Here is a 207,396-nt window from a genome sequence, read left to right as displayed (position 1 = left end):
AATTGAATAAAATAATGTTGTAAACTATAATTATCTTTAACTAAATTATTGGGGAGGTAATTTGAGAAGTTATTTCTGATAAGTAATTTTCGAGTCCAAGACATCAGTACTTGAATCTGAGTAGAGTCACAAGTCATGAAGATCCTGGACTCAGGTGCTTCATCACTGGCATGTGGGTGGAAGAACCTGCTGAGGTCTTACTGCTGGCTGTCCCTACCAGCTAGAATTTGAAAATAGAAGCAGATTTTTTCAGCAAAGGTGCAATTGTATTATTGTAGAACAAGCTCAAGATGTGATAATGTGATTTTCAGTACTTTTTTATCAGTCACCAATATATTGTTGACCAAGATTATTAAGTATAGTATCTTGTATCAGTCCATATATAGCAATGTTCAGTGCAGTGGTGTATAAGCATTAAAAGAATAGCACTTCTCTTGTAAAAGGTTTAATTACCACACACACTTAAGTGAGGAGAATGATGGTTACAGTTGCAATAACTTGCATGCGTGCACACTGACACACGCACAGATGGATTTTTCCTGCATTCAGAAACATTGGCATCTGCTCCCATCTACCAAATTATAATTACAAGTTTACAGTTTATTACACGTCATAGTATTTCATTGGCTGTTCCTCATGTTACTACGTTATTAATTTAATTAACCATCAAGAAATAAAGAAACAAAGGACTACTTGAGAATTTTTCATTCAAAAGCTTCTGACTTCTAAGGATGTTGATATTAACTTGAAATTAGTCAGTGACTTGGAAACTAGTATGACAGGTGTTTTTATCGCATCTTGAATTACATATTGAATCACACTGACCACACATGTTTGCACACAAAAGAGAGTGAACATAATTCTGTTTCTGATGTCAAATGTTTTTCTCTTCCTTTAAACATGTCTGTTTTCATGCACCCACTAATACAATATGTTAATACTGTGAAGCCCTTGTGGGATCTTCTTTGGAATAGAAGAGTGTGTAAACTTGCCCAGTGGGTTTATGGGTCTTTTTAAAATATGTGGCAGTTGGACAGTGCACATGGCTGACCTCCAGTATGGACAATCACATAGCTGACCTCCAGTATGGACAATCACTGAAGAAAAGCGACAACGACATTTCTGTCCTGGTAAAGGTTCATTCTATGAGTAAATGGCAAAGCACTTTTGTAAGTCACTCTGGAGAAGAGCATCTGCCAAATGCTGTAAATGTAAAGGTAAAAGCACCTTTTCCAAATATTATCTCTGAAAAGATTAAAGAAAATTGCCCCCACTAATGGTCGGATATTGTGGAATGTCTAAAATAGGGATGAAGTTAAAGTTAAACATTGCTTTAAAATGTGTTTCCATCAGTTGACTCTCTCCCCTGATTTTCCTGCACTATATGGTGTTAAATTCACCCAGTGTAGACGCTCCATCGGAGTACAACAAATCCCATGATCCTCGCTTCCCTATGACGAGAAAAGTGGGAGGGACGCCTGTATTTTTTCCCCCATATTTTATTTACTATTTATTTATTTCATTTTTAAGGCAGAAATGGAGGACGATGGCGTCTTATATGTCATGAAGACCACACAGACGAATGCTTTCGAATTATAATATTACGGGAAATGCCATCTAATACGGAAACCAACTAAACCAGATTTACACAATAGAAATTAGAAGAACAATAGCCACGTTCGTCTAATCAGTTTTCTTCATTTTGATCGTTTTTGTGGATTTTTGACAATTTTTAAATTAAATACCTAAATTATTAATATGGGTATTTCATACCATTAAGTTATATTAAAAACCGTTTTGATGTTATAAAAATATTTGATTTTAAGAGCACGCTGAAAGACGTGGAGCTGGGTAAGGAGAGAGGGTCACAGAACACACTGAATGGCACGAAACACACTGTATTGCGCCTTGATAACTAGATAATTGTTATCTAGCCAGTCATTTGGCAACCACTAAAAGTCCTGGCAGCTGTAGTCGGCTATTTAAACATTGAAAGCCGACGAAGGTTTTCTTTTTTTTCTTTTTTTTTCTTTTTTTTTGGAACTCATGTAAACGTGCCAAGCACAGGGACAAGAAACGAAGGCAAGAAAAGGCTAGCCTTGCACAGTCAGGAGAAAGAAACAAGGAAGCAATCCTATTCCTGTCTCCACACAGCTAACGTAGTGCAAGCCAACATCACGGCGAGCTGGCTTTCTAATGCGCGACCAAGCAGTATGCGACTCGGCACTAAGAGGTGAGTAACATCCCGCACCGCGCTGATAATTTTCCTAAGAGGTTAATTTTAGTTTCGATGGCTGGTGGTTGGCTCTCTTCCACAATAAGTAACTGACTAGTTAGCTTGGTGGCTTTATGTAGTATTGTTTTTGAAAGCTAGCTGGCTAGCGAGGTAACGTTGAATGACTGTAGCTTGCCAGTATGAGACCCGAAGCACATCACCGCTGAGGAGCCTGTGTACCTTTATGGGGGGGGGGGGAAACAAAAAACTTAAAACGACATGATTATTGACGTTTTCTGATTACAGTAGATGCTAACATGCTGCGTGGTCCCCGGCTGGAAGGGAGCTAAGCTAGCTGGTAACCCCACTGTGTGGGTTTGCTTGCCAGGCGGTGTTGCGCATCATTTGTGGGGTGTGTGTGTGTGTGTGTGTGTGTGTGTGTGTGTGTGTGTGTGTGTGTGTGTGTGTGAACGTTAGCTAGTTAGCTTAGCACGCTAATACACGGACCTTATGCATTTCATGAGTTTCTGCGGATTACATAATATGCACATTCTCAGACATTACAGGCCGTGCTTTTTGTTACTGTCCAGTTATTCGTGTTTGTTGGTTTGGTAGCGATATGTCTGCATTTTCATAAAAACAAGATAGCTTAGTAGCCATCCACCTAACAGGCTAGTTGCACGGCTAACATTGTGTTAGCAAGTCCTGACTAGCTGGGTAGCTAACTGGTTATATGAACCCATGTTAGCTAGCTGGGTTTCAACGTTTCTAACCTTGATTTATCACATAACACATTTTAAATGTAATTAATCAGTGGATAGTATGTGGGGGTATGTATTAAATGAAAGTACTCGTCTTGTGAGAGTAAAATAATTGAAGATACCATGCTGTGCTTAAGTCATGCTTTGACAGTTAATAGCGCACGTATTTTTTTCACAGCAACTTCTTTAAAAGAGGCTCATTTGAGGTTAAAAACCATAACGAGTTATTTTTTATTTTGCTTTCTGATTCTACTGCCATCGTTAATCATGCAAACTGCATGACAGTGTGTCTAGATCCGCATTATCAATCTGTTTATCAGTAAGATTTGTGCCCTTATAGCATTTGTAACTAACCGCTCTCATATTTTCTGCATTTTGTTGGTCGCTGTTAAAAGAAAGCTATTTAGGGGAAAAAGCTGACCTTAGGTGACACTTATTGGCAGATGAACAGGTAAAGGACCAGCTGACCAGGCTTAAAATGAGCTAATTAACCGAAAATCATTTGTATTCTGTGTCTACTTGCTCTCTCTCTCTCTGTATTTTTTGCATTATGTTTTTAAACCCACAGTTAAGTTGTAGTCTATTTTCAGTGTAGTAGGTTTCTCCTTTGGTTGCCTATGGTTTAAATTGTTTCTGTTCTTCTTCCTCATTTCATTTCCGCCTCAAAATTAGTACTTTTTAGTGCTTATGGAAAACATACTTGTTTATAGTATAATTTTATATACCATACTGGCATATATATTTGTCAGTAAAACTTTATGGTTATTTCAGCTGTTTCATAACAGGTTAACCAGGCAGCAGTATTCTCAGATTTACCTCTATCCTAGGTATCATAATTGTCAACCAAGAATTTGACAATCAGTAAATGGAAATGCACAGAGAAGTCCTATTGTAGCACCATTTGCTTGCCTGTGTCACATTCTATTGCCACATCATACTGTTGCCAGTCAATTTACAAAATGTTTTATGATCACCATATGGCCTGCCTCTAACTTAACTGGCACAGCAAATGTAACGAATAAACAAAATTGTAGCCCTATACCAACTTTCAGAAATAACTAGCTAGATTTGGGAAGGAACAACAAAATTGCTGTTTAATTTTCTGCTCCATGACTCAGCTTTTTTATTTTTCAAATTGGTGGGCATGACATTTGTTCATTCATATTTGTTTATATAAATTACAGACAGAGGATTTGTTTGTCCTCATTTTGCAAATATTTTTGTCAGACTCAAGCAGGATGCCTGTGATCATCTGGCTGTACCTCTTGCATCAATGGTTAGTGTTCAGGTACCCGAAACCTCAGACCTTGACACCAGATTGCATTTAAGCAGTAACCTGAAGCAGTAGGATTTGGTCAGAGCCTTTAGCATCCTGAAATGACTCTACACTGGACCCTGCCTGACACTTGGCAGCACCCAGAGTAATCAAATCCTGTTTTTGTGGTGGCACCGGTGTTGAATGGTGAAGGCTGTCTCTGGTTTTTGAAGTGCTCACCGTGCAGATTGTTGTGTGACTTTAGGCACTCGGAGGAGAGCACTTATCCCCGCACCCTGCCCGTCAGCCTTGGAGCCTTTACATCATCCTGTATGCTGTGGGTTTCACATTCACTTTGATGTTGATTCAGGTGGAGGTACATTCAGGACCTGTCTGGTGAAAATTTGACTGAAGTTGCAGAGAAGTGTCAGTTGCCACAGTCTAGTGAACTTTCTGCACAGCTCAGCAAAAAAGTGCTGTCAGTCTCCAGGGCTCCTCCATTACCACCATTGCCATGATGTTACCCAAAATGGTGATGCAGTGACAACAGTCAGCCTGTCCAGAAGTGGCTACAGCATGAAAATGGTGCCTAAAGTTGGGCTGATGGAGCTAAATTTGGGCAGGCTGCCTCAACTTGGCTAATGTCAAACTCCACAAGCTGAAAGTCATCTCACCACAAGCTTTGGGAAAGCAGCATATAACAAACCACTGTTGACCAAGAACACAATTTTGTGAAATATGTAGTCTTTTTTTTTTTTTTGGGAGATGAATAGTACTATAATGTCAGAAATTGCACATCTTGAACTTGTAGAATTCATTGAATTTTTGAAGTTCAAATGGTCAAAATGCAGTAGTCAATCCAATACACAATCCCTTAGATTATCCTTACATGACTGCATAAATAAATTAGTTATATGAATAATTAATATTTTTAGTAATCACATATTTTTTATAGCATTGTGGACAAAGTGCATGTTTTGTTTCATTTAATTAAAATAACCCATTTTTCTTAGAGTGGCCTGTTGAATAGTCTCTGAGAGTGGGTGAGGTGCATCACCTGAGACGTACTGCAGAAAGCACCGGCTTTGGAGCATCTAAACACGGCCAGGCGGCTGCTGTTGGGATGAATGTGGCATTTTCTCTGAAGATAGGGAATTTACCTGAGAGAACAAGGGTGGCTGGCCCTAAGCTGAAACCAAATTATGGCTTTTCCTCACAGCAGCACAGTGATCACTCAGTATTGGAGCGCTTCCCATCTGCAGAAGCCTTACTGCAGAATGATCCTGTGGACCCTGCAGAGATGCTGTGGCATTTGGTTTGTAAAGTTCCACAGCTGAGGGGCCTCTGCAGGAGATACAAACAAGTTTCTTCACAGCGGTGTGAGGAGCTGATCAATAACTACAGGAAGTATTTCACCCCAGATATGTCAGCCACAGGTTACAGAATAACCCGTGGAGCAAAGAGAGAAATTGACATTGCACATAGTTCATGGGGTGCAGAGTTGCCTTATTAATAGCTTGATTTGTTAGGCATTCAAAAACCATGCATACATGCCATTAAAGACACACCAGCTTGTTTAGGTTCATGTATGCTGTATGAAGGTTGGAGCCAAACTCTGCTGTGTGGAAGTGTTCCAGGAGCAGGGCCCAGTGTGTGCACACATGCATATTGGTATCCATCAGCTGCACCCTCGTGTGTGTCCTCAGCCATCTGCTGTTGTAAGTGTTCGTTTCTGGAGAAAACTCGACATTTGTCTGGAGTGCGTCTGCTATACTGTGACATCTGCACTGACGTCTGCCCACAGATCTGATGCAAGCTTGACCAACCCCCACCGCCCTAGATGGACTATGTGGGCCACTCAGGTTCCTTTCACCAGCAGTGCTTCCACACCTGTGTTTTAACACCTATGGCTGAAATTTGGGCAGCCTTCTCATATAGGGCACATCCTGAGGCCAGGTGCTGCCATGGGCTCACCAACAAGCTCACGCTTTACTCTGGCAGTGTCTCAGTCAGCCAGCTGGCTTTCAGCGGTGGTCGTTCGAGTTCCATGTAACCTCTGTTTGAAGTCACCACTAGAGTCATGGGAACAGTTTGTGAATGGTATCTGGTTTTCCTTGTGGTGTGGGTCTGCCATGTGATCCATCTTGTGGTATGGTGTTCAACTATGCCTCTTCACGTTTCGCTGTGGCTCTGGTTGGCCTCAGACTCGACGTTCAATCCATCAGCCCTGCTTTGATCAGGGTGGGATAGTTTTTACACCATAGCTCTTCAGTTTGAAATAAGATGAGCTGTGACAACTGAAATTTCTTGATGCAAAGGTTGAGAGTGCTTCCTCTTTTAACTATATACTCATATTTATCATGTTCACAGCAGCAATAGTGCACAGACAGTATATAACGGTTAGGTTTAGATTTTTGGGTTGAGGGCAACAATAGAGTTAACCTTTCATAAACTCTAATATAGTGCTGGTTATTAGTTATGTATCTAGAAACCTGTGGGCCACTACATTAAAGTTCATTGAAATAGTCTTGTAGTCTTGGTCTATTTGGAGCCTGTGCTACAAGCTCTTTCTTTAGTGGCTTCTCACTGACCAGCTTGTGTGCATGTGTGTCTCCTAGTTGAATGCAGAGGGGATGTCTGGCAGTAAGGCTCTGGGAGGGGCCCGGCGGCGGCGCACCCGCTGCCGACGCTGTCAGGCCTGCATGCGCACTGAGTGTGGAGAGTGCCACTTCTGTAAGGACATGAAGAAATTTGGAGGCCCGGGCCGTATGAAGCAGTCCTGCCTGCTCCGACAGTGCACAGCGGTGAGGACACACTCGTGCACACACACAAAGCTGACTTGTTCATTCTTAGTGTTGATTTTCTAAATCTTACACTGTCTTAGACATCTCATATTAAAAGGTGATTGATCTCTGATCTCTGGTTCTGCTGTAACAAATATTACATTTACTGTGCACAGGCTGATGTGATTGTCCCGCACAACTCAAGCTGCTTTCACAGGGTGCCAAAATGTGGTGATGCAGGATATTTGGGGATGTTTTAGCTGCAGAAATTGCTGTTAATTGAATTTAGTGCTTTTTAAATTTGTGATGTGTCTGGAGTTGAAACGCTTCAGCTCACACTGCAGACATCCTATAGATCCTACAGATGTCCTGTGCTGATTCTCTTGAGCATGAGTGTAGTCCTAATATAAGCACTCACCTCAGTACCTGTGAGTGTGAAGATTAATGGATTTTATTTTGAACGGGTGCAGGGGAAAGATCCTCTAGCCATAACTGCATCCCTTTTACACAAGTGTAGTTTTCTCCATGTGGTGCTTCCTTCCTGGTTCGACGTGATTTGCCACCTGCAGCCCAGATCCAGAGCCATCTGCTCTAGTAATGAGCACCGGTGTCACTCAGTAAAAGACTGGACTGTTATTGGGCATACACACTAGTTGATAGACCAGCAAATGAGTTTTCAGATACTAAGTCTCTTTTCTTTCCCTCTCTCTGTGCGTGTGTGTGTGTGTGTGTGTGTGTGTGTGTGTGTGTGTGTAGCCTGTGCTTCCTCATACGGCCGTGTGTTTTGCGTGTGGAGAGGCAGGGAAGGAGGACACAGTGGAGTCAGAGGAAGAGAAGTTCAGCCTCTCTCTGATGGAGTGCACCATCTGCAACGAGATCATCCACCCCAGCTGCCTTAAGGTGTGTGTTTTAAGTGGCTAACTTGCTGCTGAAATAAAAAGATACGTTAGTCTGAATGCTAGGCTGAAAATTCGCCAATAATTACAAATATCTCTTCACCAGGATTTTTTTTCTTTCCTCAATCTAGGTAGAGCTGTTTTGTGGGGTTTTTTTCCTCTTTCCCCTCCTGATCAAAACGTGTATTTCTGGTTTTCAGTTCAAGGGGCACTAGTCACATGCAGCAGTGACCAGATGAAAGCTCTTACATAAATGGTCAAAAAGGAAAAACCTTTTCATATAATAATCATTGCAAGCTTCTGGGATTTTGTTTTGTACTTTGCTGGTGTGTTTTTATTTCCCACTGCACAGCAAAGTGAGATTAAAGGACTGTGTGAGAGTCTGATGTTCACACCAGTGACCGTCTCTCTGCAGATGGGTAAGGCGGAAGGCATCATCAATGACGAGATCCCCAATTGCTGGGAATGTCCCAAGTGTCACAAAGAGGGCAAGACGAGCAAGGTGAGACAGGAATCATGAGGCCCAGCAGCTCAGTATCTTACCTGGTCTCCCATGAATTAACACACACACATGCACAACATTTTCTGCTGCACGGTTAGATCTGATCTGATGTCATATTCACTACCATATAAAAGGCGAAGTGTGATCTAGGTAAGTACTACTTAGCTTGATGGGCTCTGTGTGTCACTCTGCAATGCATGTGGAGAGCACTGCAACGTGGAGTGCTTAAAAGTGGAACCCAGACGAGCTGTCAGAATGCTGTGAATAGCCTTCTCTAATGATCCGCGTATTCTTCATGTTCGGTTCTCACTCAGAGGCACCAGCATGCATATAATTGAAGCTTGTTATTGGAACCTCAAGCACTCGGCCTAATGAAGGTTTTAAAAAAACAAAACAATGGGACCCAGATGCCACCAGTTAGCATGATGGTGCTACCAGTTTGCATGATGTTTGCTGTGATTTGTTAGCAGCATTCTTGTTTTTGATGGAACAATTTTCTCAAGATGTCTGCTAAGTGTGTATTTATTTGTGGCTCTAATCCATCAAAGAACCGCCTGCTGTTTCTTGCTCATATTACATGACCATGAGACAACTGGCCGTGTTTGTGAACTTTCCCATGTGGTATTAAATCTCTTTGGCAGGACGGTGACGGTTTGGGAAAGAGACGGTTGGACAACGGCGAGGTGGGACGGTGGAAGCTCACGGACGACCCGCCGCCCAGCAAGAAGAAGCCACCTTCCATTGATGACCCACGGCAAGATGGGCACAGACGCAAGAAGGAGAAGGAGCTGCCGCAGGACAGCGCCACCAAGAAGAAGGTTGGCACAGCCAAAAAGAGGCTTCACCAATGCATAGGTGTTATAAGGTGTTAGAGGGGCAAATCATAAGTTTTGAATGAATCATCTTAGGTAATGCGATCGGATTCTAAACAGGAAATGGGTGATGCTTCTCACTGAAATGATTTGTATCTTTGTTGTTTGGGTCTCTACAGATGAAAGGTGCTCGTGAAAAGCATCTGAAAAAGGTACGACTAATACAGCATTGTCTAATGTTGGGATCAGACTACACAATTTTTAATTTTTTCTCCCCATGGACAACAAATTTCCCTTATCTGGAATGAGGAAGAGGCCTTGTAGTGTGACATAATGGAATGTGGTGTCTAGGACACCTGTGGACACCCTCACAGAATGTCTAACTTGTTAGACATTTTTGCACTTTCCTGCCTAGTTTGTCAACTCATATGACAAGAGCCTTAATGTTGACCAATAAGATGCCTGTCACACACATGTAAACATGGTGAAGAGAAAGAGGACTGCTGGTGATCCTGTTGATTTCAGAGATTATGAAACCTGATCTTGAAATGTATCTTTGTATCTTTTTTTTTTTTTTATTAGAATATACCCAAAACCCCAATTTTTTTTTTTTTCCCCTCTTAAGACCTTCTGTTTAGATACAGTGAACCTGGTAGCTAGCTACATTTTATATCATGTTCTTGACATGTTTAAAAAAAAAAAAAGTGTTTTTTTTACATCCCATCATCACCTCCCATAGTGCTTCTGTAGCCATCATCAATAATTTCTCAACTTCTTGAAATCCTCACACCACCTCTTGTCCTACAAACTCGCATAAGGATATTATTCATCACTGGGTGGCATCAACCAGTGGACATCATTTAGTGTTGCCAGTCTCCAAGACACAGCAATAATTTATGCCACTGTAATGCCTAGTCTGACACAGTGACCATGTAAGACAAAAATATCATGTTGTCTACTGGTATAAGTAAATTAGTGAATTCTAGCATGTGGGTTAATGGTTCCATTTGTAAACTTTTTTTGTTTGTTTGTTTACCTAGAAGCAGAAGCCTAACTCTTCAGACTCAACCGAGACAAATGGGCCCAATGCATCAGGTGGGGGCCCGGGCTCAGGTGGGGGCCTGGGCTCAGGTGGAGGCCCCATGGCAGTACAACCTCCAACCTCTGCCTCTAGTCAAGACCAACGCTCGCACCACCGGGAGAAACTCGAGCGCTTCAAGCGCATGTGCCAGCTCTTGGAGCGTGCCCGCGACTCTTCCTCCTCCTCTTCCTCCAGCTCGGAGTCGGACTCTGACTCGGACTCTGAATCAGGCTCACCGGCGGCTGCGGCAGCATCCGAGCCTTCATCCCCAGCAACGGCGTACAGCACCAGCAGCGTCCGCGATCGTGAACGTGAACGCAACCGGCGTCTGGCCGAGCTTGGCTTCAGCGCCAGTGATGACTCTGAAGGTGATGGGGCAGTGGGGGAGCAGGAGCGGGAGGCACCCGAGGACCCGCAGCAACGTCGCAGGAGTGACAGCACCCCCCGTGGACGGAAGGCAGCTATGGCAACAGAGGCAGAAGACGAGGACGGGCCAGGGGAGAGGGGCAGGAAGCCAGCGCCGCTGCCCCCGCCTTCACCGCTGTCCTCTACCCAGCAGCAGCTTCCAGCTGGCCACACCCACCAGCCGGCCCACGAGAGCGTGCCCAAGCGCAGCAATGGGCAGGAGGCACGGAATGGGCGGACCAGGGCTGGCGGGCGTGAAACGCAGGAGAAGGAGAACGCTAACAGCAGCGGTGTCACCAACAACCGCCACGCAGCTGGGAAGGCTGGCCGTGCAGGGAAGATCCGACCTGGATCAAGATCCATGGGGCCATCCAGCAGGAGTGGTCCTCCGGCCACGGGCACAACCAATGGGGGTGGTGGTGCATTGCTGCCCAACCCGGCCAGCGGCTTGCCCACATCCTGCCCATCACGCCTGGCAGCTGCACAACTGGTGAAGCGGGGCCCGGCGGCTGTGCCCTCTCCACCCAGACCTGTGCAGATGGAGCGGCACCTGGTGCGTCCCCCACCTGCCTGCCCCGAGCCCCACTGCTTGCCACTCGACAGTGGCGCCTCCCACGTCCTGCCTCGTGACGTCTGGCTGCGCGTCTTTCAGCATCTCAACCAGCGGCAGCTGTGCGTGTGCATGCGTGTCTGCCGGACCTGGAGTCGATGGTGAGCAGGTGGCGTGGCGAATAGCAGGACGTTACGTGTGTGAGAAGCAGTGAAATGTGGAAGAGCATTGAAAGTAGTATGCAGTTGAATTCTTCTTAAATCCATTTAATATTATATTATACATATAATATTATACCTGCTGTCTCAGTATGATCATTGTCTGCCTCCTTAATATGGAAGTCAGTCACATTCTTATTCAGGATTGTGAGGTTCCAGGTTTGGAAAGAATGTGAATGGTATATCAGTTTTGTAAAGCCCTTGACAAATCTACTTGGATTGGTTACTTTATTCCTCACAATGCCTCTGTCTGGTCTCAGGTGCTGCGATAAGAGATTGTGGACTCAGATTGACTTGAGTCGTCAGAGGTCTATCACCCCTCCAATGCTTAGTGGTATAATCCGTCGACAGCCTGTCTCTCTCAATCTGGGCTATACCAATATCTCTAAGAAACAGCTTATGTGGCTCATCAATCGCTTACAAGGTAGGTTATGCTCTTGCCTATCTTGACCTGAACAGATTCTTTGTTGGCAGGCAGGATTATTTTTCATGCCTTTTGAAATAACCTAAGAGTTAAAACTAAAACTTGCCAGCTATGTCCACACAGCAGGGAAGAGTGGCCCAAAGCCAATCATTTGAATGGCAATGTGAACAGCAAAAAGCATGATGAATCTGACCTTTTCAATTCCGGTAGATTTCGGCCACTTGCACATGTGGAATTCTGAAGTCAATACGCTGCAATGCAACTCGGATTAATGCAATATTTATGTCAATCCAATGTAACATTTGTCATAATTTAGTGCTGCTGGGAAGCAAAGATGGATGATGGAAGTGAGGGAGGGTTTCAGTGGTGGGATAGTGAATTAGCAGACCTCATACACATTCAAATGAATTAGCTGCCGTGATTCCATAGAGACCCATCATTTACAATCTTGGCTCTCTTTCTCTTTCTCACTCATGATGATTTGTTTCCAAATTTGCAGCCAGCCTCCACTGCAGATTAACATGAGCAGTATCATTTAAGATGGCTTCATTTTAGAGTTGCAGCTCTAGATGTGCCACATCTGTGGACATTGGTGCAGATTCTTTTTTTTATACACCCTACTCTCTCTCCTCTTCCTCGCTGTCCCTCTCTCCCAGGTCTGCTGGAGTTGAATCTCTCTGGCTGCCCCTGGTTGTCCGTATCGGCGCTGTGCCAGACCGTCTGTCCATGTCTTCGTATGCTGGACCTCAGCCGTGTTGAAGACCTCAAAGATTCACACCTGAAAGAGCTGCTGGCCCCTCCCACAACTGACACACGCACAGGTCTCTCCTATACACCGCACCAGTGGTTCCTGAGCTTCACATGAATCATGTACAGCCTTTACCCTTTCAGACTAGTGAAACCATAATGTTGAGGACAAGGGCTTACATGTTTTATAGCAGTTACATTTGGCTGAAAAACAAAATTGGAGGGGTTGTTAGTCGAATGATCATTGTACGCTTACTTGACAACTCTACAACTTTATTATATATGTAGAGTTGTCAAGTGAACCTTGGGTTGAATCAAGATCTGAAGAATTAGGAACTGTAGATCAGGAAAAGATTTGACCCATTAATCTCTGTTAGGATGGCTGGACTTCTCAGCCATCCCTCGCTTCCACAACCAATGGGGAATGAATGGTAATTAAGCTTGAGCAGAGTCAGATTGATATTGTATTTCTGAACTCATGCCAAGTAACAGAATAACCAGTAGTTAATCCTGTTGCATACATTTTGATTATTAAAAAAGTTTCCTATAGGGAAATGGACAGTATGATTTAAAATATTATGCTTGAAAAAAATAAGGATGCACTTGTGAGAACAAGTTTACAAACTCTTAGTATTGATTGAGTATTGCATAAATGGCTGATCATAAGTTTGAATAAAAAACATATTTCCTAGAGTGCCTTTACTGAACAAATGGTTTAAGCACTGAAGTATGTGAACCCTTATATTTAGTAAGTTTTGGATTTCTTTATATAGAGATGTTTCAGTTTATGTGTAGTTTTTGGGATGCCTGAGCCTGCTTCAAATTACTCTACATCATCTCAGTGGGACTGAGGTCAGCAATCTGACTAGGCCTTTCAAAATGTGGAATTTTATTTTTTGTCATTCTGTAGTTGATTTGCATTTGAGATTGTTGTTTTGTGGCATGTTCCATCTTATTTTGGGTTTCTGATTACAGACAGATGCCTGGACACTACTGGAGAATTTGATGATGAAACTTTGAATTCTCTCCAATTATAACACCATGTGCATTTCCCAAAAAGATTGACTTTGGTTTCATCTGTGCAGTGGAATATTTGTCCACTAGTGCTGTGCAACATCTGTGAAGCATAGCAAAATTTAGGCAGGCAGAAATGTTTGTTGCCGAATAGTGGTAAGCTCCTCCATCACTTTTGTTTGGTGGGGTGTTTTTTTGTTTTTTTTTTTTACATTTAATTTTTATTTTTTTGGAACACTCATGAACACACGTTCTCAAGAAACGAGCGATGCCTGTTCACAGCCACTCTAATCCTGGCACTTTCTGGAGGTTCCTGTGGTATCTCTTGAATCCCTGCAGGCTGTTCAAACCTAGTGAGAGTAGGAGTGGTACTGCTTCTCCGTTTATGAAATGTCTGGCTGCAGACTGATGAGAGCTCAAGTCTGGACATATTTCAGTAGCCATTTCTAGCCTTAACAGTTACAACAGCTTTTCATTTGAGGTCCATTTGAAATAGTTCTCGAACAGAATTCTGATGTGAGGCAGAAGCCAAGCAAAAGCCAATCAAAAAATTGTTGAACAGTGATGCTTGTATATGTAAACCATTTGCTTAGTAAAGATATGACGATGTAAATGTGTGTATTAGTTGATAAATAACTCTTAACAAACATTTAGACTTTATATGGCTTTATATAGTGAAGTCCAGTAATATGGTAGGCAGCTTTTAAATATTAGTCATGTTACTGTTGTTTGTACGTCTCCCATGGCTGAGCAGGTTCTTTTCTGATTTTGTACCCCTGCAGGAGAGAACCGAGGGGGGCGTTTCCAGAATGTCAGCGAGCTGCGGTTGGCTGGCCTGGAGGTGACGGATGCTGCATCCCGGCTGCTTGTTCGCTACCTGCCTCACCTGACCAAGCTGGACCTCAGTCAGTGTGGCCAGATCACAGACCAGACCATACATACACTGACCTCCCCAATCTCGCCACTGAGAGAGAGCCTCACGCACGTCAACCTGGCAGGTAGGCTCCAGACGCACCACCATGCCTCGCTACGATGGGGCGCACTGTGTTCGTTTCTGTGGCATGTCCGCGTAGCCTCATGACTATGCTGTGCACTACTTTTAATTTGAGATTTGAAATATTTGCTTTCTATCTGTTTAAGCAGTTTAGCAGTGCTGTTCATTCACCAGAACTGTGTGTGTGTATCAGGCTGTTTGAAGGTGACGGAGCAGTGTCTGCCCATGCTGCGGCGCTGCCTGTCTCTGCGAAGCGTGGACCTGCGCTCCTGTGGCCTCCTGTCCCCTGAAGCCTGCCAGCTCCACTCCTTTCCCTCTCCAGATGACAGACTGCTGCTGAAGAACAGCTAAGGCCCCCCGGCCACCACACTACAGGAGCTGGGAGAGCCCCGCACTGCAGTGGAGGGACCCATGTACACGAAGGGCCGCAGTCATACCACCGTTTAACTGCAGTTTTTTTTTTTTTTTCCTCCCTGGATCAACTATTTGTGAATGGACTTAAGGACATAAGAAACAAAAACAACAAGCATGTACATATTCCGTATCAGTGGTGTGTGTGTGTGCGCGTGTGTGGGGATGGATGTGTATATAAATGTGCTTTACTGTAAAATAATCTGATCGTCTGCTCAGCAGCCCACCCCAGCCTCCAGTCTGTGCTGACACACCCCCCTTCCCCTACCCCTGGCCAGCATCCACTCACCTTGGCTCACCTGCATGCAGGTAGGCCCCCAGGGGTCCTACGGAGAAGCTGGCTCTGCTCTCTGGCATATTTGCACTACGCAGTGGGTGGCCCCCCAGTGTACGCGCAGGACTGCAAAGAATGTATCCACCGCTGGAAAGCTTCTTCCAAAACCAAACCACAGTCACAGACTGATGCCACCAGGTTGGGCTGGTGTGTGTGTGTGTGTGTGTGTGTGCGCGCGTGTGCGTGTGTGTACGCGCGTAAGAAATTCTGTGTGCAAGATGTAAACAGTGTTAATGTATCTATTTCCAAGTGGGGGTGGGAGGCCCATTGTCTTGTCTCTCTGACAGGTCATCGCCAAACAGTAGCCTGAGCCTGAGGGGGTGGAGTAATTTTTGGGTGGGATTAGCCGCTTTCTCCCTAAGACTGAGGGGGTGGAGATATTTTTTGGGTGGGGTTAACCCCTTTCTCCTTGAGCCTAAGGGGGTGTGTGTATGTGCGTGCGTGCATGTCAGAGGGTGGTGTGGGGGCTGTTATCCCCTCTCTCCAGCCTCTGACTGTCTTTGCCATTCACATTACTCCTGCTTTCCAGCTGCCATCTTTAGCCCCGCCCCTCTTTTCTTTATCCTCCCTCCCCTGCTACCGCTGCCCCTTGTGGTATGTGTGTGTGCGCGCGTGTGCTGTCTGTATGTTTCCTTCTGTGCGTGCAGCACAGGAGGTATGTGTGGAACCGCCCTGTTGGACTGCTTGGCTTTTCCCCACCCTGAACCGCTACAGTACTGTACCACAGTATCGCCAGTCCAGTGCCACACACATGCAACCAAGCTTTGCCAAGACTACTTAACTATACTCTGTTCTCCCACACGGCATTATAACCCAGCCAGTCAGGGCAGAGCAACACTCAGACAGCCAAGGCGGGGATGTAAACAGGCATGTAAACAAAGGACCTTCCTGGCTCTGCCCACTGCTGCTTCTTTTTTTTTTTTTTTACCACCACCACACTGAGAAGAAACGCCTGCGTCTGACCCAGGTGAGCCAGCGTCCGCATCGGCTGCCGGGGGAAGCGTGTTATGTGCACCGTGTTCCAGTTTGTGCTCCACCTTGCCCGTTTTCAGGATTTACAAAATGTTTTCTTTGAATGGTCGTGTTGGGGCAGGTACTCGAAGCTGCTAACCCTCTGAACTAAAATCCCCACATCACATTGAGTCTCAGTCCAGCACTCCTGAATCATTTCTCTCTCTTTATCTGGCCAGTGCAGGGGAAGAAGTTCTACAGCTGACGGTCTCCCAAAAACGCAGAGCTGCTCAAATGGCCCCCGCAGCATACAAGCTGACTGAGATGTTTGGTTGCACTGTTCCAAAGCCTGTTCAGCATTGTTGCAGACACATGCTCACTTAATGGAAAAAGGGAGGTCAGCATTCAGACATCTGTTCTTTTAGCTGCTCATATGCCACCTGGTTAGTCCTTAATTTGATTTTAAATGTCTTAAAGTTTCTTTAAGCCCATTGTGACAAGTATTTGGAAATTTTTACAGCCATGACAAAAGAATTTGACTGTTAGAGGTAAAGGAGGATTTCCTTGGCCCAAGCAGTCTGGAGAGAGCCGAAGGTTATAACACCAATTTGCATAAAAGATTCAACAGTGTTTGAAGGGCTTCCTTTTTTGTTATCATTTGTTTTTTTTTTTAATATCTGATTTGCCAAATGCCACTGCGTTGACTTTGAGATCCAGCTGGCACTGATGACCCAGTGTCTGGAGCCAGATATGCTGTCTATAGATCCCAAACAAGCAGGCACAGGGTGAGTTCAGGTCTTTTGGTGAATCCTGATGGCTCAGGCATTGGTTTGCCATGGCGTGTGTTTGAGTTGGTGGAGGGAGTCGTGTCATTCGTTGTCTGGGCTGTCAGGTGTGTCCCAAGGCCCAGGGCTGTGATGAATGCCCTCAAAGAGCTGAGCCACGTGTCGGGGCGTGGGGATGAATGACACATCTTGCTAGCCAAGCTGATGCCTATCTAGATCTCCCATTGGCTGGCACTGCAGAACATAGTGCTGCATTCTCTTACACGATTCAGCAACTTCCTTTCTGAAGGACTTTGTTTAGGTCAATCATGCAACACTCTCTTGAAAGGGAACAGCTTAAAAAAAAAAAGCATGTGGTGGGGGGGTGAGGGGGTATGCACTGTTGGCTCTTAAAGCTCCTGTCCCTAGCAGTGGCATTTAATTTGAGTTAATGGTCGAACCAAATATTGTGACGATCGTTATAAACCTCTTTAGACTCCATGATTGAGCATGGATGTCTTGCCGCTGTTTGGTCATATTTTTCAGGTCAGGGTCTCTGAGATGAGACATTTGAACACCCATTTGAAATTCATGCACAATACACTATTTTTGCATATCAAGTATTGAGCCATCTGGTATCAGCATGTCAGGAGAAAATTTAAATTGGAACTGAACTGTCCTTCCACAATATCAAGTTTGTAATTGTGTATTGAATACAATGCCAGGTTTTGGCTACCCTCAGCCTGGCTGTAATCATCTTCCTCTATATGCCGAACATTGTCTGAACCACACTGTAAGGCACAGGGTTGGACTAATATGATCTATTGCCAAATTCCTGTTTTCTTTGTTCAGGGGCATTTTTATCCATTTATTTCCTTTTCTTTGTTTTCTCATTCTTTTTTTCCATTGTTTCGATCAAAGTGAGGACAAAAAAAATGAGAAAAAAGAAAAACCTCATGGCAGCTACTTTAAGAGTGACTACTGTAAAATGACTAACTAAAATAAAGACAATGGGGTTTGTTTTTATTTGTTCTAGTTTTTCCTTGCTCTCCATGTGTATATAGCTAACTGGTACAGCAGGCACCTATACCACACCTGTGAGTACATGCCCAGTATAACAGCATGTTTGTTTAAGCCAATGTAGAAAATCAAGTGCTGCAATTTATATTTCTCAACCTCTTATTCACTCATTTTGAGCTTTAGCTTCTGTGGAGATACAGACTCAATGATACTCAGTAATAGACTCAGTAATATTGTATGCATGTGGTCTTTATGCAAGTCTACACCTTGGCTTTATCAGGTTGTGTGCGCAACATCACACCTCCTTTCAACCTTTTCAAGGCAGCAATGATGAAAGTCCAGCTTGATGGGGTCTTGTCTTACATTTTTCATCTATGAAAAAACATGCCAACCAGGTTGTTCAATTTTTCACTAGTTTACCAGACACCACATCATGCTTTGAGGTAAATGCATTTCTGCCCTTGTTAGTTCTTTATTCCAAAGTCAGTTGACCACACCTTTACCCAACTGAAGAGTACTCACGATAGTGAATTAAATTAGGCAGTCAAGAACCATTACCTTTTGATCTTTACATGTAGTGCTTTTTAAATAATTGCCCTAGCTCCAAATCTCTCCCCTAGTGGTATGTGTAGAGAACCTTGGCCAGCAGCTCAGATTTAATTACTCCTATAGGAACCATCCCAGAGCCCCACACTGAACATGGTTGAATTAAGGCTCTTTTAAAACACCACACTTTTTTTTTTTTTTACTCAAGTTTATTTTTTGGATATTTACGCACCCTTACACAACTTACAAACTTGGAGAAGGTCAGTAGCACACACATTAAACAAGGAGCAAGACTAGCTGCATTCTAGTTATACATTTAAAGACAGGTACAATAGAATTTTCATATCAATTTAAACAAGACACTTATTACCATTGTAAAAGCTACAAAATGGCCATCTCCAACCATACCAATGTGTAGATGAACCCCATACTCAACTGACAGGAGATGGTAGGTGTCTGCACAGGCATACCAAAGGCAAATTGATATTTCCAACTAATATAAAAAAAAAAAATTAGAATTTGCTACTCATAACAGGCTTCTGTTTCAGTCTCCCTCTCAAACCCTTTGCTAGATTATGGTAATCTGACATTGTTTTACCAGACTGTCCCATAGGCCACTACTGCTTCCCATTGACACTGCAGGCCCATGGTCTCACTCAGGCAGGTGAGCAAACGTGGTCAGCAAGACTAATGGCACCTCCTTGTCTGCCGTGCCAAACATTGGCAGCATTTTCTCAGAGAAGGCTGTTCCCACAAAAGTGTACAGCTCTGAACCCGTCTTGGCATTGTAGAAGATCACATGACCCTCCTCACAGTCCAGGAAAATGCCCACCTGACGCAGGCGGCCAGTACCTTTCACTTTGGTGAGGGGTGGAGTTGTGAGGGCTCGCAACTGGTTGCCGCTCCACCACAGTGCATAATAACCATTGCTAGGGCTCATATCGAACAGACCTTTCCTCTGGGCTGACTCACACATCACTCCTACTTTCCAATCCTTATTATCACCCACGTTCACCTGCACACAAACACATGGCCCACTCAGGAATGGAGAAGTGAGTGGAACCCAGCTATAAAAGCAGGCACCCAGGGTATGTTCTATGACTGCAGCCCAAACGTGAAGAGGCACACTCACCTCCCAGTAATGTCGCCCAGACTCAAAGCCCTCCTTGGCAGCCACGCAGGACCAGACGTCAAAGCGCTGTGGACTGGTCCTGTAGAACTGCAGCTTCTCACCACGCTTTAGCTGCTTCCTATCCTCCGAGAGGATGAGGAAAGGGTAGGCCGTCATCGGATTTAGTGTGATCTCCTCTGGAGGAGTACACAGGAGCAAGAGAAGACCGTTTTACATTGCCTAGTTTCACATGTCAAACTCTACAATAACCAGACCCTTGAGGCTGGGTGGTGTAGTGATAGGAGTTGCCATGTCATGCTTACTTTATAGAATCCCATGTCATTAACCACAAAGCATGTAAAATCTGTTATTTTGAAAAGGCAATGCATATGGAAACTTACCAGAAGTAGGTGATACTCACCAAGATAACCTCTGACTTTTTTGTGACCTAACAGAGAGAAGCAAGTTCATATTCAGGAACATTAGATTTGGGATGGTGACAAGCCCTCTCGACACTTCCCTAGCTGGTGGGTATGATTAAAAACTCCTTTGAGGGGGTTAGGATTTTGGAAGGACCTAAGCAGACCTAGCAAGCCAGGTGTTCAGAAAAGTAATTAATTCTTAATTTTAAAAATCCCTTACTGGATCCCTTTATCTTGCGTAGATCTGTGGAAGAAAGATGAATAAATTAATGGCAAGCATAAAACATTAATATATTAAACAATTTCCCAAAAACAGGTGATGCAGTCCTAAAGTAAGATTTCAGGCACCAAGTAATGCAGTTAGGGGACAGAGCCAATACATGCTTGATTGGCCAAGTCCCAGTGCTCAGCTGGAGAGATTCACTGAGTATTTACCTTTAAGTGAAAACTCCTTCTTCCTCAGAGATCGAACACTCATCATACTCTCAGAGTCGTGTAGCATAGATACTGTAACACATTTACAATGTCACAACAAAATGTATTGTTAGACTGGCTTTACTGCCCAGTTCTGACTTCATTACTCGGATCCAATTTTTGACCACATGGTCCATACTCATGTTTATATGCAAGCCACTAGTGTGAACATCTGCCCTGAAAATCTACATTTCCAAAAATCAGTAAACATTGCAGTATTTATAAAATGAACAGACCAGAAGCACAAGTCTGTAGGAAAGATTTTTTGCTGTGGAGGCTGTTTATGATTATGGTGAAAAGGAAAAATGTTTACACTTCTTGGTTTTTCAGCTCTGAACACATAGCTGTACACTAATGTGACTCTAGCCCAAGACCCACACTGCATGTTTTGAAAAGCAGAGCTGCATCATGCTGATATATACCATCTCACTAAGCAGCGTTGCTTTGACACTCCAACCAGTTTGTCACTCGCTCTGTTCAGGAATGCTGATTTTCAGCCAACAGCCATGTATACTTTACCTCATAAGGAAAAAGGTCACAATTTTTTACAAGACAGGTGTGGTAGAGAGTTACAACAGGTTTGGGGAGAACACCCACCAGAGCACAACCAGTACCTCTCACATTCACAGCAACTCAGCACAAATTCCTGGACACCATCAGATGCCATGCTCCTCTTAACCATATTCCTACTTAGTCAACAGGAAGAGATACAAGGTGACTAGGGAAAATCTTGACACCTCATGATGAGTGCATTTTGCCTTGATAGGAAGTGACTGTCAACCTTCAGAACACTTCAAAACATGAAGCATTAAGAACTTACCATTTAAAAAAAACAAAAACAACCCCACACACAGGGCAGGATTCTGCAGCCTAGTATTTGACACTCCAGGTAAAGCACACCTGCTCCTTCATGCCCAATTAAGGCCTCAACAATGACCTGATCACATGATTCAGGCATGCTGGAGCAGGGAAAACACCAGTTCATAGATATATACAGGGGACAGGGCTGGGAGTGGACACCCCTGCTACAGCATGACATGTAGCTCATGCCCATCTCTACAGTGACCACACCAAGAGCAGACCACCCCCCCCCCCCACCTGGGAGTGTTTAAAGTGCAACTTCCCTGCTATGCATTGTGGGTGGGGTGGAGATCTCCGAGTGGCTGTGGGTGAGGCTCACCTGAGCGGCGGTAGTGCACTTCCCCCATCTGAATGTCATCCAGCCGTTCCCGGATATCCCCCAAAGCAGTTTTAACATCCCCCAGTGAGAAGTGCAACTGCAGGTCAGAACCCTCACCTGGGTTCACACTACTAACTTCCTGGTATGGCATGTTGGCATCTTCAAAGCTCTGTGAGGATTAAGGATCAACATTCATAATTAACTTGACCAGTAACCATTTGAAAGGAAATATTTCCAAAGATATCACACATTAAGAAACAAGTGGTCCTTTATAGCACAATCCCAGTGCTGCTGGGTTTAGTTCCAGCCTTCCTCCAAAACTACTAATCCATCCTAGTGTGGCCTAATTAGAGCCAGCTGTGTAGGAACAATTCTGCAAGGAGCAAGTCATTTTTATATCTCTCACTAAGCATATGAAGAGTTTCTCCTTGCCATCCCTAGTGAGACAGTTCCACCACCCTGCCGTTTACCTCCAAACCAGACCACCACAACTGACAGGAACACCCATCTTTTGGTCTAAGAGTAGGCATAGGGTGTCCTGTCCCAACAGCTGGCCAGTGCCCTTCTACCTGCAGGAAGGCGATGTGGTCCTCTGAAGTGGCTTGAGCCTCCAGACGAGCCCTGCGCTCCTGTAGCTGCCCCAGCTCCACTCCCAACTGGGAGACAAGCCCCTCCCCTCGGCCAATTACACCGTCACGCTTCTCCTCAATGCCGCCCACCAGCTCATTTTGGATTCGTTCCACGGAGTGAGTGATGTCTGTGAGGAGCTGCTCCACCTCAGTCAGCTCAGCCTGGGCATAGTTCTGAACAACAAGATCAGTCACAAAAGTCCCAATACAATGAGAACTGTGGTTGTCACTAGAATAAGGACTGGAAGTCTTTAAATGTTAGTTTGGCTCTTTATGTAGTGTTCAGAAGTCACCAGGCTCATTGCTACAGATCTGAGAAGAAAAAGGGTTAACACCTTTATAACAGTGCTCTTCTCTCAAATTGCCCATACTGAACTATAAAACCATACCTGACAAGTCACTAGACTCTAGGAAATTTCAGTAGACATTACAGACCACTAAAACTGGGCTCTTGATTTTTTAAAAAGGAAGCATTTCCAACAAGTCAATTTAGTCTTTCCAGCAAATCAAGAATTTTCAAAGACTTGACGTGCGCTTTATTACTCTAGGTGAATCTAATCGGCCAAGAGAAAGGCCTGACTCAGTTTTAGAGACGTCCCTGCACCATGCTGCTCTGGTGAAGCAGAAGGCAGCTGAATCGAGGGGAATGACTAAAGGATAGAGATGGTCTCTGCTTCCACACACTTACTCTGAGAATCTGCAGACGCTGCTTCAGTTCAGTAATGTGGTGCGTTCGCCTCTCAATAGAGCACTGGATCTGTAGTTCAGTCTTCCCAAGCAGTCTCTGAGGGGGGGGGGGAGAAAAAAAAAAGGAACCTTCATTGCCCAACTACTGCTGCTGTTTTCAGATAGATATTATTAATAATAAATTATATATGAGGTGAAGCCAAAACTCAACATGAATCTATAGCTCAGACTTGACTGCTAAAGAATCAGACATGCTCACTTTCTATACTGTGAAAATCTATGAATCTTCTAAAACCCACTGCAAAAGGGAGCTGGAGTGAATAAACATGACACTGCTATACATTACTCCCCATGTCAAGTACAAGTACATTTCTGTGTCATTAAAACTAGTATACACCTTTCAGGTGCTGGCACCATGTTTCACAAGGTTCATGTTATGCACAAGTGTGTATGTAGCACTGCAGTTCTATACATATGGGTTGTGAGTACAAAATATTTTGGAATACCTAAACTATATGGAATAGCTAGAGAGGACATGCAAGGATTCAGAAGTCACAAAGTAAATCTTGGTATAAATTTAAAAGGAGCATCAGGATTCACACTGACTGAACAGATGGACGTTACGTTGGTCCCACAGTTTAGCAAGTTCTGCGTTTCCTTTTTTATTCATATGCCAATGGATCTTGATGCATATTCATATCAAGTCGTTTTGGAATAGTAGTTTGCAGGCAACCCCCGTACGACTAATGTACACTTGACCTCTGACCTGCTTGACGACGCGCTCGGTCTGCACCGAAACCGTCGCGTGCGTCCGGTGTTCCTCCAGGACGCAGATGGCGCAAATGCACCGCTCGTCCGTGCGGCAGTAAACCTCGAGCAGCCTGCCGTGCTCCGCGCACGTGCGCCCGCGCATGGCTTCGCTGGGGTCCAGCAGCCGGTGGGACGAGTAGAACGCGGTCTGGCGGTGGGGCAACACGTGCGCCTCACAGTACGAAGCCGTGCAGGTCAGACACGAGCTCACCGCCTTCTCCTTTCTGCCCGTGCAGATATCGCACAGGATGTCCTTATTTGGGGACGCATTCATGGGGAGGGCCGCCCCGGCCACCGCTTTCTGTCGTGGTTTAGCCGTCGGGGGTTCGCCGTAGCGCATCTGTTTGTACTTTTGCGCTATGTGCGCGAACACTCGGTTGATGCTAAGCTCGGGCCGCTCATCGAATTGCCGCTTGCACAGCGGGCAGGTGCACACGGCGCTGGAAGCCCAGTAACCCCCGATACAGCTCTGGCAGAAGTTGTGGCCGCACGGTGTGGATACAGGCTGGTTGAAGAGGTCCAGGCAAATGGAACACGTGAGCTCTTGCTCCGTGAAAATCTCGTCTCCAAGTTCGGCCATCATAGACGTCTACCACGGCACGGCCTGCTGGGAAGAACGAGAAGACAGTTACTTGCACACAGCGGCTTAAAAGAGCGCGCCAGGTTACGCTCACCGCTGTGCACGCACCACCGGCGTCAAATGCTCATTCAGCATGAGCGGTTCCTTTTCTCTCAACTGCCAGATACTGAACAACAAATAGAAATGCATGTCAAGTTGTCATATCATCGCGAGCGTTTAGTTTATTTTAGAATTTTGTTTTTAGAAATTCCAGTCTGGGTGAGCCGCTGTGGTAATCTTCAAACAAGATCAGAACCCTGTTGTCAGAGTGTAGCCTGTAGCTCGTTGCGCAAAGCCACGGCACAGAATACCTGTTTACTGCTCATGTCAGGATGAGCAACAAAGCCACACCACGCATTCCTGTCATTCCATTACGATCATTGTGTAGTAGTAGGCTAACCAGTTGAAAGGTGATGGGCCTATTAATACACTGTTTATTGTTCAGAGTTAAGCCTTCTAACAGTTAAACCATTCAGAAATCTCATGAATTCATTTTGAAGCCTGTCTGTGAAAAGACAACTGTTTTGCTCTGTGCATCAAGTAAATCAGCATGAAGCCTTAAGAAAACGTTAGACCTCCTGGGCTGTTCCCAAAGTTCAGAATGCAGTCCTGCCGGTTTTGCACCAGACTGAGTCTGCATGCATGCTCATTCTTTTTGAAGAAGTCATAGACTGTCATTAACATGGGAGCAAATCCACACAAGGGAAGGAGTTGAACTATGGCATTTTTAGTGGAGAAACAACCACAGAATAATTTTAAGACATAAATGCTAGTGTGTGTTTCTAAACATTGGGCCTGAGTACTATGAGTGAAACTAATACCAAATTTGTCTTCCAATTATTTAGCTTGTAACAAAGGGAAATTAGTTGAAGAGCTGAATTTAGCTAAAGATTTTCAGAAGAAGTTCCACCTTGTCAAATCCTGAGTTTAAAGTCATTGCAGAAGACTAATATTCAGCCAACACACCCACCCACGTTCAGAACAGAAACAACAGACCTCAAATGCAAGTACAGGATTCACCACCTGGAAACATTTTACCAGAGCCATTAAAATCCAATGACAGACCAGTCTTTTTTATCTAGGGGTCTTGGGTTTTAGAAACCTGTTTGTGAAACTTTCTTTTAGAAACCCTAGTATTACATCAACAACAGGAAATCAGCTACACACTTGCCTATTAGGATTCTCTGAGGAGTTACATCCTCCACCATCTGCTGCCCCCATGAAGAGACATCAGTCTGAACCTTCAATTCCACTGCTAAGCACCACAAAACATTGCCACTCCTGCTAGCAGAATTTATTCAGTTAAAGGAACCAGACCATATTTAAGTGATACCAAATGCACAAGGCCCAAAGCCTCCTGGGAATCTGCCATCCCAGTTTAGTTTCAGCCCATGTTCAGCACACCTGATCCAGATAATTAAGGTCTTCTGAAGACTGATCAGCTGGACGAGTGGATGATTCGGTAGAAAATTATCTCTCTGTGGGAGGCTTGGTAATCACAGATATAAAAGTCAAAGCATAGCCCAAAATAGTGAGACAGCCATGACAAATTTATTGTGTTTGATCTAATATATCATCTTATAACTGAAAGGAAATCTGGGAGTGCAGATATTCTTTTCATTAATGTCTGTAATAATATTACTCACCAAACATCACATCATAGACACTGTTGGATGTATGTAACATATACACCTAATAGTTTTATCCCCTTTTTACTAATTTAACTTTAAAAAAATTCACAGATCTGCATTTGGTTTTGTCTAATATTAAACAAATGACATTTTATGCGTTTTTTTTGGTTTAGTTTGAGTATTACTCAGACTGTTGCTGTTTACTAAATATTTCTGAACATCTTCATGCTTTCACAGTACCCTTTTTGTGGTTAACTTGATGTTTTAAGGGCTCTCCAGTGCGCCTTTCCCGCTGATCGTCCTCTTTCTCTACAGCCTGATCTTTTCTCTGTATTTGAATAAATCTCTGCATGTCTTCCTGTGTGGTATGTTGAACTGCCTTAATTCACAAGTCTTAAAATAAATCTGTTTCATGGAAAAACAAGTATTGGCAGTGGGGAATAAATAGGTTTAGGATTTCAGCATGTGTAGGTGCATTTCTTTGTATGAGCAAATATCACTCATTCCTTCAGCTGTTACGTTGCATAGTATACTTGAGGCATTCAAATGAAAGGGCCTTTGTACAGATTACACAACTTAAGTTAGAGGTATTCATAACACCTGTACACAAAGCAGAGATATTTAAAAAATGGTTAATTAGGAAGTAGTTTATGGCATTGGAGGTAGAGGTTACAGAAAGTTCTTTCACATCTGGTTATAAAATTGAAAGGTGCTTCAGGTGAAGATCAATAGAGGCCTTTAAACCAGTGTTGCTAACTAATTGAAGTGGGGAAACACTGAATATTTAAAATCTAAACTTTGGTTTATTAGTTTTGGGGATTTTTGTTTTGTTTTGTTTTACACTTTCTTCCCATTGCACCTCAAACAACATAATTTAGCAGTTTTGCTCATTCAGATTCATGCAAAGAATTCTCTTTTATGCCACACTGGTTTTACTGTGGATATGTTTCTGTATCTTAACTCATCCAGCTCAACCTGTTCAGCATGTTACACTGCTGAAGTGCTATGAAGGCTGACTGAAGGCTATCAGGCAGCTGGTATGGCTGACTGACTAAAAGGCACATCTACATCTTGCAATAGAATGCTGCTTAGACATGGTATGTAATTATTTGAGCAATTAAAGATCAGTTATAAGGAATGTTTGCATGAACAAAATCTCAGTACTATGAAGGCTGGTAAGCACTGTTCTGTCTTTGAGAGACTGATACCAGAGCTTCACAGGTGAGAAGCACGTAGCTATGAACCAAACATGAGTCTGGACAACTTTGATCACAGAAATGTAGATATTTTTTCATGAAGTTGCTTTATAAAAGTCCATCCACTTGATCACTCCTTATCAAATTTGTAAAAGTTCTCTGTAATCAAACAGCTACACTGACTAACACTTGAGGAGCATTTTCCTATCTGTGCCATTAGGTCTACCTTTATGGAGTAATAAATGGCATTCATAAAAATATTCAGTAATTATTAATTATTCCATTCACAGCTCACAGCATTCACATACCTTGGTTGGAATCTGTGCAATATCCCTTTGGAACACCTTGTAACTCTTCTCTCTGGATTATGAAGTATGAAGTATAAAATGTGGACGATGAAGTCCCTTTTAGAATGAAATGTTTCTGCAGGACTCGCTTCTCTACTGGTGTCCTCGTCCTTGTGCTGCACTGGCCAGCTTTTGTCTGTCTCTCTATCTCTGTGTGTGTGTGTGTGTGTGTGTGTGTGTGTGTGTGTGTGTGTGTGTGTGTGTGTGTGTGTGTGTGTGTGTGTGTGTGTGTGTGTGTGTGTGTGTGTGTGTGTGTGTGTGTGTGTGTGTGTGTAAAGGGTTTGGCCATACTCTGCAAAGTAGACAGGTGAGTCTTGCTAACTGTGCAGAGGTGTATATTGAGCCTACAAGTGATGGCTACAGAATCTGCACTATTATTCTTTATTATGATGATGTTTTCTTTGTTTTGTTGGTGTAATTGTTCTGTTGCTTTTGCATTATCGCATGTCTTGCTTTTTTTGTTACATGTCTTTGAATTTATGGAAAGTCTGTACTGACATTGATGTAACGAGGAAACACATGGGTGCCACATGTTGGCTGGTATCCAATTATACAGGCATATTTATTATTATAAGGTCTAAATTGTAAAAAAAAAAAAAAAAAAAAAAAAAATCCACTGCATTATGGTGCATTGAGGTTCCAAATCTTTCTTTATGTCCTGTGTCCATATGATTGTGTGGGATGTGTTTTCATACATATTTGAGGTCCAGTGCCGGATCCCCACCTCTGCCTCTGGATCGCACTCCATTCCATTCTGGATTTCTAGGCCGGCCAGCCCGCCAGCTCTTAAAAGGTCCCTCCTCAGAGAAAGAGTGCTAGAGGGTTACAGAGCTGTTTGTGTATGAGTTAGAGGTTTATGATACTGAGACTTGCTCTGGTTATTGTATGACTTTACTTCCCACCTGGACATTGCATTTGCTTTTCCCTTGTGCTGCCGGCTGCCATTGTACATTTGTATACAGTGTTTTTGGTTTTGTATACTGGTGATAGGGAGTGGCTGCCATTTTTGTTGGGTTGTGGTTGTCACTGTAGTCCTGAATTTGTTTCTTTCTCTGGGTGTGTTTGCTTCTAGTATGTTTTTTTGTTTGTTTATTTGTTTGTTTTGTTCTGTTTTTAGCTTTGGCTTTGATCACTCCTGAAGAGAACTGCACCAGTTGTGTATGTATTCATGTATATATTCATATTTTGTATATACAATACACTGGCGATATTTGAATCTCTGTGGTGCCCTGGGATTTTCTCTTTATTTTCCACAAACATTTGTTAACTGATCAGCTCACTGCTCTTGTTGTGATCTCATTATCATTACAAGAATGAAACATATGGATTAAGACTTCCAGCAACTTGAATCGACTGTGCATTTACAGTCAAGTGAATACACCTACTCTAAGCATGTATTTGTGCCTGACCAAATGTAGAGGTTTCTTCAGGACATTCCATCTATTAGAAAGAAATAGGAGCATTACAGAAATGTACATAACATGCAGTAAAAGTATGATCTAGATCTGTAGTCATATCCCTCTTTTCCCAACAGCTCCATGGCCTGGGCTGATAACACTGGATAAATTCCTTTTTGGATATTGTGGGCCAACAGAGATTCTGAAGCTGAATGTGTTATTATTATCATAACCAATTACAGCAGCTAAACATAATAGATGCAATAAGTAAGGTGTGATGTCTTTAAATCCTTACATTCAGTGTGTCTCTTAATACTCCAATACATACATGCAATATATATATAATAAGCTGTTTGCCCATCACTGCTATGTCTGTCTGGTTATCCATTACCATTTTGTCAGTCTGTTTCTGGATGTTTCACAGGAACTTAGCTTGTTCATACTCCACCACCTTCAGGTGTGTATCCCACTTTGACCTTGGAACTTCCGGTCCTTATTTGGCAGATGCTTCTGTATACTATGCCTGCCACTTGGTTATGGTGTTCCATGTACACTCTACCTGATAGCATCTTGCATCTCGCTGTTATGTGTTGGATTGTCTGAGGGGAATATTTGCACAGTACACCTGTACACATCTTACTTCCAGGATCATATTTTGGCATCAGTGGCAGATTCGATGTGATGACGATGCTTCAGAAAACGTCACAGAATACAAAGTAAAAGTCTGTGACACCACAGGCCACATTCTGTATATTCAGACTGGGCATACACAGACTATTTGTCACTTACTGCTATTTAGGCTACTACTTTGATTTATGGTTTATGCAGCATATGCCATTTTGAACATAGCCTAAGAGAGGGCATATAAACTGCCAACAAATTAAAGAAGTTGTTACTGTGCATTTTTACAAATGGAGATTTAGCTTACAAAGAAAAGATGTGCGGATTATATTCATAGATGTAATTTATTATGGGGACACACCCCCACACTGTCTCCCCATCACTTTTGGTACTTAGTTCCTCTACTAGCTGTCTTTGCTTCATTTATTCAGTATTATTTTGAGTAATAATATGCTTGTTTTTGTAAATAAATGAAACTATGTTCCTAATGAGAAACTCATATACTTGTATATTTTCTATGGGGAGAATCACAAAATGGTTGTCTTTATGATTTAGCCTGTCGTGATGCCAAAATAGAAAACGCAGCACAATTTCATGAAACAAAATAAATTACTTTTAAATAAAAACAACTGTACTACGAATATATTTTACTACAAACATTTTAACCTGAGTGCCGATAGTCTACTACTTGTATTAAATTTGATAAATATGACCACAAAACCTTTCGTGAACCTCTTCTATTCAGTCCAAGCACAGATTTCTTTCATGAATTGATTTCTTTTTGGTGAATGCATGTGGACTTGAATTTGAGGGGCAGCTGAATTGAATGCAACACCCAGTCTGCATTCTTGCCTCCAGAAATTTTTAGACAATTTATACCAATAATTTTGTTACATGTAAAGACAAAATTCAAACGAAGCTTTTGCGTGGATGCCGGAATTGGAGGTGTTAGTTGAACAAATAAGTATTTTAAGAATTATCAGGGTTGAAAACAATAAATAAGGTCAATGTGTGGGAAAAATACAAATCAAAAGAATAAAATTTAAAGAAATCGAAATATTATATAATGCCAAATGGCATTGCTTTAAAAAAGGTTTTTCCACTTGAACTTCTTGACACCGTTATCTCCTTGTCCCAATATTTTCAGGCTTGTTAAATCACTCTGCAGGTGCTAAATTAACCTATTTGCATTGATACATCCTTTAATTTACACCCCGAGGTAAAAACTCGCAATACCATATTCATTACTACAAGCCTGCAACACAAGACAAAAGGTGCCAATTTGCTCATCTGAAAGAAGCAGTTATCCTTAGAGCCTAGTAGCACATGCCAATGTTTAGTAAACCAGGGCCTAACCCTGTGGAAGATTGTTCTTACTGTATCACTCAGGACAATGGCATTCATAGAGTACAAACCTGGTCTATTTCTGTCTCAGTAGTTAGGTTTCTCTCAGCATTCTGTACTTAACAGCATTCTGTACTTGTGCGCAATAAGGATTTTTTGATTAAAAAAAAGAAAAAGAAAACTATTGTGCATGTGCATCCGAATCCTGTTTGTGATGGATTAACATCACCCTGTGCTTCCATGCATCTTGCACACGGAATCTTTGTCAAATTTGTATAGCAGCCATATATGCACAATTATGTGTGTCCTTATGTCATCCTAGAATATAAAAGAGATAAGTGTGATAAAACCCAGCCTGTGCTCAGTCACATAACAGTAAACTGCACTGCATAGACTATAAACTATTGAAATGTGGATTTAGTTTTTTCCCCCCACCTCCAGAGAATAACCTTGATTTATCACCCAATAAACTACAGAAAAAATGTGTGACATGCGAACCCAAGACGGGCATTCTAAGAGTCTCTCCCCTTCTCCTCAAATTCAGAGTTTCTCTTCACATAAGCAATTTACATTCAAGGCTTCTTAGCAGGGTGCAGTGTGTGACTGAGACTGCAAAGCACTGCATTCTGCAGTAAGATTTCTCCAGATTTCTCAGTAATCAGCACAAGGACAGGTGAATGGCTCATTTATCAGCAAAAAATGTAACAATTAAACAGAAGTAGAATGAAAAGTAAATGACTTCTAAGGTAAGGAAAAAATGTATATGTAGCCATATCTGGAGACCAGATGTGTATTTTGTATTCTTGCTCTGCTTTATTCGAACAGTTAAACAACTGTATGAAATCAGATTCTTAAAGGCAAAGTTATAGATTTTAATTAAAAGTAGGTTTTGCCAGTTCCAGCAACTCTGTATTGTGTGTGTAAGCTACTTCTGATTATTGTGTAAAATTAGAGCCCTTAAATCATTTCCAGGAGACAGAAGGTCCTGTGGTGCTATGCACTTCTTCAGAAGTCTTTATAATGCAGCAGTCTAAACACAATGAAATAAGAAGGCAAATTCAGTTATTGGATCAAGAAATACAAGACCAATCTTACAGAACCCCATCTATACTGTAGCCCAGACCCTGCCACTGGATAATCAGAAACGGACTAGGAAAAAAAGTTAGAACTAAATAAAATGCAGGACATGTCTCATCTTGGTTGTGCATTACTCTTAGTCTGAAATCCTCAATTTAAGGAGTTATGACGACAATATATACTGAGTTCTACTGGCCCCTTCATTATAAAATCACACAATCCTAAGAAGTCATCATTTATGCTTTTTTTTAACTTTTCTAAAGAAACCAACTTTGGAAGGTAAGCTTTTTCATTTCAGATCTCAATGTTTCGCACCTGAACAGAACAGCATGGCCTTTGTTGTTGGCCACTGAGTAGAAGCCACTGTTGGGAGAGAAGTCGAGGCAGTGTGCTCGGTAGATAGTCTTCCTCCGGAACATTGGGAAGTTGGAGAAAACTGTAAAGCTTGGAATGTGGACCTGGAAGGGAAGAAAGAACAAATAAAATGAAATTAATATCATATTCATGAAGGCATCTAAATCCCTTAAAAAACCTTCAAACATCTCCCACAATTCCCACAATTGTGGCTCGAGCCGCTGTTGTTAGAGGTGTGTCTCACCAGCCGGGTAGCTTCATCAGCGGCACGGGAGGCGATGGCTAAAATCTCTGAGGTGGGGTTGAAGCGCAGTGAGGTGGCAGGAGTTAGCAGGTTCATCACAGCTTTGAGTGGTTTGGGAGCAGGGTCCTGCAGACAGGCCTTCTGGGAGTAGATGTTCACCACACCAGACTGAGAGCTAAAACACACAGTCAGGCACACCAAATTACACAAGCAGACTCAAACTGAAATACGACCTCAAAAGTGCCAACAGACCATGAGGGCTGTTTAATTCCAATCTCTTTGGGGTTTCCTCAGTGATCCCGAGGACACTGGTATAGAAGTGGTTAAAGAGACTCACCCACAGGCCACATACAGGCCTTCCCTGGACACAGCGAGAGACGTCCCCCTCACACAGCCATCGTCCACAAAGCGATTCAGGCATTTACTGCTCCGCACGTCCCAAACATACACCTCACCTTCCTCTGAGATGACAAAATGTGTGCGCATACACAAATATACACACAAACACACACAATCACAGTGCTTAACTAAAAACACTGGACCAAATTTACTGACCTAGAGGATGCTCGGAATTGCAAGGCTAACCAACAGTGCTTTTAACTGAAGCTTTCCGAAGTGGCAATACTTATCAAATGGACACTTTTTAACGACTAACTAGACACATTCCTTATATGATGCAAATATGTCTATCCCATAAAGAGTCATTTGCAATGTGTGGAGACAAATGTTTCATGCACATAAATAATTAAGAACTGAAACATCCCTCAGATTAAAGAGGCTCAGTAGTATAGTGGGAATATATTTAATTCACACATTATGTCTTATACTTAAAACACCTTTCTTATAGATTTTGAGGAGTGTCTTCCCAATAATTAACACTACAACTTCAGGTTCATGTATCACATGTATATATTTGATGTTAGCTTATTTACATCTTGTTTATTGATTGAGTGGTCTGTATCTGTGCTTGTTCTGTTTTTGTTTCATTCATGTCATCATAATCCAAAATCTGGTACACCTTTGCGCTTGTCACATTTGTGTTTGAGTCTGTATATCTGTACATTTCATAAAAAAGCTTTTCTTTCCTTGTGTTCTTAAGATGTTTATTTCTTCTAAGTACAAAAAGTTAGAATTTTTGAAATGTAATTTTCAAATTGCAAACGATCAAATGCTTGATCAACTTCGTTTAAAGAAAAACTACTTTGTTCATGTGTACCCTTAAAATTCCTACTACTTCTTTCCTCACTATTTCCATTCACCATGTTTATGAAGCGACTTTGGGTTTTTGTGAAAGGCACAATATAAATCTAACCTATAGTTATTATTTTTTAAAACAAATACAAACGAGAGACCTGTTCTCCCTGTTACATAAAAGCTGATCTTCTATTTCTTTTAGCAGTGACGGAGACCTGCAGCACATACCTGAGTGGGCGAATACTTTGCCGCCATCGGCGGTAAATGCTGTGGCGCACACGTTGCCGTTCAGCTTCATGCTTCGGACCACCTCCTTTGTCTGCAGCGGCCAGCAGAATACAAACAGTCGTGTGAAACTACTGGACTGTTTACGCCAAGTGTATCCTCATCCTTCCTTTCTTCCTACATATGGTGGCACAGCTCATGTAGCTCATATTTCACATTGTATGCTGCAAGGTTAGGTTGTTGTGCTTGTAAAGAACTGTGCTTAAAAACAACAGTGATTTTTTTCAGATTTGAAGAAGATCTGCTTTCTCATTTAATTATACTTTTATAAAACTTAAAACCGGGAATCAATTTCAATGTTCTGTAAGCAGCTGAAAAAGGATATTTTAGTGTTAAGGTTGCAGCTGAAGTTATAAAAATCTGGGGTGCCATCCTCAGGGATATTTGTGCTGGATGTACCTTCATAGTCATGAGATGGAGGAAGCCAGAGGAACCGGTGAGCAGGAGAAACTCGTTGTCTGGAGAAACCTCAAACTCCTTCACCCTCTGCTCATTCAGGCCTGCATGGGAAAGAGCCATGCTGCTTATAGAGGAGCTCACAGCAAATACAACCAAGCATACATGAACACATATGCACCAAAAACCAAATGTAACACAACCAAGCACAGCTGCAACACAATGCAGATGTGACAAAAATGTGACAAACACTGCCACACTACTACACATGTGTAGCTGTAATGGTCATGCATTAGTACCCACTACATACCAACTTTCTCTCTCTATTGGGGAAAATAAAAAACCTAAAACCTAAAGCTCCTAAAGGCTTTAACACTACAAAAAGTAAATGATACATGAGCAAGTGTCAAGCTCAGTCAAAGCATGACTCTGAAAGGATAAAATATGTGTTTCAGTTAAATGACTCAAAACAAAAAGATACAAGTCAGATATGCTGACTGAGCTCAACTCTAGTCCCAACTGCTTTGTGGGGTCACTACTCACCCTGAACAGAGGGAACAGGGAGAACTTTCCCCTCCATCATGTCATAGATGTAGAAGAGCTTGTTCCTCATGCCAGTGGCAACCACCTGCTCACCATTGGCACTGAAGCAGGCCTTATTCACTGGAAATTTCTCCAAGTGGATGCTTTGGATCTTGGGGTTACTTTTCCCATCAACCTGCAGGGCAAAGTGGGAATGTTAGAGAGAAACACTTCTTTCCAGCAACCCATGCACAGAAGCAGAAGTAGGACTGACATGGGACTGCCATCCATGCAGATTCATCTGGCTTAATGTCATAACCAATTGGCTTTGCTTAAATAGTGGGAATGGTGGAACCCTGTGGGGTTGTAGGGCATGCTACCTGGAAGAGGGAGATGGAGTGATCCAATCCTGCTGTCATGATGACCTGAGCAGAGGGGTGGAACTGCACAGTGGTGAGCCGGTCCTCACCCGGCTTCTCGTTGTTGGCGTTGAGGCACTTTTTCAGCTGGGCCATGAGAGTGTACTGTTAATATCCAGACTGTAGACTGAAATCCTTATAGAAACCCAACATGTCTCCAGGACACTTTGCATACTTTTGTGTACAAATGTATAAATGTGATTGTACATTTTTAAAAACTAAACGATGGAGAATTAAAATATGATCTTGGTATGTAGAGAGTCCTTTTGGATCTGACATGGTCGCATGGAAAGAGAGCAGTAATGGCTCTGACAGTCTCATGGACAGAGAGCAGCAATGGATCTGACTTGGTCGCATGGACAGAAAGCAGTAATGGATCTGACATGGTCGCATGGACAGAAAGCAGTAATGGATCTGACATGGTCGCATGGACAGAGAGCAGTAATGGATCTGACATGGTCGCATGGACAGAGAGCAGTAATGGATCTGACATGGTCGCATGGACAGAGAGCAGTCTAATGGATCTGACATGGTCGCATGGACAGAGAGCAGTCTAATGGATCTGACATGGTCGCATGGACAGAGAGCAGTCTAATGGATCTGACATGGTCGCATGGACAGAGAGCAGTAATGGATCTGACATGGTTTCATGGACAGAGAGCAGTAATGGATCTGACATGGTCTCATGGAGAGAGAGCTGTAGTGGATCTGACATTGTTTCATGGACAGAGAGCAGTAATGGCCTCAGGGAGCACTAAGAAACACCTCTAACCCAACACAAACTGCTATTTTATGCCTTTGGGTTGGATCTTAAGGCATACTAAAACCAACACCCTTCTTTCATCCACATTTCATCATTAAAGGTCATCTAAAGGCATTCTAAGGTATTTTGATAGAACTGTAATCCTGATTTGTTATATGTCAAAGGATGTTCAGAGGCTGCGACACCTTAATAATCCCTTTAGGAAGGCTTGTAGATGTGCCAACGTAGTTGCCAGTCTTTCTTAATATCTCTGTGTCCTCATCATCCTCTTCTTCATCACCCTCCTCCTCTTCATTATCTCCTTTGAAACAAATCAAAACAGAAAAGACCATGTCAGTTTTCTGAATAATGGTAACAGGAAACTGAGTGTTGTCTATACAGCTACCAGGAATGTCAAGAGAATAAATATTCATTACTCAAACAAATCAGGTGGAAAAATAAATATGCTTTCATCTAACACACTGCTGATCAATAAACATGGATAATCAATACTTACTTTTTTTCTTACTTTTCCTTAAACTGCTGTCAGCCCAAGATGGAGTTCCACCCATTGCTTTCTGGAACCTGTCAGAAAGTTTAAACGGCCTCTTTGTAATGCTTCTTTTGGGCATGGTGCATATCAGTTCATTCATTCATTCATGTTGTATATCGGTTCATTTGATAACGGTACTCACTGCTCTTTCAGTCGCTGCTGGAGCTTCTGATTGGTCATTCTGGATTCTGCATCGCTCTTCTTAAGGTCTTCACGAAACCGCTGTGTCATGTCGACCCTAAAGAACAGTCAGAAAGAGCCACATTGGACCTCTGAGGAAAAGAAAGATGCCAGCAAAATGTATAATGCAAGGTAAGAGAAGATGGCATGAAAATCACCAGAGAATGTATACTACTAAAATCAGACAACTCCCAATTTTGCTTACATCAACAAGGACCATCACCATCAACAAATTGTAAACTAAAATAAAATGGCAAAAAATGTCAGCGTAGTATTTTCGGAAAGTGACACTGTGTGCCCCTATGATGCCATTCAGGTTTGAGTCCAAGCTGAGCCATATGCCAGCAGTAGACCTCCTGAAAACATAACAGACTGAATCATGGTTGGGAGAAGAGGACACCAGAGTGTGAAATGAAGTGATGCACTGGAGAGCAGAGTGCCTGCATGTTCAGCCTATTCACTGTGCAAAGTCGAAGGATTAGCGCTAAGATCACACAAAGGCTCTACAGTCCCTGCATAGTTATGACGAGCTGCATGTGCTCCCAGCAGACTGACTCTATAAAGCACTTACTCTTCAATCACACCATCGTCTTCATCCTCCCACACAGCTTTTCTTTCTGCAGGACACTGAAGACGAGACTCAGCCTCTGGCTCCGAGTCTCCTGAAGCTTCGGCACTGCTGTCTTCCTCACTCCCCTGTTCACATAAGCAGAGCGCATCAGTAAGAGTGAAATCATGGATGGAAAACAAATCTGCTTATTTGGGATCAATAAACACAGCAAAATGCAGACTAACGAAGTGTGAAAGATAATCAGTGTTACAATAACATAGTATTTAATGTAACATACAAATTACATTTATATGTATTTATGTATACAATCGTATTCACGCAGATACGTATTTCTATTCTTTACGTATATTACCCTTCCAATAACAAGGAATCCTCACCATTTACCATTAAATCAGAATAACCTTTTTTTGCAGCAAGAGCTGTCTACAATGCAATTACATGCTAGATAACAAGTCCTCAAAACCATGTACGTAACTATCTAGTGCACAAAATTTAACGTTGAATACAAATTATATTGCAAAATCCCAGATACCCAATTTACGTCTGAAAGAACGTGTAGCTAGCTAACTAGCTAATGTGGAAACCTGCAAAAGACAGGATAATTACCACTCCAAGACGTTCTACCAGTTCTTCCTCGGCGCCAAAAACGAGATCTTCGAGAAGCTTTACGGATTCATCTTCTTCACCAAGTACCTTTATTAAACGTGTGTGTTTTTTACGTTTTATTTCCTCTTGTTTAAAATTCACAGGCTCCAAGACATTATCCAAAGTCCTCTTCGACTTTTTTTTGCATTTTTTAACGACAGGCATAAACGAATCCATATTCTCATAAAGTAAACAGGGGCCTTATTCAAAAATTAAACTATAATTGTGTTCATTGGTTGTCAAATGTTATTAGCGAGCAGTCTACTTGGCTAGTAGACACATGTGGTGTTTTCCAGCATGGACGCCGGAATTCGATTTCATAACCTAAGAACTCGGAAGAAGTTTTTTTTTCTTTCTTCTTCTTCTTCTTCTTCTTCTGGTGGCTTAGTGGCGAGGATTAGCCAACGAGCATAGCGCCTCCTACTGAACGTGTGTGTGTGTGTGTGTGTGTGTGTGTGTGTGTGTGTGTGTGTGTGTGTGTGTGTGTGTGTGTGTGTGTGTGTGTGTGTGTGTGTGTGTGTGTACAGCCTAGAATAAGATAATGTGGGCAGCAGGACATGTATTCTTGTGTTTAACCGTCAGTGTACTTTTAAAAAGCAGGAACTATTGAAAGCGGTGGTATTTTAAGAAAGGCAGTTTTAAAGGAGCCATGCAAATTAAATGACATTAAACATTGAGATAATACTCATTAAAATGTAACAAAAGGAAGGAAGAATTTTTTTTATTGTGTCTTGTGTTCTTATTAAGAATAATTAATATGCTTGATTCATAGTTTAAATACTATTGAACTAAGACTGTCCATCAGCTCAAACTTCATCAGACCTATTCTGATTGATGTCCATTCATATTTGATTTCTCCTTTTGTAACCACATTAGTTACTTCCCTTTGCCATAAAAGCTATAACTCTCTGCTCAGATCCCAGGCTCTGGTTATAGCAGCAGAGGGTTCCTTATAACGTGTTAGTGATGGCACTGTCTCTGTGGTAGGGTAACTATAGTCTGTTCCCTATAGGGGAATGGTAGAATATTTCCCTCAATTTTCAGTAAATGTAAATGTCAATTTCATTTCCACATCTACAGTTTGTCAGGTTTTCTATAACATAGCATGAAGTTCCTGAACTTCCTTTTGATATATTTACATTTTCCATGTGCATGTAAATATGCAAATTATGCGACATCATCAATAACATCCCACAACCACATGTTTTAAGAACCATAGACCAGATTTTCCTTCTTCGGTTCCTTTTTTGGTTTCCACTCAGTGAGCTCTGAGATATACTCTACTCCAGCACTGGGTTAGATCTACACTGCACCATCCTCTACCGTTTTTCTATATGGTTTTGCTCTTTGGACTGTTAAAAGTTAGAACTAGCATTTGCTCCAAATAGTGAAATGTTATCTCCAGTATGTATGACAAATGGCAAGTGTCTTGTCAGTAATCTTGTCTGGAAAAATATCTGGAATAAATAATAATAAAAACATTATTACCAAATAAAACAAAAGATGTTTCTTATAAAATTCTAAATAAGTGTTAGCTAGTAAACCATGTTCTAACTATTTTTTATTAGATTGAAAAGGATGTTCATGAGAACTTATTCTGGATTTTTACCCATGCAAAAAAGCTTGAGATATATTTATGTTTATTTCTGTTATCATAAGTTTATTAAAAATGAATGAATACTATCTTATCCATCTAATTATCTTTCTATAAAATGTTCACATTCACAAATGTAAAGTAACTCCAAACCTGAATTTACATTTACATTTACATGTATCAATGTCTGTAAATAAATAAATAAACTTTAAAATATCTTGGTTATGGGAATGTGTGAAAATATGGTTCAATATGTGATTCTAATTTGTAAAACATCAGATTTTTTTTACACTGCTCTGAAAACAAAATCTGCATATTCAGCAAAAGAATCGGATTTGTGCCTTCAGCCTTGAAATGTGAATATAGGCTTTGGTCCAACTGATATGTAAATCATTACAAATCTAGAAAGCCGTCACGACAAAGGCCAGTGTAATCGCCTTAAATTCATCTGATGTCTGGAATTTATTATAAAAAAAAAAAAAAAAAAAAAAAAAAAAAAAAAAGACACGTTGTGAACAATCCGCTTGACCATTTTCTTGAACATCTCCTGCGCCTCGGTTAAGCCCCGCCCATGTCTTATACCCGCCTACAAACCTTCCACAAACCTTTATAAGCGCTCTGAAAGGGTCTTTGATTTCCTTCGGTCTTTTCGGCTCTACAAATCAAGGTTTGTAATTGATGCGGTTTTATTCGTTTTTTTGGTCTTGATCAATAATCTGGGGGTTTACCTTCAGGCTAATTTACCCGTAGCTACCCGTAGTTAGCTAGCTAACTTCCATGTCTTTGTTCACACCATAGTCATACAACTATAGGTAATGTCCTATTGTTTGTACCAACAGTATAAGCACCGTCGCCCATCGGTGTGTGTATCGCATTTAATGCTCATGTCTTTGTGTTTGGGACTCGTAGGTTAGTTCGGAAGTTGCACTATAGCTGAATGAATCAGCGTTAGCCGTGCTAACAGTAGCGGTGCACCACGCTGCTGTTTTAAATGTGACTGATTGAACTCTGGAGACGTTCCGGTATGGTAGGATTTATCGAGTCTAGTGGTTTATGCATTCATGTTAATCCGAGTGGCGCAACTTTTTTAATATTCCTATTTTTACCTTATGTGGAAATAAAAATGGCACCAAATGCAAATGACCGAACCCTAGAGATTCACTGCTAATTGATTTGACTAAATAAATCGTTCGGTTCAACATTTGCTTAATCTCCGTCATTCGTGTCTGATTAACTCCGGATGTTTAGTTTAGACTTCCTTGTCTTCACGGATGGAAGCCGACAAGATGACCTCTTCAGTAGTGTCAGGGGAGCATGTGGCAGCAGCAACATGGCCGCCAAGTCTTTATATCATATTTCTAGGCATTTAGGTTCGCTTTTTAAAAATCCAGTAGATTCAAGTATGAATGATCAGTGGCTGCCGTGAACCGCACACTTAAGTATAGCCCTGCTTTATATAGAGCATGTTCTCAACCTATACTTGTGTGCAAGTGCTACATAAATACCCTTTGTTTTGATGAGGCAAGCTCCACTTCCCAATATACTAAATATTTTGGCGTTTTTGTTTACAGTTAGAACTTTAATCACATTAATTGCAAATGGTGTAGAACGCTGATGGCAGTTGATCTTTCCGCCTCTTATTTCATTCTTTCCGCCTTTTATATTTCAAAGCGGAGGCTTGGTGTTCGCGTTTGCTCGTTTAAAGCCTCCGTTGTCCCATCTCCAGCATTGCTTTCTGATGATGCCCATCCTGACTACTTCACTTAACGCTTAGTGTTACTCCATAGGTTCTGTTGCAACTTGTATAGAAGAGATTTTTCTTCCATACATCTTGGTATGGAATAGTGTTGGAGCATATTGAATGCAAGCTGCAAGATTGTAAAGCCACACTTGACTTAAAACACCAATTTCTAGACTAGTTTATATAGTGAAATGGGGTTTCATTTGGTAAGATTTAGTCTTTAACTTTAAACACTGCTTAATCTCATTTGCGAATATCTTTGAGCACCAGTCTAAAAATTAACACAATTAAAATCTGCATGTTACTACAGGATCATGGCTGCCAAAACTGAACGCACCTTTGTTGCAATCAAGCCTGATGGTGTTCAGAGGGGCCTCACTGGTGACATCATCAAGCGGTTTGAGCAGAAGGGATTCAGGCTGGTGGCCATGAAGTTCCTCCAGGTTTGTGGGTGTATGAGACTTAGCCCCTCCCAATGTATTCCTCTTATTCCAGTCTGCTTCACCTAAGCATTCCATACAGTACATGACTTAAATGGGTAGTGGTAGCTCAGTGGTTAAGATGCAACTTTGATTACAAGTGAAGCTGGTTCAAGTCCCACCAAGGCCCTTAACCCTCAGTAGTTCAAGTTGTACTGAGTCATAATTTTTACATTTATGGCCTTTAGCTGATGCTTTTATCCAAAGTGACTTACAATTGATTGTGTAAAATTTAAGCAATTGAGGGATAAGGGCCTTGCTCAGGGGCCCAACAGTGGAAACCTGGCAGTGAACCAGCAGTCTTCTGATTACAAGTCAAGTACCTTAACCACTGAACTACCACTGCCATGTAACTAAGTTGCTTTGGATAAGTGTCAGCTAAATTCTTTAAATGTAAATCCCAACAAACTTATCACTTGGCATTGACTGGGTACAGTAGTGGCATTGGCATTGACTGGGTACACCCTACCTCACTTCCTGCCTTCTTGAATCTGTTGAGTTGTTGACCAGGGGTCAAATGGTAGTGTGGATATGTGGGTTCTTGCTGTAATTCTGAGGGGTACTTGTGTGGAGCCACATATTAAGCAGTAGCTAATTACCATTTGAGCTTTAATCTGTTTACTACATAACTGAAAGGTGCAGTGGTGTAAAAGTACTTCTGAAGTTTACAATTCTGTGGTTTCAGCAAAAAATGCATGTCAATATCTGTTAACTTGCGGCTTCCCAAAATTGTTTAAATGTATTGCAGTGAACTGCTGAAGTGACAAATCCATACAAGTTTAAAAAGTAGACATCTATGCCATGTGTACTTGTATTTGCTGAGCTTCAGCTCTCGTACCATAAACACACTAACTAAATTGATTGTCAGCATTTATAGCATTTAGCAGATGTTTCCAGAGTGACTTTAAAAAAAGTCTCTTCTCTTAGAATGCATACAGGTTAGTCAAAGCTACCAGTGAACTACAGTTGCTGGATACAGGTCAATGCAGAGTCAGTAATGTCAAACTGCCTAGTCATAATTCTCACTGCTCTGCTTCATAATGGCTTAGTGGTTGCATATCCTTTGAAGGTTGTTCTAGTGACTTTATTCAGAACTGATCCATGCTGAGAATTGAACACTTTATGAAAGCCTGTTTTCCAACAGGCATCTGAGGAGCTGTTGAAGGAGCACTACATTGACCTAAGGGACAGGCCTTTCTACCCTGGGCTGGTCAAATACATGACATCTGGCCCTGTGCTCGCCATGGTGAGTCCTCCTAACTTCGTGCTCCATGTATTTTGCATTTGTAATGCATCAGTGAGTCATGGACGATTTGAATGTTCTAGTTAGTTTTGTGGTGATTGTAACCGTGTGGCTAGGTGTGGGAGGGGCTTAATGTTGTGAAGACATCAAGAGTGATGCTGGGAGAAACCAATCCTGCGGACTCCAAACCTGGCACCATCAGGGGAGACTTCTGTATTGAAGTTGGCAGGTAAGCTGGCCTGCTTGGATTTGCTATATTGCACCTCTGAAGTGAACTTTGAATTGTGATCTGGTGGCTTAAATCCTACCAAGTCACTTGGACACTTGGTTCTGTTCTGAAATGTTAAGTGAGTAAAAGGATATGGTTCTGTGGTTTTAGGAACATTGTCCATGGGAGTGATTCTGTGGAAAGTGCCAACAAGGAGATTGCCCTGTGGTTCAAGCCAGAGGAACTGGTGAAATATGAAAGCTGTGCCTATTGCTGGCTCTATGAGTAAAGATGCCCTGCTTGTATGTGGTTTTTCTGACTTAACCCTTCTTTCTGGACCATTCATCCCAAAATGCTGTAGACAAGGAATTTGTACCATTTGTTATGCCTGAAGCACTTACTGAATAAAGCCACATGAAATCCTGGAGTTGTTTGTGCTGCAGTCTTAACCATGTCACTTGAAGCTGTGAGCAGCAATGATGGGTCCAAGTATGTTCAGAGTTTGAGGGGCACTATAGTAGGTTCTTGGCTCATGAGTGGGTTTGGTACTGTGAGGTAAAGGCTCTGGTTCTTCACCTTAGAAGGACCGGTTCAATGTATAATGCATTGTATATTTACAGTTTGGAGCAGATGGTCTTGTCTGTTCTGACTTGCAATAGCACTTTCTCCCTTGAAGAAATCTGTACAGACTGCTATACTACTACTAGTCTAGATCCATCAGTGACCAGCTGACAAGATGTCTGTCCCACAGTCTGTATGACTAATTGTAAACCTCTTAATTGCACCTTTTAAGATGTGCTCCTACCCCAAGTGGGAAGTGAGTGTATAGGGAAACCAGGGACAAGATTTGATCAGAATTTGCATAAAAATTCAAGAGGTTGTCCACTACAGTGTCTTCCAATACCAAATGAAAGGTATTGAAGCCAGTAGGATCAGCCAAATCCAGTTGCCCATAGGACTTCAAGATGCAGCAAAAAATGTAAGTTTATTTAAAAAAACATCCATAGTTCTCTTTCCAAATACATATATATTTAGATTTATACATATTTGATATAGCTTAATAAACCTCATGTTGACAGCACATATTAATGGAAGCCAAGAACATAAATATAATTAGAACACTGAACTATAAAAACCTCCATCTTGATATCCCCATAAGTTCCATGCAAAATGACAGATGTTTAGTGTTACAAATCACTATATATCATATTGCAAATACAAGAATACAAATATGAAGGGTACTGATTCTCAACTATGATCACAGTTTCTGAAGTCATTCCAACTTTTTTTAAACAAGATCACTTAAATATATTTAGCACCAGAATACAGTGATGCTGTTTTCACATAAACGACTAACAGCTTGCACATAGGTTGTGTCCATAGGTATCCATCCCATGTGTCTTGTTGATGAGAATACAGGATGTTGGTTAACACTGAACTGTCTGTGTGGGTTTCCTTTGTGCTGAGATGATGGATTCCATATTCCTCTATTAACATACCCCTGGGAACAGTGCAACCAGTGTGTTGGATTCTGCTTGCCTCATTGTATTACAAGAGTTTTTGACACAGAAATGCAATTCTGGTACACAGGCCTTTGCCTGTCAACAGTCACGCCATAACATTTTACAGTATTTGTCCATCTTTTGGTCTCTTAAGCACAGTTGGAAAAAGCAAACGTGAAGAATTTATCAACCATTTTCAAAATTTCAAAGCTAAGCAGGATGCACATAAATACAAACAGCATAAGAACAATTATCAGGGCTTTCAGACAGAGTAAATATTAACCTCTTACCCCTCACTGCTGGGTAATTGACCATGTATTAACCTTATTGCTGAATGGGAGGCTTAGTAATGTCTTCAACTGTCCCAACTACTATTCTTTCTAATATAATTAACATAACATTTAATCCACATTGAGCTAATAATTATCCCAACAAAACAGACATGTGGAATACACAATAATGGCCAAACAGAGACTGAGGTCAAATGTGCCAATACATAAAAAGAGAAACAAATGTCAAGCTTCTAACTAGAGAGAGCAGTACAGACAGATTCACATCTAAAAAACACTTTCTTTATCCTGCTATAAGCAAACCAACAAACCACAAACATGAGTTCCTGAGTGTCAGTTTGTTAACATTACTGATGTATAAATTGATTTAATGGTGTGCAGTATACCTACACATATATCTTTAATTTATGTAGTATAAATGTTTTCAGCTCTGAAATAAAATTCTGTTTCTGTATGCTATTTGTACATTTTGCAGATTGATATTTTTATATTTGTTTTGTTATTCAATATTGTAGTATTTATATAGATGATCACTCTTAAAATCTTTTTTATGCCTATAAAACATTACGATAGCACCTGCATTTGCATATTGTTTTTTTCTGACTACAAATTCAACCAGCGTTTGTGGCCAAATGCAGTTCAAATAACACACATGTGGTATGTAATGAAATTCTGGCCTGTAAAAAGCCAAAGTTTTGAACAATGCTCTTTACCCGTAAAACAATCAGCATTGTCTGAAAACTCTCTATTGTGGCCAACTGTTGACAGATGTTGTTCCTGTTTGAAGTGTAAAGTTGGACAGTCTCATATGTGGCTCACTCTACAGCTTGCCATTTGACCTTTTTCATACTTGTCTGAAAAGAATGAATACTTCTGTGATTCATACCACATGACAGTCATCAGCATACAAGAAAACACTGAAAAAGACACGACCCCCCCCCCCCCAAAAAAAAACCCAGCTTAAATCTCTAAAGACAAAAATAAATGATTACTGTAAACACTATTTTTGATGCAAGTTCTTATATGGCTGCTGTTTAACACAAGCGCTTTGCGCTTTACCCATCGCTTGGCCAGCTAAATATGAGCTCAACAATTTACCTACAACTTAAACCCTTGTATCTCAAAAACAGCCTTCCAATAGCAATCCTATCCTAATAAAAGAGGAATTTAAAAGGGATTGTTCACAGTGAAACTGGGACAGCAAGCCTGAAAACTGGCACAGATGAGGATCTTTTTCATTTTAGTTAGTCTTCTGATTATCAGGACTGCTCATTCATGCCATTAAGCGCTGGGCTGTTGACAGACTGCAGACACAGGCAGTCGAGTGCGTCTCAAGACGTATGTCTTACGGTTCCTGTTTGAGGAAGAAGCTGTCAGAACCGTTGGTATCCAGTAGTGAGGCATTCTGGCGAAAAGTGATCTCGCCATCGGCCTTAGCCACAGGCTCCTCCTTCAGCTGGAGAACAGCAACTACATGGGAGGAACAATATTATTACTGTAAAAATGTGTTTTCAGTTTACTTTCTTAAATACAAGGAATGAATGAATGAATGAATGAATGAATAAATGAAAGTTAGAGGGGATTAAGGAGGCCAATGAAATGTTTTATGTCAAAATCAAAAATGGGACTTTAAAGGATATAGTGAATATAACAATGGAAAACCCTGATAGTTAAAAAAAAAAAAAAAGACAGGAGAATGACAAAGGAGTTGTTGAATCAGGCCACTGGGCCAACCACAATTGTAAAGTCAAAACAAAGGCAAAATACAACAAACACTATTTGTAGTCCCACAAGAAAGCATCTGAACCCATTTACGTTGAATTCAAATTAACAACATTCCAAATATTTTTAACTTATATTGAAATTAACTTATATTGGAATTAATAAGTAAACAGCCCCTTGCCATTCTGTCAGTTTGGTTTGATGAAAGTATTACCTGTCACGCCAGCCCTGAGATGCACTTATGAGAATAATGTAACCATACTAGAACCTTTGCAACCCAAATACTGAAGACCTCACATGACATTCTTCTATTCTGTATCTACTATTTATGTGAAGTTTTTTTTAAATTCTGTAACAAGGAAAATTGGGTCAAAATATATAATTAAATATACAGGAATATTCACTAAAAAAAAGTAAAATATTAAATAACACACTAATATTATATAAAATATTAAATAATGCACTAATATTGTTTTTAATGATATTGACATATGTAAATTGCTAATGACTCTTCTTATTAAAATACTTAAACATTATTGTTCTTGTGATACAATGCCATGTAAGACTAAACAGTAAAATGACTAAGCAGTAATATAAACTGCTGCAAGGTAAGGACTACTGTGGAAAGATGCTTTTTGGTAACTAGACATGGTAATGGATGAGCATAGAGTCAATGGAATTACTCTTATCCTGTGTGTTTTCCAGGGCAGTTACCATAACTCCGCTTATGATGCAATTTGAAAGTGACATCATTAATTTCCTATTCTATAGGCAATTCCAAAATTACCATGTTTAAATTCTAGAACTACAAAGCAGTAGAAGAGGACACTAACAAGAGAAGTTCTCATTCAGTAGTTTTGTTTTTGAAGTTATGTTGCTGACTATTTAAATATGAGTTTTACGTACAACCACCATTTATTCACAGGTATGGTGAGATTCTGTTACATTTATTGTTCTTTTATAAAAATGACAAACAGGAATATTACCTCTTTTGTGAATTATGATTATGCTAATAACATTGTTGTATGCAGGAAATCCGATAATCAACAACAACTATGGAAACTTTGTCCAAAACTACCCCATTCAAGCTTTCACACCTGAAGGTAGATTCTTTCAAAAAGAAAACGTAATCATAATCAATCACACAGCCATCACAATTCAATAACAAATGTGTAATCTTTGTTAAATTAAATGTGAAATTTAAAGTTTTAAAACATTCTGAAGATTCTCATCAATAACTTAGCATCACAATATTTTCCCCAGCCATAATGTAATGAGTGATTTAGATATACCCACTACAGACCTATGTTTCTGTTGTTCAAGGATATGGAGCCATGGTTCCTCCACTTGCTCCCATGTGGATACCATGTTATAGATATCATGCACCAGCTCAATACTTGCCCTGCCCATCTTATGGCCTGAGTACAGCAGCAGAACAACCCTGCTCAGCCTACTGCCTTGGGCAGCTCCCAACCACAGCCCCTCTTTTCCTGGCCAAAGCACACCATGAGAGCAGAATGAGCCAGGCTAAGGGTACCATGGGTTTCGATGTGCAAGACCTAGGGAGCTTTGAGGCAAAATCAAGGAAACTGATAGAGGCCAGGAGCACCTGCAAACCTGTAGCATGCGAACAGGTGGATTTGACTAATGGAGACAATGACGGAGTTAAGCCTGTTAAACCTGCAACCCCTAAAAAACCCATGATGACGGGGGACCGTGAATTGCTGAAGGCACGCAGAAAGAGGGTCTGCAGCCAAAGCAGAAAGCAAAAAGGTCTTCCTGAACATGGTAAGACACAGAGGAAAGAAAGTTTTAAAAAGGTGAAAATGCGGGGAAAGAGAGAGACGGACGATGAAAAGAACACTGGACCAAAGAGAAAGAGAAAGGAGCAGGAAAAGACTAAGATAAAAAACAGTGCAGAAACATCCAGACCAACAACCAAACTGACGCTAGTTCAGTACATGAGGGAGTCCATCCCTGTCTTCCACAAGCTTGGCCCCAAATCTCCTAAAGGTGGTTCAAATGATAAAACAGGTAAATATCTGTCAAAACCATGCAGAACCACTGAGCCAAAGGAAGCGTGTGGACTGGTAAACAGGTCTCTAGGGGTGGTGCACATACAAAAGGATGCAGCACAGTGCAGCCCTAAGGCTTTTCAAGAGGATTTGCTGTGCCAGAGTGGTTGGGAGCCGTATGTGGACCCTGACCATGGTGTGGACCTGAACGGCTGGGACTTTACTTTGGCGAGCTTGATAAACCACCTGGGCTCTTCATCTATGATGGAGTAATTCTGGGAGGACAGTAGCATCCTTGTGAACTGTTTACACATCTGTTATTTTGTATGCTGTACATACACCTGAGCCTATACTCCAATACACTTTTATGTATGGCCAATAAAATGATACATAAATAATGTGCATCATTTTTTCCTTCATGCCAAATGAAAGCCAGCAGACTGTGGGCCCACCTGGTTTGTAGTTTGCACTCAGGTCTCTATCAGCAGAGGTGAGGGGCATGTTCCCAGGAGCAGATGATGGTGTGGGTGGTGATGGGTAATCAGGTGGAGTCATGTTCTCATCCCCAGACAGGTTCCTCTGTGTCAGGCCAATCACAGATAAATTGACTGGCCTCTTACCAATAGGAATCTTCCTTTCTGAAAATTGAAAGGGAGCTTTTAGTACTAAGCCTATAATTAACAGGGGTGTTATATGACTTTGCTGTTACATGGGGGAAAATTAACAACAACAAAATAATTTATTGAAAACTGAACGAGGGTATTCAGAGTGAGGATAATAAGACCACTAATGACTGATTCGACACATTGCTGAGATTGAGATGTTTCTGTCTATTTGGTTGTTATTACTGTATGATTAGTCTTTATAATAATGGAGACTTCAATGTAATAGAGTCAGAAGTCTTCATAATAATGGACTAAGCTGTAAGATGTGAGGCTGTGTAAAGCCCCATTTTAATCACAGTATTAACAGCCACTTCACAACTCCAAGACAGCTTTGAATCCAACAACTGAGAACTGTTTGCTCGACAGGCTACCCTCACCACAAATGCAGACTTGTACGAATGCACATCATGGTGCTTTTCTTCATTAACACTTATGTAGACAATGTTACAGTGGATAAAAACAAAGATGTTTCCAAACCAGAATCTGTGGATGAACAAAGAGGTCCAAAATGTACTAAAAGCCAACAACAATGGCTGTAAATCTGGCGATCCTGCAGCATATAGCACTGCCAGGCCAAATCTGAAAAAAAAGTCTAAAGGCAGACAGATGAGTGCATATAGAGGAGGACCTCAAGAGCGCTGATACCCAAAGTATGTGGCATGGCATCTGTCCCATCACTGAGTACAAGACAAACCCTACCTACACTGTGTCACACTGGCCTATGAGGTCAACACCTTCTTCACTCACATTGATAGCGGCAACATTGCGACTAACACGCATTCCGACCACAGCACTTGAACACATTCTCTCGCTGAGCACTTATGATGTATGGCATGTGCTGCAGAGGGTCAACCTACACAACGAAAAAAGAGCACTGAAGCGCTAGCAAAGAAATATTTGGCCTGTCTTTATCTCTGGAGTCAGCCATCATAGAGTCAGTGCAAAGAAAATCACCATCAGCAACCCGAACAACTATCACACAGTTGCTCTGGCACCCACCATAATGAAGTGCTTTGAAACACTGGTCCTGTCTCACATCAAAGCCACCTTGCCTGCCTCCCTGCACTCACAACAGTTCGCATACAGGAGCAACAGATCCACAGAGGATGCCATCTCCCTCGCTCTTCGCACTGGCCTGACTAACCTGGAGAAACCGGGCACATGCGTGATGATGCTATTAGTGGATCACAGCTGCACTTTGAAAACAGTCATCCCCAACATCCCTCATCATCAAATATAGCATATAGCATCTATTCATCAGCTGGATAGTAAACTTCCTGTCAGTGTGTCCTCAGGCAGCGAGACTGGACCCCCATCTGTGCTCCACAATAACTCTGAGCACTGCATACCACAGAGCTGTGTGCTGAGTCCCATCCTCTACTCCCTATTCACACATGACTGTGCCATCGTAAAGTTTGCGAATGACAATGGTGATTGGAGATTTCTCACAGTGATGACTCAGCTTACCAAGCAGAGGTGTGAAATCTATTGAGTTGTTGTGCAGGTAACAACCTCTCCCTTAAAACCACAAAGAACAAAAAGCTAATAATCAATATTGAGTATATGCTCCAGTCTTCATAATGGACGTGGTGGACAGCATGTTCAGCTTCAGGTTCCTGTGCATCCACATTTCAGAGGATATCACATGATTCACTAACACTACTGCGGACTCACTAACACAACAACGGATGTTTCCTGAGGACGTTGAAAAAATCAGGCCTGAGCCAACATCTGCTGGTGCACCACAGAGAGCATCCTCACATACTGCATCTCTCTGTGGTATCGCTCTGTGTGGTATCTCTGTAGTATCTCTCTGATGCACAGCAACTTATAGGAAAGCTCTGCAGTGGGTCATCTCCAGTGCTCAAAAGGTCATCACGGCTCAGCTCACAGACCTGGAGGACAGTTATAGCACTCACTGCCTCAGAAAAGCAGCCAGAATCTGGAAAGTCGCCACACACTCAAGTTATTTGTTTAACCCCCTTCCGCTGGACATCTAGACTGAGGAACAGTTCTTACCCCAGAGCCATAACCATACTGAATCACTCCCTCAAGCACCCTGCACAACTGGAGAACTGATACACCCCACATCAAACTCTTAAACACACTACACTAGACCAAAGCATGCACACGCATACACACTTACACGCACAGCAACATCTCAATAAGCTACCGAGTAATAGGAGGGCGATGCTGTCAGGACTGGTACTGTTTTGTAGTTGATATATCACACTATCAGTAACAGTAAATTATTAAATTATTTTTGCCCATTTGCGCTACTTGCTAATCTACACCATTTGCCTCTTAAATTAAGAATTGCTGCATAAAAGTTGTGCATTGCTACTAATGTATACATTTAATCGCTAGTCAACAATGATTTAGCTTCCTGCAAAAAAGAGCTTTATTTATTTTTGCATGCTGAATCAAAATGTTTTCAGATTTCTCTACTACCCATATTACTCATACTCTGGTATACTCATAGGTTATTATGTACTGTATGAATAAATGAACCTAAAATGTATATTTTATGGGTTTTGCCTGCATTTGGTCTCAGGAACATCCCTTTTCTGCATCCAGCAGTAGACTTCCATCACACAGGGGAAAGTGGAGCCCCTCCATGAAGGAAATCTACTGCTGGATGCAGAAAAGGGATGTTCCTGAGACCAAATGCAGGCAAAACCCATAAAATATACATTTTAGGATTACATCTGTATACATTTTAATTGTAAAAACAGTCTTGTTTATGAATAAGTAAAACATAAATAAAGTAAAATGTAATTGCCCTGTTACTTGTTGGAAAGTTGGAAAATTCTAAAAGCACATTTGAATTCAGCATAAAGTGTACTATAAAAGGTGCACCTAGTTTAGTTTGGGGGTGGGGGAAATCTAATTTTGTTGTCCAGTTAACATTCACTACTGTCTAAAGTTTGCTCTTTCTTTATTTAAAGTGTAAACATACTCCCTGATAACACCTAACAATTACACATTTTGCTATGACTGTACAATAGTTTGTATTTGTAATTGTTTGTACAGTCTGTAAATTAAAATGCATTTATACATCTTGTATGGAAGTTGCAAACTCCAGTTTCATTGTACTTGTGCAATGTCAATAAAGTTAGCTATTCTACTCTAGTCCAGAGTAACAATAACAATGTCAATGTCATCTCTTGCTAACGACACCACAGTTATTGCCACACTACTCTACAGTAAACTGTCACCCAACCATAATAACATATATAACAACTCCAAAAACTGCTGAGTTACATTTCCTATCATCCTACTGCCATTCCCATGATGCTCTTCAGATATGAGAAATTTTGTCATCATGACAGGCAGGAGGGTGTGCTGAAGACGTTCCTGTGACTGACTATTAAGACACTGTAAGCTGAAATTCTGCCCAGCCTGCTGCTAAACAACATCACTGGTCCTGCTGAAATCAGCACCTCATCTGCATATGACAGTGGGAAATTTACAGTGTGCTACCTCAGCAACATTAAACCTACAATAAATTGTTTCAGCAGTCAAACCACACTGTGTTTTTGGTGAATTAATTTAGTGACTAACTATTCAACGTCAATTTATATTTTGACATATTTCGACATACACTGGTGTCTATTATGGAATCCGTCAAACCTGTGCACCTGCTCTATGGACATTTTAATGCACCAATAACTACAAAATAATTGCAAATATGATGTAATTATCAGAAAAAAAAACAGCTGTTTAAGCAGCTGTAAGGAAACATGCCCTTAAGAAAAGCACTATTTCATAACACAAACAAAGTAAATAGCATCCATGCACCAATCTATTTATAATTTGATCCACTACAGTGCCTGCTGTCTAGTGAAAAATGGTACTTTTACATCTTTTAATCACATGACAAAGCCCTACATAACCTCCATAGGAAAAACAGGGTGTGTGTTTGTATGCGTGCGCGTGTGTGTAGGAGGCACAGGTGACAGAGATATTGTGGCAGATGACCTACTTTTCTTTTGCCCTTTGTACTGCTGGGATTTCTTCTTCTGCTTTGTAACACTTGAAGAAAGTTCCCGGAATGCTGAAAAAATGAACAAAATGTAGAGCACTTCCTGCAAAATAAACAAACAAGCTGCAACCAATGGCGCATGTTTCTACACTGCATAGAATACCAAAATAGTACACCATACTGATTTTATGCCAACTGATGCCCTCTAAAGGGGACACCTCATGTGTGACATATTGATTTGGTGCAGTGCATATAATGTGCCCAAGCTATTGACCCATGCACTGATAGCACAGGCTCACTAAACTGCAACATAGTACATTTGTAAGGTTTAGGATGTGGCCGCAGTATTGCACTTTCTGATATCTGAATGCTGGGCTCGTTCCATGCTGTTTCTTTATTAAAAGCTCTTTAACCTGTAGGCCGTCAGGAAAACATACATATTATATAAAGTATGAAAGAATGTGTTAGAGTATTATGCATGTTATTCAACTTAGAGTCATAAATTACTATTTGCAATCATTTGCATTTATGTTTTTACATTTAGTTCATTGGGACATTATTGTGACCAAACTGGGTGACCACCAGTAGGAGCAATAACAGAATGTCCTGTAATAGTTGACCTCCATCTCCATCCTTTCCTTTTTTTGTTAAAACAGAGTAAACTATGTAGGATTGAAGCAGATTGCATATCGAGCCATAACACACACTTAAGAAGATTAAGCATGCTTAACAATGCTTGTAATATTCCAAATGCCTTGTCATTTGTTAACTGCCTGTAAAAATGAGTAAGCATGGGGAAAATCTCTCATTCACAGATGTATGTTAAGTGTATTATATGCTCATTGGAACCCTCTGCTGACTGCAGTGAACTTTGGGTTTCCCAAGGATTTTCTAGAGTTTAAGGCATTTCAGATCAAGTAGGGAATATTTTGTTCAGTCTTTCCCCCATGTTTCATTTCTTCCCTTCAGCTGTATTTTCCAAGAATGTCTCATTTTTCTCCAGTTTTTGTTTGTGAATTAACCACTGGCTAGGGGACCTTTCAGTCATTTGAATCCATGCAGAAAATGGCTCAGCTACACCACTTACAAAAGTGGCATTTATGTCGGAGGGATGATAAATCACAGCAATAACAGTCTATGTAGCATAGAAAAACCGATCAAGCTAACTAGCAAAACAAACTTCAATTAAACAAAAAATACTAAAGTCATTGCAAAAGCCAATAAATAAAACAGCAGCGTGAGAGCATTTTGCTAGCCAACAAATAGAACACAAAGACATTATGGACTTCAAATGTTATTGCTACTGCAAACGCGGAGGATGGATACATGGCAAGGCAAGAACACACAGAAATGAGTCTTTAAAGCAGACGGGGCACTCAGAGAGGCACTTAAAGGGGCACTTATATGGGCACTCACCCTGCACTGCGGGTGGCTGTAACTGGTAGCCAGTCAGCTGGCACCAGCCCACTGGGTAGAGGTCAGGTGACTCACAGTCCACCCACTGGTCATACTCATTCTCCCAGCCATCAAAGTGGATCCTTAGCAACCTGTGTACAATGCGTGTCACCGTGGCAACACACACCAGCCGGGGCTCCATAAGGTCCACTGCCTCCAGCTTCATTCCGGGCACAAAGCCGTGGTTGGGAACATCCTACACACACAGACAAGGTAAAGAGTGTCAGAGGCAAGGTTGGCAATGTCATACACACACACGGGAAAGACATTGGGCATTGCTACTGAACAGTGCACTCTAAGCATTAGATTACACTCTAGCAGTGCACTAAAAGCTGAGACACAATAGGTTCATTTTGAAAATGGTGCAATCCAAGCAATGGGCCTCATTATACACAACTAATGCTGAAACATGAAACTAAAGTGAGAGAGCTCTGTGTGAACACTGCTTTGAACTTGTAGATCCTCAGATGGGTCCTTTTGCTTCTCAGTCAGCTTAGTCACTGAATGGAAAGGAGTCCAGTTGTACCTTGTTAAAGAGCTTCACAGGAGCTGCCACCGAGGCTGATTCGCTGAGGTAGTCGAACCATCGAAATGGGAGTTTTGTGTAACCTGGGCAAGAATGTTTACTTTGCTTCAGCAAAGTCCAAATGATCAAACATGCTAAACAGCCATGCAGGTGTCACACAGACTAAATCGCCTGCTGTCTTTTTTTCCCCCCTGGTCAAAAAAAGATGCTTCAAATCTGCCATATTCAGGCATATAAATTATGTAATTAAACTTTGATTTTATGAGTTCTGTATGATCTAAATATTCATTTCTTAGTAAAACATTCTGAATTTACTCAAACATTAATGGAGTTCAGTAATGGCAGAAGTTGTTGGAGCAGTCACGAGCCTCGCCAAGCGGGCCATACCACGGGGGGGAGTGAGCTCGATGTTGTTGATTTCACAGAAACCAGCAGGGAAGATGGATGGAGAGGTGCTATGGTAACAGAACCAGTCTGAACCATCGGCTGCTTCAGAGCCGTCAATCCCGATCATAAGGTACCCATCTGCCAGGACCTGGAAGGGTGGCAGTTGGAGAGAGAGGATGGATAAATACAAGGAACTCTGACTGATCTCAAATTTAACCAAGTCTGGAGTAATTTACATTAGAAAAGGTCAAGAAAGGTTCTTTGATAAAAATGTCATTTTGTAGGACACAAGCCCTTTGCTTTTCAGTTGGACTGCAAGAAACAACTGTTTTAAACAAAATATTTGTAAAAGACAAAACTGAATTTCAAGGTCCATTCAGGTCCTTTAAAATGGCTATTCTTTTAGAAATAATACATTGTTTAATGACAACTACCCTAATAACATTTGCAATACAATTATTTTCCAGGTACTTTATAAGACTCTGATTAAATAAAAAAATTAATTCTATCATCTTTCATTTTTGATGAAAACATTTCAACAAGCTGAAAGCAGCTTCATGACATGGAATGACATATGCACATTGAACTCAAGAACTCAAAAAATGAATTCTGCCCATATTGTGCCATGTTTGAACAGTTGAACAAATACAGGACAGTGTTCCTTCTGCTGCCAGTCCAATATTTAACATGTGAAAAACCTGGCATATATCCAACTTCAAAATCTGAACAAAGAATTAATTCTCTAGCCATCTTGATGAGAATAACAAATACAGAGATTCATTTTCTTGGTGGGTTACAGGTCCTAAATCAAGAATTCTGCTGATTATACAGTATGTGGAAAGTCATTGCAAACACAAGAATAATGTTTCAGCACCAAACAGGATTAAAATGGCAACCTACTGAATCCATTATGGTATGGAGTTCAGAGCAGAACCAACACTGATCAGTGGTGCCTAAAGTGATCACTAGTGGTTAGAAGGGATCAACATCACCTACAGGGGAGTGATCAGTATTGCCTGCCTCTTTCAGCAGTGCCATGTGATGAGTCCTTACCTTCCTCACTGTGGCAACACAGATGGCTGAGAGATTAAGAGGATCTATGGCCTCAAGCTTCATATTATCCTTAAACCAGTCACCACTCTGATCCACATCTTTCACCTATACATCATGTACAGACGTTAATTCAACAGTGTAGATTTTCGTTAATCACTGAAGATGTTTACTATTAGCAGAACATCTCCTGTCACAGAAATGGTTGATCAGTAAATCTGACATACAGTGGACATAAAAGTCTGTGCACACCTGCTCAAATGTCAGGTTTTGAGGTGTAAAAGTATTAAACGAAGATAAATAATTTCAGAACCTTTGTGATACTTCTGTGATTATAGCAATGTATAAATTACTTTGAAAAAAATATTTAAAATCATATTTATTTACCAAGATCTTTTGGTTAAGTCAATCAATAAGTCAATTAGTTTGGTATATCTTGATCTAGCAGTGTTTTTAACATTCCCCTAGTAATAGCATTCTAACTGAGTCCATTTGGACTGGATGTAGATCTGGCCTCTGCCTGGCCCATTCCAAAAACCGCGATCCTCTTTGGTGAAGCCATTCCTTTGTCGATCTGGAGGTATGCATCAGTCACTGTCATATAGAAAGGTGAAATTCTTCTTGTCTTAATCGTTTCAGCCGAAGATTTAAGGTTTTGCACTATATTTTAACGGCAATTTGAAGCTCTTCGTGACTCCTTCCAACCTAATTAAAGCCTCAGTTAATGCTGAAGTAAAGCAGCACCGAAGCATGATGTTACCCCTTCCATGCATCACCTTGGAGATGCTGTTCATTTGGGGATGTGTAGCTGTTTTTTTTTTGGCACCAATATATTTTAGTATTATGGCCAAAATGTTCAACCTTCTGGAGAGAGACTGGATGTATTTTTTGTAAACACAGGGCATGGATTTTTGGTCGTTGTTGTTAGAAAATGCTTCCATTATGCCACCCTACCCCATAGCCAAAATATATAAAAAATTCAGATGAATGCTGTCGCATATAGGGAGCAACAAGTACTTTTAATATTGCTGTAGGCCTCTTCGCAGCCTCCCTGACCTGTTTTCTCTTGGTCTTCTCATCAATTTTAGAGGAATGCCCTGTTCTTAGTAATGTCACTGCCATATTTTCTTCACTTGTTGATCATTGTCCTGACAGTATATGCAATACCTTGGATATTCTTTTGTAATATTTTTTACCAATGAGATCCCAGATCCACTTTCTATGCTCTTTCGAGCGCATGGATTTTCTAGTTAGACATTAGCTACAAAGATATTGTCAATAAAATCCTACAGGAACAGCTGTGGTTAAACAGTCACTTTAATTGATGACAGCTGTACACAAATTAGTATTTAACATGAGTTTGAATATGACTGGTTGATTCTGAACACCACCACATTATAAAAGGGTTTGCTCGTGTGCTTAAGAAGCTTGTACTTATGTAAGCTTGGTATTTTAAGTTTTTCCCCCTGAAGCATTACTGGTTGTTTGTCATATGACATGGTTTTGAAACCTGTCATTTTAACAGGGATGTATAGACTTTTATATCCACTTTTTATATCCAACATAAAAACTTTCTAAAATATTCACAGATGTGAAACATCCAGAAGTATTACCTACATTTACAAATTTATATATAGAAATTATTTGCATCAACAATAGGCATTGGTTGTCTACAGAAGCATTCACAGATGTCTGTATATGTTTCATAAATAAGTTATACATGTTATAAATATTAACACATTAACACATTGAAATAATATGTAGGGGTCAAACATCAGATATAGCCAGTAATTACATAATTAGTATGAATAAGATGATAAGGACAATAATCAGTAATTTAAAAAGGCATTTCAACTGAAACCACAACAACAAAGCTATATTATTAAAACAATCTTTAAAAAGTGCCCCACAGTGTCTACTGCAGTACTTCACCTTAGCAAACAGCTGGCCTGGGGCATCCACCTGGCCCTCCAGTTTCTTCGACACATCTGTAATGACAAAAATGCTATTAGTTTAAGTACACAATGTACCCAGGAGTCATCTTGTTCCCAAGGCCAAAAGAAGAGCACTCATTTAGGAAATAGATGAGCACATTATTAAACCCTTCAAATGTCTCTTGCTTTCTGATATCAAAGCCAAAGTCTTTTATTTATTATTCATAAACAGCATATCAGAAACATCATACTGAAATTCTTGTGGTAAAGCTCAGGGTAAATTATGGCAGACTAAGGTGAAATAACAAATGTCCATTGGTCTAATGATTTTATTGCAACAGTCCATGATTAGGTTTCAGTCACCCCCCCATTACACATAATTTGTCAACTGTGATATTAAACTCACAGCTCTGTATGGTGGCCACCATGTCACTAGTTTTAAACAACAGACAGCCTTAGTCACATGATGATAAATAATAGGCCACTACTACTTTAGCAGTAGTTCACTACTCCGAGTTCTGAGTTGAACTGGCAATCTAGTTTCCTTATGCAGCAAAGCCAAATCATTGGCTCAGTGTCCCCCGGCACTACTCTGGGAGCCGAGGGCAACTGACCGGAACGTTTGAAGCGGTGTCCGATGCTGCGAGACCACCCGATGCTGTGGATCAGTGGGCTGTACATGTGACACCAGAAGTCGTCCGATCCATCTTGGCTCTCCTCGTAGACGAGACGCAAACGCCCACCGATCACCTGCTCTACCAAAGCCACCCGCGTCCGGCACAGGTGGGTCTTATCCACCACCTCCACCCTCATTAGCTTTTTAAAGGGAATCTGCATGCTCTCCTGGACCTGTGAAAGTGTGTGTGCATGTATGTATGCATGTATGTATGTGTGTGTGTATGTGTGTGTGTATGTGTGTGTGTGTGTGTGTGTGTGTGTGTGTGTGCGCATGTGTGTGTGTGTGTGTGTGTGTGTGTGTGTGTGTGTGTGTGACAGAGAAAGATAAAGAGACAAACAAACACACACACAAACATAAAAGTGTAATTTGATTTCAAAAGTGAAAAACTTAAATGATTAATGCCTGTCCTAGATTCAGGTTATATAAGGCCCGAGTTGGAAACTGATGTTCTGATGATCTGCAGGTCAGTGTGCATTTTGTGTGTGTGTACATTTTTTGCAACTATTGATGATTAATGTGCTTGACTCATGTGACAAGACGTGATGGAAAATGATGGCATCCTCTGTTTTCCCTAGTTTGTTGCCAGGAGAATCACATGTAATGGGAACACAAGGGGGAAAAACAAGAACCCCTGGTAAACAATGAATGAGGACGATGTGTGCAAGGCTCAACTGTGGGGTCGCTCCGAGATAATCACCTTGGCAGAGAAATTGGATGGCAGCGTCTTGGCACCAGTGAGGCGTTTGACAAGGAACACCTTCCAGTTCGACACTTTGTGCTGAATTGCTATACGGAGGACAAAAGTATTCATTCATTCAGTCATTATATTTCTAAGAATTAGGGCACAACTGAGCCTCCAAAACAGTCAGGCAGTCCTCAGCAATCACCCTTTCAACCACACTGCCAGTCCTCAACTCTTAACAACACTGAAACACAGGCTCATTAACACAAAGCAATATGGCACTGGAATTATGTTCCATTTGCAATAGCGAGCAATACAAGTTAGTCATTGTTTCTAAATGGTTTGATTTCTGTGGTAACTGTAATTACTATAACTGAACAGAAGACGGTACTCTCTCTCTGCAGAGCTGGCAGTTGGTGACCCACTCATATACCCATACAGAACAATGAGCAGGAAATCATCTAAGCTTTTTTCATACTATGAACATGACACCTGGTTTAGTTTATAGAAAATTGCTACAACATAAAAAATGGAAAAACTATTATTTTGATATTGTGCATATAACAATAGACTGAACATTCCTATGGCATAAAAAAAAAATCAACACTGCTAGAATATGTAAGCACAAGTACTACATGTTTTGTGAATAAATAAAAAAGGTTGCCTTAAAGGCTTTAGGTTACTCATACCTGCACAACATTTGAGCCAGAGTGAGAAAACAGATTTCATAATGTCTCTTACACAGCACCGAGACCTTCAGTCTTGGTAAGACTGAGCTGAAGCTTATACCTTTTAATATTGCTGCCACCCCCCTGACATCAGAGCACTAGAGTAGTACTGGTTCAGTGAGAAACAAAAATACAGGGATTTGGCATGTTAAAAGAAGTGAGTGTTTCTTAAGAGCTTACATCTGGGTGGTACTAGGGGCTTTCCTCCAGACGCACACCATCCCACGGGGTGGATGTCAGGAACACAAAGGTTACACCAGAAATCCTGGCCAGCATCACTGTCAAAGCCCTCATATCGCAGCAAGGCCTTGAACCCTGGAGCACAGAGAACAGAGCAGAGCTGAGAGAGAGAGAGAGAGAGAGAGAGAGAGAGAGAAAGAGGTGGCAGGTGTCCGGCTCAGACCTGCTGCGACACAAACCCATAAACTGCATCACAGTGAATAACTACAGCACAGGGAAGATCAGCTTTCCTCCACTCTGTTGAGGAATGGCACAAATCATTTTATAAGTGAATTGACTCAGATGGGGGAAAAGGACTCGTAAAATGTCTGAAGCAGTTTTCATTTTGGATTACGGAACTCATCTCCAATTTTCATTTTTCCAAGCAATGGCAATTTTGTCTGACCATTATCACTGACATATAAATTCATTTTCAAGAATGGTAGGAATATGTTTTTAGATATGAATCACCTCATTAATCTGTTTTATAACTCACTGACTCACACACCCTCAGGCTACAGATAATGCACAATGTCACTGTTCAATCTAATTTTAACTTTCAAGGGTTTGTTGGAAGCTTCTCTAGATCATTATTTTGCTATGGCATTTTTCACAAGGCTTCACAGATCAGTAGGTAATATAATCCTATCTTAATTATCGTTTAATCATATAATCCTATTTTAATTATCACTTATAATTATCACTTATAATTATAATATAATCCACTCAATTATTATTTATTTCAAATCCAGAACACCAGAGCACAAATACATTTCCAATGCAGAGTCCAATTTCTTAATGCTAAAGCCCAGAAGCCCAAAATAAACAGAACGAGCCTCAACTTCCAAACTTCCAGACCTGCCAGTTTGATGATGCTGGCTATCCAGTACACCTTCATGGGAAAGCTGTTGTCAGAGTTCAGCACTTCCACCCTGAGGCCCTCTGCGATGTCTTCCCACGAGGTCCCCATGGGAGCCTGGGGCAGAAGACAGACATCATGTTTATGGGAATGTTTGAGAAGAAGAAGAAAACAAAAGGTGTTAGCAGGCTGTGTTATAGGTGGACTTGCATGTTTGAAACAGCTGACTGGTGCCCCTTTGATGTCTCCAGTCCCGATGTAATCGCCCCAGTCAAAAGTGTCCTGAGGCACGGCTGATAGGAAACAAAAAGGTTAAATGGAGAATGGCATTTCTCTCTGGTTATAAACTACAAGTTAAACAGCACTGGTGTAGTTCATTAATAGCGTAATGTAGTGCAGCAATCTGAAGTCTGTGGGTGATATTACATGGCTGTCAGTCACCAATTGATCAGCTGTTGATTAAACACTTAAGAAAGTTGTAACACGAGCAGCCATGCAAGACATTTTTTCTCAGTGGCATTATGCTTCGGTTCCTCACAGGCATCACTGAAAGGAGAGAAGAAATGTGAACTTACCTGCCTTGGTCTTCACCTGGCTGTGCTGGTTAGCCTGATACTGAGCATACGCTGCTAGTTTGGCCATCAGTGGCTGCTTCTGCAGAACTCGAGCCTTTTTTGTTGGTGGCTTGCCCTGTGAAAGGCACAAATAGAAGCTTTGAAGATTTTGCTTAAGAAATCTTTTCATCACAAGCCGAGAGGTGGGCACAGTCATGCCATGAATGCAAGGAATGCTCTTTTGTTCTTTTTCCTGCTCAGAAGATGCTACTTTCTGCTTTCTGTGTAACACAACAACTGGACATAGAGGACATAATCTATAGATTCATGCAGATGGAGCAATTTATCCCAAATTTATCTGCCATTTTCTAAGAATTCCACAATTGTTCAAGTAATCGATTTGGCAAGTGTGGGATAGGGAACTAAACACCTCCCTTAAGATACTAGCATTAATCTGTAAAAGACAAAAAACTCTTTACAGATCAGGCCCACACAAGAGACAGTAAGAACCTGAACTAGAGGGCCTATCAAGGGTCCTGAGATGAATGGACAGTTCCAGTCACTGAGGAAGTCCAGTCAGATATTAGAGGTGGACAGCCTATTAAGAGAAAAAGAGACTGGTTCACACGTATTTTTTCTGCTGCTTGTCATGTCTCATGTGACCTGTCTTCTGCCCCTATGTCAGGTTCATTCCATTCTACACAGGTGATGGGAGAAACCATCATAAAACATTTTTTAGACAGTAGAGGCAGGGGCTGACTGCTGGCTGACTGCTGCATTAGTTTGAAAATGACACAACACTCAGTGAGCAGAGCTCTATATCTCTGTTATCCCAACTTTACATGCCTCACCACACTCATGTAGTGGATTAGTAAGTCACTAATGGCTTATTAAGTACTCATTACTGCCTATCAGTTCTGTGTCTCCATGTTAACTTAAAGAGGATGCTGTCTTCCTGCACTGATTACCATGTCTCTGATGAAATTATTAACGCCTTACATTTCTTCAACTGTTAATAAGGTAGATATTGATAACGTAGTTTGATTGTTGCATCCAACTTATGATGGACATGTCTCTGTCTGTGGAGCCATGTATTCCCTGCAATAACACCCATATATAATGCAGGATGCATAATTCCTACAGGAGAAATTAAAGGAAACTATATCTTAAATGCTAATGTGGCTAATAATGAATCAAAGATTATGGGGAACACAGCATTATGCAAATGAGGGCACGCTAACTTTTTGGCATCATTTTGCTAAAGTTCTCCTGTAAAGGCATGTCATTTGATTAAACCTTCCCTGTTTCCCAAAAACTAATGATCACTCATAGGTCTGAAAGCAACCTACCTGTAATCGGGCCAGAATGCTGGCTTTCTTAGAGTTGGATGAATAGCTCCTTGAGCACGAAACACTGCAAAAACGCTTAGTTTTGGAGTAGAAGGCGTCTCTTACACCGACCATGCCACACATCTCACAGGTAGCTAAAGAAGGTGAAAGAGAGAGAAAAAAATCCTGTAATTAAAACACATAAAACAATATTTTGTTTATAATAAAACAACGCAACAGCCCTCATCCCAGACCAGCCATTTGAATAAATAATTTCTTTTAACATTTGGACTTTAATATGTGCAATAGGTAGAGCTGTAAAAATATGACTGTGTAACTTTAAACATATATAAAAATAATGGTTTTTGACCTTTACCCCCATATAAATCTGAGGTGCTAGTTCTGAATTCTAAGGACTTAACTAAGGGAGGTTTATTACAGAACCAAAGAGAATAAGCAATCAGATTTTAATTTGCATGGGGACACCAAATACATGTTTATAAAAGTTAGGATAAACCTACCTTTGATATATAACTAGATCAAAATGTCTGTAAGATTAAAGGCATATATTCAAACAAGTGAGTCCAAACTGAGTGGTATGTTTATAAATAAAAAAATAAAATTTTATACACACACACACACACACACACACACACGATATATATTTAGTATTTTTTTCAATGTAAAATAAATAATGTTGACAAGTTTCAATCTCTTTAATGGCTCAGAAAATCAGCTTAGCATTATTCATGTACATTTTCTTCTGACAATGGAAAGTGGCAATGTCAAAGTATTGCACAGATCATTCTGCCTTCTGCAGAATTGATGATGATTCAATAAATATATTAGCTATATAGAGAGAAATCCTCCTGATCAGGGTTTTGAATGACATAGCAAAGCACCTCTTGCTGAAGAAGTACAAAAAAAGATGGAAACAACATCCATATTTGCTCCAACTATCCATAAATTGTGTTTTATTTAATTAAAGATTTTGTTTTATTTAAAGTCTTATTTCTTGAAAAGTTGTAAGAAAAGGATGCGTGCCTAAAGGTAAAAATGTGGTCATCAGTGATTATTTTCCACAAGTGATCACATCTGAAACCTGCCAAGCTGTGTGCAGGCGTATGCACAGGAGGATAGTACTGACACAGACCCATGCCAGCCTTGCCATCGGGGTATGTGTACACTTGTCCGTTGGTTTTGATGACGGGTAGGCTGGCAGGGAGTGGGCACGCATCCTCATCGCTGTCCTCTGAACTGCAGCTACTACTGGACCCCTCACTGCAGCTGTCGCAGCCGTCTAAGATTCCAAATGAGTCCCGCCTCTTCCTCTCCGAACACTCCTTCTGTTCCACCTATGGGCAATAGGGTGACAACAGAGTGTGTGTATGCATGTGATCTTATGAGTGAGAGTGTATGTGAGTGGATATCTGGGGTCACCAGCAGACAGCATTTTAGTTTTTGGTTTGGTTAGATGTTTTTAGTTTAATGAAATGCAGGTTTATCGCTGTATCATCAAGTAAAATGATCCTGTCTCTCTTTAACCTTGTGTACTTCACAACTCTATAAATATATATAAATATATATCTAAAAAGATATATATATATATATAAAATATATATATAAAAAACATACACTTTCATATAATGCTGAACACGATCGTTTCTTTTTTGCACATGTAAGATTACTATTTTCTACCATTTTAAGTTGTTTTGTTCTTCTGTTTAAAATAATCTGTTAGCTCAGACACTGATGCCAAGCTACATCAATCAGAAGGAATTTCCATCAGCATTCTTAACACAGTGGTTTCCTCAGCAAAACTGTTGAACTCACCAAGCCTCTTTTAACCAGCACTACAGAGTTCCCCGTGCGTGTTATTCACAACATTAACAGTATAGTAAACCGGAATAGGTGTAATACAAATTGATACAATAATGATCCTTAATCAAATACATTTACTGACAACGAAGGTACACGTACCTCTAAAGTCATCTTTTTTCTCTGCATACCGACTTTCAAGGGAGACGTGAGTAGTATTTACTAAATGTTACATACCGCAGTGTTTCCCTCTACTACACGATACGGCTGTGCACCGCCCCCCGTTTTACTCGAGTCTGCTGCTGCCGTGCAGTTTACGCAGCGGTACATGTTGAAACGACAACACACAGACGGCTTGGTGACATTTATAGGGCGCATGTCAACTGTCAACCTTTGCACCACCAAATCTAACTGCAGTGCGGCTGAGTAAGGGCTCCTATATCTGGGCAGAACTGTGCCAAATTTCACGTTTCTCAAAACAGCGATCCGAACTCTTGTTTACTCCAGCGCAAAACGTGACTATATTTATATGCGAAGGTCAGCAACTTCGCGACGGCGGAAAAAAACCCCGTTGTTTTCCGGTGAACTCCTGTTTTACTACAGGCCACAAGCACACAGCTGACTTTACTAAGACACTACTATCACAACAAAGGCTCATAGAAAACGGCTTTAGAAAAGGCTCATAGAAAACGGCTTTGTGTGCAATGCAAAATCTCTGTGCAGTTCAAGGGGGAAAAAAACCAACCTTACCGGATCCCCAGCGTTTTCCATTAGCTCGTCATGCGTATCACTGCGCTTTAATATATTTGCAGTTAAGAGAAACCGAAATAAAAATATAACTAAAAGTCAATATGATCAACTACAGCTGCATATCAACAAAATTAACATATTGTTGAACACGCATGCGCAGTAGGCGCGCCTGGAACGTGCTCATTGGTCCATAATTTTGTCCTTTTCCCCCAAAATATATTTTAATTCATAGCAGAAATACTGACACCTCTCGGATTGGAGCATCGGCAGGTCAAACGTAGAGAACGATCTTAATGACTGAGATTATCACTATATTGGAGCGCTGTTCATCAGCAGACAAACGCAGTAATGACGTGTACTTTCGATTAGAGTAATCACAGGCATCGAATGTCTAAAGGCGACTGAAAAACTAACAACACTTTGCTGTAATTACATGACTGACTACCCATGACGAATAGAGAACCTAGGAAACTGGTCGCTGCTAGATAACTACCCGGGCGAATACGTTGTCTAGATGACTGGTTCATGCTTTTCACCAACTTATTACAGGCAAAAATATTATTTATTAGGCATTATCAGATTGAATTAGAACAACTCATCAGAAATTAAAAACCTGTGAATGTTTTGTGTTATAAGCAAGAGAAACCATAGCATAATCACAAACTGGGGGAAAATGTATAAAACTACAAGATTTATTTGCAAGAATTATAAGTCCTGTAATAGAAGTGTAATACCCATGAGTCTGTAATTGTTCAAGTTCGGTTTATTTGTCACATACCTAGTCATACACAGTATAACTCGCAGTGAAATGGTGGATGCCAAGCTACATCAATTGTTTGATTAGTAGAGTAGATTATTTTGTAGTATACTTGTATTAGTAAAGGGAATTGGATTCACACCCCTCTCATGGTTGTGAGTTGCAGGGTTTCTGTTAATTAGGGGCAAAGGTGTGGGTAATTAATCAAAAAAACACAGCTCTCACAAGGCCATTGTAGCCACAGGTTTTCACACATACCACACAGGAACACACTTGATTCCACTTGTTTTAATCAATTGGTCTTGGCCTTCAAGCAGTTGATTAATATCAGTTGTACACCTGCAGGACTGGAACAAAAACTTGTAGCCACAGCTGCCCTTTAGATAAGGATGAGACTGGACACTTCTGTTTTTTATATACAAAAATAAAGCAGAAAAATATGGCCACAGGATCAAATTCGGCCTAAAAGACACCACCTCTTTGAGGTGTCTGAGCCACACGGTTTTGTGCATTTGTCTTGAAGCTGTGACATGCTTTGACCAGTAATGAATGCTGAGTTGTCTAGCCACAACCCAATCAAGGGAATTGCGGAACATAGCCTGACAGTAGACATTAGCCTGGATGGATTATTATTATTATTATTATTATTATTATTATTATTATTATTATTATTATTATTATTATTATTATTAATAATAAATCTATTTAACAATTGTTTAAAAAAACATGGAAGGGCTGTGTATGAATGTGTATGACTTTCAAAGTGTTAAATGACATGTCATGCAAATTTGCCATCAGGTACACCGGTACAGTACTATAGTACTGTAGTGCAGCTTTGAGAAATAATTTGGCAGTGCCACTCAATATGCTGTAGATCTGAAGGGAAAGGAGACTTTGTGTTGTCTTATAAGAACACCTTAAAGTAGTGCATAATAGCACATAACAGTGCATTTTATTTTGTGTACAGTGTAATCTCATTGCTATCATAAGGCCTTAGTAGTATGACTTTGTTGTATGTCACTGTCTGTAGATAGCATTTGTGTTTATACTGGGATATTCACCTCTACAGATTGAAATGAAATCAATACTAGCAACTCTGAAACAGCCCTAAAGCAGTGACTATTTCAACAAACTACCTTATTTAAGTAAAACTTAACAGCTATTTTATTAAGTTTGGAACAACAGGCAAACAGCATGGTGTGTTAACTATTCTGATAAATGCCTGCTGCATGCTTCATTTATGCAGCAGTTTAAATGGAAATACAGCATTGCTTTTAAAGTATCTATATGCCTGAACCCTTTTGGGAGCTTTCTGTTGACAAGGTCTCCAACTGGCTGACTCTGAAAGTAGAAACTTGATGGCCTGCTAGTGCTAGTGCCATTAACATAAATTTCTCTCTTTACTTCATTATAACTATAAAAAAAAAAAAAAAACATTTGGAGCAATGCATGAATGTATTTTTTGTTCCTGCAACCACCACCAGCCATAAGCAAATTGAGCCACAACCAACAAAGAAAATAATATTTACATTTGATTCATTTTTATGAACTGCATAGATGAAAGGCTTGCTCCATGACTCCTGTTACAGCTCACCAAGGTTCTGACTGTTTCTTCAGTCCTACTAAACACCTAACAATACAAAACACAAGGTTCATCAAACAATATCCAAAGTATGAACAGACTAGATATCCATCAACCACTGTCTCACAAGCCTTGCTCTGCCAAAAAATATCCATTGCATATTAGAGGTGTAAAATACTTTGAGGCATCATGAAGAATTGATCCAAAAGGTAGTGATTTAACTGATGAATGTTATAATTTTTAATGATCACTTGTAGTAATACACAATAACATCTATGCTCATTTTTAGCCAAAATAATATTCTCAGGCTATTTCCAAGCATACAAAACTACCAAATCCAGGTGTCCAGTATAATGCTGGCATAGTTCTAGCCAGAGACAAGGTGTGGCAGAGCATGCCTGTCATGGAAAAGCAGAGATATCATTAACTCAGTGTCACAATTTAAAATAGTTCTAAATCATACCAAAATTGTGGTGAGTGGACTTTTCATGTTGTATTGAATTATTTCCTAAAGATTCAAATTATAAATGTGGTGATAAACCTTACTGTCAGGTTAATTAGAACAGGAAAAACATATCAAATTTGCTGTGCTTTGGATTTTCTCATTGGATTATTCTCTGGTTGCTTAAGGTAGGCTCTGAGTTCACTTACTTTTGCCTTAGATTCTGTGAAATTCAAGGCTTATTGTCTGAACCTAGTTGTTAGTTGCTTGTTATCTGTAATTACTCACTACAGGTGTAGTTTCGCCCTGACCTTAGGTGTGAATTGAGGGGTGGGCTCAGCACTTATTGAACTGACATAAATTCGCACGACTCCACTACAGACATATATATCTGTAGCGGTAATCAACATCTGGGAGGGCTTTGTTTTTGCTCTCAATCAGTTCATCTACATCTCAACTACTGGACTTCACAAACTCATCTGACTATCTTCTTATATCTCAATCTTTAATCTCATACATCCACAAATCAAGCATCTGAAATGTGTCTCTCAATTCCTGTCCACATAGCATTGAGATTTGTAGGATATCATCATAGATCTCACAATCTCAGCAACTTCACTGACTCACAACGCTTCACACCATCACATATCATGGTGGCAGGAGGGCTCTGGAACTGCCAATCTTCTGTCCAGAAGGCTGACTTCATCTCAGCATTAGCATCCCTCCACTTCCTACACTTCCTGGCTCTGACAAAAACATGGATCACCCCTGAGAACTCGGCGACTCCGGCTGCCCTGTCCTCTGCCTTTTCATTCACCCATTTGCCGAGGCATTTCAGCTGGGGTGGTGGCACAGGTTTACTAATGTCTCGAGAGTGGTGTTTCACCGCACTTTTCTTCTCTACTCTTTCCATCTCCTCTTTTGAATTTCATGCCATTACAGTGTCTTTCCCCACCAAACTTCTTATCACTGTCATCTACCGCCCTCTAGGTTCCCAAGATCACTTCATTGATGAGCTCGACATCCTCTTGAGTCAATTCCCCATTGAAGGAAACCCATTCATTCTCCTTGGAGACTTCAACCTTCCATCAGTCAAGCTGCATTCCTCCTGCATCCTTCCGCTGTTGACAGCATTCGACCTTGCCCTCAACCACGCTCCTCTGACTCACAAAGTGGGCAATGTTCTAGACTTGATCTTCACCTGCACCACTACAACATCGGACATCCCAGTCACCCCCCTCCACCTCTCGGACCATCACTTTCTATCCTTCTCTCTCTCCCTTCCTTTTCTTTCCATCCAGTCCTCCCCAACATGTTCCTACTCCTTCCGTCACAATCTGCACTCCATAACTCCCTCTTCCCTTACTTCTACTATTTTGTCCACCCTTCCTCACTCTGACACTGTCTTCTCTCTCTTTGGATACAGTTACTAATTCTTTCATTTCTACACTTTCCTCATCAACGAATGTTCTGTGCCCTCTCTCCTCTGAACCTGCTAAATCCTCGCCACCTGCCCCCTGGCTAACAGAAACACTTCATTGCCACAGGAGAGAACTAAGGACTGCAGAGAGACGATGGAGGAAACCTCACCTAGATTCAGACCTCAGCTCATACAAGTCTCTCCTTTCCAAGTTCTCACTGGAAGTAACATCTGCAAAGTCATCCTACTACAGAGAAAAATTTGAATCATCAGCATCCGATCCATGCAAGCTCTTCACTATTTTTTTTCTTCTCTCCTGAATCCAATCACCCTCCTTCCTCATTTCTTACTCCAGAGGATGTTATCACCTTCTTTGTGGAGAAGGTTGCAGCAATCCACCAGTCCTTTTCCTCTGTTCCCACTCAACCAATGTGCATTACCCAACATCCAACTCTGACTTCTTTTTTTCCTCTCTCCTCAGATGAAATTCTTCAACTCCTGACTTCCAGCAATCTGACTACATGTCTGCTGGATCCAATTCCTTCCACTTTGTTCTAGACAATCGCAAGAGATCTGCTTCCTTTCATCTCTGTCATCAACAACTCCTTATTTTCTGGATACATGCCAACTGCATTCAAAACTGCCAGGGTGGTACCAGTCCTCAAGAAGGTCACACTTGACGACTCCAATGTTACCAACTACAGACCGGTATCACTTCTTTCTTTGCCCTTGAATGAGCAGTATATAATCAATTGTCTCTTTTCCTCACCCAGAACCAACTGCATGATCCCAATCAATCTGGCTACAAACTGGCATGTTCTACAGAAACAGCACCCATAGCAATGATGGAGAAACTTCATGCTGCTAAAGCTGCCAAACAGTCATCCATTTTGATTCTTCTAGCGCTTTCAGCAGCCTTTGACACAGTGAACCACAACATTCTTCTTTTTCTTCTCTTCAGGCTTGGTGTAACTGGCTCTGCTTGGAGATGGTTTCAGTCCTATCTAGAGGGAAGGTCCTCTCAGGTGACATGGAGCCACATTCAAACCATGTAGGTGTTCCACATGGCTTAGTATTAGGCCCCCTTCTCTTTGTATACATGTTCTTTTGATGTAATATCTTCTCATGGTTTTTCCTACCACTGCTATCCCGATGACAATCAATTATTTCTTTCTTTTCCACTCTCTGACACGCAGGTCTCAAGACGTATCTCAGCATGCTTGACTGACATCGCATCATGCATGACAGCCCACAACTTGAACCTCAACCCCAGTAAAACAGAGATTCTGTTCATCCCAGGTACTCCCAACCCTTACCATGACCTCTCAGTTTCCTTCGAGAATTCCCTGTTATCACCATCCGAAGCTGCCCTTAACCTGGGAATAACTGGACAACCAGTTGTCATTCTCAACTCATGTTTCTAATCTAACCCGGTCTTGCAGATTTCTCCTTTGTAACATACGAAGGATTCGGCCCTTTATCTCAGAGGAAGCTGCCCAGGTGCTTGTACAGTCTCTTGTGATCTCAAAGCTAGACTACTGCAACTTGCTACTTGCTGGTCTTCCTCTAAGAGTCATCAAACCTTTACAACTTGTCCAGAATGCAGCAGCACGACTGGTCTTCAATCTTCCAAAGTTTACACGTTACTCCACTGCTGTGCTCCCTTCATTGGCTACCAGTAGCTGCAGGCATCAGATTTAAAACCTTAATGCTTGCCTACAAAGCTAAAAATGGACCAGCCCCCTCATACATGAGGTCAATGGTCAAAGCCCGATCCATACCTCAAGTACTTCTCACCTAAAGTATGGCTTGGCTTCAGGACTCATGGACAACAAGCATCGAGACTATTTTCTGTCCTGGCTCCAAGATGGTGGAATGAACTCCCACTTGCTGTCCAGATAGCAGAGTCCCTCGCAGTCTTGTACTTTTGTAAGTTGCTCTGGATAAGAGTGTCTGCTAAATGCCATATATGTAAACATACACAGCACTATAGGGCAGTAGCAGAGAGCCACTGACATACAAAAAAAAAAAAGTAAAAACATTTTAAGTTATGGGTGATAACTACATAAATAAACATGATTATTTGGCAGTTTGAGGGCAGGGGTAGTTCGGTTGTTAAGATACTCCACTAGCAATCAGAAGGTTATCAATTCAAGCCACACCACTGTTGGGCCCCTGAGCAATACCCTTAAGCTTCAATTACTCAAGTTGTACTCATTTATAATTGTATGTCACTTTGGATAAAGGTGTCACCTAAATGGCATAAAAATATTGAATGGAAAAAAAATCATATAAAGATGTGCTACCATCTTAAAAAATAGTTATAAAAAGTAACATATATTAAGATGCAACACACCTACACTGATAAGTATATAGTAGTATAAAACTACATATTTGATATAATTTAGGTGGCCTCCACTCTTGTGTCCCAATGATGTAAGATTTTTATCTGTCCCTAAATCCATAACTCTGGCTAAATAAATAAAGCAATAAGAATGTTCTACTCTTCTAACACTTTTCAAAACTATATGCAGGGGATATTAGACCCACCACTTAATAATCTAATTTTTTAGGGCTCATGTCAGTCACAGGCCCTTCATCTCCCCATACAGTGCATACGAATATATGCGCAACATTCATAATTGATGATGCATAGATGGTTAACCAAGTGTTTCCAGAGTGTCTATATTTTATAAAAATATATACAGGTCGAATATAAGAATTTTGGCATATAACCTACAGCACCCACATTTAAACATTAAGTGGGTTCCATAAATAAATAGCTCAATATTAATAATATTAATAAAAATTAAAATAAAGCATTTTGGCACTTTAGGTCATAAAGCTGCATGTTTGTTCTGTCTCACAGACATTTTTTCTTTTGAAATATTATAGTTATTAAGTCCTCAGATAATTTTGCATAAACAGAAAACAGAAAATAGCAAAATACTGTATTTTGAACATCAGAAGGAGAGAATATTCATTATTTTCTGCCAATATTCATGAATGTTTTTATCTATTGCAAAAATGGCTGAGTGCAAAGTGGCAACTATGTTAGCAACAATAAAGCCATAAAAAACATGATTCTGAAGTTTCTTTTGCTATTCAAACATAATACATGTACCTGGACAGTTTATTTTGTTTTTGTTGTGGTTGACTGCTCTCTGCAAACCAAATTGCTCTTTCAGGACAATAATCAATCAATAAATCTATCTATCTATCTATCTATCTATCTATCTATCTATCTATCTATCTATCTATCTATCTATCTATCTATCTATCTATCTATCTATCTATCTATCTATCTATCTATCTATCTATCTATCTATCTATCTATCTATCTATCCAATCTCACCAAACTGATTCATCACATATCCTTTATGTATTTTCAATTAAAAGAAGCTTGTTTAATCATTCATTCCTTCCTCAGTGCATTTTTGCAATACTACAGTTTAGCCACTAGTGCATTTTGCTGCTTGAACAAATTGTAAATAGTTCTTATCTAGTATATATGTGAATTTCTATTTTTTTACACTGTGCTTATTCTGTTCCTCCAGCAGTAAAATACAGATGGAAATGTTTGAAGTGGACTGGGATGAAGAAAATCTCCTTATACATCTTAGTATTAGTGAAAGTAATTTGTCTAATCTATCTTCAATGTAAACATTCCATGTGGCTTCATAGTGCATAATAGCTGAGCTACATCTCACAAACTAGGCTACATGGGAGTTTATTAAAATTAATGTTAATATTTGTAAAATCTAGTCACTAGAATGACTTTTTCATGTATTTCATCCACAACACCCCAACAATAAAGATATTAAAGAAACTTGGAATAGATCTCATAAAAAGGTTAAAAATAAACAAGGGGTAATTGAGCTTACGTCACTGAGTACACGTTTACGGTGTTAAATACTGTATGCTTCTAAAATAAAATATAGTAAAACCAAAACCTATGGGTCACTCTGGTTAGTTACCAAGAAAGAAACATCTAGTGCTGTGATTGAGAATGAACATGGTGTACGCCTACATATTCTGAAGATGGAGATACGATAACATCTTTTGATGCCATATTCATACAAGGGAGTCATTTAGGCCTACGTTTGATTCAGTAATAAGATGAGACTGAGGAGGGCGACTCAGTGATCTACTAACAGTTTGTTCTCGCTAATGATGACAAACTAACTAAAAAAGTGTCGATTTGTTAATAATACAACTATTATTGCAAAACGTTTTTTTTCCTTGACGTTAAATGCAACTGTGGCTATCCAAGACCACAAACTGTCGGCTATTCTTCAGATCCCCGGGCTTTTCTGAAATAGTAAATATTATTGCACGATCGGCGACCAACTCTCAGGACCAGTAAGCTTCGATAAAATAATGCTTTTGGTCGGACTGTGTTTGCTGCCACCTCGGACCTATTCTGCGCAGAGTGACGCGGCGAAGTGCGTCTGTAGCTCCAGCCCCACTCAGCCTGCAGGAAGTGTGCGGAGCGGACTGGGGGAGAAAAGACGGCGTCGTCGCTCTCGCTTGAACTGGGGGGCAAAAATTATTATGGCGAGCGAATGAACTAGTAATTTTGTGTGCAATCCGAAACGTCGTCAACCTGCTCGGTTGTTGTGCACATCTATTTGTCGGGTAAGTCGAGCATTTTATTTTTTATACCATCATTGAAATACAGCTCGTTTGCACAGATCTTTGTGTTGATTCAAAGCTTGCTAACTGGTCAGCTATCTTCTTTTAGCTAGCGTGCTAAAGGGGTAGCGGATCTACAACCATTTCCATAGTGATATATTATCGAGTTAGGAGGATAATGCCCTCAAGATAAAAAAAAGCTTTGAGCGACATCCGGATTTTACCTTTTTGTTATTTTAATGATTCCATTATATGTGGCCAGCTATATTTTCTACACCGTAACTTCCGTTTTTTTTCTTAGCATCGTGGGGGGTTGCTAGCTAGCTATGCTGTTAGCATAGTTAGCATAGCTAGTTAGCGGGTATCACTACACCCACAAAGCCTGCAGGGTGCTGTCCGGTAAAATTTCACATTTTAAGAGTATCTGCACTTAGTAGTTGCAACACAATGGAAAGGAAATGCGAAGCATCCTCTGCGCAAATTCTGTATTTCTAACGAATTATATTGAGATATTTCGTTTTTCACACTTGACCTGGCTAGCAAGTTAGCCGACTAGCTAACGTGTTTGCACAGCGAATTGCATCCGACGAATCTCTAAAAGGAATCCTGTGGCTGGACATTTCCCTCCTTCCACGACGTACATGAACGTTAATGCTATTTGTTAAGGCGATTTTCGTTTTGTAAATGTACGATATATCCAGATTTCTGGTTTAGCTCGACGCATCGGCTCGACGCATCGGCCTTGACGTTGCCTAATTTGGGGAGTCGTCCATACAGGGGAAAATAACACGGAATGTCGGCGGCAAAGCAGGGCATCTGCTTTGTCCGAAAAAAAAAAAAACAGTGTTGGCGGTTGTGAATCAGATAGATCAAGGTCACAATTAATATTTTAGGATTGCAAATAATATAGCGTTTGTAAGGTAATGCATGTTTCTGTGTCTTTGAGAATTTATATTCCGTTTCCGCCAGCGGTATACACGGTCGTTAAGAGTGTTTTTCCCGCAGTATTCTAGTGAAAAAACGGCGAGTGCTTGATGGATGAGTAACTTTCTGTATAATTTATTATTTAGTTATAATAGTTTACCCGAGTTTTAATGTTTCACAGCAAGCGCTCCATTCTATAATCTAAAAAATTGACCGTGCTAGTCGCTATTGAACAAATGAGAAAAGTAAACAATTGAATCTCCAGCCGCCAGTGCGCTTTTTTCATCTGTGGTTCGCGGGAAAGCACATTTTGAAAGTTAGACTTTCTGTCTTAGTGCGTTATCTCGGCATTAATATGAAACTCTTCGTGCTTTCAGATCACACATGTTTGTCAGCCATATGAGACATTTTAATCAAAAGCAAGTGTTAACGTTCTTTTTAGTTATAAAAGGTGATTCAAACCCCAGGTTTTAGTGTGCTTCAAACAGGAATGCAGGTGAATAGCATACTAGATAATGGTCCTTTATTAACTACTAATTACATTTATATTATTGGGGAGCTTTTGTAAAAACAAACTTTGTTGGGTATCTTGGCTAGCTAAATCTCCAATGGTTAAGATGTCTTGATAGGAGTGTTACCTTTTGTCTTTCCGAACCACACTTATGCTAGCTACATATTTCTGTAAAATTGTTAATTAATATGTGACTAATTATTGTGAGAGCAAATGTTCACAATGAAATGAATTGAAGCTAGTTTAATCTGTAACATCACCTGTATCTTCCTCAATTAAGCAGACAAATTTGATAAAAGTTTGGAATGGTTGATGCTCATAGTTAAACCAGTAACTCAGAAGGTATTAAAAGAAGAAAGTTGTTAAGTTTACTTTTAATTCATGCTTCTCTTTATTTGTATGCTATTGTATTAACCTCTTTGATCTTTTAAACTGTTAATGGGTTTCATTATATAGTTTCACAAGTCTAAAGTCAGAATTCTTTGGCTCTTGGATTAAACGTATTTGCCCATTGCTTTGCCACTCAAAATGTCTTGTCTTATACACAGATTTTGCATTTAAAAAAATGTAAGATGAAAATGCACACATCTGGATTTCTACAGATGTATATCTCTCAGTATACAAAATAGTGCCCCCCCTCCACAAAAAAGCCCACACCACCTGCATGAATTTATACACACTCAAAGCAGACAGAATAACAATATCCCACGACCTAGAATTCAACTGCTCATTCTAGCACTGCATATAATTTCCTTCTGAATGTAAACAACAGATGACGGGCGACGAGAGTGGAAATATTTTTGAGAAGCTGGACCCATCTGGCGTTTCGCTACGTGGATCTTGACATACTTGATGAGACTAACGCATCCAGATGGTGTGGAGACAGAGTCCACAGGTCAAGCTGCATAGCCTGAGGGCCTGGGGGGGGGTTTTCTGCTTTCACAAGGCCCACCCCCCTCGCCTTTACACTGCAGGCTGGATGTGTGCGTCACATAGGTGACATTACATCTGGAACACTGGAGCATTCCATGATGCTGTATTGTCACCTGCTATGTTTTAGCTAGGAATCCTATAGTTTATTTGGCTGTAACAGCAATATTAGAAAATGTTTAATTTTCAGCACTCCATAGTACTTTATTTATCTGCTGTTTGTTTGTTGATTTAATAAATCCATGTGTTTGTCCACATGAAAATATAAAATGGGTTTTTGTCATGTTTCAGGTCACATAGCTGTTGCAACTTGTGGTAATACAATAGCAGTTTTTTCTTTTTTTCTCTTTTTTTTAAACCCCCCCCCCATGCTGCCATAGATGGCCTGTCAGCCATTTTGAGTTAAAAGGTCTCACAGTGAGATGTGGTACAACCTTGGCCCTGAATTTCACATTTAAAATTCAATATTTTTTTGTTCAACAAACACTTAAAAAAACCTTACAAATTAAGTACATAAAATGGCCTGGCCAAACAACCCTATAGGCTCTGAGGGCATCAGTGTATGTTGTGGGTGACAGCAGCTTCAGATATTTGATCTGGAAAGACCGTGACTATAAATGCACTGCAAAGGAAGAACCATCACAGGATTCGTCATTCTCTGAGCTTCTTCCTTAAAAAACAAAACCATGCAAAAATAAACCTAGTTTGGGAAAAGGAAAAGTGTTTTTGCCCAAGGCCCTGACTCCCAGATGACACAGGACATTATCACTCACTGTGTTAAGGCCTTACCCATCTTTACCCTTTAATAGGCTTTACTGAGGAGTAATGAAGCAGGGGCTTTTAAGGGGTTATGTACATTTAAAATTAACAGTGGGGGGTGTAAAAAGAAGCTTGTTATCTAAATTTTGATACTCTTGACATTATGGCAGCTATCATGTTCCATTAATTAAAATTATATCCATAAATAAAAGCTATTTGTACCATAAGCCATTTTTGAAGTGTTTTGCAGTTCTCTGTTTAACTGAGCAGAAATGCTCTAGCAGTGTTTCCTAATCCAGCCCTCAGGGACGCCCACACGACCCACATTTTTTTTTTTTATCCCATCTTCCATCACAGCTCCACCAGGTACTCAGATGTGCTGGGAGCTGTGATGGAGCTAAGCTGTGGACTGGATTGGGAAACAGCATCACAGGACTTTATGATGAAAGTACGTAGGCTTGGACTTGTGTATTCAAATGTGAAGCTTTGGGTTTGGACATTCTTAAAGCTGTTTTAAAAGCCTGCTTTTATTAATTTTTGTGCAGTCTGTTTCAAGCAGTTCAGTGCTGATGTATCTTATCATCGCCATTCAAGAAAAACCCAGTTGCTTTCAAATATCAGCCGTCCCAAGTTTGGTAGGTTCATTTTCCTATAGCATTAACAAGACTAGTATCAATTCTAAGTTTAATTAAATGTTTTTATTGGTATCACAACAATAAAAATATAATCGCTATCCTAAATGCTGAAATGGTGTGATATTTTAGTTTTTGAGTTATGTTGCTCATATCCTTTGAAAACCTAAGTTGGTAAGGGCGTCATATTACACTTTAAATCATGTGAAACACGTACACCGATAGCATTGAATTGTTGCTCATTATTTATAATTTGTGTTTTCCCATAAATCTGGCAATCGATGAAAGTTGATTTAATAAGTATTTACAGGAAACAAGTTCATTGCAATTCACAAATGCACAATTTGTTGTGATGGAGAGAATTCTGGAGGTTGTTAAATGAGTAAAAGATATTTGGGAGAGTAGTTCTTCAGACAGTGCAGATAAATACTTATTTTTGATGTTTTTGCATTTTTTGTTCATAAATAATTCCTCACATATTTGGAAAGCTTTAAATGAATGTAATTCAATTAGTTTTCAACAAATGTAATGCAGCTCTGGGTAATTCTTGGGGTTAAAGCTTCCTATGAGTAATGCACTCTGACATCAGGTAGGTAGGTAAGTAGGTTCTGATTCACAATGCTCTTATGGTTGTATTTTAATGCTAATCGTCAGGTGTTAGCTGTATGATATTGTTAACAGAGCTGCCAAGCTCATTGGGTGAATTTAACTGGCAGGTAAGTTACCATGGTTGTTGGCTAACCTAACTAACCTAAGTAGTGCTGACTTGCTGTATGAAACAGTAGCTACAGTTATTAGAGAACGGTATTAAGACCTCATAAACAGGGAGAGGCAACTTTTATTCTTTGCTCTTATATTCCCCAATTATTTGCAGAACAATTAAAATTCACAGAGACTTGCAGAGATAGGGCATGTAAAATGCCCTGCATTCTGACAGCTAAGGACAGTTAAGCTCCCTGGCTTGACAGCTGTGTTAATAGATCTCCTGCAAGGAGATTCTGTGAGGTAGCAGAATGTGTCTGGAAATTTGACCTCAAGCCTTTTTCACAGGGTGCAAGAATTTGCAGACAGATAATGACAGAAATGTATGCATAACGTATTCATTCATGCTGCAACAAGAACTGCTAAATATGAATGTAATTGTTATTGAATGTGGTAAATCAATACTGCTTTTCATTTCTAAGGTCTGACCTGTTGCAAGTTATCTGTGGTGTTCTGTGATTAGAGGACAGCAAGTATTTTCCAATGGCTGACATGTTAATATAGAATTGTTAATCCTTTCTGGACAAAGATTAAAAAAAGCAAAGCTTTAGAGTTTCGCCTTCAAACTGTACTTGCAATTCATCATTTAAGTGTTGACTCTTAAGATTTGCTACATTCCTTAAAAATAAAGAAAAAATTGGAAATGTAAATGTACTTTTACTTGGATTTGTAGTAATGGTTTTAATTAAATGTTAGTGATTTTTCATGCAGATATGACTACATATATTAATTTTTTCCTGGCCACTTAAACCCATGTAATGATTTAATGGGGGCAGGGGTAGCTCAGCAGTTAAAATACTGGATTAGAAGGTTGCGGGTTCGAGCGCAACCATTGCCAGGTTACCACTCTGGGGCCCCTGAGCAGCGCCCTTAACCCTTGTTTGCTCAAATTGTACTTGGTCACAATTGTAAGTTGCCTTGCATAAAAGCTTCTGCTAAATGCTGTAAATGTAAGTGTGTGTTGCAAGCTAAATCTCAGTCTCCCTCATAGCATTTTTTTCTTTACAAGTTCATTTTTGATATCAGACAGTGACACAATATGAAGTGTGTTGAACTGAAGTTTTCTAGGCCTTATGTGCTCAGATTAATATCTATAGTTGTCTGGTGCTGAAACCAAAGTTCACATCCAAATATCTGTGTCTTTTGTGTTCAGGTGCAAATAACGCAAACTGATATCGGCTGGATCCAGATGATGACTGCGCCAGTTTTATTTTATGAGGATTGTGTGCAAAGATGGTAGACTACCAGTACAGCAGCAAGCTGGCAATATATTTGACATTGTTTAGTGATCATCTTTTAGAAAAATGGCTGTTACTTTTCTGCTTAAGACCAAAACAAACTCAATGTGATTTAATTGGGCTTTCTGTAGTCACTAAATGTTTAAAGTTTTTAATCAGTTATTTAATTCTGAATAAAATGGCGCTTCCAGTTGTTTCCTTGCTAACTGTTGGTCATGTCCTGCAGTGCTATGTGAGGGGCAAAATATTCTGTTAAACATTTGCAGAGCTGCTTTAGGGGACCTTTCGTGTTTAAAGTACGTCAGTATGACCCTTATTGTAGCATACTACATACCAAGGCTGAACAATATATAGTTTGTTAATTGTTATTGCAGTGTCGTCCTTTGCAATTCGAATGTCCCAGAAGACTGAAATATGCAAATGACCCCTGTTACAAATCACATAACACTTTGCATGCCGTGAGTATCCTGTCCAGTCTTGTTCTGGCATTCCAGATGAGAATTGTTTGGGTTTTTCTCTGAATCATGGCAACATGATTTAAGTAAAGTAACCATTTAACCATCTTATATCAAGGGTTTACCTCTTAATACTTTGTAAAGAATGTCACCATTGCAATATAATATATAGTATAATCACATTGAAGTAGTATTGTTCATGTTGTCTGATGTCTCGCATAACTTGGTAAATATGATTCCACTTGTGTTCTTTGGGGTCTGCTTTGATTGAAGTTGTTTTGATTAATTTTGTTAAGTGGTTCATCCCAGCAACTTGTGTGAATTATGCAAATGTATTTGTGGATAGTGTTCAGTTGAGTTTCACATAACAGAATTTAGACTTTATCATAGGTTTGTTTGAAGGGTCTTATTTTGAGCGAATGGTGCGGTTGAATTTTTGTCCCATCAAGCTCTAAGATCATTGTTGGGTGATGTTGAATTTCCTGTTATTTACCATGGATTGTGTGTGTTTGTGTGTTTCATAAATGGTAGCGCAAAAACATAAAAGATTGTGACTTAAAAGTGAGAGTAAATGGAAAAATATAAAATTTGTTAATACATGTTAATTTAGGCCGCCATAATTAAACTAAAGAAATCTTGAATGACAGCTACTTTTTTTTGGTTAATTTGCATTGCATTACAATCAAGTAGATTGAGACATTTAGTCAGTGGGAGTGTTGTGTGTCTTTTTCGATGCATCAGGCATTTTGGTGCATTTTGAGTAAGCCAGTGTTAAAATTCAAAGTTAAAAATTGATTTCTGCTTAGACCTATCTAATGTCTCACAGCTTTTAAACATGTTATGACAACACATTTAACAAAATATTATGCTTGATATTCATTAACCATTTCCAATATTTTATAAATTTAATTATGCAGTATTTTTTATTAAATAAATTATTATTGAATTTGTAGTTGTAGATGTTGATAAGACAGATTTCTATAAAAAGAATTTCTATAATGAGAAGAAATGCTTTCAAAGTCTGAAATAGGAATACATCAAATATACACTTGGGCGGGTTGGGGGTGGACAGTAACATAGATCATAACTTTCTTGGAACAGTCCCCTGGTCAACAGTGTTTAGATTTAGTTGTTTTTTATTATACAAGTTTTAAAAAATTTTTTTTAGTTAATTCTGTAATAAAGGTCTTTCACCTTTGATGCCCAGTTATGAAGTTCATTAGTCACTTCAATATTTGTGATTAAAAACTCAGATTGAGGTATTAATATGCATGTTCAGTATAGTGATGGTTCTTTTATCAAATAATATGAACAACTACATGTCAGTGTGACTATATGCATTAAAATAATGTTTTGATATCTTTTTGTCTCTTGTATTTTCTCAGCTCCCATCTGGTGCTCCTCATCTGTCCAGACGCTCTCTGATCTGCTGGGACCGAGTGGAATTGAAAGGCTGATTGGAGAGAATATCTGCCTCCCAGGTAAAATGGCTGATACCACAGAAGCAGAGAGCTGAGCATCACACATTGCCCCCTTTCTTCTATGTTCGAGGATCATTTTATGTGGACATTTCCCCCTTCCATTTCAATTTTCTCATCATGGCTATGCATGATATGAACCGTGCCAAGGGTTACCCTTGCAAAGAATGCGACATGATATGCCCAAGTACACCTAGCCTCCTGGAGCACATGAAAGCCCACTATCACCAAGAGGGGAGTGGCAGATTTGAATGTGAACAGTGTGGACGCATTTTCAAGCATGCCAGTAGTTTGGCTTCCCACAAAAAGTCCCATGAGATGGGCTCTTTCCAATGCCCAGTGTGCACCAGAACATTGCCCAATGCGGTGGCGCTGAAGAACCACCTCCGCATTCACACTCTGTCTCCTAGTGCACAAACTGAAGAGGAGAATGAGGATGGTGTTGATGAAGATAGGGATTATGGTTTAGCACAAGATCTTTCTGACACAGGTTTCCGGGGCCACCTGAACAGCAGCGGAATGATGACGAGCCATGACCACGACAAGCAAAAATCTCCAGGATCCGAAGATGCTTGGGACAGACCCTTCAAGTGTGACCAGTGTGACAGGACCTACCGTCATCATGGCAGCTTGGTCAACCACAAGAAGTCTCATCAGGAAGGCACTTACAAGTGTACCATCTGTTACAAACAGTTCAGCAACCTGGCTGCCCTGAACGCCCATGAACGCACCCATTCAAAGTTTAAACCCCCTGGAATGTCCATGGGAAACCTTGTGCCTCAGGTGTCGTCTGAGCCTCGACCACCTGCCCCCCAAAATGATGACCTGGCAGCCTGCTTTTGCCACCTCTGTCAGGTTTCCTTGCCCAACAAGAGTGACTTTCAGGAGCACATTCTGTTGCATAATGCTGCATCGTCTTCGCTGGGTTTGACGCGGAGCTTCCCTGGGATAGTGCCCCACAATCTCAGCACTGTCCGTTCCCCAGCAGTCAACCCTTACACCCCAGCTCTTGGTGATCCTCTTCCACTTCCTCCTTTACCTGACAAACGTTATGATCAGATGCTTGGCCCTCCTGTCAATAATCCAATCTATACCTGCGCTTACTGCGGGGCTGGACATCCTGACTTGGAGAGCCTGAAAATTCACTACCTAACCCATGAACCTCATCCTACAGCACATGCTCAAGAGGGCCCCTCTATTCTAAATTCAGATGGCTTGAGCTCCAACTCCCAACCATCTGTATCTTCACCCAGTGGGGAATCCCGGTCCCAGCAGCAGTCGTCATCCATTGATGATGGTGACCGCAGATTCAAGTGTCAAGAGTGTGGGAAAAGCTATCGGCATGCTGGGAGTCTTGTCAATCACAAGCGCTCCCATCAGACGGGGCATTATCAGTGCACAGTTTGCTGTAAAGAGTATCCTCACCTTGCAGCACTTCACAGCCACCTACGCAGTCACAAATCACGCCCGAATTCTCAGAGTCTAAGTTCAGAAGGTGACTGGCTATCTTCTGAGCCTATGACTGGGCTAGACTCACAGCAGAGCTTTGTGCATTCTCAGGATCAAGAGAATGGTGCAACAACTCCCATCTCGTTACCTGGCAATCTCGGTGATGCAGCCCACTTTGTTCCAGATGGTGGCCATAGCAGTGGCCTGGATTCACTGGAATTCCATGACCGGTTTGATGGCTCTCTTGCTCAGGGCAATTCCGGCCACTCTCCTCTGCCACAGAATCATCGCCAGGCAGATCGGCATATGTGTGCCGATCAGGGCAATATGTCCAATGGGTACATGGGCAACATGGGCTTCCACAGCTCAGGGGGTGCGTCTTTACCAGCTGGCAGTGCCAACCTCAAAGAAGGCAGCCGTCAAAGACGTGGACACGATCAGTATGGAAGTGGACAGGGCAGTGGCAAGAGAATGGAAAGCAAAGAGGATGACGGAGAAGTTTACCAGTGCACAGTCTGTGGGAACCATTATGCCAGTCTTCGGGCTCTTCGTAGCCACCTACGCAGCCATGGCGTGAACCAAGGTGCAGGGCCCTCCTCTGCGCTGTCCCCCATAGGTGAGCAGGAGTGGAGAAGACGGCAAGAAGGTAGCGAGGTCAACCTACTGATCTGTAGTACCTGTGGCCAGAGTTTCACCAGAAAGCAGGACCTGCTCAATCACCAGCTGGTACATGGACCTCCCCGACCGGATGGATCCACACAGGGCTTGGGGGGCAGCAGCTCTAATGCTAATGGCAAAATGGATGGAAGGAACCACATTTGCGTTGACTGTGGCATGTTCTTTGCAGATCGCCATCATCTGATCACTCACCTGTGTCCAGGCAAGGCACGAGGCGGAACGCTGAACAAAGACATGAATGGAGCTAAAGGGATGACTGGTGGTGCTGGGACCAGCAGTGGTGGTGGCCCTGTGGATCACCGGCAGATGACTGATTCTGATGATCGGCCACACAGGTGTGACCAGTGTGGAAGAGGTTACAGGCACCCTTGCTCCCTTCTCAACCACAAGAAATCACACAAGACTGGGGTCTTCCGCTGCCTTGTCTGCCAAAAACGCTACTACAACCTGCTGGCTCTCAAGAACCACCAGAGGACTCATTTTGACTTAAAGAGGTTAGCCAGCATTGCATGTGCCCTATTATACTCTAACTGTATAGTACTCTTTGCATACTTTGACTGTGTATGTATCATGAGTTCCCCACTTGTGATAATCCAGGTCATCACTGAAAAAAATAGATTTGAATCAAATTGTGAGTGTTAAAGCAATGTGTATAACTCATATTTTCATTAAAAAAAGGATGAGGGCAACAGTCATTTTCTCTTTCTCCCACACATGCACACATGCACTGAATCTGTACTTCATAACATCTGTCCCATTTGAGCTTTTTTGTGTAGTCATCTCTCTATGTGTAAGGTCCATGCTACGTGCACTGCATTGTTGTTGTTCCTTTTGCTATGGTGAATTTTGACATTGCCCTCTCATCTGTTCTGGTTTTGTGTGTTTCTCTGTGTTGCAGGCACAAGTGTGAGGAGTGCGGGAAAGCCTTCAAGATTCAGAAGCAGCTCATCAATCACCTCCGCCTGCACGAAGAGCACAGAGCAAAGACTGGGGTTCGTGACCAACGCGTCCAAAGCATGAACCAACACAATGGTGCACGTTATGAGGGGGGGCCGTCTCAGATGCAGCCGATGAGGATGGGAGACCCCAAGATTCAAAACCCACAAATGGGCCCCAATTATGGCCAACCTCAAGGCTTTAAGAAACCATATGCTGGGGCAAGGGCCCAGCAAGTGGATGATGGTAGTGGCCGACGTCCATTTGCCTGTGACCAGTGTGGACGCACTTACCGCCATGCCGGCAGTCTGGCCAACCACAAGAACCTGCACAAGATTGGCGAGTATCACTGCAATGTGTGTAACTCCACCTATCCAAACCGACTGGCCATGAAGAACCACCTCCGCATGCATTTCGCACTCAAGAAGTACACCTGCACTGACTGTGGCAGGGGCTTCAGGAACCAGAGACAGCTTGAAACGCATACTACCAACCAGCTCTGCAAGGACCTTCCTGGTCCCAGTGTGCAGCCCCCGCCGCCCCCTAGTTACGAGTGTAACGGTTGCTCTGAGGGGTTCTCCACGGCTACAGAACTGGCCTCCCATAGTTGCAGCGCCCAGCTCCCTTCCTCCTCTGCCTCTCTAAACAGCTCCACGCTGAGCATGGAGACAGGTGACCTCGGTTCCCCCGAGCGAGAAGAGCGACCCTTCGCCTGTGACCTTTGCGGCTGCTCATACAAGCATGCCAGCAGCCTGCTGAACCACAAGAACACGCACAAGACCGGCAACTTCAGCTGCTCCTACTGCGACAAACCCTACACCAACTACATGGCACTACGCAACCACATGCGCATCCACACTCAGAAGAAGCGTCACATCTGCTCTACCTGTGGGAAGGCCTTCCGGCTGGCACGCTTTCTCCGCAACCACCAGAGGGTCCACGAGGAGGGCCACACCCGCTTTGGCTGCCCCACCTGTGGGAAGAGCTTCCAAGGTCGGTCGGGCCTGGCCAGGCACCGCTGCGGGGACAACCAGGTAGGCAACGAAAGCGGGAGGAAGGCCACTTCAAGCACGAGAGAGGGAGAAGAGTGCCGGTTCACGTGAGTTTACGTCTGTTGTTCGTGATTCTTGAAGTGAACTAGTAAAGATCACAGGTTTTTACATGTCTATTACAGGTATATGATCTCCAATCCGGCTTCCTCGGGACCATACGCGTGCCGGAATTCGGATTTTTCTGAAGTTTGGACAGTATGATTAGTGGAGACCAGATAAGTTACCCCCCTTTGCTTTCAGTTAGCATTATGCTTTAGAATATTAGGCTACCATGATTTATTAGGTAAACTATGTACTGAATAGTTAGATGTGTTTTGTGTTGTGATACAATAAAGACGGATGTCTCCCTCAGTCCCTCCTTATTGTTGTCTCATTGATACTATTTGAAAAATTATGTGGTGTAGATTGCTGCTGTCAGAACTTAGCACTGTTTTTCATATGCTCATGTGACTAGCTGGTTAAATGAGAGAGCTGAGACTATTTTAAACCGATGTGATGGTCCCAGGCATATTGGTTGTTTTTGGCCTGTCAGCAACTAGCAGACCTCGTCATGGGACTTAAATCTTTGTGTTCCCTATCCTAAAATATTAGGAGATAACTCTCAAAGTTTTTAAAATATATATATAAAAAATCTTGTTCCTTAAAATCTACATACTATTACACATCGTGAATGTCATACTAACAAATGTACATTTTAAAGTATAAAAAAAAAACCAAAACGTTTATAGTAATACTTCAGGATATACAGTTTCTCATGACCAGGCTGGTGTTCAACAGGCTGTAACCAGTGCTAGCTTTGACGAACCATATTAGCAGTTTCAGTTAAATTGATTGACTGCCTTGTCAACGCCAAACAGAATGGGTTATTTATGAATTATGTTGGTAAAAAATCCATTCGGTTCCTTGCTTGGCATATTTTTTTAAGTTCTTGTCCAGATTTGGACAGTATGTTTTGGCAGCTGGATTCAAGATCATATACCTGTACTGACCTCCATCTAGTCCTTCCTTATTTTAGTCAATTCTGAACTTTCAGAATACTTACCTTCACATTAATCTAGGTCACTAATAAGATATTGTATAGAATGAAATGGTGAAAAAGAGATTTATCTTTTTTTCCTTCCTGTGTCTCGTCTCCACAGATGTGAGCAATGTGGCCGATCCTACCGGCATGCTAGCTCTCTCCTGAACCACAAAAACACCCACACAGTTGGCATCTACCATTGCGCCGTGTGCCTCAAGACCTACTCCAACCTGCTTGCCCTGAAGAACCACCGCCGCATTCATTCAGAGACACGCCGGCACCGCTGCCCAGAGTGTGGTAAGGCCTTCCGTGTCTCCTCCCAGCTCCAGAACCACCGTCGCATCCACCAGAAGGAGCGCGAGTTCGCCTGTACACTCTGCCAGCGCACTTTCCCCAGCCAGTCCAGCTTCCGCCTCCACCTGGAGATGCAGCATGGACGAGGTCAGAAGTCCTCGCAGCAGCACCAGCACCACCACCACCACCACCACCAGCAGCAGCTGCATGCGGGGGCTTCGTCTGGTGGTGGCTCTGACCTGAGCTGGGGCTCAGGCCTGGACCTGACGTTGATGCAGGCCCAGGGGCTCGACCCCAATGGTGTCCCCAAGCATGGCCCGCCCCACCATGGCCATGGCACCGGGCGAGCCACCGGCCACCAACAGCATCACCACCAGCAGCAGGTGCAGCGTATCCACGGTGACACGGGATGCAAGTCGCACGTGTGCGACCAGTGCGGGCGTGGCTACAGGCATGCCAGCTCCCTGCTGAACCACAAGAACAGTCACAAGGCGGGCACTTACTTCTGCAACTCCTGCCAGAAAGAATTCACCAATCTGATGGCATTCAAAAACCACAGACGCATCCACACAGAGCCCAAGCGCTACCAGTGTCCGGATTGCGGGAAGGCCTTCCGTGTCTCCACCCAGCTCATATGTCACAGGCGCATCCACACCAAGGAGAAGCCCTTCTCGTGCCAGCAGTGCGACAAGCGCTTCTCCAGCAAGTCCAACCTGCGGCACCACCAGAAGGTCCACTGGAACAGCTCGGCGCCCACCAGCAGTGTCACCATGGGCGCCGCCAACTTCTTGGGTATGCCCTCTGGGCCCTTTATATAAGTTATGGTGGGAGTTGGGGAAGAAGGACTGATATTGTTGTGGAGATTTGATGCCAAGGCTTCTGGAGGTGCCAAAAACACCCCTGTCCCCATTCTCTCACTCATCAGTCATCTCTACTTACCCTAGTGTATGAGTTGTGGCTGTGAGTCTTTTTTAATTTATTTTTGTTTTTGTTTTTGTTACATTTTTTTTAAACCTCCCCCCTCTCTTTCGCTCTCTCTCCTTCTTCCGTTGAGCAGGTTGTGTCTAGGTTTAGAGGACTTTCCCTTCACCTCCCTGCATGTTCCCGAAGACTTTGGACAAAACAAGGATTCAGTAATGGATCAGGACATCATTTAAGACTGTTAGTCATAGGCTTGTGTGGCATTTGTAGCCCCTCTCTCTTGTTTGTCCTGATAGGAATGTGAGTCAGTGCCCTGCTAAATTGATCCCTCCCTAATCATAAAACCTTCAAAGATTAACCATTTTACACCGCAGGTGAGACTTGATTGGTAGAGGACTACAGATTTCACGTTTCATAATTCTCTTCATGATACCACTTTGAGCAGGGTTGACAGGAAGGGAAGAGAAAGTGGGAAGAAGTTCTGATCCAGTGTTGAGAGAGGGGTCACTGTAGCTGAGGACAGAGGTTTCATCCCATGTGATTTTTACCCCCACTGCTTAGGGTCAGAGCAGTAAGTAAAGGTTAGTGAGAGTCCCATCTGTGGTCTTGCATATTAAAATCATGTCATCCCATCTTCATCCTTCCCTTGGTCACCTTAAAAACTTTCAATATTTTCAATTAAACACAACTGACTGTTGAACTAAAAAAACAAAAACAGAAAAAACATTTAAAGATGTGTAGGAACTAGGTTGGACAGTGAATAGGTCGTATTTGAAAACTGACTACAGCCGCCATGTTGTGTAGAACTCTCAAAGGTGTTCTTTTTTTTTTTTTTTGTTCTCACTTTTGATGTTCTAATTTTTTTCTAACTTGTGTGTTTCTTGCAGCACGAAGATGAGCTTCAAACCTTATTATTCTGCAGATGACAGCATTGCGCTAAACGGGTTCTCTTCTTTGCGGCATCATATGTGTGTTCCCTCCTATAATTTCAAGATGTTGCTCAGAACCCTTATTTTCAAACACTGCGCATTAACTAGCTAGTGTATAGAAACAATAGGTTGTGCTTTGAAGAAAAAAAGAAAGAAAAAGAAAAACAGGGGAAAATGTATATTAATAGGCTTGTACTGGCATTTGGTTTACCTTGTATTGTATCGTACTTCTGACTGTATTATTTACAGGAAGACTTTTATAAAAGATCACTGTAGTATGCATTTTATTTATATTAACCCTTGTAACCGAAAACGCTAGTTTTAGGACTTCCCTGTTGTAGGAGCTGTTCCAGACACCTCTTTCTGTCTGTCTGTCTCTCTTTCTATTGCTCTTTTGCTCTCTCTCTCGACCCATGAATTCCTTATGACACGGAGTCGAGGATGACAGGACTCCTAAAGAACACTTGTTATAGTGACTGTAATCGCCATTTTTTTGAGGGGGGGGTCTCCATTATTTGTTTATGCTTTTAAGACTTACTTTCCCTTGTACAATAGACAGGGACCTGTAATAATGTGTGTTTTTGATTGCAGTTCGATGAGTGTAAAGATATCACTGTATTGTTCGACCCTCCTTATGTGACATCGTGACGATCCCCTCCCTCCAAAATCCCCCTTCACATGTCAAGATTGGATGTGCCTCAGTCTCATGCTATTAACCTCACACTTTTAAGGGATGGTTTTGTGAAAATTACAATCACTTAGGCAATCTTATTTTAACATTTTTGTTACATCCTTATGGTATCCCTTCTATTTATTAGTATCTTCTTTTTATTTAATTGCATTTGACTATTTCAAGCTCCTTGAACCTATAATACCAGGGACCTCTGGTGCTAGTAAGTCCATGTATTTGGAGTGAAAGTGAAGTTGTAAGGAAAAGTGATATGACTAGAGCACAGGAAGATTGTGTGTGTGTGTATATATATATATGTTCCTATAACCTAAAAATAGGGTGGAAAAAAAGTCTAAAGTATATAACAAAACTAAGTGCGTTAATTTGGGAAGGATTGACTGAACGAATATAAGAATTATGTAAGTTTAACCTTTTTGTTTTCCCTCTTTCATGCATATATATGTACTGCTGACTATACACTTTTTTTAAACTACATTTTGATAATTCATTTCCTAACAGAACTTGTTTGGATTATAACCTTAATGCTCTCAAGTAATGAAAATAAATAGCTGGTAAAAAAGGATTTGCTGCATATTTGAGTGCTAGTCTTGGTGTCCTGTAAGTGATGACGTAATACATTGTTTTATTTCTCTTTTCCTTTCCGAGCCCACATTGAACCACCATCTTTCATTTTGAAAAAAGCCATCAGAACATACCAGAAAGAATTTAACTTTAAGCTTTGTCAATTAAAACTCCTTGTAGGGGGTAGGTTTGTTTTCTTTGGTCATAAGTCAGTGTGTTTTGTTGAAATGTACAAAGATGAGCATATCATTAAGATCTTTTATACTGTCCTGAAATACTGTCAGCCTTTATAACAAGTGACCATTAAGTCATTGTCCTCAAACGATTTTAAAATGGCTTTTGGCACAAATAACCAATATACATTTCATACAATTTAGATAAGTGGTTCTTCATTTTCACATTTTAATTCGTCTGATTACACTCCTTTTGGTCCAAATCAAAGCAGGACTGTCTTCTCTGTACAGGCCTTCTCGTTGATATTGGAGGAAGTAGTTATGCATGATATAGTATGTTCTGATTTAAAATCTCATTGAGTACATATTCGAATTATTTTTAAAAGCTGGGGAATGCAGTGGGAAAATCATGTATAAAATATAAAAACGTATTTAAACGTGCTGAAATCCAGTAGGCGTATTTCATTTCCACATACCTTGCCAATGAAAAATCACGAACAAGAGGTCATTGATTGTTTTTCCTTTAACGCGTTTGTTTTTGCCCACCGTGCTGTTTTTGGTTGACCTACAATGCTTCTTGGACTGTATAAAAAGAAAATCGGTCGTTTATCACACTGGTGCTGTTCTACTATTCAAAAGAGCATATTCAATCATTATCGGATAGCTAGAAGCAAACTTACATATAACAGCCAAGCAAATATAAATAGTGGCATATACGCGATCCAGTTTCAGATCGTAACTGGTGTCCGACGTGTCCGATTTTAGTGGTCAAAGTCAAACGCGGGACAAGACACAAAACTGGCCCTGTGGAAAAAAACTGAAGAAGCGATGAAAGGATTATAACACAGGTTTAACGGGCCACTGCAAAGGTCAGAACAAATGAAAGTCATTACAGCTGGTCATCAGCCCATGGCCTAAGGAGGAAAACTAGGTTGCGTTTTACGCTGGTAAAGTGAATTAAAAAAAACCAAACAAACCGCAGCTTGCTATTTATGGCGAGTTCTTTTTCTTCGTGCTGTTTCCGTTTTTTTCAGCGGTACGTATACGCATCACAAACTCGTGTTTCACTCAGTTGGGCTCGTCTCCTTCGTCCGCCATACTAGTCGCTGCTACTGAAGCTCAGTCCCTGGCTGCCGTGTCGGCGTGACCCGTCTGTAAGATAATGCTAAGCATTTTTTCGATAGTAAAGACCAAAGAACACCGTCCTAGGGCTTTTTAAAAATTTGTTTGCTCCCTCTAAAGTAAAGTGCGCACTTGCTAACTCTACATTTCGCTTTAAATCACTAATCGTCATGCCAATTACATTTGACTGATAGCACAATAAAGCGCACTGATTAAGTTAACTGTTAACTCACCCTAATTAAAATTCACAAAATAACTAGATTATACAATTTACAAGCGTCGCTTTAGAATTACAGGTGCTTAGACGATATGTCATTTTAAATAACATTTCCATACACATGCTAATTTTATGAGGGTCATTTAAATAGCCAACATACAAATACTATATTTTATTAGCAAATACTTCCTTAAGTCTATCTATTTGTGTTGTGGATGTTTGTTAGTCAGTTACGAAGCAGCAGGTTAAAATTCCTGTGAGGAAAGTTCATTCATACTCTGTGGAAAAGATCTGTTTATCTGGGCAGTTATGTAGGCCACCACACCTAATGTAGAACTGCTGCTTTCACACTCTTCAGTTATTTACAAAATATGCTGTTCGTTTTTGTGAGCTTCTGAAAAAGAATCATGGAGACAGACAGCAAACAGCATGAAAGGCCACAACAGCAGCTGCACACTGAACAATCCTTTTGTTTATTCATTTTTTGTTTGTTTAAATTCATAATGTCTGTTGGACGGGTTTTTTCATTTTTTTTTTTTTTAATTTTAACTTAAAATTTTGACACACTTATAAAAGACAGCATCTGCATAGAGTTGTCATCTTAAAGATCCATGGAGGAATGGGAGAGAAATATAGACAGAGAGAGAGAGAGAGAGAGAGAGAGAGAGAGAGAGAGAGCGCGCGCGAGAGCATGGGAATAGGAAGGTAGATACTGGCACATCACACTAACTAAACTGAACAGCAAACAGCAGTACGAGAGAGGGAGAAAGAGGGACAGATAGGTCATTTCTCTCTTCTTTTTTTTTTTACAATACAATACACACACATACACACACACACAGAAAAAAGGGACACAAGGTGCAATTCCAGTCAAAGTTGCAGCAGTCGATTCAACTCCTTATTTCTGTCCTTTGTGTTGATCTGTTTGTGTTTTTTTCTGCCCTGTCGCCACGCTCATCCTGACAGGGGAAAAGGCTGCAGGTGGCAGGCCAAGTGGCAGGAACTGGAGCGATTTTTCCTGGCTATTGTCTCACTCGGTCACCAAATCTGCTATGATTTATGATCGGGGTGCTTTAAGATCTCTGCATGGTTGAGCCCTTTACTTAATATTGCACAGACATTTTTTTTTTGGTAAATTTAAAAACGCCTGTCAGCCTGTGTTCTAGAACCACCAGTGCATCTTTAGTGAGTCAGAAGAGCACGTTGGGTTTCCCCAGACAGAGACCATCCTCTTTCTGATATGTCAGTCATGCTACTGTTGAAAATCTTATTTTAGAAATTATCCAAATCTACAAGACTTAAAATACATGCATCACACAATGTGCCTTAGATCTGCTAAATAGTTCAGACTTGACTTCTCATACGTGGTCAAATTCAGCTGTTGTGTAAAGCAGAAGTATCTGGCATAGCTAGAGATGGTGACCAGTGATTGCCACCACTGCACTGTTTTTTTCAGTTGTGGATGCTAGTAATGGAGGGAAGCAGAGTGTTTCGGCTGAAATTAACTGATTTTAAATTGAAGCCAGAATTTGCTGCAGACAAAGTGCTTTTAAAACAGAAACTAAAAGCGATGGGTGAAGAGGAGTAGCCTATCAAAGATGAGGTTGGGTGTTAGGGCAAAGAAATTGATCAACCTTTACAACTTTGGCAGGAACAATTTAAGTAGTTTTATACATAGACATGCAGGTATTTTTTCTCTCTTTAAATTATTTACAATAATTACAAGACAAAGATCCAGTTCAGTTTGACTAAATTGTGAGCATTCAATATTCAATATTTCTAATATTATTTTGATAACACAACTCCTCAGATTTCCATTAACTTTTACAATTATAGAATTTGTTACTTTTCATTGTTTTATTATCAATTGTCAGTTATTTCAAAATTCCCCAGTCTGCAAATATCAGGGCACTTTATTTTCTGATTACAATGAAATATTCATTTATTCAGAACAGGATACCTTTAGCTGACAATATTTATAAAGGTCATTTATGTGAAATCCCAGAGCCTCTTAATGACATACCCAGTCCTCCTCCACAAGCTAACACTGGACCATGGAAACACTGTCAGAAAGCATGATGGGAAATAGCAACTGACAGAATGACAAACTTAAGAGGAATAAATCTTAAAATATCTAAGGTTGTTGGGAATCCCACAGCTCAAAGCCAACAGTGTGATTTATATGAAAGAACCACAGCTGTCAGAAATGTTCAAAATAACCTACATATTGCATGTGATAAATATGGTATGAGAACAAGTGGAGATCTTAATACTGCAACTAACATCTGTTGGTGGGCTAATGAGACTCTCAACAACCTCCTTCAGCACTGACCAGTCTCAAAGGGTAACAGGTCATGCAGATACACAAATGCTTTCTCTATGTGCATCAGGCAAGTTGCATCAAGGTGTTTGAAGGGCTGATGAACTTATGAAGAACAGTTTGTTTAAAGGCAATAAAATAAATAAATAGAAATAGATAGATAAATAAACACACAAATAAATTAATAAATAAAAATGGATAAATCTTTCGTCCAGGTCAGCACCTATTTTTGTTGTTGTTGTTGTCTACGTGTGTTTCCAGCACAGAGAAAGCAATGCGATTGGCAAGAACATGGTAAAACATTATCATAGCATAGTAATAATTAAAAAAATTAATTAAATGAAAGGAAGGTATATTGTCAATAAGAATGATCATTATCATTAAGAATTATCACATTATCATTGTCACTGACTGAAAAAAGTTGTGGTGGAACATTTCTGATAAAAAAGTTTAAAATAAAACTGAAAACTTGTTGGCTAGTAGCAAGGCATGATAAAGAGGAGAGGAGTGTATTAGAAGGATATTCTGCTGGATTTCGGGATTGGCCGCACCCATTCAGAACCGCTTTCTCTTTCTTTTTGCTGTGGGCTCCTCTTACAGAGCACACGTGCAGGAGCGTAATGCTTTGGCTTTTAGTCTTATTACTTTTTCTTATTTTAATTTTTCTCAACACAAAACTGGAACTTAATAGCTACATACCACAGATCTGCAGATCCCAAGAAGAACCCCACACGTCTTGGGTATGGGGAGACCAAGGATTTCAGACAGACCCACTCATACACAAGCATGCACTCAGATATACTCATGCTCACACACACTCTCACACAGAAACAGCTTTTTTATAAATTGCGGGCTGGGGGTGGGGTATCAGACGCATGGTGTATGAGTTCCACAAATTACAGCCTCAGCACACAATCCACAATAAAAGAATAGTCTTCACGTAGAAACGCACATCACAAGCATGATAGTAAGTGTAGGATCCAGCAGGAGGGGGAAGAGCCAAGCGAACTGCAAGTCAGCTGCAACCCTGGAGGCCAGTGGAGCACACCCCCACAGGAGCTCTGCAAAGAGGGGCTATAGCTGAGAACATGCCCATAGGAGTTCTACAAGGGAGGGGCTATAGCTGAGGACACACCCAGCAGATGGGAACCGGAGTAAAAATCACCCCTTCCCGCTCGACTAACCCTGCCAACCTCCCAAGAGATGAAGAAGAAAGAAAAATGGCAAAAAGCCAAAATGGAGCACAGCATCTAAAGGTGTAATGATGTGGGACAGTGATATATATTTTTTTGACTGTAAAGTGCACACATGAGCAAGAGCAGTAAATCACCATGCAGACCAATGAAGCCAATGTTGCATGCCTTAACGAAGAAGCACTCTCCAGCCAACACCCCTTGCTAAAACACAACAACAACAGACGTTAACCCCATCTGCACCGTACATGTAGGTGATTGGACACTAAATACACAGGAGCCTCAAAGGAAACATGCTGGTCATTACTGGAATGAGCTAAGGGCTGGACTCCAGACCTTCTGGATTAGCCACTGTAAAACATACTCAAGTATAATACACAAATGCTGTATCGCCAGTTCTGTCTCCTGCTCAGGGTAGTTGGTCCTGTTTCGAAGGGAGGGCTTCTAGTTCAGATTCTGTGGGATGCTGGGAAATGAAATACTCATTTACAAATATGTGAATGTGTTTCGGTGCTGCCACAGAATAGAATGTAGACACATACAGTATTGAAGATCTCGCAGATCTGTCTGTTTTGGCTGAAGCCTGGGGACTGTTGTGCATGTGGTGGTTGGCATGAGTGAGGGCTTTCTACATCCATGATCTCACAATGATCCTTTAACTATCCTGAATAAAATGTAGAGGGGTTCACTCTATAACAATAAGCAGAGCTGAATTTTGGTTTTGTATTTAAGCTCTTGCATAAAAGAAATCTACATACACAACCACACTAGTTCTTTTTGTTAAAAAATGAACACTAACATATTGTGCAACTCAAGATTGTTCTGGTGGTGTTTGATCTACTCTCCCACCCCTAAACTTTGAACAGAAATGCAAACCTAATATTCTGAGCTTCTAACTATTTTCTATCGGTCAGTTTAGCATATTATAACAGAAAAGAACTGTACTAAAATACTAAATACTGGAATAGTAAGATGGTTATTATTACTACTACTATTGTTTTACTGCAGGCTGATACTTAATCAGCAACAGTTATATTCTAAACATGTATTTTAGTCATATATTTGTAAAACTTCCCTTTATTTATAGAATACATTGGAATTTATCCTCACTGTCTATAAACTGGGATCCAGAACTGTGTCATTTCTGTCTTCAGGATGCTTTCCCCAACTCAACAGTATCAGCACATATCTAAGTTCAAAGCCTCTATCCTCAGTAAGTAGCACCAGAATAAATTAGCAAGCTTCCTCTGGACAGAATCATGGCATTTCCTCAGCATTGCCTCGACCCGCAAACTCTATTCCATTCGGCACTACATCATCACATGGATAATCTGCCTCAATCCCTCCATATGTTAGACTTTATGAAGAAAAGTGAAGCATAACTGGAGTTACATATACAAACCCCATATAGTAATGTATATAAAACACACACGCACACATTTTTAGAAAGAACAGCAGGGGAGGCTAAAGTGTGCCGTTCTTGTTTCTCTTTGATCGCAGTTGAAAAGTCTAATTCAGAAAGCAGGATCCTCTCTCATTATCAAAACTGCATAGTTCAACTGTTTCCAAATTTCTGTACTTCCCATTCTCTCCAAACAGTGCTTCAGGAATATCTGGAATGCTGTAGTTAGTCTAAGAGACTTCAATGTTAGGAGACACACTCTGCCTTGCGCACTACAGCATGGAGAGTTGGCACCAGCAGATCAGTTGGTCAATGGACATATTCATAATAATGTTTGTGTGCTTGTTAAAGCTTGGATAATTTTTTGAAGATGCTGTTGATACTAAGCTATGAGAGTTGCAGTTCTTAGAAGCTTTGACTTTGAATTCATTCACTGATAAAAGTGAATGACCTCCACCTATAAGCAGTCCCTCAGAACTCGAAGACCCTCCCAACGAAACCTGACAATTACAACTATTGTACCATTTACTCATATCCTCATATCTTTCCGGTCAATAGGAAAGTGCACTAATTGCTATAGTGCCATAGTAAAATCCATGCTCCACTTAAACGCAGTCTTTTTAGCGATTGTTGGCACTGCCCTGGAGACCCACATAAAATGAAATAAATGTTAAAAATAAAGAAAAAATGTAGGTTGTATTTCTTTACAGGTAGTTAACCCATGTGCTGTTTAATACATTTACATGTACAATTTATAAATAGAATGTTTATTGTGTATTTGAACCCTCTCTTTTTGAATATGCTTTAATCAGCTATTATGTAACATCTGGGTTTTTTGTTTGTTTGTTTATTTATGTTTTATTTTTTACCTTTGATTTTTAGATCCTACACAACCCCTTTAAAGAGCTTCCTTATCTCGTACTGATTGTAGTGGATGTATTTCTCTCAGTTTTGCTGCTTTCTTGGTCTGCGTGGAGATGAGTCTACATGCCAAATGTTCCTCCGATACTGGATGCCAAGACCACTCCCAAGATTACACAGCAGATGATGATCATGATTTTCTTCTGCAAAGAAAAGTGCACAAATTGAAAGTGAAGGTGTGTTACATTCAGAGATGCACTTCCTGTCATTTCACCTACAGGTTGCTGGTTCTGATTTTTTACATATATGCATGCATTCTAAGCAAATAGTCATCAAACAGTCATCAAATTTGAGAAAATGCTGATGTTCTTTTAAAGGTTCAGGGAGCAGTAAAACCGCTCCACACTCTCTGGACTGCCTGCACGTGCGTAATGATTTCACTGCTGCTGCATTTTTGTTTTGTTTTGTTTTTGTTTGTTTGTGAAAAATATGCAGATTTACAAATACAAACAAATGCATGTCACTGGAAACCCAACCCCTCCATCCATAGCAATGTCCTTCATGAGTGTGGGATGAATGACTACACATCGATCATGTGACCTGGGAACAGCGCTGCTATTGGTTTACGTGACAGAGTACAGGATGACCTAGGAGATGGGGGCGTTGCTGGCGTACCTTGCGTGCTTGGCTCTGGTACTTCACAGCCTTCTTAGTGTCTGACACTGCTCTTTCTACATAATCCACTGAGTGCTCCACGTTGTACTCGATTCTGTCAATCATCTCACCCTGGCAAACACAAAAATAGAACTCAAAATCAAATCAGCTCATACGCACACGTACATATAAACACACATGCATGCACACACTCACACACATACACGACCAGTTTGCATTACTATACTCCTATACATTATACACAAGCTTATGTCTTAACTCCACTTACCATATCTAAACTTTTCTTGAACCTTGTTCTTAAAAGAACAATTCAGCAAACAGTCAAATTTATATGATTTTCCCTTAATCCAAATGTTGTTCAGCCAAGAAATTCCATTGTCCAAATCTGACCTATTAACTTTGGCAGTGGATATAGCTGACATGTAAGAGAAACCTCTACCCACATCTTAGCATGTTGAAAGCAGTAAGGTGATATCATCAAAAGGGTGCAGCAGTCTATGTCAAACTTTACGTAACTGAATTTAGACTTGCTTAAATAGTTTCTTGTACTGTATGGAGAAATTTTGTCTATAACATTAGACAATGGTATGCTATGCTACATAGCTAATGTAAAGTGATAGCATCTATCTCGAATCTAGAATCATTTTTCTTTCATTTACATATATACATTTTTTTTAACACAACTGACTTTTTGACATAACTGATTATGTACAGATAAAGATGTATTCTGAGGCAAGTGTGTGACAACTTCAGCGCATGATGACTTCAACATCAACAGCTTATCTTACCTGTTAGCCACCAGTAAACTGGTGAACTTTAAACACTTGAACCTATGTGGCTGACAACATCTGAGGAAAGTGGAAAACTGTGGAAATGTGATTTTTCTGTAAACTATTTCTCTAAGCAAACACAATAAAATAAAGTTTTTTCCTGTATTTCAATCATGTTAATTCACACACACACGCACGCACGCACACACACACACACACACACACACACACACACACACGCACGCACGCACACACACACACACACACACACACACACACACACACACACACACACACACAAACAAACACAAACACAAATCTAGTTTTTCAGAAACAAATTCTGCATTTAGTTTGTGTCTGCAGTATGTACCTCTGGTCCTGAGGTAACCAGACAAAGGCAGGACACTGCTGAGGAGATTATGCAAGTGTTAAAGAGAACTAACCAGTCAGCTGTCATCTCTATTACAGGACCTCCAGATGTCAGCGGTGCCTGAGTTTGATTAAATTCTGCAATTTATTTTGAGTCAGTTGGATAAAATTATTTCAGACTTGGTCAGGGATTGACTGAAACTGATATTAGTTTTGTTTTGTGAAGCATAATTAGAACATATCTGGCTAAATAAAGCATTTTTAAAATGAATTTCTACCTGTTATGTTGAAGATTTAAAAAACATCTAAATTCTGATTTTCTTTTGCTCAAACTGGGCTAATTTGAAATTCATTAGATGAAAAGAGGCCATTCTTTGAGCATCAAATAGCTTTAAACTTTAGTAATTTTAATATTCCTCTGAAATGGTAGCAAATCTAAATATTTTTAGCCTGCATATCAAATTAAGCATTAAGCATTTTGCCTTTGCAGTCATTCTGTAACTTCTGAAGTTTCACGTCAAGTGTGACATTTGAAGGTACAGTTCCAGTATGACACTACTGTCACAGTAGTATGGAGAGATAAGTGGCATGGAGATGTCTTTGCCAGGCTATTATTTGAAAGAATTTCGCTCAACACCTACTGGCAATACCCATATGCCAGAGCAGCATGAGTCACAGGGGCGTCAGACAGTAACCACAGACGGTAACAGAGTGGAAGCTGATGGGCAACAGGATGCCTGTACAAGGTTATTCTAGTGATGTTTACTCTGGATGATGTACCTGGCTCTCCACCAGCATGGCCATGTCCACAAACATGTCATGCAGCTCACGAATGCTGTTCTCTAGCTTGATGATCTCAGTGTGTCTGGTCTCGATCTCGTTTAGGGCCTGCTTAGTCATCTGGGAGTCCATTTTGATCTGCAGTCGGAGAGACAGCAGCCACGGTGGGGTAGAGAACAAAGGAAGGGCAGGTTGAAAACCTTAACCATTTTACCTGAACAGCAGATGAATGTGCTCTTAACAAAAAATAGAGGTTTTTGTAAAAAAGATATTCCATTAGTAATAGATGCCTGAGAAATGTGCTGAAAATGTTAAAGTCAAAATATTGTGTAGCTCTGCAACAGAATGTGCATGTAAGGAGTTAGTGCAGGGTTCTTATTCGGGGCCAGTGGAATCCATTTCACTTACATCATCGGTGAAGACAGCCAGCTTCCCACTCTCCAACATGTCCTCTAGTTCCTCATTGGTAGTTGTTCTTCCAGCTGATCAAATTGCATTAGACACACAATAATGTTTATTATACATTTACATTTAGTGTCAATTATATATGTCTATACAGTATGTAGTCCATATACTTTATATGAAAAATATATAATATTAATATACTGTTTAGCTTCCAAGGTTGGAATCTTATTAACTTATTGCAAGAAAAGGTTTGTATGTGTTTTTTTGTTTTGTTTTTTTTTGTTTTGTGTGTATGTGTGTGTGTGTGTTTGTGTGTGTCTGTGTACGCTGTGAACCGAACTCACTGATCTCCAGCTGTCTCTGAATGCGATCCTTGCAGCGGTCTCTGTATTTGGACTGCGTGGTGTTGTACTCAGTCATCACCTCCACAAACTTGCGTGACAGCGTGGAGTGCTTCATGGAGGAGAGGAACAGGTTAAAAGGCTACAAGGTGGAGTGTGTCCTAGTTTTGTGGAGTGTGTCCTAGCCTCAGGGAGTATGTCCTAGTTTTGTGGAGTGTGTCCTAGCCTCAGGGAGTGTGTCCTGGTCTCATGGAGTGTGTCCTAGCCTCAGGGTGTGTGTCCTAGCCTCAGGGAGTGTGTCCTAGTTTTGTGGAGTGTGTCCTAGCCTCATGGAGTGTGTCCTGGTCTCAGGGAGTGTGTCCTAGCCTCATGGAGTGTTGAATATTGAATGAGGTCACTGAAACCATGCCCAAGATGCCCAACCTGCAGCCACAGCACAAACTGCTGTCTTAATTATGCTGCCACGGCAGCAGAGGGAGCTGATGAATTTGTGAGACCTTCCAAAAAAGATGACTATGTCCATTTAAAAATGGCATGCCACCATTTATAATGCTACCGGTTTAATGTGTTATGTTTTGGATATAGCTAGCAGTTACCATTAGAAAATTGTGTGTGTGTGTGTGTGTGTGTGTGTGTGTGTGTATATATATATATTCAAAATTGTGGTGAAGTACACAAGATTTCCAGAGAAACAGGGTAGTGCAGGGTACTGTAGTTAAAGATGCAGAGGTAGTCAAAATCTCTGAGTGTGGGATGAGTGACTACAAAATGATCACGTGACTACAGGTTTCCAGAGAAACAGAATAGAAGTGGACAAACGTGTTTCATCATATATATAATATGTGTTGCTGTGTGAAAGAAACTGAGATTATTCAGATTAATGAGGATAATGTAAGAAGCTAAAAGCCTCCATCCTGATGGCCTGTTTATAGCAAGAAAATCATGTCAGATTATGTCCAGCCTGATATCCCTCCTGTTACACAGTCATGTGGGAACTGCGACTACCACCCTCTTCAAGTTGAAAACAAAGAAAAACATTAATGTTAGAAATGTTTGCCTGCATTAAGCAACCATTAAAGTGTTGAGACTCCTGATTTACATTTTTTCACCACCTTATGTATTTTTGCAATAATTCAATCATTTATTAGCACACATTCTTTAAACTATTTGCATTCTTTACAATTCTTAATTTTTTTACCCAGATTCTATACATTTGCACATTGCCTCACCAGGTTTTTTTAACACTTATGTTTTACACTGACTCACCTGTGTTTTGCGGATTCGCAGGTCTGCCGATGATCTGTTCATTACCTCTTCCTGTTCGATACTTTGCTCGATTGCTGAGAAGAGGAAATCAGGCTAGTTACAGCAAATGAATGAGAGAAAACACTGAAAACAACCCAACTTGTCTTATTTCTTCTCTTCTTATTTCCCCGTTTCCTTGCCACAGACACATTTCCAGTCAGAACAATAAAAAGTCACCAAAATAACAATAAAAAGACAGTTGAATGAACAAAGCATAGGCTCCAAGGTTATTTATAGGCCTCTTGATGCAATTCTGTTGTCACGCATGACAAAATCTGTTTTTGTCAAGGTGTGGATCACACCAGGGTTTTGTGAGCTTATTCTGGGGATCTGATTCTTAGCAAGGGCCACATACCCTTTAATCTGTCCTCATAAGAGTGCCAAAATTAGATTGAGCCACTGAGGGCTAAGAGGGAACAATCATTCTGCATTTATAGAAGATAAATGTTGGTCGGATGTTTGATTGCAAAATATTAATTTATAATCATAATTCTCTGGTATATGGAAAACAATATCAAATTTTATCTACAATAATTGAAATAATATGGGTGTCTTTCTATGAACAAATTTAGATTTTAAAATGGCAGAGACTTGTTTTACACTGTGTCATACCAAAAATACCAGTATAGGGCCATTTTAAAAATCTTTGAGTCGATTCCAATCCATCAGTCTCTCAGTATTTTAGCATGATTTCGTTCATGAACTCTGAAATCAGCAGCACCACATTCAAAATCATCCTGACGCAACTCGGAGGAAACGGTCCCTTGAGACAGAGGCTGGAGCGTTGCAAAAAAAATTAAAAATTCCCGAATGAAGACTGCAAGTCAGCAGAATGCGGCAGGTTTCCTGGGGAATTTCAGAGGTGCAAGCACTTCAGGAGGAGATTAGTGCGGAGCTCCGTCTAGCTCAGTGCTGTAAGCACAGTGCTGCCCCTCTCCTCCTGCGGGGTCATGTCATGTGGTTGGGTGCCCTGTGACTAACCAGTAATTCATTTTCCAAATGTCCTTATAACCTTGTATGATGCATTCACATTATTAATGCAAATAATGCAGCAATTCATTACTGGTCATCCATCCATCTATCCATACTAGGCAGAAAAAGCTTTATTTGTTTGTGGGGGTGTGTGTGTGTGTGTGTGTGTGTGTGTGTGCGTCCGATACACACACATAATACCTTTATTTACAAGGCTATAGTACAATATAGGAACATTATTACTACGCCTATATCAATACACTATTGTGCTGTAGTACTACGATATAATTACTATTGCCTTTATATTTTTGCCTTTACAGTGATGTTCTTATTTACCAAAAAGAAACCCTATTTGGTAAAGTCTCAGATGTGGTGGACTAGTTTAGTTTAATATGGTGCAGTATCTGTAGCTCAGTGCAGGTTCCTGGTGGAGGCGTTTACTCTGTGGGTTGCTGGTTGAGGCATTTACTCTGGCCCTGAGCCTGCAGCTCTCCTCTGAAGAGTGATGACTCAGCTCAATTATACAATGACACTGAAGGCCTGTCATTGTAATGCACATTTTAACTAAACCATAGTGAAAGTCTGACTAAATATCAATAACGTTCTTGGGTGGTTTAAGAGATATTGATCAGAACTTGTTTTCTAAGCAGTCTTCAACAGGCAAGGGGTTTGATGGTTTAGTTAATTTCTTAAAGGGTATTTGATTTTACATCCAAATTTTAAATATGTAATACCATTTTACATCCAAATTGTAACATCTGATACCATTTGAGACCACATATTTATTTATGAGCTGTCTGGCATTAAATGCAAACATGCAGAAGTGCTGTCAGCTCAGAAGACATTGGTGCTTCAGTGACATTACCACATATTTAACAAACTCTGCATTAATGTCTGTGACCCTAGTTATTTAACCAATAATAATGCTATCTATCTATCTATCTATCTATCTATCTATCTATCTATCTATCTATCTATCTATCTATCTATCTATCTATCTATCTATCTATCTATCTATCTATCTATCTATCTATCTATCTATCTATCTATCTATCTAGAGAGAGAGAGAGAGAGAGAGAGAGAGAGAGAGAGAGAGAGAGAGAAGTACATTTCAGACTTTCAGACAGAGGACTTTCTAAGCAGACTACTGAACTGAAGCTTGTGCAAACTTAATATCGAACAACCAGTAATGGTAAGGCTATGGAAATAAACTAAAAATATGTTTCAGTAATGGTAAGATTACAGAAATAACTAAAATAATATTTCACAAATTATTATAAAATTAGGCTAAAGAGATAAAAAGCATCTAAAAGCATGCTGTGTCAGCCTGTGGACTCTCAGAAACTCTAATGGATACATTACCTTTTAATTTTAAGCGCACTTTATTGGCTGTCTTCTTGATGTCAGCTGTGAGATCCTCCAACTCCTGCTTGGTCTCTGATGTGTGTGTGTGTGTGTGTGTGTGTGTGTGTGTGTGTGTGTGTGTGTGTGTGTGTGTGTGAGAGAGAGAGAGAGAGAGAGAGAGAGAGAGAGAGAGAGAGAGAGAGAGAGTATAGGAGATGCAGACAGAAAGACACAGACAAGATCAGTAGGCAGGTCACTGTATTATTTAAAGGGGTGACCCAGGCCTACATTTCTGAGAACATATTTTATTTCTTGCAAATCATATTTTTTACTCTGTATGTTGTGTAATACTAAGTGTGATGTGATATGTGGAAAATGCATTAATTACCTTCTACCTGTTGTAATATTTATGAACAACACCAAAATAAGTGTTGCATCAAATTAGCCCCAATATGGTGTGACATTCACTGCAACAGCAGCTTTGCACTGGAGCAGACCCAAAAGTTCAGAATTCAAATGTCTGGCACTGCTGGCCCTATTAAAATTACTGATGGAATGCCACTTCTCCATGGCTCTGCCCCTTTTAAAGGTTTTAATCATTGGATATTTTTAATGAACTCTGACCAATAAACCACTGAGGAAAAGTCAGTGCTGACGGTGTAAAAAACACTTTTAATGAACAGAATAACCATGTGAATCATGGATAAAAGTTCTCCTGCGGATATTACTGTTTGGCACATATTATTATTGGGCAGCTGTTTCTATTCCCATGACATGATGTCATGCACTAGATGTACAAAGCAGAGTGCTTGCTCTACTGCCTCAGTGCTTTTTTGGTCAGCATTTTTGTCTTTTACAACAGACTGCAGTCCAAGTCTGATGGATAGTAGCTGCAGTGTGGTTGAGCTCTCACACACACACCTCTATCTCTCGCACATCTTTTTGGCTGTTCTCTCCTTCCATCTCATTTGCCAGCAACACTAATAATAATGTATATTAAGGTAAACTATATCAGCTATATCAAACTATATAAAAAGGTCCCAGCATTCCCCTCAACATTTGATTCTATTATATTATTTTTGATTCTATTATTTAAATTTGTAAGGAATATATGTAAGGGATAATGTATAGCTGGTCATTATTAAAAATAGCCTCACCATACAGCTACTTGCCAATGAAATCAATATGTGGACACTAAATAATAATTTGAATTTATTGTATTAGAAAGCTACAAGCTTCTGCTAAAGAAAATTCTCTAAGGTGACCTGTTACAGTAGTTTGTTATACAGTTCAGCTGTTTGTTATTCACCTTGACTGACCAATTAGATTCAAGTGTTCCACATAATTATCATTATTATACAGCATTAAGTTCCAACCTCACAATCTGAGGTTCAAATTTTATTTTACCCAGGTTGTTATTGCACCATACCTGTATCATTCCACTGACCACTGGTTGCTAAGTAATCCTTTACTCTAAGTTGCTAACTACTTTTATATTGGAAAATGTCAGTATAAAAAAACTTTTATATTGGAAAATGCCTATATAAAAAGGTTTATTATATTTTATAATATAATATAGGTATATTCAGTGTTCTTAATGCCATGGTACAAATGGGTTGGAAAAACATGGACTGTCTGGTGGGTCCTGAGAACTGTGTTGAGAAACACCAGTCTAGTCACAGCCATGATGTTACTTCCTTTTGTACTCTATTGCTGTATTAAACTCCAAAACTGGAAATTGGTACTACAGAAACAAGTATGGCTTTAATTACAGATGTTATCAAGGACAACAAACATATTACTATTATAGGTGAAATGGCTAAACCAAAAGGGACATATATCTGTTGTTACTGAATTAGCAGCACAAGTGTCCACACCATGTTCTCATTGTTACCTGTGGCTAGACGCTGACAGTCTGTCTTCTGATGATAAGTAATTTTGTGGCGCTTCAAAAGAAACTCTCATTATTTTTACTGCTGTTGTTAATCAATATGTAAAAAAAAATAATTTTAAAAAATAAGGTATGCTAACTAGATGAAAGGTGATCATACCGGCAGTAAGATGTGAGTGGAAAGACGTGTGGAGTTGTTTCCCCACACACACACACACGCATGCACGCACACCCACACAGACACACACACACACACACACAGGCAGGCCAAGTGATGTAATGACATATAAACATCATATAAACCAGTAGGCCAGTAATGTTATATAAACACCATGGCTGATGTGAGGGAGGGGAAAATAGTACCTTGTAGATTTATACTGTTTATTTATACTGTAAGCCCAAATCATAACGAGGCACTTATAGTAGTCCTGTTGTACTGAACTCTTATAGTAGTCCTGTTGTACTGAACTCTTATAGTAGTCCTGTTGTACTGAACTCTTATGGTAGTCCTGTTGTACTGAACTCATATAGTAGTCCTGTTGTACTGAACTCTTATAGTAGTCCTGTTGTACTGAACTCTTATGGTAGTCCTGTTGTACTGAACTCATATAGTAGTCCTGTTGTACTGAACTCTTATAGTAGTCCTGTTGTACTGACCTCTTATGGTAGTCCTGTTGTACTGAACTCCTATGGTACTCCTGTTGCACTGAACTCTTATATTAGTCCTGTTATACTGAATTCTTATAGTAGTCCTGTTATACTGAACTCTTATAGTAGTCCTGTTGTACTGAACTCTTATATATAAATACTAAGCAAATACATATTCTCACAACTACTTTGGCCATTTCCTTTTTTGTCTGTTTATATCACACACATACAGCATTACATACTTATGCACACACAAACAGAACACAATGATCAACTACACACATGCACATGAATACTCTACATGCTACAGCCATTTTGCACTGCTGTATGCGTATGTATTGTAGTGATTACTGGAACAGGAGAATTAAACTGAAGAGGAGGACAAATGATGCCTTAGAGAAGCTACTGAGGTGCTGAACTGGAGTGAGTGCATCTTGCTTCATCAGAACTGCGACATGAGCAGTGTGTTTCTTTATAGTGTCCTCCTCATTAATCATCCTTCTCCTTTAGGGTCCGGCAAGAGTGATTAGCTCACTCAGATACAGAGATCCAAACACAACCCCGGCGGCCCTGGGCCTCCAATCCCAGTCCTTCAAGCAACTTGGCAGGAAGAAAAAAAAGAACAAAAGCAGAGATGCAATGGAAGAAAAAAACAAAAACAACAATAAAATAAGAGCTAGACCAACCCCCCAACCCAATACAAAACAAATTTCACATAAGTGTGCAGCAACTGAAATGGCTTGCTGATATCATGCAACAGTAGAAAACAAAAACACCACAGGGACACATCTAGAACGCCTTGGACCAGAGTGGCAGACGCGTGGCAAGTGTAGAGGCAGACGAGAGCTCATATCTGCACAGGGTAGTGCGACTGCATGGCAGCGGTTCAAAAGTGAGCTACGTCCAGGGGCTGTCACACGCATTCAGATGTCATGCACTGAGTTTAACCAGAGGAGAGGCAGGGTGGAGTTGGGAGTGCTGAAACTGTACAGGGCAAATTCAGTGTGAGAGAGACAGAGTGAAGAAGGGCAATGCCACCATGGGAGGGCACTAGAGGACAAAACTGGTGAACAGGAGCTGTTTGGTAGCCGGGTCTGGGGAAGCTTTCATATTACCTAACCAAAGTGTGTTCTCGACGTCAGGCATCCCAAAAAGCTACACAGTTTCTAGGTGTGTTTAAATGGTATTTGTAACTGCAGATCATAAAAACACATAACATGTAATGCAAAATTAAAATGAACGTTTTTTTTTTTTTTTTTTGGAGTCCTAAATATCAGTTATGGCCACTACCACACTCAATAATTCTTTCTATTTCATGACCTTGCTAGTGTTTGTGTCTATTTTTGTTTAACAGGAAACTAAGAAGATATGGTGCACAGGAACTGCTGTGTAGAGGAGGGGTAAAGTGAGCTGTGTGGGAGGCCTAACTCATAGATGATCAGTACTGAGGGAAACGCGGTGGTGCATCTGCCACTTACATATTACAGCATAAAAATAATTGAGAGAACCAGTGTTGAATTTGGATATGAGGAAGACATAAAAAAAAATTGGGAACAAAAACCGGTGTATTGTAGGATAAAGGGGAAAACATTTTTATGTGAATGTAGTATGCAATTATCATAACTTCATATGTTCCAGGACATGGAAGTACATGGAAAGGTCATTTTCAAAATCACTGAAAGAAAAAACACAAGACCAAGCGCTGTGCAAATGGACTATACTGTAATCTGCAGCTCACTGTCATACTGGTCCCTGTTGAGCTCGTCTGTATAGGACTAAATTCTGCATAATGATTCAGACTGTATTTGTGTTCAAACTTTTGAATTTGAAGAGAATGTGATAAATCAAAATGGACAAAAATGAAAATTTTTAATAAAGGACGATCAAGAAACATTTGCCATGTCGATCTAAGAGGCAGACCAAAGTGTGAAGATCCAAGTAACCTTTGTAAGGAAACAAATCAGAAATTCCTGAGTGGTGCATGTGACAGATGAAAGTGCAAATATTGGTGCAAATTGTGTGCACCTTGACCTTAAGAAGGTAAGTTAAGCTTGCTAATGACACAGGTACAAAATATTTGCTAAGGTTTTATTAAAACCTCCAAGTGTTGTGAATAAGAGGTGCAGGTGGATGCAACCCAGACTTGATTAGAGTCTCAAGCTGAGTAACTGTTAAGCACAAATGAAAAACAATACCAGCAATAAAACTAGATGCTGAAGAATCTTCAGTGCCCTACTAACCATTACATTGTGGACATTGTGTAAGCTGTGGGGAAGCATCAGTGAAGAGGAGCTAAAGGAGTGTGCCCTTGGCATACAGGACTCACTTTCATCAGGGTTGGGTGCTGCCAGGATGGCGCTGTGCTGTTTCTTCACCTGCTCCACATCCTCCGACAGCTTCTCGATGCAGCCGCGAATCTCCTCCACCTGCAGCAGAACAGACGAGATCAATATGCTTCGCCAGCTCCAGTAAAAAAATGGATATATAAGCAGTATTGTTTGTAAAGCGCCATTCGGTTTGGGAAAGGCACTATATAATTGTAACTAATAATAGCAATAACAATAATTAACAGCTATAATGATTAGAAATTGTGCATTACAGATTTTGTTTTTATTTTAATCTAATCAAATCTTTTCCTTGATTAAATGGTATATGTGTGATTAATGTCATTATTTATTTTTTTATTAAGCTGTTAATAACTTTTTTAATTAAAATTAATTGTCTTTTATAGTTGTCTGCATGTGTAAAATGTGTAAAGCATCTTTAATTGTCTTGTGTATGAAATGTGCCACATAAAAAACCTGCCTGACCATTTAAGTTAATTTGGAGTAAATTTTGGAAATGACAGTGATGAAGACATGAGCATCAGCCATCTTTCTGGAAACATTGTCTCCTTTAATTGTGCTAGATGCTGAAAAGTTCAAATGTTGTTTTATGTAATTAGTACTATTACTTTATACCATTATCAAGCAACTGTACTTGGTAAAAATCCAAATATCCATATTATATGATCATATAACCATCAGGTTGCACCAAGGTATTTAAACACAAAAAGAAATATGCTTTGATAGTTAATTCAAATAAATGCATTTATGACAACAGCATCAAGTGTACAGGCCCATAAAAACATTATAATGTCTCTGTGTCAGTTACCTTGACAGATTCAGCTGTGTATGTAACCTGAGATTTTGTACCATGAAAGCAGGTTGTAAAAGGCTCTGTTTCAGTAACATTTGGCCAACCTTAGCAGGAACAAGCTTGGCTTATACAGATATTTCTTTCTTGCATTTTGCACTGTTGCAAACTCAGTAGCTACTTGTCATTCTAAAAGTGCCCCATAAACAGGGAGACTTCAGAGGAGCTCGAAGTTCAGTGATTACAATCATTTTCTGAGAGAAAAGATACAGCCATAGACAAAACCTCAAGGTGTTCGAGGATAAAGTATGAATTCAAAAGAATCTCTGTTGCTCATTGGACAGGTATTATAGACCATGTTGAAGTGACATTATGTGCTTACAAGCACATACTGGCCAGTCGATTTTTGACAATGTCCTTGTGTAATGTTGCAGTGTCATCAGTTTGGTCCTGCACTGATGGTTTCATTTTCTGCTTCCTGAAATCTGCCGCAGAAGAGGTTTCATGTGCGTTACTAATCAATGGGGAGGAATCCATGTTTAATTAATGCAAGATTAAACATATAGCAGGCTTTGTGCTGTATGCTTTGCCACTTCTGCATGCTCAACAACACATATTATGAGGTGTGAGATGGAGAGTTATACAGCACCAATGTTTATTGTGAAATATAAAGGTTTTCAGAAATACACATATGTGATAATAGGAATGGACAATGCAGGAAACAGTTAAACAGTAAACAGCATCAGCATAACAGCTGCTGGTATGATATAATTCCTTAATGATAAAGTGCAAAGCCAATAATTAGCTGTAATGTGACTGAAATTCTTCTTTTATAGAAGCATTTTATTTTTATGATTATTGACAGAAAGGTGTGTTCAGTGAGGCCTGTTATCATCAGGACGGTTTAGTGCACCACCACAAAAGCAATTAGAAAATCTGGTGGTCAGCATACCTTCTTAGATGTCTGACCCAGTTGCTACGGGTGAACATGGTGTCACTAGGGCTTTTCATTCAGGGTAATCAGAGCCTAACCTGACTGTGTGTTTTTTTTTTGTCCTAGAACAGCCCAAGCCCAAATATAATGTTAGTTTCATTGGAATATTTGTTAAGGAGGTAATTAAATGTAAGACAAAGTGTAAAGACCATAGGGTAGTCACAAAATGGTTGACTAACAAACAAATCTGGTTAATTTAATACAGAAGAGCAGAAGATATAACTATACATACTATACAGAGATGACTTAAGTTTTCCTTTACACCAGTGCTTACCAACCTTTTTAAGAGTAAGACTGATTTTTGAAATCTGAACAATTTATCTATGATCTACGAGAATAAATGTTATACATAGGCTACATTAAAAAAAAACTATTTATGTCCTTTAAGCTTCCAGTTATGTAAAGATATACAGCTGGTACAGCTGCAACTCCAAGTGACTCCAGTTTACTTATGGCTGATGTCATCTTTGATTTTAAAGTCTCTGAATAAGAAGTCAGCAGTGACCATCATCGCCTCTTCTCCATCTGTGGACATTTTTTTAGTGTGTGTGTGCTTTGGGTAGCTAACATGAAAACAAACTTCAGTATATTTTTCCCCCTTTTCTAGAGATCTGGTAAAACATCTATTATTTTTGGGCTTTTAGTGAAGCTTTCATCTCTTTAACGTCTTTTGACCGATCTGAATTTGTGTCCTTGATTTTTGGATGCGCTGTTGAGTGATGGGGCTCCGTGGTAGTCTACCTCTTTTGGGCAAAGCTACACTCTGCTGACAAATGCTATCACACAAATAGTTTTGTCCTTAACAGCGGTTCATGGATCCTCATTCTCCTACTCCAGGTGAAAATTATACATCTTTTCTCTATTTTTTGATGGACCCATCCTCTTCCTTTTTATTTCTGAATCAATTTTGAGGAGAGAGAGTGAGAAAAATAGCTCTACTTAACTATCTTGTTAATAAGCGCTAAGGCAGATGTGATTACCACAGCAGTCTTATTACTCGTACGGCTGAAACGATTGACATGGGAGATCTGGGAGACTGACATGTTGATTGTGATTGACTGCATGGCGACCACTGCTTTAGACCAAAGATATACCTTCTATAACATAATTCCTAAAAATGAAGAACTGACTAGACATCTACCTTCAGACCTCCTTACTAGATGCTCTGTCCTAAACCTCAGATGTTTTCAAGTCCTAGAAATGTCCCTGGGGATGGCCAGAGTGTGACTGGATTTTTAGAGTTCACCAAAGCCATGAGCCAGTGATTCGACTCAGAAGATTTACCACACATAATGGATCACTTGGAATTTTCATATGACGCAATCCCAGAATGGACACTGTCTATGCTTTTAACTTTTATCATGTTGTTATCCTTTGCAGATATCCCGTTACGGGATTGTTGCATATGATTGTTGTTTTTCTTCACACAGAAGTGATAGCTAAAATTATTATTAGAGTGACTTTTGGTACAGACCAATAACTATCTAAAGTGGAATTCAAACAACCACATCTAACATAGTTCCATAAGACCTAAAACAGTACTGAATCACACAACCTCTGGTCTACCCCAGTTGTGTGTAGTCACAGCCATTCTGCCAGATGGTCAGAAGCTGAAGATGTGTCTAAACATGCAAAACCCTTTCAGGTAAAGAAGAATTAGAAAAAATTCACTGTCTTAATAAATATACACAAGCATGCAGTGTGAAGTTCATTTGGGTTATTCTTAGGATATGCCAACATGTGCAGTCTAACAGTTACATAGACTTGCTTTCTTGTACAAGTGTACAGTATAACAAAATGTGTCCCCAGCCAGATCTGAATTGTGCAGCATCATGGATGTATCAGTGTATTAGGACCCATTCCTCTGATCAGAATCACAGATGAATATACTGTTGATGTTAGAATAATAAAATTCAGTGTGCAGTTCATCACAGAGGTGTGTATTTATTATTTTCACAGTTCAGCATGGTCAGATATATGATATAAATAAATAATCCTTTCTACTGTTTGCATTAGCTTTTTAGAAAAAGGTACTTTTGGAATAATGTGACTCACAAAAGTAATCACACTTCTGAATGTCTTCATTAAGATAACACTTTCATCCAGATTCTTTTGTTCTTTTTGAAATCAGCAAAGTGGTATATTTAATTAGAGACCAAGCCTACCTGTTCAAAGAACTCATCCATGAAGTTTCCTCGGTCGATGTGGACAACTTCCTCATCGTCATCGCTGTCCTTAGCCTGCGACAAAGAGGAAAGCCGTGATGAACTCCTGCCAACGACAGTGCCATGGCTTGTGGAAGGGAGTTTCCTAGCTTCCCATGTCTCTGCCCTGCAGCATCCATGTGGGTTTCAGCACCAGGTACCACTCGATCCACCATAATGAATCTGTTGGCCTTGTCTCCTGCATGTTTAACAGTGCAGATGTCTGTCCCTCTCTAACACTGTGCTCCATAACAGGACCTGCTACCTTTGCTCACTCGTGGCTGTCAGCGTTTCCCCAATCAATGTCATTTTGTCTCTTTCTTTATACTGCCTGTACAAATGCACATCATGTCTGCGGTTCTTTCCCTACTACACTGAAGCATCTGCTCCTGGTGGTACGGATTCACATCTCCAATGACCCATACACACATCTGCTGAGAACCCAACTTTCACTTTTCTGATGACCTGCCACCTGCCCATGTCTTTGGCCTTGCATTACTTCATTGTGAATCAACAATCTGATCTATAATATTATTAGTCCAATAATCAGCTGTTTCTATTCCAAATCTTCAAACTTGCAACTGTCTAAATCTCAAGAAAAAGAATAACCTGTCTAATGCATTTGGCTGCCATTTTACATAAAAAAGATAAGAAAATTAAGCAAGTGAGTAAATGGACTATGACTGTTTGTATTACTCGAGTATGTAACATGCTTGGTCCCTGAAGTGGAGTCTAGGCCCCACACATAGAGTACTTCCACGTCACCGCCTCACAAACATACAGAGCAGGAGCAGAGGTGAACAGCAACATACTTCCAAATGGCCCAAAGAAGGGTAGGGTGATGATTAATGCACAAAACATTGGACTTCTAGCTTCTATAAATGGTTGGCCTGGGTTTCTCTGTATAATAGAGGTTGATAAATGTGTTACAATATAGTGACCCTGAAGAGCGTTGTGTTCGCAAGGTAAAGAGGAGCTGTCTGGCACAAAACAGATAATGAACAAGCTCTCCTGCTGTTATGATGAGTACATTTAGGTAGCGCACCCTTGGCATGAGCAGTGAAACTGCTTGTACCTGAACAGTGTAGTGATGTTGTGTGGGGGAACCCTGGGATTTAAGATGGGTGACAATGCGGCAAGAAAAATGTCACATTCATATGTGATTCATGGAGAAACATATGTAAAGAATGTTCACACGCCCAGACATGTCAAAGGAAGCCTGGCCATGTGGGGGCTCACTGCAGTAGACTACGGGCGTTCCTTTCCTGAGTAATCATCGACCTCAGATCCTATGGCACCTAAACGTCACAGAGCCTCAGCTGCAATATTTGTTCATTTCATTCAAATGAACAGCATAAAAAGCAACTGTGATGGCATATAATTCAAATGGAGGGGCAGTGGAGGGAGCAGTCAATAATGTCAGCAACAATGGCATACAAAATGGCAGCTGTGTAGAGAACGATGACTCGAGGACGCTTCACTGTTGCTTCTCGCATGTTGGCTGGAAAATGGGGCAGTCTAGTACACTGATAAAGATCACATGTTGGGAGATGAGGGAGTGAGCATGATAAAAATAGCTTTGTGTGTGTGTGTGTGTTCGCTCACATATGGGTGTGGGGGTAGGGGAGAACTGCTAGGCTATGCTAGATTAGCTGTTTTACCATGTGGCTCTGACAGCCATGTGCAGTCACCTCAGCTCACTCTTCAGCTGTTAAATCTTGCCTTGTTTCTGCCCCTTACCAACTACACCAACAGCTCCACCACTGTGGTGGAGTCAGAACTGGCCCAAAATCAGCTACGCAACATGGACAGCAAGACCTTTATCCTCATCGCTGAAATAATTCAAACAAATACTGTTTACTCCGTGGGTCTTGACACCCAATAAGTCCAACATAATGATTCAAAATGGAATGCGACGAGAATGCCCAGTACACAAGCTAATATGTGATGATACTTCAGAGATTGTTTATAAGATGAGGTACTATGAATACCAAAGGATAATATTTTATTTGTCAACTTCTTTAGTCAACTTCCTACAGTACTCAATTATACAATTATACTTGTAAACACAACATCCACATTCACCTGTGGGTTTCAGAGGTGAAAAAGAATCACCTACATGAGTATATGACTCTCTTCTCCAGCTTTAAGTCCCTGCATGTCAAATGACCCCCCACCCTCAACATCCTCCTCAGCTCCTGCACTCATGTTTTACAGCCTGGATTTAGGTGAGTTTTTTTACCTCCCATTCCAGAGTGGAATTTTTCTATCCCCGCATCCATAATTCATGAGCTGAAAGAGCTCCTGCTTCCTCTCGGTCAGACACCATGGGCCCCAGGGCCCAATGTGCCCCACTCTGGCTAATGATGCTGTAGACTCAAGGGGAAGGGCTTGAATAAATGTGAGTGGCTCAAGATCCTACACATTGCTTTTTATGACATCCTTGTTTTATCAGAGGTTTCAATGAAGCTCACATAAACTCACACACGCAGTAAGAGGGTCCTACATGCCATCTTCTCAGCACACCTCAGCCAGGTAAAAGACAGATGTGGTGCTTTGTCACACTGGCTTGGGACCAGGATGAAAACATGACCTGAGGGGTCAACCCCAACCCTAACCCTATTCTTCTGTAACCTCCCATCAAAAATGGCCATCTTAAAGACCTCTGCACTATCTACTTCCCAGTTTCAATAAAGCTGTGTGATGCATGCTCATACCCACATGCTCATACCCACTGGCCAGTGTACCTCAGGCTTTGATTGCTTTGTGTGTTTGACGAGGATGTTCTTTGACTTGTTCAAAAAAACATATGAACTTCATTTTAGAAAAAGTGTTCATGCAATGAGATAAAATTTGATTTTTAAGCATAATGAGTCAAGCAATAGTTGTAAAAGAAAACATACAGAATAGTGACATCATACAGTGATGTCTCTTCTGCAACATACATAGCTGAGATAAAAAACCGTAATAGTAAAATATAATTATATAGAATTTTATATAATTATATAAAATATATTCATATACTATATAAAATATAATAATATTATATTGCAAATGTGCTACATACTATCTGGTGTGTGTTATTTATGTAACTGGGACTTTAGCGTTGTATGATGCCTGCACAGATGATAAAGTCAGAGGAGAGTGAGGACTTGCAGAAAATGCATTCTGTTCTAGGAAGACATTTTTGCATTTGGAAAAGGGTGAATATGTATAAGTAAGGACAGTGTGACACTGCGTGTGTGCATTAATGCACCAATATATACACGACAACAGTTCATGCCTGCTTGCTTATTTTAAGGGAGCACCACACATTATGAGGTCTAATTTCTTAACATATAATAGCCCAGTTCACTTCCATTTGACGTTTCAGTCATAATTAACCAGGCACTTGATTTCTCAAATTATTGTGCGCATTTGCACTTGACACGAATGCCTCTGCCGTTTAAGAGCTGCACATGACTTGCATCTATTCTGCCAGAGACCTCAAAGGGTCCTGCCTACATGTGAGGTCCAGTGCTGACATTAAAATCTCATACATGACCAGAGGTGTGTGTCTATTCTCCCACACTGCCTCTTTCACTATTGCTCACTGATCTGCCATTCTGGCCACCCAGGTCCATGCAACTCAAAGTGTGAGGTCATAGTAGTGGAGGCCTGTGCCTTCACTCTCCTCACAATTGCTAATGGCTGCTTGTCTGAATTTCTCATTTACATTAATAGTATATTCTCTTGCTCTTGCTTTCTTGATCTCTCCCTCTTTTCTTTTCTCCTTACATCAGACTTGCTCTAGCGCTCCCTCCCGTCTCTCCCTTTATCTATTTTTTTTTCTCTTCCCCTCTTGATCACTGCGCTCGCTCTGTTCCCTCCACACGTCCTGCAGCAGACCAGGTATGTGCTTGCCCGAGAGTCCCCCTGTGTAGCACAAACCTGTTCCACTACTGCCCCAGGCTGACGTTCCCTGCAGCCAATTTTGTGATGGTGGGAGAGGCCCAGTGGGGCTCCGTCCAGTCACGGGAGGGGCTTAGGCTGCAGGTTGGGAGCTGCTTCCTAGCTGAAAGAGGCCTGGTATGAACAGATAAGGTCTGGAGGAAGAACTCTGTGGCAGTAAATCTGTTCTACCCTGGACACGATCTGTTAGTCAGTGATCCAGACCCGCTGATTAATGCCCTATTTGACTTGGGAAGGATTATTTTACTAGAGAAAGGAATATGTGACAATAAAGATTTCAGAGATGGCTGTTTGGTATAGGCATGGCAAGACAACACTTCATTGGTGGTCAAACAGAGTACTGGAGGGCTTCACATTCACATTTGTCAGGATCCCTCTGTAATTAGATCGGAGGTCGGATGAAAGTTATCCGCTCAGAGACACACCACTTCCGATCCCACAGAGCAGACCACTGCCCCCCATAGCTCAAAAAAAAAAAAAAAAAAGATGAAACAAACACAGCCACACATCAGAGAACTGCTCGCGTTATGCTGTATTTTTGTCTTCCTTCTTTAACAGGTCTTGAATGGAGGATGACAAAATGCTCAGGATGAAAGGTTGTTAAATGCAGTTGATAGGAATCACATCATCAGAGAGGTGTCTTCACTCTACATTTTTATTTACAGAGGTTAATGGAAAACCTTGTGGATAGTCTTATCACTATCACTATCATCAATAGTGGAAAAGGACTTTCCTGTAAGATTCACCCTCATTTTTAGGGAGGTGTAAGTTTAGCTAATAAGTGGACTGGAATAATTTTTTTTACTGATTGCAATGTAAAGCAGGAAATGACCAAAATGACCAAAATTGACAACATTTGTTGTGGCTGCTTCTCCTGTGATTTTTGTACCTAGATGAAATAACATATGTATATTTTCCCTTGCCTTCTTGTTTTTTTTTGCTTGGGTAAAAATTGTATTGCTGACTAATCCCAGAAACATACAATTTGTAATCCCAGAATTCTATAGATTTGTAATCCTTTGCTGATGGCTAATAGATCATTAAAGTAAGCAAAGTTAATTACATGTAAAAATTGTTTTTTTTACTTAAGACATACAACAGAAGGGCTTTATTAAACATAAAACATATTAAGCATTTAGTAAAAGTATTTTATTTCTTGTCAGCAGGTTATAATTGTATTTGTCCTGAAAGTCAAATAGTGTTTAAAAGGAACCTCAGATATGTGCCACAGTTGTCCTCCATGAATCTCCTCATGCAGGAAGCAGAACAACATGACTGCAGTCTTCTCCAGCGATACCATTCATCAGTGTTGTAGATGGGATAGATATTCAGTCTTACTTGTGAAGCCATTGTAGAGTTTAAGGACATTTGGATGCCAGACACTATTAGATGACACAAAAGGGACTAAATAAAACAATGTCCTCTCTTTAAAGTGAAAAGCAAAATTAGGTCATTGCTGCTATAATTCATGCTATCACATTTGCATTTGGTTACAGAAAACCTGAATGTCTATATCTAAAATCACCTGGGTTAAAGTCTGTAGAAGAGTGAGAAACTCATGCATTAATTTTCAAATGTCCAAGTACACCCAAATCTTTTCTTTCACATTCCAAATATAAAGGCAATGACAGCATACCCTTCTGAAAGCTCTCAAAAATCTAAGCTGGAAAAGGGGAAATTTGCTGTCAACTGGACATAATGCGTAATAATAACAAACACACTCCACCACCAAAGGGTCCTTTTCACTGAGATGACTTCAAATCCTCACTTTAATGATTAAACCCAAATGCAATATTTTTTTCTTCTCTATAACAAGTGATGTGGGTATCTTATACTGAGCACCAGTCATTAAAGAAATCACTGTACTCTTCATGCTTGTCTGGTCTGGTTAAGATGAAAGAAGTTACCATGAAGTAAAACAAGGTAAGATGTAAACATGGCACAATTGAACATTCATTGGTTTCACATAGTCTAATGACAAACATTGTGGCTTCTCCATAAATAGCAGGGAGGCAATTATATTTCTGATGGTATCATAGGAGGTATAATGATGTTGTAGAAGATAGTTCTGAGGCAGAGGAAAGAACAGGACATTAACCTGACAATAAAACTTTCACCCAACAGGACATTAACCTGGCAATAAAACTTTCACCCAACAGGACATTAACCTGGCAATAAAACCTCCACCAAACAGGACATTAACCTGGCAATAAAACCTCCACCAAACAGGACATTAACCTGGCAATAAAACCTCCAAGAAACAGGACATGAACCCGGCAATAAAACCTCCCACCACCAGGACATTAACCTGGCAATAAAACCTCCACCCAATAGGACATTAACCCGGAAATAAAACCTCCACCCAATAACCTGTCTGCATGCAGGGCTCGTGGGAGGGCATATTTCTATGCACATATGAACATATAAACCAAAAATGTATTGCTGAAATAAACTTAATAAATAATAATGTAATAAAAATGTAAATGTATAGTAAAAACGTATCAAAAAACTATTAATTGAAATAAATATACCAACGTGAATTCAGTAATTTACAAATGAATTCGCTACATGTGAGTTGTTGTCCTCCCCCCCAAAGAAGAAAGATGCAGAGTGCTGAGTGCACTTCCTTCACCCAGATTCATGACCCTAGCTGTGTGTCATTTAGAGGACTGCTGAGGTCTTCTAGATACATCCAGCACCGCCAGCCTGAGCCCACAGTGAGAGGGTGGTGTTCGCCCACGGACACGTGGGTACATCCCTTCTGCCACTTCATGGCTTAACCACACTGTCTGTATTAGGAATGCGTGGGCTTATAGTACAGGGTAGGAGCAGTGTTGTTTAAAATGAATGTTTGAGACAGTGGACGGCATGTCACTTCTTGCACATGATAATTACATTTATTTATTAGGCTGAACTATGACCGTGAAGCTCTCAGCAGGGACAAGGGTGAGGCCGAGGTTGGGGGTGGGGGTGTCAGAGAGAGGACACGACAAGAGAGAGAGAGTGTTGTAGTGGGGGAGGGTGAAGCAGGGAGCGAGAAAAGGGCAAGGATAAGAATCCACAGATCAAAAGAAAACCACAGAAGAAAATCCATAATTTCTTTCTGTGTAATCGCATAGAACATAATTAAGCAACATTTGTGCTCCTGAGTTTTTGCCTTCTTCATATCATGCATGGGCCTGTTTCCTAAAAGCTGAGCTATGTTGAGATCATCCTGGCCATTAAAGAGCATGTTCACACTCCTCTCTACTGCTTTTGGAGAACTGCACCCCAAAAGCCCCCCAAAAAACAAAAACAGTGCAGTGTTACATAAGCTGAAGGTGTGGGCAGAGCGTGCATGAAAGCCCATCTGAGTGAGGCGGTGCGACTCATGGCCTGTGAATGGCACACTCGGCCGGGCATGCACCCAGCTTTCATAAACAGCTGAGGTGGGTGGTGTGGAGTGTGGAGGGGGCTCGGGTGGGGATGCAATGGAACAGCAGTAGCGTTTTCTGCAGTGATGCAGCAACAACATCGTGACAGGCATCCCACAACTCTCCTAGAGTAACATTCACTAAAGGGTTTTAATGTGAAAGTTACATGACAAGAAGACGTTGCTGCAAATTTTGCTGTGCTAGTCAAGGACTTAATGTGAAATAGGGATTGAGGCTGAAAAGAGAGGGAGCAATCTGAAAGAGGCAAGAAAGTGGCTTAACATTTGGGTTAGGGGAGGAGAAGCCTTTAGTAAAGAACCTGTTAAAAGTGGCCTATGTGACACCACAAACAGACAGATCAAACAAACAAATAAATAAATAGAAACCCTGAAATTCCAAACTACAGACTTGTACAATGTTTTCTATCTGTGTGGATTTCATTTCCGTCAGGAGTGTATAAATATAACTCCAAACTTAACCAAAACCGTAATCTCTCCAGCTAAATTATAGTAAAAAAATGCATCACCTGCTTCATCCATGCTAAACAGCGAGATTCTTGTCAGATATGCACAAGCAGTCCAAACTGAACAAAACCTTGATGCTGTAATACCGTTTGTGTCTGGTCCTCCCACCAGAGTGCATGACGATGATTGAAATGTTCTAACGGCTTCCGTGAGTTATGTTAGGCCAAATGTAAGTGTGATCTTCGCTATACTCAGCATAAATGTAATCAGAAATAATGAGAGGCTTCATTAGCTTCATTTATTCATGCATTTTGCAGGATTTGTCTTCGGGAGCTCGCGCATGAATCTTTGGGCTGAGATGTGGGTCTTTGAGAACTGGGTGATATTATTTAATGTGCATGCATGCCCAAATTCTTAACTAATCAAAACCATGAAAGCTTTTTTCTCTCTCTCTTTTTAAAAATTTGTAGTAGTTGTTATTTGTTTGTTTGTTTTTAAGTCGTGTAGAACTGGACACCACATTGCGTGTACACATGTACACTACACACAAGCCTACAAGCTTTTAACACATTCACTCAGTGCTTGGTTCGATTTCAGGAACAGACAAATTCTCTCCATGTTGCATTGCAATCTTTTTAGTGTGAACCTAATGTTAAATTACAAGAAAAACATTTGGAGCACAAGAAATATTGACGGAGACTGGAAGTGAATAATGTGAAAAATCACAGCATCGCTCTGTAGATTAGTGAGGAGAGGTGTTGACTGTAACTGGTCACTGGAAGTATACAGCAATAATATATGGAGAGAAATAACTGGCAAGGAAAGTAGAAAGCTAAAATTAGCTGCTGATTTAGATTGACAGCTTATAGTTCACATGTAGACTTGAGTGTAAATTGGACCTGCTTGGGAAATCTGTATGATTGTATCTATATTTAATCGTTAATGGCACATTTTGCAAGATAGCTAGTTTGTTAAATTATACAACACATTATTAGCCCATATTGCTAACATCTCTACCTCCTCACAGACTTTAACAAAAAAAACAGAAAAACAGTTATCAAGAAAACATATGATGCCACATACCTCCAGAAACAGGTTTTTCTAAAAATGAATTTCATATTTGATATTGCTTTTACTAGGGAAATGGCGTTCTGTGAGCTGGGGGCATTGTGGTACTTCACTAGTAGTACAAAAACAGATCCTGCAGTGCCACAAGTCTCCACTAGAATTCTGCCCTGTGGCGCTCACTCCATGACAGACCAGTGCAGTCACATCTGCTGTTGACTTCATATCCCATCTGTCACTACACAAACACACACACAAACAGAGGGTCATTTTATTGCGAGTATTTGAAGCACTATCTCTGGGTTCCTTATCTGCAACAAGTAGCTTTGTTGGTTGTTAATATGATAAATTATTACTACACTTACATTGACAGGCAGAGAGCAAGTCAAACTAAATAATCCTCTCTTCAATCATATTGTATGCTGGGGTTATATCTGAGAACATATTCAATCCCCATTGAGGTTATGCTATTTAGTTTATGTGACAAAATAGGAAAAGTATATTAACAATTCCTGCGTTTTTGTACTGTATAAAGTATCCAAACCTGAATTACACAGATGATACGCTTACTTTGCTCTGTACCTTATCCTGGGATTCTGTGCAGTTTCCATTATGTAAAACTAGCCCTTCTACCCTAAGTACATACTGCATCTTTATGTATGCTCTATAAACACTGCCCTCTGAATCTTGGAGCCAGCGATCAATACACTACCTTGAGAATGACTAAGCAGTATTTCCAAATGTAGAACCACAGTGTAGTGGGTCTAATGGGTTACAGCGTTTATGTGGAACATGCATTTGATCCTTACTGAAGCACGCTCATCAATAGAATGATATTTAAAGTGACAGTCGAGATGATTTATGACCATTTCACCTTCACTTTTTCAAATATCACTTCTTTTTTAATAGTCATTGTCCTTTAAACTGGATGTATTTCATTTTAAAAACAAAACTAAGCAGGGAAATACTAGCTATTTTGTACTAATTTGCATTGGAAAAAATACAGAGCTGGACAAAATAATGGAAACATTTTGGACTGCATTAATATGAAATAAATTATTAAAACAATATGGTCACTTTTTGTCTTCAGAACATCTTCAAGTCCTTCCTGAAATGCTGCCATACTAGTCCTGACACTTTGAGCATTGGGATAGGAGACCCTTCCAGAGAAAAATCATCCAGGTTGTTACATGATGAAGATAAAAAAAATCTAACACTCTTCAAAAAGGTTCAGTGATGTGGTGAATGGAGGCATCATGGAACACATCGGACTTCATCTCGTTGTTCATGAAACATCTCTCAAATTTATTGATCATGCAACATTATTAACTTGGAGAAATGGGAACATCATGTGGGAACAGTGTCTCTGTAAAATGGCCTCTGATTCCTTAGCCATTACACGACCATACAGACTAATGACAAGACCTAATGCCTCCCACGAGATGGCTGCCCATACCATTATGGATGCTCCATCATGTGTAAGAGTGCAACAGACACCATGGGATCAAAGCATCCTTTGGCTTTCTTTGAATGTAAACGCCCAAATGTTGGAAATGTGTGAATGATTACTCTTCAGTCCATATTGACTTTTTTTCCACTGCACAGATTTTTTGCTCCTTAGGTTCTATCTTTGTTTGCTAGACCTATAAACTAGTGGTGTCTGAACAGAAGCCGTACCATAAATTCCAGCTTTGTGAAGACCACTGTATTTAATTTGTGTTGACTATCTGTCTGCAGATTCTGTGGTGATTTCTGAGGCCATACTTCTGAAGTGTCAAGTGACTGCACTGCTAAGCAATAATTTGTTAATGCATGTGCTCCTCCTGTGCTGTATATTCAAATGTGGCACACAAATATTTTTTTAATTGTTTCCCTTGACAAATGAAAAATGTCACTAGTTTTGTGACTGATGCATGTATTATTTGGGCACGTGGCCTCTTTGTCACTGTATGTAGACAAATTCCTTTTATCCTGTACATGTTAACTAAGCCTAATATACCTCTGTCAAATTAAGCATTTGTAATTACTTCAAAAATAATGTTAATGTGATTTTCTCTGTATTTTTTTTCATCATATTAGTTCAATGCAAATCTGTACACTTACAGCACTCATCAATTTAACACTTATTTCAAGAAATCTTTAAATACAGTTCAAATTCAAGTTGTTCTAGTGATCTCAAATATAGAGAAAAGGAGTGTCACATGCCAAAATCGCTAAGCATAACAGCTCTACTCTAACTTTGAAATGATGCAATTGGACCTGTAAAGGTGCATCAGATGATTTCCCCCCTTTTCCTACTAATTAAAACAATTGTAATATGCAGAACATAATAAAAAATTAGCAATGGCATCAGCACGTGTAGTAGATTCCTGAGTAATCTTGTTTTAAAAATCTTGTTTTGTGTTTACATTGACCTCTTGTCAGTCACATTTTGAGACACTGCCCAACACCCTTTAACCTGCCCCCATCTCCGTCTGTTGGGCTAAGATATCCAGTAAGCAACCAGCACTGCTGAATGCTTGTATTGTGAACCGAACAAAATAAATACCAAAAAAAAAAAAAAGAGTTGGACATATAATCAACAATGTTCAACAACAGGTATATAAACGTTATCTGTATAATGCATTGAACTGCATGAGTGACAGACTTTTCATAATGAATCAAGTTATTACTTAGCTCAGTTATGTAATGTGGGTGGGTGAACCACCTTTAGAGAAATATATGTAATACTAGTCAAAGGCATCAAACTCCCTTGCAGCTAACAATGCTAACTAGCTAACACAGGTAACTGATAAACACTTAGGAGCTCATTACAAAGAAATATTCGACAGCAAAGAAACACACAGCTCTTCCCACAGCAGCAAATCATTATGACCTGAATTCTAAGTATTTACAGATTTAGAATTTTACTATCAAGAAGCTAAAATTTCATAGTGGACAACACCACATATCAGAGTAAAATGCTAACACCATCACTCCCCCCAGATATGGGAGTCTGATGCCTGCTCTGGCCAAACGCCACTTCTAAACCAATAAGAATTCGTGAAGTACAATGGTAAAATGATTAGACAATACATTTCTCTGAAAAAAAAATAGAAATGTAATTGTGTGTCATCTTAATTTGCCAAGCAGAATAAATCTTCTTTGCCAGGCTGCACTGTAGCGCTCTCTTCATGCTCTTTTATCTAGGCTACTGCATACATGCACTCCACCCTGAGGTAACAGCTACCATGTGGTTAATTTTTGCAAGACTTTAACATCTTGTTAAATAACAAAGTATTATTAAAACACAGCCTACCCCATTGCTTGAAAGTGAGATTATGACAATTTTGGTAATCTTAGAAAACAGTAAATGACCTCTGTTGGCCACAGGAGATTTTAGAGGCATAGCTTTGTGTTCTTGGGTGGGAATGGAAGATGCATCGAAAGAGTAAAAAAAATCTTTCCAGTGTTTTGTGTTTACCTGCTTAGCCTCTAGAGGTACTGTTTCTTGAATCTTGACTCATGCACATTTAAGATTTAAAAGCAGAGTTCAAATGTGTATATAATTATAATGTCTAATGCTAAATTGAATAAACACACTGTGGATAAATATAAACACACCCACAACAACAGATGACGTTATACTCAGGTACTGAGTCTGGCTAATTACAAACCTTGATTTAAGTGCACAGACATAAAGAAAATTTGCAAAACCTTCTAACTCTTGTATCTGTTGTGAACAACATACTGTCAATTAGGAAAATTAAACTGCATTGACACTTTGAATAATCAATATTTCTCTACTGTCTAAGCAAATTTTGTGGCGGACAACGTAGTCAGCGAGAACGGTAGCCACATTTGTATCTTATCTCACTGTTTTCTCTCTCTCGCTCTCTCTGTCTCTCTCTCTCTGTCTCAAACACACACACACACACACACACACACACACACACACACACACACCTGCAACTACCTTTATGCAGCGCCCTTTTGATCAGCCTACACACGTTAATCAGGGCAACATACTGTATTATATGAAGTTCCTTTTTAGTTATGACTCACACAACATGAATAATTCACAAATGTGTTTTACTGAGACATTCTGACAAATACCCAGCAAGACACGTGAGTACTTTTCCAAGAGACCACTCATACTCAAAGAACATCTCAGACATTTAAGAAGTGTAGCGTTTGTAGGCACAATGATCTTAACAGCATAGATGGCAGGTGTAGGTGTGGAGGCCAGTGCTGATAAGCAGATAATGCACACACTCAGACTCTGCAAGAGACGCTTCATAGTAGAACACAGAGAGCGAAAACACACGAGAGGTTATGGACTTTTCTCTTGGTGCAGGCAGAAATAAATGAAGTTATAGAAATACATTGGTTAGGTGGTCTTCCCACAACTGTTTTTATCATTACTAACAAATATATTGCTCAGGAAGTATCCATATTTTACTCCTACCCTCTCAGTGTATTTTAGTGCTCAACTGCTTGTTAGTGTAATCTCAGTATATGTATTCATTTCTTTCTCTGAAGGTCTTATGACTTCATCTACAAAGCCAGCTGAGTTTCCCCTTCTATTTACCAACATGCACAAGCTGCTACCCAGCAAGCAGGTGTCACTCGAGAGACGGAGCATAAACCATATGATGAGGCATTAAGCAAACCTCATCAGAAATGTATTTCACATGAACACACATGGAAATATGGTCCGGCTACAATGCCCACAAAACACATCAATGCTGAAAACAGACATCACCAATAATGTGATGATGTTACAGTGTTACATAGGTTCATAATTTCATGGTACACTAAAAAGCTTAAATGACATCAAAACCTTATGATGAGCTTTGTTATAATTTAACAACCATGTCTTAAGAGTAAAAAAACCCCAAAAAGCAAACACATTTAAGTAGTAAGTAAGTATGCTGAATCTTAACAATGTGTCACGATTAGTCCCTGCCATCTTCCGTGTTCCATGTTTTTCCTGTCTTGAGTATTTTAGTTCCATGCCATAGTTTCATTTTCTCCACCCCTCATTTGATTTTCCATACCTGTCCCTTGTTTGGTTCAGGTATTTAAGCCCTGCCTTGTTCCCTTGGTGTTGGCTGTTCATTGTTTATTTGAGTGGTTGTGTTTCTTTGTACTCTGTGCCTTTGTGTTTATCATAGCCTTCATGTTTCCTAGCCTTTGTTATAGCCTGCTTCCCCTGTTTGCCTTCGTGTGTTTTGCTTGTTTAATCATGTATCCCCATGCTCTCCATGGTGGCTCTATGACCCTATACTGCCCTAACGACTCTGATTTTGGATTTACCCATAATAAATCTCGCTCTTCTCTGCATATGCGTCCGCCTCCTTACCACACACCGTTACACAGTGTTTGTTTAAATATGTGCTCATCAAGGCTCATAGAGGCTCTTTTTCCTTTAGTACTGCCATTAAGGGTGGCCGAATATATCCATATTTTGGTAATGTTGTTTGCGCCAAACTCTTCTACTGCTTAGGAAGAACTCTATTCAACACGCATGTACTTCCAACAACTGTCTCCAACCGTGGGAGAAAGAAGCATATTAGGCAACAACCAAAGTCTCCAAAACAATACAAAATTTAACAAAAATAAAACAGAACATTGACTTCTAAACTACAGCTGTCTAGACAGGGTGCCCCATCTTGCAGAGTTGTAGCCTACTATCCTCTCCTGCACATAAAGCATGAAAGATATTCTACCTTGACGTCATTATTGTTTACAAAAGCATTATGCTGGGGCTTGTCCAGCACTAAATCAGACCAAACAACAGGCATTCAGTCATTCAGCTGGCTTTACCTCATAGGGAAGTGACAGGATTAGTGGCTTGCAGGACTGAGTTAGAAGGAGCTCAGAACACAACTACCAATATGGATGACGCTGAGATTATTTGGAAGAACATCTCACAAAGAAGGCCACTTTGTAAACCACTTTCTTTAAACTTAAACACAAACACACACATAAACACACAAAACCACTTTAAAAAGTGTAATTTTCATATTTACTGGGTCATCAAGCCTTTAAAATGCCCTCTCGGGAGTCCTCCTTAGCTATCATCGGCTGTGCTGCTCCCATGAGACTAGCACAGGTATAGACCACTGTCCTCTATTTTTATAACTCTTAAAGCTCAATAAACTGCTACAATGACTACAACTTCTGAGATTCTCACTGTGATCTGTTCTCAACCTACACCCCCTGCTTTCCCCTCCCCTGTGGACAGACATTTCCTTTCCCCCTGGGGTGACCACCTATGGCATTTCTCTGACCCGGTCTTGGACAGGCTGCCATTGTTGGACAGGCTGCCATGTTTCATCTCTCTGGAGACAATTAGCAGTTTTGCAAGCAGTGGAATTGGCCACTGAATTGGTCAACAGAAGGCACCACCCATACAGTGCTTGTACATACACCATTTTATGACTATATGGTTGGTCACATATTCCTTTGGGCATTAAATAAAAATGATACTTAAACAAAGCTGCATCCTCAGAGAATTTCAACTGTCTAAGATGGGAAAGAAGTTGAGCCATGATCACATTTCTACTATGCCAGCGGTTTTAAATATAGTATACCCACAGCTGCCAGTAACTGACTATGACCTTACAAAGCCAGCATCCCATAACCCCCTTGCAAGCATGCACTGTGTAGAGGCACTGCAATCACAGCAACATGACACTGCAAAATGACCAGGCATTTCTAATGAGAAATGTTTAAACCACAGTAACTTCAGTCTTAGAATGAGGTTTGGTTATTGCAACAGTTTTGCCTTAACTTTGCAATGTTTGACCAAATTGACCGGTATTCTGTATGTGCCCTCAAATTTTTAAAAAATATACAAAGGAATTGTTATTTATGATACACAGTAAAACAATAGCTCTATTGATGAGAGGCTCAGATATGGAGAGTGAGGCAAATTGAGAATATCGTACCTTTTGAGTATGAATTCTTTCAGGTTCTATATGGCATTTTTAGCACTTTATTTTCTACTGTTTTGTGCATTTTTGTAAGTTGTACTGGATGAAAACCTTTGCCATAAATTCAAGCGTCAATGGTATCTGATTAATTTATATACATTAGGTTATCAGTGTTTTATATATATAAATATGGATAATAAATGTCAACTTGCATATTACAAACCCATTTAGCTTTCTGACAATGAATAACGTGTTTCTTTACACCTCGGCTCTGTCTGATCCAGGATGCATCTGTTCTCTTCCCTTTGAGTGCTGTTGTCTGTGTAGGTTTACCCTTCATTCAAGGGCAGCCCAGAGCCTGGGGGGTGCGTAGTACTGCACTGCACAGTTGCACACTCCGAACAGGAAGCCCCCAAACAGGAAGTGGATTCTGATGACTGACGCCTATTCTCTACCCGTTGTCATGAATGGGATGGTGAGATTGCAGCCCTTCAGGTGTAACACACTCTACCTATGTAACTCTCAGCTGTGCATAAGCGCTTTAATGAAATGCACATTTCCCAAAAGGGGACGCTGTTCCAACAATTGCCTTGAGATTGTAGCCTGCATTATAAATGTTATTTTATGAGCTTTTTAATAAACTCACTTCTGACGTGGCGTTTAGACTGGATAGTGGAATTCACTGAATGGCAGGAATCCTTGTATGCACCATGTGCAAAAGAATGACAGAAAATCGTACCACATTACATCTCTGTAATTATTAATTTGCTTCTGTGGAGAGCAGAGGCTGATATGTCTTAAACGCACTCCAGTCTCCTGAAAGGCAAGGACCGACAACATCACATTGATGCTCTAAGTTCAGGGTATACTGTTACCTGATTATCCAGGCCTTCCTTCCAGTAAATACCCGATGTCAAGGTGCAGCCGTGCATGTTTTATAAGTGGTGAGGGTGATGAAATGGGGTTGAAGTCAGTATCTCTTGCAGTGAACCTTTCTTAAAGAATAGATTTGTTCGTGGTAAAGACAGTATTAGCTGTAATATAAAAAACACAGACAGATGTGTTGTATTAAATCCTATCAAAATTGGTATTAGTACATGGAATTCACTGCTCCCTCTGAATAGGGTCTTGGAGGGAACCTGCTTTTTGCCACCATTTTATCAAATCAAACCATAGCTATGGTCATGCAAAACCCTGGATGGCCTCTAACCTCATACCCAGGATATCTATGTCCTTAATCGGTCATTTATTTTTATTCAAAGCACAACCATGGCACCTAATGCAGGAGAATTTTAAACAGCACATATAAAACTGTAAAACCACTATGATCACTACTGCTTACTTTTCTATACATAATTTTTTTTTTTTTTTTTTTTTTGCGATTTGGCACTCTCTAAGTAAAAACGTCTAGAATGTACTGTTTAGACTTTCCAAAGGCATTGAATCTTGTGCAGCAGAAACGAACATCATGTGTGCCAAACTGACTCAGACAGGCGACTAGCCTGAACATACCAGCAGGTGACAAAGGAAGAAAAGCACATCAAGAGAATAATGAGAAAGGCATAATCCCCAGTGTAAGTAAATCTACAAAGGGCAATCAGGGGTATAATAAATCGATACGATGCCCTTCTTAATATAATGTTTTTATTTAGTTTTAGAGACATAGAATAATTGGATTGTACTCGACCGCTGGCATCTCCACCCAGTATAATCAGCAAACAGTAGAGCAGAACACTAATGCTGCAGTGCACACCCACGTCTCTACATTTCACAAGTCCTCTCCCTCCAGGTCAGCGAGTCCACACGGATACAAATGCATTACAGATATGGACACGGCAGCAGAAGGAGGTTAAAATATAGTCGATCCTCTCTTCGTCTCTTCAATACGCATACGCGCGCCGCACGCATGCCCATAGTCCAACAATTAACCCGTAGCTTTTCCTCGCTGAAGAACGAAGTAGCGCGACCAATACGTCAGGGTGATGCTGATTACATAAAATGCGATTATTACCCAATCCTATAGCACCTGCTTCATAACTGTGCCAACACACAAACCACGTCTCACAATATCTAATAATGATGCTCTTATTCAGTGAGTGTTAAAATGTGCTGAAGGCATAATCTGCACATTTCGCGCGATTGCAAATAATCGATATCCCTGCAACGGCAAAAATTTCGCACACGTACATTAATTTCTGAGGTATGCTGCACTGAGAAGCCTAGTGCTAGATATTTTTTATTAGGTCCGGGTAATTAACAGTCTCCAGCGCCAACGGACTCTACTTTTATCAGCTGATTTTCTCCTTGCCGGTAGGATGCTCGCCTGTGCGTTTTACGTCTGAGGTATGCGTGCTATGCTAAATGTTTTCCCAGACCAACGACATTGTTGCGGCGAAAAAGCAACTAAGAACACCTTGTTTGTGCTAATGAGTTACGGCAGTGCGGTAAATATCGTTTGTGAACAGAAAGAGAGTTATTTCTCACACGCGCACGCACTCTGAGTGCAATGCACCGGGTTCAGGCGTTTCCTTTAAGATATTTCGCTGATCTCCAGAGAAGGGAGATTGGTGGAGGTTGGGCAACGCATAAAAGCCTGCAGGCCTACCTTCGGTATTACTTTAGATAACACTCCATCGATAAATGGCTTACGATCTCGAACCGTCATTCGAAAAAAGGGCAGCAATGTTGCATACAAGGTGCTTAAGTTAGGCAAACCCGGCAATACAGAATTTGGCCCCGGAAAAGACAGATATCGTCATATTGCCTATAAACGTGTCCAGCGTTCTAAACGTACGCAGTGGTTTCCACACGTGAGAATGCTTAAAGACCAACGCACAATGGAGGCAATACAAATTCACGTTACATTTTGCCACATCAAACTACTGTCTTGAACGCTTCCCCCAATCCCCACGTCTCATTTCTCGTTATGATCTTGCTTCTTTACACCCTAATTATAACCAACCTTCCAGGAAGGGGAAATTTTTTTAGAAAATTAAAAATAATCAATAGGACTGGAGAAACCAGACAGTGTCCTGCTCAAATTCACATAATTCCAGGCTGGAGGACTGATGCAGTGATTTAAGAATATTGTCAATTCGGGCATTGGCAAAGACTACATTTTGTTCTCCGCATAGTCCAGAATGGTATAGCATCTCCATTAATATAATAGGCAACGGGGATTTCTAGCGCTGTCTGTGCGAGAAATTATTGTCTTTACGTTTCTGGACTGCTTGCACATCGGTTTCAAACCAGGGCAGTCTATTTTGTTCACATCACGACACCTACTGAGATTTAAGATATTTGCCCAAATCACATTAAACTCTGCCGCCATTAACACCTGAACACAGGACGGGCTACGGTCGTTACCAAACGCTCTTAAATTCATAAGATGGACGTGAAAATCGAAGTCATCACTTAAAAAAGGCCCCACCATGTGTTCATATTATCTAAAACATGAGGTATCGGTTGACGTTGACGCCTGACTGCGGTGAGGATACGCAGAATATGGGAGGAGAGGGGTAATGGAGGAAACGGTAGAAATAGGCTTACGCTTCGTAGTTCCTGCGTACGATCCTTCATCGTTTCCCCGCCGTGCTGGCAAAAAAAGAGACGCTTGTGATTTCCGCTGCGTTTGTCTTATTTCCAAGGTTCAGACTCCTTTCGATTTTCTTTTTATTTAGATATTTAAAATAAGGGGTTTTGGCTATCCCCTGTGAGCTACCTCACCCCCGTTTTTCCTTTCCCTGTTTCCCTTTCACAGTGCTCGTGTGTCCTCCGTAGCGGTGCAGTGTCGCCCCGCAGCGCGCTTCGACTCCTGCAAACGAATGCGATTCGAGCGCGGTACTGATGCTGCAAAAAAAAAAAAAAAAAAAAAAAAAAAAAAAAAAAAAAAAAACCGGCATAGGGGAGAAAGGGAGCGATGCAGAGGGATGGAGCGTTGTTGCGCACGCGCGGGCCGTCCTCTCTCCATCTCTTTCACTTTACCTGCCACCCCTCCACCCCTCCTTCCCTCCTTTATTTTCTCTCTCTGTGCTCAGTGTCTTTCCGCAGCGCGTAATCGTCCGACGCTCCCCATGCCAAGCAGGGAACTGTAGTTTGTCTTTTGCTGAATGAAAAACGCAGAGGGGCGGAACACAGTGCATTGCAGGAGTGGCATTTTGTATCTGTGTTATTCAAGAGTGCAACGTAGTTAAAGGCCTCCACAGGGTGGTATCTTCCAGGATGAAAATGAAATGAAGGATAGCTTAAATACTCTGAATGATTACGTCCTATCCCTTTATGAAGTATAAACACACACACACACACACACACACACACACACACACACACACACACACACACACACACACACACACACACACACACACACACACACACACACACAGTATGTTATATAGCAGAGAAACAGGACGTTTCGAGCGGAGGTCCTTATATTTATGTAGAAGCTTCTCCTCCTGACCTCTAGATGGAGTCTTTCCCTAGTCATTAGTTCTGCTATAGAAGCCGGAAGTTAATTGTTATTCATTGTAATTCACAATCTGCTAAAATAATTACATTTATAATCTGTTTTCAGATTTTGATCTAAATGGTTTAAAGTGTATTTTGACATACACAGACTATTTGTCCTTCTATTTATTCTGTTATACTACTATGTACATTATTCTTTTTCATTTTGTAACAATGTTTCAGCTGATTCTGTGTTAACAAGCCAAGTACTAGCGCATTTTTTTAAAAATTTTGAGTTGTATGGCTACAGATATTGTGGTTTTATTTCTAATTGTTAGTAATTCACTTTTACCAGTAAGTAATGATAGTTTGTTATGCTGTGTGAAGCACAAGAGCTCCTTACTCCTAACTGCTGCAAGTGCAGAAGCCTGTATGCTGAATAAAACACTATTGTTACTGGGGTTGGCAAACACTCTTGGTGTCCAGTCTTTACCCTCTCTTTTTGTAAAACAGAAGGAAACGTGCTATAAAGGGTTGACTAAGAGTACAGATGGAACTGTGCATGTGACAGTGTCTCTAAATTAAACTGGGCCTTTCTCTATACTAAAACTAGCACATCCAATTACTTCCCCATACTTGCCAAAGCTGGATTCAGCTTTCTGCATCTAATGCATCATGCCTACTAAATCCCACAGTAGGATTTTTTTTTTAAATGAATTTTTAAAAAATGTTCTGACTATTCACATCACACGAACAAAAGAACAAAGCTTGAATCTCAATGTTACAGCAAACCGATGAAGAATACTAGTGTGTTTGTGTATAGAAGCCACAGGAGTATTGACTGGAGGGTAGGATGTGGTTATGCAGTACCTTGTGTTGTCAAAAATAATAAAACATTGTTGGACACAGTACACCGTAATACAATAATCCTAAATCAAGCCATAAGGTCTCATATTTCACCTGTGTGTACCTTTAGTGGTTCAATATTGCATATATTGCACCACTAAAGGCATAGTGGAGGAGTGTCTATAAGTGGAAGGTTGCTATGTGACCTAATGGAGTGATGATTATCTCAACAAATCAAATACTGCCATGTCATCTGGACATTCTGGTTATAATAATTAAGTAATAATTAAAATCTTTGTATATCAGTCTATTAAAATTTATGATTTTATCATAGAAATCTATACAGATTATCATAGAAATCTATACAGATCAGGCTCAATTTAAAGTATGTACAACACCAAATTTTCAAAGATGAACAGTAGACTGCACGCTTGCATAATATACATGGATAACCATGTTCACTGCTCAATTTTTTCCTGCACCATTTAGAAAAACTGCTTATAAGATAAAGCCAGATTGTCTAGAAAAAGAACCTAGTGCCCAAGGCTACTAAAGCAGTATTTTTCTATACTGGATACCACAACTATGAAAAGGAGGAGCCTAGAAGATTACACAATATTACGAAAGGTTTGTTAGGGAAAAAGCTTAACCAATACGATGATTACTGGTAAGGCTTAGTTCAGACAGTGGATATAAGTGATGCTGTGTGTTCTATCTAAGGCTAGAAAAATATATAGGTATAAAAGAAGTAGGAAACTGTAATCTCTGTTGAATGTACCTTGTGATATTAATAAATGGCCCACAACCCATGACCTCAACCTACTGTAGCTAACCTTATAGCGCAGATGGGGCAAGGTGATGACAGCCCAAGGCTCATGGGAGTACACATGTCATCTCATAGAGATAAATATGTAAAAAGAGCAAATGCTGTAAATGTAAATATTTCTTTTCAACAAAAAGAACAGATGTTAGTATAAAGGTAATTGCTTAAATAAATCTTCCAAAGAAAAAAAGGTGATTATGGACATCTTTAATGACATCAGAAAACATGCCAAGAAAATGTTCTCATATGTGAAAATATTGTATTGGCCCTTACTAATGACTTTCAGGCAAAAGGTTATTATGAGTAGCATCAATAACATTGATAACCAGACAGAAATTTTTGATATTTTCTATAGTCTCGTGAAATGCGCGATCATGACAAACTACAATGTACAGTATTAAAATATAAACAGAGGCTATTTTGCATAATGTACATGTAATCATATAAAGCAATAAATTCAATTATTACACATTATGATCATCACACATTTTTGTATTAAGCATATTTCTGTATATTTTGTATCTATGTTATTCAAAGACAAGCAATAAGAGTACAATGTAAATATGAATACTGACTTTTTTTTTAATCCTCAAAACTCAGAGGAAGGTCTGATTCTGCACTGCAGCATATACCCCTTGTAGCAAGGTGGGCCGATGGTTCTTCACCAGGTCTAGGTAGGTGAGTATGTCTGCTGATTCAGGTGATGGAGCATACGTATCGCAATACTGTCCTGTCAGGCTTGGCCCACAGGTGGCAGTGACAGAGACAGAGAGGGTGCCGTGCTTCAACTTGAAGCTCTGCTTCATATCTTTGCTTTGCTTAGGGATCATGGAACCTTTTCCCAGAAGGTCATCATCCCATTTATTATCACGGTCCCAAACCTCGAACGTCAGAGGCCTTGAAAGAGAGAAGATACAGGGAAGCATTTAGGAATACCAGACATTCATAGGAGTATTGCAGTCTGATGTTTTCAAATTCCCAAATCACAAAGCCTAAAGTCTTTATTAACACAATGGTGTTAATTTACAAAATAACTGAGGTCAGAAAACCTTTTATTGTGTATAACCATAGGTGGACTTCCCTGACATTCACTTTGCAGGGTTTATCTGCAATTTCAACCATCAACAAACTGCTTTTTATTACACAGCATATACTCACTTATTCTGTGTCAAATCCACAGTTCCAATATTAATCCTGTAGTTCCAGACGGGAAAATTGTTGTTCCAGATAACACCAGTTGTGTAACCCTGGTTCTCAAAGAAAACTTTCACATAGCCATCAGTTTTACTAAAGTAGTCTCCCCAAAGTCCTGCTGCTCTCACCACCGTCACGCTCAATTCTGCTATGCCTAACTTACTTGGACAACAGTTGGGGTTGACCCGTTGGTGGTTACTGCATTTGCATGCACAGTTGACACGATGACCATACTTGCATTTGCCAGAGCAGGATATAGGTATGGCATTTTTCATCACATACTCTCGGATGGCATTCTTCAGGCTGGCTCTTCTGGATGGGTCTTTGCTCAGTAGTATGTGGAGTGAGGTCAGGCTGTAGGACACCACACCTGGAACGTTCTTCAGTGTCTTCAGCCAGGTGTTGTAGCCGTTCTGCTTTTCTGACCCATCAAAGAGGAGGTCACCTTCACCCCCCTCACCCCCCAGCACCTCTGTGATGCGGTCGGAGAAAGAGCCACTGAAGCTGTTCTTTTTATCTAGTTTGTTGGATTTGCTTTTGCAGTACTCTACTTGCCCTTTGATTGGCACGGATTTGACGATGACCCCCGCCTCCATTGAGAGACAGTTGCTGACATCCTGGATGGACAGGCCGCTCATGGTGACCTGACAGGTACGAAGAGCAGTGGATGAGCGTACATAGCCGCCTAGGTTCACCTGCCGCAGGAAGTGTGTGCCGTAGGTGGTGAGGAAGTTCTCGTAGGCAGCCTTAGACTGGCTGTTGTAGGCTGCAGGAAGAGCTTGAACTGAACCCATGAATTCTTTGGTCATGGGGGGACTGGAATGAAGCCGGAAACTGAGAAGGTGAAGAGATATGACTGAGTCCAAGACCGATTTGGTTATCATTTATTTTATCCTTTCAAGAAACAATTATGCTAAGCACTTTTTTTTTTTTAATGCATTCATAAATTCTCCAGTCAAAAAGTATTAGGGAATAGAAAGAAGTTACATTTCAGCCACTAGAAAATAAGTTACATTTAATTTGTCATTCAATATTTCTGTACCTCTCCATTTCATGTGTTCAAAATCATATTTTTAAAAATGTATTTAATGTTCTTAGTTTTGAAGAAGGTGAACTGAAAGACTTTGTAAAACAAGCATTCAAACTCCCTTGATATTTGATCCCTGTATTTCTACAGTATTCTAGTTCATTGGTATGTTGGACTCTAACCTACTGTACTGTACTAGGATGTATTCTATGAGTAAATGACAAAGCACTTTTGTAAGTCGCTCTGGATAAGATGCTGTAAATGTAAATGTAAATTTGACAGCTTTTGACAGTGAACTAACTTAAAACCACACTTGCTGAGCAAGATTCTATTAAATACACTTCCAGAGTTTAGCTGTAAATGCATTTTTCTTTGTGTGCGTACTAACTAGTCACTTTCCCGTGCTTTCTAAAATTTATATGATTTATATGAGCTGAATGAGAAACTTGTTACAAAGGTGAGATAATTTTTTTTAGCAACAGTGAACAGTTAAAATTCATAATTATTTATTACCAGTGTGTTATAGCTATATAAATAATTTTGTCTCCGTTATTGAAGTTGACTTTACAGCCTGTAGTGCTAGGTCATTAGTTAGCTTTTGTTTTAAGTGATACCATTTCTGCTTCAACATACACACATACACACACACACATGCTCACACATGCACAAAATACTCACGAATAATAGCTGCAGGAGAACTTGTGGCTGGTGTAGGAGAACTTATCCTGAGAAGAATGGCTCTGGGTGAACTTGGCTGACTTGGAGTGCGTGCCCCCGATGGCCAGGTCGAAGCCTTTGGGCAGGTTCAGGCCCAACTTCCAGTTTGACTTGGTGCTGCTGGTGCTCTCTCTCAGCATGTCCCTGCTGGACTCGTACACCGCAGACCTGATGTTGCGTTGACACATCACCTTGATCCTCCAGTCCAGCACAGCGGCTGGTAGCTTTTGCTCCTGATTCAGAAGCTTGTTGTTACAGATGGTGCAGTTGCCATGTTCCCCGCCTGTCATGTAGTCCTTCACGTTCACCACGTAGGCACCCGTGGTCTTCATTTGCACAATGTTGAAGCCCTCTCCCACCAGGTTGTGGCCTGGCACAAATGGTGGTTTCTGGCACTCTGTGCTTGGGGCAGTGCGGCAGCTGGACGCCAGTGGCACAGCCAGCAGGAACAGGAGGAAGGCACGCATATGGGCAGCTTGAGCTAGAGAGCAGTGAAGAGAGGGAGAGAGGGAGAGAGGGAGAGAGGGAGAGGGCAACGAGAAGAGAAGGCATGGGAGGTAGACTCTCCTGCTGTATTAGTGTTTTATTATCAGTTTTATTATTGTTGTTCCCAAAAGGTCCCGACGTTTGGGAACATTACTTCTTATAAAGATGACGTTTTGAAACATAAATGTGTGATATGATAAATCTCCAAGATGTACAACAAATACATGACTGAAGAACAAAGGTGGATGAGCAGAATACTGTAAACAATCCTTGTATACCCTTTGAAGTATTTGCAGTCAGAATTTAACCTTCATCTCATTCATCCAGAAAAATAAACAAACATCACTCTTTCATACAAAAGATAAACCTTACAACCACGGAAAAAATCAAAAGTTAAATGGTCATTTAAGTTAAACGGTAAAACTGCAAATAACGTCTTTACCTTTTCTGCGTGCTTGTATGAATCCTCTAAGCTTGGACTTGAGGGCAGCTGAGGGATTTTTTCCTTATATACCCTGAGCGTTAGAAAAAAACGGACACAACATGACACAACACTGACACAGCATTTTAACACTTGTCCTCACTCTCTTTCTATCATGCACAGACACGAACATATAATTACATTTTTTTAAACAAACACATGCAAACGTAGGGCAAAAGAGTCATAATCAATTAGATATTCAATCCTGCAGCAGCTAATGCTCTGCTACCTAAAACCCCTCTCTAAGATATAAACATGGACATAAAAGTAATTCTACTTTGTTGCACAAATTAGCATAAGCCCTGTAGCCGTGCTTTGTCCTAGCAGGTAGATGCAAGGAGTAACACTATAGAAAACTATCAAATTAAATTTATTATTAAAATCATGTTGATGGTGATGTTGTCTAGAGCAAAAAAGAGAACAAACATCTGGCTTTTTTTCTCAGGAGGAATCAACAGTTAACTTTCACACTTTAGGTCTGCTGAGTCTGCATGTGGAGGACTGTAGGGATAGCACCTCTGACAGCATGCAAATTTTGCCACATGATTGACTACTTAATATAACACAGCCTTTTGAAACCTTCAGTAACACTTTACTTTTCACATCCATTGTTACAATTGAACTATACCACTGATTACAGTATAATATACCGTGTAAAACAATGTGTAATGCATTTCTACTTTGTCCCTACTCTATATGCTTTGATACTATTTTCTTTATGTAAATAGAGTATCAGTGCATTGTTACACAGTCTCATCCCCTTCCTTCATTCTAATGAGGTTATATGCACTTTTAAGGTCCAACCTGGTGAAATAATGGGTTCCCCTCATCTGCTCTAAGGCAGATGGGACCAGTGGTATGGAATAAGGATATTTTTCTGTGACACCATTTAATCCCCTGTAATCAGTACAGGAACCTAAACCACCATCCTTTTTGGCTATAAAGAAAAAGCCCACCACAGCAAGTGACTTAGAAGGACATATGTAACACTGCACTAGGGCTTTAGCAACATTCTCCTCTGTTGCCTATTTTACATTTACAGCATTTAGCAGGGGCTTTTATCCAAAGCAACTTACAACCATGACCAAGAACAATTAGAGGTTAAGGGTCTTGCTCAGGGGCCTAAGATTGGCAACATGGTGGGGTTTGAACTAGCAGCCTTCTGTTTACTAATCCAGCACCTTATCTGCTGACCTACTGCTGCCCCAGCAGGCCTGAATCTCCTATATAGAGAGAAGCCAGGGGAGAGTATGAGGTGGTGCACCCCCTTCCACCAACTCTATCGCACAGTCATAGGGTTGGTGTGGTGGTAGGGCAGCAGTTTTCCCTTGATTCAATTCATTGGCTAAATCTCAATACTCCTTGGGAATAATTAACTCCTCCACTGTTTCTGGGCTTTCTACTGAGGTGGTGGTGATAGTCAGGCAAGGGATAACACAACAGTTCTGTAAACAAAAGTCAGACCAGGCTAAAATTTCTGGGACATCCCATGACACATTAGGGTTGTGTTGATTGGACTTCTATCCAGGGAGCTGACTCTCAAAGAAGGGGAGATCTTCACCAGGTATTTGTCCAGACTCATCACTAGGTCCTCAGCAGCTCCTGATTAGCTGGTAAGAGCTGCAACATCAGTAACCAGTCCTTGGTGGAGAATCTCAACATCTAATATTAATGTATGAAAAACAGGTGGAGGGGAGTTACTCACCACCAACAGAAGGAGAGGGGTTACTCAGCACCTTGGCATGTGAGGGAACCTCAGCACACCTATGGGATCCACCCTATATGGCCAGTTCCTCCATTGTAAAGACATAAATCTATCCAGAATCTCCATCTCTCTGATTTACTGATGCACATACTGTCAACTTGCATTTCTTCAATTTCCCTCGTACAGGTGTGAGGCATGTGAACGACCTCATTGGTGATTCTATTCTCTTTCATGCAGTAAGTGATCCAGACGTTTCAACAATGTGATAAGTTCATCTAAGACCTTAGAATCGAAAGTTGAGTGACCAGCCCTTGGGTTTGCCTCAACAATTCCTCAACCTTATTAGTTGTGCATAGATGATGCTCCAACAATTGTCCTTGGGCTGTAAGCAAATCAGTCAGATTTTGCAAGCTTTATGCATTTGCGAATTCCTCTGTCTGATTATATCAAGGACAGAATGGGAGTAATTTGCAGGTAAAATGTAAGGGCTTTATTGTAACAATGATTAGGAGGTCTAGAGTCAAAATGAAGAAATGTAACCTGGTCAAAAGCAGAATATTGTAAACTGTAACGTTGAATGGATAGGAGGCCAACGCATTTGTGGAAAAGAACGAGATTTACTATGGGCAAATCCAGAATCATAATAGTTTGAACAGTCCAGGGTCATAGAGCCAATATGTAAAGCACAGGAATACATAATGAACCAAAAGGAAACAAAATAACATGATAGCAGAAAAAGGGAAAGCAGGCTACAAAAACGAACACAACTTACATGAGTAGAGAAAAAGACTTACAGAGGTTTACGCTGACAAATATGAACAGCGACCACTACAGTGAAATGGATTCACAATAACCAGCGACAAGACAGCACAAACACAGGGATTAAATATATAGGCAAATGAGCATTAAACAAGACACAGGTGAAACTAATGAGGGAAGGAGAAAATTCAACTAAGGAACAGAACCACAACAAAGAAGTAAATCAAAACAAAGACATGAGACAGGGTAACCAAGAAAATAGGATGCTACGGACTGGCCAGTCATGACACAATCATATCCAAATTAGGGCACCTGTCACAGTATGGCTCCTCTCCCCAAACATCTCCTTGTGTGGGTGTGTTTGTCAATGTGGCCACGCCCTCCCTGTGTCTCACACCTGCTGCTCATTGTGTTGTTATCATATATGTACAAAAGTCTGTCCTTTATATGTTTGTGTTGTCTGTGTTTTATCCCATTAGTCTGTTACAACATGTATGTTATATGTGCAATAAAACGTGTGTGTATATGTTCAACCGGATTCATCCCCGCATCCTTCTATAACTTCTCATGTTACAGCACCAAAGAGACATAAATTATATAAACAGGCCTAAGGTAAGAATTCCAAAATAAACCACAGAAAGTTATGTTCAAAGCATAAGGCTCAGATATGCTAGGCAAACCAAAATAGGACTGCACACAAATATATAACAGGAGACCCTATATAGGCATATATAGTTGTGGTCAAAAGTTTTGAGACTAGCACAAAGTTTGGTTTTCACAAAATTTGCTGTTTCAGTTTTTATGGTGGCAATTTGCATTGCATTGCCTATTGTGAAGAGTGATCAGATGAATTGCAATTAATTGCAAAGTCATTCCTTGCCATGAAAATTAACTTAATCACATAAATTACTACATTCCAGCCACGTCATTTCAGCCCTGCCACAAAATGGCCTGCTAACATCATTTCAGTGATCTTTCATTAGCTCAGGAGAAAGTGTTATTGAGGACAAGGCAGCGGCTATCACTCTGTCATGCTGATTAGGAGAGCAGACTGGTTGCTTAAAAAAGGGTGATAGTGCTTGAAGTTTTCTTCTGTTAACCATGGTTACTGTCAAGGAAACACATGCAGTCATCATTGCATTGCATCATAAGGGCTTCACAGGCAAGGACATTGCTGCTTGTAAGATAGCACCTAAATCAACCATTTATTGAATTATCAAGAACTTCAAGGAGAGTGGACCGATTGCAGTGAATAAGGCTTCAGGGCACCCAAGAGAGTCAAGAAAATGCCAGGACCATCTCCTAAAGCTACGGGATCGGGTCCCCACCAGTGCAGAGCTTGCCCAGGAATGGCAGAAGGCAAGAAAAACATCAAGGACAGACTGATATTCTGCAGGAAGTATAGGGATTGGACTGCAGAGGACTGGGGTAAAGTTATTTTCTCTGATGAAACCCCCTTGCTTCTCATCCAAGGAAGTGGGTTTGATCAATATTTTACCCAAGAACACAGCCATGAATAACATCTTCCAAGATCAACTTCTCCCAACATTTAAGGAGCAATTTGGTTATGAACAATGCTTTTTCAGCATGACGGAGCACCATGTCACAAGGTAAGTGATAACCAAGTGGCTCGGTGAACAAGACATTGAAATTTTGGGTCCATGGCCAAGAAGCTCCCCAGATCTCAATCCCAGAGAGAACCTGTAGTCAATCCTCAAAGAGGGTGGACAAACAAACACAGAAACTGTGATCAACTCCAAGCACTGATTAGGCAAGAATGGATTGCCATCAATCAAGATTTTACCCAGAAGCTGATATCCAGTCTGCCAACTCTTAAAAAAGAAGAGTTAACACTGTAAATATTCAGTCTTTGCTTAAACTGGATGTATTTGTAAGTTAAAAAAAAGTTTTAAAACTTATGAAATGCTTATAATTGTACTTCATTATACTATATAAATATCTGACAAAAGGATCTATAAAAACGCAAACAATAAACTTTGTGAAAATCAAAATTTGTGTCAGTCTCAAAACTTTTGGCCAGGACTGTAGAACAGGTGGTTTTAAAACTCAGTAACTGGGGTTGTCCCAAAGGATTCTGGGAAATGTAACCCCTGCAGACTGGTCTGGGGCAGAGAGTATGACAGTCATAGTTCATATGAATCAACACTATCAATGAATTCAGTAACTCTAGTATACTCAAATAAAATAAATATCACAAGAACATGGTTTGGGTTAGGGGAGGGAGAACATGAGGTAATTGAAGGCTCATCAGAGACAGCATGATATCACCTATGGCAACAGTTCTCTTATCCATTTTTGTTTTGCTACAGACTGGAAACATGCATGAAAACAAACTGATTACTCTTGAAATGCACTAAGGTGTTCAAATGTAAAAAACCTCCTCAAAATAAATATGCTTCCCACATAAATCGCAGCGATAAAGCCATAACACCTGCCTTCCCTTATACACTCCAGAAATACTGCAAAAAGAAAATGGGGCAATTTTACTGAGTGTAAGAACACATATTTTTGTCAAGCTATGTTTTTTTTTTTCTGTGAAAAGTGAATGATTTTCAATTTTGACTTAGAACAAAAGCTGTAAGGCATCTATGTTTGATATGTTGGCAGATATAGCAAGACGCCTGAGACGTCAAGACGTCTCTTTAGCCTAATCCTGTTTCCTAAACATGTGGCCAACTTCCTCACCAGAGACCAGGAGTCTGTAATTTATATGCCAAAACTTAAACATAACTTTGTTCTTATGTGCAGAGACATACATACATTTGCAGTCTCTTGTACTGATAGTACTTTTCCTCAGGTCCCTCACACACTACTGGCAAGGAAACCAGTCCCTTTGCCAATACGAGAGCAGCCTTGGTCAAAAATTGCTATAGGCTTCATCACTGATCTACTCCTATCTGAAGATTATACTACCATCTAAGTATTAGTTGACCAGTTGAGATTTATCCCAACTTTGGGCTCTCCCCTCATCACAGGTATGCAGGCCTTTACGGAGAAGCTGGGTGTTAATGTTAGTCTTATGTTTGGTTATCATTCACATAGCAATGAACAAATTGAAAGAGTTAACCAGGAGTTGGGGAAGTTTCTTTACTGTAGAAATCACCAGCAGGATTGGCTTGCTCCATCCCTTGGGTGAAGATACCCAAGAAGTCATCCATCCACTTTAACTTTAATGTACCTCTTAACTTTACATCCAAAGCCTCACAGATTTGTCATTTGTCTCACTGTCTGTGTAATCTGTAATGGAGTTCTTTTCTCCTCTGCGTTGTTTGTGGTTCTGGAGTCACTGGGGCTCTTCTCTTGAGCCAAACATGTTCTTACACCATTCACATCAGCTTTTCTGTTTCTTTGACGAGGTGTCAAAGATGAGGTTTGCTCTTTTCTCAGTGTCTTGCTCCTTTCTCCTTTCTCTGAATATTATTTTGGTATGGGGCTATATACAACTGGACTCTGTACTTATGCTTGGATAAATCTGGTTACTTCTTACTCTGCCTCTGAACATCATCTCTCTACTTTATCAGCTTGATCTAGTACTGGATAGTAGCCCTTAAGAATAGATGATGACCTTGGCAGTAACTAATGAGGTTTCTTTGGCTGGTTTCACAGATCTTTCTCCTTTCTTTAGTCTTGTCTTTCCAATACTGTACAATCTCTGTAGAATCTATCATTTCTTTTCAGCCATCCCAGATTTGATGTGTTTTTTGCTTTATAAGTCTTTCAACTTGTTCAGTACATGTTGGATCATACATGCCACCCTCAGGCCACTTGGAAATGCCCTGTGTCTCATTAGTCCATTTCCTGCTTTATTTGATGATATATTCAGTTTATGAATAGTAGTGTTCACAAATTTCTCCATAAGGAGTTAGCATGGTGTCTAAAGTCTGTTCTGTCCAGCCTATACCTTTAGATCAGATTACTAGAAAGATTTACAAAAATACTTCTACAGTTTCTTGTTTTTCTCTTGGCTCTAGTTTTCAAAGTATTAGTCAATTTAGTCAATTTTCCCAGAACAAGTGTTCTTGTAGTCCATATCTCACCTATTACATTTTTAGGTAATTAATCTTGATTAGATAAACCACTGTAGGTGTTCAACAGAGATGTCCAAGATAAAATGGGAAATCTGACTTTAATTTTGTTTTTATTTGGGCAGTGGTAGCTCAGTGGTTAAGGTACTTGACTTGTTATTGGATGTTGCTGATTCAAGCTCCACCACTACCAAGTCGCCACTGTTGTGCCCCTGAGCAAGACCCTTAAACCTCAAATTGTACTCAGTCATAAATGTAAGTTGCTTTGAATAAAAGTGTCAGATAAATGTATTTGTAATAAAAAGGTCTAGAGAATTAGTTAGTTTCTTCACAGTTCCTACTTTCTTTAAAGTCTGAATAGTTGTGTCTCTAACCATGAACCAGAAATCAATTCTATAAAGTTAAACCACTGAGTAAGTCTCAGTTTCATTGTTCGTCAGTGGCTGATCCTCCTCCAAACAATTTTTTCTCTCTTAGTAGATTCCTTTTTGTCATGTAATGGATATTACTTGTACCTTATTTTGAGTGCATTCTCATAGTCCGCATGTTTGTGCAAGTGCTAACACTAGTGATAATGGCCAGGTAAGGAAGTTAGTGCAATGCTAAATGCAAAGACGGATGGAAATATTAACGTTAATGCTAAATGCTAATGAAAAGGTAAATGATGTCTGAGAAAGAGGAAGTGAGTGTGAACTTTTGGGGCTGACCCTTGACAGTAAAAAAAGAGATCAGCATTAATGTAACAAACAGTACAAACACAGCATGACTAAGCAAACCATGTAGCCACGAACACCACACAGAAATAAACAGCTCAGAAACTTAGTTTCTGTACACTCTCTCACACCCACATATACCAGAAATGCACCCAGGTCATCATCAGAGAACACACACACACTCTCTCTCACACACACATCCCAAGAATGCTAACAGACCATTAAGCTTGCGGTTTCTTTCTTTCTTTCTTTCTTTCTTTCTTTCTTTCTTTCTTTCTTTCTTTCTTTCTTTCTTTCTTTCTTTCTCTCTCTCTCTCTCTCTCTCTCTCTCTCTCTCTCTCTCTCTCTCTCTCTCTCTCTCTCTCTCTCACACACACACACACAGACAGCACATAAAAAAACTCAGCTCCAATAATTCATAGCAATTAATGCAAATAAAATCTATAAAAGCATCCAAATTAATTGGCAGCTATCAATTAGTAACATGGCCACAGGCCAACACAATATAATGTATAATACATTCACAAATCAATAACAATTAGTTAGGACAATTACTAAGTCTAGTTAGGACTTATTTGCACTCATACACTCACTTCCTCACATCCTCATAAAACCAAAATATACCATTTAATTTCTAGCTACTTCCCAACCCAACAGTACAACAAACTAACACAATACATTGACAAACATTCGATATGTACACAGAAAAACACAAGCACGTTTGCAGACAATATGAATTCTACAGACTGAGAAAAACTTATATAAAAACTTACATTTTAAAGAAGCTTTTATCCAAAATGACTTACAGTTATGATTGAATACAACTTGGGTAATTGAGGGCCTTGCTCTGGGGTCCAAAGTGGCAACCTTCAAGCAATGGAGCTTGAATTGGCAACCTTCTGATTATAAGTCCAGTACCACAACCACTGAGATACTCCAGTCTTCTCTGGAGTAGAAAGTATTGTATTGGGTTCGTCAACATCATGAATTTTAACTGCCTATGTCTGCACACATTTCTTAACAATTTTTTTTGCTAGCAATAAATTATGGAATTATCCATTGATCTTAAAAACCAATAAAGCTTTTACTGGAACAGCACACAATTATACTGCCATTTTAAATAACTTAAACTGTGGGTTTGATGCCAAGAAAATTCTCAATACACACACAGGCAAAACAAAATTTAACTCACTAAGCAAATCCGCACACCTTTACTGGAGTTAACTTTCCTGAATTACTGACAGATTAATGGCCATACACAACTGACACCAGTGCACAATTCACAGACCTGTCACCAAGCCAATAAAGGTTTTCACCTTGCCTGCATCATGTACTTCACCTGTCCTCAGGTCAGGAGGGGCTCATTATGTTTAAGCATTAATGTTTAGAATGTACTAGCAGACTGCAGTGACAGCGGAGTTAGTCATGACCTTATGCACAATTTTATTAAAAGGCTCTTCTCAGCCCTTTCTATGTTGGCTTGTGGATTTCTCTCATCCTACCACGGTAGGATGCAACAAGGAGCACTCCAGTCTTGAGAGGAAATTGTTTTTGTTAATCTTAAATACCCAAAATGTTTTGCAGAGGGAGAGCCTTCTCACTATGTCTGATTGGCTTGCCAGAATTCTCTCCTGATAACAGTTTCTCCCCATTGGCTACCTGCAGGTCAGCTGGCTGATGTAGCTACAGCAGACAGGACTTACATACTGGGTCAGAGTGACCTTAGTGAGGCCTATGCTCCCCCCTATCAGCATTAGCACATGATGTGTACTTAGATACGTACTCTGAGTTTTGTATGAGTTGGATCTATTAGGAAGTTTCACTGGCTCTTTCTTGCCTCTTGGTTTGTGTTAACCTCATTTCTCCCTGATAGCAGGACACAGCTCAGCACACACACACACACACACACACACACACAGCTCAGCACACTCCCGGTGCCCAAGGCCACTTGTAGTAACACACATGGATAGTTCAGTTCAGCGTGCTCTCTATAGACATTAAAAAACATAGAAACAGATTATTATATCGTATAACATTATAATGTGATATAAAATTAGGAAAAGAAATAGATTCTGATTATCATTCCACATAAGCAACATAATAGAAAAAAAATCTAATAAAACATGTTAATAAATGACTGATACTTTTCCGCATTTTTGGTTAATACAGTGTCAATAATTCAAGAAAGCAGTGCAAGGTCTATGGATTAAATACCTTGGAATTTTCATTTACCACAATCCTCTCTTCTTATCACGTGTCTACTTCCCTGCTGTAAAGTGCTGGATGGTATCCACTGCACTCATTTTTATGAAAATGCTTTATGAAAATGTCAATATCATGCCAAGATATTGAAAAGGTGCTATAGCAATAACTCACCGTGTGCTCTCACAGCAAGTCCTTTATACTGCAAAGCACTCAGTGGTTACCTATGTTTAGTGATTAGATTTCCAGGCCACTGAAGAGTGGTAACAACTCTTTATTTTATTTCTTATGCCCAATGTTACATTATTATGTATATCAGCCCTATAGTTTACAATTTATAGGCATATAGTTACAGGATACAGCCCATTTGATCCCATGCACAGACACCCTTTACCCCAATCATAAGAGTCTATATTTGACCACAGAACCACTGTTGACCATATGTTTAATTTTGACAGAGCAGTAACACTGACATGAAGTGACATGGTAGTGGCTGTTGTGCTAGTATGAGAGTGTGAGGACTAGTGTTACTGGAGGTTTTACACTTGTCAGTGTTTCTGCTGAGTTAAGAGTGACATACCACTCACAAATACATTTCTGTGTTTAAGAACTGGCCAGTGATGCTAGAAGAGCTAGAAGATGGCAAATATTAACTGTTGGTGCCAACAGATGAACTGTAGACTTTAAATGAAGGTGGGTGTTTCTGAAAGAGTGTATATGAGGAACCACTACTATGTTTGTTAAATAAGACTTTTTACAAATAAAGATAAATCTTTATTTAACATTATGAATTAAATGGTGATGTTAAATTTTTGGCGCCATTCAATGCAGAGATCCAAGTAATTGCAGACGTTTCACAAACTTCCTTTTTCACCGTCTTCCAGTTAAAGCCTGTGTGCGCTTTCCACAAACATGTACAGGCTTTAACTGATTGCAAGTGAGGTGATGTATATCTTGTGAGCCCATTGGACTAGAGCAGCGACCATGGTGCAGAGCCGAGCCGAGCCGCTGCCTCTGTGCTCCTGGAGGGGAGGTGCGAGAGTATAATTAGGATGCAGCATTTGCTCTTGGCTCCCCACACACAGGTCATAGAGGGCGCGGACAGCAGAGGGGAGGACCTGCAGTGCTTTTCAGACGGCTGTCTGGCTGTAGCTCAATGTGCCGAGCTCCTCACTCTCACCTCTGGCAACACAGCGAGGGGATAGCGTAGGTGAGGAGTGAGGTTCTTTAATGTGCTTTAATGGACTTTAATGTGCGCAATATTTACTAAATAGCATGGGCCTATATATGTGATTTATGAAAATGTAATTCTGTAGCAGTTCCTTAATTTTATGGTAAAGTAAAAGCAAGCCAACCACAAGGTTTTGAATTTAAGGAATTATGCTTTCATTTAAAAGTAGCTTCTATCCCTGTGGCCATTTGTTGACTGGCCACAGGTACAAGACTTACTATAAAGAGGTTTGACAGAGAAATGTTAACACAAACACATTTAAATAATGAATGAATTAATATTATTTATTGGCACATTTAAGCTTTCCCCCATCATTAGAAGCAGTTTTGTAGACTGGAGAAAAACTGAAGAGCTTTTTAACCCCCTTTCTTTGAGATAATATAGCATAACAATTTTGATTATTTATAGCATGCCTATCACATAAGACCTTCAATGGCATGAGGAAAGGGTTAACAGACTATGCTCCCTGGTGTCACAGTGGCATCTTAGCTAATGGCTAGCTGACTTCGTGCTACACATAACGTAACTGAAACGGTTAACCTCTAAACAGCAGCGGCATAACCCGTCCACAAGATGGTAGTGTGCCACAGGTTGAGAAGAACAAACAAACAACTCACCAGGGGTATGCCGCACTGATATTTCAGTTAAATAGCAATAACAGTTTCACAAATAGATGCATATTAAGATTTAAATATACAACGTATGACCTTATTATCAAGTCTAGTTAAAGTTTATTTTGGCTACATTTGATATTTTGGACTGAAACTTCATTTTATATATGTTAAAATAAAAAGTAAATATCTCATCCTAGGCTGAACACTGGGCTAACACTTGTTTATGTTTTCTAATTAAAAACTGCAATAAACTCAGCAGTTGCCTACCTCGCCCTCAGTAACAACAGCAGTATGTTTACACTATTAGGCAGCTCTACTCAGTACGACTTCTGAAGCTCAGAGAGCTCAGAGAGCCTCATCCAGCATGACCATCACACTTCAGCCATCACACAGTATGACCCCTGAGACTCATAACGAGGGGGCATCCTGAGCTTTCTGAGATCAGAGAAATCCAGCCCTTGGTCAGCTTCAGCTTTTTGGTTTGTTCCTGCTCCTCAAAATCCTGAAGCAGTTATCTGACCTAGGTGTGTCAGGAGCTGGTTAAAGGCCCTAGGAATTTATAAACCACTGCACTGGTAGACCAAGTACAGGCAGGCCAGGGAAATGTGGGAGGAGACCCTTAGACCCTCTAACAGGCCAGTGGTAGCTCAGTGGTAATATACCTGACTGGTTAATGTTGCTGGTTCAAGCCCCACCACTGCCAAGTTGCCACTAGTGGGCCCCCGAGCAAGACCCTTAACCCTCAATTGCTCAAGTTGTATTCAGTCATAACTGTAAGTTACTTTGGATAAAAGTGTGAGGTAAATGTAACAGGCCCCCAATTTAACATTTGCTTTCTGACACAGTACAATACTGGGAATACACCAGAATGTTAACCAAAAAAAAAAAAAAGCAATGTGTTTAATTATTTTAATTTCAAAATACAAAGGCCACGTGTCCTTTCACCCACAGGCCAGAAAGACAAGTGGAAAGATCAGACACAAATGGAATTACAAAAAACAAACAACCTCCCTCTACAATACTGTTTGCCTATCTGATAGTGTTTTATGTATTGTGTTGCATGTGATCTTAACTAATAATAGGCCAATATATCAACTACCCGTGGAATTCAAAGAGCTACAGAAAAACTCACCTAACTGAACGTTGTCAGAACTAGATTTGACACACACAAAAAAATCTCACCTTGCCTACGAGCAGGTCTTATGTGCTGCTACAACTATTAGGTTAATTAAATTACTGTGTGAACGTCCTGATAAAAAATTACAAACTAAATTTCCACTAAATGTGACTAAATCTGTTGATCATTTACTGCCTCTGTCGCAGTGTATGAAGTCACCTTGTGGGGGGGCGGGGGGGCGTGACGGAAACCACAAAAATAACGGGGAGGGAAGTCCACTTCGAAAACAAGTCTAAAATATCTCTAATTTATATACGTCTCAGACCGAGGCGATCTGGAGCTACAATATACCAGGCTGTTCATGCGTCTATAAATGTTCAGCAAACGTGGCCAACTAAACTTACAAGCACCATACAACAAAGGACGGAGAGGGTAATCATCCATGATCCCAGCTCCACCTTCCGGTTAGACGGTGAAGCTTTTTACCGTAGTGCACAAACAAAAGCACCTAATCTTTTTGGCTGGAAAGGGGACCCTCTCTTCTACGGTCACTTCAAAACAGCATGTTTCAGATTAAAAAAAAATAATAATACCGTCAGTCACACACAAACGTTTACCAAGATATTTACCGACTTTGGATGCACCAGTCCGGTACGATAATGTACACATGAATTTTATAGTTGATGCAGCAAACATTCAAGAAGGCCAAAAGATAAAACGATAGGCTATACCACGTGGATAGTGGCGCAGTGCCGATGAATCTTCTGAAACTTCAAAATACTGCAAAATCGGTCTGTTTTGCGAATAGCCTACAAATGTTGACCAATATCAAATACAACAGCAACATATTGCTGTATACTTGGACCTCGCATTACACAGCCCTACACAAAACAGACTAAAACTGCATGGAGGACAACACACACGGGCGGTTATGGTGTCAGTAGATCTGGTGTTTAGCCGCATTACGACAGTATATTATTTATTAAGACAATATGAGTTTACGAGCCGAAATAGCGTATAATCTATCCGCCGGGAGCTGCAAAAATATTACAAATGTCTCTGTGCTGGTAAGAGTGCTCTTGGCGTGCGTCTGCACGAAGAAGACTACGGTAGCATCGCACAAGGGGTGTATGCATATACTGGAGAGAGAAGATAGTTCTTCGTTTCAGTCAGTTTTATCCGACTTCTGAAATACATAATATTTACACTGAAGGGGAGAGGAAGCATGAGAGAAGTCTTCCAACAGGTCGATCGAAAACATGAACGGTGCTCTTTACATTTCGTTTTTCCAAGGTCAACTTGAATCTGCACTGGAACAGGTAGTGCAGCTGGCGGTTCAGGAAATAACGAAGACCGTCGGGGCCAGCTTGAATTTAATGCTGCTGGATGCGGCCACCAAAGATCAAGAGAACCAGCGGCTGAGGTCGCAGCTTCAGTCGCGGGGGCATGGGTGCGCGGCGAAGGGGAGCGTCAGCGACGCGTCCGGGGAAAGAGGCGACACGAACGCGGCAGACGAGGGAACAAAGCCCGAGCAACACACCCCGCGTCGGAGCACTGACTGCGGCTTGCAGACGGACTCCATCAGGCTTGACCAGAAAAGGCGAGCAGTTGGTAAGGCAGTCGGTAATGCTTTCGTGATATGGTGCTGTTAATGTGATCTACACGTCGCCTGGCCGCTGAGCTCCTATTTCTCCAACCTGACCGGATCGTTTAGTTAGTGCGTAGCTAGTGGCGAGGCTGAGGAAAACAGGTCATACACCATTTTCAGCGGAAGGAGGGGGACGTTCAGAAATTCTTATAAGATGCGCCAAGGTATTTTAAAATTGTTTATGGAACACGTGCATACTGCGTGTTAAATTCAAAATATAACAGCAGCACTCCGTAAATATCCAGTGGACCCATCTAAAAATTATAATTTTTTTCACGTTTAATTTTTGTAAAATGAACTTAAGAGCCGCTTATTTAGTTGGATCTAAAATACGAGGTCTTGCAGAATGGAAGCACCTATTTCTACAGAACTGGCACATGTTATTCAGTGCTTCATTTTGGAGGCGGGTTGACCACTGGTTGTTGTGAATGAGTTTTACTGTCACCCGCCTAAGCTCTTCTGCATGAATCCGAGTCAGCAGTATTCCGAGCTATGTCCACGCCGCAGATCCTCAAGGGTCGCTGGGGAAAGGACGGGTGTGTTGTTGTGCTCGCTGCCAGTGGCTGTCTCGGGAGTGACGCTATCGTCCAGCGGGTGTGTGTGTGTGTGTGTGTGTGTGTGTGTTTATGTGTATGTGTGTGTGTGTGTGTGTGTGTGGTGGTGGTGGGGGGGTCCACTGGGTGCGGTGGGTTGGTGGGGGCGGTAATAGCAGCTCATGAGGCAACACCACGAAACAACGTTAAACACAATATAACATGGCCCATCATGTTTCGTTTATGACTAAGGGGGGTTATCAGGATCTTGCATCGTCAATGCAGTACAAGAGTATCCAACATCTGTGACCATTTTTGTAATGAATTGAAATTGAGATCAGTACCTCAGTAGATCGAGACATTCTGCGGTGTTCTGCTAATTTGCATTCAGACGTTTCGCATGGAGTGGATCATTTTGGAGATGACGGACTTGTGAATGGGTGACATGTCATGCATATCTCAAAGGAAGCACAGCAGTCAGGCAGACCCAGCAGTGCATGTCTGGCACGTCTGGAAAGGTGACCCATGTAAAGCAGCACTCCAGCCTCATGTACAGGCATGACATCAGGGCGCTCTGTGAATGGATATGTTGACAGACTTGGACAGTTAATAAAGCCAAGATGGGCTTGGATAACGTGGGCATGTGGGCCTAGGTCTGTTCTGTATCTTATTTACCACAGCAGCAAGTTGGCCTCAGATCGGACAGATCGTATGTCTTGAACTCGAGTCAAACTAGAGCAGATTGGCAAAGCCACTATTCACAGGCTTCTCCCAAAATCAGTTTTAATCTCGCCAGCGAAATGACTGGCAAAAATATTAGTTGACGAAGGTTTTTTTTTTTTTTTTTTTAATTATTCAACGAAACTAGATGGAGTTTAATTTCGGCACATTGATGGCGAAATGGAAAACATAAGGTTACATGAAAAATATATAATCATCAATGAAAAATCTAGTAATGTACGTCGTGGCTAAATAGACGCACATCCATCACTGCCGGGAAATTCAGCGAGACAGTTACAACGGCAACACAATTTAATGGGAAAAAAAGCAATGACTCTAGCTAAATGAATGGGAACAGAGCCAGCGTTCAGTTTTCATGAAAACGATTAATGACCTGAGAAAATTCGCCAGTGATGTACTCATTTTTAGTTGGTCTTTTAATTTGTGTAGCGTCCTGTGGGGTTCCATGGACATTCAGTCGAGGTGGTATACTGGAGACTAGTTTTTAAAATTGACTTAATTTTATTGTGCGTTACTTTTTCAGGTTTTGGACACACTTTGTGTAGAATATTAATGAGACAATTTAGTGGTTATTTTCACATTGCCCTTTTTATATAGCTTTTTATTGCTTTATAAATTTATATGTTATGTTTTAAAATGTAGAGTTCACGTTGTTCAAATTTCGAATAATATGACACTATTTTCGTCCGTTTAAACTATTTGCCATTTTAGTCAGAGTAAAATGGACTAGAATCAACCAGTATATTATGACTAAAAATAGACTAAATATCAAGTACATTTTTGTTAAAAGACAAAATCAAAAATGCATGGAAAAATGAACACTGCCCACAATTAACCCTCTTTCTAATCTCACATCATTTTCAGTATGAAACAGTTTACATATTAATTTGTGCTGTATTAATGAACAGTAAATGGACTCCATGGATACCAGGGCACTAGTTTAGTTTGTAGTGTGAGTATTTACGCTACAGAGAACACTTTGTAGCATTCATGTTTCCCTAAGGGATATTTTAACTTTCAGCCTAGTTGGTTAGGAGTATCCACTACATGAACAATGTTTTCTTATTATTTTTTACCACCACATTTCTGGGTAGTGTTTTAAAGGTGCATCAAGAATTTACTTGTGTTTAGAAGGCAAGTTTTTTCCATTCGTTGTCAGTGTAATTATGCACAATGCCTTGCAAAAATACATGGGCAGGGCAGGCAAAATATTTTTGTTATGACTTAACATTGACAATAATAAAATTACCTTGGGCAATTGTTTTGGCATAGTTTATCCTCACCTCTAAATAAGGGGCTAACAAGTGGTAAAGGTACTGACATCTGTTTTAGAAAGATAGAACTTGTCAGTGGGTGTGTGTGTTTGGGGGGAGGGGGGGAGTGTGGTTGTATGTTTCAGAGTATCTGAAATAACTGATTCTTCGAAAATAAATATTTATTTAATCAATTTAATCAATGCAAGAATTAAAGATGTTCTTGAGGAGTTATAAGTGCATCCTCTTCCTTCTGCTTAAGGTCAGCTGAAGGTCGTAATGGAGCAGGTACTGGAGTTCGCCGTGTGCGAGCTGACCAGAATAGTGGAGGACAGCTTTGACGACGTGCTTCTGGAGCTCGATAAGACGGAGCGGGAGCAGATGGAGCTGATGGAGCAGATCCAGGCTATGGCAGAGGAGCATGGCACGGTTTCTGCTGAGGCACAGGAGCTGGAAGGCAGGCCGGACTCTGCCAGCAGCTCGGAGGCGGCGACGCAGGAATCCAACAGGGTGTACGACAGGACGACAGCCAAGGAGCGGGGCAAGGAGCAGGCTGGAGACAACAACGGTAGACACTTTAGCAGTTCCTGCCATATCCTGTTTATCTATCAACAACAACGGTAGATACTTTAGCAGGTCCTTTGATTTACTTTCAGTAATTGTAAGACTGTGCACCTGTTGCTTGTTTGAGTCACTCTGAAACAGGGCTTGAAGCTCAACCCCCCTTCTGGTTATCTATATGCTGTTGGAAAAACATGAGCATCAATTAAATTTGACACGACGGAGCACAATAACGATGGATTACAATACAAATATACTACAACACTATAAAACATACTATAGTATAACAGCATTTTTTTATGTGGAGAAACTGCAATTAACCTATCTGCTAAATAGCCAACAGATAAAAATACATGTGTGAAAGCAGAAACCGTTGAGGGTTTGGTCTCAGTTTCCTCAGTGCTGGCTACAACCATGCTGTGTAAGACACTTGGAGGTCACCTCTTAGAGCCCATTGTGTTCTAGACTGCACATAATTGTCTTCTGTTTAGTCCTTAGGGTACACCTGCAAAGAGCAGCAATCAGCTCATGTTAGAGTTTGATTTGAACAAGGGCAAATAATCAGGCCATGTCATTCATAAAAAAGATTAGTAATAACCACAGTAACAATAATAAACTGCAGGCCAGGGCTGTTATGTATTTTATGTGCCATTATTACAGGTTTACTAGTCTAATTCTCAGTGGGTATAGATTAAAGCCTTATTTCAAACCAGCATATTGACATGGTTGGAATTGTCCAGCCAGAGCTGAGTTTTATAGATTTATGTTATTAACTTTAAATAAAAGCCCATAAAATAATTTCTGATCTGTTTTAGTATTTCTGTCTTAAAGCCCTGGCTTGTTTAGTGGTTGGCACATTGAAGCAGCACTATTTCTTTTTTGGCCCCAAATGAATAAGTGTACTGTAATAAATGGTGGTTCATTTAAAAATAGTAGGAACATTTCAGCATAGCAAGCTCAGAACACAGCATTCTCTGAGTTGTTTAATAGAGATTAGGCTTAAGTATCATCTGATCCTTGGCCTATGGCGTATTGTTGCATTCTAGCTTTTATGGAGATACACACTCTAAAATTAGAAGCTGGAGTTCCCCTCAAGATATATTTATCTTTCCCTGGAGGTACACTTAGTTTAACAGCATGGTAGTGATGCTACTATGCGGCACATTCTATATAGTGTATTTTGCAGTGACCTGTTCTGTGGTTGAGGACTTGTTTGCAGTTTGCATTAGAAGATTGGGAACAGCTGCAGCTGCCTTGTTAACCACATAACCAATGAAGCGAAAAATATAAACTTTCCTTGTCAGAGGCTATTGACCACAATTAGTGTTTGTTTATTATTTTAATTTTTTAAAATAAGTTCCACAGATATCTGGGTTTGCTCTCTGTGTGCTAATGTTTAACTTTATAGTCACATTCACCTGTTTTAGTAGAGTTTACTCATGATCAGCTCCATCCTGCAGGTGTTAATTAACACCGATTCTGTCAGAGCTTTAGCTCATATACACCACATCCCCATTTTTAGGAAATACTTCATACATGCAGCCTTTTACCCCTTTTTACCTGATGTAGTGAACTAGGCCAAAAGAGTGATTCATACGTTATTATAGCAATACCATTTTCATTCTTTTGAAACCGTATTACCCTGAAACCACCACTTACTCGATTGTTACTGACTTTAATGAACATATGTATGCACCATGTGCTTCATCTAGAACTCTTTCTAGCATCCGAGTACTTGTTAAAAAATTTATAACAAAGCTTGTTAATGTTGATTCAGTAGATCAGTAGGACTGTGATGCCAAAACAAATCACCATTTCACAAAGAGTGATTTTCTTGCCACATTTTAAATTGTTTGAAATTCATCTGTTCTGCTCCACAGGATCAGATTTCTTGTGTGTGTTCTGTTATATGGGGTGAGGCTTTAGGGGAAATTAATGGTGCACAGCAGCTGAAAGTACAGGATTCTTGCATTATTAATACAGCAGGCAATAAAACGTAAAAGAGGGTGTACAATCATGCCAGACAGAGCTCATTATAAAAGGTTTGGATAGGAGAGAAGAATGCACAAGTTTAAAATGAATTTCTTCCAGCTTTATTTGATCATGATATTTGTGACCACACTTCAGTGTGAAGTCAGTAAATATTTGAACAACACATTCTCAATTCCATGCCAGTTCAACAGTATTTCAAATATGTTTCTAAGGACTGATACAAGCCCATGGTATATCGTGTTATAGTGTATATCATAAGGGTTCTGAACTGAGTGTGATCCAGAAAAGACCTTAATGAAGCCATATTACTGAGAAAAATAGTAATCAGATTAAAACAGATGATCTCGGTGTCCAAACATGTCCAAGTTGATTGCAAAAAAGGACTGACAAGTATTTAAAAACTTGTACTACAAATAAGAAAGATATATGTCTGTTATTTCATTTGTAGAAGCAGATCTGTGCAGACCACAGCTTGCATGTGCTGGTTTCTGCTACGCACTGGTTTCTGGTTTCCTCCATGAAAGTTCCTTGGCAATAAGTGTGTAATAGATGCTTAGGCTGGATTTTAGTGATTGCTCTTAGCTCTGTGGTTAGCTGTAGGAACAGCAGAAGGTGCCAACTCTAAAAACAGAGAAAAAACATCCTGTATTTTTTTGCATTTTTTTGGTCAGGATCTCTTGAACATTTGGTTTCATTATCAGGATAAAATGGGAGAAGTTTCTCATCAAAAAATGGTTGCCAATTCCTCTACTCTTCGTCCCTTTATCTACGGTGTTTATGATGTAGGGCATGTGTGTGGTGTTTCTGCCTGTGGGGCGTGACTATGGTGTTTCTATGGTGGGGCATGTCCGGTAGATTCACTGGGGATGTTATTCTCTCCTTAGAAGGAGAAGGAAGCAGACAAACACAAGTTAACGAGACTTAGATATTTGTATATGTTTTGGGTAATTGTAATTATTGGAATAGGTTGTAACCTGCATAATTGTCTCCAGTACTATAGTAAAAGAGTTTTTTTTTCCACTTCTGAGACCTCTAAGAGGCATGAAATGAATTTGTAACCTTTAGTGTTTCATACCAAATACTTTTATATTTATTAATGTTTTTGGCTTTTATGGTAATGTATGCCTTTTTAAAATGTATATTGCTGATAATGGTGTATATCAACTCTAAAGTGTATATGAGTGTGCCATGATGCCCTTGCTTCCTGGAACTGAGTAGAGCACCTTCCCTGAGAGGTTGGAGAGGTTCACCTGTAAAGTGCTCTAGTACTTCAGAGTGGTTTATATCTCACATTCAGACTCATGTGTTAGGGATGGGAGATCTACACATGAGCATTAAGCCCCATGTTGCTTTGGCGACATGGAAGTTTGCAGCCAGCAAACAAAGTGAGCCCTAGTTGGTAGCAACTCTCCCAGCCACTATTTGCTGTAGCATAGCTGAGGTTCTGTTGTCAAAACTGCTTTGGAACTCTCAATTAGGCAAGCAAATTGAGTCCCTGCCCTTAGTGTTTCAGGTCTTGTTTTCATGTATTTATTATTTTTTCTTTCCTACTGCAAATTCCTGTGTGCACAAGCATATATAGATATAATGACAAGAACTGCAAATCTTGGGTTACTTGGTTCTGTTTATAACTAATGTAATATATAATAGTTAGATTATTAAACAAAAACTAAAACAAATTTCAAGCATAAATGAAAACCTTAACTGACAGATCAGTAGGCATTATTATGCATTTTATATCACATTTTCTTATGTATTATGTGTTCCTTTGTGCCAAATGGACAGCAGAACTACCAGAACTAGCTTTGTACAGCACTAAATATTGTCCCCTGCATGATCTTTTACTGCCTTTTTCTTGCCAGAATCAGACTCGGACAAACAGACAGTCATTACTGTCACACAGGACTGGGTGCCCATCCTGGACAAGGTGTTTGGTCAGAAGTGGTGCACTGACCTCTGGCAAATCAAAGAACTTAGCGGCAGTAAAGAGGAGCGTGCAGGGTTGGGGGCAGGGCTGGGGGCGGGGCTAGGGGCGGGTCCCATGCCCAATGTGGACAGCTTCATTAGGGAAAGTTTGGCATCAGCCTCCCAGAAGAGCGTGGAAGTTCGAGCAGATCAGGTACAATGGCTACAGGCACATGACGTGGATGTGTTGTCCCCGAACTCTGACCCCCAGTTTACTTCAGTAACGAGCTCTGTAGGTGAGTTACAGAACAATATATGCTGCAAATGTGAATTACTGAAATATTATTAACACTTGATTTATATAATACCTTTTAATATGTTTAATGCAGTTGCAAAAGTACTACAAATATCTTAAATAAGACTATCTTGAAGTCACAATGTCAAGAACATTTTTTTTTTGTGCCACTATATATATCTCTCCAGTCTAATTCAGAGTTATAGAATTTGGTGTGAGTTGAACATTTCTGTAGGAGTTGATTTAAGTCTTAAGGGAACAGTGGTAGGGATGCAAAGGAAATTTGTTAGATTCCTTACCAATATGGGTTAGAATAAAAAAAAACAAAACATTATTTGCCAGTTGTACATTTATACATAAACTAGCTGAATGTGAGTAAGTTATGAGTAAGGTTCTTGACATGCGTCGCACCCATAAAAAGGAGCATTCTATAGCAAAAATCTCAGTTTGTGCTTCAATTGTGAGATCTCCACTGCAGGAAGTGAGTCCCGTACTCTGGATTTTGTCTTTCGTGCAGGTGATGAGTTGAGGTCCCCATCCATGCTGCACCGGCTCCTCACACTCCCATCCCAGCTGCTGGAGGGCGACGGTGAGTCTGCGGATGGCTTGCCCAACCTCACCGAGCCAGAGGAGCCCTGCGCCACAGCCTCACCTGCTGCCGCCTCCGCCGTCACTCTCGAACAGAGCACACACCCCCTTCCCCGAGGGAAACTAAATAACGAGGATGATGAGGAGGAAGAAGAAGAGGGGGAAGATGACCCGAAGGCTCTTGGCACATATACAGACCAATCCTCCAGGAGCAAAGGTGGGAGGAAGGTTCACGTGTGCAAAGAATGTGGCAGGAAGTTTGGCCGAGTGCACCTGCTCAAGGCACACAGACAGGCACACAGAGAGACCACCACGCAGTGCCCACAGTGCGGGAAGAGCTTCTCCCAGCTGGCCAAGCTCCAGAGCCACCTACGGACACATTCAGGCAAAACAACATAAGGATGGATGGATGACTGGATGGCGGTAAGGATGGCGGGGGAGGATGGAGAAATGAGAGGAAAGACGAGTGTGGAGAAGGGTCCAGTAACGGCTTCCCAGAAGATTTTGTTTTATGGTTCTGTGTTGAAGTCTTAGTCCATTTAAGATGAAAGTGACAGCATGAGGAGCTTTTAGGTTTCTGGAAAATGAAGCCCTGAACTTTGAGACTCAAGCCTACTGTTAAGTAGACGGTACATAAAGAAATGTATACTAGGAAAGAGTTCATGTTCTCTATGCTTGAGTATTTTTATTTTTATTTTATTTTTTTTCAGTTGTGCTCTTCACTTTTTACCTCCATTTTGTTCTTTTTTTCTGGATGTTATTGAGAAAAAACGATGGACTTCACTTACTATGTGGCAAGTAGTGAAACGGCATTTCTCTATTTTTGAACATAGAATGTGCTTGTAGAAATTACTTTCTAAGAACTAGAACATAAGGGCATGTACAAGAAATGGAAGCAATTTTGAGACCAATTTATATTTGAGTTAGAGTTGTGTGTAGCTGTGACATTTCATAAAACTGTACAGATTTTGTATAAGAACTTGAACTTCCATGAACAGAGATTTACGATGGCATCCTGTAAAAACGAACGTGACCAGTAGCTTGTCTGGAACGATGCTATAAGCAGTAACTATTCTGCCTGTGCAGATTGTTAAATTTGGAATATAAACAGTGTGAGTTGAGGAGGACAACGCTGGAGTTGCCAGCTGCAAAGTTCCAGTTGCATTTTTTTCTTTTTTCTTTTTCCAAATGTGACTTCGTAACACACGAACCAGGGATTTCTAAGCGCTTCTCTTGACGCTTAACTTTGTGGCTTTTACTGGTGGTCTTCATTTACACAGGACTTGACACTAAATACCTCCACAGAAATAGACTCATTGTATCACACGAAGAGGATCAAAATGGCACGTCTCCACATGAAGAATTTCAGCATTGTAAAATTATCATTATGCTGATGACGAGGATCAGCACAAACTAATGGCAGAACTGGTATTCACATATCTGTGTACTATATACTGCAGAACTTTGATAGAGGGAGAAAATATAATCTCATTATAAACTTCTTGACAGTGGCAATCAAGTTCTCTGACCTGAGAGAAATGTATCAGGATGTTGATGCAGAACTCTCAACAAACAGATTCTGGAACATGACAAGGAATGCAAGTTAGAAAGTTAAAAGTACTTTACATTGCTGAGGGGGTTTCTTCCTGCCTTTCCATAGATGTCTAGGAGGCATGCACTCTCGACAGATTCCTCTGGCAATGTTCTGAACTAGCATTGTGTCTTCCTATTGAGATAGTTGAGATTGTGGATATTATTTGAGTGAATAATGTAAATGTATCTTCAACTCACAGCAGTGATTTTTCTAGCAACTCTGAAAACTTACATGTAGATGTCACAATGTTGGTTGAATCCACTTTCAACATGGAGTTCTGTTCAATTAAGCTTTCCCCTCCACACACAGGCTACAGCCTCCAGTGTGAAATGCTCACCCCAGGGGGTACCACTCAGGTCCTGGGGAGCCCAGGCATTTATTGGTTACCCTGCTCTAACAAACATTTGAATATGATAAAAGCTGGATAATTTGCCCATAGAATCAGGTGTGATGAATTTGATAGAAGACTGAGCAGCATGTCTGGGGCACTTCAAAATCATAGACCAAAACTGATTGAGCCTGTGGATCAAAGATGGGTAGCCCATGATGCCCTGGTTCACAGCAAACCGAATGAACATTCCTGTTTGGACATGCGTGTGGTTTTTTAAGACATTTAAACAATGGATAGTGTTAAAGCGCAAAGTATTCCTCACATTACTTACTTCAATACCTCATCACCAGAATTATGATTTGTGTGACTGCTAGAATAATAACAAAAAGAAGCCACTGGTCAAAAAGGAAAAAAAACAAAAAAAACAAAATGCATTGTAACTTGTGTCTTAAACAAGTTATGAATTAATGGATTGGAATGCCTGCAGTTATGAAATGCCTAAACTATTTTCTTGTGTTCATGTAACAGTGGAAAAGTTACAGATTATGATAAAGTTTAAATGCTTTATTTATCTTAAATTAATTAGTGAAAAGGCCCCATGAGAATGCCTTCCAAAGATGGGAAATAATGGAAGCATTAGGAATATAGTTCTTCCTAACTTGTCAGTTCTTGGCACACTGGCACAAATTAGTCCTGAAATCATGAATCTGATCTTCATGGAGCAGCTTTATATAACTTGTGTAGTGTTATGGCAAATTTATTAAATATGGCCATAACCAAAACAGAATCCAAACTGAGAAATAGTTGGAAATGGCAATTTTCAGTAATACACTTAAAAAAGTGGCCAGTGTCTGGAGTGGTTCCCTTAAGTTTGTTTTCTGCTTTTTATAGTGGCTTGTAATTTAATGCTTAGCATGTTTTCATGGTTTCATATTTTGTTCTAAACATGAGGAAAGCCATTCTTGCTTTTTTATTTATATACATTTCTCTAATAATCAAAAAAATCATACTGTAATTTAATTTCTCTTGATTACCCAGCACCCCTGAACAAAACCTACCTAATCTGTACAGCTGAAACAGAACCATAATTGTAATCATGTTTTTAGCCACACTTGACATTGTTTCAGCATGTTGCTGCCTTACTGTGCTCATGTTGACACAGTCTGACTACTGTTGTAAGTCCTGAGTGCTGCTCACTTCTTTAAGAGGTTTAGTTCCTTGATCTGCTGTATTCTGATGATGAAAATTATGGCAGTGCTTATGAGACTACGGTTAAAGGTGCCGTATGTGCAACCATAACTACAGTCAATTTTGGACTTTTCTGGTTGTCATGTTTTCCACAGTGCATCAGATAATTGTATGCTTTTATGTCCTCAAAATTTGAATTAAAAGTTGAAAATTACAGCAGTGCTTATGAGAACACAATTAAAGGTGCAGTCCGTGCAACCATAACTGCAGTCGGTTTTGGACTTTTCTGGTTGTCATACATTCTCCACAGTGCATCAAATAATTGTATGCTTTTATATCCTCTACTTGTTTATTAAAAGTTGATTTTAATTTGCCACTATGGGAAGGTCAGTTATTCTAGCTATAAGTTGCCATTAATGGAGCCAGAATTTTAAGGTATATCTCCTTACATTTTCCATGTTTCATATTTTTTTCTCTTGAATCTTTTTTGATTTCTTTTAAAACAAATATTTAAAGGCACAGGTCTGAAGTAAATATTAATCCATGTCTCAGATTCTAACAATGATCATCTTCCATAACATGTACCATGCACTGTCTCACCTTGGATCAGGTAGTCCAGTCCTTAGATTGCAATATACCCAAGACCAAACTGCAATATAGAGACATTCTGGAATGTTCTAAATTACTGTAATGATTGGGTCTATTTCTCCCTCTATACACAGTTTTGTAGCATGAATTTGTAGTGGAAAGATCTCTGAATTTTCTCTAGACGTGCATTATGTTTTTTGTTTGTTTGTTTTTTTTAACCTTTGGGTTAATCCATCTTTCAGTCAGAGGAGAGTGTTATTTCTTTTTTTAAGAATATCTGTACTTTTAATGCAGATGTCCTCTGCATACTTGACATAACTGGTCAACATGCACCATAACACACACATGGCCTTTTGTGGTTTTTCTTCTTTTCTTGTGTATGTCTGTATGATGCTTAGTTTCTTATAAAGCTCTTAGAAAATCTTGGTCCAGAATCGGGGAACATTTGATGAAAGCTTGCGATTATGTTTGTAGTGCTCTCAGTTGACCAGTGTACTTGTGTTCTTGTTTGTACCATGATGCAGGACATGCTTGTGGGTGTGGTGTTCGGATTGGGACTTTAGCAGTCAAAATGTAACCTATGGATTTGGCCTGGCTGAGGCATTTTCTGCGTGACCAACATGTACCAAATTGTGGGTGCTGTTTCTCCCCATCTTAAAACCATTTTGCACTTTTTTTCCCCATTTCACACAGCCATACCTCAGCATCATCAAATGATGGGAAAGCATGAATGTCATTATACAGGTGGCTCAGTTTAATACCTCAAAAATGATATATTTTTGCATGGATTTCTTGGATTTTAATTGTGTATTCTATATTTTACAAAACATTGGACTAGGCACATGCATGGAGCTGTTGGGAAGAAAATTATGCACAGGGTTGGAACACTGAATGAAAATGGGTATTCCATTATTTTGACTTTCTGAGCTCTTCGGTGCATTTTTATTTGATCTCTATTTTTTTTAGGCGTGGTGTAATTTTAGTCAGGACTATGCTGCCTGTGTGCTCTTCCTCCTGGCTTCCTGCAGCTGCTCTAAATCAGAAGTTCTAATCTGACACCAGCAATATCATGCCATTCAGGCATTAAGCAGTTGAATTATGGCTGGAAAGGACTTTAAATTTAAATATAACCCTTTATTGGTACATTAATTACTTCTAGGAAGCTAAACGACAAAAAATAATTTAACTGCAGGAACACATCAGAAGGGTTTTTAATCAGCCGTGGGTGAGTAGTTTAGCATATTGAGGTTGAAAAATGGAGTTTTAAAGTTGAGATTTTCAGCATCATTTTAGATGCCAATATTTTTGCTCAACTTGCCTTCTAAAACAGTACATTTTCATGGCAAAATAATTGAATATTGGCAGAGGCCATCAATATTAGAAAGACCCGTGACAAGTCAAGGACATTGTTGTGCACAGATGTTTTTATTCTTTTGTAATGTCATATACTGAGTGCTATACAGATCTTTTATCAATTTTCACTGAACATTCCACAACATATACCAATGTAAAGGTTATACAGTATATTACTATTCTTATACAGTTTAAGTATAGTATTTAATTTTGGACGTTTTGGAATACAAATTCATATGGTGGAAACATGCCAGAGCACTTTAGCATTCTAATTTTATGATAAATATGAAAGGAAAAAAAAATTTCTCTATGATTCCATATCATATATTATGCAGTTCTGGGGATGTTCCTTTAAACAATGCGACTAAAGGGAAATATCTTCCTTTTAACTTTGCACAAAACAAGAATTAAGGCTTGAAATATTTGGAGAAATGTAGTTCACAATGATGTGCATGCCTGTTTTTTAAATTATAGAAAGTTTTGAATGGAAGCAGACTATCCATCTAATCATAGCTTACTTCCCTTAAATTTGATCATTTGTCTCTCTTGCTTTATGCTTAGAGAAGAAAATACTTTTTAATACTTAAAAAATGGAAAAACTGAATTGTGCCATGTGTATTTTTTGCGATGAAATCAGAGCTTGCTATACCCTTGGTAATCTCCCCTTGAATGAAAGAATGCCACCCCCCATCAACAGGTAGCACATGCATCCAAAATGTCATCCTGGACATCATGCATGCAACTATTAGATAGTGATGCCCATTTCACCCTTTGTAACATTTCATACATGTTTGACATGAAGCTGAGTAGTTACTGTGTGGAAGAAAATAAATTGGCATATGAGTTCATTGTGTTATCATTTTAGCCTTTTGTGACACGTTTTAAATAAAAAAAAAACAATTTTGAGTCTGTAGCGCAACTATGAGCAGGTAGATCAATGTGCACAATCATGGGATTGATTCTCAGGGAGGACAAATACTGGCCTATTAATAAATATATCTCGGTAAGGATAATCTTACCAGCCAAATCCTGTAAATGTTTACAAGCTCAGTCCAGTGGTATGTGCACATATGGTGTAAATAGATTAAGCTCAAAGCTCACTCTGTCACCAGCTGACAATAATAATAATGTTAATATTTAGCCTTTCCAATACCCAAAATTGCTTTACAATAAAAAAAACCCCTACCCATAAGTAGGAGTTAAGAGGGAGTGCAAGTATTCTGAGAAAAGATTTATAAACTCTGCTTTGTGAGTAGACAGAGAATACAAATATATGTAGGTAAGGAGGTCCAGAGGGTACAGGCAGCAACACTAAAAGACCTATCACCCATAATGGAGAGCTTTAACATATGGAGAGATAGCAGCCAGAATCAGATGACCTTGGTTTGCTGGATGGGACATATGGAAGAAGCAGTTCAGAAAGGGTGGGCACAAAGCCATGCAAGGCTATGCAGGCTAACGGCCTATTTTTTTTTATAGCCCTGTAACTGCTAACCAGTGTACTCATTATGTGAAAAATATGGACAGCACTCATATAATTGATCATTTATTTATTAGTCTAATTGAAAAAGCACAAACACATTTTGGCACATAAGCTTCTGCAATTGTGAAGAATTCTGCAATTCTGAACTCTATTATTGTCATGATATGGACAAAAGAGACTGCTTATCCTTATCAAATAACATCTATAGAAAACCCTTTAAATTAAGTGATATTAGATATCGGTTGTTGATCATTATAGCTGTCTGCATGTTTTAATTCTAGACTAAATGTATGTGTGTGTGTGTCTTTTACAAATGTGTCATTGGGCCTCACACTGACACTATAAATCAGGCCTAAACTCTGTACCTCCACTCGTCTAAGGAATGCAGACATTAAACTGAGTACCCTTACTAGTTCACATTAGCACAGTACTGGAGGAACGAATAACCTGATTATCATCACTTCCCTGTGTGCTCAGAGTGAGCCAAATTCAGTGAGCACGAGGGCCAGCCTGGGGTGGTGCAGTTTGTCAAGCCTTTTGACAGCATGAAATCCATCCAGGAATTCTGAATGCCCAGTAATTCACAATTCAGAATTACCCTCTGCTGTGGGGTTGTGCACTCCGACCATGCAGCACAGAAACCCACCAAAAGTCCAGCCAGGAACTGTGAAAACAACACCAGTTACCTGATGTACTAGTTTATTACCAGCGCTGCATTTTTTTCTGTGTGCGCGTGTGTAAAAATGTCAGTGGATGCATTTTTCACAATAGTCTGCCAGAAACTGAGCCCATCTGTAAAAAAGCTTAACTAATTTCTGAATCCAGTTTAAGGTTTATGTTTTGCAATTTCCTTTCACAAAGCAGCCGTCCTTAGTCTTATTTCGTTTATAGCCGATTCTCCAAAACCTACTGAAAGCTGATACAGAAATATTTTTGATTTTCAATCAAGCAAAGCCTAGACCCTTATTTAGTAAAAACGATCTTACATCTGCACAGTAAGCGCTACCGGTTCTAGTCGTTCATCTTCCATCGTGAGAATACTGCTGATGTGCAAAGCTGTCATCACTTCTGGGAGTACCAAACTACAGCTGGAGCATTACATTATCCATGCATCTTTCTGTTAAAGGTGTGCCTATTCGTAAGATACTGCGAGTTAACGTTTATATATCCATTTCAAATGCAGCACATATTCTGCAGACATGCTCTCTCCGGATCTGGAACAGAAAACCTACATTTTCTGTCGGAAGTGGGTTGACCGTGACGCCCGGCGCGTGTGTGCTGCGCGCGCATTGCCGTCTCAGGACGGAAGTGCACGGCTGCAGCGCCGAGGAAAGCAAGAACGGTGAAAACGAAGCGGAATTAGTCAATGAGAGAGGGAGGAGAGGAGAGAGGGAGAAGGGGAAAGAAGAGGAGTGTGCGACACGGAGACTGCTGGACGCTGGTGCCGTGGTGGACGTGGCGGGTCCGGCTGACTGTAAGCGCATCCGCAGCAACGGCGAGCCTAAGGCAATAAAAAGCAATGAATTGGGAGAACGGCAGGTAATCAGCAAGAAGGTGTCCGTCTCAAGCATTTACTTAGTTTCTTATTTTTTATTTTTTTCTGTTAGGCAACGGAATTTGCATGGCCCAGTGCATGTATTGAAATAATTAATTTTGTTGTAGTGTTTTCCTTTACCGCTGTACCCAGCAGAATAGCAGGCACGAGTAAATCTTTGTGCCAAAAAAAGTTGCAGCTGGCAACGAAGTGCTGAACTTTCCCTCGGTGCTAGGTGGCTCCTGAGCTAGCTGATGGAGCAACGTTAGCGATAAACAAGATGGCCACTGGCTAGCAGGCTAGCTGTGGCATTTCACCCTCCCTTTGTATGCTTTCCATCACAACCGCTGGATTTATCAAACGCGCTCCACGGGCGGGCATGCACTGGCTGTACGACGCACATTTGGGTTCATCGCAGTGTAGCAAAATATCGGAATGCCCGTAGTTTCCTACTTTAGCTAGAAAGCTACTCGGAAAAGATTTATTGTCTGAAAAAAAAACGCCGCCAGATTCAAGAAGCCAGTAAAAAAAGTGCCCGATGCGTGGCGAACTGGCAAGCTACCTTGACTACTAGCTGTTTAACAAGGTGTACATATGATTCCTTTTTATTTCGACATCGCGTACATCGAGATTCAGATTTCAAGATAAATTGCTGGCTAATGACAGGCACTCCAGTAGCAGTACAAGTAAATGGGTTAACGTTATTAATTACATTTAAAGCGACACTTGACGAGCCTGTCAAGTTGTAGTTGTAGTTGTCATTCGCCCACGCACACCCCGAGCCCTCTGTTATTTATTATTAGATGTTTAACTAATATATTAATGAATGAGTTCTTGTCCCGAAGTCGACTGTGCTGGTATGGATTCATGTGCGAACATCTGGCGGCAGTTTCCATTTGACTGAGATGCGAGATTTCTTTATAGATGTGGTTAGGTGGCGTTTTTGTCGAACTGTAGGTTGCAACAGAGACTGAATGTTTAAATGTTGGATAGTTAAACTAGTTTTTGACATTCGATGGATACATAAAATGCATACTGAGAATTTAGAATTGATCCGACGAACAAGATATTGCTAGTCTCATTAATTTGTGTTTTGCATGAACAGTTTTGACGATGCTGAGTGGGTAAATCTAAGAAATGACCACCAGTGAGCATGTAGGAAATGTTGCAGAGTAAGTGCGAGTAATGTCAAGCTTCGTGTGAGTTTACTTTAGCAGTTTATTTTGCCACTTGTGTTGACACTCTACAAACAGTGCTGTATTGTAATGCAAGTGTGCCTTGGTGAAGGGGTCGTCTTAAATGCTTTAGTGGGTTGTCAAACTTGACAAATTAGGACTGCTAATAGTCATTTTCTATAGACATACTGTTTCTTGAGAACTTCGACTATTCACTTATATTTACATATTTATATTCTATTTCATTAAACACTTAAAAAAATATTAATTTAGTTTATTCCCTCATGTATTTTGCACTTTTGTGTTTAAATAATTTTATTTTGTCTGATCAGTCTTTTTGGTATGTGATATGTGCTCATGTGTAACATGGCTGGTAAATGAATAGATTCTGATTTTGATTCACTGTGTGTAAATCCCAAGTTCTGATTTGCTAAAGTAATCTGTGTTTTACTTGTTTGTTTCCTTATTCAGGGGCCACAGGGAAGAGTGGCACTCTTAACCCAGGGAAGCAGCAGCCTTAGCACTAGACTGGCGCTCCTCACTGGAGGCTGACATTAAGCACTGTGCACACAAGCTATCACTTCCGACGGAAGCACTGTTGAGTGGGCGGACCTGGGCGCCCTCAGCATGGCCGAGCTGGAGACAGAATGCATCACGTTAGGACTCAGCACTCTGGCGTCTGACTGTGGCTCGGCGCCTTTGGACCCACTGCAGCCCGATTGCACGACACCCACTCTCGCCATACTGTCATCGGAGTGCGGCACGTCCCCACTCAACGCACTCACCTCAGAGATTGCTGAGCCCATGGCCATGCTGCCTTGTGTGAAGAGCGAGCCAGAGCTGGACCCTATTCGCACCGTGGACCTGTCTGAAATCCAGCCGCTCAGCACAGCCGAGCTGGGCTCCGAGCAGATCAAGATGGAGATCAGCGGCCTGGACTACATCAAGTCTGAGCACCATGGTGACATGCATTCCTTCCACAGCACGGAGCTGGACTCCTACAAGTCACATTATGATCCAAGCCTGGTATTCGACTATATTACCCATGTGTCTGATAGCCTTGAGTACATCAAATCGGAGCAACATGCCGACCTGCAGTGTTACTATGCCATGGAGCTGGGATCCAGCAAGTACGAGTACGAAACCAACCTCATGTCCAGTCATCTAAAGTCAGAGATGAATGGCCTCGAGTCCATCCATATGGCAGAGCTGCGTACAGAGCTTAATAAGCTCCGTCCTGAAGCCGTCATCGATAGCGTGGGCAAAGTGGACTCAGAGTTCTCCACAGGCCCTTTGTTTGAGCTGCAGTCTGCTCAGACGGCCAAAGGTCTGAATGCACAGAGCCATACCAGCACAAAGTCCCATGGCACGACCCCACGTAAACCTCGCAACCTCACGGGAGAGAAAGCCTTCTCCTGTACTCAGTGTGGTAAGAACTTCAGCACTCTCGGAAACCTGAAAACACACCAGCGCATTCATACCGGCGAGAGGCCTTATACCTGCTCCCAGTGTGGCAAGAGCTTTGGGCAAGCAGGCAACCTCAAGAGGCACCAGCTTATCCACACGGGACAGAAGCCGTACACCTGCGCCCACTGCCCCAAGGGCTTCACCAAAGCGGATGACCTGCGTTCGCACCAGAGGCTGCACACAGGTGAGAAACCGTTCACCTGTGTAGAATGTGGAAAGAGCTTCTGCCAGTCGAAAGAACTTAAAGCCCATCAGTTAAGCCACACTGGAGAGAGGCCCTTCTGCTGCTCGCACTGTGGCAAGACCTTCACTAAGGAAACCAGTTTCCGCAACCACCAGCAGATCCACACAGGCGAGAAGCCGTTCAGCTGCTCTCAGTGTGGCAAGAGCTTCAGCAATTCAGGGGTTCTCAAAACGCATGAGAAGATTCACTCTGGGGAGAGACCCTTTGGCTGCACTCAGTGTGGGAAGAGCTTTGGCCGCTTGGGACATCTAAAAGCACACCAGCAGATCCACACAGGGGAGCGACCATACGCGTGCCAGCAGTGTGGGAAAAGCTTCAGCCAGTCGGGCCATCTCAAAGCACACGAGCAAATTCACAAACGAGAGCGGCCAGATCTGAGCAGTGGCAGCAGTCGCAGTAATGATAGTAGCTAAACACCTCTTAACCTTTTAAAGTATTATTCTCTTTTTTTTTTTTTTTTCAACAAAATCTACAGTATATATAAATATATATGTTTCCATATGTTTTCCATACCTTATGCCATTTTTGCAATATGTTTTTGGGTCCATTTGTGACTGATTTGCTCTTATGCAAGTGTCTTTATGTTGGGTTGAGTGAAGTTACGGAGGTTCTCATCTTTGTATCTTGTCAAATATGTGTTGTAGTGAGTGCCATTCTAGTTTATTTCCTCCAGAGAAATACTCACTGTGTACACATTTATTGATAACATGTAATTCCTAAACCATGTACTGGAATGACATATTAAAGAAACTAATGTAAAAACCATCACTGTTCCTTTCTTTTGCAATTTTGATTTTTTTTAGATTCATTTATTATTATTATTAAATTATTTATTGCTAATGGTTTTACACATTTCATTTTTCAGACATTAATTCATAATGTTACTTACATGAGCAGAGAAATGGAACTGGTGAACAGTGGCTGGCTTTCCTGACAGAGTTGAAACTAGGCAAGGCTATTTTACATATGAAAGTACAGTGTGTTTGAATCTAATTTAAGGGTTTGGGCTCCATCAACAGTAGCTATCCCATTATGAACCACTATCCAGTGGATACATTTACTAATATTGAATGTAATACATGTTTGAGTTGAACTGAATTTTCAAGGTGTAGTTATAGTATTTATTGCTGTACAATACATTATATTTCCTTCATGTATGTAAATGTATTTGAGAAATGAAAAAGTCTTAAATCTCTATGCTGCTAACTTTGAGATGTGAAATTGAAAAAAAAAAAAGTTTACGGCATCCACACTTAACTCCAGTTTTAAAGCTGCGTGCATATGTGTGTGTTCATGATGCACATACTAGTGGCACACTTGGACCACAGCAAGTCTGATCAACGAGTTCATTTTGTTGAAGCCAGTTTATTTTTTTCCCAGTTATTTCATTTTTTTTGCTCAAGATCATAAGGGTAACTTTCTCTGTTATGTCCCTCAGTATTTCTGTTCCAAGTTTCTCTGAAAAATAAACTGATGTCCTGTGAGAGAGAAGGTTTAAGGAACCTCTAGGTAAGTCTGGCTTAGACAGAAGCATGTAGGACAACACTACCTTTGTTGGTAGGTCTGAAAACAGCCACCCTGTTTGATCACCATCAAGTTCTAGTCTAATTTTCACAGGGAGTGGCTTAGATTCTGCATTCTTCACATACCTTTGTGTCTGCCTGGTTCTATACCTTGGTGCAGATTGCTCAAGCAGTATATGTCTGAAGTTTGCATTCCCCTAATATTAATTTATAATTTAGCTAGTCTTAGATAATTTCATATAAAATGACAGATTTCTAAAATATATATATATTTTTATTGTTATTTTTTTTTACAGATTTCCTTAAGACATGCAGACATTTGTTTAATTCTAAAAGGAAGATATTGTACCAACAAAGTATAATTTGTCAGATAATTTGTGCAATCTACTGAAATGCACTGTTGGCCATAGTTTATAACTTTATCATTATGTTGGAAGATAAAGTTATATAAGAAGAAAGCAGGTTGCATTTTAATTTTTTGTGTTGTGTTTTGGTTTTTCTTAGGCATTTTAAAATATATTGTTGGCTCTCCCAAATTATCTCTGGACACCAATGGTATAAGACCTCCTGCAGTCAAGTACTGAATTTAAAGAGGAACCAGAGATATTAATTTGCAAGCATATCAGAAAATTATCACAACTGTTTCTTTTCTATTTATCTATTTATTTATTTATTTATTTATCTATCTATTTATTTATTTATTGTGCACATGGTGCTCATGGTGTATAATTGTCAGTAGTACAATTATACACATCAGGTTATTCTCAATCGCTCTAGATGCATTAAATAAAAAATGTATGCACTCGATGCTTACGTATTAGATCCATATGGGTACCATGTAGAATGCCAGTTTTATTTGAGGGCGTTTAAGTCTGTAATTGTTGAACCACATAGAATTTACACCCAATTTTATATATGGTTGCCCCTAAAACTGTCCAATTGTTTATGGTTTGTATTGCCTCTGTTGAAATGTAATATATTTCAAATAAGTTGCACTACAACAATTAGCACACAATTAGTACAATATTTTGTATTAGTCATGCCCAATGTCAACTGCAGGATTTTCACCAGTATGGCACAACACTGATTTTGTGTTTGCAGAGGTTTCCCCTGTCATAGATGCAGCCAAGAACCACAACTTGAGCCAGTGGTGTAGGTTTCATTTCAACTTTGAGGTAGGACACCACTCACATCACCCAACCTAACACTTTATAACACAACAAGAATTATTGGGGACACACACTAAATTATGCTTATGAATGGAGCCTTGAAAGGGGACACTTTCAGTGTAATGTCTGCTGTGGAAACTGCTGCTGTAGGTTTACCCCACTAGCTAATGCTTCATTCTCCCTTCATTTGGTTGTTGTCTTTACACAGATTTCCACAATTTTTGGTTTTGTTTGGTTCCTTAATGTGGGCCAACCAATAACAAACCTACATATAATGGAAAAGTGTCCTGGTAAGGAATTACAAACACATTGACTAAACCATTCTTGAGCAGTGACTGCACAGTGCTCTGCATTGCTTTAACAAAGCACGTGTCTAAGGCTGCATGCAGATCAGCTACTATACATAAATTACACTAAATCAAATGATTTTCTGTGAAGTAAGGCTGATTTTAGATCGGTGTTGTTTCATGGTGTTATTTGTGGCATTGGGGATGCAAGCTTATCATATAAAATGACCCTAAAGAAACCTGTTTACTTCACTTAAGTTTGTAATCCAAGGAACTCTAATGCAATAATATGAGTTAAAGGCCACACAAAGATTTTGTGTAAGATGTGAATAGTGTTGGGGTATTGTTGGATTCAAGACCAACAGAAGGGTCAGACTGAGATGAGACTGAAACCTTATCAGGGTCTGAATCAAAACAAAGACCACATAAATGTGGGTTCACTTCAAGACAATGAATCTGCAATTGAACATCGCTTCCACCACTAAATCATTATATCAAATTTTGAGTATAGTTTAACTTTTTTGAACACTAAAGTACATAGTATTTGCATCTTATAATTTCAGGAATATCTCACAATTACTTATGAACAGTGGTGAACAAAATCTGTCTGTTTTGTCACCTCAGAAATGCAACTAATGGCTCCAGTAGGCAACATTTGATATATACATTGGTGTATAAATGCACAACCATGTCCTGGTAAGGTGCAGTATTCTATGACAAAAATATATCTGCATGGTGTTAAAGTTAAAACAATCAAAAGACTTCCAACATCTCTGTTAGGTCTTTCAAGATCTTTGCAAACTTTATTAACACATACACTGCAATGCATTACTTACCTCCTGTTTAAGTTTTATGCAAGCTGTACTGGTTCAGTAGTAACCAGTATCCACTTGTCTCAAATGCTGGAGTGGTACGTACATAAAACACATATTTTCTTGCCGGCTTTTAAGAGACTTTATTATTTTGGGTTCCATATTTGTTTGATTAATTTTGATAAGCTGCCACTAGGTGATGCTAGTCATTTATACAAGAAGCACCAGAGTATTTTATGTATATAACTCAGTGTCATCTCAGTGTAGATCATCATCTTGGATGATCTGAGACTTTGCAATAGTGTACACAGCCAAAGTTTTGCTGGTGCTCTGCTGTTGTAGCAAGGACAGTGTATTCATGTGCTGAACGGATGGCCTGATAGAGTCACAGAGGATAAAAGGTCCCTACACTTGATGGTATGTCCATGTTCATTGCTTACTGAAATTAATAGCTTTATGTAGCCTGACAAAGATATCTCATTTATTCCACATCAAGCATTAAATAAGTGTGATACATATCATTTATGAGCGATTCTGACATTAAGTCTCAAAAAATCAAGTCAGTTTAAATAATTGTCACATAACCACATGTCTATTTAGGTTATTTTAATATCAGATGGGTTAACAATGTTAAACTCCTTTCATTACACAACCATTATGGACTTAGTGAAATGTCCTTAATAAATTGTTACATGGAATGCAATTTTTTGTTTAGTCTGTTTGTAAAGTCAGTTAATGACAATGTATATCCAGTGCAGTAGAACCTACAATTTTACCAGAGCAAACACAATATTGAGTAAAACAGTAAAATTGTTGTGTTCACATATGTTTAGCGTCATGCCCCCTAGCCTGGACTCATCATTTTCAGTGAACTCGGACACCAGAAATCATCAACTCCTTTTCCGATTGGCCACAGCAAGAAGACTCCACCTGTGACTGGCTCTAATTAGTTAATTGCTCAGATAACGAGCTAACCACACCCCCCTTAACTAGTTGGGTGTTGCTGGGGAGTTAACCCATGACCCACCACACAAATGTCATGGACTCTTTGAGGTCATGTGGTGAGTGGTGGAGGTCAGCAACAAGGTAAGGTGAACAGACTGGGTGATTAACTTCAAATCAACCATGTCACCCTTCTTAAAGTCTGGAGAGAAACAGTCCATGTTGCTCAGATAATGGTTTTTGGGAGAGATGAGATGGGTCCAGATGTGCCCAAAGATCACAATCCTACTCTAGTTCCCTGCTACAACCATCTCTCGCCATCTCAGAAGGCAGAGATGCAAACCATTGGATATGTTTTTGCCCCTGTCAGGTTGCACAGATCTTGTAGAACCACCACATTCATCCCGAAGTGGTTGTGTGCAGTTGCCCTTACCACTTGCCTGATCACAAGACAATGGTAGATCAGGAAGAAATACCAACCTTGCTCGACATAGGACTAATACGGGAGTCATACTGGAGCTGCCCCAGTGTGCCAGTTCCTATGCTCAATGACAGTGGTAAGTTCTGTGTCAACAACAGAAAAGTTAAGGGAGTTTTTAAATTTGATGACTATTCAATGCTGTGAACTGATGAGTTGTTCAACCAGGCACCACTGGGTTTTTTTCCACATTGGCTCTAACAATGAGTTACTGGCCTTAGCATCACATAAAAATCACATTCTCCACTCCATTTGGTTTACACCAGTGGGTCACCCTTTTCTTCACCTCTCACAATGTTTCAGGGTCTCACAAACAGAATCCAAAATGGTTGGGGCTCTGAAAATATTCAGTCATTTATGCAAACTAACCTACTAGCCATTCATACTGGTTATATTAGACCAGTGTTGGAGTTTGCAGTCCCTATGCAACATACATCTCACCAATTCCTTATCAATGCAATTGGAAGGTATACAAAAGAGGGCATAACTAATAAACCTTGGTACATCTCACATCATTTACCAACACGCTCTCATTATGTTGGGCATTCCCTCTCTCCAGGAAAGACATAAATAGATTTATGCAATATTTTGCAATCCTTGCGACCTTCCACATTCTCAGATTGGCTCCCACCCTCCAAAAAACAAAAACAAATAAAGAAACAAACAAAACAACATCAACAAAAAACAGTTATGAGGATGAAGCATACATAATATCCATATATTAAACACCCCATTTGCAAGTACTGGATTATAACTCTTCTATTCAATATCTTACAAGGCTATAACGTTCATTATAGGGTAATACGGATAACTTTAACTGTATATATTTAAGATTTGTGGTAGTGGTGTAGGTTTGATACATTGTAACATGCTTTGAAACATATGGTCATGTTAGATAAATTATTAGATGTGCATGCCACTGTCACAATTGGCCACCCTCCTGGCGTCCCTGTTTCCCTGCTTTCTCTCTCGTGACTGTTTTCCTTTACTTACTCTGTTCCTTGGTTTCGTTTTCTCCACCCCTCGTCTGTTCCTTAATTCCAGTCCTTGTTTTGGTTTTCCCGGTTCATAAGTTCACCTGTGTCTGGTTAGTGCTTAATTGTCTTGGTTATTTAAGCCCTGTGTTTGGTTTCACATGTTGTCAGTTATTTTGGTAAAATTGGTCATGTGTGGGGTCAGTGTCATTATCGCCCTTTTTTTATTTGTATACTTAGTTCATGTGTTATTTTTCCTCATTATTTTCCCCTTGTCTGTTTATTAGCCTCCTGTGTTTTTGTTACCCTCGCTCACTAAATAGCCTACTGTATTTGTGTTCTGCCTCTCACCTCGTCCCTGCTAAAACATTACAGCCACTTAATCTTATTCTTTTCCATTTTATGTTTGTAAATTGTTGTGCCAAAAACTCATTGATTGTTAACACTACTGCTCAAATTGTTTTAGTCATTAGCATTTACCACTTCTGCATATATTAAAATAATAAATAATTTAATGATTTTTAACAGTAGCTGCCCAAAGGAATGTTTATCTATGGTATGTTTTGCAAGGATGTCAATGGAAGTCTGAACTTGAAGGGTTATGGTCATGGCTAATAATGTGAAAAGCTGCAAATCAACTGGTAACAAATCATAAAAACTACACAACCTTAAACATGCTTAATTAGGTTAGTTTCCACAGCAGTTCACAGGCTGTTGCTCCTGGTTCTTGGATGGCATGCGATGACTGTTATTGATCAGGATGTAATGGAGCAACTCTAACTAATACTGTGCTTAAGTAATTTATACTTGATTATTAAAATTATTTTAAAAATTAAGCATATGTTTTACCACCCCCTCCCCCAGACTCTGTCTTTTTTGCACTATATTGTTATATAATATTATGACCTCATAAACTTCATTTTGTGATATTTATCTGTGTTAATACAAACTTCGTTTGTGGCAAATATTCATGCATTTAATTGAAAATACTAACCTCATTTTCTTCATTTGAGTTGGCAGGCTGATGAAGTGAATACTAACAATAATTTATAATAGTCCATTTGGCAATACGCAGATCATTAATGTAAACAGGAAAGGTTTGTCTTGGTATTTTCAAATGGAAAATGTAGCTCTGATTTAGCTTGACTTGTTGAGCTGGGTTATGTTTATATCAGGAAGCTGGCTAATATTTAAACCCTGTTGCAAATGTTTTGTGTGCTTTTAAAAGTATTTATTTCTTTTCTAGCTATTTGCCTGTGCTAAATAAGAACTTAAAATGGGTGTGTGCTTTTCTTTTCTATTGTTGCTATTGTACATACCATGACACGTTCACCTTTCACTGACATTCTTTGAACACTTTAATGTATTAAAGGCATCCAGTAAAACCCTGAATTTGAAAACTGCTTTATTTGTCAACCTTTTTTGCTTTCAGCCAGAGTAAGGTGCAAGAGCTAATCTGTGTCTCATTTAGTAGAATAAGTTGAAGAGGTGGATGAACAAATCACTTTCCCATCCATAACCTCTTCCACCATGGTGATGACTTTTGTCCTTGATGTGGAACTGGAGCTGGAGGTTGTTTTGATGCTATGGAGAAATTAGAACAAAGACATGCATAAAATGTTTTTGAATATGTTACTATGACTCTAGCTTTAATGTTAGCTTTGAAACGCACTTGCTAGTTTCGCTATCGAGCAGTCTCCTGTACTCAGCAATCTCCAACTCCAGTCTTGTCTTGATGTCTAGCAGAATGTTGTATTCTTGCGCTCCAGATCAGCTCGTAGGTGCATCATCTCATCCTGTTGGCTACTAACCTGCAGACAATCAAAGGATGATATTCCAAATTTGTAAAAGAAAAAGCCATTGTTCCTGAAGTCATGTTAATAGCAGTGCAGCCTTCGCTGTGCAGTTTCTGAACCAGCTTACCTTCATTTGAAAGCCTGCCATTCTCTTGGCATAACTCGCCTGGTTTTCAGCCAAGGTTTCCTCCAGGGATACTTTCTATGGTGGGAACATGGAGATATCAGCATATCATAAAACAAGATGATGGGTATTGATATTTTCATTTTATTTCTAGAAACAGGCAAAGTTTGTCCCTCTTGCCATCAGCCATGATTTAGTTTGATGTCAAAACATCCCTTGAATCAAATCTGGCCTAGAATAATTGTTCAGTCGTCATGATTGATTTACCCACCAGACTCTGGGCAGTCTGAAGTTCAGCTTGTAGGGACAGCAGCTTGGATCTGACAGTAGTGTGAGAGGTCTGCAGGGACTCAGTGCTAGTGACAACTTCTTGTTTCAGGCTCTCTGTCTGAAAAAAAAAAAAGTGTGTATGATAATATCAGCAAGAATTGAACTGAATTTAATTGCCATGAATACCTTTTAGAAGTAACAAAAGGTCTTGCTGATTTCCTGAAAAGAATTGGATTAACAATGTGAAACCCACCTTTGTCTTAAACCAACACTCAAGCTTTCTCTTGGTCTTAGCTGTAACAGTCTCGTAATGCTTGCGGATTTCTTCCAAGCATTTGTTGAGGTCAGCCTGAGGCACAGCATCCACCTCCACATGAACCTGACCACTCATCCGTTCACGCATGGCTAACATGTCCTTAGAAAAAACAAACACATTTGATTACTTACTACTTACATAAATCTGCTTTAACCATTAGTAACAAACACTGATTTATCTAATTATGTTTACAAAGATGTTTACAAGATCTGCTATACAGTTTTTTTTTCAAGACAAATGTCAAAGGCATGTTAGTTTCATCTCTGTCATTCTGTTTAATCTGGTTTACAAATACGTCATCTTCAAATATTGTATCTAGCAATCAGAGCAAGTGCTGCATTCCTTCAAGAAAACTGCTGTACCTCCTCATGATTCTTCTTGAGGAAGGCCATCTCTTCATTCAGGGTGTCGATCTGCAACGAATGGTCTGTTTTGGCCAAGTGGAGATCATCTAGCAGCCTCTTTAACCCAGCGATATCATTCTCCACAGACTGATGTGTGACCAGCTCAGTCTCATACCTTGTTAAGACAAATTTGCAACATATTATCTCCATGGCAAGAATGAGAAACTTTTTCTTATGTGTCAAAATTATTGTTATTTTATCTATTTTCTTCCCTGCGCAGAATTATTTGAAGAAAGGTTAAACTCACTTTAATCTGAAGTCATCCATAGCTAGCTTTGCATTTTCAGTGGATAGATACACACCTCCTTTTGAATGGATAGCTGTCTGAATCTAAATGTATAAAAAGTAACACTATAAAACTTAGCTAGTTTTTAAATTTGATTTTTTTTTTTACACATAATTCCAGGACCTTTAAAAGGTCCATATCCTAACATTTTGCTATTAAAAATAAAGATCTTAGAATGCCATTTAAAGGACTCTAGAGAGACCTTATTTACCTTGCCCTGGAGGTCAATGATGGTAGCGTAGTAAGCAGAGTAGTCCCGAGACTTAGGGGAGGCCTTGCCATCAAGGAACTTGCGGATGTTCAGTTCCAGCTCAGCGTTGACCTTCTCCAGCAAGCGCACCTTCTCCAGGTAGGCAGCCAGACGCTCATTAAGGTTCTGCATGGTGAACTTCTCATTAACAATGACAGTTGAATCCATCCCACTGGCCATGTTCAGGTTTTTAGTACCAGAGTCCCAACCTGAGGTAGTGGCGATGCGAACTCTAGAGTTCCCTGCTCCACTGTACATGCTGCTGGACATCCCCATGCTCACCACACTCCTCTGCTGGTGGAAATGCGTGAAGACTTCTCAGAGGACACATAGCTATTGTTGGAGTAGGTACTTGCCATGTTGTTGTTTCACAGAAGGCTTTGCTGCAAACAGAGAGTGAAGACAGGAAGACTCGTGGCTCTTTTATACTTAAGTGTAGGCATTCAGGTTGACTACATGGAATGCAGTGTATGACCTTATAGCAGAAATATGATTATCTGCCATCAGTCATGAAAGCCATATTTTTGTTTGGTTGGCTAACTTTTACGTACATACACACTCACACCCACACGAAACAGTACAAGTATTGATGTCCCCACCCAGTGTCCAGCAGTGACTTGTGAAAAGACAGATTTAGCACTAAATGTTAAATCATGGGATACACAACCTTCTTCATTCATTCACAATACATTTAATGCTTTTGTAAAGGTAGAACACTAAACAAGCATGAAAGGTTTGATACGAAATTGACCTTAACTCTTTTTCTTTTTAAATTTCAGTGTAAATGTCTACCATTCTCACTGAACTTCTGATTTCTCCCTTAAAGGACAAAGGAGCTTTTATAGTGCTGTTTCTAGAGCTAATGTTACATTAGTCACTTTACTATAATTCGTCTTTGTAAAGATAAAGGCCACTTAGATTTTCATCACCTCTTCCAGCAAGATGGAATAAACAAACACCCACACCCTCCAAACAGGCAATAGTGTTGCACTGTGTCATGGAATCTATCACATTATATTGTGCAACATCACTAGACCCTAGAATTCCATTGGTCTGTGGTAGGTCATGCCTCCAACATGTAGAGTCTGGCATTGAAAGTCACACATCCTTTTACACACTGTCCCTGTGCTTCTCTCTGCTAAAGTGTCTCCTATGCAGTGAATGACCTTTAAAAACGGACCATTACATATTTTACAATGAAATGTAAATAGATTCTGGCATAACTATTTGGAGCATTTGGGCAGAGAGTAGTGTCCAGCTGAAAGCTTTATTTTTAGCATCTTTCGAGAACAGTGCAGTCAAAAAAGTTTTATGAACTAACAATATTTTCATGCAAAACTCAATTCAGAGATCAAGGTCTAGATCTGTTTTTCAAGAGAATTCACATCAAATTTGTCAATGCTCTAGTTTGCAAACAGCATACAATAATACTCAGTGTAATATTTCTCCACACATAAAAGGGTCTAGCTTAATAAGAAAGTATCTTGTGCTTTGGGTGGGCTGTTTTAAAAATGTTGATTTTTGCTTAAGCAAATTATAAAACATTTGTTGCTTATAATCGTGCTTAGGCAATTATAAAACATATAATATAAACTGTAATGTATGCCTGACATCAAATTGATTATTAAACTGATATATAAATGATTTTTGGTGGGAATGCTTTCAACATTAAACAGCATTATCTCCACATGATCATGATAGCTGTTATATGCCATTTTAACTGAACAATGTGTAATGCTTGTTACAGAGAGACTGTTATTTATGTACTCTTAAACTAAGATTAATTCTGCCGCATATGTCATCACAAACATTATCAGCATTACTAACATTTCTTTTTTTAAATTTTTACTTTATTTTGTACTTTTTTGGTCAAAATTATTTATGCTGCACTTTCTGCAAGACCTAAGATATATAATCTGCAACAAAAGTTAAATTTGTGTAGAATGTATGCTGCCATGATTCACTAGAACTTCAGTGGCATAAATAAGTGAGAGCTTTAAGAAGCTTTCAGGAGAATAGTGTAACCAGTGTAAGGTGTGTCTGATCTGGAAATGTCAAAGTGACAGTTTTAAATCTTGGCACAGTGCAAACATCAGTTTTGCTGTCATTGCCAACTCCTTAAACAAACAACTAAGAACACAGAGTGAATGTTTTGTCTTTTGTACACGGATGTCACTGGGTAATATCAAGGTTAAGGCAGTAACACTTGAAATGAAACCTGCTCCTTAAAAACAACAACCACATTTTTAAAAATTATTTTTTTGTTCTTTTTTTTTGAAGTTAACACAGTGATAATACAGCAATATTTAGGTTCTATTTCTGTTTATTTAGGCTGTTATTCTGTCTATTTAGCTAATATGAAATCCTAAATGTCCATAGTCTGTAAAAGGTTAGGTGAACCAGAAAGATATTTAAAAAGATCCAATTATTCCTGCACTATACCTGGTCTCCATACCTTCAAAACCCTTTCTTTAATGATGGGGAATGATGGAATAAACCATATAACAATCAACATTAATCCTTTATCCTTAATTCTTACATATCTTACAGGGACCATTTCAACTTCATTCACCTTTGTAATCATTAATAACAGCTCTCTTTGTTAGAATAGTACTGTCATCTTGTGCAAATGCAAGAAATTTGAAATGAAGAGGACCTCAGTCAATTAGTTTATCCATGCACTCAGCAACAGCAACTGTTGCCCTCGTTAGTCTAAGCGCTCTCTATTTGTTGAACTGTTTTATTTGCTTATATAGCTAGTGTGTCTTTTTACTAGTGCATTATATCACACTGTGTAGAACTCCATTTCCAGCACATTAATTCAGCCCTTGCAACAACAAAACATATATCAACCATTTCCCCTTTTTGTAATCAGTTATTTAGGTTTGTGATTTTGTACAACATTAAAGTTACATTAAAATGATAAAATGCTTTATTTAGACTTATCTTACTTCACCTACTTTACTTTATGTGGGCATTTAAAAATAAAACTTGCAATAATTCTTTATATTATTGTTTTTATTTTGTAGAATGCAGATAAATAATAAATGGCTCAATTATTTCCATGTTAGCCCATGGAAATAACCAAAGAATATTTTCTTTATACTGTATACATCTTTGTGATTGTATAGATACTAAATATTAATATTAATTTATTGACTTATAGTGTGCTTGTGTCTATGGAATTCTTTTTCTTATCTGAAACACACAAGAAAGAGTGAGTTGACTAGCCCATTAATACACATAGGCCTTCTGGGCAGACCATGAAAAATACAAGTGGTTATTCTACAACTTCTACACTTGTTACAAATACCTGCTGTTCCACAGAGCTGTTGCTCCAGTAAAGCCTATGTGGTGGCTTTGCATTCAACCAGCAGTTGTTTACAAGTATACACCATTAACAACAGCTGAAGCACTTTTAAGATGAAACTGCAAAGTGGTAAAAAGTCTATTTTTATACAATTGGTGCATATGTAAATCACTCCAAGCAACCACTCAGGGGTACAGACTTTCATTCCTCCCCTTCATGCCTCTCACATTAGTTTTAGTGTTATTAATAATTCACAATAGCTAGTGGCTAATATATCTTATAATAAACAACTAAATGATAAATCCTTGGCAACCTCAATGTACCTCTGAGGTGAGTGTAATCTTTACTGTGTCTTTTCAAACATGTTTTGAGCAAAATTATAGATGGTTCAGAGTCCCTGGGCTGTCTCCATGTAAGTTTATATAGAACTTTAAAGGTAATCACCTGCATGCTTGCTGTTGCATATTATTACAAGAACACACACAACCATGGAATTAAAATGTAAAGATATTCTTGTTGGCATCTTTCTTTGACTTAACAGTGCTAGCTTACTATAACAAAGTAAAAAATGTATATATACTGTCATCAGTAGGTGGTACTAATTAGACTACTGCTAAAACAGTAGTAGTCCAGAATGCAGGGTTTTAACAACTGCATGTACTTCAATATATCAGATTTGAAATCTGCGAGGGAAAACTGCAGAGTGTTAAATTAAATTCTGAACAAGAATCAGATTTGTTGGTCCCCTATGCTAACACACACAAGCAATTTGGTTCTGGCCCCTGTGACTCTCAAGCAGTACATGCAATACACATATAGTACATAATACACAAGCACTATTCAGGTTATATACAAGACCATTTGCGGTAGTGCAAGAGTGTGTGGTGGTAGTAACATCAGTAATTTAATGACATTGTGATATATGAGTATTTGTACAATATAGTGTTTGTGAGGGTGATGACATGAGGAAGGAATCTGATCCTGTGTCTGGTTGTTTGGGATTAGAGGGTTCTGTAGCACCTGCCAGAGGGGAGCTGAAAAAGGTTGTGTTCAGCGTGCAAGGAATCTGTAATGATTAGTAATGATAATATGAGAGCATCTGCACATACATTAGTTGAGTCATAAAATAATTACTTCTATTCTCACCATTTGCACAAAGAGATAAATTCTGCGTACACAATTATCCACACATCACTGTCTAAACTACCTGTTGTTGTTTTTTTACTTATTTACCCCTACTGTCCCCTGTGTTTTTCACCTTGGTGGATATTTAGATGCAAGCTACCTGTTTCGTGTTTTCTACCATGATTATTTAAGAAATGTTGCATTATGTTTTGTACTTCTATTTTTGTCAATATGTGAATGGTGTAATTTGGAATTACATGTCTGTATATTAGGTGTGATCTTTGTGTTCAGTGTGCGTTGATGACACATCCAATCTGTCTATCACTATCTGCATTTTCAGTTGCATTTGTATCTGCCTGTCTATCTGTCTTTCATGTATTAGAGAGCTATAAAAAATTCTACAGCTCATTCATAAATGTCAGTAGAGCAAGCCACCATGAGGCTGACAAACCAGATAAAAATCAACCAGAGAAAACAACAAAGGATTAGATGCATTAGATGTTTCAAACATTTATGTGAACTGCATACATACGTTTCCATGACTAAATTCATAACTAAAGGCAAAAACAAAATTCCTTGAAACAAGCAAGAACTGATCATACACCACCTGCTCTTGTTCAGAATTAATACATATTTCTGTTTGAGTATGCTTGTCCTGTTTATGCCAGTTAGCCTTTGCACCAGCCCCGGCCTCTTGTCTGTATTTTACTTGGTAGCGTCTTTCATGGTGATTGACTCTGAACTGGTTTTCAACGCATAGATAGATCTAGTGACCTCATAGATCACAGAAGTGTTTTGACTTGCAAAATGTCTTTACTTTAAAAGATCTGTCCAAAAAGTCCTGTTTCTTTGGAAACTATGTATACTTCACTATAGTTTTGAATATCTGTACATCTCTTTCTACAGTACACTGCAGATACTTACCTGGAATCTTATATATATTTTAAAATTATAACTGATTATTAATACAACTGTATTCAAAATGAACATTTTGTGCATGGTTAAAACCAGATAAATAGGATGTTTCAACACAGAGAGTTACGCAACAGCATGCGAGCAAACTAACAAAACCTATAAAGGAATCCTTTATTTTTGACACACTCTTCAACCTTGGGTTACATGGCATAAATATACATCATGCAATATGGACTGGGGTAACTCTGAAACAACAGTTTATGCCTTCCCATGATTCCATTTGCCTTATGTGTTAAACAGGTTATATCTGCTAGAAACCTCAAGTATTTTATATACAATATATATGTGTACAGTTTGTATTTATTATTTATAATAATAATAATAATTTTATATATATATATATATATATATATATATATATATATATATATATATATAATTTTGAATAATGATAATCTTAAGAATAACATCAAATTAGATGTTATAAAATGATAAATATACATTATTATTATAAATATTATATATTTGTTTTATTTATTTATTTCATGTAAATACATTTATATATATAGTATATCAGTTTATATATAGTTATATAAACTAGTTATATATAGTAATAAATTTATATATATATATATAAGAAAGATCCATATGATTCTGGGTGGTGTAAGCTTATGCATGTGAGTAAATATATAGTTGGCAATGGCTTCTTTTAGTCCATTATATTTTTTGAAGATGGTCAACATTTTCCTTTTCTCATTATGAAAGAGGTGTATAAACATTTACCTCAATTTTATCAAATGTTTGATTTTGATCTTTTGATGACGTAGAATATTGTGATGGCCTAATTATAACATCAAAAGACATAGTTTGTATGGTTACTGGAAAATCTCAGTCTTTGCTCTACAACACATAACACAAATACACAATTATGCTTGTTATCAACTTTTTTTAATTATTTTTGATTGCAGTGCTAGTTATGAGTTCTGTTCAATCTTTCATCATCCAAAGTGTGGATTGGATGGGCATCGCTGCTGAGTAACTCATGATGTAGAAGATGAGATGACCACTTTTCCATCAACCACTTCCTCCACCTTAGTGATAATTGTAGCTTTGGTAGTCGAGCTCAAAGTAGAGGAGATTGAGGCACTGTGGAGGAACAGAGAGAAAATGCCTCAGTTAAGCTGTTTAGAGAGTTATTCTAATGTTTAGTTAATGCTGTGGCAGTAAAACTGCACTTTGGAAAGCACAGCAACAAAAGACCAGTCAAGTGGAGAGTTTTCATCCAATCAAAATTCCAGGTATTTTAGACTGGGATTGGCAATATTGTGTTACATTATTCAGTAACATGTAACTTAGTTCAGTCCCAATTACTTTTAACAACCACCAGGACCTAAAGATGAATGTTAAATATGCTGTGAAACAATAAATTCAACTCTCACTTTAGTTATATGCTGCATATTTACCTGCCACTAGCCTCTGCATCCAAAAGTCTCCTGTATTCAGCAATCTCCAACTCCAATCTGGTCTTGATGTCCAGGAGTATCTGGTACTGCTGACTCTGTTGTTCCAGATTAGCTCGGAGCTGCACCAGTTGATCCTCTATACTGCTTGCCTACCAGCCCAAGCAGTTTGAAAGGCAAATGTGTTAAGTCCAGAGCTTTAGGTTTTCTTACATAAACTTTTATAAGACTAGATGCTTGTGAAGCCTCACCTGCATTTGATAGCCCGAGAGCTGCCTGGAATAACGGGCCTGAGTGTCAGCCAAGGTCCCCTCCAGGGATGCTTTCTGTGATCAGGAGAAAAGGGCAATTTATACTGGAGAAAATACAGTTCACAGCAGAACCATAAAACACAGCAACAATTGGTCAACATGTCAAAGCTCTAATGTAATGTGAGATCAGTCTTACCATGGCTAAAAGAGACTGAAGCTCAACCTCCAGAGCCTGCAGAGAGCTCTTCACAGTGTTCACCTCGGTTTTGGACGTCTGCAGGGTCTCTGTAGTGGTAGCTACCTCTTGTTTCAGGGACTCTGTCTGTCAGTCAAAAAATGGGCAATGTTAGGCTAGTGCTGGCTAACCCTGGATATGCTAACCCTGCATAAATAATAATGAAATTCAAAATAGAATTTTTATGAATTCTTGTAAATTCATTGATGACTAATTTAAATTCTTCACTGTTATATTTTAATAGTATCAGATCAATTATACCAGGCTGTGTGGTCATTAAACTGCATTTGAACTGCAGAGATACTAGGAGTCAATGGGATTTTTCACTTTCATGCTGTATGAGTGAGGAGAAACTAACCTTGGTGTGGAACCAGCCCTCCAACTCTTTCTGGCTCTTGGCAGCAACTGCTTCATAGTGTTCACGGACTTCTTCCAAAACCTTGGTCAAGTCTTCCTGTGGTGCTGCATCAACCTCCACATGAACTTGCCCACCCATTTGGGTGCGGGCAGACACCAGTTCCTGAGAGCAGGTTACGTAAGCTCAAGCTGCTTAAGATATCTGCACATTGTACTCCTTCATTCACTGATACATGCTGTTGATTTATGTCCTGTGGTGTGGAATTACAGGTGATTTACTGCTACAAACACCAGTGTGAGTTATATTCTTGTCTTGACTTTGTTAACTTCTGTGTCAGAAATAAATCTGAAAAGTTTTTACAATACATCCACATACCTCTCTTTCAGCAAACAGAAACTCTATTAAATTAAACTTGACTAAACTATTGCTGGTAAAATAAGATACAAATAAATTATATTATAATTATATACAAATTATGTTTTAGTGTTGTCCTTTGTTTGGAATGATTTGTTACCTCCTCATGATTCTTCTTGAGGAAGACCAGCTCTTCATTTAGGCTGTCGATCTGCATTGTGAGGTCTGCTTTGGTCATGCTGAGCTCATCCAGCACCCTCTTCAGCCCGGCGATATCAGCCTCTACAGACTGACGCATAGTCAGCTCGTTCTCATACCTGCAAATATTGAATGTTAATTCCCATTTCAGCATACTTCAAGATATATCTTCCAAGACCTCATTTAAATATTTTTAAAATTGTGAAGCCTTACTTCAGTTTGAAGTCATCTGCTGCCAAGCTAGCATTGTCAATGTTGAGGTAGACAGACGCTTTCAACTGGATGGCTTCCAGGATCTGAAGATATCAATCCAAATATGTAATATTTGACAGGTGAAGCATTTTACTAAATTCAGTACCCGAAAACAGCACAGGAGATTATATATGTTGTCCTGTATTGCTTTAATGTATTTATTGCTAATGGCTTGCACTAATTTACAGGACTCTACTCGAGAAACAGCAAACCAAGCACCGTTTACTATAAAGGCTGAATGGAAGCCATTAAATTTGTATTTATTCAAAACTAGAACTGCTCTGGGTGTGACTTATGCCTTTTTATTGAGTCTGCAATGAGATGCTGATCATAAAAAAAGAATTAATAGCAATAAAAACAAAATGTATTAATAAATGTGAACTTTAAATGATTTACTTTAGCTTGGAGATCACTGATAGTGATGAAGTATGCAGACCGGTCGCGTGCATCAGGTGTAGTCCTGCTATCTAGGAACTGGCGGATCTTCAGTTCCAGCTCAGCATTGGCCTTCTCCAGTGAGCGCACCTTCTCCAGGTAGGAGGCCAGACGATCGTTGAGGTTCTGCATGGTGAACTTCTCATTGCCGAGGATGCTGCTGTCGGCTGCACCGGCTGCACTAGCACTGCCCCCAAACCCTCCACCCGCAGCACCGCCGAAACCTGCACCTGCACCGGAACCAAAGCCAAAGCCTCCACCCATGCCAGCTGAGTGGCTTGCATGGGAGATACGAATGTCAGAGCCTCCTGCACCACCGTACACACTTCCAGCCCGCATAGAAGCCACGCGTCTTCCTCCTCCTCCAGAGATGGACATGCGTGCGGCGCCCCCTGCTCCTCCAGCGAAGCTTCCACCTAAAACAAAACCACTGCGAGAGGAAAAGGTGGCCATGGTGTCGGAGGTTTGCTGTCTTTACTCTGCTCGGACTGGAGAGTGAATGCAAAGGAGAGAGTCAGGGCTTTTTATATCCTGGATGACATGTCACAGGAATGGACAGATGCTTCCTATTTGCATATTATTAAAGCTGCTGACATTTGCAAAATTTAGTGGCATAGGATCATTTGTGCTTAAGGGTAGTTCTTACAGTCAGGTGATTGACAAGCAGTGGCTTTCTCAGATTATCTCATTCATCTATGTACACTTTATGATGAGTAGATGCATTCTCACAGTTTTCCCCTCCCGGTCAGAAATTCTTTTAGCATTAGGGCAATTTTCGGCAAGCCTAAATGGTAGTGAAAGATTTTTATTATTTTATTATCCAGGTGAAAACAGGACTCTCATCTGACTGACAAAGAGAGGAACACTCTAAAGTAGCACACTGCAAAATAAATATGCTTTCCAAGCCTGAGATATACAATAACCTAAATAATATACCACTTACAAATGTGAAAAACAATAATTGGAAAAGGAAATTTAAAGTCATCATATAAAGTCATTTTTTGTTTAAATACAAAATATGTCAATATCTTTCAGCAAACTTACATTTCACACTTTATTACTAAAAGCAATACATTTCCTTAGGCTTTACTACATATGTACAAAAAAGTGGTTTTAGTGCCTGGGTCTCAGAGAAGTAAACAAGCAGCTTTGCTGTCTATGATTGATTGACCCCTGAGCAAAATTTTAACCCTAAAATGTCAGTGCAAGTGACTTGTCCAACACATTCTGTAGCCCAGCAATATCAGTCTCTACACACTGGCTGAGTATAATTTTTCTCTAAATCCATAGGGTGCTTAAAAAGATGTTATGCAAAGAAAGGTGTCTAGTAAAACTGTGTTGGAAAACACTGCTCTTTTGTATTAGGTGATTCAGTTCATAATGTTAGCTTAACAGATAAAATTTATTTCATGCAGATTTGTTAAATGGGTCATTTAATCAGTTAACACTGCTGAACTCGAGCATGGTTGCTTTAGATGAAAAGGCATGATACAAAGCACAACACCTCCACATGCAGGCTTATGTACAAATCTTTAGAAATTACAGTACAAATGCTGGCACTCAGTTGCAGTAGATAAATGTAGTTTAAATCTGGGCTTAAAAAGTTAATATTTGATTACTTTTTTTCTTTACATAGGAGCTACATAGTCTTCAATAACCTTAAAATATCTGCAAAATATCTTATTCAACAGATCTCTCACCTTGTCACCTGAGATGAACATTCGCATTTAAGAGGAACAAATTGGAAATGGCTCTAACACTTTGCCTCATTGCATCTCATCAAAACTAAATCGGAGTGCATTGAAATACCTGCAAAACAACCTGTTCTTCAGTTGGAAGATTTTTAAGACACGCTTGTAAAGTTGTCTCTACAGGCAGTGACAGTTCAGTGGTTAAGGTCCTTGACTTGTAATCGGAAGGTTGCTGGTTCAAGCCCTGCCACTGCTGGGCCCCTGAGTAACCTTCCATTGCTCAAGTTGAACTCAGTGGTAATTGTAAGTTGCTTTGGATGTAAGTGTCTTATTACAGCATAAGGTCATGTGAAATTGGAGGGGAAAGGCACTCACAAAGGCAAAAGAAGTTACAACGGCCTGGGATTTCATTAACGGTACCAAGCCAGTTCAGAGATGTGTGGTTACCTTTCCTTAATCTATCATTTCAGATATTTGCAGATGTGCAGTTTTTTCTTTCACATATTTTAATGCATTTTTAAAAATGATAGATTAAATTGATTTTGACTTGAAGAATCCTCTATAGGAGCTTAGCTCTGGGGCACAGTGTGGGTGTGTAAATGATATGTGTTCTGACCTGCTCACCTCATATTCAGCTGGGATCTGGCCGGGGGCTTGTGTGTGACAGGCAACTGACAGGATTTATCGTGATATAGCTTATCGCTGTTCTAGTGTGAATGATAGAGTTGTTTAGGAGCCTACATTTTGTTTTTAAATAATAGCTTCTCAATAGTTCTCTAGTTGGTGTCTAAAGACAACTGCAGAATAATTACTACTTTCACAAAGTAACTCAAAAGTTGATGGTTAGTATTTGTCACGCATCTCATTGATGACACAGCTCATGCTACCCTATCAGATTTTATCCATCCATCTACCTCTCCTGTGTCAGCTGGTTTCTGTTTTTCTCAAAATGAAGACTGGGGGTCTTCACTCATGCATAGATTAATGTGGCCTTAAGCAGATCAATAAGAAGTATCCCTAGAATTATCATTGGTTCCTGTAGCCATTGAACAGCTCAGTGGAGCTATGTTTTTCTCAAAGTTAAATCTGAGGAGTGCCTATAACCCCATATGTGTCAAGGAGGGAGAAGTGGAAGAGTGAAATACGTTGTTATAATTTCTGACCATGCAAAGCCCTGTCTGTATTTCAAGTCTTAACGATGTTTTACATTATATGATTTGTCACTTTGCCCTAGCCTTCATAGATGATACATTGATATCTATTGTTCTGGACTAGAATCCCACATGAAGCAGGTCAGCCAGTTTCTCACTAGACTACTTGAAACCCAACTATGCATTAAGGGTGAAAAATGTGAATTTAAACTCCAGTCTATTTGGTTCCTTGGGTATATTATTAGTCCTGGAGGTATTGTAATGGAAAATCACAAAGTAGAAGCAGAGTAGAATCAGTATAGAATTGGCCTGATCCTTCCTCAATAAAAGTGGTCCAAAGAAATTCTTGGGTTTGTTCATTTCTATCATAGGTTTCTATAATAGGTTCATTCAAGGCTATAGCAGTATTGCAACTCCTCTCACTACTCTTCTTAAGGGAACAGCCAAAAATCTCACTTGAAACCTGCAAAGCGATGATACCTTTCATGCATTAAAGGAGACTTTCACCACTGCTCAAATGATAAAACACCCAGACCTGTCACAGTTTGTAGTCTAGGTTGATGCCTCAGAGGTGATTATCAGTGTAGCCTTGTCCCATTGCATTGGACATCCCAGTAAGCTTCACCCAATAGCTTTATATTTCTGTAAGGTAACCCTCACAGAATGCAATTATGGTACTGGTGACCATGAACTTCTTACCATTAAGTTAGCCCCCATTCCCATTTCACTTTTATTATCCAGGTACCCTTTTAATACTGTGAGTCCTTTAATACTGTACCTTCAGAAAACATCCTCTCACCTTGTTGTGTAGTCGCCTAAGTCAGGTGGGAAATAGATGAAAAAATCAACTTAGTGTTAGAGAATTTCCCTAATCCTGCCCATTGCCCTCTGGCCAAGAAATACATCCCTGCTGCTTTTAGAGACTGCCTGATCACCGGGGCTCACCTGTCTCTTACTAGTCCTTTTAGTGAACAGATACTGGTGGGAGAATATGCTAGCAGATGTTCATAGGTTTGTCACATCATGTACCACCTGCTCATAAAGCAAAACCCCCAAAGCTTTAACACCGGGAAAACATACCGCTATCCATACCATTTTGCTCTTGGCCACATTTAGCTGTGGATTTTGTAACTGATCGTAACCCTTCAAAATCACTCACTAAAGTACTCACATATATTTTCTAGGAGGGTTAGATTCATACCTTTTCTTTTCTTCCAGATGATTAGGTATCTGGAAGTGGCTTTCTCTAATCCATAAACAGATGTCAGAAAAGGATGGAATTCAAGATTTTGCCACCGGCACTGGAACCATGCCAGTGGAAAAGTGCTACCAGAGCATTATATACTCTGAGAAGAGGAACTGGGTTCTGATGTAGGTTCTGGTTGTGGACTTCCACAAATGTCTTCTATAGAAACTTACCCGGCATCCTAGAGAAACTTACCCGGCATTCTAGAAAACAGCCTAGTGGGCCTTCTGTTTGTCCTTCTGGTGGTTATCCGAGATGGAGACCACATCAAGACCAGAACCTAAGAATAACCCATCCCAGTGCTGGATAAACCATTATTCTTCTTCATCTAATTGTCAGAGTCTGGACATCTGATAGTATATTCAACCATATTCTACTGTTATCGGCCTTACTCTTCTGCTGTTTGCACAATTTATTTGAACATTCCCATTTTGGCACAAACTGGCAATTTAAAGGTGAGCTTCTATTTATGCTGTAGGTGGCAGCATAGGACTACTAGCTGATTCAAAATGATAATTAATAAAAATTTGTAAAGCATACAAGAAATTTCTGCTCTGTTGACACTTGCTCTGTTGACACTCTGTTGACACTTGTCAATAATATAAACTAAGAAAAACCTTCATGCATAATGTTGTTGCAAGAATTTGGAGAAAATGTTATAGACAGATCAAGCAGTGTTTACATGGTTTACATATACATACCAAGCATTTTCTTCATCATTCTCTCATCTGAATTGTTACCTGCTTTGTTACCTGTTGGTGGCTTATTGCTCTTTTTGCTCTTTGGATTGAGTCTTTTTACTTCTCAGCTTGGACTGGTTAGGCTTTTTGACTACACTTTTGCTTTTCCCGTGTGTATATTTTACCTTGCTTCTTTTTGCATCTGAACCTGAGCCCAATTTTTCCACTATATTTTTGGATTTTTCTCAGTGATTATAATCTTTTAAACTGTGGATCTCTGGCTAATTTCTGTTATAGTAACCAAATAAAACAAATCTATTTAAATATTAATCATATGCAATAAATCATAGTACTTTTATCTCAATGTTATTTTTTTTCCCCGCAAAATTAGGTTCAGTTCAAAAGCATTTGAGTAATAAACTATAACAAAAGCTCTGAAATGTCCTTCTAGATACAGTACCATAGTATCACATCAAAACCAGAACCCAAGACTAATCCATCCCAATGCTGTACAAGCCATTTTTGTTCTTCACCTAATCATCAGGGTCTGGACAGCTGATAGTATATTCAACCATATTCTGCCAGTATTGGCCTACTCTACTGCTGTTTGTTGAATGTTGAGGAACCAAGACAGTTAGATTGTAAGTTGGCTATTGGAAAAAGTGCCATGAAGTGCATGAGGGAACTATAGATGAGGAAAAGGACTTCATTCACAGACAAGCAGTTAGTTCTCCAGGGCTCTATCACTATGGAAAGATGCCTCCTATTGATCCTTGGTACAGAAAAAAATATTGTGCCGCCCCCTCAAACTCTCAGACGTTTGGTAGAAGGCCTAAATGTGAGGAAAAAGGTATAGACACATATTTCCTTTCATTCAAGTTTAGTATAATGTTTTCCAAGATGGAAAGAGGAGGTTGGTCCAAGCTATTACATTACCTTGTCAATATACAATTTTGCAACAGATAAAAAAAAACAAAAACCTTTTACTTCCTTGTTCAACATATTTTAAATGGGCCACCTTATTAACTTAGAAAAACATTTGAAAAATGGCTGACTAACTGCAACTTTCCACCATGAAGATGTTCATAGATCATTAATGATTGTTGGAGTTCCACCATGATTAACTGCATATAGGAGGACCTTCGCTCACTGTTTAAAAACATTAATATAACCAGAAACACATGAGTTGTAAATTCCCTGTCCCAGTGATGGTACAGTGCAAAGTAATGGTATAAAGAAGTAGTTATCACCTTCATCATGCTAGAAAGGGATTACAGTCTTGCCTAAGATCATAAACCTAGTCCCAGATGCAGACCAAGGCTCTGAGTAATGACATCCTGACCAGAGCAAGGCCGTGTTCATGAGACCCTTGAGATGAAGACTCCTACCTTTCTTCTTCTAATCGGCAGGGTTTGGACATCTGATCTGATCATATTGAACCATTTTCTGCCAGTTTTCGGCCTACTCTGCAATTGTTTTTTGGTTGAACAATCCCTCATCCATACCCATTTTGGCATGAACTGGAGCTTTAAAGGTGAACTTCCATTTATGCTGCAGGTGGCAGCATAGGACCATTAGAGGCTTCAAAGTGACATTGTTTTTAATCATTTGTAAAGTGTATGAGGAATTTCTAGCTAAATGACAGTTGTCAAAAATATTACAGTAATATTCCACAATAATAATTCCATGCCATTGGTCAGGCATTGCAGTTTAGGATGATTCTCATTGTTGAAATTTTTCAAATGTCCCTGTGAACTGAACCTAAAGAACAGCAAGAGAAAACACTCAAACACAGATCAATGTCCATATCTGCAGTTCAGAAAAAATTCTCTAACGTGACCTAATCAAGGTTCAAATTTGAACATCCTTGAGATATTTAAATCAGTAACTGGGTCACAATACCTGCTTACTGATGTGCAGAACTGAGGAAGAAGGCTGTGTCTGTTGTATGGTGTATGGTCGTCTTCCCAAAATCCATAAATAGTGCTTTAAATGCGCAAATATTGTTTATCTTATTTGGAACTGCACTATGTGCAACTCCTTCTGCTCTGGAGCTGCTAAGACAACCACTTAACGATGACAACACACCCTTCCCTGACTCTCCGAGGTAATTAAGAGCTTCTGTTAACACCTCTATCAGGCCCCTTCATGGCCATTTACAAACATGACCCCAACTGCGGCATAAGGCTGTGGTTAGACAGTGGATACATTTCAGTGTGGCATTATTCCCACAGACTCTTGATGGAAATACAGTGATATACTTAGCATTTAGTTTTGGCATGCTGAAAGCCCTGCACAGTGAAATTTCAGTGAAATTTCAATGTGAATGATAATCAGTTCTGACACACATTCAGCAATTCAGCAATTATTGAAAACTCAGTTCTCTGCTAATTGTTTTTCAGTAAAATAATCAATAGCCACAGGGCAAGTTTTTGCTTTTTATTTTGTCACATTTTCCATATATATATTACATTTCTTCACTGCAAAAATTGCTTACATTTACCTGATACATTTATCCAACTACCAGAGTGAGTACAACTTGAGCAATTGAGGGTTAAGGGTCTTGCTCAGGGGCCCAGCAGTGGCAGGGCTTGAACAAGCAACCTTCTGATTATTAGTCCAGTACCTTAAACACTGAGTTACCACTGCCCTCCACTACCACTGCTTAAGGGTCAGGCATGGAATGTGGTCCATAATACGTAGCAGTCAGTAATCTAATTAAAATATAATTGCTTTGTTTACATTAGATCATTCTAGACAACTGATACACTCCACTGTTGTCCTGATCCTGTTGTTGGATATGTGAAAGAAATTTGCTCGATGATGTTACGTGTAAATAATGTATGGACATGCCTAATGGGAATGGTTTTAAAGTGTACATACATACAGTGCATGTTGCAGAGGTTGGGCCAAATTTCAACTAGTTGGCCTTAAAAGAAAGAATCAGGTTTCATTATAGATCTCAACAGCATGGCAGCGCTTTGCAGTCACATCTTCACAGTGTTCACGGGTTCCAGCCAAGATGAAAGATAGATTTTTCAGTGCAGGAGCATCCAACGCCATGCTGACCTGACCAACCAGACAAGAGGCTAGTTGATCTAGTTGATTATGTTGACCTAACCATCCAGAAGAGAGACTTGTTGATCTTTCTCAGTTAGTGATCAGGACCCATTTTGTTTAATTTTACAGTGCCTTAATGGCTGGCAAATATATTGAATGTGTTTCTAATTAAAATATAAAATGTGTCACTACTGCATATCTTAATTAATGGGTTGGCTTTATGCAATTTGATTGCAGGCTTAATTTAATGAAATGCTTAAACATATTTAAATAACTTGTTTTTTTCTTATTTTAGTTGTTAAAGATTAAAATCAATATAGACAAAGAGCTGCCTGACAAAGGACCAGTTTTTTAATCTGGTGAAAGAATGAGTAAATAGAAAGATAATTTACACCTTACTGGTTTAATCTAGAGCACAAGCTAAGTGAGATGGAAAGGAATGTGACTAGTTTCTATGAAAGTGATATTCTGTCAGCAGCATACTGATATATTATGCATGTTTGTGAAGTACCTACAATTATGAAACTTTATGTTTGAGCCTGTGGGAGTTTTAGAATTCCTGATGTTTTAAGTCACAAACATACACAATGACAGCGAGATCGCTAAATTACTTTGGCACATTGGTGTAAAGGGAAATGCTGAGCATGTGAACAAGTGTGAAATAAAACAAGAGACACATGACTTATTGCTTGCTCTTTTGATTTTATTGTTCTCTATGAGCACTGAGGAAGGGCTTCACAGGGCTTGATATTTTTGTGTCACCAAGTGAGGCTTCAGAATGTGTAGGGTCTTCCTTATTTTGATTTGACTGCAGAAGTGGAGGAGGTAGAGGTTGAGCTGACTACTTTACCATCCACCACTTCCTCTGTAACAATCACCACCTTACGAGTTGTTGATGATGATGATGATGATGTGGCTGATGATGAACTGTAAGTATTAACAAAATTGTAAGTATTAACACAATTAACAAAACTGTTGTGTTGTGATATCTACTAATGATATCTACTAAGTCAAGATTTTGGGATTATTAATATCAAGTTACTATAACTGCTATAGTATGAATACTGGTGTATTCTTTCTTGGATTCATACTATGGCATGTGACTCTTTATCAGGAAAATAGCTTGGTGGGATTATAAACCTCCTCAGTTGCTAAATATCAGTTAATCAGCGATTAGTGACTTGAGGATCTGAGACAGTCACATAATTTTTGTATCTGAATTTCCACCCACATATAGTCTGGTGAATCATTAAATAAACTTTTGCTCCCATAGTAGAGAACCATATGTACCATTTTAATTGCCATTCTTTAATTCTCTTTAAATAATTTCACTTCTCATTGACCCTTGTTTGAAATTACCAAAAAAGTATTCAAATCAGGCATGGCTTTCTGCAGTGCTTGATTTTGCCACATGCTGATCTTACCTGCCACCACCCTCTCCATCCAGCAGTCTCCTGTATTCTGCAATCTCCATCTCCAGTCTGGTCTTGATGTCCAGGAGCATATTGTATTCTTGTTTCTTGTGCTCCATGTCTGCCCTCAGCTGTGCCAGATGTTCCTCCAGACTGGTGGCCTGTAACTGGATGCTGACTAGCATATTGCCGTAGCGGTTCTGTGTTTCAGCCAAGGTTGCCTCAAGAGATGCTTTCTGAAAGGACACAGAAGAGACATTTGGAGTTTTCAAAGCAAAAGCTGAATCTCTTACCTTAAGATTCTCATTATATAGCCCCTGCAATGTACCAACAAGATTTGTTTGTTGTTTTCACTGTTATTGTGAGAAGAAGTACAATACAAAGAGCAGAAAACAATATAAATTAATGAAAATAAAAATGAATAAGATTATTCTTACCATGCTAAGTTGAGATTGCAACTCGATTTCAAGACTCTGGAGTGTTCGCTTGAGTTCTGTAATTTCAGTTTTGGATGTCTGGACTGTTTCTGTGCTGGCAGCAACTTCTTTGCCTAGTGTGTCACACTGTTGAGAAGAATAACCAAATATTATACTCAGAGTAAAATACTGATGCAGCCTGGCTCATTGTTAAGAGAATAATAATTCTTATTCCAGTATGAATGTACCTTGCCCTGGAACCAGTTCTCAACCTCTTTGAGATTCTTTGCAGCCACAGACTCATAGTGTTCTCGGATTCCCTCCATGACGGCAGCCAGGTCTTGCTGTGGAGGAGCGTCCACTGACACGTTGACCTGACCACCCATCTGAGTGCGTGCTGCTAGGAGTTCCTGAAAAGAGGTGAGCAGGATGTTATATACACATTGTGTACATGTTATAGGTGTTTTTCAGGAAACATTTTACAACACTAAAATGGAACTCTATTAATCACTTCAACCACAGTTAATTTATGCAACTCTATGCATGTTACTTTAGCAAGTACAGTTATCTAACAGCTGACTAGAATTGCTGGTAATGACATACCTTGGTCAGGTGGTTTAGAATCATGGGTGACTCACATAGCTTTACATGAATTTTAAGGTTGATTGGTAACTCTGTTAAATCTCTACATGGGGTTTTAAGTTTATGGGTAACACTGATATACTTCTACCTAGTTCTTTAGCATCATGGATAACTCTGACATACCTCTTCATGGTTCTTCTTTAAGTAGATAAGTTCATCCTTAAGCCCCTCAATCTGTGTCTCGAGGTCTGCCCTGCTCAAGGTCATCTCATCCAGAACTCTCCTTAGTCTACTGATGTCTGCCTCCACAGACTGTCTCAAAGCCAGCTCATTCTCATACCTGTGAAAGGCATAAACATGTTACAAATGTAAAGAGACTCTATGTATTGTGAGAACAATACATATAGATGAGAAATGTCTTGTAATCAACTCTCTGACCAACGGATAATAGATTTAGACATTGCCAAAATACATACAATTCTTTTCAACGCTTAACTTGAGGTGGATTATATTCTTACTTTTTGGCATGGTTGGTTATAGCATCCCCTTATGACACACTTACTTGAGTTTGAAGTCATCAGCTGCTAGTTTGGCATTGTCAATGCGGAGATAGATGGCACCATTTATTGTCATAGCCTCCTGAATCTACAATACAAAGGACAAATCTATCAGTGTAAATCTAAACTTGAATAAAAAGCTCCCAGTGAAAAAAAACCTTTGATCATTATCTGCTTTGGTATAAGGAGTGGTGCATAGTGGTGTTAAATTCAATATTCTTTGCAGGTTTTGATTCCTTTCAATATCGTTCCTATAGGATGGGCATCAGGTAAAGCCTTTTAAGAATAGCCCTTTGTTCTGTTGTGTACAGGGAATGCAACCACATAAAAAGAACAGAGTGTGGCAATGAGAACACCAAATGAAGTAGGTCAAGACAGAGGCACAACAGAAGAACAATCACAGTGTGTTTTGCACAATCTAGTTCTGAAATACTGTCCACACATAATGCTTTTATAACTGGTTGCCTCTACATAATTTTACTTCAGCACCTTACCACAAAGATTTATATGAGAGTAATATTTTCTGATCTACTAAATGGCAAGTGTAAAGTACAGTAATATTATGTATAGTACTATAAATATTAGTCCACCCATAAGTTATTATCTATTTATACAGGTAGTTAGTGGTTATCTGCATTTAAGTACACTAAACTACACATAGGAAAACATTATGCAATAAACAGTAACAAATTTCCAAAATGTTATTACTCTCTTGTTAGATGGTTACAAATTATCCGTGATTTTTGACACAAAAAACTTAAAACACACTGAAACTCTATTAAGACCAGACATGGAACACATACAAACTGGGGAGTACATAACCCCAGAGAAGAATTCCTCATGGAACCAATTTTCTTGAACATTTACATTTTATGGTATTTAGCTGACACTTTTATCCAAAGTAACTTACAGTTATGGCTTGAGCAATTGAGGGTCTTGCTTAGGGACCCACCAGTGGCAACTTGGTAGTGGTGGGGCTTGAATCAGCAACCTTCCAATTACTGGTCAAGTATCTTAGTCACTGAGCTACCAGTGCCCACTGCTAGCTCTGCTTAAGGGTCAGGCATGGAATGTTGTCCATAATACATAGCAGTCAGTAATCTAATTAAATATATAATTGAAGTTCTAGTTGTTTTGTTTACATGAACTCATTCTAGACCACTGATATACTCCAGTGTTGTCCTGATCCTTTTATTTTTATTCTACTATACTGATAAATACCTTAGTATTGGGGTGGGGGGGGGGCATGATATATTAAAAAATATACATAATTTATTTTTCAACTTACAATCCACTTTTTAAAATAAAGTTCAACACTGTGATACCACACAAATACTATGACGTACCTTGCCCTGAAGGTCACTGATGGTGGTGTAGTAAGCAGAGTAGTCCCGAGACTTAGGGGAGGTCTTGCCGTCGAGGAACTGGCGGATCTTCAGCTCCAGCTCAGCGTTGGCCTTCTCCAGGGAGCGCACCTTCTCCAGGTAGGCAGCCAGACGATCGTTGAGGTTCTGCATGGTGGCCTTCTCATTTGTAGACAGATCCATGGCATCAGACAGGTCAAAGCCACCTCCAGAAGACGCACCACCGCCAAAACCACCGCCGAAGCCACCGCCGAAGCCACCGCCGAAGCCACCGCCGAAGCCACTGCCGAAGTTACTGGAGCTGCCAGAGTAGCCACTTGAGATGCGAACATCTCCTGCTCCACCGTAGACACTCATGGCTCTCCCACTGCTGATACGACCTCCACCGCTGGACATACCGTGGACAGAGCTGATTCTCATGGAGCCCCCTGACATGCTGGCATAACTCATGGTGCTTCGGTGTAGTGCTTTGCTGCTCAGGCTGGAGAAGGAATGAGTTGAGAGTGTAGAAAGCCAGTCCTTTTAACTTCACGAAGGAGGGTCAGGCAGGGGGGTCCAGGGGAGTGTTCCTTCCCTCTAGGCAAATACCTCTGAACCAGACAAACCTGTAACGAAGAAAGCAAGGGCTGGAAAAGCGCAGAGAACAATCCCTAGCTCAGTGATGTTGAAACCTGTGCAAAAGGCTGTTAGCAGTGTTGATGCACAAACAGCTAATAAAGCTGCAGGCAACAAAAGGGAATGGTGGCTTTTTGTTCCAGAGTCATCCTGACTTGAAATACAATATCACATATAAAGCATACAGATATCAAAGTATGTAATATAGTAGTAGATAGAGAATATAATATAGTAGCAGGAGTAAATATGAAGTTACATGTGCTAAATTAGCTCTAAAATAGTTTTTTTCCTCAAGTGCTGGCAAACGTCTTGAACAGGTTTTGCAGGTATCTGTGTGTAATTTCAATAAGGATAACCATCAAGGGTAATCATTTTTAGAGGGTGTTCAAGTAGGGCAGAGTGAACAACTTCTTTATCTCATGCTATAAAACGTTTTGACATAGCCCAACCCCTAGTACTAACCCTAAAGGTCTTTCAGTGGCAGAACGGTGGCTGTAAAACCAGTCAGATATGCTTGAACACCTGAGAATACCTGAGATATGGCATAAGTTACAATGCTTGAAAATACGGATTGATTTAAAAACAAAAACAAACAACAACAAAAAATAAATACTACTTTGTGTGCTGAACATTACATGATAGTATATTGAAAATAGTAGTTGTTGTATGCAAGAAAAGGGACAAGAAAATAGTAGAAAAACACAACTGCATATTAATTGAAAAATGGAAAGCAAAGGAACAGGATAAATGTAAATAGTTTGTGTGGGCATGTACACATGCGTTTGCAATCAGTCATGCAGGCAGGATGCCACTCACGGACCCTCAGACAGAGACAAGCAATAATACTGCCTGGAAAGAGCTTTGGTTCTATTTCCCCTGACATTATTCCACCAATAGTAATGAATATATTAAATTCAGTTAAAGATTGCAGCAGCATTTCTGTTTCATTTTATATGCGCTAATAGCATTACATCCACAGAGCACATCTATCATATTATGATTCACAATATAAGGGAAGAGAAAGGGAGATTTAGTAGACATTTTAAGCATGTTCATGTATGTCAGTCTAACGTGTGTATAATATATATTCCTAAAAAATATTTTAACAGGAGGAACATATCTGAAACTCCTTCCCTCTACCCAATATCCTATTATATAAAATGTACTTGTTACTACCTGTTGACATGTTTGCTACTGATTTTATTTGTTTGCTCTGATTTCTTGCAGTGCCCAACTGCACACCTCCTTTCAAGATAGTTTCAGGTCGCATTAACATGCCACTCCCCAAGACAGACTATTTAACAAAAGAAGTTATTTTACATAATCTTAAAATTTGCCAAGATGTAGACAGGCTTCTACCTCATCAGCTCATTCACATTCAAATTTTTAGTGTACGTTACATTCTTTTCACATTTATGGCTTTATCTACTAAACATTTGCATTATGTATGTGTGTGAAATCGATCCATCAAAATGCACGCAGATTTTCTTGCGAGTGAACACAAAGTTTCCGTTGAGCTGCAGGTTTTAGCCCCTAAGAGACGCAGTAATCATGTAAACTGACAACCTGGAGTGATTTACTGTCTTGAACCCCAGGCAAAAATGTGCAACTATACTTTGTATACCTTTTAATATTACCATGCCTTCGGGTGAGCAGATAACAATCAAATTTCATTTTGCAGCATCAAAAGTCAGGTGAATGCACCCAGGACACATTGTGATTGGGTCATTTAAACCTCTTACTGATATGGTCAGGAGCAGATTTTGACCACATTCAACATAAGTGTGAATAAATATGTTTACAACTACAAAACCCACTGTTATGGACTAGGGTCCATGGGATGCATGAAGACACAATCCAGAAAGCCAAACAAACAGAAGACTCAATAACCGACAAACACGAGAAGAAACAATGCGGTAACAAATGAGAATTAAATGTAAATTAAAAGACAGGTGTAATGACTCAAAGGAGTGTGTGAAGGGTGGCGCTCAGATACAACACAGTACATAACCATGTGTGAACACCACTGCATGGCGGATGACACTGGCGATGGGGACACTGGCAATGGGGTACACCCACCCCCTTTTAGGTGCAGGAGGTTAGATATGTTCCTGAGCACTATCCAAGGCCTACTGTCCTGTCTATAGAGGGATCTGGCTTGGATCTGTTTATATCTGGAGGGCAAGATATTAGGAGCCCCAAGTTCCCCAGGAAATTGTAGGAGGATCCTTGCATTGAGGATCCAAGGTGGTCTCAGTCACCAAAACATTGGTCTGGAGCTGCAGTAGGCACATTCAGTTTCCCAGAATCTGGTTTATACTGGCTCCCCCTTCTATGGTATCTGACATACCTTTAGGACTGGAGCAGGTCTCCTTGTTAGATTTGGCAGTGGCACTGGCATCCCTGGTGAGCTTTGGGGTGAACCACACCTATACTAGCTATTCTAACCTGGTCTATAGTCAGAATTCAGCCAATTGGTAG

General features: G+C 40.0%; 12 protein-coding genes, 1 long non-coding RNA gene and 1 pseudogene across 26 annotated transcripts; 5 read left to right on the top strand and 9 right to left on the bottom strand.

Annotated features, from left to right (window-relative positions):
* The first annotated feature begins 1,545 nt into the window (after nucleotides 1–1,545).
* zgc:158376 (zf-CXXC and PHD_FXL19 domain-containing protein) lies at nucleotides 1,546–18,143 on the top strand. Of its 2 annotated transcripts, XM_027016085.2 has the most exons (11): nucleotides 1,546–2,233; nucleotides 6,850–7,035; nucleotides 7,771–7,914; nucleotides 8,326–8,412; nucleotides 9,054–9,230; nucleotides 9,404–9,436; nucleotides 10,265–11,421; nucleotides 11,739–11,902; nucleotides 12,559–12,723; nucleotides 14,446–14,661; nucleotides 14,851–18,143. In XM_027016085.2, the coding sequence occupies exons 2-11, from the start codon at nucleotides 6,865–6,867 to the stop codon at nucleotides 15,006–15,008; spliced, it is 2,472 nt and encodes an 823-aa protein (XP_026871886.2). In that variant the 5' UTR covers nucleotides 1,546–2,233; nucleotides 6,850–6,864; the 3' UTR covers nucleotides 15,009–18,143. The 2 variants fall into 2 exon arrangements, with proteins under 2 accessions (XP_026871886.2, XP_026871887.2); XM_027016086.2 differs by lacking the exon at nucleotides 6,850–7,035.
* A 778-nt stretch (nucleotides 18,144–18,921) lies between these two features.
* LOC113581152 (E3 ubiquitin-protein ligase TRIM11-like) lies at nucleotides 18,922–24,684 on the bottom strand. Its single transcript, XM_035529359.1, has 9 exons — nucleotides 23,953–24,684; nucleotides 23,188–23,283; nucleotides 22,440–22,673; nucleotides 21,871–22,039; nucleotides 20,652–20,723; nucleotides 20,437–20,460; nucleotides 20,216–20,242; nucleotides 19,816–19,991; nucleotides 18,922–19,698 (listed from the first exon to the last, which is right to left on the bottom strand). Exons 1-9 carry the CDS (start codon nucleotides 24,577–24,579, stop codon nucleotides 19,336–19,338), a joined length of 1,788 nt encoding a protein of 595 aa, XP_035385252.1. The 5' UTR covers nucleotides 24,580–24,684; the 3' UTR covers nucleotides 18,922–19,335.
* A 7,256-nt stretch (nucleotides 24,685–31,940) lies between these two features.
* Nucleotides 31,941–38,656, bottom strand: utp18 (UTP18 small subunit processome component). The gene is made up of 13 exons (XM_027016114.2): nucleotides 38,295–38,656; nucleotides 37,689–37,813; nucleotides 37,080–37,175; nucleotides 36,902–36,969; nucleotides 36,591–36,706; nucleotides 35,604–35,729; nucleotides 35,245–35,419; nucleotides 34,705–34,805; nucleotides 34,249–34,339; nucleotides 33,164–33,287; nucleotides 32,827–33,001; nucleotides 32,544–32,686; nucleotides 31,941–32,181 (listed from the first exon to the last, which is right to left on the bottom strand). The coding sequence occupies exons 1-13, from the start codon at nucleotides 38,508–38,510 to the stop codon at nucleotides 32,157–32,159; spliced, it is 1,581 nt and encodes a 526-aa protein (XP_026871915.2). The 5' UTR covers nucleotides 38,511–38,656; the 3' UTR covers nucleotides 31,941–32,156.
* A 1,831-nt stretch (nucleotides 38,657–40,487) lies between these two features.
* Nucleotides 40,488–44,023, top strand: LOC113581159 (nucleoside diphosphate kinase A2). The gene is made up of 5 exons (XM_027016113.2): nucleotides 40,488–40,594; nucleotides 41,979–42,111; nucleotides 43,292–43,393; nucleotides 43,507–43,619; nucleotides 43,770–44,023. Exons 2-5 carry the CDS (start codon nucleotides 41,983–41,985, stop codon nucleotides 43,885–43,887), a joined length of 462 nt encoding a protein of 153 aa, XP_026871914.1. The 5' UTR covers nucleotides 40,488–40,594; nucleotides 41,979–41,982; the 3' UTR covers nucleotides 43,888–44,023.
* LOC113581135 (MBT domain-containing protein 1-like) lies at nucleotides 43,923–66,890 on the bottom strand. 3 transcript variants are annotated; one of them, XM_035528926.1, is made up of 17 exons: nucleotides 66,747–66,890; nucleotides 65,326–65,533; nucleotides 64,200–64,333; nucleotides 62,872–62,986; nucleotides 62,507–62,589; nucleotides 62,296–62,413; nucleotides 61,399–61,533; nucleotides 60,506–60,594; nucleotides 59,744–59,978; nucleotides 59,128–59,183; nucleotides 57,199–57,303; nucleotides 56,146–56,293; nucleotides 55,759–55,841; nucleotides 55,194–55,428; nucleotides 53,778–53,849; nucleotides 49,580–49,765; nucleotides 43,923–46,860 (listed from the first exon to the last, which is right to left on the bottom strand). In XM_035528926.1, exons 1-17 carry the CDS (start codon nucleotides 66,765–66,767, stop codon nucleotides 46,736–46,738), a joined length of 2,148 nt encoding a protein of 715 aa, XP_035384819.1. In that variant the 5' UTR covers nucleotides 66,768–66,890; the 3' UTR covers nucleotides 43,923–46,735. The 3 variants fall into 3 exon arrangements, with proteins under 3 accessions (XP_035384819.1, XP_026871875.2, XP_026871876.2); XM_027016074.2 differs by lacking the exon at nucleotides 66,747–66,890 and adding an exon at nucleotides 66,159–66,727; XM_027016075.2 differs by lacking the exon at nucleotides 66,747–66,890 and adding an exon at nucleotides 66,159–66,727 and having other exon boundaries at nucleotides 65,332–65,533.
* Nucleotides 66,891–75,399: 8,509 nt separating this feature from the next.
* si:dkey-89b17.4 (zinc finger protein 646) lies at nucleotides 75,400–91,804 on the top strand. Of its 5 annotated transcripts, XM_027016088.2 has the most exons (6): nucleotides 75,400–75,585; nucleotides 79,064–79,154; nucleotides 79,252–79,341; nucleotides 83,179–85,892; nucleotides 86,297–87,433; nucleotides 88,526–91,804. In XM_027016088.2, exons 4-6 carry the CDS (start codon nucleotides 83,392–83,394, stop codon nucleotides 89,517–89,519), a joined length of 4,632 nt encoding a protein of 1,543 aa, XP_026871889.2. In that variant the 5' UTR covers nucleotides 75,400–75,585; nucleotides 79,064–79,154; nucleotides 79,252–79,341; nucleotides 83,179–83,391; the 3' UTR covers nucleotides 89,520–91,804. The 5 variants fall into 5 exon arrangements, with proteins under 5 accessions (XP_026871889.2, XP_035384693.1, XP_026871890.2 ...); XM_035528800.1 differs by lacking the exons at nucleotides 79,064–79,154; nucleotides 79,252–79,341 and adding an exon at nucleotides 87,509–87,601 and having other exon boundaries at nucleotides 88,524–88,608; XM_027016089.2 differs by lacking the exons at nucleotides 79,064–79,154; nucleotides 79,252–79,341 and having other exon boundaries at nucleotides 75,401–75,585; nucleotides 88,526–89,493; nucleotides 90,510–91,804.
* Nucleotides 90,610–93,016, bottom strand: LOC113581149. The gene is made up of 3 exons (XR_003411041.2): nucleotides 92,954–93,016; nucleotides 92,657–92,793; nucleotides 90,610–92,558 (listed from the first exon to the last, which is right to left on the bottom strand). It is a non-coding gene; the product is annotated as an uncharacterized LOC113581149 (long non-coding RNA).
* Nucleotides 93,017–93,825: 809 nt separating this feature from the next.
* stx1b (syntaxin 1B) lies at nucleotides 93,826–134,592 on the bottom strand. 3 transcript variants are annotated; one of them, XM_035528801.1, is made up of 11 exons: nucleotides 134,464–134,592; nucleotides 134,287–134,331; nucleotides 114,886–114,960; nucleotides 110,918–111,017; nucleotides 106,071–106,145; nucleotides 103,698–103,771; nucleotides 102,435–102,543; nucleotides 102,094–102,167; nucleotides 101,686–101,823; nucleotides 99,767–99,877; nucleotides 93,826–99,294 (listed from the first exon to the last, which is right to left on the bottom strand). In XM_035528801.1, the coding sequence occupies exons 2-11, from the start codon at nucleotides 134,314–134,316 to the stop codon at nucleotides 99,214–99,216; spliced, it is 867 nt and encodes a 288-aa protein (XP_035384694.1). In that variant the 5' UTR covers nucleotides 134,317–134,331; nucleotides 134,464–134,592; the 3' UTR covers nucleotides 93,826–99,213. The 3 variants fall into 3 exon arrangements, with proteins under 3 accessions (XP_035384694.1, XP_035384695.1, XP_035384696.1); XM_035528802.1 differs by having other exon boundaries at nucleotides 134,459–134,568; XM_035528803.1 differs by lacking the exon at nucleotides 106,071–106,145 and having other exon boundaries at nucleotides 134,287–134,572.
* Nucleotides 134,593–137,088: 2,496 nt separating this feature from the next.
* prf1.3 (perforin 1.3) lies at nucleotides 137,089–141,366 on the bottom strand. Its single transcript, XM_027016093.2, has 5 exons — nucleotides 141,354–141,366; nucleotides 140,719–140,766; nucleotides 139,752–140,271; nucleotides 138,011–138,880; nucleotides 137,089–137,749 (listed from the first exon to the last, which is right to left on the bottom strand). Exons 1-5 carry the CDS (start codon nucleotides 141,364–141,366, stop codon nucleotides 137,449–137,451), a joined length of 1,752 nt encoding a protein of 583 aa, XP_026871894.2. The 3' UTR covers nucleotides 137,089–137,448.
* Nucleotides 141,367–154,179: 12,813 nt separating this feature from the next.
* Nucleotides 154,180–168,562, top strand: si:dkeyp-113d7.10 (zinc finger protein 846). Of its 2 annotated transcripts, none has more exons than XM_027016098.2 (3): nucleotides 154,180–154,755; nucleotides 157,582–157,887; nucleotides 162,590–168,562. In XM_027016098.2, the coding sequence occupies exons 1-3, from the start codon at nucleotides 154,404–154,406 to the stop codon at nucleotides 163,057–163,059; spliced, it is 1,128 nt and encodes a 375-aa protein (XP_026871899.1). In that variant the 5' UTR covers nucleotides 154,180–154,403; the 3' UTR covers nucleotides 163,060–168,562. The 2 variants fall into 2 exon arrangements, with proteins under 2 accessions (XP_026871899.1, XP_026871900.2); XM_027016099.2 differs by having other exon boundaries at nucleotides 154,504–154,755; nucleotides 157,587–157,887.
* A 1,609-nt stretch (nucleotides 168,563–170,171) lies between these two features.
* Nucleotides 170,172–174,382, top strand: si:dkeyp-113d7.1 (uncharacterized protein LOC407709 homolog). 3 transcript variants are annotated; one of them, XM_027016094.2, is made up of 2 exons: nucleotides 170,172–170,736; nucleotides 172,378–174,382. In XM_027016094.2, the coding sequence occupies exon 2, from the start codon at nucleotides 172,534–172,536 to the stop codon at nucleotides 174,028–174,030; it is 1,497 nt and encodes a 498-aa protein (XP_026871895.2). In that variant the 5' UTR covers nucleotides 170,172–170,736; nucleotides 172,378–172,533; the 3' UTR covers nucleotides 174,031–174,382. The 3 variants fall into 3 exon arrangements, with proteins under 3 accessions (XP_026871895.2, XP_026871896.2, XP_026871898.2); XM_027016095.2 differs by having other exon boundaries at nucleotides 170,172–170,751; XM_027016097.2 differs by lacking the exon at nucleotides 170,172–170,736 and adding an exon at nucleotides 171,297–171,317.
* A 6,870-nt stretch (nucleotides 174,383–181,252) lies between these two features.
* LOC113581141 lies at nucleotides 181,253–183,607 on the bottom strand (annotated as a pseudogene).
* A 5,967-nt stretch (nucleotides 183,608–189,574) lies between these two features.
* Nucleotides 189,575–192,594, bottom strand: LOC113581140 (keratin, type I cytoskeletal 13-like). 2 transcript variants are annotated; one of them, XM_027016082.2, is made up of 8 exons: nucleotides 192,103–192,594; nucleotides 191,668–191,750; nucleotides 191,417–191,573; nucleotides 190,903–191,064; nucleotides 190,506–190,631; nucleotides 190,310–190,384; nucleotides 190,062–190,210; nucleotides 189,575–189,744 (listed from the first exon to the last, which is right to left on the bottom strand). In XM_027016082.2, exons 1-8 carry the CDS (start codon nucleotides 192,592–192,594, stop codon nucleotides 189,639–189,641), a joined length of 1,350 nt encoding a protein of 449 aa, XP_026871883.2. In that variant the 3' UTR covers nucleotides 189,575–189,638. The 2 variants fall into 2 exon arrangements, with proteins under 2 accessions (XP_026871883.2, XP_035385240.1); XM_035529347.1 differs by having other exon boundaries at nucleotides 189,575–189,720.
* Nucleotides 192,595–200,651: 8,057 nt separating this feature from the next.
* On the bottom strand, nucleotides 200,652–204,920 carry LOC113581151 (keratin, type I cytoskeletal 13-like). Its single transcript, XM_027016104.2, has 7 exons — nucleotides 204,283–204,920; nucleotides 202,942–203,024; nucleotides 202,563–202,719; nucleotides 202,046–202,207; nucleotides 201,819–201,944; nucleotides 201,394–201,617; nucleotides 200,652–200,896 (listed from the first exon to the last, which is right to left on the bottom strand). The coding sequence occupies exons 1-7, from the start codon at nucleotides 204,748–204,750 to the stop codon at nucleotides 200,764–200,766; spliced, it is 1,353 nt and encodes a 450-aa protein (XP_026871905.2). The 5' UTR covers nucleotides 204,751–204,920; the 3' UTR covers nucleotides 200,652–200,763.
* Nucleotides 204,921–207,396: the final 2,476 nt, after the last annotated feature.

Source organism: Electrophorus electricus, chromosome 8, assembly GCF_013358815.1.
Source record: "Electrophorus electricus isolate fEleEle1 chromosome 8, fEleEle1.pri, whole genome shotgun sequence".
Classification (NCBI taxonomy): domain Eukaryota; kingdom Metazoa; phylum Chordata; class Actinopteri; order Gymnotiformes; family Gymnotidae; genus Electrophorus; species Electrophorus electricus.
This window is presented reverse-complemented; position numbering and strand designations above follow the sequence as displayed.

Bases quoted from the DNA above. Each gene is read 5' to 3' on its own strand.
- zgc:158376 (XM_027016085.2), top strand. From the start codon at position 6,865: ATGTCTGGCAGTAAGGCTCTGGGAGGGGCCCGGCGGCGGCGCACCCGC. The intron at 8,413-9,053 runs GTGAGACAGGAA...TCTCTTTGGCAG, and splicing joins AAGAGGGCAAGACGAGCAAG to GACGGTGACGGTTTGGGAAA. The intron at 14,662-14,850 runs GTAGGCTCCAGA...TGTGTGTATCAG, and splicing joins CACGCACGTCAACCTGGCAG to GCTGTTTGAAGGTGACGGAG.
- LOC113581159 (XM_027016113.2), top strand. From the start codon at position 41,983: ATGGCTGCCAAAACTGAACGCACCTTTGTTGCAATCAAGCCTGATGGT. The intron at 42,112-43,291 runs GTTTGTGGGTGT...GTTTTCCAACAG, and splicing joins TGGCCATGAAGTTCCTCCAG to GCATCTGAGGAGCTGTTGAA. The intron at 43,394-43,506 runs GTGAGTCCTCCT...CCGTGTGGCTAG, and splicing joins CTGGCCCTGTGCTCGCCATG to GTGTGGGAGGGGCTTAATGT.
- LOC113581135 (XM_027016074.2), bottom strand. From the start codon at position 66,185: ATGCAGAGAAAAAAGATGACTTTAGAG. The intron at 62,987-64,199 runs GTAGGTTGCTTT...TGCCTTTCACAG, and splicing joins GCATTCTGGCCCGATTACAG to GGCAAGCCACCAACAAAAAA. The intron at 60,595-61,398 runs GTAAGCTCTTAA...TCCTCCGTATAG, and splicing joins GCCCCTAGTACCACCCAGAT to CAATTCAGCACAAAGTGTCG.
- LOC113581151 (XM_027016104.2), bottom strand. From the start codon at position 204,750: ATGAGTTATGCCAGCATGTCAGGGGGCTCCATGAGAATCAGCTCTGTC. The intron at 203,025-204,282 runs GTACGTCATAGT...TTTGTATTGTAG, and splicing joins TCAGTGACCTTCAGGGCAAG to ATTCAGGAGGCTATGACAAT. The intron at 202,720-202,941 runs GTAAGTGTGTCA...TGCCTTTCACAG, and splicing joins GCTGATGACTTCAAACTCAA to GTATGAGAATGAGCTGGCTT.
- si:dkeyp-113d7.1 (XM_027016094.2), top strand. From the start codon at position 172,534: ATGGCCGAGCTGGAGACAGAATGCATCACGTTAGGACTCAGCACTCTG.
- LOC113581152 (XM_035529359.1), bottom strand. From the start codon at position 24,579: ATGATGGCCGAACTTGGAGACGAGATTTTCACGGAGCAAGAGCTCACG. The intron at 20,724-21,870 runs GTGAGCCTCACC...AATGTGTTACAG, and splicing joins AGTGCACTACCGCCGCTCAG to TATCTATGCTACACGACTCT. The intron at 19,992-20,215 runs GTGAGTATCACC...GTACTCCTCCAG, and splicing joins AAAAGTCAGAGGTTATCTTG to AGGAGATCACACTAAATCCG.
- LOC113581140 (XM_027016082.2), bottom strand. From the start codon at position 192,594: ATGGCCACCTTTTCCTCTCGCAGTGGTTTTGTTTTAGGTGGAAGCTTC. The intron at 191,751-192,102 runs GTAAATCATTTA...TGATATCTTCAG, and splicing joins TCAGTGATCTCCAAGCTAAA to ATCCTGGAAGCCATCCAGTT. The intron at 190,632-190,902 runs GTTAGTTTCTCC...TTTGACTGACAG, and splicing joins AGGGCTGGTTCCACACCAAG to ACAGAGTCCCTGAAACAAGA.
- prf1.3 (XM_027016093.2), bottom strand. The intron at 140,272-140,718 runs GTAAAGACGTTA...ACTGCTCTCTAG, and splicing joins CATACAAGCACGCAGAAAAG to CTCAAGCTGCCCATATGCGT. The intron at 138,881-139,751 runs GTGAGTATTTTG...TCACCTTCTCAG, and splicing joins TTCTCCTGCAGCTATTATTC to TTTCCGGCTTCATTCCAGTC.
- utp18 (XM_027016114.2), bottom strand. From the start codon at position 38,510: ATGGATTCGTTTATGCCTGTCGTTAAAAAATGCAAAAAAAAGTCGAAG. The intron at 36,970-37,079 runs GTGAGTACCGTT...ACTTTCTGACAG, and splicing joins CAGCAGCGACTGAAAGAGCA to GTTCCAGAAAGCAATGGGTG. The intron at 34,340-34,704 runs GTACATCCAGCA...TGGCCGCTGCAG, and splicing joins TCCATCTCATGACTATGAAG to ACAAAGGAGGTGGTCCGAAG.
- stx1b (XM_035528801.1), bottom strand. From the start codon at position 134,316: ATGAAGGATCGTACGCAGGAACTACGAAGC. The intron at 103,772-106,070 runs GTAATGTATCCA...TCCTCTTCTCAG, and splicing joins AGTGCGCTTAAAATTAAAAG to CAATCGAGCAAAGTATCGAA. The intron at 101,824-102,093 runs GTAAGTGAAATG...CTCCGACTGCAG, and splicing joins TGGCTGTCTTCACCGATGAT to ATCAAAATGGACTCCCAGAT.
- si:dkey-89b17.4 (XM_027016088.2), top strand. From the start codon at position 83,392: ATGGCTATGCATGATATGAACCGTGCCAAGGGTTACCCTTGCAAAGAA. The intron at 85,893-86,296 runs GTTAGCCAGCAT...TCTGTGTTGCAG, and splicing joins ACTCATTTTGACTTAAAGAG to GCACAAGTGTGAGGAGTGCG. The intron at 87,434-88,525 runs GTGAGTTTACGT...TCGTCTCCACAG, and splicing joins GGAGAAGAGTGCCGGTTCAC to ATGTGAGCAATGTGGCCGAT.
- si:dkeyp-113d7.10 (XM_027016098.2), top strand. From the start codon at position 154,404: ATGAACGGTGCTCTTTACATTTCGTTTTTCCAAGGTCAACTTGAATCT. The intron at 154,756-157,581 runs GTAAGGCAGTCG...CTTCTGCTTAAG, and splicing joins CCAGAAAAGGCGAGCAGTTG to GTCAGCTGAAGGTCGTAATG. The intron at 157,888-162,589 runs GTAGACACTTTA...TCTTTCGTGCAG, and splicing joins GCAGGCTGGAGACAACAACG to GTGATGAGTTGAGGTCCCCA.